We start from the raw sequence: 288,358 nt of genomic DNA, 5'->3' as shown, positions 1-288,358 counted from the left end.
ATCTCTTATAGCAAGCGCAAAGAATAACATCTATATCTTTCTGTTTGAGCTCTGTTTTTCCTTATTTCATCGTGGTGATCATTTCTCCGTTTGTAGGTCGGCGTCAATAACATATTTTCACATTCGGAGGAGAAAACTGCTGATTGAAATTTCGTGAGAAGATTCCACCGCAAAGAAAAGGTCTTTGTTTTAATGATGTCCATCCCAAATCCTGTATCATTTCAGTGACACTCTCTCCCCTATTTCGCGATAATACGAAACGTGCTGCCCTTCTTTGAACTTTTTCAATGTACACCGTCACTCCTATCTGGTAAGGATCTCACACCACGTAGCAGTGTTTTAAAAGATGAGTGTAGGCAGTCTCTTTAGTAGATCTGTTACATTTTCTAAGTTTCCTGCAACAAAACGCTCTGTTTGGTTATCCTTCCCCACAACATTTTCTGTGTGTTCCTTTCAATTTAAGTTGCTCACAATTGTGATTCCTAAGTATTTTGTTGAATTTACAGCCTTTAGATCTGACTGATTCATCATGTAACCGAAGTTTAACGGATCCTTTTAGCACTCATGTGGATGACCTCGCACTTTTCGTTGTTTAGGGTCAACTGCCAATTTTCGCATCATACAGATACCTTTTTTAAACTGTTTTGTAATTCGTTTTGATCTTCAGATGACTTTGGCAGTCGATAAATGACAGCATCATCTGCAAACAACCTAAGACGGCTGCTCAGATTGTCTCCCAAATCATTTATATAGATAAGGAACAGCAAAGGGCCTATAACGCTACCTTGGGGAACGCCAGAAATCACTTCTGTTTTATTCGATTACTTACAGTCAGTTACTATGAGCTGTGACATCTCTGGCAGGAAATCATGAATCCAGTCACATGACTGAGACGATATTCCATACGCACGCAATTTCACTGCAAGCTGCTTGTGTGGTACAGTGTCAAAACCCTTCCAGCAATACAGAATACGTTTGAAATCCCTTGTAAATAGCAGACAACACTTGGTGCGAGTAAAAGGCCTAGTTGTGTTCCGCAAGAACGATGTTTTCTATATCCGTGTTAACTGTGTGTCAATAGACAGTTTTCTCCGAGGTAATTCATAATGTTCGAACACAATATATGTTCAAAAATCCTGCTACGTCTCAACATTCATGATATAGGCCTGTAATGTAGTGGGTTTCTCCTACTACTTTTCTTGAATATTGGTGTGAACTGTGCAACTTTCCAGTCTTTGGGTAGGGATCTTTCGTTGAGCGAACAGTGGCACATGATTGTTAAGTATGGAGCTATTGCATCAGCATACTCCGAAAGGAACCTAATTGGTATACAATCTGGAGCAGAAGACTTGCTTTTAGTAAGTGATTTGAGTTGCTTCACTACTCCGAGGTTATCTACTTCTATGTTACTCATGTTGGCAGCTGTTCTTGATCGAGTTTTGGAATATTTAATTCGTCTTCTTTGATGAAGGAACTTTGGACGACTGTGTTTAGTAACTCTGCTTTGGCAGCACTGTCTTCGATAGTATCTCCATTGCTATCACGCAGAGGAGGTATTGATTGTGTCTTGCCGCTAGCATACCTCACATACGGCCAGAATCTCTGTGGATTTTCTGGCAGGTTTCGAGTCCAGTTTCTTTGTGGAAACTATTATAAACATCTTGCATTGAAGTCCGCACTAAATTTCGAGCTTCTGTAAAAGATCGCCAATCTTAGAGATTTTGTGTCTGTTTAAATTTTGTATGTTTGTTTCGTTGTTTCTGCAACAGTGTTCTGATCTGTTTTGTGTACCAGGGGGGATCAGCTCCGTCGTTCTTTGATTTATTTGGTGTAAATCTTTCAATTGCCGCTGATACTATTTATCTGAATTCAAGCCACATCTGGTCTACGCTTACAATATTAAATTGGAAGGAGTGGAGATTGTCTCACAGGAAGGCGTGAAGTGAATTTTTATCTGCTTTTTTTTTTTTTTGAAATGCTACTGCTTTAATACCGAAGATATCACAACAGTCCTTGCAGCATATCTTCCGATCATGTTTTTGGATTCAAAAGCTGCTTTCAACATTTACAAAGTTGTTAGCATATAAATAGTGCCCATGACTTTGATTTGTGTGACTTGACCTTACGGAAATATTCTCTACCAGGTGACAGGAAATGTTCCAATAACAAAGTGGTTAATTGCACATATATTTTATGCACATAATGGGATACAATAGCATGTCGACAATGTATCAAAGCTCAGAATGCACTTAAGTCCTTGACTCACCCACAGATGTGCCTCTCATCTCTCACCAGTGATGCGGGCGACAGTCAATATCCACACAAAGGCCCCTTCCCGCTTTCCTCATAGTGTGGATCGCTGAAGAGAAGATGTGAATTGCATCGTCGTTTGGCTGGCCAGATATGTGTGTGTGTGTGTGTGTGTGTGCGTGTGTGTGTGACCAGCTGTGTCGTGGCTGGCTGCAATGTATGGCAAAGCTGGACCATGTCTCGAAGTCATGTCATGTGTGACACTGGTGCTATATAGCTGGGAGGCGAGCAGGTGGTGCGGAATTCTTCTGGCATGTCTGAACCAGGAGTCTGGTGAGGTGTTCGAGAGGGCGGGATGGGGGGTGGGGGACGGGGAAGAAATGGCATTGGTGTGGTTGCCTCTGCAGGAAGATCTACCCCAGCCTGAGGCGAGGATTGCACTAATGTGGGCCGGCCTGAGTGACCGAACGGTTCTAGGCGGTACAGTCTGGAACCGCGCGACCGCTACCGTCGCAGGTTCGAATCCTACCTCGGGCATGGATGTGTGTGATGTCCTTAGGTTAGTTAGGTTTAAGTAGTTCTAAGTTCTAAGGGACTGATGACCTCAGAAGTTAAGTCCCATAGTGCTTGGAGCCATTTGAACCATTAATGTGGTATTTACAGGTAATCACGCTGTAACAGCATGCGTTCTCAGATATGATACGTTCACAAAGGTACATGTATCACATTGGAACAACCGAAATAAAATGTTCAAACGTACCTACGTTCTGTATTTTAATTTAAAAAACCTGCCTGCTACAAACTGTTCGTCTAAAATTGTGAACCATATGTTTGTGACTATTACAGTGCCATATATCACAAAGCGAAAACAGTGGTCCAACTAAAACATTCATATTTCTTTACGTACTACACGAATATGTAATAAAAATGGGGGTTGCTATTTTAAAAAACGCAGTTGATATCCGTTTGACCTATGGCAGCACCATCTAGTGGGCCAACCATAGTGCCATCTGGTTTCCCCCTTCAACCTAGATGAGTTTCGTTCTTTGTAGTTTTTTCGTTTGGTGCTTATTTCGTGAGATATTTGGCCCGGTCACTGTCAATGGACCATCCTGTATACTTGAGTGCTGAAAAATCTGCATTTGAGATACCAGAAATATTCAAATATATATAGGCTACTTGAATATTTCTGGTATCTCAACTGCAGATTTTTCAGAGCCCATTTAACATTAGGACTCTGTATCTCAGAATGAACAAAAACGGACTTGTACCACTATTGAAATAAGCCCTTCAATTAATGTCGTAAACGCATACAGTTTAAAGTACACGATACTAGAAGCAAAAATGTCTCAGTAAACGTAGGGCCGAAAATGCGTAGCTTAAGAGCTATGAGAAATATTTCCTCTTTGATACTGTGAAACAAATCTCTTCGACTGTAAGTTCTTTGCTTTCCATATTTTGGGAACTGGTAGTATGGACCAAAACAAGGAGAAAAAGTCCAGTAAACATGTGCTCCAAAATGCATTCCTAATGAGCAATGAGCACTTGTTTGTCTTTGCTACTTTGAAACACAACTCTTCTAATGATCAAGTGCTCGTAACTTTTAAGGTGTGCGTTTTAGAGCGCGTTTGCTGGACATTTTTTTCTTATTTTGGTCCACACAGCCCTTCCAAAAATATGGAAAGCAAAGAACTTGCAGTAGAAGAGATTTGTTTCACAGTATCGAAGATGAAAATTTGATGTTAGCTCTTTAGATATGCATTTTTGACCCTATGTTGACTGAGGCTTTTTTGCGTCTAGTATTGTGTATTTTCAACTGTATGCATTTACGCCATTAATTATGATACACCCTGTATAGTATTTCAGCTTGTAGGTCATTCTTGAAGGGATTTCAGATGCCGAGTAATACCCACGGCAAAGCTCGTCATCAGTCTGCAGTGGTACATAAGGGCAGCTTTGAGAGTCATGTGCCACCATTCAACTAACCTGTTACTCTGGGGGTGATAGGCTGTAGTGCAGTTACATTTGATCGCACAGAGGTTACACGGAGTGCCGAAGAGCGCCAACTTGAACTGGCAGCCTCGATTGGTAGTTATCGTGTCTGGTGAGCTGAAATGCGCTATCCGTGTTTCTAGGAAGCCATGGGTGGTGGACTCTGCTGTGATGTCCTTCCGGCAGTATCTTCAGGAAGTTCTGTCTATCATTGATAGTCAATACTTGAAATCCCATGATTCCGGTATAGGCCACGGAGATCAATGCACACGTGACAGGAAATGGCTTTTGGAATTTCAAACATGTCTGTCTGTGATTGTGTATGTCTTCCAACTTTACTACATTGGTACTGTGTGCACGCCTGTGCCCATGTGTGGCAGACCCACTTGATGCTCAGCCACATGAAGTGTCTATAACGAGGTGTACTGTGTTTCTGACACATGGGTTGGACAGCCTGTGGAGTTATTCAAAAATCACATGGTTCTTTGTTCATGCCAGTAACGGCCAAATCCTGTTAAAGGACACATCACAGAGGATCAATGATTCAGTCTCTGGGACAACACACCATTCAGTTCATAGGCACTAATTATGGTCGCATATCAACTCCAAGATGCTAATGTCATTGCGCTGGTCGGTGGCTAGATTTTCACAACCAAACTGGAGAGAGATGATGCTGACCCACGATAAGTACTCAGAGATGAGATTGTCACTTACATACAAGTGCTTTATATTCATACTGTACTGGGTGATAAGATCCAAGTGTTGATGATGTTGGGGGTTGACGTCCTTTTGCCGATGCAATATGGTATTGACTAGCAATTTGTAGTCTGTAAACACTACAATGTGACATCCTTCAACATTTTCATGGAAGTATTTCACTGCTTTTGTAAATGGCAAGGAGTTCTCCATCAAAGGCCAACTAAGAGAGGACATAAGTTTCCATGAGAAGGGTCAGAAGGGCTGTGCCTCCCTGGCCACTAATTGTCACAGTACAGTGCCAATTGTGGTGTTGCTTGCATCCGTGGTAACTATGAGCTGCACGTCTAGAATGGAGTGGGCCAATGTGATTGGATGTGCAAAGTAGTCTTCAGCAAGTTAGAAAGCATTCTTCATCTCCACAGTCCACTCAGTTTTCTTTTACCCTTGTAAGGGGTGAAACAGGGTGATTTCATCTCAAATAACAAAGATATGTCAACTTGTAGTCATGAATATCTCTGGAAAAAATATATATTAGACCTCTATATCATAAGTGTTAAGAAATAAAGTACTTTCATTTTCATCTCAATTTTTGTAAATGGTATGGCCCTTTCAAAAATGTGCATTTTGTAAATAATTCTTTAAACAGTAGAGAACACAAAATATAACTAATAAACCAAAAGTACTGGAGACCTGGCACATGTTTTTCATTAAAGCTCCCTCTTAGTGTGTTGAAATTTAGTTGTGACCTGCACACTTATGGACTTCCTTTAACTTACAAAGTAAAATTTAAGTTATTTTTCCATTTAATTTTTTTTCTAATTTGGAAAGTCACACAACACTATCTTTTCTGTCATATTGCCAGACACAACTGATGCAGTTATAAACAGTATCTTCTCTGCTCCAGCTGTCTGTATTATGTAAATATTTATTACTAGAAATGTAAAAAATCGCATTTTAGGAGTTTTTATGAATTATTTACTCGAAAACCCCCATCCGAAAACTTCTGAGAATTACACATAATATTGTTTGGTTAATATGTTAGTAGTCATTGCAAACACAGTGGGCAATATTTTTCTGTGTAAAGTGTTAAAAAAATTTTCAACATTCTGCATATTTCACATCAGTGAATCTCTAGTGTAAAATATGCATGTTGACAACACTGTTTCCACGAATGAGGACTTACACATAAACCATTCTGCATTGAGTTTTGTGTTTGGTTTGAACTTTTTGTTAGATACAGTGTCAGTGAGGAAATCCAGTACTGAAAGTGTGAGGCGCATCGACTATGAAAAAAGGCAGAAGAAAATGGTGTTTAAGAAAAATGGAAAACACTTCACAGTTGTTGCAAATCTGTCAGAGGTATTGCAGAAATATAATAGTCCTCAAGTAATGGTATTAGCACCACATCGATTGTGCAGGAATTCCTACACTCACAACAAGAAGCAATTTAGTGACAACCCACCTGAATGATCACCATCACTCAAATGTGAAACTGGAGCAGACAGTGCAGATGTTTATATTCCTGGGTGTGAAGTTGAATGTTAGCATTGCTGCTGTAGCCCCTACTATATCACCCCCCTTAAACGTCCACGAAAGGTGAGAAGCACAAGAAGAAAACAGTATGTAAAAAGAAAAGTGGAAGAAATTGAAACAAGTTTTACACAAGGAATATCTTCAAAACTTTGTGAAGCGTGCAATGTAGATGCACATTGTGGAGAACCTGAAGATAGTGAAATGTGAACGAAATGTGATGCGTCATTTCAAAACATAAATGCCACTATCTCAGCAGCCACCTGTACTGAAAAGGTGCAGTTACTGACACTGATACCAGGTAGCTACTCTAAGCAGTTGATACTGAAATAAGTACCCAATCCCTCACATTATTTGATTTCAAAAGATTGTAAAGTAAAGAACGAGAAAGATACTTGGGCATGACCAGATTCTTACTGTGGGCATCTGTTGCAAGATGATATGTTTGCTGTTGCTCTGGAATACTACCTAAGTGATGACAAAGACTGCAGCAGGCAAAGTCCTAACCAGGTCGATGTTATACCTGTTAGTGAAACTTGTGAAAAAGTGAAAGATATGTGACAAGATCAATAAGATGAGCATATCTCCTAATGAAAAAGGAAACCCCGAATTTAAAAACTGGTCTCTCAAAATTCTAGTCCTTGGGTAAAATATTCTGGGGGTAAAATACTCCCCCATTCGGATCTCCGGGCGGGGACTACTCAAGAGGATGTCGTTATCAGGAGAAAGAAAACTGGCGTTCTACGGATTGGAGCGTGGAATGTCAGATCCCTTAATCGGGCAGGTAGGTTAGAAAATTTAAAAAGGGAAATGGATAGGTTAAAGTTAGATATAGTTGGAATTAGTGAAGTTCAGTGGCAGGAGGAACAAGACTTCTGGTCAGGTGAGTACAGGGTTATAAACACAGAATCAAATAGGGGTAATGCAGGAGTAGGTTTAATAATGAATACGAAAATAGGAATGCGGGTTAGCTACTACAAACAGCATAGTGAACGCATAATTGTGGCAAAGATAGATACGAAGCCTACGCCTCCTACAGTAGTATAAGTTTATATGCCAACTAGCTCTGCAGATGACGAAGAAATTGAAGAAATGTATCATGAAATAAAAGAAATTATTCAGATAGTGAAGGGTGACGAAAATTTAATAGTCATGGGTGACTGGAATTCGGTAGTGGGAAAAGGGAGAGAAGGAAACGTAGTAGGTGAATATGGATTGGGGCTAAGAAATGAAAGAGGAAGTCGCCTGGTAGAATTTTGCACAGAGCACAACTTAATCATAGCTAACACTTAGTTCAAGAATCATAAAAGAAGGCTGTATACATGGAAGAAGCCTGGAGATAATGACATGTTTCAGATACATTATATAATGATAAGACAGAGATTTAGGAACCAGGTTTCAAATTGTAAGACATTTCCAGGGGCAGATGTGGACTCTGACCACAATCTATTGGTTATCATCTGTAGATTAAAACTGAAGAAACTGCAAAAAAGTGGGAATTTAAGGAGATGGGACCTGGATAAACTGACTAAACCACAGGTTATACAGAGTTTCAGGGAGAGCATAAGGGAACAATTGACAGGAAAGGGGGAAAGAAATACAGTAGAAGAAGAATGGGTAGCTCTGACGGATGCAGTAGTGAAGGTAGCAGAGGATCAAATAGGTAAAAAGACGAGGGCTAGTAGAAATCCTTGGGTAACAGATGATATATTGAATTTAATTGATGAAAGGGGAAAATATAAAAATGCAGTAAATGAAGCATGCAAAAAGGAATACAAACGTCTCAAAAATGAGATCGACAGGAAGTGCAAAATGGTTAAGCAGGGATGGCTAGAGGACAAATGTAACGATGCAGAGGCTTATCTCACTAGGGGTAAATACATACTGCCTACAGGAAAATTAAAGAGACCTTTAGAGATAAGAGAACCACTTGCATGAACATCAAGAGCTCAGATGGAAACCCAGTTCTAAGCAAAGAAGGGAAAGTAGAAAAGTGGAAGGAGTATATAGAGTGTCTATACAAGGGCAATGTACTTCAGGACAATATTATGGAAATGGAAGAGGATGTAGATGAAGATGAAATGGGAGATACGATACTGCGTGAAGAGATTGACAGAGCACAGAAAGACCTGAGTCGAAACAAGGCCCCCGGAGTAGACAACATTCCATTAGAACTACTGACGGCCTTGGGAGAGCCAATCCTGACAAAACTCTACCATCTGGTGAGCGAGATGTATGAAACAGGCGAAATACCCTCAGACTTCAAGAAGAATATAATAATTCCAATCCCAAAGATAGCAGGTGTTGACAGATGTGAAAATTACCGAACTATCAGTTTAATAAGTCACAGCTGCAAAATACGAACGCGAATTCTTTACACAAGAATGGAAAAACTAGTAGAAGCCGACCTAGAGGAAGATCTGTTTGGATTCCGTAGAAATGTTGGAACACGTGAGACAATACTGACCCTACAACTAATCTTAGAAGCTAGATTAAGGAAGGGCAAACCTATGTTTCTACCATTTGTAGATTTACAGAAAGCTTTTAAAAATGTTGACTGGAATACTCTCTTTCAAATTCTGAAGGTGGCAGGGGTCAAACACAGGGAGCGAAAGGCTATTTACAATTTGTACAGAAAGCAGATGGCAGTTATAAGAGTCGAGGGATATGAAAGGGAAGCAGTGGTTGGGAAGGGAGTGAGGCACGGTTGCAGTCTCTCCCCGATGTTATTCAATCTGTATATTGAGCAAGCAGTGAAGGAAACAAAAGAAAAATTCGGAGTAGGTATTAAAATCCATGGAGAAGAAATAAAAACTTTGAAGTTCGCCGATGACATTGTAATTCTGTCAGAGACAGCAAGGGACTTGGAAGAGCAGTTGAACGGAATGGATAGTGTCTTGAAAGGAGGATATAAGATGAATATCAACAAAAGCAAAACGAGGATAATGGATTGTAGTCAAATTAAATCTGGTGATGCTGAGGGAATTAGATTAGGAAATGAGACACTTAAAGTAGAAAAGGAGTTTTGCTATTTGGGGAGCAAAATAACTGAAGACGGTCGAAGTAGAGAGGATATAAAATGTAGACTGGCAATGGCAAGGAAAGCGTTTCTGAAGAAGAGAAATTTATTAACATCGAGTATAGATTTAAGTGTCAGGAAGTCATTTTTGAAAGTATTTGTATGGAGTGTAGCCATGTATAGAAGTGAAACATGGACGATAAATAGTTTGGACAAGAAGAGAACAGAAGCTTTTGAAATGTGGTGCTACAGAAGAGTGCTGAAGATTAGATGGGTAGATCACATAACTAATGAGGAAGTATTGAATATGATTGGGGAGAAGAGAAGTTTGTGGCACAACTTGACTAGAAGAAGGGATCGGTTGGTAGGACATGTTCTGAGGCATCAAGGGATCACCAATTTAGTATTGGAGGGCAGCGTGGAGGGTAAAAATCATAGAGGGAGACCAAGAGATGAATACACTAAGCAGATTCAGAAGGATGTAAGTTGTGGTAGGTACTGGGAGATGAAGAAGCTTGCACAGGATAGAGTAGCATGGAGAGCTTCATCAAGCCAGTCTCAGGACTGAAGACCACAACAGCAACAACAACCAAAATGGGTAAAAGACCAGCCAGCGAAGAAGTATGCACGTGTATTTACTGCACTAATTTGAAGCTTGTTTGTTTCACCATAATTAGTGTCACAGGGAAGAAGTACACAGAGAGGGACCTGATGATTTTGTGTATATGTCAAGAGCCACAAGGTAAATGTTGGTTGCAAGAGTGTGCAATGTGTCCTGGTGCTGAAGTGATGACCGTTGAAGCATAACACCTTCAGGATACTGATAATGGCAACCTATGCATTGTGGGAGGGAGAAGAGTTATTGAAGAAGACAGTAGAGCCAGGGCAGTTTGTTCAGAGGTTACACTGGGTCACGAAAGGAATAGCTCACCATCATATCTGGAGGATTCAGAGACAGGCCATAGCAGAGGTAAAATCAGCCACATCCCAGAATACTGACACATCAATTCTTCATTTCGACTTTGCTGAGAACTGGTCTGTTGCTTAGCAGAACAAAATTCAAAGTTACTACTGGCACACTTTACAGGTCCCAATATCCACATGTATTGCTCACTTGAAACATCACACTGTTTTGCTATTGTAAGTGATGATCTCATTTATCACAGTGCACATGTATGCTACACTGTCAGCATTATAATTGATGACATAGCATGTAGTGGCCATGCATTTCTTAATCACGTGTATGTGCCTGATGGTGCAGCATCACATCTTAAAAACCACTTTCAGCTTTATGAGCCTGGTCAACACTGTAGTACAGGAATTAAGACAAAAATGGATATTTTCAGCAACAGATCGTGGAAAAAGCTCATGTAATGGGGTAGGAGGTCTCTGTAAACACCTTGCAACAAGATTTAATCTCCAGCATGAAGCTGTTGATGCTATAAGAGATACTACTGGATTTGTACAAGCAATATCAACATTAGTAACAAATATGAAACACTTCATTCTAAATGAAAGTACACTAAGGGAATTCCATTTAAAAAAGTGAGAAGAGTGGTCTGCTATGAAGCCTGTGGTAGAATTCAATCAAGTCACTAATCGGTTGCATCCCAGAGTGGCATATACATTGCAAGAACAGTTCTCCACAAAATGCAGCCTGTTACTGTGTGTGAAATGCAGAGACCACAGTATATACAAGAAGACTTTGTAGTGAGCCACTTCATTTCTTGTATGTATGACAATCAGTGATGGGTGGGAAAGATAATATGTGAGCTGCCAAGATACAACCATCTCCTTTATGACACCACATGGTCCTGCAAATGCTTTCAAATGGGCATCATCAAAAAACGAGTGTGCAGTCTCCATTTCCCAAATACTGCCCTTGTTGGAGCATCTGTGGGGATCGAGATGTTACGTACGGTAATATCGAACCCAACATTAAGTATTCGCTCGTTTATAATGAATTAACTTTATTTTGATCATGTCGGTACAAACACATCCGCTCGAATACAGAGTTCCGAACACACTGCGATCAACAGTTTTCAAAGAAGTTCGTTCTCAAAGATGAGGCGGTCGACTCTTGCAGTCGATAACCGCCACAGAGCCCCCGCAGGTAGTGCGGAGCATGGTAAGGATGATGAGAAGCGTGTGTGCACCCGGCTGGCTGATGGCGCAGGTGTGCGTGACCGATCGTGTCGTGGCAGGCGTTAGCGCGAGGCGCGATCGGACCATTTCTCGATGTCGTGGTAGGCGCGACCAGCGGAGGGAAGGAGATGCGGAAGGCGTCTGCAGGTTGACTGTGCCATCCTGCCGATGGCACGGTGGAAGCAGAAGGCAGCGGCGTGTCGGTGGGGAGAACATAGTCGTGCCGAGGCCGTGCGCTGCAGCGGGGTTTTGATCCGATCGAAGGCGTGGAGTGCGTCGAAGATGCGATGCGATATATTGCCAAAGTATTTGCCAGCAAGTGACGCGGTAAGTGCAACGTGTCTGGTAACAGTTTGTTATTGGCTGTATGACATAAAGGAGCAAGCATGCTGTGGGTTAACAGGTTGCGTAAGAGATGCCGCAAGAGCAACACTCGTGGTAATGACGGAGTTATAGAGGTGCTTGATGTCGCAGCAGGGGAGAAAACAGCAAGCTGCACATGACTGACCTTGGCGGCGGATGACTTCGGTGTAGACTGAAGCGTCACCTCAGAGTCCGTGGATGGTGAGTGTGTTAGAGTGGCAGATGGCAGGATGTTCCGAGCGGAGTTGACAGTGTCGGTGTTTTGATGTGCGGAACGGCCGTGATCGAAGGTTGGGGGGCACGGCCGCGAGCCCTGTGCATGAGGCACAGTGACGGCGAGAGGTGGTGGAAGGCGGACGTGGTCGGTGAAACCGTGGTCAGAGCAGGAAGGCGATGAGACGAAATGTGAACGTGAAGACGTCGAATCGGCGGATGAACTACTGGTCCGCGGCGGAGAGGCGACACAGTTCGATGGAACTGGAGCTGCGTGTGTGCTGTCGCTGTTTGCGCTGCGGTCGAGTCGTGAGGCTGCAAGCTGCTCGCGCGAAACTGCTGCACGGTCGTGTGTCGGAGCGGAAAGATGCTCACTCGTCGAAGCAGAAACGGCAGATGTGTCGGTCGTACATTGCGGAGGTAGTGAAGAGGGCAGCAAAGCAAGCAGCACTGGAATGCGGCTGGTTATGCCGTGGCACGCAAACGAAGTGTCTGTAACTACCGAGGAAAGGTGGCAGTTGCGTAAATAAGTTACTTGTATCATATCAGTAACGTAGAATTTCCACTTGAGGCGGCGTGATGATGACAGTTGTGACATCTGGGACATAGATCCATGTAGCGTGATCGTCAGGGTTTTAGTTGTAGCTGGTAGTTAACGGCGAAGGATCGTCAGCAGTCGGAGGCGGAACAATGACAGGAGCATTTCGTTGCATGTCGTGCTCGGTCGGTGTCGGCTGCAGCACGTGTAACTGATCTTGTACCAACAAGTTGTAAATCGCAATTTGCTCACATAGCTGTTGCAGTTGATCAGGCGAAAATGTATGTCGTGAAGCAGTCTGCTGTGTATCACTGAGTAAGATGTGGTCGAAATCAGAATCTGTCTCTATCAAAGGATAACCTGGCGTACAAGACAAGGCCGGCGGCACAATATTGAAGTAACAGTTGGAGTAGAAGAGATCGTGTGTGCTATCGCGAATGTGAAACTCAGTACTCGGCGGAGTGAGAACACGTTCACTGCTGTGTGAAGCATTGATACGGCTGAAATCGTCTTCTGGGGTGGGTGAACGAGTTGCGGGCGCGATCCAGTAGTGAACGGCCGGGCGGTAAGCGTGCATAGTGTCGGCGAGTTGTTGACAAGATGCGGGTGCGGCAGCCGTGGCGGGATCGTGTGTCACGCAGCTGTTTGTTTTGACTGGGTCACGGTCAGTGAACCAGCAGGCGGCAGCCGTGACGTCGCTGTCGGTAGTGGGCGGGCAGAGTCGGTACGGCTCGGGTGCTGCGTAGAGGGAGGCGTGGCACGCCCAGTGTTGCACTGAGAAACAGCCGGTATTGTCGTCAGTGTAATTGGTGCATTGTCGTTGATAGGTAGGATGTCCTCGATTAAATTGTTCCTGAGAATTCGACCAGGCATGCGATTTAGCCGTAGTTAGGAGTTCGTGCGAACTGGGATTTGCAACACAGTCCCCTTTTGTTGTAGTCCATTGTTTGGCATGATTGTCCGATATCGAAGCACTGCACAAAGTTAATTCATGACACAAAAGCAAGTCAAAATAGTCCAAATTAATCGGCGAAGGAGCACTGCACTGACCGGAAGTGAAATTACCGATGCATTGAGTGGGTTTCGACGGACGACGTGTGCTCCTCAGTCGCATTGTCGATGTGTGGTAAGATGACGAAAGTTACCAAAAAGCACGATTCACACAAGAGTCGGGAAATTACACACTAATTACACTTCCTGTACACTGCATCCAGATGCGGCGCGATGTGAAGTTGATGGACGTAGAAATCCGACAAATGGTTGCTGCATTGTTTTTCCATGGTGATGTTCCAGTACACATTTCTGGCGTTGTAAGCGGCGTTCGTGAGCGTCGGGGTCAGCAGTGTGGCAGTCGAGATGTTATGTACGGTAATATCGAACCCAACATTAAGTATTCGCTCGTTTATAATGAATTAACTTTATTTTGATCATGTCGGTACAAACACATCCGCTCGAATACAGAGTTCCGAACACACTGCGATCAACAGTTTTCAAAGAAGTTCGTTCTCAAAGGTGAGGCGGTCGACTCTTGCAGTCGATAATCGTCACACACCCTTGTCCGTTTGCAAATTCAGCTTGGCTATACAAGTTCAATGAGAAGCAGATGAAAAAGAGAAATGAAGTCTTTTCAACAGTGCAGTGTTCATTATCAAATTGTAGGCAATTTTAATTCATGGAAAGTCACAGAGGACAACAATAATCCGTGAATAATATCATAAAAAGAATAATGGGTATAAATATTCTAGACCTCATTTTTGCTATAAAATTATGAATTGTTTTCCCACTTACTTATAATGTTGTAAAGTATTTATTTTGATTCAGAAATACAAGTTTTGCATGACATTTACTTAAAATCAGCGATCAATTTAAATATTTAAGTGTCCATGATTTTTTGACCTTGAGAGTAGAGCTAGGTCCACCTGAAACCTTTCTCACATTTTGTGCAGACAAGTATTGCCCACTCTTGTTGTACATTCCCTAAGTACAATGACCAACTAATGTACCATGAAATAATTAGAACATTTAGGATGGGGGTTATGGAGAAAATAACTTCTAAATAACTAAAATATTACAGATTCTTTCATCGTTATGTATAAATATTTTGACAGTTTAGGAATTTCATGCTTTAATGTCATAGCTGACAGTTAGCAGTTCTTCCACTTACCATTTTTCAAGACAGTTAACATCCTCTGTGTGGTGTCACCGCCAGACACCACACTTGCTAGGTAGTAGCCTTTAAATCGGCCGCGGTCCGTTAGTATACGTCGGATCCGCGTGTCGCCACTATCAGTGATTGCAGACCGAGCGCCGCCACACGGCAGGTCTAGAGAGACTTCCTAGCACTCGCCCCAGTTGTACAACGGACTATGCTAGCGATGGTTCACTGACAAAATACGTTCTCATTTGCCGAGACGATAGTTAGCATAGCCTTCAGCTACGTCATTTGCTACGACCTAGCAAGGCGCCATTATCAGTTGCTATTGATATTGTAAAGAATGTACAGACAAGAGCTACGTTCAACATTAATGGATTAAAGTTAAGTATTCCACCAGCTACATCCTTTTTTTCTAGTCTAACTTCCTTGTCCTGTTCCAGACCTCACGCCAGCCTGCGTCAGCTAAAACGTGTGCCTTTCAGCTTCCTCTTACATTAGTGGGTTGGCCCTCTTGCCAATCCACAACACTCTGACTATTCATATTTTCAAATTATAATTTTGAAATTGGCAAAAAGTTACAAAATTTCATAGTTCATATTTCAAATAAAAGAGAAAAAGAAAAAATCTCAGAAGTGTGTATGTATTATTCATGTCTCATAGTATTGGGAACAAAGTATTTATTGCAAATAAATTCAAATCTCTATCACTTTTGGTTCCTTTATCACAATTTTTCAATTTTCCTAGAGAGGTCTGCAGCATTTCAATAAATCATCAAAAAATCAAAATATTGTAGTTTTGGAGAGGTATATGTAACTTCAATGTACATTCTTTTTCAGCAGATTTTGAAATAGTGATGTGACCTGTATGATTTGAGACGAAATGGCCCAATAGAGCAGTTCTCAGTAAGTGAACTGCAGGCAGAGTGTGGGGGTGGAAGTTGTTAAGTGAGCAGCACATTGCATAATGGCAGAAAGCCACCCATAATATGTATCGTCAAGTGAGTGTGCCCCGACACTGTGCGTTGACCTTCAGCAATTTACCGATCATCACAAAAGAGTTTATTTCAAAGTGTTTAAGTATCTACACTGCACCATGATAGTCTGCTTCGCATAAACTGCACTGGCCACCTACAATTGGATTGCAGAGAGGATTGTGATTTGTTTGTGCTAATTAATGCTGTAGCATATGAAGATATCAAAGAGTACCCTATGATGAGTGTAACTATCATTAAGTTGGAAGGCAAAGGAAGAACTGCTTCACATTTGTGTAAAATCAAGAATATAGCACTTCATTAAAGCTGAACACCCTATTGATTATTTGCACACTAGTTGTTGTTGTAGCCGAAAGACTGGTTTGATGCAACTCTCGATGATACTCTATCCTGTGCAAGCATCTTGATCTCTGAGTAACTACTGCAACCTACATCCTTCTGAATCTGCTTAGTGTTTTCATCTCTTGATCTCCCTCTATGATTTTTACCTTCCACACTTTCCTCCCGTACTAAATTGGTGATTCCTTGCTACCTCAGAACGTGTCCTACCAACCGATCCCTTCCTCTAGTCAAGTTGTGCCACAAATTCCTTTTCCCCCCAATTCTCTTCAGCACCTCCTAATTAGTTATGTGATCTACCCATCTAATCTTCAGCATTCTTCTGTAGCACCGCATTTCGAAAGCTTCCTTTCTCTTCTTGTCTAAACTATTCATCGTCCATGTTTCACTTCCATACAGGGCTACACCCCATACAAATACTTTCAGAAAAAACTTCCTGGTACGTAAATCTATACTCGATATTAACAGATTTTTCTTCTTCAAAAATGCTTTCCTGGCTGTCGCAAGTCTACGTTTCATATCCTCTCTACTTAGACCACCATCAGTTATTTTGCTCCCCTAATAGCAAAACTCTTCTACTACTTTCAGTGTCTCATTTCCTAATCCAATTCCCTCAGAACCACCTTATTTAATTCAATTAAATTCCATTATCCTCGTTTTGTTTTTGTTATGTTCCTCGTACGTTCTCCTTTCAAGACACTTTCTTTTCCATTCAACTGTTGTTGCAAGTCCTTTGCCATCTCTGACAGAATGATGTCATCGGCAAACCTCAAGGTTTTTTTTTAAATCCATCTTTCAGCATTAACATGCAATCGATGTCATCAGAAGAAATTACAGTTATTTGTACATTATGTTTTACATAACAAAATATTACATGGTAAAAATATAGCAGTGTTGCACCCTCTTAGCTTATAACTGCCTCTACACCCATATCCATACATAACAGTAACCCTTAATTTATCAGCATTAACATGCAATCGATGTCCTCAGAAGAATTATAGCTATTTGTACATTGTGTTTCATATAAGAAAATATTACATGGTAAAAAATATACTCTATTAGCTTATAGCTGTCACTGCACCCATATCTATACATAACAGTAAGCCTTAATTTAACAATAAATTAGGTCATCTTTACAACTATTCTGAAATTAGGTCATCTTTACAACTATTCTGAAGTTCTTCTGTACTATAGAAAGTATTTTCCTTCATCCACACTTTGGTTTTAGTTTTGAAAATATCCAGTGAAACCAACTGATCCTGTACGGGTAAAGTGTTGAATAATTTTATGCCCGTGTATTCATAGCTAGATGGGGTTTTCTTAAGCCTGGTTGTGAGTATATCAGTCATATTTGTTTGTCCAGTATTGTGTTGATGAACAGATTTCCTTATAGGTAGTGTTTTAAGTTTTCTTTTACATTTAATAGGCAACAATATGCGTAAAGAGATGGGACTGTGAGAATTTTTAAGTCTTTCAAATAAGGTCTGCAAGCAGTCTTGTTGTCAGTAATTCCGTAAAGATGTCTAATTGCTTTTTTCTGCCAAGTGAACATTTTTTTGGCTCCTGGGGAGTTACCCCATAAAAGAATGCCATATTGTAGATGGCACCCTCTGAAAGAAGGCGAAGTACGAATGAAGTAGTAAATCTTGTGTAACATAAGTGTGTAGTTTAACTTGTAGGTAGATAACTCATAATAACTATCAACATACATAATCTGTATGTGTCCCATGTTAATTTCAAGTCAACATGTATTCCTAGTAGTTTAACAGATGATAACTCAGTGTTAATGTTTGACAGACTTAAGATTATCTTGACAGTCTTTTCATGGTTCATAGTTAACTCATTAGCTTTAAACCACATATTAGATATTTTGAGACATTCTTCACTTTCCTCCTTCAATTTGTTTATATCCTTTCTGGAATTAGCTTATGTTGTGTCATCAGCATAGAGGATAGATTTACAGGGTAAATTACTCAGAAAGACATTTACAAACAATATAAATAGTACAGGGCCAAGCACTGAGCTCTGAGCAACACCTTGTTTTATACTTAGAGTCCGTGACTTTTGGCCATTATGCTTTACTATTTGTTTTCTATTGCTAAGGTATGATTCAATTAGTGAGAGTTCCAAGTGTTTGATTCCATAGCAACACAGTTTATCTAATAATAATTTGTCATTAACTGAGTCAGAAGCCTTACTCACTTTAATTTGAATGGCTTCAGCAGATAATTCTGACTCGAATTTTACACAAAATAGGAAAAAGTAGAATAATGGATATCATGGAAGAAATGGAAATTTTCATACATAACACAAAGCATGGAGATAAAATTCTTAATGAAATAACCGAATTCAAAAACTCAAAATTCTTCAACTGTCTCAAACCAGTTCTAACTCAATAGATTCAAGGTATGTCAATGTAAATAATTGACTACAAATCTGTCAGTACCAAGAATATCGATACAAAACTTCGATAATCGATACAGACTCAAATGCTACAGAGTACAATCCGCCATCTTGTGTTGCGTGTATAGCATCGAAGCAATTTGTGCAGTGAATTATGTTGGCAATTAATGACAAAATATAATGTGCAACAGCTCCGCCATTACACCAGTGATGCAAGTGAAGCAGCAAGATGATGAAATTGTAAGTGATCAACTGTCGTATAAAAGCCTTTCACGCTATTTTCGTAACACATAACTGATGCAAATCTGTCTGCATCCTATACAGGCTGTGATATACATAGTCAACCACAAGGAAAAAAACCAGCAGAAGACTACACTGATTTCGATTTCTAGCCATACACTGACCCCTCCTTCCCCCTTCCCACCAACTGCCACACCAGCAACTACAGTAAAAAAAACAATGGACAAAAAGTTCTAGATTAATCTATTTTAAGACTATTTATTTTTAAGTAACATTTCTCTATATGTATGTATGTATGTTTAAATGCCTGAAGATAAAGATAACATGTTCGAAATGCATTGCATTATGTTAGATTAAGCATAAACTAAAAAGTGACCGGTTGCAGGAACTGGGAATAAATAACTATCCCACACAGACACGGTGGACAAACATAGCCATTATGGCTGAAAATAATTACTTTGGAGTATGTCTATATTTGTAGCTTAATCCCTTGAAAGCAAGAGTATGTAAACACCTTTAATGCGTGAGAAACATATATTACTATTGTTGTCTGTTGTTATAGGTGCTTTCCTTGATACTTAAAAGTTATTTATTTAGTCCAGTGATTCGTCCTCTCTTAAACTTCACTATCTAATATATGTAAGCTTTTATAAATGTAATTACATTTGCTTTAAAAGTGAATAAGTTGAAGATTCTTGCCATTTGTGGCTCAGATTTAGTAACAATTATGGAATTGATTTCTCCTGCGTTGGGAAACAGTTTTATTGCTTTTGGAGATTTACTGTCACGTTTGTGTGGTTTTTCCTTAAGTTACAGTTGTAGTGGCTTATTTGATACGTTAAATAACGTGGGTATTACGTTTCACATGGGTTCCCTACATTGCACGTTCACTGATTTGGCTGAAAGTGTACCAAGCAAAACTCTGCTTTGTTGGATAGACATACCATGTCTTTCTATAAAAGCTCATATCTTCTGGCTTTTACTAGCAATTTTTTATTATTAATGGAAGAAAATATTACTCAGTAAATGTCTGTACATCACAAGAGAACTGTAAGATAACTGTCCTGTCATGTGTGGTTTCGTATCTCCCAGTGTCCTTAGGACACTAAAGAATCACAAATGTGATGTAATTTTTTACTTATTGCCGTTTTTTATGGCACTGCATACGCTCCCTAGTATAAGGTTTATGTTAGTATTCGCACTCATCCGATATCGTGTTCAGAAGTGTTGCTTGCTGGCCACCTGGGCGCTGTCATGGCTGGGGGTAACAAAAACGAGGCGGAGTGTCGCGACTGTCATGTTAGATTGTAGTGAATTTCTTTGGAACTGTTTAACGCAGCTCCACTTGGCCGCCGACAAGCGGACTACTACGACGACAGCGTCACTCATCAGCAGACTGCAGAACTGCGAAGAAAAGTCAGTGAATTGGTATGGCCCCACAGCAGACTGCGAGCAACAGCGGCCGAGACCCTCGAACTGACAAGTGTCGCCAGTGGATTGTAAACACAGGAGCGCCAAGCGTGAAGTATTACGACTTGTTCGAGCATCAAGGGGGGAGTGGAGATGATCTGCTGACGCAATAGTAGATAATGTTACGCGGTCCTCATAGCATATAAGTAACTTCATATCGTATTTTGCATTAATAAAAAAGACTGTAACGCTAATTTTGCCATTCTTTTTTGAGATTTTTGTTCAGAAGTGTAGTGTGCATATGTATGCTGGTTTTCATCAATGTTGCGGTTATTAATAGCTTCAATGCAGATGCTATAACTGTAGTTACTAATTACTGATTCATGTGTGTAGTAATTTGTGATGTGTATACTATTTTGATGTTTTGTATAACCTGGTTAATATTGACATTGATATTTGGTTTCAATAGCCTTGTAAGGTTTACTGTATTCAGTGGCGATAGACATTGTGTTAATTTGGATTAGCTGAGGTACTATAGTCAATGTTTATTTATTTGTTAATTAAGTTATCTGCATTACTCAAGGATTATCTTATCCTACTTGCCAGTGTATAGTATGAACCAAAAAGTCTAGTAAGCCTAAGTAAGAAATTGAAGACGTAAACTTTGGGAAGAAGTAGGTAGTGCAGGAGGATAGGGAAGATTCTGGAGGAATCAGTGTTTGTGGATTGTAAGTTAACAGACCATTAGCTCATTCGAGCACTTATATTGAGACACCAATAAAACCAATGAAGAACAAACGAGATCTGGATGAGGAGAGACTGCAAAAGATGCAACAATTATGGCTGCGATTTTGCAAAGCAATAAAGAGTGTGATCAGAAGAATTAATAAACATTCCAGAAAATGGACAATAAACACGAAGAAATGTTGTGAGAAGTTGACCAGAAGAATGGAGAAAGATTTCAGATGGTATTACAACAATGAGACCTGAAGAAAGAGTTACGAGAGTTTAAGGAAGAGATGAAGAGAGGGTTCGATGAAACAGATAATGAACTGCAGCAAAACCTGAAGCAACTCTGAGAAGATATGGACAAGATGGAAGAGTAAGACACAAGTAAAATTGAGGAGGATGTTAAGGAAGTCAAGGAAGAATTGGAAGGGAATATCCAAGAAGATGAGACACATTTTGGCTAACAGCTCGAAGAGTTGACACAGAAGCAATGAGAATGTGACACCACTGTTTAGAGAACAGGAACTAAGCAAATTGAACTGGCTGTAAATATACAGAATGCAATATCACTGCAAAGAAGAGAAGATAATCAGAAGATTACAAAGGACATGCAGCACTTACAGGTAGAAATCTGACAACTAGAAACGAAAACAGATGAAAGTGATAAGAATATTGGCACTGCAGAGTTAGCAGTCGGGAAGGATAAGGTTATTAATATGGTGAATGGTGATAAGAGGTGCACCCAAATTCATGTAGGACAAAGATACAAACCTAAGGAAACATTGCACCCAATGGTATTTCCAAAATGGTTAAAGGGCATTTTCCTTGCACATTACAACGATAAAGACAAGATTCAGTTTGTGATAGATAGAATGGAGGTAAAGTTTTCACATGGTGAAATCCGAAATGTGAAATAATTTGGGTGAAGGTCACGGTTAAAGCAGGCACAGACATGGTAATTGGATGTCTCTATAGACCCCCTGGCTCAGCAGCTGTTGTGGCTGAGCACCTGAAGGATAATTTGGAAAATATTTCGAGTAGATTTCCCCACCATGTTATAGTTCTGGGTGGAGATTTTAATTTGCCGGATGTAGACTGGGAGGCTCCAACGTTCATAACGGGTGGCAGGGACAAAGAATCCAGTGAAATTTTTTTAAGTGCTTTATCTGAAAACTACCTTGAGCAGTTAAACAGAGAACCGACTCGTGGCGATAACATATTGGACCTTCTGGTGACAAACAGACCCGAACTATTTGAAACAGTTAACGCAGAACAGGGAATCAGCGATCATAAAGCGGTTACTGCATTGATGATTTCAGCCGTAAATAAAAATATTAAAAAAGGTAGGAAGATTTTTCTGTTTAGCAAAAGTGACCAAAAACAGATTACAGAGTACCTGACAGCTCAACACAAAAGTTTTGTCTCAAGTACAGATAGTGTTGAGGATCAGTGGACAAAGTTCAAAACCATCGTACAATATGCGTTAGATGAGTATGTGCCAAGCAAGATCGTAAGAGATGGAAAACAGCCACTGTGGTACAACAACCGAGTTAGAAAACTGCTGCAGAAGCAAAGGGAACTTCACAGCAAACATAAACATAGCCAAAGCCTTGCATACAAACAAAAATTACGCGAAGCGTAATGTATTGTGAGGAGGACTATGCGAGAGGCGTTCAATGAATTCGAAAGTAAAGTTCTGTGTATTGACTTGGCAGGAAATCCTAAGAAATTTTGGTCTTATGTCAAAGCGGTAGGTGGATCAAAACAAAATGTCTAGACACTCTGTGACAAAAATGGTACTGAAACAGAGGATGACAGACTAAAGGCCGAAATACTAAATGTCTTTTTCCAAAGCTATTTCACAGAGGAATTCTGCACTGTAGTTCCTTCTCTAGATTGTCGCACAGATGACAAAATGGTAGATATCGAAATAGACGGCAGAGGGATAGAGAAACAATTAACATCGCTCAAAAGAGGAAAGGCCGCTGGACCTGATGGAATACCAGTTCGATTTTACACAGGGTACGCGAAAGAACTTGCCCCCCTTCTTGCAGCGGTGTACCGTAGGTCTCTAGAAGAATGTAGCGTTCCAAAGGATTGGAAAAGGGCACAGGTCATCCCCGTTTTCAAGAAGGGACGTCGAACAGATGTGCAGAACTATAGAATTTTGGAACACGTATTATGTTCGAGTATAATGACTTTTATGGAGACTAGAAATCTACTCTGTAGGAATCAGCATGGGTTTTGAAAAAGACGGTCGTGTGAAACCCAGCTCGCGCTATTCGTCCACGAGACTCAGAGGGCCACAGATACGGGTTCACAGGTAGATGCCGTGTTTCTTGACTTCTGCAAGGCATTCGATACAGTTCCCCACAGTCGTTTAATGAACAAAGTAAGAGCATATGGACTATCAGACCAATTGTGTGATTGGATTGAAGAGTTCCTAGATAACAGAACGCAGCATGTCATTCTCAATGGAGAGAAGTCTTCCGAAGTAAGAATGATTTCAAGTGTGCCGCAGGGGAGTGTCGTAGGACCGTTGCTATTCACAATATACATAAATGACCTTGTGGATGACATCGGAAGTTCACTGAGGCTTTTTGCAGATAATGCTGTGGTGTATCGAGAGGTTGTAACAATGGAACATTGTACTGAAATGCAGGAGGATCTGCAGCGAATTGACGCACGGTGCAGGGAATGGCAATTGAATCTCAATGTAGACAAGTGTAATGTGCTGCGAATACACAGAAAGATAGATCCCTTATCATTTAGCTACAAAATAGCAGGTCAGCAACTGGAAGCAGTTAATTCCATAAATTATCTGGGAGTACGCATTAGGAGTGATTTAAAATGGAATGATCATATAAAGTTGACTGTCGGTAAAGCAGATGCCAGACTGAGATTCATTGGAAGAATCTTAAGGAAATGCAATCCGAAAACAAAGGAAGTAGGTTACAGTACGCTTGTTCGCCCACTGCTTGATACTGCTCAGCAGTGTGGGATCCGTATCAGATAGGGTTGATAGAAGAGATAGAAAAGATCCAACGGAGAGCAGCATGCTTCGTTACAGGATCATTTAGTAATCGCGAAAGCGTTACGGAGATGATAGATAAACTCCAGTGGAAGACTCTGCAGGAGAGACGCTCAGTAGCTCGGTACAGGCTTTTGTTGAAGTTTCGAGAACATACCTTCACCGAAGAGTCAAGCAGTATATTGCTCCCTCCTACGTATATCTCGCGAAGAGACCATGAGGATAAAATCAGAGAGATTAGAGCCCACACTGAAGCATACCGACAATCCTCCTTTCCACGAACAATACGAGACTGGGATAGAAGGTAGAACCGATAGAGGTACTGAAGGTACCCTCCGCCACACACCGTCAGGTGGCTTGCGGAGTATGGATGTAGATGTAGATGGTGTAAGGAAGAAAGAAGTTAACAGTTATGATCAATTTGAAGGAGAATTTATAAAAAATGTGCAGGTTGAGGAGGCATCAGTGTGCAACTTTAGATGACTTACTTCACTGCTAGTCACTTAACAATTGGAGAGGTACCCTAAGCAAGTTTGCTGAGCGTTTGTGAGAACTGAATGAAACCTCAGAGTAACTGTTTAATGAGGATATAATGGTATCTGCATTAAGAGAAGACTGAGCAGAAGAATGCAAGAGAACCTATCAGTAAGCCTGATCAAGGTTAGAGACGCACTGATGGAGGTACTTGAGCAGTTAGAATCAACACATGTGCATGAAGATAGTCGGGTGAAAGAGCAAAACGGAGGCAGAGATAATTGACACAAAATCAAACTGGTAACCAACCATCCCATCAAGGAACAGGAGGTGTTTATGGATACAGGAACCAAGGAAATGGTCGTTCATTTTACAATAGTTCCAGAAGAGGTGAGGATTTAATGAGTTATAAGACAGGAGATGGTAGATAGATGCAGTGAAGAAAAATTTCAGGAGGTGAAGAGTTCAGTAAACTAGACCACACTCCAGATGAGATCCAGTCAGGAATGAGACATAGGAGAGCCAATACTAACCTGTTTAGGCATGATGATAGTGCTGACCTGAGAGGAGACCTTGTGGACAAAAATAAAAAAAATCCAAAGAATCTGTATTACTTGTAATAAATACAGATACATGTGGACTAAATGTTGATACAGGAAGTGGAGTATGTGCTATATCTCAGAAGTTATATGAGTACATACTGAATGCAAATGTCGTTCTACCTAATTTGCATGTACGGGGAAGCACAGGTTGTAAATGCTGTAGGTGCTAAGAGCAAACCCATCAAGGACCAAGTGTTGATTAACTTTAAAATACAGGGAGAAGAACATGAAGCCGCAATTCAAAACTCTACCATCTGGTAAGCAAGATGTATGAGACAGGCGAAATACCCACAGACTTCAAGAAGAATATAATAATTCCAATCCCAAAGAAAGCAGGTGTTGACAGATGTGAAAATTACCGAACTATCAGTTTAATAAGTCACAGCTGCAAAATACTAACGCGAATTCTTTAAAGACGAATGGAAAAACTGGTAGAAGTGGACCTCGGGGAAGATCAGTTTGGATTCCGTAGAAATACTGGAACACGCGAGGCAATACTAACCTTACGACTTATCTTAGAAGAAAGATTAAGAAAAGGCAAACCTACGTTTCTAGCATTTGTAGACTTAGAGAAAGCTTTTGACAACGTTAACTGGAATACTCTCTTTCAAATTCTGAAGGTGGCAGGGGTAAAATACAGGGAGCGAAAGGCTATTTACAATTTGTACAGAAACCAGATGGCAGTTATAAGAGTCGAGGGGCATGAAAGGGAAGCAGTGGTTGGGAAAGGAGTGAGACAGGGTTGTAGCCTCTCCCCGATGTTATTCAATCTGTATATTGAGCAAGCAGTAAAGGAAACAAAAGAAAAATTCGGAGTAGGTATTAAAATTCATGGAGAAGAAGTAAAAGCTTTGAGGTTCGCCGATGACATTGTAATTCTATCAGAGACAGCAAAGGACTTGGAAGAGCAGTTGAACGGAATGGGCAGTGTCTTGAAAGGAGGATATAAGATGAACATCAACAAAAGCAAAACGAGGATAATGGAATGTAGTCAAATTAAATCGGGTGATGCTGAGGGGATTAGATTAGGAAATGAGACACTTAAAGTAGTAAAGGAGTTTTGCTATTTAGGGAGTAAAATAACTGATGATGGTTGAAGTAGAGAGGATATAAAATGTAGACTGGCAATGGCAAGGAAATCGTTTCTGAAGAAGAGAAATTTGTTAACATTGAGTATAGATTTAAGTGTCAGGAAGTCGTTTCTGAAAGTATTTGTATGGAGTGTAGCCATGTATGGAAGTGAAACATGGACGATAACCAGTTTGGACAAGAAGAGAATAGAAGCTTTCGAAATGTGGTGCTACAGAAGAATGCTGAAGATAAGGTGGGTAGATCACGTAACTAATGAGGAGGTATTGAATAGGATTGGGGAGAAGAGAAGTTTGTGGCACAACTTGATTAGAAGAAGGGATCGGTTGGTAGGACATGTTTTGAGGCAACAAGGGATCACAAATTTAGCATTGGAGGGCAGCGTGGAGGGTAAAAATCGTAAAGGGAGACCAAGAGATGAATACACTAAGCAGATTCAGAAGGATGTAGGTTGCAGTAGGTACTGGGAGATGAAGAAGCTTTCACAGGATAGAGTAGCATGGAGAGCTGCATCAAACCAGTCTCAGGACTGAAGACCACAACAACAACAGGACTTATTATATCAGTCATGTTGGAGATCGATTGGTTGAATGAGTGGAAGCAGTACTGAATTTTGATGAAGGTGCTATGAGTGTGAAAGGGAGAAGAGGAGAGAAGAAAAGGTTGATTTTTATTGAGAGTAGAGAGGTTGAAGAGGAAGAGGTATTTATGTGGGTGAACTTATGTTGTAAAGAGGAGCCTACAGCAGAACAACAAGATATGGAACTAGACAAGGAGAGAAGAGGAGAGATATTTTATGAGGGTTTGGTATAAGATGATCAGCATGAGGACGATACGATAGGCAATACGTTGGAAGAAATGTGACACCTGGATCAAGATGTTTGGAGGAAATTACATAAACACTACAAAGTCTTCTCTTAGCATGAAAGGAGTAGAATGTAGACTTATTATAAAGGAACATGACCTTTTAATATTAAACAATATCCAATTCCTCAATCTCAAAGGAAAGCAGTGGAAGAAGAAATACAGAGACAGCTGGACCTTGGAGTTATTGACACAACCAATATTCAGTGTAATAGTTGTTTGTGGTAGACAAGAAGGACGGAAAGGTATGGATAGTTTTGGATGCATGTACTGTGAACAAGATCATTGAATCAGAACAAGATAGGCCGGAAACCATAGAAGAACTGATCCAAAAGTTTCGAGGGAAAATATTACTTAGTAGTATCAACCTGACTGCCAGTTACTGGCAGATACCCGTAGTGCCAGAATCTTGTCAACACACTGCCTTCAATTGCACTGACAGAAGTTATCATTTTAGAGTATCACCATTTGGACTTAATGTGTCAGTTTCCGAGTTCTTCCGAGCACTGGATAAGATTTTGGGTGAAGAATTATTTGAAAAGGTTACTGGAAGGAATCTTGGAGGTATTTGAGAAAGCTGGTGTAACAGCAAACCTAGACAAATCAGAATTTGGTGAATACCAGATAATGTTTCTAGGGCATATAATCTCAGAAGATGGCATTTTCCCAGATCCTATAAAATGGAAGTGATTAGACAATTCCTGATTCCAAGCACTAAGGGACAGCTCAGTTTTACAAAGGCAAAGATGACATGGCAGTATAGTGAGGAATGTGAGGAAGAGTTCGAAATGATTGAAGAAGCTCCATGATCTAATGTAAGTCAATTTTCTATAGGACATTTGATTTTCAACTTTATGTACAACAATAATAGAAGCTGAAGAACTGAATTAAAATTTCCACCATGGCCAGGACTTGAACGCAAGTCTCCTTGCTTTCTACATAGGTGTGCTAGCCATATATAGATAACACAGTTTGATGGGCTACCCTAGTCCAATGCCCTCCCTAATACAAGCTTCAATTCATGTTTTCAGGGCACTGGACTTGGGTAGTCAATTCAGCTGTGTTACCTATACAGCTATGGTGGTGCAATGACTATCACACCTGCCTAGTAAGGAGACCTGGGTTCAAGTCCCAGCTATGGCAGAAATTTTAATTCATTTCTTCTGCTTTTATCATTATCATAGATAAAGCTGAGACTCAAATGTTTCAAGGAAAATTTAATTATATCAGATCTGTAGATCACCTACACGAAGTACAAGCAGGATTTCCCCTTTACATCAAATACTGTGGTGCTGTTCCAGTTCTGGAGAGCCTCAGAAATAGTGTCAGTTTAAACAGGGGAAGATAAGCTGAAGACTTGAAGTTTGTGTTAGGAAGGGCATTGGACTAGGGTACTCCATGCAACTTTTTACATGTGCTACATGGTGAAGTAATGGCTAGCAAACATAGTGACCTGGCTGTAGCACAAATTTTAATTAATTTCTTCAGCTCCTACCATTATCATAGATAAAAAAAAAACTTTGTGTAATGCTGAAATGTTACACCATCCAAATTTTTCTAAAGACTTTTATTTAGGAATCCACAGCTGAGATTATGGATTAAGTATACACTTATACCAGGCAGAGAAGGACAGAGAAACTGAGGTAATAAAGCTCTTAGCCTTTGACAGTAGAATTTTGAATGTGTGGGAGAGAAGATATTGCATTACTGAATGGCTGGCTATTGTGTGGGATTTCAAACATTCAGGTATTATTTGGCAAGAAGGCATGTGAAGGTGGTTACTGACCACAAAACACTGGCATTTTTAATCACCAGTTAGGGGTAAGATAGATACTGCCTACAGGAAAATTAAAGAGACCTTTGGAGATAAGAGAACCACTTGTATGAACATCAAGAACTCAGATGGAAACCCAGTTCTAAGCAAAGAAGGGAAAGCAGAAAGGTGGAAGGAGTATATAGAGGGTCTATACAAGGGCGATGTACTTGAGGACAATATTATGGAAATGGAAGAGGATGTAGATGAAGATGAAATGGGAGATACGATACTGCATGAAGAGTTTGACAGAGCACTGAAAGACCTGAGTCGAAACAAGGCCCCCGGAGTAGACAACATTCCATTGGAACTACAGACGGCCTTGGAAGAGCCAGTCCTGACAAAACTCTACCATCTGGTGAGCAAGATGTATGAAACAGGCGAAATACCCTTAGACTTCAAGAAGAATATAATAATTCCAATCCCAAAGAAAGCAGGTGTTGACAGATGTGAGAATTACCGAAAAATCAGTTTAATAAGCCACAACTGCAAAATACTAACACGAATTCTTTACAGACGAATGGAAAAACTAGTAGAAGCCGACCTCGGGGAAGATCAGTTTGGATTCCGTAGAAATACTGGAACACGTGAGGCAATACTGACCTTACGACTTATCTTAGAAGAAAGATTAAGGAAAGGCAAACCTACATTTCTAGCATTTGTAGACTTAGAGAAAGCTTTTGACAATGTTGACTGGAATACTCTCTTTCAAATTCTAAAGGTGGCAGGGGTAAAATACAGGGAGCGAAAGGCTGTTTACAATTTGTACAGAAACCAGATGGCAGTTATAAGAGTCGAGGGACATGAAAGGGAAGCAGTGGTTGGGAAGGGAGTGAGACAGTGTTGTAGCCTCTCCCCGATGTTATTCAATCTGTATATTGAGCAAGCAGTAAAGGAAACAAAAGAAAAATTCGGAGTAGGTATTAAAATCCATGGAGAAGAAATAAAAACTTTGAGGTTCGCCGATGACATTGTAATTCTGTCAGAGACAGCAAAGGACTTGGAAGAGCAGTTGAACGGAATGGATGGTGTTTTGAAGGGAGGATATAAGATGAACATCAACAAAAGCAAAACGAGGATAATGGAATGTAGTCGAATTAAGTTGGGTGATGTTGAGGGTATTAGATTAGGAAATGAGACACTTAAAGTAGTAAAGGAGTTTTACTATTTGGGGAGCAAAATAACTGATGATGGTCGAAGTAGAGAGGATATAAAATGTAGACTGGCAATGGCAAGGAAAGCGTTTCTGAAGAAGAGAAATTTGTTAACATCGAGTATAGATTTAAGTGTCAGGAAGTCATTTCTGAAAGTATTTGTATGGAGTGTAGCCATGTATGGAAGTGAAACATGGACGGTAAATAGTTTGGACAAGAAGAGAATAGAAGCTTTCGAAATGTGGTGCTACAGAAGAATGCTGAAGATTAGATGGGTAGATCACATAACTAATGAGGAGGTACTGAAGAGGATTGGGGAGGAGTTTGTGGCACAACTTGACCAGAAGAAGGGATCGGTTGGTAGGACATGTTCTGAGGCATCAAGGGATCACCAATTTAGTATTGGAGGGCAGCGTGGAGGGTAAAAATCGTAGAGGGAGACCAAGAGATGAATACACTAAGCAGATTCAGAAGGATGTAGGTTGCAGTAGGTACTGGGAGATGAAGAAGCTTGCACAGGATAGAGTAGCATGGAGAGCTGCATCAAAACAGTCTTAGGACTGAAGAACACAACAACAACAACAAAGTTGAGGCACGGTTGTGTGATAAGGTGGGCTCTGGCACTTCAAGACTATGACTTTGGAGTGATACACAAATCTGGTAAAATCCATATAATACCAGATGCATTATCAAGGCTACCATTTGATGCATGGGGAACTGTAGTGAATAGGCTCTGAGCACTATGGCTCTGAGCACTATGGGACGTAACTTCTGAGGCCATCAGTCCCCTAGAACGTAGAACTACTTAAACCTAACTAACCTAAGGACATCACAAACATCCATGCCCGAGGCAGGATTCGAACCTGCGACCGTAGCGGTCGCGCGGTTCCACACTGTAGCGCCTAGAACTGCTCGGCCACTCCGGCCGGCCTAGTGAATAGGTTACCATAAGAAGAAATCAGAATAAAATTAATAAAAAGAGTACAACATCTACATCTACATTTATACTCCGCAAGCCACACAACGGTGTGTGGCGGAGGGCACTTTACGAGCCATTGTCATTATCTCCCTTTCCTCTTCCAGTCGCATATGGTTTGCAGGAAGAACGACTGCCGGAAAGCCTCCGTGCGCGCTCGAATCTCTCTAATTTTACATTCGTGATCTCCTCGGGAGGTATGAGTAGGAGGAAGCAATATATTCGATACCTCATCCAGAAACGCACCCTCTCGAAACCTAGACATCAAGCTACACCGCGATGCTGAGTGTCTCTCTTGCAGAATCTGCCACCTGAGTTTGCTAAACATCTCCATAACGCTATCACGCTTACCAAATAAGCCTGTGACGAAACGTGCTGCTCTTCTTCAGATCTTCTCTACCTCCTCTGTCAACCTGACCTGGTACGGATCCCACACTGATGAGCAATACTCAAGCATAGGTCGAACGAGTGTTTTGTAAGCCACCTTCTTTGTTGATGGACTACATTTTCTAAGGACTCTCCCAATGAATCTCAACCTGGCACCCGCCTTACCAACAATTAATTTTATATGATCATTCCACTTCAAATCGTTCCGTACACATACTCCCAGATATTTTACAGAAGTTTCTGCTACCAGTGTTTGTTTCGCTATCATATAATTATACAATAAAGGATCCTTCTTTCTATGTATTCGCAATACATTACATTTGGCTATGTTAAGGGTCAGTTGCCACTCCCTGCACCAAGTGTCTATCCGCTGCAGATCTTCCTGCATTTTGCTGCGGTTTTCTAATGCTGCAACTTCTCTGTATACTACAGCATCATCCACGAAAAGCCACATGGAACTTCTGACACTATATACTAGGTCATTTATATATATTGTGAAAAGCAGTGGTCCCGTAACACTCCCCTGTGGCATGCCAGAGGTTACTTTAATGTCTGTAGATGTCTCTCCATTGAGAACAACATGCTGTGTGGGTAGTTCACCACAGGATCAAAATAGTCCAGCTTTAACCAACACCTTTTCGCCTTTTTTCACACCAGATCTCCAGTTGCTTTCTAGTTCACCTTATCTCTCGCCATATATTTTCATTTTCATTTTCATTTCAGCCTCATGTTACACTTTCCACCTTCTAATACCATGTCACCCTCACAACATCCCCAAAACGACCCCATTAAGTTTTATTTACATTCCTTCCGCAAACATGCCTTCGCCCTAGCCAGATTACACTCCCATATTTTATTTTCTCAGGCTTGTCTGACATTTGGCATTACCCCCAAAGGCCTCACACTTAAAGTTCCCATCTCTGGCTGTAATCCTTCTTTCCATCAGTCCCTATACCAGTTCCAAACTAAACAATCCATTGCCCTCACCCACCTAATCCTTCACCTACACATCAACTCAGCCAGTGAACACACCCGTCAACTCCTATTCTTAATAAAAGTCCTCAATCTTTCCTCTCCCACATCCACACCGGCTATTCAGAGCATCCTCCTACAGGCCAACCGCAAATTAGAACAGCATGCCACCCTCCACCTCAAAAAGCTATCCAATCTCCTGGCTTCCCACCTCCGGAAAGGCAACTCATTCACCCTTCGCAACCTTTCCAGCAAACCTCAACCTCCTCTCATTGAACACAGACCCAGTCTCTCCCATCCACTCAATCTCCCACTTCCAGCTCCACTCCCCCCAAAACCTCAAAATTCCAATCAACACAATCTGGAACCACAACACCCTAATTCAGTAGTTAACCTTTCCTCCAAACCTCTCTCCCAATCCAAAACCTCTGTCCTATCCAAAGGCCTCACCTTCAGCCCCACTCCCAGATTCAACCAAACAGCCCTTGTCAAAGATTTACTGTCCTACACCCGTACTCTCTGCTGGAAATATCACTTTGCCACGAAGAAAAATGATCCTAACCCTACTCCTAATGGTCCAACTCCCCAAGACACTATCCAAATTGAACCCTGCCTGGAACAGTTCCGTCCTCCGTCACAGTGGGACCCACCTCCTCTTCCTCAAAATCACCCTCTCCAAACTCTCCAGGAATTTCTGACTTCCAGCCTTGCCTCTCAATCCTTCTTTAAAAACCTTAATCCTACTCCCAACATCACCACTGCTGAAGCCCAGGCTATCCGTGATCTGAAGGCTGGCCGATCCATCGTCATTCTTCCAGCGGACAAGGGTTCCACAACCGTGGTACTTGATCGTCAGGAGTATGTGGCTGAGGGACTGCGTCAGCTTTCAGACAACACTACATACAAAGTTTGCCAGGGTAATCCCATTCCTGATGTCCAGGCGGAGCTTCACAGAATCCTCAGAACCTTAGGCCCCCTTCAAAACCTTTCACCTGACTCCATCAACCTCCTGACCCCACCAACACCCCGCACCCCTACCTTCTACCTGAAATTCACAAACCCAATCATCCCGGCCGTCCCATTGTAGCTGGCTACCAAGCCCCCACAGAACATATCTCTGCCTACTTAGATCAACACCTTCAACCCATTACATGCAGTCTCCCATCCTTCATCAAAGGCACCAACCACTTTCTCGAACGCCTGGAATCCCTACCCAGTCTGTTACCCCCGGAAACCATCCTTGTAACCATTGATGCCACTTCCTTATACACAAATATTCCGCACGTCCAGGGCCTCGCTGCGATGGAGCACTTCCTTTCACGCCAATCACCTGCCACCCTACCAAAAACCTCTTTCCTCATTACCTTAGCCAGCTTCATCTTGACCCACAACTTCTTCACTTTTGAAGGCCAGACATACCAACAATCAAAGGGAACAGCCAGGGGCACCAGGATGGCCCCTTGTACGCCAACCTATTCATGGGTCGCTTAGAGGAAGCCTTCTTGGTTACCCAGGCCTGCCAACCCAAAGTTTGGTACAGATTTATTGATGACATATTCATGATCTGGACTCACAGTGAAGAAGAACTCCAGAATTTCCTCTCCAACCTCAACTCCTTTGGTTCCATCAGATTCACCTGGTCCTACTCCAAATCCCATGCCACTTTCCTTGACGTTGACCTCCACCTGTCCAATGGCCAGCTTCACAGGTCCGTCCACATCAAACCCACCAACAAGCAACAGTACCTCCATTATGACAGCTGCCACCCATTCCACATCAAACGGTCCCTTCCCTACAGCCTAGGTCTTCGTGGCAAACGAATCTGCTCCAGTCCAGAATCCCTGAACCATTACACCAACAACCTGAAAACAGCTTTCGCATCCCCCAACTACTCTCCCGACCTGGTACAGAAGCAAATAACCAGAGCCACTTCCTCATCTCCTCAAACCCAGAACCCCCACAGAAGAACCCCAAAAGTGCCCCACTTGTGACAGGATACTTTCCGGGACTGGATCAGACTCTGAATGTGGCTCTCCAGCAGGGATACGACTTCCTCAAATCATGCCCTGAAATGAGATCCATCCTTCATGAAATCCTCCCCACTCCACCAAGAATGTCTTTCCGCCGTCCACCTAACCTTCGTAACCTCTTAGTTCATCCCTATGAAATCCCCAATCCCCAAACCACCTTCCCTACCCTCTGGCTCCTACCCTTGTAACCGCCCCCAGTGTAAAACCTGTCCCATGCACCCTCCCACCACCAACTACTCCAGTCCTGTAACCCGGAAGGTGTACACGATCAAAGGCAGAGCCACGTGTGAAAGCACCCACGTGATTTACCATCTGACCTGCCTACACTTTGAAGCTTTCTATGTGGGAATGGCCAGCAACAAACTGTCCATTCGCATGAATGGACACAGGCAGACAGTGTTCACTAACACCAACCTGTCAGAACTCCGGAAATGGGAACTTGCCCTTCAGTATATCCTCTCTTATCGTTATCCACCAGGCCTCAATCTCCGCTAATTTCAATTTGCCGCCGCTCATACCTCACCTGTCTTTCAACAACATCTTTGCCTCTGTACTTCCGCCTCGACTGACATCTCTGCCCAAACTCTTTGCCTTTACAAATGTCTGCTTGTGTCTGTGTATGTGCGGATGGATATGTGTGTGTGTGTGCGAGTGTATACCTGTCCTTTTTTCCCCCTAAGGTAAGTCTCTCTGCTCCTGGGATTGGAATGACTCCTTACCCTCTCCCTTAAAACCCACATCCTTTCGTCTTTCCCTCTCCTTCCCTCTTTCCTGATGAGGCAACGGTTTGTTGTGAAAGCTTGAATTTCGTGTGTATGTTTGTGTTTGTTTGGGTGTCTATCGACCTGCCAGCACTTTCGTTTGGTAAGTCACATCATCTGTGTTTTTAGATATGTTTTTCCCACGTGGAATATTTCCCTCTATTATATTCGAAACATATTCATAGATACATAAATGTAATCATGCATATAAAGGACCATATAGAATTGTTAGGGTGCAGCATCCCAACACAGAGGGCTGAAGTATGCTCAAACCAAACAAATACATGGTAAGGAACATGTCAAGAACATAGAGATATTATCCACATGAAGATAGAGGTAACACAGATGAAAGGAAAGAGCAAGATAGTTAAGGTGTAGGGAACAGGCAGCTCTTTTGTCTGTACACCAAGGGGCGACTGGTACATTCCTAGCTAGGTGAGACTTTCTTCCTCTTTTCAAGTCTCATTCCTCTACCACCTTAACAGTCTAATACTAAATAAAAGTTAAGAAAATAACAGGGATTATTCATTATGTCAATAAATAGATTAACTAGTGGTTACTCAGACAACATGTGGAATGTAATAGGAGTTATTGTTTAAATTATCATATTGTCATGGTCGTTTTGGTTGCCCAGGCATTCCAATCAAAACCAATTAGTAATACCTATGGTATGTTTTATTACGATTATAGGAGATAAATATTAAGTATTGAAGAAGTCATGTCTTATGTAATTGTTTGGAACTTAAATTACAAAAACAGTAGTGCTAGACAGAAGAAGTAAAAACTTTGAGGTTCGCCGATGACATTGTAATTCTATCAGAGACAGCAAAGGACTTGGAAGAGCAGTTGAACGGAATGGACAGTCTCTTGAAAGGAGGATATAAGATGAACATCAACAAAAGCAAAACGAGGATAATGGAATGTAGTCAAATTAAATCGGGTGATGCTGAGGGGATTAGATTAGGAAATGAGACACTTAAAGTAGTAAAGGAGTTTTGCTATTTAGGGAGCAAAATAGCTGATGATGGTCGAAGTAGAGAGGATATAAAATGTAGACTGGCAATGGCAAGGAAATCGTTTCTGAAGAAGAGAAATTTGTTAACATCGAGTATAGATTTAAGTGTCAGGAAGTCTTTTCTGAAAGTATTTGTATGGAGTGTAGCCATGTATGGAAGTGAAACATGGCCGATAACCAGTTTGGACAAGAAGAGAATAGAAGCTTTTGAAATGTGGTGCTACAGAAGAATGCTGAAGATAAGGTGGGTAGATCACGTAACTAATGAGGAGGTATTGAATAGGATTGGGGAGAAGAGAAGTTTGTGGCACAACTTGACTAGAAGAAGGGATCGGTTGGTAGGACATGTTTTGAGGCATCAAGGGATCACAAATTTAGCATTGGAGGGCAGTGTGGAGGGTAAAAATCGTAGAGGGAGACCAAGAGATGAATACACTACGCAGATTCAGAAGGATGTAGGTTGCAGTAGGTACTGGGAGATGAGGAAACATGTACAGGATAGAGTAGCATGGAGAGCTGCATCAAACCAGTCTCAGGACTGAAGACCACAACAACAACAACAACAATAGTGCTAGACCTAAAGGTAAACTTCAGTTTCAGTATGGAAAAGAGCTATTTAGTATCAGCAAGGAGTTTTATGTAATCGTGTAGTTTTTGTCTCATAAGTAGTGAATGAATAAGCAAACTGTAAGGAACTGTATCTAAATAACAGCTGATGGGTATGGTCAATAGATGAATGTGTATAGTGACGTATTGTCGCAGAAGAAGCTGAGTAACAAAGTCACCATGGTGTGGTGGTTATGATACTAGACGGTTGCATGGAGGGTTGGGAGCTCAAAACTCACCTCAACTGTGAAATTTTAATTTCTATACTCGGTTCCAGTACATTCTAGAAGTATCCATAAATGTCAAGAATCATTGTACAGGAATGTTCTGTAGCTGTATATATACCATATGTGTTCTGGCCGGAGGCAGTTCACTCCATGCTCTCGTATGTGCAAGTGCTTAATAAACCTTCGTTAAGTGAATTTAGTGTTCATCATTCATCTAATTACGCCTTCTTCTACGTGACATTACTCTGGTGGAGACGCTGGGTATTGGAACTTGTGATAGCGCACATTATCGATGACACAGTGGCTTCCATCAGGCCGGGATCACAATCTTTCGGAGACACAAGAAGAAGAGGATGTTATGATGACAGCAATTGTGTGCCACCACATGAGACATCCTTCCGGGTTCTCTGGTGATGATGGCCAAGGTCCAAACAAGTGGCTGAAGGTATATGGGCATATAGGCAAATTTAACAAATGGGGTGACACCTTGTGTTTAGCTAACGTATTTCTCTATTTGGAGGGCACTTCCAAGCCATGGTATGGTATGAGAACAATAAGCAGAAGTTCACAAGCTGGGAAGTATTCCAGGTGAACTGCGCAAGTATTTCGGCGACACACAACTACAGAAGTGCAAGGCTGAAGATAAATTAAAGTGCATGGCACAGCGTCCAGGAGAAACTACAGCATCCTACATTCAAGACATCTTGGAGCTTTGTAAAATAGTGGATCCTAGAATGAAGGAGGAAGATAAGGTTGCACATCTCATGAAGAGTGTTGCTGAGGACATACATCAAGCCCTACTCCTGGATGTTTCAACAGCAGACGACTTCATAAAATGGCGCCAGTATATTGAGACAATGCATCAAAAAAGAATTACATGCAAGAAGTTTGAACGGCTTTCAAACGTTGTATCGATGTCTGTGATGGAGGAAGGAACTGATTTCACAAGTATTCTTCGTCAGATAGTGAGAGAGGAAGTTCAGAAGGCTCTTGGATTGCACAGCGACAAAAAAACAAGATGCTTCAAGAGCACATAAGGGAGGAAGTGGACCAGACATTGAACCCAATCTCTCGTCCTTCATTTCCCTTTAAAATGGCGAAAAGGTCGAGACCCAGGCGAAGTTACATTCCTACAATGCCGCATGAGGTACCTCTTTGGGTACCAAGGAAGACTGACGTCTGGAGGACCCAGGATAACCAACCAGTATGTTTCCACTGCGAACTACGGGGACATATGGTGCGCTATTGTCAAGAAAGGCAACGGATATTTGACGACGCCCGCGCCAGAAGACAGCAGACCCATCTTAGCCAACACTAACTCTGGGACGACGAACATGAACAAGAAGATGTGGGTGCAGGACGACATATGTCACCACTGCCGCAAGCTAGCTGCTGGAGAGGACGCTCCCCAACATGCCAGTCAAGATCTCCATCACCGTTTAGAAGCTCCAGCCGATCAACTAGTCGCCGCAACCTGGAAAACTAAAGGGTGCGACCTTCCTTGGAGGTGAGGCCACCGAAGAGAAAAACCATCCGCCATCAATCACTACAAAAATGATAGAAAACTACATCAATATCCTCATGGATGGCCGACCAGCCCAAGCTCTTGTGGACTCTGGAGCATCATATTCACTCATTTTGGGAGAACTACCATCGCCAGTTGCAGAAAACCGTATTCGTCAACAACAAAACATCTCTGCTGAAGGTACCTAATGGGAAATATGTAAAACCTACAGGAAGATGTGTCATTCGTGTGGGTATAAGTGGCCATACACAGCCCTTTGAATTCGTCTCACAAGAGTGTAGTCATGACGTCATTCTCGGATGGGACTTTTTGAAAGCATCTCTGGCAGTTATAGATTGTGGTCGCTCGAAGATTATGTTAAACATGATGAGATACTGTGGACAGGAAGATGCTCATCCGAGTGTGGGGAGACTGTGTGTGCTGGATGAAGTCGTCATTCCTGCAGTCAGCGCTGGAAAGGTAACTGCCATGTGTCATACCATGCATCAATCCATGGATCTTGTAGTGGAATGTAAGAGAAGCATACCACTGAGGAATAACTTGGTCATCCCAGCCTCTGTCGTCTCGTTTAAGAACGGATATGGTGAATTGTGGATAGTTAACTGTCGGCGAGAAGCGCAGATCCGTCCAAGACGCATGTGCGTAGCAAACGCTAAGCCATTCATTTCAGCATCATAGAAACCTCCCATGCCGAGTCTGTGGGCGAAATTGGCGCTACCACTAAAAGACAAGATCTTCTAGCTCGACTATCACCAGATCTCACTAAGGAAAAACAGAAGAAGCTACTTTCCATTCTTCAAGACTTATCTGAATGCTTCAATCCACCGGTGAAGAGCAAATTAGACAAATCGACATTGAAGCACTGGAGTAGCACTGGAGACCATCAACCAATAAGCCAGAGAGCATACTGTGTGTCAGCAATGGAATGTCGAATAATTCGTGACGAGGTAGAGAAAATGATGAAGAATGACATCATTCAGCCTTCGCAGAGCCCATGGTCATCACCAGTGGGTTTCGTCAGGAAGAAGGATGGCAGATGGTGCCTTTGTGCTGATTGTTGTTGTTGTCTTCAGTCCTGAGACTGGTTTGATGCAGCTCTCCATGCTACTCAATCCTGTGCAAGCTTCTTCATCTCCCAGTACTTACTGCAACCTACATCCTTCTGAATCTGCTTAGTGTATTCATCTCTTGGTCTCCCCCTACGATTTTTACCCTCCACGCTGCCCTCCAATACTAAATTGGTGATCCCTTGATGCCTCAGAATATGTCCTACCAACCGGTCCCTTCTTCTTGTCAAGTTGTGCCACAAACTCCTTTTCTCCCCAATTTAATTCAATACCTCCTCATCAGTTATGAGATCTACCCATCTAATCTTCAGCATTCTTCTGTAGCACCACATTTCGAAAGCTTCTATTCTCTTCTTGTCCAAACTGTTTATTGTCCATGTTTCACTTCCATACATGGCTACACTCCATACGAATACTTTCAGAAACGACTTCCTGACACTTAAATCTATACTCGATGTTAACAAATTTCTCTTCTTCAGGAACACTTTCCTTGCCATTGCCAGTCTACATTTTATATCGTCTCTACTTCGACCAACATCAGTTATTTTGCTCCCCAAATAGCAAAACTCCTTTACTACTTTATGTGTCTCATTTCCTAATCTAATTCCCTCAGCATCACCCAACTTAATTCGACTACATTCCATTATCCTCGTTTTGCTTTTGTTGATGTTCATCTTATATCCTCCTTTCAAGAGACTGTCCATTCCGTTCAACTGCTCTTCCAAGTCCTTTGCTGTCTCTGACAGAATTACAATGTCATCGGCGAACCTCAACGTTTTTATTTCTTCTCCATGGACTTTAATACCTACTCCGAATTTTTCTTTTGTTTCCCTTACTGCTTGCTCAATATACAGATTGAATAACATCGGGGACAGGCTACAACCCTGTCTCACTCCCTTCCCAACCGCTGCTTCCCTTTCATGCCCCTCGACTCTTATACCCCCTTCCACGAATTGACAATACACTAGATTGTCTGAAGGGGGCTAAGTTATTCTCAACCATGGACATGTACTCGGAATGCTGGCAAATCGAAGTAGATGAGGCTGATCGTGAGAAAACTGCATTCATCACCCTTGGGGGCCTGTATGAGTTTAAGGTAATGCCATTTGTTTTGTGTAATGCGCCAACAACTTTTGAACAGATGATGGGTAATCTTCTAAGTCACCTGAAATGGACGATGTGTCTTTGTTATTTAGATGACATTATAGTGTTCTCAGAGACATTTGATGAACATATAAAAAGACTGAGGGCCGTTCTTAATTGTCTCCAACAAGGTGGACTGAAACTTAATCCAAAAAAGTGTCTCTTTGGAGCAAAAGGAATCAAAATACTTGGACACCTTGTGTCAAACAAAGGTGTGCGGCCAGACCCCAGATTATGTTCTTATTGCTGTTGTTTTATCAAAGACTTTTGTGTCAAAGCCAGGCCACTACAAGAGTTGTTAAAAACCGATGTTAAGTTTATCTGGATTGGTGCTCAACAATATTCTTTCGATGTGCTGCGAAAAGCTGTGACGACTGACCCTGTGCTTGGTCTGTATGATGAGAGAGCACCTACAGAACTACACACAGATGCCAGTGGGTATGGGATCGGTGCTGTTCTGGTGCAAATTTCGGATGGAAAAGAGAAGGTTATAGCCTATGCTTCTAGGACACTTTCAAATGCCGAGAGAAACTACTCAACTACAGAAAGAGAATGTCTTGCTCTGATCTGGGCCATGTGCAAATTTCGACTGTATCTCTATGGAAGGCCATTCACAGTTGTTACAGACCATCATTCACTTTATTGGTTGACAGGTCTTGAGGATCCAACAGGACGACTTGCCAGGTGGGCACTATGTCTTCAAGAGTATGACATTACCATAGTGTACAAAAGTGGAAGAAAACACCAAGATGCCAACTGTCTCTCAAGAAACGCTGTGCAAGACTTTGATGAAGATAGTGACTGTCTCGCTGCACTCCAGGATCTCTCTGCTGAGCAGGAGGAGGATGCCAAGATATCTCAAATTATGCTTGCCTTAAATCGGTCAGAAGATGTGAAAGGACAATTTAAGGTAGTTAATGGATTACTTTGCAAGGAAAACTTTGATCTGTTTAGAAAGAGGTGGCTACCAGTGATACCTAAACACATGCGCTTAGGTGTTCTACAGAAATTCCATGACACACCTGAGGCCGGACATTTAGGATTTAATAAGACATACGATCTTTCCCCATGAACCATGGACCTTGCCGTTGGTGGGGAGGCTTGCGTGCCTCAGCGATACAGATGGCCGTACCGTAGGTGCAACCACAACGGAGGGGTATCTGTTGAGAGGCCAGACAAACATGTGGTTCCTGAAGAGGGGCAGCATCCTTTTCAGTAGTTGCAGGGGCAACAGTCTGGATGATTGACTGATCTGGCCTTGTAACATTAACCAAAACGGCCTTGCTGTGCTGGTACTGCGAACGGCTGAAAGCAAGGGGAAACTAAAGCCGTAATTTTTCCCGAGGACATGCAGCTTTAGTGTACGATTAAATGATGATGGCGTCCTCTTGGGTAAAATATTCCGGAGGTAAAATAGTCCCCCATTCGGATCTCCGGGCGGGGACTAATCAAGAGGACGTCGTTATCCGGAGAAAGAAAACTGACATTCTACGGATCGGAGCGTGGAATGTCAGATCCCTTAATCGGGCAGGTAGGTTAGAAAATTTAAAAAGGGAAATGGATAGGTTAAAGTTAGATATAGTGGGAATTAGTGAAGTTCGGTGGCAGGAGGAACAAGACTTTTGGTCAGGTGATTACAGGGTTATAAATACAAAATCAAATAGGGGTAATGCAGGAGTAGGTTTAATAATGAATAAAAAAATAGGAGTGCGGTTAGCTACTACAAACAGCATAGTGAACGCATTATTGTGGCCAAGATAGACACGAAGCCCGTGCCTACTACTGTAGTACACGTTTATATGCCAACTAGCTCTGCAGATGATGAAGAAATTGATGAAATGTATGACGAGATAAAAGAAATTATTTAGGTAGTGAAGGGAGACGAAAATTTAATAGTCATGGGTGACTGGAATTCGTCAGTAGGAAAAGGGAGAGAAGGAAACATAGTAGGTGAATATGGATTGGGGGCAAGAAATGAAAGAGGAAGCCGCCTTGTAGAATTTTGCACAGAGCATAACTTAATCATAGCTAACACTTGGTTCAAGAATCATAAAAGAAGTTTGTATACCTGGAAGAATCCTGGAGATACTAATAGGTATCAGATAGATTATATAATGGTAAGACAGAGATTTAGGAACCAGGTTTTAAATTGTAAGACATTTCCAGGGGCAGATGTGGATTCTGACCACAATCTATTGGTTATGAACTGCAGATTGAAACTGAACTGCAAAAAGGTGGGAATTTAAGGAGATGGGACCTGGATAAACTGAAAGAACCAGAGGTTGTACAGAGTTTCAGGGAGAGCATAAGGGAACAATTGACAGGAATGGGGGAAAGAAATACAGTAGAAGAAGAATGGGTAGCTCTGAGGGATGAAGTAGTGAAGGCAGCAGAGGATCAAGTAGGTAAAAAGACGAGGGCTAATAGAAATCCTTGGGTAACAGAAGAAATATTGAATTTAATTGATGAAAGGAGAAAATATAAAAATGCAGTAAATGAAACAGGCAAAAGGGAATACAAACGTCTCAAAAATGAGATCGACAGAAAGTGCAAAATGGCTAAGCAGGGATGGCTAGAGGACAAATGTAAGGATGTAGAGACTTGTCTCGCAAGGGGTAAGATAGATACTGCCTACAGGAAAATTAAAGAGACCTTTGGAGAGAAGAGAACCACTTGTATGAATATCAAGAGCTCAGATGGCAACCCAGTTCTAAGCAAAGAAGGGAAGGCAGAAAGGTGGAAGGAGTATATAGAGGGTTTATACAACGGCGATGTACTTGAGGACAGTATTATGGAAATGGAAGAGGATGTAGATGAAGATGAAATGGGAGATAAGATACTGCGTGAAGAGTTTGACAGAGCACTGAAACACCTGAGTCGAAACAAGGCCCTGGGAGTAGACAACATTCCATTAGAACTACTGATGGCCTTGGGAGAGCCAGTCATGACAAAACTCTACCATCTGGTGAGCAAGATGTATGAGACAGGCGAAATACCCACAGACTTCAAGAAGAACATAATAATTCCAATACCAAAGAAAGCAGGTGTTGACAGATGTGAAAATTACCGAACTATCAGTTTAATAAGTCACAGCTGCAAAATACTAACGCGAATTCTTTACAGACGAATGGAAAAACTGGTAGAAGCGGACCTCGGGGAAGATCAGTTTGGATTCCGTAGAAATACTGGAACACGTGAGGCAATACTAACCTTACGACTTATCTTAGAAGAAAGATTAAGAAAAGGCAAACCTACGTTTCTAGCATTTGTAGACTTAGAGAAAGCTTTTTACAACCTTAACTGGAATACTCTCTTTCAAATTCTCAAGGTGGCAGGGGTAAAATACAGGGAGCGAAAGGCTATTTACAATTTGTACAGAAACCAGATGGCAGTTATAAGAGTCGAGGGGCTTGAAAGGGAAGCAGTGGTTGGGAAGGGAGTGGGACAGGGTTGTAGCCTCTTCCCGATGTTATTCAATCTGTATATTGAGCAAGCAGTAAAGGAAACAAAAGAAAAATTCGGAGTAGGTATTAAAATTCATGGAGAAGAAGTAAAAACTTTGAGGTTCGCCGATGACATTGTAATTCTGTCAGAGACAGCAAAGGACTTGGAAGAGCAGTTGAACGGAATGGACAGTGTCTTGAAAGGAGGATATAAGATGAACATCAACAAAAGCAAAACGAGGATAATGGAATGTAGTCAAATTAAATCGGGTGATGCTGAGGGGATTAGATTAGGAAATGAGACACTTAAAGTAGTAAAGGAGTTTTGCTATTTAGGGAGTAAAATAACTGATGATGGTCGAAGTAGAGAGGATATAAAATGTAGACTGGCAATGGCAAGGAAAGCGTTTCTGAAGAAGAGAAATTTGTTAACATCGAGTATAGATTTAAGTGTCAGGAAGTCGTTTCTGAAAGTATTTGTATGGAATGTAGCCATGTATGGAAGTGAAACATGGCCGATAACCAGTTTGGACAAGAAGAGAATAGAAGCTTTTGAAATGTGGTGCTACAGAAGAATGCTGAAGATAAGGTGGGTAGATCACGTAACTAATGAGGAGGTATTGAATAGGATTGGGGAGAAGAGAAGTTTGTGGCACAACTTGACTAGAAGAAGGGATCGGTTGGTAGGACATGTTTTGAGGCATCAAGGGATCACAAATTTAGCATTGGAGGGCAGTGTGGAGGGTAAAAATCGTAGAGGGAGACCAAGAGATCAATACACTAAGCAGATTCAGAAGGATGTAGGTTGCAGTAGGTACTGGGAGGTGAAGAAGCTTGCACAGGATAGAGTAGCATGGAGAGCTGCATCAAACCAGTCTCAGGACTGAAGACCACAACAACAACAACAAGACATACGATAGGATCTGCAAGAGATTTTTCTGGCCAGGTTTATTTAGGAGTGTCCGTCACTATGTGTCGCACTGTCGAGAGTGCCAGAGGAGAAACGCAGTTCCTCGAAAACCACCTGGCTGACTCATACCAATTCCACCAGCTGAAACGCCTTTCCAGCATGTTGCGATTGACCTCCTCAGACGATTTCCAATGTCTGCTAATGCCAACAGATGGATTATTGTTTGCGCTGATTATCTGACACACTATGCCATTTCAAAAGGCGTGAAAACAGCCAAAGCATTCGAGGTAGGCAAATTCATTGTGGAAGACATTGTATTAAAACACGGTGCCTCAAGGTCGTTAATTATCGATCGAGGGAACGTTTTTCAATCGAATCTTGTGACAGAGATAAACCATCGGTGCAACATTACTCATCACATGACGACTGACTACCATCTGCAAACTAACGGGGTTACTGAGCACCTTAATAAGACCTTGGCCGACATGCTATCACTGTTCGTCAATGTTGAGCTGAGCAACTGGGATGAGGTGCTACCTTTCGTGACGTTTGCCAACAACACCGCCAAACAAGACACAACAGGATTTACACCATTTTTCCTGGTGCATGGGCGTGAGGCGACGACAATGATGGACACTGTGTATCCGTTACATCCTGCAACCCGCGTTAAATTCGAAGCTCCAGTGACAGGCAACAAGCAAAAAGGTGACGAAGAGCGTAGCAGCAAGGGAAGTTCTAAGAAGATCACCACCAGGGCAAACATCAGTCATCAGGAGTCGGAGTATGCAGGACCGGTGACTTGTTCCTGGACTACGAGGACATAACACCAAGATGCTGTTTTCTTAAGGAGGGAGCAATATCACAGAAGAAGCTGAGTAGCATAGTCAACTGTGGTGTAGTGGTTATGATACTAGACTGTTGCATGGAAGGGTGAGCTCAAAACTCACCTGAACTGTTAAAATTTAATTTCTATATTCGGTTCAAGTACATTCTAGAAGTGTCCACAAATGTCAAGAATCATTATACTGGAATGTTCTATAACTGTATATATACCGTATGTGTTCTGGTCAAAGGCAGTTCGCTCCGCATTCTTGTATGTGCAAGTACTGAATAAACCTTCGTCAAGTGAAGTTAGCGTTTGTCATTCATCTAATTACACCTTCTTCTAGGTGACAATATAATTGCCAAATAATTGTCTATGTGAATAATGTTGAGGTACAGAGAGAAGTTAATGAAATATAGAGTTAATGGAGCATTGTGGAGTTTTTGTGTATTCATGGAGTTTAAGGAAGATGTTTAGTTGATGGCCAAGGAATATGTATTGTAAGTGAAGGTGACATTGAATTGAGATGTTGAGTTGAGGTAGATATTTATATGTTCATGGAGATTTATATAAGACATATGGAATAGCACGTAAGAACTGATGTCTGGCTGTCATTTATGTGTACACAAGTTATCCTATTTATATCAGTTGTAGTTACAGGTTGTAATGATGAAAGGCGTATGTTGATGGTAAGTGGACAATAACTCATGAAGAGTACAGAAATAATGATTCAATCATCAAATTAGCTGTTGAGGTTGATAGTTTATGTTATAGGGTTGAGTGCTGGCAATATGTGGTAAACAATGAGAATTGATATTTCAAATATTGAATCTACATAACAAAAACTATTTATCATCCTATGTATGATGTTAGTAACAGCTGTTCAAATTCAGTAAAAATTGCCTAGGGCAGGGTAATATAGCCATCTCTTTGGAAACTGATTCTGAGACTACCACATTAGTGATAGAGCCACAGATAAGCACAATAAAAAGACTGACAGTCTTTTTGATGTGCCTATCTGCAACTCAGCATTTTATTATTACATTCCATCCTGGATTTTCCAGTGTTCAACATTAGTGATAGACTTACATTTCAGCAATCTGGTAAGGAGTGAGGCACTGCCAATTATTTGCATTACTTATTGCGTGTTGTTTAATATTTTTTGTGTTACTAGTGTGTTAGAGATAGAGAATAGACAATGATTAGAGGTATTTTGTCTCCTTGTATGGTGCTGAGTTGAGGTGATAGTGATAGTGTTTTCAGATGGCAAGCCCTGCTGAAAGGATGAAAACCAAAGGGGTAGCCAAAATTAAGTTAATAAGTGCTTTTGTGCTGTGCTGCATAATAGGTATCTAGCATTTTATGGCACACACAAACTGTTGAAATTATTGTACAGAATGTAAAGAATGTGTGGAACCTATTTCTTATTTTTTTCTGTAAGATATGTTGAATTTTTTGTGTAAGATTTTCTATAGAGGCATTGTACAAGGAGAGCCAGAGGTAATTTACTCGATATTTTACAATTTCAATGTGTACTTGGAGTCTTCTTGAATGTGAATAAACTTTTCCTGTGTTCTTTTTCACCTCCTGCTACAAGGAAGCCGTTTTGCATGGGGATGTAAGGGGCTCACAGTCCCTTACACAAGGATAAATGTAGTTTTGCCTCACACAGGTCATGGTGGTCTAGATATCGATAGTCGAGCACCAGTGAGATACAACAGTTGTTAGTAAATGGAATGAATACAGGCAATGTGCAGTGGCAGAAGTCACTAAGTGAGCTTTAAGCAAGGAAGGTGTGGTGTAATGGCAGAAGACCAACCATAATACTTATTGTCGACTGAGTGTGTCCCCGACACTGTGTGTTGACCATAAGCAATTTACCCGTCATGACAAAAGAGCTTATTCTGAAGTTTTTTATTAAGTATATATATGATGACACATTTCACGTCAACTGCATCGAAAACCTAAAATTGGATTGCAGTAATGACAGTAATGTGTGTGTGCTAATTAATGCTGTAGGATTGTCTTCTCTATGGAAGTATTACGTACCGGGCGACAGGAGATGTCCCAATAACAGGGTCAAAGTGGCTAATTACACATATATTTTATACAAGAAGTCCACTGTGTTGGTACAATCTGGGCAGACTGTCGTGCAACCATTAGAATCTGCCTGTACTAAATACGATGGAAACACACTACACAATAACTCCCTCAAACAATTAACATTAATTTTACTGATCACAGCCACAGGAAACAGCAAAAAATACATGGTTTGTTCGATTGGTCCAAGTTTGCAAATGAAAAACTTAACTTGCAGGGAACAAAACATCAGAGTAATCACATAACTATGCATTAACTAACTACAAGCATGGGGGATACAGAAAATAATCAAAGAATAAGAAAACCAAAACACACACTTATGTATCTAAAACACAAGGCCCCTGGTGGCTGGTGTGAAGCATTCGACAGTCCGATTGTTTCTAATGCAATCTAGTTTAACATAATCTAGTTTCTCTAGAGTCTGCCATCTGAATAGCCTTTTCCAGATGCCAACACCTTGTTGCCGTCTTGTTTGATTTACGTAAAGCTTACGAAACAACCTAGCCACATCATATCCTTGCCGCATTATATGAGTGGGGTCTCCGGGGCCTGCTACCGATTTTTATCCAAAATTTCCTGTCGCTCCGTACTTTCCATGTCTAAGTTGGTGCCTCCCATAGTTCCCCCATATCCAGGAGAATGGGTTCCCACAGGGCTCTGTATTGGGTGTATCTCTATTTTTAGTGGCCATTAATGGTCTAGCAGCAGCTGTCGGGCCATCTGTCTCACCTTCTCTGTATGCAGACAACTTCTGCATTTCGTACTGCTCCTCCAGTACTGGTGTTGCTGAGCGGCACCTACAGGGAGCAATCCACAAGGCACAGTCATGGGCTCTAGCCCATGGCTTCCAGCTTTCAGCCGCGAAGTTGTGCGTCATTCACTTCTGTCGGCGCCATACCATTCTTCCGGGACCAGAACTTTACCTTAATGATGATCCACTCACTATAGTTGAGACATATCAATTCTTAGGACTGGTTTTCGATGCCCGATTGATGTGTCTTCCTCATCTTCGTCAGCTGAAGCAGAAGTGCTGGCACCTCTGTGCCGCCTCTGCCTGAGCAACACCAACTGGGGTGCACATCGCTCTACGCTGCTAGCAGCTGTACAGAGCCCTTGTTCAATCCCGCCTTGACTATGGGAGTCAGGTTTGTGGTTCAGGGCTGTCCTCAGCGTTGTGTTTACTCGACCAAGTGCACCACTGCGGTGTTGTTCTGGCAATGGGAGTTTTTAGGACGAGTCCGTTGACCAGCATCCTGGTGGAGCCCAGAGTCCCTCCATTGAAGGTAAGGCGTGCACAACTGCTTGCCAATTACATTGCACACATTCATAGTTCTCCTGAGCATCTGAATTACCGTCTCCATTTCCCTCCCATAGCAGTTCATCTCGTGCATTGGAGGCCCAGGTCAGGGCTTACGATTGCAGTTTGCGTCCGATCTCTTCTGTCTGAAGTGGAGTCCTTGCCTTTACCACCTATACTTCAGGTCCATTCATGTACACCTCCATGGTGCACACCTAGGCTGAAGCTTCACCTGGACCTTTCAAATGGCCCTAAGGACTCAGATGACCCCGCAGCTCTCCGCTGTCACTTCCTTTCGATTCTTGACAAGTACTGAGACCGTGAAGTGGTTTACACCGACATCTCGATGGATAAGGGCACATTGGCTTTGCATATGTTAATGGAGGATGTATTGAACAGTGCTTCCTGCCAGATGGCTGCAGTGTTTTCACTGCAGAGCTGGCGGCCATTTCTCGTGCTCTTGAGTGCATCCAATCGTGCCCTGGCAAGTTGCTTCTTCTGTGTACTGACTCCTTGAGCAGCCTACAAGCTGTCGACCAATGCTACCCCCGCCATCATTTGGTAACAACCATCCAGGAGTCCATCTATGCCCTGGAATGGTGCAGTCGTTCTGTGGTGTTTGTGTGGATCCCAGGCCTTGTCGGAATCCCAGGAAATGAACATGCCGACAGGCTGAGCAAACAGGCTACACAGAAACCACTTCTCAAGATCTCCATCCCTGTAACTGATCTGCAATCATTATTACGCCACAAGGTTTTTCAGAATGGCATAATCTCAGTACACACAACAAACTGCATGCCATTAAGGAGACTACAAATGTGTGGAAGTCCTCCATGCGGGCCTCTTGCAGGGACTCTGTGGTTCTCTGCCAGCTCTGCATTGGCCATACGTGGCTAAGACATAGCTACCTCCTCCGCTGCGAGGACCCTCCTCAGTTTCGCTTTGGTTCACATATGACTATCATCCACATCTTGCTGAACTGCCCACTTTTAGTCCCTCTGCAGCGGACTTTTAACCTTCCCAGCACTCTACCTTCGGTGTTGGGTGGCAGTGCCTCAACAGCAGATTTAATTTTACATTTTATTCGTGAGGGGGGTTTTCTATTGTAGTGTCTAAGGGCGGGCATTTGGCTTTCTCTTCGCAAAAAGGGGAGACAGTCGTCTTTTTCTATTTCCATAGTAAATTTGATACTAGCATGGATAGAATTCAAATGCTCAAGAAATCAGCCATACCACAAATGTGTCATCCATGTACCTCCAGAAAACCATTGGTTTAAAGCTTGCTGAGTCCAGTGCCTTGTCCTCTCAGTCTTCCATGAATAAATTAGCTACCAGTGGGGAGCACGGGCTTCCCGTAGCAGTGCCATCCTCTGCTCATAAAATTCACCATTAAACTGAAAATGAGATGCTAAAAGCACATGTTCAAGTAGGGCCGTAAAGTGCTTATCCAAATATTGGCCGATAAGAGATAAAGAGTCCTTTAAAGGTACCTTGGTACATAATATATCTTGGATGGTTCTGAGCGTGGTTTGGTCACAGGAACAGTAATTGTGGATCTTATGATACTTTGCAGAACAATATCATCGTGCATATACTACATCAATTAACAAGTGATTATGACTTTACCAGCTTCATAGGAACTCACCTTCAGTATCATAGATTCAATGTCGAGCTACATGGCAAGAAAAGTAGATGGAAAAAATAAAAAAGCAGTCTGCCCCAAAGTAACGTCCTAGCACCTACCTCATTTAACATCTACAGTAACGATCACCCACAATCTCTTAACATAAAAAGCTTCATCTATGCTGGCACTCTGGCCCTAATATTTCAAACCAAAGATTTCAGAACAGTAGAGAAGCATCTAACAAATAAGACTTCACACTCTAGTGCCACATTACCAAAGAACTAACTGAAACTGAATCTGGTTAAAACTCAAGAACACAATTTTCATCTATGAAACAAAGGTGCCAACAGAAAATTTTAAGTTGTATGGGATGGCATCGAGTTGGAGCACTGTGACTTTTTCTAATTCTACCCCTTTTCCTAAACCTCTTCAGTCCTTTTCCTTCACCCCTCTTCCTTCCCCTTCAACCATTCTGTCAAGAAGAGGAGCCACTGACTCTTAGCTTGCATGAATAAAACCCTTTTTATGTGTGTGTTCTCTTGCCACTGCTTGGTGAGTAGATTTTTTTATCTGTCCAATTACATTATTTTGGACACTTGGTATGACAGCCATGATAAGAAACAGACAAACCATAGCCAAGTTATATGCTTGTTTACGATGTGTCCTGATGATGGGACAGTGGTCCGTGATGATGTTATCTTGATACTATTTGACCAAGTCCTATAAATGTTAGGCTGTTATTACCTTCTTTCAAACAGAAAAAAATTATATAGTTCCATTAGAGTAAAAAAAGTCAGCATTGAATTCAGTGGCTACAAACGATAAAACTTACTTGCGAATATCAGATAATACATTATACTATCCGCTATAAATTGTTGACAACTGCACCTCGGTATATTAATTCATTCGGGATATATTTGGGGTAGCCTGTCTCAAACTGCCTCACCTTGTATATTTAACTGCTAATACAACTTCACTTTACTACTTGTTGTAATTATGTGAACATACAGAGCAGTGTCACAAAGGGAAATGTAAATGATAAATTCAGCACAACTGCCATTGTAAAATGCTGGAAAAAATTACAAACAAACAGCTTAAAAGGATTTTTTTTCTTAAGTTTCTTTACTGGTACAGTTTATTATTTGTAATACCCTGTTTATGTCAAGTACTTTGGAGTTTTTATGCTGCTCGTATCCAATAATGAATGTGTGTGATATTTCCCAGTCATACATCCAATTACATCTACAAGACTGGAGTTTCCTAGTACACATTCATGTCTCTACAAAACAAATTTTTTTCTTATTGTCAGGGATATTTGAACATATGCAGGGCATATTTGGTATGCTGAATCTGAAAACGGATTTCCCCAATTGGCTCTAGTTTCTTAGATACAGGCTCTCTCTGACATGTAGCATTTAATTTTTAAATTGCAGTAAATCGGTTGTGAATTCCATAATTCTGTATGCCTATTCATTTCATATTTTGTGATAGCGTATGTACAAATCTACTATCTTATATGTTACACGTTATAGAGGTGAAGGTGAGATTATGGCACGAGACAGTAAATTGAGACACCCTATTGTCTCACTCAAGGGAGTCAGTTGGTCACACTGCTACATTGAAGGTCAGGGTCCCTCACCTCTTTGTTTGTGCTCAGAGCGGCAGTCGAGCGAGGAACAAGTGTGTGATAGAATGGGATGTGTGTAATAGCTGTTAAAAGTTTTTGTTAGTGAAGAATTTCTTGTTCCTTGTAACAAGAAAAAGGTATCATTTTTAGTTGTTACATTGTTGTTGTTGTGGTCTTCAGTCCTGAGACTGGTTTGATGCAGCTCTCCATGCTACTCTATCCCGTGCAAGCTTCTTCATCTCCCAGTACCTATTGCAACCTACATCCTTCTGAATCTGCTTAGTGTATTCATCTAATTGTCTCCCTCTATGATTTTTACCCTCTACGCTGCCCTCCAATACTAAATTGGTGATCCCTTGATGCCTCAGAACATGTCCTACCAACCGATCCCTTCTTCTGGTCAAGTTGTGCCACAAACTTCTCTTCTCACCAATCCTATTCAATACTTCCTCATTAGTTATGTGATCTACCCATCTAATCTTCAGCATTCTTCTGTAGCACCACATTTCGAAAGCTTCTATTCTCTTCTTGTCCAAACTATTTATCGTCCATGTTTCACTTCCATACATGGCTACACTCCATACAAATACTTTCAGAAATGACTTCCTGACACTTAAATCTATACTCGATGTTAACAAATTTCTCTTCTTCAGAAACGCTTTCCTTGCCATTGCCGGTCTACATTTTATATCCTCTCTACTTCGACCATCATCAGTTATTTTGCTCCCCAAATAACAAAACTCCTTTACTACTTTAAGTGTCTCATTTCCTAATCTAATTCCCTCAGCATCACCCAACTTAATTCGACTATATTCCATTATCCTCATTTTGCTTTTGTTGATGTTCATCTTATATCCTCCTTTCAATACGCTATCCATTCCATTCAACTGCTCTTCCAAGTCCTTTGCTGTCTCTGTCTCTGTCATCGGCGAACCTCAAAGTTTTTATTTCTTCTCCATGGATTTTAATACCTACTCTTCTTTTCATAGATAAACGTGAGCTCTTCGTGAAGAGGTTGTTTCAACTCTCCTGATGTGTTCTGCTATATTTGTGGAGAATACACTCTGCAAGAATAAGGGAAGAACATTACTTTATAAAATAGGCCTATCTAGCATATTTTGGGATTAAACTGGGAGACAAAGTTAAACATTGGGCTCCTCAAAGTTTGCAAAAGCTGTGCCAAGTCTTTACGGCTGTGGACTAATGGTAAATGAAGGAGTTTAAACTTTGGAGTGCCAATGGTGTGACAAGAGCCTAAAAACCACCATAATGATTGTTATTTTTGCATTGTCGATGTAAAATATTTCAATCACTACAAGAAGCATTTAGAATCAGCAAGGCGACGTGTGCCATATAGCGATGACATACCTCTACCAGTGTTCAGCACTCTGCCAAAACTATTTCTTTCAGATGATGATGATTTGCAGGACCTGAACACTAGCAGTAGTGAATCTGAATACGAAGGACGTTCCACAAGACATCAGCTCTTCAGTCAGGAAGAGCTTAATGATTTGGTAAGAGACCTCAGTCCTTCTAAACAGTCTTCTGAACTCTTGGCATCTAGACTAAATGAAAAGAAATTCCTACAACCAGGACCTAAAATCTCAGCTTACCAGGCAAGAGATCTGCTTCCATACTTCACTCAAGATGATGCACTTGTTTACTGCAGTGATATCCCAGGTTTACTACTAAAAGTGAGACTACCAAAATATCAACCCCAAGACCGGAGGCTTTTTATCGACTGCTCAACCAGAAGCCTAAAATGTGTGTTGCTGCATAGTGGTAACTGCTATGCATCCATTCCAATTGGCCACTCGATGAAACTTCATGAGGAATACGAAAATATACAAATGATTCTCCAGAAACTTCATTATAGTCAACACCAATAGGCTATTTGTGTTGATTTAAAAATGCTTAACTTTTTGCTTGGACAGCAAAGTCGATACACAAAATTCACTTGCTTTATTTGCTTGTGGGACAGCACAGCAAAGCATGACCACTGCGAAAATGTTTCATGGCCATCAAGAGATAGCTTAACTGTAGGAGCAGCTAATATCCTAAAAGAACCATTAGTTGACAGAAACAAAATCATTCTTCTACCACTTCATATCAAGTTTGGTCTAATGAAGCAATTTTTTAAAGCATTTGACAAATATAGTGACTGTTTCAAATATATACACAAATCATTCCCTGAACTCCGTAATGAAAAATTAAAAGCTGATATATTTGATGGACCCCAAATTGGGAAGTTTATACATGATTTGGAATTCATTAAAGTTATGCATGGCATTGAAGCATCTGCCTGGAGCAGTTCTGTCTCTGCTGTCAAGAATTTCTTTGGTTACCACAAATGACATAATCGTGAGGAACTTGTGCAAAACATGCTCAGAAACTTCAAAAGCTAGGGAGCTAATATGAGCATTAAGGTTCACTACCACCACAGCCATCTTGATAGATTTCCAGACAGTATTGATGACTACAGTTAGGAACAACGTGAAAGATTCCATCAAGGTATTCAGGTGACGGAAGAATGATATCAAGATAGACAGGACAAACATATGATGACAGACTACTGCTGGAATCTTCAGCGTGACTGTCCTGACGATCAACACAAGAGAAAATCACACAGGTGGAGTTTTTCCATATGCTAATTGTTATGTTTTTAGAAGACTGTTTTTTTCGTTTCTTCTTCTATTACAAGCTGAATCAACAATGAAACTGCATTTTTGTGATCCTTTTCATAGGTTTTTCTCATTTCCATTTGACTGTGTATACAATGTATCTCAATCAATATTTTGAATTTTTGTTTCTTTGTCTATCTACATATTGTATGTTACCACAATAAATAGAGCCAGTCTAGCAAAACAAGTGACATATTTCAATTCAGGGCCATAAAGTTACCTTAAATTGACTGTCAATTAATTGGCAACAAAATCACTGATGACCAGCGTAATTTAATGGATGGAAAATGCAATGAGAAAACTGTAAAATTACAAGAAACAATGCTTAGTCAATACTCGTTTCCCGGAAACGAAATTCTACGTACTGCCAGTACACATTTAAAAGTAGAAAAACTCTATAACTAACTTTTGGAATATTTTGTTCCTCCCTAAGGAAGTTACGTTTACTGCTGTTTCTTTCTACTTGTAAATGTGTCTGAAGGACAGTCCTCCTCTGCATGGCCTGAACTCCACTAGTCTTTAGAAGGTTTCCACATACATGTGGCACGAAATGTCTACACACAGGTCACACAATAACCAAAATTATGGGCCGGTTGTCTGGGGGCACGGAATTGGTGCTCAGTATCGACACATATGTTCCATCGAGCTAAGACTGGGCAAATTTTGTGAGAAAGACATCAGCTTGCGTTCACTGCCATGATTCTGGCCTTGTGACACGGATGATTACGCTGCTGTACGAGATCAAATGTGCCACACATCAGAGCTGTTTACAGAGTGCTATAGCCCCATCTTCCACATTCTGTGACAAGGTGTAGACATTCAACACCGTGTTGCCTACTAGCGGTGTCAGTGACCTTCAACCACTTGCCATAGATGCTTGTTACAACAGCATGTAAAGAGTTGACCAGCTTTGTCGTTCTGAGATGCCCATTCCCATGCCTGAGAACACACAATCTGTTCTTTGTCGAAGTCACTTATGTCCCAATTTGTGGCCTGTATTGTAGTTGGAATGATTCACTACTGTTTCTGCTCTGCTTATATATTTTGCTTACTACATAACATGCTACAATGCCACCAGGCAGCACTTAATCTCATGGTGGGATGTGGTCACAATGTTGTGGCTCATTAGTGTACAACATTTTTATTTTTGTCAGTTTGCCCCCATCCCACTGCACCAACAGTGTATCATCAAAATTGAAAAACTACACAGTCAGAACATGACTGTGAATAAATGATAAAATAAAGTCATTGTCCCTACCACAAAAGAAAAAGAGTATAATACCACTCCACAAAAAGATTTTTAGTTACCTATAACAACAGTTTAATACAGTAAAAAATTCCAAGGGACTGAATAATTGTTGCACACAATTTAGACAAGGACTTATTGTGATAAATGGATTCTGTGCCTCTTGGCTACAACTTTGCAGAATTATGTACTGCTAACTTTTTTCTACTATTGGTATTGAAAATTGTCACCTTTTTCAACTTCCTCAACTTCTTTCCATGATAAGAATGTTACTTCCAGGCAAAATATTAATTTCTATGGTGAAACAAAAGTATGAATATGAATGTGAAGGAATAATAAAGAAAAGTAAAAGTTGTACAATTTTTTCAAATATATTTTCACCATAAACATGTACACATAAGCTCTGACACACGCTATAAAACAAATGCAAAAGCATAGGGATGTATTACTGGAAACACGATTACTAAAAATTATTTATCAATTTATTTGCCATAATGCATAGGCTCACAATCTTGAATAGGGAACACAGTAAACTCAGATCTCTTTTTTTTTTTTCATTTTTGGTAATGCATGTGTTGAAATCATATTTTGGTAACACAATGACATGAAACATATCACTGTAAGACTGAATGAGTCAAAATAATTTGAGCAATTTATCTCTCTCTATCTTCTGCAGAAAATATCAATATTAAAAATATAACAATCTCAGGCTTTCACGGCATGTACCTTTCCCAGATTTGCTCAGACTGTTAGGTGACCAAAGAGGGAAACAAGAAAACAATGTGGTGAAAATCTGACCCTTAACTACCATTAATCATTCGACCAGCAATAGTTTTGCAACAGACCAAACCTGTTTCACTTAAGAAATGTGTGGATCCATTTTCAAAGTCTCTCTCATCACAGGAACACACAATACTAAAGAATTGTGCATTTGGCATTACTTCACTGAATTTTGTACACAAAGCTCCCTGCAAAGCTGGTGGTATCCAAACATCTGAATAACTACAGCTGACCAATTCTACCTGTGTGCCTTTCAGTCTTTAGGGTCCAAACAAATCAGGGAAAAAGTAATGCCATGCGAAGAATAAAAAATTGCACAATGTATATGTTTATGTAGCACAATGTATATGTGTCACAATTCACAAGAATGTTGACTCACTCAGCAACTATTACTAAGGTTTAAAAACATGTTAGTACTCATCCAATATAATAACAGTGCACTCTGGAAACAATGGCAGTATCAGTCTTGGCTACGAAACAATAGTATAGTATTTTGAATAAGATGCACACACTTTCAACATCTACAAACTACAGAACAATGCAGCCACCACAACAATGTCCATTTTCTTGACATATTTGAAAGATGTAGCTGCCCAGTGTTCTTGGCACCATCTAAAAGCAATAGTGATATAAATAATTTCAAAATTTGTGTTAGCAATAAACACAGCAAAACATACGAAATTATGTGACAAGTTCAAAACAAATGAATGAAAACAATGTACATAAAATCATACATAAAACGATGCCAGTAGTTAAACCAAGTACACAGATTGTCACATGAGGAATGGTCAGCATTCAAGGATTTGACAGAACAGCCATTCAAAGCAAAAAAGTCCAGTAAACATGGACTCCAAAATGCATACCTCCAGAACCATGAGCACTACTTCATCTTCAGTACTGTTAAAACAAATCTCCTCTACTGCATCCTCCTTGAGAAGTGGTAGTGTGGACCAAATCAAGAAAAAAGTGTCCAGTAAACATGGGCTGCGAAGTGCATGCCTTAGGAGCTATGAGCCTTTGTTCATCTTTATATTTCCTGAAGAGTTCATGTATTTCTTATCTGCTCATCACACGTGAAAACAATAACAAGCAGAAAGTATCTCTTCTACATTCACATCTACACCTTCTACATTTACATCTACATCAGTACTTCCCAAGCCACCTTGTGGTGTGTGGCAGGGGGTACTTTGTGTACCACTGACATTTCCCCCTACTCCTGTTATAGCTGAAAACATGTTATAGTTGAAAACAGTTCGTAGGATGAATGATTGCTGGTAAGCCTCTGTGTGAGCTCGAATTTCCCTAATTTTCTTCGTGGTCTTTTTGTGAGATATACATAAAAAGAAGCAATATACTTGTTTATTATTCTAGGAATGTATGATCTTAGAACTTAAAACAATGAATCTCTCTGTGATGCGGAACACCTCTCTTGCAGCGTCTGGTGCTGGAGTTGGTTGAACATCTCCATTGTGCTTTTGTGTTTACTAAATGAACCTGTAACAATAAGCACTGCTCTTCTTTGGGTCTACATCTACATCTACATCCATACTCCGCAAGCCACCTGACGGTGTGTGGCGGAGGGCACCCTGAGTACCTCTATCGGTTCTCCCTTCTATTCCAGTCTCGTATTGTTCGTGGAAAGAAGGATTGTCGGTATGCTTCTGTGTGGGCTCTAATCTCTCTGATTTTATCCTCATGGTCTCTTCGCGAGATATACGTAGGAGGGAGCAATATACTGCTTGACTCTTCAGTGAAGGTATGTCTCGAAACTTTAACAAAAGCCCATAATGAGCTACCGAGCGTCTCTCCCACAGAGTCTTCCACTGGAGTTTATCTATCATCTCCGTAACGTTTTCGCGATTACTAAATGATCCTGTAACGAAGCATGCTGCTCTGCGTTGGATCTTCTCTATCTCTTCTATGAACCCTATCTGGTACGGATCCCACACTGCTGAGCAGTATTCAAGCAGTGGGCGAACAAGCGTACTGTAACCTACTTCCTTTGTTTTCGGATTGCATTTCCTTAGGATTCTTCCAATGAATCTCAGTCTGGCATCTGCTTTACCGACGATCAACTTTATATGATCATTCCATTTTAAATCACTCCTAATGCGTACTCCCAGATAATTTATGGAATTAACTGCTTCCAGTTGCTGACCTGCTATTTTGTAGCTAAATGATAAGGGATCTATCTTTCTATGTATTCGCAGCACATTACACTTGTCTACATTGAGATTCAATTGCCATTCCCTGCACCATGCGTCAATTCGCTGCAGATCCTCCTGCATTTCAGTACAATTTTCCATTGTTACAACCTCTCGATACATCACAGCATCATCTGCAAAAAGCCTCAGTGAACTTCCGATGTCATCCACAAGGTCATTTATGTATATTGTGAATAGCAACGGTCCTACGACACTCCCCTGCGGCACACCTGAAATCACTCTTACTTCGGAAGACTTCTCTCCATTGAGAATGACATGCTGCGTTCTGTTATCTAGGAACTCTTCAATCCAATCACACAATTGGTCTGATAGTCCATATGCTCTTACTTTGTTCATTAAACGACTGTGGGGAATTGTATCGAACGCCTTGCGGAAGTCAAGAAACCCAGCATCTACCTGTGAACCCGTGTCAATGGCCCTCTGAGTCTCGTGGACGAATAGCGCGAGCTGGGTGTCGCACGACCGTCTTTTTCGAAACCCATGCTGATTCCTACAGAGTAGATTTCTAGTCTCCAGAAAAGTCATTATACTCGAACGTAATACGTGTTCCAAAATTCTACAACTGATCAACGTTAGAGATATAGGTCTATAATTCTGCACATTTGTTCGACGTCCCTTCTTGAACGGGGATGACCTGTGCCCTTTTCCAATCCTTTGGAACGCTACGCTCTTCTAGAGACCTACGGTACACCGCTGCAAGAAGGGGCGCAAGTTCCTTTGTGTACTCTGTGTAAAATCGAACTGGTATCCCATCAGGTCCAGCGGTCTTTCCTCTTTTGAGCGATTTTAATTGTTTCTCTATCCCTCTGTCGTCTATTTCGATATCTACCATTTTGTCATCTGTGCGACAGTCTAGAGAAGGAACTACAGTGCAGTCTTCCTCTGTGAAACAGCTTTAGGAAAAGACATTTAGTATTTCGACCTTTAGTCTGTCATCCTCTGTTTCAGTACCATTTTGGTCACAGAGTGTCTAGACATTTTGTTTTGATCCACCTACCGCTTTGACATAAGACCAAAATTTCTTAGGATTTTCTGCCAAGTCAGTACATAGAACTTTACTTTCGAAGTCATTGAACGCCTCTCGCATAGCCCTCCTCACACTACATTTCGCTTCGCGTAATTTTTGTTTGTCTGCAAGGCTTAGGCTATGTTTATGTTTGCTGTGAAGTTCCCTTTGCTTCCGCAGCAGTTTTCTAACTCAGTTGTTGTACCACGGTGGCTCTTTTCCATCTCTTACGATCTTGCTTGGCACATACTCATCTAACGCATATTGTACGATGGTTTTGAACTTTGTCCACTGATCCTCAACACTATCTATACTTGAGACAAAACTTTTGTGTTGAACCGTCAGGTACCCTGTAATCTGCTTTTTGTCACTTTTGCTAAACAGAAAAATCTTCCTACCTTTTTTAATATTTCTATTTACGGCTGAAATCATCGATGCCGTAACCGCTTTATGATCGCTGATTCCCTGTTCTGCGTTAACTGTTTCAAATAGTTCGGGTCTGTTTGTCACCAGAAGGTCTAATATGTTATCGCCACGAGTCGGTTCTCTGTTTAACTGCTCAAGGTAGTTTTCAGATAAAGCACTTAAAAAAATTTCACTGGATTCTTTGTCCCTACCACCCGTTATGAACGTTTGAGCCTCCCAGTCTATATCTGGCAAATTAAAATCTCCACCCCGAACTATAACATGGTGGGGAAATCTACTCGAAATATTTTCCAAATTATCCTTCAGGTGCTCAGCCACAACAGCTGCTGAGCCAGGGGGCCTATAGAGACATCCAATTACCATGTCTGAGCCTGCTTTAACTGTGACCTTCACCCAAATCATTTCACATTTCGTATCTCCGTCAATTTCCTTCGATACTATTGCACTTCTTATCGCTATAAACACGCCTCCCCCTTCACTGTCCAACCTGTCTCTGCGGTATACATTCCAATCTGAGTTTAGGATTTCATTACTGTTTACATCTGGTTTCAGCCAACTTTCTGTCCCTAGTACTATATGGGCGTTGTGACCGTTTATTAATGAGAGCAGTTCTGGGACCTTTCTATAGACGCTCCTGCAGTTTACTATTAGCACATTAATATTGTTATTCCCTGTTGCATTTTGCCTACTCCTACCTTGCCGCGTCTCAGGAGGCGTCTTGTCGGGCCTAGGGAGGGAATTCTCTAACCTATTCTTCTATATTTCCTCTATTAGTCCTATCTGGTACAAATCCCATACTCATCATCATCATCATGATTTCCCTCCAGCGAGCCGGGTAGGAACTCGGTGAACAAGGATCCCGTACTGACGAGCAATATTCAAGCATTGGTTGAACGAGTGTTTTTTAAGCCACTTTCTTTGTTGATGGACTTCATTTCCTGAGGTTTCTTCCAATGAATCTCAGCTGGCATCTGCCACTTACTCGTAATTAAATTTATGTGGACGATCCACTTCACATCACTCTGTACTCATACTCCTAGGCATATTATGGAGGTAGCTGCTTCTACTGAACATGTGCTCATAGCTTTTAAGCTGGTTTTACAGGACACATCTATCGTTTACAAGTCTGTACCAGTACTCAAAGCATACAAGGCTGGAACTGCCAACATTTTCATTAATCGTATTACTCGATACCCCTAACATGTAAATCTGCACCAGTGCCCCAAGCATAGATATTCAGAACCACAGGCTCATTTAAGTCAGTTGCATTGTTGAGTGTGAAAGTTAATATTTTTGTAACACTGCTATTTAATCATATAGAAACTTCTGAGGTCTTGCTTCATATCTATTACGCAGTTATTGTTTATTTTGTGCAGTTATACTGAAATTACTTTATGATTATACAGAATTATGGACTAAAGTGTTCATTTTATGTCATGTTGGTATAAACAAAAGATTATCTATGTTCATGCTTCACAGCAGTTTAGACATGGAGGTTGCAATTATCTACGCATCATCTGCTGTGACAGTGCTGACTTAGTTGTTAGGAGAAGAACAGAACAATGACAATAATGCCAAGAATAGGAAATGGGTTTGACACCGGCTGGGAAGAAGGAGTGAAGACAGAGACATATACTCCCTGTTAATGAAGTAGTTTAGGCCCGAAGATGAACAATATTTAGGAACTTCATCAGAATGGATGCACCTTGTAAATCGTTCAAGATGGGATTCATGGGTTGACACAATAATGAGGGAAGCTATTTCACAATAGTGTGACCCCAAAAATGCGCAACAGCTTTTACAGCCCTTAATGGTCATGGCTGGCACAACTACTCTGACTCTTGTGGGTGTTTCCTCAACATTATCCTTCCTAGCATGCTAATATAATACAAATGATGCAATCAAATCAAGCACTTCCATTACTTTCACTAACTGACGAGGTATGTACACATCTCAAAAGTAAAATTATATGCACATTTACGTGAAACATATAAACTCAAAATTAAACATTTGTAGATGTATCTAATTGTGTGGTATAGTGTTTCTAGAAGACTATACAGACATCTTTCCTTTTTGTATGCCTCAATGAGCACACTTTTACATTTTGGTTCCATTTTGATTTCTTCAACAACGAGCTATCATTAGATATACAACTTTTCTCAACAACAACACAAAAAAGAAATTTTCATTTGTTTTATTGCTGTATTTATGAAACATTACTCACTGAAAAATGTAAAGAATATCTCGCGCAATAGCCAAAAGAGTCCTCAAGAGTTCATGTATTTCTCCTCTGCTTACCACACGTGAAAACAATAACAAGCAGAAAGCTGGCTCGAATAACTGCATTCTACACATGAGCACCTACATCTCTTCTACTGCATATGTGGGGGGTCAACAGCAAAATAGATCGGTTCCTATTCCTCCCCAGTTGGAGAGATTTGTTTCACAATATTGAAGATGATGAAGTGCTCATAGCTCTTAAGGTATACATTTTAAAACCCATGTTTACCAGACTTTTTTGCTTTGAATGATTGTTCCTGTCACATCCCTGAATGTTGGCTATTCCTCCTGGGACACCCTCTATTTTTGACAGCAACATACAACTAAACCCTGAATCACTAACTGCTAAGAAAATTTGTGTTATAAATAATTTTTCGTTACATATGTAAATTGTACTTACAATGGATAATGTCACTGAAATTTTCTCAACTACCATGCTGGCACATTTGTTTGAAGTTCTTATTGACATCATCCGGTTCAAAAATATTAGCTCTGCCTCCAACTAAAACATGGATATCTCATTCTTTTAGTTCTATGATCAACCAGCCAACTGAATGCCATCCATTGTTTTATTAATACTATTAACATATGATTAGACATATTGGAGATTGTATGTGTAACTTTTTATTACTGTGGCTGCATCTCCGTTGCCTTTGCTTTTTGTTTTAACAAGAATAACTACTCATACCCCAGTAGAGTGCATGCAGAATAATGTGGCCAGTAGAGGTACAGTTGGTGGGGAAACTGTGGGAAAAGCAGTAGTGATGGGGGTTGCAGACAGGTGCTTGGAATATTGTAGAGGAAATGGCAAGCACTGGAGGGGAAGTGCCATTCTAAACTGAAGACTATGGTCATATTTTTGGTAAATATTCACACTTGCATGGTGACCATCCAAAATGATTTACTATCACCTTTGCTTTGGTTAGTACCTAAAAAGAATTCCACTAAAAATAGAACAAAAGCATGAATCTGTTAACCATTTGTAGCTTTCAGAGATGTGTCATGAACTGTGTTTATTTTGAGTAAAAATTGTATTTTCCTTGTTGCCATGTTAAAATTTGCTTCTAATGCCAAAACACAGCACCGTTTACACAATGTCACCTCACTGACATGTTGTGCAGCCACAGCCACAGATGTCACAGAATTCTGACACAGTGGTTTATTAAGTGAAGCACTAAGGACAAGTAAGGTCGAGAGAAATCTGAAACAGTGGGTTATTAATGAAGCACTGAGGACAAGCAAGGTCAATAGCTTATGAAGAAACACATCCTTGGTATAAAAATAAATGTGTAATGTCTTCAATTCTATTGTTCCAAAACCCACAGCACTTCTCATTTGACCAGCTGTCAATGTGGCTTAAGAATTATATTCTTTCATCGAAAAAGTCTGAAGTTATTCCACTAACATGGTAGATAACGAATTTTCATATAATAGCCAAAGGGCAAAATTTGCTCGCTATCATTTGCCAAAATCTCGTTTCGATATCTCGCACTGTTTATAAGATATGAGAGCTGTTATGAATCCTTCATTCTTGCTTTATTGCAATCGCAAGTGAGTGAGCTACAGAAGATCAATTTTCTCAAGGTTGGTGACAAAGGAAAATTTCGATGTGGCAGTTAAATCTCATATGCTACAACATATTATGTACTACATAATATGCACCAAACACAAAATCATAGCAATCTCTATTTTTCTCTGCAAACTTCTTCATATTTTGTGCAGTGACTGGCTTGAAATGGGCACTTCATCATGAAGCTGACATATAAAACTGTAATCAACGAAAAATGAAATTTTTTTACCAAATAGTTTCTGTAAAACAATTTGAGAAAGGCCTCAGAGCATGCGCCTCGTTTCTGTCATCAGAGCCGGCCTAAAGCTAGCAAACAATGTTGGCCTCCCCTTCTGAACAAGTGGATGAACTAACCCAGCATTTTGAATGAAAACTGGTCACTGCACACCAGTCACCATACCCTGCGCAGACTCTGCCCATAATCAATACGTCAGGGGTCAAACAACCCCTCCACTCCCCATTAAGTCTAAATGGCTACTTATAATGCACTGTTGATAGGTGCACTGTCAGCTGAAATCTAGATCTGTAATGCATTAAAGAAGACCGATAACATTACAACCAATGCTGACCTCCTTTCTGTCCTGAATTACATCATGGTCATGTAACACAAACATTCCCATGGAATTGAACATGATGAACTGGTTGTGTTATGTGTGAAAATAGTGTCCAGGAACACATTTATAAAAAAGCTAATAGCAACTCAAATATCTATCATATCTGTCATATAAATCGAAATATCAAGCATGACTCTTCCAGTCATGTTCACGCTCTGACTGTCCATTTAGCATGTCAATGGGATGGGAAACCAGTTACCTTTCAAAAATCTTGTCTGTGATGCTTTTCTCATAAAACTAATACTTATTTTCTTCATTTACTACTAGGTGATAATGTGAAGTAATTCTAACACCGAGAAAACTTGATGCCACCCTTAAAAATGAAGTTGTAGCTTTTACATGTTAAGCTTAGATAAAAAAAAAAGTATTGTGACTGAAGATGGAATATTACTAGTAAAAATATCCCTAGGAACATCAATATTTGACTTTTGAATTTTGAGCAAAAAATATGCTTCATACCAGCACCTAAATGAAAATTTCCCAAATCTCACCAAGTTGCCACACCGTAACTGTAATTATACCCACCTTTTCAGTCAAGACCCACATCGTCTCCAGAGGAGGAAGGTGGTGGGGGTGGTGTGGGACCGGCACCTGGAGGGAATCCTGCCCCGGGGAAAGGCATGCCTCCCATCCCTCCGAGGCCTGCACCTGAAAACTTGGCTGTCAGTTTCTCCATGGCAGCCACAACCTTTGGATTGTTCTGGTACTTAACCATGTTGGCAGGATTGGTTGAGATATCACGGAAAGCTGCTGCTAACTCAGGATCCTGAAAAGATAAGAAAGGATTTAACAAATATAATAATCAGCAAAGAACCTCAAACAACACAGATTATTGCATCAAGTGCTTCTGATGTGTTGTTTTGGTGTCTTATTAAATGAATAAGTGATTTGTACAATTTTTCAGTCAACTAAAAATGATTTGTTTTCATCAAAGAAGTTTTAAGTATGATATCTTGGAGTTGCTGTGCATCAGTGAGTCCTATGTTGAGACAATATAATCCATTTAACCATAAATTAGCCATGGCATTTGGTCAGAAGATCAGTTTAGATTGCCAATTTTCCACCTCATGATCTTTGTGAGACCTCTAGAGCTTTGGCTGCTGATAAATGATTGTGTGGTGCCATTTTTTTTTTTAATTTGTAAATTTCACAGATGTTAAAGAGTGTAGGGTGACTGATAATGTATCCTGCATCTCCACATGATGAGGGTACTTCATATTCCACTGCCACCTCTCCCCTTTTCTGTTCCAAATTCTAATGGTGAATGAGAAGAACAACTACTGGTAGGCTTCTGTATGCATTCAAATACCTAGAATTTTACTTTTAGAGTATTTTCAAGAAACGTATGTACAAGGAAGCAGTATGCTGGTTGACTCTTGCAGAACATATGCTCTTGGCAGTGTAACAGTAAACCATACTGTGATTCACAATGCCTCTCTTGCAGCATCTCCCACTGGAATTGAATGAGCATCTACATGATGCTTCTGACATTATTAAATGATCCCATGACGAAATCTTTTGTTATTTTTGGTATCTTCTCTATTTTCTCCATCCTACCTGGGAAGGGGCCTAGACTGAGGAGTAATACAGGGTGTTCAAAAAGTCTCTCTGCAGTGCCAGACGATTGTTAGCCGTGCGTGCCGTACGCCGCAGTGAATATACCGAAATGAAACTCAGTGAAATACAAGTTTTTAATTTATTGAACATTCATTTTTACTGAGATAAATGAAACAGTGGAATGTTGGGAGACTCCACTTGAAGGAAAGTAACCCAGGCAGGCAAACAATCATAAGGCATAAACAATCGTACGGCACTGCGGAGAGACTTTTAGAACACCCTGTACTCAAAATACTCAAGTAAGGGTTGTAGTGCTGTTTTGCGCAATCTGTTTTGAATGAGGTCAATAATATTTCCTGAGAATTGTCTAATTAATCTCAGCCTAGCATCTGCCTTCTCTATGATTAATTTTATGTGGTAATTTCAGTCAAAGTAGCTCCATATGCATAGTCTGAGATATTTATTGGCTGTGACTGTTTTGGGCCAGCCAGGGTAGCCGAGCGGTTCTAGGCGCTACAGTCTAGGACAGCGCGACCACTATGGTAGCAGGTTCGAATCCTGCCTCGGGCATGGATGTGTGTGATGTTCTTAGGTTAGTTAGGTTTAAGTAGTTCTAATTTCTAGGGGACTGATGACCTTAGAAGTTACGTCCCATAGTGCTCAGAGCCATTTGACTGTTTTCAGAGATCATTTGGCAACTGGATAATCAAACAATAATGAGATTTTCCATCTGTTAGGTGCAGTGCATTACATTTGTTTCTCATAAGGGTCAAAACGCGCGCACGCACACACACAGGCACGCACGCACGCACGCACGCACGCACGCACACACACACACACACACACACACACACACACAGAGAGAGAGAGAGAGAGAAAAGAATGTCCTAATTTCATTGAAAAGTGTAAATTGTACACAAACAACCCATGAATATCTTGGATTCAATGTTAGGAACAATAACTACAAAAATTAAGTGACAGTATATGGAAACTTCATTCGGGCTTTGATGCTATTACATTCTCCTTCTCATTTGGTTATTGTATTTGGATATCCATTTTCTGTCTCCACTTTCATGTCAAATGTCCCAATGTTTCATTCTCTCCTTACATATGCATCCTGACCCCTCTAATTATACCCCAACCAAATTCATACACTGAAGGAATTACCTAAGGAACAGTGTGCCTGGTAGTCTGAAGAAATTTTAGATCAGAATAACAGAAATATTCTATAAAACTACTGTCGAATATCTTTGACATGCATCAGTTTCACAATCTTAAAACATACCCTGACCTCAAATGAGATGAGGATCATAAACAGAATGACCTCCTCCCTACAGACCAGCATGGATTCCAAAAACATCAGTCATATGAAACCAAGCACTCACTTTTCTCGCACAACATCCACAAAACAAGGCAGTCAGACAGATGTAGTATCTCTTGACTTCCAAAAACATCTGCCTCAGCAACACATCATTGCTTATTAATGTAACTATGGTCATCTATCAAACAAAACGTGTGACTGGAACTGACAACTTTCTAAGTGGAGAGCCATCTGCAGGAGCAGAAGTAAAGTTAAGTGTGCCCTAGGAAAAAGTGTTGGTCCCCTGATGTTCACAGTGTCTATTAATGACCTGGCAAACAATATTAATGATAACCTTGAACTTGATGCAGTTGTTTGTAATGAAGTACTATCTGAAAAAGCTACACAAATATCAAGTCAAATCTTGAAAATATTTGAAAGTACTGCAAACATCGGCAAGTTGCCCTAAATGTACAGAAAAATGAAACTGTATACTTCACAAAATAAAAGAACTTCGTATCCATGGCTACAAAATCAGTGATTCACAAATGGAATTGGTTCAACACGTGCAAACAAATGTGTTAACAATTTGAGGGGATATGAAATGGAACGAAAATGTAGGCTCAATTGCCTAAAGCAGGCCACAACTGTTAGTTCACTGGTAGGATACCAGGAAAATGCAATCAGTGCACAAGTGAGAGTGCTTACAAAACTCTTGTGTGAATCATCCTACAATATTAGTGAAGTGTATGGGATCTTTACCAAATAGGACTAGTGGGTGATACTGAACAATTACAAAGAAGATCACCGTGACTGGTCACAGATTTGTTTGAGTCACAGGCGAGCATCATCAAAATGCCGAATGAACAAGCAGTATGTGAGGGATCCAGGAATATACTACAGCCTCTTTCATATCTCTCATGAAGAAACCCAAAGACAAGATTAGTCCAACCACTGCATGTGAAATATCCTCTACTATTCACTTCATAGTGAGGTTATGAAAAGGATAGATTGCTACGCACCATACAGTGCAAATGTTGAGTTGCAAATAGACACAACAAAGACTGTCAAACAAGTAAGCTTTGGCTAAAGGGCCTCCTTCTGAATTAGACAACATAATCATGCAAACACAACTCACATGCACATGACCACTGTCCCTGGCTGCCTTGACTATATGGTGAGTATCAATCTATCCTCTTCACAATTTTATCATTATTCCATCCTGAATTTTTCACTGTTTGATTCTCTACACAGCAGTTCACAGAGTACAGATGTAGATGAAGATTTATGTAGTCTACTGTGTCATCATATTTGCTTGAAATTACTTATTGCTTGAAACTTTATGTGGTATAACTTATTTCCATCAACCAGAGCTCTGTCAATGCCACATGCCAACTGTCCACCACTGTCATCATTTGCTGTGTGGAGTAGTGCAATGTACAGCCCATGTGTATACCACTTTGTTCATTTATGTTGCTGTTTCTGATAGATTTTTGTGTCTGTTGAAGTAAGAGGTTAAAAAGACAGACCCAAGATACAGAATAAGAAACAAAACAAAAAGCCTGAACAAAGAATTTTGCTTAAAGAACAACTGTGTCAATTCAATTCATGTGAAATGTACAGGAACTTTGAGAGGAAAATCAGTAACCTCTCTAAGTTTCCAGTGCCGTGATTGGTGTAATCTGAATCACTCAGTGTCATACTAATGTGGAAAAATACAAGAAGGAATTAAGAGAAACACAATTTCTTGATTGTAACAGGAAAAAAAAATTAATGTCCAAAAGAGCATAATAGCACTGTATCCTTCTGCAAAAGGACCAATTCAATGTCGTATAAACAGTTATCGTCACAGAAACATGGAGGTCTACGGAAATTTAACCGAGAGAACAAGATACTAACATAGCCATTTCTCATATAACTGATCCAGTGTACCTTAGACAAAATGCAAGAACGACAGTCTTTAAAAAAGTCACAAAATTTGTCATTTTCATTCCCATGTAAAAATGTAAAAAATCAGAGGACTGTAGTTAACTGCAGTTGCCAACTCATATTTATTAAACATTGAAATTCAATTTTGTCTTTTACAATGATATAGGATTTGTTAGTTGGCCACAATAAACTTGAATGCCTGATCCCAGCAGTGTAGATACACTGAAGAATTTAGTGCAAAAGCAACTTTACTCATCAGCAGAGTGTGCAGACACTGTCAAATATCTGCTGTTGTGCTGAAGGCAGTTTGTCTTCTGTGTTTAAATGTACAATCCAGATGGCTATCTTTCTTCTACAAAAGGAATAGAATAAAACAATTTTTTCCTGTGCTCTGCATGATGCCAATAAATAATGTAACTGATAGCTATGTTCTGATTTTCAACACAACACAGTAAAACAATGAAATAAGAAATAAAACATACAGTATTTGAAAATCATGTCATCAGAAACTAATGCCAAAATTGGCAAAATATAGCACCAAAATTTGCAGAAAATAACAAAAAATGATAAAGGAAATAACATCAAAATTGGCAATAATAACACCTTAACTCTGCATAAAATAGAATGATATTTTTCTTTCCCTGCCATGCGTAGAAATCATCTTAGTTTGCATAAGCCTTCTACCATAAGAAGTGAATCAGGACTTTTTCACTGCTGCAAGTTGTTCTCAAGAATCTCCATTTCAAATAAAAATTATTTCAATGTAATGGAAGTTTTTACCAGATGTAAAAGAACTTAATTTTGAGGATATAGTTTGAATTTTATTTAATACACAGCATATTTCATGGTTGTTCTCGGATAGAGACACAAGAAGTTAGATTAATTTTCCAACCACCACAGCAAAGATTATTCATCTATCTGCAGCAGCTGCCATTGGTTGCTGACACCAGTTTTCTCGAACAGCTGCTTAATTTGAGGTTACAGCCGGGTTAGTTCGAGGCACATTCAGAAAGTAAGTGTACTGTGACCATAATGGGCTGTGGTTTTTTTTCCCCCACAGTTTGCAACACTGAGTGACCAGATCGAGCATCGTAGGAACAGAGTAGTATGTAAACTCATGTTGTAGTGTTCAGTTGCATGAAAGATGTCAGTAAGAAATCCCACCAAATGTGACCCACATACTGTGAAGTGTTCCCCACTCACAGAAGGAATACCAGTTATTGAATCCTTTTACAATTCAAAACGGTTTATGGCGAAGGTGTTATGAACAGAAAAAGTGCTTGTAAGTGGTGTAGGGAGTTTAGTAAAGGCAGAACAAATGTTCATGACAAACAGAGGAGTGAAAGATCTTCCATTTTGACTAACAAGCTGGTGCAAAAAACCAAGGAAACTGTTCCTAAGGACCAACGATTGACAGTGGATAAAATTTCTGTGATGTTTCCACAACTCTCCAGAACTCTCTTGCCCGAGACATTCACAGAAATGCTGGGAGACCAGAAAGTGTGCCCTTGATGGGTCCCAAACAGTCGACACAGCAGTACAAGAAAAATCAGGTCATTAGGGGAGGTGAGCATCTTGGTCAACTTAAAATGGAAGGTGAGGATTTTCTGAGCTATACTGTGTCAGGAGATGAAATTTGGGTGGCACATCACACACCTCAGACAAGAAGAAAAACGTCATAGTGACACCACTTCCTCAACTACAAAAAAAATTCAAAACCAGAATTATAGGGGGGAAAAATCATTGCCTCAGTATTCTGGGATTGAAAAAGACATCATTTTGCTTGAATTTCTGCATCAGAGGGAGACCATCATTGCACAACAATATTGTGAGACCCTAAGAAAACTTAAAAGGAGCATTAAAAAAGGAGAGGAAGGCTGACAAGACAGTGTGGTTTTTACACGACAACGCTCGTCCTGACAAGGCCTTAGCCACCGAGGCACTCTTGGACTCATTTGGTTGGAATGTTTTGAACCACACACTATATTCCCCTGACTTGGCACCTTCAGATTAAAGAAGCTTGTGCCACGGCTAACCACATGCAGGTGGTGATTTGTGGAAAAATATTCAACAAGTGTATCAATAATATTCTGTAATTTTTTAAATACAGTTTTTCTAAAAAGATATAACAATATAGTACACTTACTTTATGAACACGCCTTTTTATGAGTATCTTTTAGATTAATTATCACAGAATATGTCATCTGCCATTTTGTTCTCTCGCAGACAGCAGATGTGGTTATGCTGTAGCCATGTGATAAATACTATACAATAAATTATTTCAATCAAAGTATAGCAGTATCGTAAAACAGTGCATTATGATTCTGCTCAGGCTTTCCCTGATGCAGAATAACAGAAAACTGCAAACTTCATCTTGGCTCTTTATTTGAAACAAACACCTAGAAATAATAAAGCCATGTTCTATTTGTTCTTATATATAGGGGTAATGCAGGAGTAGGTTTAATAATGAATAAAAAAATAGGAGCATGGGTCAGCTACGATTAACAGCATAGTGAACGCATTATTGTAGCCAAGATAGACACGAAGCCCACACCTACCACAGCAGTACGAGTTCATACGCCAACTAGCTCCGCAGATGACGAAGAGATTGAAGAAATATATGATGAGATAAAAGAAATTATTCAGATAGTGAAGGGAGATGAAAATTTATTAGTCATGGAGGACTGGAATTTGACAGAAGGAAAAGGAAGAGAATGAAAAGTAGTAGGTGAATATGGAATGGGGATAAGGAATGAAAGAGGAAGCCACCTGTTAGAATTTTGCACAGAGTATAACAGTTCATAGCTAACACTTGGTTTAAGAATCATGAAAGCAGGTTGTATACATGGAAGAGGCCTGGAGACACTGGAAGATTTCACATAGATTATATAATGGTACAACAGAGATTTAGGAACCAGGTTTTAAATTGTAAGACATTTCCAGGGGCAGATGTGGACTCTGACCACACTCTATTAGTTATGAACTGTAGAGTAAAACTGAAGAAACTGCAAAGAGGTGGGAATTTAAGAAGATGGGACTTGGATAAACTGAAAGAACCAGAGGTTGTAGAGAGTTTCAGTGAGAGCATTATGGAATGATTGACAGGAACAGTGGAAAGAAATACGGTAGAAGAAGAATTGGTAGCTTTGTGAGATGAAATAGTGAAGGCAGCAGAGGATCAAGTAAGTAAAATGCCAAGGACTAGTAGAAATCCTTGGCTAACAGAAGAGAGACTGAATTTAATTGATGAAAGGAGAAAATATAAAAATGCAGTAAATGAATCAGGCAAAAAGGAATACAAACGCCTCAAAAATGAGATCGGCAGGAAGTACAAAATGGCTAAGAATGTAGAGGCATATATCACTAGGAGTACGATAGATACTGCCTACAGGACCTTTGGAGAAAAGAGAACCACTTGTATGAATATCAAGAGATCAGATGGAAAACCAGTTCTAAGCAAAGGAGTGAAAGCAGAAAGGTGGAAGGAGTATATAGAGGGTCTATATAAGGGCATGTACTTGACGGCAATGTTATGGAAATGGAAGAGGGCGTAAGTGAAGATGAAATGGGAGATATGATACTGCGTGAAGAGTTTGACAGAGCACTGAAAGACCTAAGTCAAAACAAGGCCCCGTGAGTAGACAACATTCCATTAGAACTACTGATAGCCTTGGGAGAGCTAGCTATGACAAAACTCTACCACCTGGTGAGCAAGAAGTATGAGACAGGCAAAATACCCTCAGACATCAAGAAGAATATAATAATTCCAATCCCAAAGAAAGCAGGTGCGAAAATTACCAAATTATCAATTTAATAAGTCACAGCTGCAAAATACTTACACGAATTCTTTACAGATGAATGGAAAAACTGGCAGAGGCCAACCTCGGGGAAGATCAGTTAGGATTCCTTACGTTTCTGGCATTTGTAGACTTACAGAAAGCCTTTGACAAGGTTGACTGGAAAACCCTTTTTCAAATTCTGAAGGTGGCAGGGGTCAAATACTGGGAGTGAAAGGCAATTTACAATTTGTACAGAAACCAGATGGCAGTTATAAGAATCGAGGGGCTTGAAAGGGAAGCAGCGGTTGGGAAGGGGGTGAGACAGGGTTGTAGCCTATCCCCAATGTTATTCAATCTGTATATTGAGCAAGCAGTAACGGGAACAAAAGAAAAATTTGGAGTAGGAAATGAAATCCATACAGAAGAAATAAAAACTTCGAGGTTTGCTGATGACATTATAATTCTGTCAGAGACAGCAAAGGACCTGAAGAGCAGTTGAACAGAATGGACAGTGTCTTGAAAGGCAGATATAAGATGAGCATCAATAAAAGCAAAATTAGGATAATGGAATGTAGTCTAATTAAACCAGGTGATGCTAAGGGAATTCAATTAGGAAATGAGACACTTAAAGTAGTAGACGAGTTCTGCTATTTGGGGAACAAAATAACTGATGATGGTCGAAGTAGAGAGGATATAAAATGTAGACTAGAAATGGCAGAAAAAAGCGTTTCTGAAGAAGAGAAATCTGCTAACATCAAGTATATATTTAAGTGTCAGGAAGTCTTTTCTAAAAGTATTTGTATGAAGTGTAGCCATGTATGGAAGTGAAACGTGGACAATAACTAGTTTAGACACGAATAGAATAGAAGCTTTCGAAATGTGGTGCTATGGAAGAATGCTGAACATTAGATGGGTAGATCACATAACTAATGAGGTGGTACTAAATAGAATTGGGGAGAAGAGGAATTTGTGGCACAACTTGACTACAAGAAGGTATTGGTTAGTAGGACACATTCTGCGGCATCAAGGGATCACCAATTTAGTGATGGAGGGAAGCATGGAGGGTAAAAATCGTAGAGGGAGACCAAGCGATGAATACAATAAGCAGATTCAGAAGGATGTAGGTTGCAGTAGTTACTCAGAGATGAAGAAGCTTGCACAGAATAGAGTAGCAGGGAGAGCTGCATCAAACCAGTCTCTAGACTGAAGACCACAACAACAACATATTAACACCACCATATGGTAGTTCTGGTTACACACAATCCCACTGTTCAAGAACTACAATAATGAAACATGTTTCTTCTATCACATTTTGAAAGTAAATATCAACTTGTTATTCCGTAATTTTCCAATCTTTAAGATAAACTTGTCTTCTGATAAGATTGTACCTTCTGGACATACCCTTCTTGTCACAACAAACAACATATACCAACGTCAGGGTCAGGGAATGGGTTTAAACACAACCTGGAATGAAATGGACTTGACTGTTTTTACAAACTCATTGATTAAGCAATAGGAGACACTGAAGTTCCTGCCACTAAGTAAACATAAGAAGAAAGTAGTTTCTCCTTGTCATCTGCTCAAAAACCTCTGAAATAAAGCAGGTGCGTGTGACTAAAGACCATTTTCGTTTCCTGCATTATCTACCTACCTTGAAAGCCTCAACAATATCAGGATCATTAAGCAGAGAATAGAAGTCGAATCCAGGTGAGCCACCACCGCCACCACCTCCTTGCTGCTGCTGTTGCTGCTGGGATGCAGCCGAGGCTTTGGCATGCTCCTCACGCGCTTGCTTGGCACGTCGCAGCCGCTCTTGCAGTTCACGTTCAGCACGTTTGCGTTCGTACTTGCGGCGATGTTCCTCCAACTTGCGTGCCTGCACAATAAAATACTCTAGTATAAATGACATTATAAAGTGAAGGTTCTATTTGTCATTATACCACATAAATAAAAACATTATAAATGCTAAGAGGCTAGCAATTTGTCGGCTTTAGGATTCTGGATGCATGTTATTAGTGCCCTTTCAAAATTAAATCTGACCCCTCAATTACAAGAAACAAAATATCAATAAAACAGAACTAAAAACAGTGACAAACACATTAGGCGATACAAATGCCAAAAATTGTTTTAACAATTCAGACACATTAACCCTCCCTATGAAAAATTCAGAATGTGATTTGCATCCTCACATACATTTTTAACACTGGAAGCATCATTATCTAAAATGGAGTGCAAACTGCCATCTAGAAACACCTGATGCTCTTTTTATGGCGTAAAAACCACTCTCAACAAAAAAATAGTTCGCTGCAGACATCACAATCTGGTTGGTTTTTTGTTGGTGGTGAAGGAAGTCAGTCTCTCTCTCTCTCTCTCTCTCTCTCTCTCTCTCTCTCTCTCTCTCTCTCTCTCTCTGTGTGTGTGTGTGTGTGTGTGTGTGTGTGTGTGTGTGTGTGTGTGTGTGTGTGTGTGTGTGTTTGAGAATGAAAATGGCACAACCCGTAAATGTGGAAAAGAATAATATTAACACAAATTCTCACGTATTTTTTGTTGGTATAACATATCCTCGAAAATGAGAGGACACTGATTTTTTGTGTATGCTGTCTTTGCTAGTTAATGAAAGACAGTTCAGCAGTTGTTATTCAATTTTTTGTACCTTTTTTAACAGAACATCAGCAGCAGTCTGTAGTACACAATTCAATTTCTAATATACACTTGGCAGATTGGAACAAAATTCAGTGTTATTTTTTATTATTTCATTTAACCCTTTAAAGACTACATCGAACCATTAATTATCTTTAGTCCGCTTCTGCTTCTCATCATCCCAAAAATACATCATCTCACTGTGGGTCTATAATGTTTCTAGTGCCTATGGGTTTCTTTAGTTTCAGACTCCTTTCCCCATCAGATGTTTGGATGTGAACTTGTAAGAATCACACTTCTGAAACTTCCTGGCAGATTAAAACTGTGTGCCCGACCGAGACTCGAACTCGGGACCTTTGCCTTTCGCGGGCAAGTGCTCTACTATCTGAGCTACCGAAGCACGACTCACGCCCGGTACTCACAGCTTTACTTCTGCCAGTATCTCGTCTCCTACCTTCCAAACTTTACAGAAGCAGGAGAGCTTCTGTAAAGTTTGGAAGGTAGGAGACGAGATACTGGAAGAAGTAAAGCTGTGAGTACCGGGCGTGAGTCGTGCTTAGGTAGCTCAGATGGTAGAGCAATTGCCCGCGAAAGGCAAAGTTCCCGAGTTAGAGTCTCGGTCGGGCACACAGTTTTAATCTGCCAGGAAGTTTCATATCAGCGTACACTCCGCTGCAGAGTGAAAATCTCATTCTGGAATCACACTTCTGTTTGTATGTAGTATGTGTAGTTTACAGTCAGTCAACAGTGACTTCTGTGAAATCCTTTTCTTCCGACATGAAAACTTCTCTTAGTTACTTGTGAGTAATCCACTCATGTTAAATAAATTTCGAATGTCTTATCTGTGCAGTGGAACTAAACATTCAGTCAAAGAATACAGGTCATCTGAAAATTTCCACTTACAGACACTATAAAGAATTTTGGGTCTGAATATTTCCCTCAGTGCCTGTCATACTATTTCCTTGATGGAATTCACATTGCTTCTTGGTGACAATGTCTCACTTGTGCAAAGAAATTCTGGGAGAATAACTGTGTGTCAGTGGTGAAGTTTGACTTTAGTGGAAAGGGACTTCTGTTATACATGTCCCAGATAATTTTGTAGACTATATGCAGTTTCGAGTTACTAATTTCCTCCTTAAAAGCCTTGAACAAATTCTGAGCACTGTTTTGCTTGAAGATTCCTCCATTCTACTCAAATGGTAATTGTGCCTAATTCCCCTGATTGTAATTGATGTTTGTTTCTGTACTTCTAATCAGTTCTACAGTTCTTTAGGCTTTGCCTGCTTGTATACTGAACTGCAGGACTCTGTCACATTCCAGAACGCACCACTTGTGTTCATGTCTTTTGTGAATGTAGGGCAAGTCTTCTTGCTGATTCATAAGTGGTGTCAAAAATACACCACTTGTTTGTCTGCAGTTACTGTAAACTCCTGCACATTTTGAGCTGATTCATGGTATTTTAGATGGGACTGAAGTGGATAATGATTTGTAAGTAGTTAGGACTGGACTATATGTAATCTTTGTATACTCAAATAGATCATGTTTTCCAGACAGAATTTTCCAGTGATTACTACATGATTGAACTGTTTTTAAACTGGTGTTATTTCAATCTGCCTCATTATGCAAATTATAGGCAATGTTTTATAGTCTAATTTTTCAAATGTTCATGATTTTTCACATTTGTCCAGCAGTGGAACTACTGGTAGTAATACTAATAGAGTGACCAGCCAACCATAAACAGGACAGCATAAACATGAATAAAAACCACAAAAAATCATATTAAAAAAATAAACTGAAACAAATCTGTAATCTTAAAGTTGTTTACAACAAATGACAGGAGATAGAAAGACACAAACTAATGTAATATCTGGTCAAACTGAAGTTGTTGTATATGAAATGCAATTTATTCATCTTGTTACATACAATTTGCAGATCAACTGCTTTACGTCAAGGGAGACGTCAAGATTTACCATGACTTTTTTATAAAAATAATACCACTTTTACATACATCATTATAATATTACTACACAATGCTCACAGTAGTTTTTGTCACACATGAATTCTTCAATAAAATAATGGGACTTTTCTCTTAGAAAAATAAAGAGCAAACTTTTACACAAGCCAAGCTAGATTTTTAATACATTCCTGCATTTTGGTTTATAGTACTTATTTTAACCCGTATTCTCTGGTGCTTGGGCACAGGAAGTTTCAAATTCTCTCTATGCCAATTGCCATAACTGTGCGGTAGGTTTCAAGTGTGTGTGTGTGTGTGTGTGTGTGTGTGTGTGTGTGTGTGTGTGTGTGGGTTTATACAGGGAAATCAAACCTCATAAATGTACAGGCAAGAAATAGATAGGATCACCTATTTTTTTTTTTAAATTTAATAACCCCATAAATGTACAGGCAAGAAATAGATAGGATCACCTTTTATTATTTTTTTTAATTTAATATTATTTTTAGTCATCACTTATGATGAATTCACTCGAATGGTAATGCCACAATGAACAACTGACTCAATGTAACAGTGATGACTATCTTACTGGTACCCATGTTCACTGCACTTGACAAAACACAAATTGCAAATGATAAGGACATTTCATTTATCTGCTGAGTGGTCTTGTGAACCTTCAAATTCAAATTTTTGGTATGATATTGGCTATAAGACTTAACATGGTTTGCTTCTGTGGTCTCCTGATCATTACAAGTCATTTTTATGGTCTCTTCTGATGATTTAGTTATAAATTGTCATCATCTAGGTTTTAGTGACATTCAGTTGTAGTTCATTTTCTTCTTCTTCTTCTTTCTGTTTTGGCCATCTGAGAACCACATTAATTCATACCAGCTTTGTTTCTTCTGGCCCCTCTCTTTGTCCAGTATTTTTCACTGTCATACTTTGCAACCTTCTTTTCTCTTCTGTATGTGATGATTCTGTACAGGATCTAGTTCTGTCCTGGAAACCCGTGAAATCTTATTTTTTCCCCTTTTTTTAATTTAAAAATCACGCTGTTGTATATTTTTGGTTCCTATATTCAAATTTTTTCTATATCACATTGTACCTCCTGGATTCAGCAGACTATGATTCTCTTCTTCACAAGAAACTGTGTTGTTTACTGTGTTCACCTCACCTAGTTCATTCCAAGGATGTGTCGCAATAAAACGATCCTCCTCTTCCTAATGATTCTCTCTATCTTGGTATACAGTTCTTGGTTCACTCGTCTTCTGCTCTTTGAAGTCCCAAAATCCTCCTGAGAATATTTTATTCCAGCAGTCCTAGTCTCTTAAGCACTTCTGTTCCTACAAGGTTAAGACTTTTTGCTGCATAGAAGACTTCAGGACAGATCACTGTATGATAATGTCTCAATTTTGCTTTGAGCAAAATATTCTTCTTATTGCAAATGTTTATTGTTATTTTGTATGCTAAGTTCAATTTGTTTACTGGTGCACCCATTGCTTCTTTTTCTTTCTAACCAGTTTCTACACATTCTCCTAAGTATTTAAAATTCTTTGCCTTCTGAAGTTCTTCTCCTTCTATGTTATCCATCTAGGAGCTGTCATACTCTGTGTCTTCCCGGTAAAGATCTGTAGACCTGCTTTAGCTGGTTGTCTCTGTAGATGCATTGTTTGGTTAAATGCCTCTTCTAATTAATCTGACAATATAATAATAATGTCTGCAAAAACTAGAAACTCTATCCATGTTTATTTTTCCTTGTGCTCCAGTCATATTCCACCCTCTCCTCTCATTTCTCGCCGACATTACCTGCTCACCTTGTCAAGTACACAGTTAAAGAGCAAAGGTAAGTCCGTCCCCCTGTCTGATTCCAGTTTTGATCTGGAAGGCCTCTAAAAGCTATAGTTTGAACTTAAACTTGTTGCTTAACATTTAGTTAATCAGTTCACTGGATTTTCTACTCAAACTCACCTCCTCTAAAATTTTTGGAATAGTGTTTGCCTGCCTACTGAATCATAAGCTTTCTTGAAAGTCTAAAAATGTGAGCGCAAAGTTCTTGCTCCTCTGTTCTTGATATACGATTACTAGTCTCAGATTTAAGATTTGTTCTGCACTTGATCTCCCCATTTATGAAGCCTTATTTGGTGATGGAAGTAGAATTAAAGATTTCTTGAGTATTTTCCACTTTGGTGGAATTTTTTCAGAGACTGGTATCTAACTTCGAATTTGAACTGATATTCCATATGCAAATAAGACTGAATGTTCATCGGTAGTAGATTTTAAGTCAATAACACAGAAGAGAGTGAGTTGGTATCAAATATTGAAGCCTTTAGGGCTCTCTACGAAACTTTTTTCCAGTCAGAAGTATAACTGCTTATATTTGTTGCACTTTGCTTCTTATTTGAGCCAAACCATCATGATGCATTGTTCTTGATCTCGTTCATCCAGTCTGTTGCGAAATAAGGATTGGTTTACTGAACTGAATGCCTCTGTCTGAACATAGAATATTCCTGTCACCATTTTACCTACATATAAAGACACACATTAACCCTAACAATACCCAGGCATTTTCCAAAGCAGAGATTACCACCAAGGGGAGTAGGAGTGTACTTTATTCTCACACAAAAAGACATTAGAAAAAACTAAATTCATTACTTGCTGTTGAATTATATTAACAATATACTTTGTAAAGAGGTGCCTGTGCTTAAGTTGGATCCATAGCCTGAAAATACCATTTAGTACACACTCTCAGGGATATCAATGCCCTTTCAATAACATTTATTACCAACTTTATGACCACTACAAAAAATTTAAAATGCAAATTTCGTTCATTGTTTACTCTCAACCTACTTTTTAAAGAGATACTGATGTGTAAGTACGGTTCTGAACCTGGAAATACTGAATACTATATTCATTAGGGGAAAGTGACATCTGCTACTGAGACTTACATTTTTAAGTTTAAATGAAAAATTTAAAACCTATATGGAATCTGGTAAAAGAAGGAATTTAAAAAGGTAATTATTTTTGATTTTATAATACAAAGTAATGCTGACTGGATTACAATATTTTCGAAAGTTGGTCGTTAAGATAGCCTCCGTTTTGGTATTGCAAAGGTTAAAAATCAAAGCCAGCCTTACAGTTAAGTGAAGCTAATTCATAAAAAGGGCAAACTTTTTCCATAAACTGCTAAAATATGAGGAGAGGAAAAACTTTAGTTGGGCAGAAATTATAATTGAATACTGGTACTAAAGAATCAACCACAAACAGTTACGCGAACATAGTTTTGATCTTAGCGACGTCTGAGCGTCATTCCCGAACGCTTTCCGCGGAAGCACAAGACTTTATATTGCGATTGACGGGTGCTGCCCCTAGCGGCCGTTAATTTAGGCGAGAGCATGAATCTTCAGCGGCGACAGCGAGATGGCGCTAGAGCGCTGCTCTATGCCCACCCTTATAAGGGGCGGCCGGCCAGTTAAATATAGGCGGAAGTCGAGCTCCGCTCGGGGGTATTAATACTGGGTAGATGCTCACCGCCACAACCACTAGCGGGGGCTCGAAGCCCGGACGCCGGTTCTATTTGATGCGACGCCGCCCGCGCTTCCTTCATAGTAAAAGCTACGACGGGAGGAAATCTGAAAACAGTCATAATCGAATTTTCCAGTTTCCGCAGCTGAAAACTTAAAATGGAAAAACGTGAAATTACGATTTTCTACTTCACTTGGTTCTATAACGCAGTACACATCATTCATGTGAAATAATTACGAAACGATGGCAGATAAATAAAGCCGTACAGTTGTAAAAAACTGCGACAAACTATCAAAATTGTATGATGTATCGCCAATTAAAATTTGTGCCATGTCGCTATCTCACAGTAGTTTCTCGTTTCTTGAATAAATAAAGTTTTTCTGTATCACTAACCAATATTCATCAGGTTCCTCTGACATCATTTTGCGTCATATATGACCTAGGATGAGAAATATGTAATCATCTGGCGCAATATAGCTACGAAGATAATTTCGTGAGCACCTGTAGAATTTTTTAAAAAAGCTGCCACCACAAATCTGAGTCTTATTAGTTTCCGTTTTATATAAAACTGTAGTGGCACCTGCATGCGTTGGTACAATCTTTCTGTCATGTTTACGGTTTCATCGACCACAGAACACCTTGTAAAATTACTTGCAGTTTGCACAAAAGCGGCGTTCATTAGAATCTGCACAGCAGAATGAGAAATGATACGTACCCATTAATTTAACACAATAATATAATTACTGGTTTCTAACTATAAGATACCACATTCAGACAACAAGGTGTGAAAATCGGTGTATGTCGAGGCATTTAAATACAGATATAAGCAGAAGAGCTATATGCCACCTAAAATTTCGATACTGGTTACTTTTTCCCTTACGCGTATAAATCCATGAACAGAATCATATATGTACATACATAACAAAATGCTAATCTTCTGAATGATGATGTAAATTTGAGCCGGCCAGAGTGGCCGAGCGGTTCTAGGAGCTTCAGCCTGGAACCGCGCGACCGCTACGGTCGCAGGTTCGAATCCTGCCTCGGGCATGGATGTGTGTGATGTCCTTAGGTTAGTTAGGTTTAAGTAGTTCTAAGTTCTAAGGGACTGATGACCTCAGACGTTAAGTCCCATAGTGCTCAGAGCCATTTGAACCATTTTGTAAATTTGAACGCTATCAATCTTAATGCAAAGCACTAACATACTGAAAGCTTTGTGATAGATAAGTCTCAGTTTCGAAACTATGGGTGGCATTATTCTGTAGCAATGAATAAAATTATCAAATTGTTTTTTGTTTCTGTTCATATCTCGTATAAAAAAAGCACGTCTCCAACTGCTCCATTCTAAACCCTATGAATCAACGTGCGTATAATTCATGGGTTTCATGTAATGATAAAATCTATCGAAAAGATGCAATGGTTCACAGGGGTACCCCCTCCATTGGGTCATTTAGCCCTTTCCCCTCCTATTTTTCTGTCAATCGTGTTCTCTCATCTCTAATCTAAACATCATCTCCTAAAAGCCACTTTGCGGTATCATCACTTACTGTACACCGTCTGCCTGCCGTCTTCATACAACCACAAATCGGACGAGAAGCATGCGATCATTTGCACAAGTCAGGGCTAGCTGCTTACTGTTATACAGAGCAGGCAACTTTCGCTGTCTGAGGGAGAGCCGGTTCTACAGGACGAAGAGTCGGAAACCGTCTGCGACAGCAGACCAGGAGGAAAAAAGTAACAATACGACGTGCCAAACCTTGCCCTGCATTGTGACCAAAGCGGAAAATAAGTTATGCCGAACGACGCCCGTCATAGGAGCATGAGGGGTTAAGGCGTATGGCGACGTGGTTTCTGAGTTAAGCTTTTGAGTCTCTGAGGCATCAAGGGATCACCAATTTAGCATTGGAGGGCAGCGTGGAGGGTAAAAATCGTAGAGGGAGACCAAGAGATGAATACACTAAGCAGATTCAGAAGGATGTAGGCTGCAGTACGTACTGGGAGATGAAGCAGCTTGCGCAGGATAGAGCAGCATGGAGAGCTGCATCAAACCAGTCTCAGGACTGAAGACCACCACCACCACCACCACAACAACAACAACAACAACCCTCGCATGTCCATCCGCAAACAGACCTGTGTCGAGCTCCTATGGGACGTGCTGCCGACTGGACCTTTAACTCGTATATTCAGTCCACACCGAACAAACATATATAAATATATCTCCAAGGGGTAGTCATAAATTTAAATTATCACCTCGAAAAAATGGATTTAGTAATTAAGTAATTGTTAGCAGGAACAAATCTGCAGGTCTGATACATATTGAAATTTCCGTCCCACACTGCCACAACAGGCCACTGGAGAAGTAAAAAACAAACGGCGCACTCCGACTGTAAAGTGGAATATCGTGCGTAATTTCTTTTCTGCATCTGAAGGGCAACATCGCTGCAATAATCCACAATGGCGTCATTTTCCGCTTTCGTCTCCAACTGTTTTAATTGTATTGAAATTTCGGCTTATTTCTCATTCGTCAAGTATAAGATTCGATATCATATTAAGCTTCGCAATACCATGGGGGGTTTCTTTATGCCCACCTTTTTTGACATATTGAAATCTAGTCACGTACCTCATACTTTAAAATTTTGAAAACATAATTGTTTTCTAATGAGTTCTTATACCAGATACCGTAATCGTTTAATCTTTTCCAGTAAAACTTTACCCAAAAATTTAAGTCTTAGCAATGATTTTTCGCAGTAAATGTCATTCATATTTTCCGGTTCTAGACCGTTCTTACACATAAATATATCTCTAAAAAGTATGTTGTGGATAAAAATCAACGACAGTTAATTAAATTGTTGTTTCTTTTTAATTCTGTGTCAGCAATAATTAAAACTTTACGACTGTCGGTCAATTTTCCCACGACGGAACACAGGCAGGCCTGCATTTTGCAACATAGCGCGGTAAGTACCACGAATACGGCACCTGGGCCGTGTATTCTGGGACACGTGAGGCGGGCAACATCCCACCTGTACACTTTACACTCGTTTTCGAACACAGTGGATACAACAGCACTGGCAGACGGGTCTGCAAAACGTACTAGTTATACCTTCTAAAGTTGTATGTTGAACACAACAGTGCTCTGGCTGTTTCGCTCGCTTACACTACGGTTCCAATCAACGTTATTTTACTTCAGACCGCCCAGTGGCCCTACCTTAAATATCATTAATATAATTACTATCATTACTTGCAGCCTCAGGGGAATTTTCTTTGGTTTTGAGAGTACTGCCTCATGACGACATAAGAAACTACATAATGAGGGAATTTCGAGCCTTCCACGAAGTATTCAGGTCGATCAACGACATTTTTCACTTTACTGGTTTAAAACGTGAGTTTTATTTATCATCACGAGACGAAAATGTTTCTATTAAACTGCAGAAATAACGAGGACAATGAACAGTTGCTTTAACTCCTCTATTGTACGTGGGAGTTTATTAAATCTGTAACAGCGTTTCCTAACGCATGTAGGTATAAAGTTTTCTTCTTATTTTTAGATGAGGAACTCGGGTAACATTTTCGATACGCGTTCTAAATATTAGAGTGTAAGTAAAACCTAAGATTAAAAGGCAACTTTTTCAGGCTTGCAGATAATAGGCCAATTAAAGAAATACCCATAAACTAAAAGAAATAATCCACCATGTGACTGTCCCATACGTTCATTACTAGCAGTATACCGTCTTTTCGTTGCAATAAGGCGATTTATCCAATAACGAGACCAAAAGTTCCACTTCGTTTAGCGCTTGAACAGTCTGCGACGTTGCTGCACATTTCTTAGATCTGGCTGTGTCCAACCAGTTCTGATTCAATGAAGCCTCTTGTCAATTGCTTCGCTGGCTGCACGAGTCTTAGCCTGAGCGAAGAATAAATTTCCTATCTTCCAAACAAGAGTGTGTGAGAATCAGAGACTGCTCACAGGCAAAGGGCCCATTGCGAGGTGCAGCGACGCTGTCCAGCGATCTCCGCTCGGGGGTTTGAGAATGCTCACAGATGGCAAGCTGGTACGCGCTATTTGCAGAGGGCTTACACGCGCGTCAACTGCTTTGACGCAAAGCAGTCCCACGGGTGCGCGCGGAAACAGCGGAACGTACACAACGATACACGAATCGCGCCCATGTTACTTTTCACAGTACGCGACCGCTTGGTTGCTCTTGCGACCAATTCGAAAACGTTTTACCCAAATATTGAACGTAGTGAAGACATAGTAGCATATATCCGTATCAGCGAAACGTAAATAAATTACCAGGTGTAGAAGTATGAAACCGGAATTTGCTATAGATGGTACTAGCCGTCAGTGTACGGCTCGTGAGACCGCGTCTGCAGCGCCATTTGCTTCCTGTAACGGCTGACGACAAATGTCAACACACCATGGGCGTAAAGGGGGCGGGCGTGGCGTCAACCCAACGCTCCCCCCCCCCTCCCCCGAAAAATTGACGAAGTTAAACAAAAAGGGGCAATTGACCTTAAAATTGATTGTAATGTAATCTTTATTTCAAAGCTACCGCGTTTTCAAACTGCGGCTATGCCAGCGTGGCGTAGTGCGCGAGGGGAATACGGCAGCGTTGGCGACAATATTACCACCAATGGCTGGACTGAGCCTCAAAGGAATTCTGTTTGCCTGGAGCGCTGAAAATTCCAGGTAGCGCAGTCCCTGCATCAGGGCCACAGTTTCGAAGCTGGGCACAGTGAGAAGTCATTCATTCACGCGGCACCAGCTTACTACTACCATCGACTTCCAGGAAACTGCAGAAATTGTTACTGATATGGTGAGAATTTTTTTAAAATGTTTATTTTAAGTAAAGTTGTGTAGAAGAGAAACGACTAGTGTGTGCAATATCATAATCTGCTTTTTAATGTTTTCTTTCTACATTTGCATTTGTATAATTATGCTCCACAAGGTACGACATGGTAAGTGAGACACTGATACTGAAGTACACCATCACCTCCTCCCCGTCGGTTCTATTCACGGACATAACGCAAAAAAGAAGACCGCTTTTATGCCTCAGTAATTGGCCCGCCTTCCCTAATCGTTATTATAATGATCTTCTGAAGATATATACGTTGCACTCTCAGATATCCTTCCGTTATCTGTATTCAGAACTTCTTTGTTCATATTCAGTGATCTTATTGTTTGTTCAACTGTTCATTTCTGACGTTAAAATTTTTTTACGCAAAAACAAGATCATCTTCGATGTGACCTATCTCAAAATTTACTTGAGTTCTCCAGTCATTATTCCGTTTTGTCACCAATTCCATTATCGATTTTGAAATGTCTATGTAACGTCACGAACCCGATTTCTTTTTAATCGGAATCTACATTTCGTTTTTCATGCAACCCTGTGATACGATTTTCGCACAAAACTGACGATTGATAAATGTAGGACTTATTTCCCATTGTCTATACCCGTTTTTGCACAATGATCCTTTTAATAAGATCTCTACTTCTACATCCATACTCCTCAAACCACCTGACGGTGTGTGGCGGAGGATACCTTGAGTACCTCTATCGGTTCTACCTTCTATTCCAGTCTCGTATTGTTCGTGAAAAGAAAGATTGTTGGTTCAAATAGCTCTGAGCACTATGGGACTTAACATCTATGGTCATCAGTCCCCTAGAACTTAGAACGTCCCCTAGAACTTAGAACTACTTAAACCTAACTAACCTAAGGACATCACACAACACCCAGTCATCACGAGGCAGAGAAAATCCCCGACCCCGCCGGGAACCGAACCCGGGCGTGGGCAGCGAGAACGCTACTGCACGACCACGAGCTGCGGACAAAGATTGTTGGTATGCCTCTGTGTGGGCTCTATCTCTCTGATTTTATCCTCATGCTCTATTCGCAATATATACGTAGGAAGGAGCAATATACTGCTTGACTCCTCGGTGAAGGTATGTTCTCGAAACTTCAACAAAAGCCCGTACCGAGCTACTGAGCGTCATGCACAAGGTGGTTTTTTGATTGCAAACGTTTTATTTTTGACAAACCTTCACATCATGTGTTACATTTTATCTACTAATATGAGAAGTTGGCATGAGGTCCCAACTCACAATGGGCACGTTTGGTAACAAAATTTTCGAAGACCAGAAGATGTCAGCCAAGCCTGTTGCCAAAAGTACGTACGTATTTATGCGATCTTGTACAGAGACAGTTTTTTAAGAATTAAAACAGATCGCTCCTTCTCACTTCGCAACATGAGAAATTTCACTAAACGTATAATACATAAGTAGGTGGGAAGATCCGTTACTGCTCAATTACGCTTATGGTTGGAAACAGAAACAATCGTCAAATGTCGGAGCTCTGACTTCTAGAAAATGCTATGCTCAGTGCCAAACCCGAAGCCATTAAATGTTTCCCTACTAGTTGACAAACTGAACAGTTGTATTTAGTCTAAGTGTCCAAATTTTGAAAAGGAGAAAGTTCTTACACGTCACGATGGCGTATTCCTTACATACGCCATCGATCGTTGCTTCGAAGTACTTCCACATCCGCCGTTTCATCTCCTAGCAACCACTCTTTCACCTGCACCTACATAATACTCTACAAGCCACCTACAGGTGTGTGAGGGAGAGTACTTCTGGCACCACTAACTGATTTCCCCCCGCCTGCCATAAACGCGAATGGCGCCTGTGAAGAATGGTTGTCGTTGAGCCTTCGTATTAGCTCAAATTTCTCGTTTTTTTCTTTTTTTTTGTTTTTGTTTTTTTTTTTCGTCGTGGTCATTTCGTGAGATGTATGTGGGAGGAAGTAATATGTTCTCCAATTCTTCAGAGAAAGTGTTCACTCGAAATTTCAATAAGTCTCTCCCTGATCCACAATGTCTCTCTTGTAATGTCTGCCATTGGAGTTTGTTGAGCATCTCTGCATAGCTCTCGCGCCGACTAAACGCGCCACTCTTCGCTGGATCTTCTCTTTGTTAACAAATTTGGACAAAATGGCTGGGTTGACCAATTCAACATACTATGATGCCGAGTCTGAGACACGCTAATCTTGCACTGTTGGGTAAATCTTATTGTATTTATGGCATAAAACGCCTGAAAGATGGTAGTGATTCTGCATTTGCTAGTATACTGAAGAACATTATCAATGCAATAGTTTCCATCAGACATCACCGGAACAGTGGCATGTGCAGAATTAAAAGGGCGGTGATGCAAGCAGATTCCATATCACGTAAACTTTTTTTAACAACCCTAGAGGTAGTTTTCAGATCCCTCATATGGGAAATTGGAGAAAGGAAAAATGCGTCGAACCACTTTCGTCTTGCTAATGTCACTGAACTGTTAGCTTGCTGCGAAGATGACAAAGGAAGGAACAACATAATACTCTGGTGGTCATTAAGATTTCAATATCAGGAAGGATAGTAGATTTTAAAATTCTTCTTATTGTGCGTATAAGCCACAGCACGAAGAACGTATGATATGGAGGTAAATAGGTTGTAAAATTTAGTACACGGAGCTGCCACCTCTGACAGCATTAACGTCTCTAACCCGACTGTGCTCTGGCTTGAACTGAGCTTGGTCGAGGTAGATCAGAAACTTGTTTTATTTTGTTGAAAGATAACGTCAGGAAACCTCTAAGATAGGGCATGTCGGAAATGAAACACGCGATGTCCATTATCGGTTCTGCGAACTACAGGTGATCGCGTTGTGTACCTAATGGCAACCTATACCACCACACGAAGTGCTGGGCCCGAACGACGGTGACGAATGCGATGTGGCAATTTCCGTCTCCTCGGAGCCTCCACACACGGATACGCCAATCCTCATACTGTAGGCAAAACCACGACTTGTCTGAAACGACGACACGGTGCTACTCATCTGTCAGCGTCGTCGCTGAGCGCAGCACCACTGTCGGATAGGGTCCCTCCGCTGACGCGTCAAAGGAAGCCGCAACAATGGTCGCAGATTAGGACTCCTGTCCTATTAGTTCCGCGATCAACCGGCCATATTTATACTATCTTCAGCTTTATTAATATTATTAATGTATGACAATTGTATGAACAGATACAAGGAAGAACGCGTGTATTTTTTTTATCGTGGCTCTTGTTTTTTGTTTAACAAGAGTAACTACTCATACAACAGTGTTTAGCGTCCAACAATATTAAATCCATCCATCCATCCACAATGTGTGTTCTACGATTCTGTATTCGTATCACAGTCGACCATCGCGAACAGTAAATCGCAGTCTCGATTGACCACAATCGAATTCCGACATACGAATGCTGTCGGCCGTTCCACCTCCTCCTCACACGAAGCACAACAGTCTTCCAACAATTCACATTGAAATGCCATTTTTGCTGCGTTATTTCTCTCTGTACACAGATGGCGTTACTACTACCTACTCTGTGCAGTTGCGCTGCAATGTTAATCAATTGCATATCCGAGCAAAGTGCAAGCCTACACTTCATATCAATTTCACGTTTGTTGCAAGCCTTCTTCGTGGTGTTGCAGTTCTCATGCCCGGTACTGATCTGGATCGGAAGGGTTAATTATAACGGCAACGAATATGAAATAGATGGACCGGGCGTAGATGAGTTTTGAAAACACACAGGAGAAACATGAATGCGCACTGCTAAATGCTGGACTGCATGGAAAGGTTGAGTGGTTGTCTTTACCCAGAATTTGGTATTACTCTGTACCATTAAGGGACAACACTGGCGGAAAATGTGAAATATAGGGCTACGAAGGGCACTACTGACCCTACGTCTCATCTTTGAAGATAGGTTAAACAAAGGCAAACCTATGATTCTAGCATCTGTAGACGTAAGCGAGAGCTTTTGACAATGTTGACTGGAATATTCTCTTTGAAAATATGAACGTAGCAGGGCTAACAATACAGAGAGCGAAATGTTATATACATCTTGTACAGAAACCAGGCGGCAGTTATGAGAGTCGAAGGACATGATGGAAAGCAGTGATTGAGAAGGGAGTGGAACAGGTTTGTAACCTATCCTCAATGTTATTCAGTCTTGGAGAACGAATTACAGTTCGGGAAAGTTTCAGGTTTGCCGATGACACTGTAATTCTGTCAAAGACAGCAAAGGACTTGAAAGAACAGATGAACGGAATGGACAGTGCGTTCAAAGTGGATATAAAACGTACTTCAACAAAAGCAAAACAAGGGTAATGAAATGTAGTCGAATTAAATCAGGCAGTGCTAGGTGAATTAGATTAGGAAGCGAGACACGGAAGTGATAGATGGTTTTTGCTATTTGGGCAGTAAAATAACTGATGGTGGCCGAAATAAAGATGATGTAAAATGTAGACTGGCAATGGGAAGAAAAGTATTTCTGGAGAAGAGAAATTTGTTAACATCCAATATAAATTAAGAGTTAGAAAGCCTTTTCTCAAGGCATGTGTCTGGATTGTAGCCTTCTACAGAACCATAAAAGCTTATCGTCAATTGTACTCCGGGAGAAGAGACTAATTTCTTGTTCTGTATCAAGTGACACGTTGATGTTGAGGGTTAGTAATAAATATACATGACATTCCTGTGGACGTGGATTGTAATAAAATTATTTCATCTTGTTCACGTTGTAATAAACTGATCTGCTAATGTGTGTGTTTAGTATCGTCTCGGCCCTCTCCATGAGTAGAGTTAAGAACCCATCAATGTACCGACGAGTGTTATTTGGTACGACAGAACAGCATCAGCGTAAACGGACATTATCAGCAACACGTGTAAGACAACTTTCATCACACGACATTGTCAGCACTGTCACTGGACATCATTAGCGTAAAAGTGGCATTTCTGTCACAAAGTGTTTCATCAACCGAATACACACTTAAGTTTTACATATATAGCTTTTGCAAGCCATATACTATCTCCCTATATCACTCTTCATGTTATAATGGCACAAATTAATTCATGTTGTTGTTGTGGTATTCAGTCCAAAGAATGGCTTGATGCAGCTGTCTATGCTACTCTATCCTGTGCAAGCTTCTTCATCTCCAAGTAACTACTGCATCCTACATCCTTCTGAATCTGCTCAGTGTATTCATCTCTTGGTCTCCCTCTACGATTTTTACCCTCCGCACTGCCCTCCAATACTAAATCGGTAATCCCTTGATGCCTCAGAATGTGTCCTACCAACCGATCACTTCTTTTAGTCAGGTTGTGCCACAAATTCCTCTTCTCACCAATTCTATTCAGTACCTCCACATTAGTTATGTGATCTACCCATCTAATCTTCAGCATTCTTCTGTAACACCACATTTCGAAAGCTTCTATTCTCTTCTTGTCGAAACTATTTATCGTCCATGTTTCACTTCCATACAAATACTTTTCAGAAAACACTTCCTGACACTTAAATCTATATTCGATGTTAACAAATTTCTCTTATTCAGAAATACTTTCCTTGGCATAGCCGGTCTACATTTTATATCCTCTCTCCTTCGACCATCATCAGTTATTTTGCTCCACAGATATAAAAACTCATTTACTACTTTAAGTGTCTCATTTCCTAATCTAATTCCCTCAGCATCACCCGGCTTAATTCAACTACACTCCATTATCCTCGTTTTGATTTTGTTGATGTTAACCTTATATCCTCCTTTCAAGACACTGTTCATTCGATTCAACTGCTCTTCCACGTCCTTTGCTGTCTCTGACAGAATTACAATATCATCGGCGAACCTCAGAATTACAATATCATCGGCGAACCTCAAAGTTTTTGTTTCTTCTCCATGGATTTTAATTCCTAATCCGAATTTTTCTTTTGTTTCCTTTACTGTTTGCTCAATATACAGGTTGAATAACATGCGGGATAGGCTACAACCATGTCTCACTCCGTTCCCAACCACTGCTTCCCTTTCATGCCCCTCGACTCTTACAACTGCCATCTGGTTTCTGTACAAATTGTAAATAGACTTTCGCTCCCTGTATTTTACCCCCGCCACCTTCAGAATTTGAAAAGAGTATTCCAGTCAACATTGTCAAAAGCTTTCCCTCTAAGTCTACAAATGCTAAAAACGTCGGTTTGCCTTTCCTTAATCTATTTTCTAAGTTAAGTCGTAGGGTCAGTACTGCCTCGCGTGTTCCAACATTTCTACGGAATCCAAACTTATCTTCCCCGAGGCCAGCTTCTACCATTTTCTCCATTCGTCTGTAAATAATTCGTGTTAGTAGTTTGCAACCCTGACTTATTATACTGCTAGTTCAGTAATTTTCACACCTGTCAGCACCTGCTTTCTTTGGAATTGGAAATATTATCTTCTTCTTGAAGTCTGAGGGTATTTCGCCTGTCTCATTTATCTTGCCCACCAGATGGAAGGGTTTGGTCATGACTGGTTTTCCCAAGGCTATCAGTAGTTATAACGGGATGTCGCATATTCCTGGGACCGTGTTTCTACCTACACTATGTGATCAAAAGTATCCGGGCTCCTGGCTGAAAATGACTTACAAGTTCGTGGCGCCCTCCATGGGTGATGCTGGAATTCAGTATGGTGTTGGCCCACCCTTAGCCCTGAGGACAGTTTCCACTCTCGCTGCCATACGTTCAATCAGGTGCTGGAAGGTTTCTTCGGGAATGGCTGCTCATTCTTCGCGGAGTGCTGCACTGAGGAGAGGTATCTATGTCAGTCGGTGAGGCTTGGCACGAACTCGGCGTTCCAAAACATCCCAAAGGTGTTCTATAGGATTCAGGTGAGCACTGTGTGCAGGACAGTCCATTACAGGGATGTTACTGTTGTGTAACCACTCCGCCACTGACTGTGCATTATGAACAGGTGCTCGATCGCGTTGAAAGATGCAATCGCGATCCCTGAATTGCACTTCAACAGTGGGAAGCAAGTAGATGCTTAAAACATGAATGTAGGCCTGTGCTGTGATAGTGCCACGCAAAACAAGAAGGGGTGCAAACCACGCAAAACAAGAAGGGGTGCAAGCCCCCTCCATGAAAAACACGACCACACCATAACACCACCGCCTCCAAGTTTCAGTGTTGGCACTACACGCGCTGGCAAATGACGTTCACCGGGAATCCGCCATACCCACACCCTGCCATCGGGTCGCCACATTGTGTGCCGTGATTCGTCACTTCACACAACGTTTTCCCACTGTTCAGTCGTCCAATATTTACGCTCCTTACATCAATCGAGGCATCGTTTGGCATGTAACGGCGTAATGTGTTGCTTATGAGCAGCCGCTCGACCATGAAATCCAAGTTTTCTCACCTCCCGCCTAACTGTCGTAATACTTGCAGTGGATCCTGATGCAGTTTCGAATTCCTGTGTGATGGTCTGGATAGACGCCTGCCTATTACAAATGGTTCAAATGGCTCTAAGCACTATGGGACTTAACATCTGAGGTCATCAGTCCCCTAGACTTAGAACTACTTAAACCTGACTAACCCAAGGACATCACACACATCCATGCCCGAGGCAGGATTCGAACCTGCGACTGTAGCAGCATCTGCCTATTACACATTACGACCCTCTTCAACTGTCGGCGGTTTACAGTCAACAGACGAGGTCGGTCTGTACGCTTTTGTGCTATACGTGTCCCTTCACGTTACCACTTCACTATCACATCAGAAACAGTGGACCTAGGTACGTTTAGAAGTGTGAAAATCTCGCGTACAGACTTATGACACTTGTGACACCCAATCATCTGACAACGTTCGAAGTCCGTGAGTTCCGCGGTGCGCCCCAGTCTGCTCTCACGATGTCTAATGACTACTGAGGTCGCTGACATGGAGTACATGGCAGTAGGTCGCAGCACAATGCACCTAATATGAACAACGTATGTTTTTGGGGCTGCCTGGATGCTTTTTATCACACGCTGTAAGTCTTTCTGTGCTCTGTCAAATTCTTCACGCAGTATCATATCTCCCATCTCATCTTAATCTACGTCCTCTTCCATTCCCATAATATTGCCCTTGAATAACCCTTTATATACTTCTTCCACCTTTCGGCTTTCCCTTCTTTGCTTAGAACTTGCTTACTATCTGAGCTCTTCATATTCATACAGGTCGTTCTCTTCTTTCCAAACGTCTCTTTAAATTATTTTGTAGGCGGCATCTATCTTACCCCTAGTTATATACGTTTCTACATCCTTACATTTGTTCAAATGGCTCTAAGCACTATGGGACTTAACAGCTGAGGTCATCAGTCCCCTAAACTTAGAACTACTTAAACCTAAGTAACCTAAGGACATCACACATATCCATGCCCGAGGTAGGATTCGAACCCGCGACTGTAGCAGCCGCTTGGTCCCGTACTGATGTGCCTAGAACCACTCGGTCACCAAGGCCGGCTTACATTTATCCTCTAGTCATTTCCGCTTAGCCCTTTTGCACTTCCTGTCGATCTCATTTTTCAGACATGGTTCCTTTTCGCCTGCTTCATTTACTACATTTTTACATTTTCTCTTTTCATCAATTAAATCCAATATTTCTTGTGTCACCCAAGGATTTCTACTACCTATCGTCTTTTTACCTAGTTGATCCTCTGCTGCCTTCACTATTTCATCCCTCCAAGCTACCCATTCTTTTTCTACTGTATTCCTTTGCCCTGTTCTTGTCAATCGTTCTCTAATGCTCCCTCTGAAATTCTCCACAACCTCTAGTTCTTTCAGTTTATCCACGTCCCATCTCTTTAAATTCTTAGCTTTTTGCAGTTTCTTCAGTTTAATCTAACGTTCATAACCAATAAATTGTGGGCAGAGTCCACATCTGCCCCTGGAAATGTCTTACAATTTAAAACCTGGTTCCTAAATCTCTGTCTTACCATTATATAATTAATTCATACTGCGTTTGAATTTTAGAATTAAACTGAATGTTTGTAGCGAATGGGTATAACTGTATAACAAACAAAAATGATAACTTGTAAAAAGATGTTTATTTCCTCGACACCAGACAGAGACGTCACGTTTAATCTTGGCTGATGCTTTTAGATGACAATATACCATGCTTCCATAACATAAGGTTTTCCTGGAAAATTCATTTTGTGGTTTCGTTATTGTTCAGTCCTGGTTTCTACCCTGTCAAGCGCAGTTGATAGAGAACCGGCCGTATGTAATCACATGGTAGATGTCGACAAGTAGGCAGCGATCTGCCACTAGACTACTCAATTATTGGCTGTCGGCGACCAGGCAGCGGCCGCACAGAAGAGGTTAATGTGGAAGCCAACAGAAGAGGATGTGTGTATCGCGAAGGAAAATATACGGCCAAGATGTGGATCACACTATTTTTCGAAAAATCGCAACTGGCTGGTGAAAGTCCAGAGCTTTACGACGAACACTCGTCTTCAACACATCCTGCTACTAAGCGACAATCTTCGGTTCTGAGAGTAAGACGGAGCAACTACGAACTAAATACCCGCTCCCACAAATAGCTTACTACGTACACAGGAGCGGCGATTAGTTTCATACACCTGGCAGATAAATTATGCGGTAGCGAAGAAAACAGCGTAAGTGACGAAGAAATGAAAAATGTACACTTCAGGAGCAAAGCTTGAGGACACAAATCAAATAAATAAGAAAACAATGAACTACGACCCAAGTAACTACACACGACTCGACGATTTCTGATCATTGCCAAGATAGAACGCATGGAAGACACTACGTGGATTTGAAACAGGAATAAACGCAACGTAAGTACTTTTTTTTCACCGCAGGCAAAATACTTACTAATGAAAACAGGTTTAATATAGAAAAGCATAATTTTTAAATTTACGAATCATGTGAACGTTACAGTCCTACTGTGAAGGATACTCTGTAAATCGGTTGCGTCAGGGGACGTTCTTGAAAAGGCTAATAATATGACGACTGCTCGCATAATGCAGGTTCGAATCCTGGTTCCGGCACAAATTTTCGTCTGTTACTTCAGACATATATAAAAGAAGTAACTAACAAAAGAAGCTTAGTATCATACAAACATTTGTTTTCGTCAGGCACACATGCAATCACACAAAACACACTGAACAGAAAACAGCACAAGTTAACTATGAAGAATTTTGGTATTTAAGGCAGTTGACGACTACTTAAAAGAAATAATGGTAGTTTACGAAGAATGCTTATTACCGGTTTGACGTTCGGCAACAATATATGGACTAACAATGCAGAAAAATCATTCAAAAATTTAGAAATTTTTAGCGAATGGGTGATGTGTGTTCACAATTACTAGAAGAGACTGTAATGAAAACGAACTCGACAGGGTCAGGACTTGTAGCCACGAGAACGGATGAGAGATGACAAATGTCGTTCTTTGCTGGATTGCAAGAGATATTGAGAACTTTAATTAATTCTTGCTGCTGATGATGAGTGAGCAGTAGCTGTACTAGTGCAGCATAGCGGAACTCTTCTGCTTTCATGTCAAGGAAAATGATGCGGATAGTCATCGTTTGCTAGTGGAAGTGTGTGGACAACACACACTGACCGAAATCAAGGTGCAGAGATTGATTTCGACGATTCAAAGCCAACTATTTTGAGGTGAAGCGTCCTGGTCGATGTGGTATACCATGAGCAGCTGCGACTGGGTGATATGGTGAATACTAAATTCTACGAAGCACAATTACTAAAGTTGAACCACACTCTTAGAGACATATTGTGTTGCAAACCGAGTGACTTCGATGGGATGTCTTACACCAAGTGCCACAATCACCAGACATCGCACCTTCTGATTATCATTTGTTTCGATCTATGCAGCACGGCACTTCTGAACGACACATCTCTTAACGCTCCCGAAAACTGGCTCCGTGAGTAGATCACCTCAAAAGAACCTGAATATTTTTCACCGCGTAATCCATTTGTTACCCGAAAAGTGGGAAAAGGCTGTAGCTGCCAAAGGCCACTGCTATGAATAACTTGTCTTATAATTCTATTAAAATAAATATGTGTTTTCTTTCCAACAAAAACCGAGAATTAATTCAGGTAGCCAATAAGAGAAAGGGCCAAAGGACGCCCTAATGGAAGATTGGTAAATTATATTAGAAATATGAAAAATCGACATGGATGCAGAGCACTGAAAAATCTAGAGGAAGCTTTTATCTAACAGTGGATGTCATACGTCTGGTGATGTAAAACACAATAAAATCGAAGAGCCAGTTAATGAGTATTTCGTATTTTGGGCAGTTGAAGGCTATGACTGAATGGACAGCAATATAAATGAACATAAGAGTAAAAATGACCAGCTAGCTTTTGAATTACGGTTGTAACGTCCCACCGGTAAGTGAGTAGTTAAAAATGGTTTAAATACCTGTGAATATTTTGACTTCGGTGTCTCTCGACGACTGTACACATGAGCTAAAATATGCTTGTTCAATAAATACAGGATACCATAATGGATATCACTACAATGGTGTAGGCCACAACTGAAGTAAAGTAAGTACGTAAATTTATTCACTTCAAAACCTATATCTTATGAGCTCATGATCAATCTTCGGTGTAATAAGCCTCGTTGTTACTACTACAGCTAACCGATGGTAGTACATACTACACTGGCGATATTAAATAGTTCAGATGCAGTAATTTGATAGAAATGCGTGTGTGAGGTCCATTACATTGTTCAACGCTAATACTCAACAAAGTACGAATATAAAGTCACATATCATTCTGCCTTTTGCGATATTAAATCAAACTGTTTAACGCTCCGAAATAAACCGTCACTTCACTGTTATAATATGGTGTTTTACAATATGTCCAACCCACGAGTTGCTCTATTGTAAATCCAAACCTGAATCATGCACCAAGAACTTATCTCAACTGCACGCACAGATCTGTCCTCTAGTGGGTCCAAAACTCATCTGCCCTAACAACACTCGAGGCCGAGTATTTATACTCTTCCTGCAATGTACTACTGGTTACAATAAAGCAAAACATAATTTATAATATGAAATAGTTTAACAACATTATCAAACACTCTATAATATTCTCTACTCTGCTAGAACAAGTTTAAGACATTTTCTAAACAAATAAAAATCACATTAATATTGAAATTGCAAATATAAGCATTCTAACAATGCTAAACGATCAATTATCTATATTTTGTTAATTAGGCTCGAGATTTAATTCCTACCATTTACAGATGATGGGAACGAAATACATTGTTCTTTTATCTAAACATTTTCCATATATTAATTTCCCGAATCTGATTTTGACCGTTTATGGTACAAAGGGTATTGTAACTACTATTGTTTGGTAGTGCTATTATTCTTCTGAAAGCCTATTTTCCTATTATCGAAAAGTAATTGATTTTAATTATAGCTGGAGATATAAGAGTATTGATCTAGTAATACATAATGCAGGGGTGGTAACCATAAGCCTGGTATGTTACACGGTGTCGAGACAAATACTTTAATGCGAATATTCTCTAAACACGGAGGAGAGAGAGAGAGAGAGAGAGAGAGAGAGAGAGAGAGAGAGAGAGAGAGAGAGGAGGAGGAGGAGGAGGGGGAGGTGTACTGTCCAGTGAAGTTGAAGTTGCGACACGCTTTTAGTACGCAGTCAGTGAAACGTTTCGCGCAGTTAGACACAGCCGGCAATGGACAGCAGCCAAGATACAGTTTGCGGAACGTACGCCTCTTTACACCGAAATTCCTTTTTTTAGCCGGTTGTTTACCCGAACAACCTTAGGACATTTGGGTGCTCTCCTACCTTAGACTACACAATTCACATTTTACGATCTATCAATGAGTTTTAAAGAATGGAATGCATTCTTGAGACAGCGAATTGCGATGTACAGGGAACTACTCAGACGTAATCGCAGAGATTATTACAACTGTCAGTCAATAAATAAATCATGAACGCCAGAATACTGCGTACCATTTTAAATCTCGTGGCCAAGTGCTTCTTAGAAGGTGGTAGTCCACATAGTACGGAAGATAGCTGGTGAACGGTATTCCGCGGCCAATGCTTGGTGACGCACTCCTAGTGCAAGACAGCAGGTATGCCACAGGAGTTAATTGACGAGAAGTGGTGGTGCAGACTGCATTTAATGTAAGCTGCTTTCAGTACAGGAATTCAACAAATGAGAAAAATCACAAAGGGATGTTTAGTCAAGTAATTAAAAGAATGATTTTCTCGGCATAAGTAGTTGTATGAGGTGAGGGAGAGGACAAAATAATTTACAATGTAACCACAGAGTGTGTCGCCGGCGTTGTTGATGTAAGATTTTAGCACTGATTTTGGGAAACTGTGGACACTGAAGAGTCGATGGAATTAACCGTATCGTGATTGCCAATTCGGGCTGTAAGTATTCCTAATATCTCTCTTAGCAAGAGACAATGAGCCCACACAGTGTTGCGTCGCTTATGTATGTCACAGACAAGAAGCCAACGACAGCAGGGGGCAGTACCTGGCCCCGAATAACTTTCATTCTGATCGTTTCCGAAGAAATGCTCCCTATGTTTTTGTAGAAGATGGAGCCACCCACGGACTTTTTCACATACAGATACTGTATTTTCACTCAGTTTCAGTGTCCATATATATTTACACACAGATCACTAACAAAGGAATTCAGAAGGGGGTTTCTGCATTTACGTAGATTAAAGAGTTTCGCGCAAATGTGATATTTTGTGGTGCAAGGGGGCTGCTTGCGATGTAGTCAACTGGCAATATTTGGGTCATTACGTCTAACTAGGCACACTCTTCTAATTTTACTTTGTTCATGTTGTTGTTGTTGTTGTTTTCAGACCAAATACTGGTTTGATGCAGCTCTCCGTGTTACTCTATACTATGCAAGCTCCTTCATCTCCAAGTAACTGCTGCAACCTACATCCCCTGCTGCAACCTACATCCTTCTGAATATGCTTAGTGTTTTCATCTCTTGGCCTCCCTCTACGATTTTTACCCTCCACATTGTCCTCCAATACTAAATTGGTGATTCCTTGATGCCTCACAATATGTCCTACCAAACGATCCCTTCTTCTAGTCAAGTTGTGCTTCAAATTCCTCTTCTCCCCAATTCTATTCAGTACCTCATTAGTTACAGTACCTCATTAGTTACGCGATCTACTCATCTAATCTTCAGCATTCTTCTGTAGCATCACATTTCGAAAGCTTCTATTCTCTTCTTGTCTGAACTATTTATCGTCCATGTTTCAGAATTTGAAAGACATATTCCAATCAACATTGTCAAAAGCTTTCTCTAAGTCTACAAATGCTAGAAACGTAAGTTTACCTTTCCTTACTCTACACTCCTGGAAATGGAAAAAAGAACACATTGACACCAGTGTGTCAGACCCACCATACTTGCTCCGGACACTGCGAGAGTGCTGTACAAGCAATGATCACACGCACGGCACAGCGGACACACCAGGAACCGCGGTGTTGGCCGTCGAATGGCGCTAGCTGCGCAGCATTTGTGCACCGCCGCCGTCAGTGTCAGCCAGTTTGCCGTGGCATACGGAGCTCCATCGCATTCTTTAACACTGGTAGCATGCCGCGACAGCGTGGACGTGAACCGTATGTGCAGTTGACGGACTTTGAGCGAGGGCGTATAGTGGGCATGCGGGAGGCCGGGTGGACGTACCGCCGAATTGCTCAACACGTGGGGCGTGAGGTCTCCACAGTACATCGATGTTGTCGCCAGTGGTCAGCGGAAGGTGCACGTGCCCGTCGACCTGGGACCGGACCGCAGCGACGCACGGATGCACGCCAATACCGTAGGATCCTACGCAGTGCCGTAGGGGACCGCACCGCCACTTCCCATCAAATTAGGGACACTGTTGCTCCTGGGGTATCGGCGAGGACCATTCGCAACCGTCTCCATGAAGCTGGGCTACGGTCCCGCACACCGTTAGGCCGTCTTCCGCGCACGCCCCAACATCGTGCAGCCCGCCTCCAGTGGTGTCGCGACAGGCGTGAATGGAGGGACGAATGGAGACGTGTCGTCTTCAGCGATGAGAGTCGCTTCTGCCTTGGTGCCAATGATGGTCGTATGCGTGTTTGGCACCGTGCAGGTGAGCGCCACAATCAGGACTGCATACGACCGAGGCACACAGGGCCAACACCCGGCATCATGGTGTGGGGAGCGATCTCCTACACTGGCCGTACACCACTGGTGATCGTCGAGGGGACACTGAATAGTGCACGGTACATCCAAACCGTCATCGAACCCATCGTTCTACCATTCCTAGACCGGCAAGGGAACTTGCTGTTCCAACAGGACAATGCACGTCCGCATGTATCCCGTGCCACCCAACGTGCTCTAGAAGGTGTAAGTCAACTACCCTGGCCAGCAAAATCTCCGGATCTGTCCCCCATTGACCATGTTTGGGACTGGATGAAGCGTCGTTTCACGCGGTCTGCACGTCCAGCACGAACGCTGGTCCAACTGAGGCGCCAGGTGGAAATGGCATGGCAAGCCGTTCCACAGGACTACACTCCAGCATCTCTACGATCGTCTCCATGGGAGAATAGCAGCCTGCATTGCTGCGAAAGGTGGATATACACTGTACTAGTGCCGACATTGTGCATGCTCTGTTGCCTGTGTCTATGTGCCTGTGGTTCTATCAGTGTGATCATGTGATGTATCTGACCCCAGGAATGTGTCAATAAAGTTTCCCCTTCCTGGGACAATGAATTCACGGTGTTCTTATTTCAATTTCCAGGAGTGTATTATCTACAATAAGTCGCAGGGTACGTATTTCCTCACGTGTTCTTACATTTCTACGGAATTAGAACAGATCTTCCCCAAGGTCAGCTTCTACAAGTTTTTCCATTCGTCTGTAAAGAAATCGGGTTAGCATTTTGCAGCCGTGACTTATTAAACTGATAGTTCAGTAATTTTCACACCTGTCAACACATGCTTTCTTCGGGATTGTAATTATAAGTCTGAAGGTATTTTGCCCGTCTTATACATATTGCTCACCAGATGGTAGAGTTTTGTCAGGGCTGGAACTCCCAAGGCTATCACTAGTTCTAATGGAATATTGTCTAACCCCGTGGCCTTGTTTCTACTTACGTCTTCCAGTACCCTGTCAAATTCTTCCCGCAGTATCATATCTCCCATTTCATCTTCATCTACATCCTCTTCCATTTCCGTAATATTGCTCTCAAGTACATCGCCCTTGTATATACCCTCTATATACTTCTTCCATCTTTCTCCTTTCCCTTCTTTGCTTGGAATTGGTTTTCCGTCAGAGCTCTTAATATTCATGCAAGTGTCTCTCATTTTTCCAAAGGTCTCTCTAATTTTCCTGCAGGCAGTGTCTATCTTACCCCTAGTGATATATGCCTCTACAGCCTTACATTTGACCTCTAGCCATCCCTGCTTAGCCATTTTGAACTTCCTGTCGATCTGATTTTTGGCATGGTTGTATTCCTTTTTGCCTGATCCATTTACTGCATTTTTATATTTTCTCCTTTCATCTATTAAATTCAACATCTCTTCTGTCACTCAAGGATTTCTACTAGCCCTTGTCTTTGTACCTACTTAACCCTCTGCTGCATTCACTACCTTGTCTCTTAAAGCTACCAATTCTTCTTCTACCGTATTTCTTTCCACTGTTCCTGTCAATCATTCCCTAAAGCTCTCGCTGAAACTCTCTACAACCTCTGGTTCTTTCAGTTTATCCAAGTCCCATCTCCTTAAGTTCCCACCTTTTTGCACTTTCTTCAGTTTTAATCTGCAGTTCATTACCAATAGATTGTGGTCACAGTCCACATCTGTCCCTGAAAATGTCTTACAATTTAAAACCTGGTTCTTAAATCTCTGTTGTACCATTATATAATCTATGTGAAATCTTCCAGTGTCTCCAGGCCTCTTCCATGTATACAACCTTCTTTCATGATTCTTAAACTAAGTGTTAGCTATGAACAAGTTATGCTCTGTGCAAAATTCTACCAGATGGCTTCCTTTTTCATTCCTTACCCTCATTCAATATTCACCTACAACTTTTCAATTCAATATTCACCTAAAACTTTTCCTTCTCTTCCTTTTCCTACTATCGAATTCCAGTCCCCCATGACTATTAAAGTTTCGACTCCCTTCACTATCTGAATAATTTCTTTTATCTCATCATACATTTCTTCCATCTCTTCGTCATCTGCGAAGCTAGTCAGCATATAAACTTGTACTACTGTGGTAGGCGTGGACTTTGTGTCTATCTACATATCCATATCCGCAATTACTCTGCTATTCACAATTAAGTGCCTGGCATAAGGTTCAATGAACCACCTTCAAGCTTTCTCTCTACCGCTGCACTCTCGAACGGCGCATGGGAAAAACGAGCACTTAAATTTTTCTGTGAGAGCTCTGATTTCTCTTATTTTATAGTGATGATCATTTCTCCGTATGTAGGTGGGTGCCAACAGAATGTTTTCGCAATCGGAGGAGAAAACTGGTGATTAAAATTTCATGAGAAGATCTCGTAGCAACGAAAAACGCCTTTATTTTAATGACTGCCACTCCAATTCACGTATCATGTCTGTGGCACTATCTCTCCTATTTCGCGATAATACAAAACGAGCCGCCCTTCTCTGAACTTTTTCAATATCATCCGTCAGTCCTACCTAATACGGATCCCACACCGCACAGCAATACTCCAGAATAGGACGGACAAGTGTAGTGTAATCAGTCTCTTTAGTAGATCTGTTGCACCTTCTAAGTGTTCCGCCAATGAATCGCAGTCTTTGGTTTTCTCTACACACAACATTATCTATGTGATCGTTCCAACTTAGGTTACTTGTAATTGTAATCTCTAAGTTGAATTTGCAGCCTTCAGATTTGTGTGACTTATCGAAATTTAGCGGATTTCTTTTAGTACTCATGTGAATAACTTCAGCTTTTCTTTATTCAGGGTCAATTGCCACTTTTCGCACCACACAGATATCTTATCTAAATCATTTTGCAATTTGTTTTGGTCATCTGATGACTTAACAAGACGATAAATGACAGCATCATCTGCAAATAATCTAAGAGGGCTTCTCAGATTGTCTTCTATGTCGTTGAAATGAAATGAAATGAAATGAAATGTCGTGTGACGAGGGCCTCCAGTCGGGTAGACCGTTCGCCTGGTGCAAGTCTTTCGATTTGACGCCACTTCGGCGACTTGCGCGTCGATGGAGATGAAATGATGATGATTAGGACAACACAACACCCAGTCCCTGAGCGGAGAAAATCTTTACTCGAGAACTTTCCATCTATTACTACGAACTGTGACCTTTCTGACAGGAAATCACGAATCCAGTCGTAGAACTGAGGCGATATTCCATAGGCACTCAGCTCGGTTAGAAGACGCTTGTGAGGAACGGTGTCGAAAGCCTTCTGAAAATCTAAAAATACGGAGTCAATTTGACATCCCCTGTCGATAGCACTCATTACTTCATGAGTATAAAGACATAGTTGTGTTCCGCAGGAACGATATTTTCTGAATCCGTGCTAGCTATGTGTCAGTAAATCGTTTTCTTCGATGTACTTCATAATGTTCGAATACAGTATATGTTCCAAAACCCTAGTGCAAATCGACCTTAGTGATATGGGCCTCTAATTCAGCGGATTACTATTTCCCTTTTTGGGGCTTGGTGTGACTTGAGCAATTTTCCAGTCTTAGAGTACGGATCTTTCTGTGAGAGAGCCGTTGTATATAATTGCTAAATATGGAGCTATTGCATCTGCATACTCTGAAAGGAACCTGACTGGTATATAAGTCTGTCGGTAAACTGAAGAGTGACCGAGCGAGTCCCCACTCTGCCTACCCATCTACGTCACAAGGGGCTACTACAGGCTGTTTCACAACGTAGTACCGGTCCTGCCGCGGCGCGCACTTCAAATCTGTGGCGCCGCCGTGTACAGATACGTCCCGGATGCTACTTTTATTTTTAGACAAATGCGTTAAGACCAAAGGGATAGAAAGACGACAGCTTCTTCCGAAACAGAACATTATAGAGTAAATAATATTAACAGAAGAACGGGAGTCATGATTCTATGCCGCGCAGGGTAGCCTCGCCGTGTGTGGCGCCTTGCCACGGTTTGCGCGGCTCCCCCCGTCGGAGGTTCGAGTCCTCCCTCGTGTGTGTGTGTGTGTGTGTGTGTGTGTGTGTGTGTGTGTGTGTGTGTGTGTGTGTGTGTTGTCCTTAGTGTAAGTTAGTTTAATTTAGATTAATTAGTGTGTAGGCCTAGGGACCGATGACCTTAGCAGTTTGGTCCCATAGGAACTTACCACAAATTCCCATTTCCAGGATTCTACTACAAACATAGTACCGAATGCCTGTCCATGTGAATGTATGTACTTCTACTGTTGTTCGTAAAAAGAACTCCATGTAAAGCAATCAGTCTGTAGAATTTAAGGCTTGTTCTTACTTTGTGATTCTACTAAAAGATAGAAGTTTTCTTTGAATGGCTGCATTGAAACTTAACAATTCTTGCAACACGAAGAGTGTTTAAAAAGTAACTAAAAATTTATAATTTTGTGCGTTGTACTAGTCAGATTTTCAGTACCGGTACTTTTTTTCTCACTGTCTTCGTAAACATGTCTGAAAAGTATGAGAAAAATGTTATGCATGTTGGGTATTTACTCTGTTGTCCGCTGTCAAAAATGTTACAAGTGTTTTGGTAGCACCAAAGATTATTTATTTTGTATAAAAATGGATTAGAGAATCTGTATTAAATTTTGTTACAAGAATTGAATAAAGTGTATGAAATTTTTCGAAATGTTAAATATTGCTTTTGGTGTGTGTGTGTTATGAGTAAACCAAGGATATACAACTGGTATAAACATTTCAAAGCAGGCCTTATTAGGACAGCGGTTTTACAAGTACAGATGAGATTAAAAATGCACAGTTAAGAGACCTATAAACTATCCTTAGGAAACAGTTCCTAAAGTGTTTCGGAAATTAGATAAAGCTCTGGCATAAGTGTATAGTATGTAATGGGGTATATTTTGAAGATGATAACATTGCTGTAGATTAACAAATGAAGTTCTTAGCACAAAATAAAAATTAATATGTGAACGCACCTCGTATGTCAAGCTTTTTACTTATAAGTCCAATATAGGTTTACATATTTCGAAGGGAATTTCAGCAGTGTTTAGAACAGCTATTGCCCACATGTTTTAAGCAATATGTCTTAGAACCAGACGAATGGTAACAGAAATAGATATTTAGTGACAGAATACATTCAAATGCTGCTGTTTCATAAGCATCAACGATTTTACGTGATTGTGCAACTGTCTATAACGATGGGTTTCCTCCCAAAATTATTAGTTTTCTTTCGTGGCGATTCCAGTAAAGCATGCGGCTTATTTTTGGTTTTACTTCCTTATGCGTCCTATTGTGGCGAGGCTGACGTTTGCATAAATTGCAGGCCTTTGATTGGGACTGGTAATATTGCGCCAATAGTTCTTTTTGTGTCGCCTCTTTAACACACGCTGTAATAACATTAGAGACGATCGAACGCTCGTTACTCCGCAAATACCTCTTCTTCGTATTCTGCACATTTTCTTGCAATGCAGGGCGAACATCCACCACTTCCGGATACTGAAGTATATCAGTGAGTATACAAGGTTAACTGATTGACACTGGCAACTAAGGTCCCATGAACAGAAATGATGTATCACTGCACGCCGGTCTATACCACAAGACAGGTAACGGGAAACTGATGTTGGGTGCCCCTGTAGGCCTGTGGCAGCGTTCTTCCGGGAAAGGCCACTTCCCCCACCAAAAGCGCCGCTCGCTCTTGAGTTTACAGACAGACCATCTGGACCGGAAGCCTTGTCTTTATTAAGTGACTTAAGCTGCTTTCTACACCGATAATATCTACGTCTATGTTTCTCATCTTCGCAGTTGTTCTTGATTGGAATTTGGTAATATTTACTTCGTCTTCTTTGGTGAAGGAGTTTCGGAAAACCGTGTTTAGTAGCTCTGCTTTGGTGGCACTGTCATCAGTGACTTCACAATTGTTATCGCGCAGTGAAGGTATAGATTGCGTCTTGCCACTGGTGTGCTTTATATATGACCAGAATCTCTTTGGGTTTTCTGCCAGATTCCGAGACAGAGTTTCGTTGTGGAAATAATTAAAAGAATCTCCACCTTCACAATTCTCTATTATTCCAATCTCGTATAGCGCGCGGAAAGAATGAACACCTATATCTTTCCGTACGAACTCTGATTTCCCTTATTTTATCGTGGTGATCGTTTCTCCCTATGTAGGTCGGTGTCAACAAAATATTTTCGCATTAGGAAGATAAAGTTGGTGATTGGAATTTCGTGAGAAGATTCCGTCGCAACGAAAAACGCCTTTCTTTTAATGATTTTCAGCCCAAATCCCGTATCATTTCTGTGATACTCTCTCACATATTTCGCGAAAAGACAAAACGTGCTGCCCTTCTTTGAACTTTTTCGATGTACTCAGTCAGTCCTATCTGGTGAGGATCCCACACCACGCAGCAGTATTCTAAAACAGGACGGACAAGCGTAGTGTAGGCAGTCCCCTTAGTAGGTCTCTTACATTTTCTAAGTGTCCTGCCAATAAAACGCAGCCTTTGGTTAGCCTTCCTCACAACATTTTCTGTGTGTTCTTTCCAATTTAAGTTGTTCGTAATTGTAATACCTAGGTATTTAGTGTAATTTACGGCTTTTAGATTAGAGTGATTTAGCGTGTAGCCGAAGTTTAACGAGTTCCTTTTAGTACTCATGTGGATGACCTTACACTTTATTTCGTTATTTACACGATAATGAAAGATGTCGTCTCACATGACTCATAAATATGCTCGGAATGATAGAAAGTTCAAGTCACAGGAAAACTCGCGTCGAAAGCAATCCAAAAAGCCTAAGGTGTCCAATGCTGAGTGAATGCGAGAGCTGCGGCAGGGTCGTGAGGGAAAGGAAAAAACGGCGCAAAGCGATTACAGAGCTGGACAATCGGTCATACAGCATCCTGCGACAGTCCAGACGTCTACGGGTTATGTGCAGGCGCCGTTGAAAGGTAACACCGAAACAGCGATACTATAGAGATGGCAACATTACGACTCCAGACGAGTAATGCGACCACGAGATACGTCGTGTTGTCAACCGACGCTACTGCGATCAACTTGTGATTTTATCTATTCTGTAACCGTTACACTACTATGCATAATCATTGTATTAAAGAGATCGGTGATTGAATTATATACTAATATGAAACACGTGTAATGATTTGATCCCGACGTTTCCACGAAAAATCTACAGCGCGGACCCGAACTGTACACATAATTATATACTGCCCGGCCGGTATTAGGACTGCGATGGTCTAGTAAAAAATTCATCGAGTCAATCGCACTGAAACCAGTACATGGAAACTTGAACTGTGATGTGATTCTCCTTGGCGGGCGGACGTGAGCGCACAGTCTGTGAAGAACGTGGTGAATAGTAGGGCAGCGCACGTGACGTATCCCACGCTGGCGGAAATGACGCGCGAGACGAGCGTGGGTGTTCGCCACGCCTCCACGCGAAACACTGCGCTACTCGAGCCAACACACAAGCGCACATGCAGAGGGAGGAGAGAGAGAGAGAGAGAGAGAGAGAGAGAGAGAGAGAGAGAGAGACCCGGGGTTCTCTAACGAGGACACACTATTATGCCCGGTCAATTCTTATCAATCTGAACATCCAGGCATGTGTACGAACACTGTTCTTACCGATTCCAGGGTCTTAATGGCGGCTCTATGAGCATTTCTCTTCTCAGTTAACAGATGAATTCCAACTTACAGCTTTCGTCCCGTAGTACTTTAATGCCTCAGGAAACTACGTGAGGGCACGTCGTAAGACGAAGACTTAATCGCACCTACAGGTTATGACGATAAAATCAGAGAAATTCTTATTTAACGGATATTACCCAACAGTTTTCTTCGTACAATCCTTCCGTAGATGAATGGCAAAGATATAAAAATAGTACTTGTCGTTTGTGGTGTACTGGTATAGATATAAATCGAGAAACAAGGAAGGAAGATTAGGATTTAATGTCCTACTGCAAAGGAAGTACAACCTCCACCGATTCGTCAATGAAAGAGAGAGAGAGAGAGAGAGAGAGAGAGAGAAAATTGAGCACGTCCTTCTTCAAATGAACCATCCCAGTATTTTCCGTATGCGATATAAGGAAGCCTATTCCTAAACGGGGATGGCAGTCGTTGCTTGCTTCATTTCACTATGCAAACGATCAAATAATGTTGCGTTACAAGATTCAATCGATAATTCACTCTTTTCTAAACAGTTCACGACGATAATACTAAAAAGGGTCCCTACAAACTAGTGTCACTGTTTTGCCCATTGATTGGTTTTGTTTTCAGGATGTAATGGTGGTTGGACCTTACGTCTACAACCACATCTATACTATGCCTCAGCTTCTTCATATGCTATTATAAAATGAGACACATCGGCTTCTTAGCTCTAGATTCGGCACATTTCGCACCATCGCAAGCACAGGAAACGCAGAAATTCATTACGAAATTTCAGTTCATAAGAGGATCTCACGAATTTTAATACGCCCGGTTTCTGGTTGGCTCTGAGCACTATGGGACTCAACTTCTGAGGTCATTAGTCCCCTAGAACTTAGAACTAGTTAAACCTAACTAACCTAAGGACAACACACACATCCATGGCCGATGCAGGATTCGAACCTGCGACCGTAGCGGTCGCGTGGTTCCAGACTGCAGCGCCTAGAACCGCACGGCCACTTCGGCCGGCCACGCCCGGTTTCTATTTCAAGATTTTCACTAGTGTTTTCTTAAAGAGAAACATTAATTGCGCAACCAGAAGCCACCAAATCTGCACTGCTCCTATGACCACATTTAAATTTATTCATACACGAACAATTAGTTTACAACACTGCGTCAGAGATCGTATAAAAAATCCACAACTCACTTTATACTGGAATGTGGTAAAAATCTCTCATTACTGTACGGTGTTTGTCCGCTTCTGCGGATCTTATGAAATAGACCAAACTAGTTCGCATTGTGCATTTGTTTGAGAGGCTGAATAAAACCTTTACAAGGTCATGTTCACAAAAAGTTTCCACTATTTACTATAAATTTATCCGCTTATAAACCCAGCCTCTGGTGTTATTAAAAACTAACAAAATCCGCACAAAATCGATGGCGATTACTGCCCTTCGCCACATAATCGTTTCCATCTCTCTCTCTCTCTCTCTCTCTCCCCCTTACCCTGTCGTTAACGCTGGTTTGAGAAAAGCTCCGTGGACGCTCGCTGCGACTGTGACTCTGTGAAGCAGTCACATCTGGACTCTTTACTTGACCCAGTTTGCAGAACAACATGCGCATCCGCTGTGTCTGTCCTAATTCCATTTGGTGACGTCCAGAGTTTCAGAAGGAATTCAGGCCTCTAACATTATTTTAGACGTTGAGAAATTAGTAGTATTGGGAGCTGATGTAACACTGGCTATTCCACGAGTTTACTTTAAAGAAATTAAGTTCGGTTAATATCTCACGTTTCTGTCGAATCGATCCCCAGTTTACTAAAAGTCTTCATTTGTTGGAATAGATGGCAGTCAGAGAGTACTAAATGAAACGCAGAGACAGACTTTTGCAGGCGTCTAGTTGAGTTGGTTCTTATTTTTTATTTTTTTTTTTTCGCGAAAGATAATTTTCCTCCCTTTAATTCGCAATCCGGGTCTCACTCATGTATGTCTTCATCAAGTTTGACCAGAAGACTTGTGTGCTATTTGCCAGATACCCTTAACCTTTTGCAAAGCAATTAATAATAAGGGTCCAATTTGCTTTCCTAAAAACAATGACCTCAATCTTTGCAACAGATGATATTATTATCCATGCAGACAGGGTGAGTCACCTAAGATGTAAACGTATTTGAAATTACAATGAAATCAAGACCATTAGCTGCATACAGGCTTCAACGGGAACAGTTGAAAATGTATACCCCAACCGGGACTCGAACCCGGGATCTCCAGCTTACATGGCAGACGCTCTATCCGACTGAGGCAACGAGGACACAGAGGGTAGTGGGACCTCAGGGACTTTTCTCTGGCACGCTCCCCGTGAGACCAACATTTCCAACTAATGTCCACTCGCTACATTTGTAGTGCCTCTGCCCACTACACTCATTACTCGCGGCAGTCAATCTACCGATTCCCGCAAGAGTTTGAGCAATGTGAGCGCACACTTCTTGCATCACCTGTAATATTTCCGTTACTTTCGTTTCTACCTGATTTTCATGTTTATTACTTTGTCAAAACATCTTCCAAAGACATCTGCTAGCTTCAATGAAGGGAACATTTTTCCTCATCATCCGTTACGATTAAATTTTGCGATCTATAAATGCCTCTCGCAAAACTTACCAGCCGTCAGAAGGAGCGAGATAATTTCTTGTATTCTCAATTCATCTCAATAAGTGTGCGCTATATTCTCGTTGCTTCTGCCATATGATTCTGTCCGTCCGTCTTCTTTCTGCCGTGTATGCTTATCGTTGTATTTTCAGAGGGATTCTTCAGCCATTCTTATGGCCGTTCTAATCTTCACCGGCTCTTTACATTCATCATCAAACCACGGCTCCACCATTTCTTTGCAACTCCACCAGTGATTCCGGACGAAAGGCGAGTCATGACTTTTTCTTGGTATCATTATTATTAATATGCATTACAAAAAATAGGTTGGAAGTAAAAAAATTGTTATAGAAAATTACAGGAAATAGGTTTATGAGGTCATAGTTAGTACAATGTCTCAAACTGCCGGCTTTCGGCATTTACACACTCCGGTAGTTTGGTTTGTACACTCAAGCACAGCCTGGTACAGAATTCTTTATACCGATAGAAGCCGACCTCGGGGAAGATCAGTTTGGATTTCGTAGAAATGTTGGAACGCGTGAGGCAATACTGACCCTACGACTTATCTTAGAAGAAAGATTAAGGAAAGGCAAACCTACGTTTCTAGCATTTTTAGACTTAGAGAAAGCTTTTGACAATGATGATTGGAATACCCTCTTTCAAATTCTGAAGGTGGTAGGGGTAAAATACAGGGAGCGAAAGGCTATTTACAATTTGTACAGAAACCAGATGGCAGTTATAAGAGTCGAGGGACATGAAAGGGAAGCAGTGGTTGGGAAGGGAGTGAGACAGGGTTGTAGCCTCTCCCCGATGTTATTCAATCTGTATATTGAGCAAGCAGTGCAGGAAACAAAAGAAAAATTCGGAGTAGGTATTAAAATCCATGGAGAAGAAATAAAAGCTTTGCGGTTCGCCGATGACATTGTAATTCTGTCAGAGACAGCAAAGGACTTGGAAGAGCAGTTGAACGGAATGGACAGTGTCTTGAAAGGAGGTTTCAAGATGAACATCAACAAAAGCAAAACGAGGATAATGGAATGTAGTCGAATTAAGTCGGGTGATGCTGAGGGTATTAGATTAGGAAATGAGACACTTAAAGTAGTAAAGGAGTTTTGCTATTTGGGGAGCAAAATAACTGATGATGGTCGAAGTAGAGAGGATATAAAATGTAGACTGGCAATGGCAAGGAAAGTGTTTTTGAAGAAGAAAAATTTGTTTACATCGAGTATAGATTTAAATGTCAGGAAGTCGTTTCTGAAAGTATTTGTATGGAGTGTAGCCATGTATGGAAGTGAAACGTGGACAATAAATAGTTTAGACAAGAAGAGAATAGAAGCTTTCGAAATGTGGTGTTACAGAAGAATGCTGAAGATTAGATGGGTAGATCACATAACTAATGAGGTGGTACTGAATAGAATTGGGGAGAAGAGGATTGGTTGGTTGGTTTGTGGGATTAAAGGGACCAGACTGTAACGGTCATCGGTCCCTTTGTCCAAAAAATTAAAACCAGCCAAAGAGAATAAAAACGAACAGCAGGAAAGACGTCAGACGACACGGGACAAGAAATACGCCGACAGAGATCAGACAAAACAAATTAAAATCACACAGAGTGTGACGGTGGTTGGCCGACCATAGAGAGAGAGAGAAAAAAAAAGGAAAAGCCAACCACCGAGAACACATTAAAAACTCAGTTTAAAATCGGAGGCCAAAAGCCAGAATCAACACTAAAATACAGAAACACTGAGATTAAATGATAAAAACCCCCTGCCCGAATAAAACGTAAAACTAAGCCAGCCATAGCAGGGTCATCAGTTAAAAGGGCAGGGAGCGTGTCAGGCAGTGCGAACGTCTGCCTGAGCACAGCTAAAAGCGGACACTCCAAGAAAATGTGGACCACAGATAAAATGGAGCCGCAGCGACATAGAGGCGGGTCCTCACGGCGCAATAAGTGGCCGTGGGTCATCCGTGTGTGCCCAATGCGCAGTCGGCATAGGACTACAGACTCCTTGCGAGAGACGCGCAAGGAGGAGTGCCACACAGTCGTTGTCTCCTTGACGGCACGGAGTTTGTTACGGGTGGTCAGACCGCGCCATTCAGCGTCCCAGAGCGAGATAACTTTGCGGCGTAAGACCGCCCTCAAATCAGTCTCCGGAAGGCCAATGTCTAGAGTGGGTTCACTGGTGGCCTGTTTGGCCAGGCGGTCACAACACGTTCATTGCCCGGGATACCGACATGACCGGGGGTCCACACAAAGACCACAGAGCGGCCGCAACGGGCAAGAGTATGCAGGGACTCATGGATAGCCATCACCAGACGAGAACGAGGGAAACACTGGTCGAGAGCTCGTAAACCGCTCAGGGAATCGCTACAGATAACGAAGGACTCACCTGAGCAGGAGCGGATATACTCTAGGGCACGAAAGATGGCAACCAGCTCAGCAGTGTAAACGCTGCAGCCATCCTGCAAGGAACGTTGTTCGGAATGGTCCCCTAGAGTTAGCGCATACCCGACACGACCAGCAACCATCGAAACGTCAGTGTAAACAATGCCAGAACCCTGATAGGTGGCCAGGATGGAATAAAAGCGGCGGCGGAAGGCCTCTGGAGGGACGGAGTCCTTCGGGCCCAGTGCCAAGTCGAGCCGAAGGCAAGGGCGAGGAACACACCATGGGGGAGTACGCAAAGGGGCCCGGAAAGGAGGTGGAACAGTGAAAACCCTAAGCCCGGAGAGAAGTTCTTTGACGAGGACCGCGATCGTACCAGACCGGGGCCGACGTTCCGGCAGATGGACGACCGATTGCGGTAACAGGAGACGATAGTTTGGATGCCCGGGCAAGCTAAAAACATGGGCAGCATAAGCGGCCAGCAAACGTTGGCGCCGTAACCGCAGGGGAGGGACACCTGCCTCCACTAGTACGCTGTCCACAGGGCTGGTGCGGAAGGCACCAGTGGCAAGTCGTATCCCGCTGTGTAGTATTGGGTCCAGTACCCGCAACGCAGATGGGGAAGCGGAGCCATAAGCCAGGCTCCCATAATCCAGACGGGACTGGATTAACGCCTGGTAGATCCGTAACAAGGTAGATCGGTCGGCGCCCCAGCTGGTGTGGCTCAAGCATCGCAGAGCATTGAGATGCCGCCAACACGCCTGTTTAAGTTGCCGAATATGAGGCAGCCAAGTCAACCGGGCATCAAAAAGTACACCCAAAAACCTGTTGGTCTCCACCACAGCAAGAAGTTCGCCGTCAATATAAAGCCGCGGCGCAGGATGGACCGTTCGGCGCCGGCCGAAATGCGTAACGCGGGTCTTGGCAGCCGAAAACTGAAAACCACGCGCTACAGCCCAAGACTGCGCCTTGCGGATTGCGCCCTGTAGCTGACGTTCAGCAGCTGCAATGCCAATAGAGCTATAGTAAAGGCAGAAGTCGTCAGCATACAGGGAAGCGGAGACAGAATTGCCCACGGCCGCAGCGAGCCCGTTAATGGCTATTAAAAACAGGCAGACACTTAAAACAGAACCCTGTGGCACACCGTTCTCCTGGATGTGGTAGGAACTATATGAGGCCGCGACTTGCACGCGGAAGGTACGATACGACAGAAAATTGCGGATAAAAAGCGGCAGAGGACCCCGAAGACCCCATCCATGAAGCGTAGAAAGGATGTGATGACGCCATGTCGTATCGTACTTCTTCCGCATGTCGAAAAAGACAGCGACCAGGTGCTGACGGCGGGCAAAGGCAGTACGGATGGCCGACTCCAGGCTCACCAGATTGTCGGTGGCGGAGCGGCCTTTACGGAACCCACCCTGAGACGGAGCCAGAAGGCCCCGAGACTCCAGTACCCAATTCAAGGGCCGGCTCACCATCCGTTCAAGCAACTTGCAAAGAACGTTGGTGAGGCTAATGGGACGGTAGCTGTCCACCTCCAGAGGGCTCTTTCCAGGTTTCAAAACGGGGATGACAATGCTTTCCCGCCGTTGCGACGGAAACTCCCCCTCGACCCAAAGACGGTTGTAGAGATCGAGGAGGCGCCGCTGGCATTCCACTGAAAGGTGTTTCAGCATCTGACAGTGGATGCCATCTGGCCCAGGAGCGGTATCAGGGCAAGCGGCTAGGGCACTGCGAAATTCCCACTCACTGAATGGAGCATTGTAAGATTCTGGGTGGTGGGTGCGAAATGAAAGGCTCCGACGTTCCATCCGCTCTTTAATGGAGCGGAAGGCCAGTGGGTAATTGGAAGAAGCGGAACTAAGAGCAAAATGCTCTGTCAAGCTGTTGGCAATTTCGTCGGAGTCTGTACAAACTGCTCCACTCAGTGAGAGCGCAGGGACGCTGACAGGGGTCCGATAGCCATAGAGGCGTCGGATCTTGGCCCAGACCTGCGATGGAGAGACATGGAGGCCAATGGTGGACACATACCGCTCCCAGCACTCCTGCTTGCTTTGGCGGATAAGGCGGCGGGCCCGCGCACGCAGTCGTTTGAAGGTGATGAGGTGTTCAATGCAGGGATGTCGCTTGTGACGCTGTAGCGCCCGCCGGCGATCTTTAATCGCTGCAGCGATCGCAGGCGACCACCAAGGCACAGTCCGCCGCCAAGGGGACCCAGAGGAACGGGGAATGGCAGATTCGGCGGCAGTAACGATGCCGGTGGTGACCGATTGAACCACCGCATCAATGTCATCATTAGAGAGAGGCTCAATAGCAGCAGTGGAGGAGAACAAGTCCCAGTCAGCCTTATTCATAGCCCATCTGCTAGGGCGCCCAGAAGAGTGACGCTGTGGTAGTGACAGAAAGATTGGAAAGTGGTCACTACCACACAGGTCGTCATGCACACTCCATTGGACAGACGGTAAGAGGCTAGGGCTACAGATTGAAAGGTCAATGGCGGAGTAGGTGCCATGCGCCACACTGACGTGTGTGAAGGCACCATCATTTAAAATCGAGAGATTGAGCTGCGAGAATAAATGCTCAACGGTGGCGCCTCGACCTGTTGCCACTGACCCACCCCACAGAGGGTTATGGGCGTTGAAGTCGCCCAATAGCAAGAAAGGTGGCGGCAATTGGGCTATCAGCGCAGCCAGGACATGCTGCGAGACATCACCATCCGGTGGAAGGTAAAGACTGCAGAAGGTAACAGCCTGTGGCGTCCACACCCGAACAGCGACAGCCTCTAAAGGTGTTTGGAGAGGGACAGACTCGCTGTGCATAGTGTGAAGGACATAGAGGCAGACGCCACCAGACACCCTTTCATATGCTGCCCGGTTCTTATAATAACCCCGATAGCCAAGGAGGGCGGGGGTTCGCATTGCTGGAAACCAAGTTTCCTGAAGAGCAATGCAGAAGAAAGGGTGAAGGCTGATAAGTTGGCGGAGCTCAGCTAGATGGTGGAAGAAACCGCTGCAGTTCCACTGGAGGATGGTATTGTCCATGGCGGAGAAAGGCGTGACGGGACTGGGAAGGCAGATTACGCCGCTGGGTCACCTGCTGCCTCCGATGGAGCACCCGTGCAAGTGCTATCCATTGCGTCTGAGGGACCGGCGAGATCGAGGTCCTCAGCGGACGCAAGGATCTCCACCTCATCCTCAGACACAGAGCTTTTAGGTAGCGGTGGAGTAGGTGCCACCACAGGTGTCTTGGTCTTACGGGTCTTCAACGTCGTTTTCTCCCGCTGTTCCTTTGGTTGCCGTTGTTGAGAGGGCTTATTGGAGTCAGTCACCGGGACCGAAGAGGATCGCGAAGCCCGTCGACCAGCGACCTGTGGCTTCTTCAGCCACTGGTTGGTGTCTGCTGTGCCGCTGGTACGAACCTGGGAAGGGAGTGACCCAAGGAATCCCTTCCGAGCGAGAGAAGCCGAATAAGACTTACGCTTCTCCAGCTTAGAAGTGGGGACTGGTGTCCCCAGTGGTTTAGTGGGTGCTGCTCCCGAGGTAGATGGTGTGGGAGCAACAGCGAGAGAAAGGGCCCCCATCGTCAAGGGGGCAGGTGAGGTCCTCTGACTCTGAGAGCTGACTGTATGTCTTGCAGCTGAAGGAGCTGGAGCAGGAGTGACAGTGGAGGCATAAGATGACATCATGCGCACGGGATGTAGCCGTTCAAATTTCCGCTTAGCCTCAGTGTAGGTCAGTCGGTCCAGGGTCTTATATTCCATGATCTTGCGTTCTTTCCGTAAGATACTGCAGTACGGCGAGCAAGGGCAATGAGGCTCTCCACAGTTGACACAGACGGGAGGCGGAGCAAATGGAGTATCGGGATGAGATGGGCGTCCACAATCTCGACATGTGAGGCTAGAAGTACAGCGAGAGGACATGTGACCGAACTTCCAGCACTTAAAGCACCGCATCGGGGGAGGGATATAGGGTTTGACGTCACATCGGTAGACCATCACCTTGGCCTTCTCTGGCAATGTATCACCTTCGAAGGCCAAGGTGAAGGCACCGGTAGCTACCTGATTGTCCCTCGGACCCCGATGAACGCGCCGGACGAGATGTACACCTCGGCGCTCTAAATTGGCGCGCAGCTCGTCATCAGACTGCAAAAGTAGGTCCCGATGGAAAATAATACCCTGGACCATATTTAAACTCTTATGTGGGGTGATGGTAACGTTAACATCCCCCACCTTGTCACAAGCAAGTAACCTGCGTGACTGGGCAGAGGATGCCGTTTTTATCAAAACTGACCCAGAGCGCATTTTGGACAAGCCCTCCACCTCCCCAAACTTGTCCTCTAAATGCTCTACAAAGAACTGAGGCTTCACGGATAGAAACGAGTCACCATCAGCTCTGGTACAGACGAGATACCTGGGCGAATACACGTCACTGTCATTCATTGCCTTTCGTTCTTCCCATGGTGTGGCCAGGGATAGGAACGATTTGGGGTCATAAACGTTAGCTTTAAAATGAGCCCTCGAACGCGTAGAGACTGCTGGTGGCTGGCCGCCAGCGAGAGATGATGTACCACGCTTCATTGCGGGTCATCCGCCCTGATGCCACCTACTCCGACCAAGGGCCCTCCCCACGGGTGCCACCCAGCCGTAGCAATAGCCACCTGGCAGGATGGCCATTGCCGGGAGTCCTGATGCCCCAGGGAGATGGGCATCTACTCCTTGGCATACGTGGGGAGTTAACGGCGCAGGCATCAGTAGAGCGGTCCCTGTGTTGTCAGGGGGCTACAACCAACAGGGTACATGGCGGCCCCACCACAACGGACTGGCTACCGTGCTGGATCTTAGGTGCAAAAATGTCCAAGGTCGTCGTCGCAGTTAAAAGCACCATTGCAGAGTGCAACGTCGTAATCGCACCCAGGGACGTATCCTCGCCCAAGAGATGGAAAACGAGCGGGACACCATTGCAACGACGAAAAAGCCGGCTAAAGGTCTCAATGCACGACGGATATAGTGCACCATGTAAGGCGCCCTTCCCCAATTGGCTCACTCTTTGGAATAATTTAGAAAGATGGAGGTCAAACCCGAGAGGGGACCATCACATAAGGCCGAAACATTTGAGACTCCTTTTAGTCGCCTCTTACGACAGGCAGGAATACCGCGGGCCTATTCTAACCCCGGAACCCGCAGGGGGGGGGGGGGGGGGAGAAGAGGAGCTTGTGGCACAACTTGACTAGAAGAAGGGATCGGTTGGTAGGACATGTTCTGAGGCATCAAGGGATCACCAATTTAGTATTGGAGGGCAGCGTGGAGGATAAAAATCGTAGAGGGAGACCAAGAGATGAATACACTAAGCAGATTCAGAAGGATGTAGACTGCAGTAGGTACTGGGAGATGAAGAAGCTTGCACAGGATAGAGTAGCATGGAGAGCTGCATCAAACCAGTCTCAGGACTGAAGACCACAACAACAACAACATGAATGTCTTTGGATGCTCTTTACGTGAATTGACACACATGGTCAAGAGTGCATGTTTTAAGACTTTCTCTTTGATAACACCTCAGAAGAAAAAGTCGATTGGAGTGAGGTCCGGTAATCGTGGTGGCCATTCAATTGGACCTCATCGGCGTATCCACCTATTAGGCAATTCGTTCTCAAGAAAGCCATGCATTGTTAGAGCATAGTGGAGAGGAGCTCCATCGTGCTGGTTTAAATAGCTCTGAGCACTATGGGACTTAACATCTGAGGTCATCAGTCCCCTAGAACTTTGAACTACTTAAACCTAACTAACCTAAGGATGTCACACACATTCATGCCCGAGGCAGGATTCGAACCTGTGACCGTAGCAATCGCGCGGTTCCGGACTGAAGCGGCTAGAACCGCTCGGCCACCACGGCCGGCCATCGTGCTGGAAGTAGAACTCTTTCACTGCCCTGCTGTACCGGCGTCCCACAGAGTGTTAAGATAAGACGTCGTGGAAAAAGCTGGCCCGATGATCCCATGACATGAAAGGCACGGATAAACTGTAAACCCAAGTTGATTCAATTGTTTTTTCAGTTACAGCATACGGGTTTTCTGTAGCGTAATACACACAGTTATGCCTATTAACAGCGCCTGGCAGCCTAGAATTCGCTCGTAAGACCAACAATTTTTCGAATTACGCCGTCACCTTGCATTTCTTCATTCCGAAGCATGTCGCGGAATTCTAAATGGCGATCTGGACCACGATCTAGTTATCCATGAAGTAATCTTGGCCGATACACTTACAAACCTAAACGCTGCATTAGACTAACCAATGTTTACGGGAAATATTCAGCAACTCGAAACAGGTTCTCCTTTTGGATTGCTTTGGATAAATGCATGTGCAACTTCCATTTCATTTTTATGGTTAGTTACATTCACTGGTCGACCACTCTTTGGAGCATTACAGATAGACCCAGTTCGATCAAATTTGTCGTGCAACCTGTAAATTGATAGCCTACTTGGTGGAGGTGTATTGAATTATTCTGCCCATTTCTGTCGAACCTGTTAAGGATTTTCTGTCTTCCTCTCTCGTTTAATTATCCACTTCCGTTGGTGGTCGCTTAAATTTCAAGCTGTGATTAACGGAGTATCAGAAAAATAAAAATCTGTCTTAGAGCAGATAAAAATGTAGTATACCATATTTTATACCTATTTATCCACCCCCTTCCCATATTTACTGCCCTTGCAGACAACCCTCGAGATCTCGCAGATTATGTAGTTATCTATATGAAGTATTACCTGAACAAGGTTGCACAAATACCCAATCGGATCTTGATAATATTTCAAAGTGGTCCGAAGATTGGCATCTTGGTTAAGTGTTGACAAGTGTAAAACTGTGCACTTCACACCACGAAAAACTGAAATATTATACAGGGTGTTCGGAAATTCGTGTTACAAACTTGTAGGACTTAAGACGTGAGTGAGTACATCATATTTTGAGCAGGAACCCATGTGCGATGATACTGTTTCCAATCTACGACGGTTTCACTTCAGATATTTAACTCATCCACTTCAATTTGAGGAACTGAATTAGGCCTGATGCAGTACAATTATTAGGTAACAATTCCAAAGGAAACATAACGAAACATCCACTTATCGCTTAAGCGCATTTGTTTGTAGTTAACGCGCTAACTGGTTCTGCAGACTTGATGTTCCTACTAAACGTACCGTACTCGTTCTCGGGAGCAGTGCCACTGAATGTCCGCCTCGCAGCAGGGCAGGCGTTAAGTGACATCAGGTGGTTGTCTGACGTAGTACACGCCGTCCTGTTCAGCAACTTGAGACTTTTCTCTTCCTCTCCACAGACGTGGACCCATTACGTATCTGAATTGAAACCGTCGTAGAACCTGAGAATTTAAGAAGTAAAGAGCCCCAGAATCACTACTGCTGTGTAAACACCGCCAGGCGGGTCTCCCATGCCAAGTTGCTTGTTATATTTATCAGATACACTATCTGATCAAAAGTATCCGGACACCTATATCTAATGTGGTATTGCGAACTAGAGGTCTCGAGAGGGGAACGGCCAGTATAAAACTACGCGGGCAGTGTTGCGTTTTCAGCAGAGAAGTAGCTTTCCGGCCAGCCCTCTGGAAGATAATGCAGTAGTTCAGCATATCAATAAAGTACGTTAGGCTGACTGTAGCTTGTTACAACAGAGCACGTTGCCAAGTATGGTCTGCAAATCAATTGTCGGCACCCTTCATAGTTATGAATGGATTGAGGAACATGAACCTCTGTCGCAAGTTCTGTTCAACAATGCGCTAGAAAAGGTGATACATCCAGTTGACCGTACTAGAGTGATGGAGATGGATGGAAGTGAGGCGATCCTTGCATTTGCAGATGATGACGTGATCGTAGGCGAAACTGAATGAGGTGACAGTAGATACATCTCGATTTATGACAGAAGCGAGCAAACTAGGGTTACTCGTCAACGATCAGAAAACTAAGTATAGACAAAATGATATGGACGCAATCGGTATAAACGGTCACAATTTTGAGACTAGAGACATCCAAGTACCTGGGGTCAATATTGTCGAATAAAAGTGACGAGAAGGAAATTCTACAAACAATAAATGCGAATCGGCTGGTACTACATTTTAAACCCCCTACACATGTCACCCACAGTATATAAGGAAAGCAAGATACAGATGTATGTGTCACTACTGCTACAGGTTATATTGTACGGTTGTGAGACGTGGGCAGCTATACAAACCGTGGAAGAGCACATCCGTGCACTCGACAGCAAGACTTTTAAGGAAAGTTTATCGTCCGCTACATACTCAGAAACTGGAAGATGGGAAAGAAGGCGGAATGAAGGTCTGCGTCGGCGGTTAAAAAAAGCTGATACTGAGAGAGTGATTGCTGAACAGGACATGTTCTCCGAGCAGAGGGTACTCTGATAAGGAAAGTATTAGTTCAAATGGTTCAAATGGCTCTGAGCACTATGGGACTCAACTGCTGTGGTTATCAGTCCCCTAGAACTTAGAACTACTTAAACCTAACTAACCTAAGGACATCACACACATCCATGCCCGAGGCAGGATTCGAACCTGCGACCGTAGCAGTCCCACGGTTCCGGACTGCGCGCCTAGAACCGCGAGACCACCGCGGCCGGCAGGAAAGTATTAGTACAACAGCCAACTGTAGAAGGGGTCGTCCGCAAACGAGGTGGAAGGACACAGAACTTTAGTGACCCCGAAAGAAGCAGATCAAACAGCCAGCATTGAGGATAACAGAGACAGAAGTAAAGGTCAAACATATGTAATCAATTTTTTTTTTTTTGATGTTACAATTCTATTCAGTCACGGTTCGTGGATTAGACGTGGTGATCAATTCATTACGTTTTTATGTTTATAAATTTCTATATTTTTGGCTTCTGCCATGAGCCTAAATGGCCTGTTTTTTTGCAATAAATGATTTTGATGATTAATAATAATACCTACTGTATACCTAGTTATGCATCCATCTCCTGTGCAATATACGCTTTCCTGGAGTGCAATGCCCGCATCTCGTGGTCGTGCGGTAGCGTTCTCGCTTCCCACACCCGGGTTCCCGGGTTCGATTCCCGGCGGGGTCAGGAATTTTCTCTGCCTCGTGATGGCTGGGTGTTGTGTGATGTCCTTAAGTTAGTTAGGTTTAAGTAGTTCTAAGTTCTCGGGGACTGATGACCATAGATGTTAAGTCCCATAGTGCTCAGAGCCATTTGAACCATTTTTTTTTTTTTGGAGTGCAATGACTATAATCAAAGGTAAATTGGAGCAAAACGAGGAATAGACACAATGAATGCAATAACAAGGATGAAAATACAGGAGGATGAAATGACATCCGTGTTAATGCACAGAAATTATTAAAATCATGTGCACGTAAGATTTCAAGTGGAAAAAGAATTGTAGAAAGAAGAAATGAGCAATTGAAAAAGATAATACGGCCATTAAGATGACGTGACAAAGGAATAAATAAATTATATTCAAATTCATTACATGAATAAAAGTAATGATCATAGTCATTTCGATAAAGATTTATAAACAAAAAAATTCAAAGCAACTAATGAGATTCGAACCCACAACCTCCTTCATATTAGGCAAACGGTCTGCACTGGTTTTTTTTTTATTATTAATGTGTAGAGCATCCGCATTTTTGTTAGTCGAGGGTCCACCAGGGCGTCACACCTGGAACCTTAACCTACAAGACCGGGGCGCTGTGGGCGCGTCCCGGCTCGGTCGCGGCGAGGCGCTAGTGGCGCGCGCGCCCCGCCGGCGGGCCCGGCGGCCAGTGCGAGCCGCGAGAGCCCAGCGGCCAGCCCTCCCAGCTCGCCATGGGGTCCTCCACCGCTGCCACTGCCACTGCCGCACTCGTCTTCGCCGCAGCCTTTGTCGCAGGTACTGCACAGCACAGCACGCCACTCGCTCACCTCTCCGTCCTGCGCCCAAGAGGAACCACCGGACCGGAGCGGGACATTCCCTCCACCCAAAGACAGTGCTGGAAACACCCGCACATCGCTGTGCTACCGTTAAGCCGTCGCATACCCTGTAGGTTTCCTCAGCTTCTTCACAGTGCGCCCGACTACACAGACGCTGAGGCACGAAATCTCGACTCGTTTCAAAACGCCTCAATGTGAACTCCGATACCACTGTGTTAACCACTTATTGTGTTGTGAAGTCGCTGCGAGGGATTATAATTCCGCCCTCATCAGGTGGGGAATAATAAGGAAGCGAGGAAGGCATCCGTCGTAGATACGAGAATGCTTTGAACCTAGACTGCACACGAATGAAACAGGGCTAGTTCCAACTCAAACGGTTCCCAAGTCGAGACAATTACTCGATATAAAAATTTAATACTTCAGTGAAGTACACGCTAGTGTTGATTATACCAGACGAGTTAAAACTGTGTGATGGACCGGGAGTCGAACCCGGATACTCGTCTCTCGCAGGAGTTACGTTACCAATTGTGCTATTCGAGTACGGCTCACGGCGTGACCCAAAACTTCGAGTGGCATTGACTTGCACCTATAATTTCTCCAATCTTCACAGAGCTCTCTCCTTCGATGCTGTTAGGAACAGCACCTTCGGAAGAAAGGATATAGCAAAATCGCAGGTAACCGGCTTAAAAACCCAGTCTGGCACGCACTGATCACGCATATTTAAAACAGTTGCTTACATTTCAGTTCGTAATACCAATTGTAGAAGCTAGTAATGATGGAAGGGACTTTAGACATTATTTCCAAGTCTCTGTCACGGTCATTGAGTATTGTCTCACGGTGAGGATGCCAGACAAATCCACAATATTTTTCTTGAAGGAATATTCGCCTGAAGTTATTTTGCGGAAGACACGGCAAATATACATTCGAATGGCCGGAGGTGGATTTCAAGCCCACTCCTCCCAAATTGTAGACGTTAGTGCTCTAACCACTGCACCACTTCCATCGTCACTGCAAGTAATCGAGGTCAAAACAAGGCTATAACCCAAGTTTCCATCAGTTTCCAGTAACAACAAATGCTTTGTGCGACACAACTTCACTGCACCCCTTACAAGGCTGTAGTCAGTTTTCTGCCTGTTTATATTTCCCGTTTAAGACAATTCGTATGAAAACAGTATGAAAACAGTATGGCAAATTTGTGTACCATGTATCACGACTGAAAAAAAAAAATTCCAAAAATCCAGTTGCTGCACAGCTCCGTTGCACTAAAGTGCTTTATTCTGTCCAGAGCCGTGTGTGAAGTCACGTGTGACATTTGAGCCCAGCCAGTACGGCGGCAGCTCTTGCAGAACGTGTGATAGGCTGCAGGTGCGCAGTCTGACCTGCAAGGGATGTCCAAAAATAGCGCCGGATCGTAAGTGCACGGACGCTTCATTGGAGAGACGGGGCTGCAGGTTGTTTAATCGCCCGTGCCGCGGACCCTACCGTAAAATGACCGACTTTTTTCGTCTTCGAAATCTGACTCTGCTAGTTGGGGGGCTACCAAGAATTGACGCTAAGCTGGCTCGATGTTCTGGCGCTACGTCAAGTCACTTTCTTGCAATTATTCACCGCCTCTGACGACCCACAGGAAATAGTATCCCTCTTACAAAAGCACATTTTCCTCGCCGAGTTTAGATAACCTGACGCGTTAATTCGCTCTTCCTTGCCGAACTTATAAATATCATTGCATCATTTTCCTGGAATATCTACAATAGTAAACTTAACTTTGACGTAATTTTGTCACGATCTGTATGATATTCGAATGAATTATGTAACAGCACGTAACAACGATGAAGGTTTAACTTAGGTGAAACAGCGTTAAGAACCGTGGTTATGTAAAATGTTCTATCTTAGGAATCTCGTCCAATCTTCGGAACTGATGTCGTACGAGAACGCATGAATAACCGTTGGATAAGCAGTCTACACCACCACCATTGTTACATCGTAAAGTGAGCAGGAACACTGCTTCATATCGCTCAAATTCCGTGCAAATTCTTTGGCGGCGCTCAAAGCTTTTAGCAAAGGTGGCCCAGTTGGGCGCTGGACAGATCCCAACGGCTGACGCACGAGACACGTAACGCGCTGGCGAGCAGTCAGCTGAGGCTCTGAAACCCTAAGGGCAGCAGTTGGCGCTTACTAAATAGCGAATTCCCACGTCAACGCAAAATGAGTTACACAAGATACCTGAATGGTGCGAAAAGTAGCAATACGTCCTCAACAATAAAAGGTGTTTTTCTCGCATTTCCTTTGGATGAAAATGACAACTAAATACTTGGAACCTCACTTACAAGAAAACTTTAACTGAAATGGTCAGATGGAGAGTGACGAATCAGAGAATGCGCTTTGTTGACAGGACACTTACAAGGTGCTCAACAAATCAATGACTTTTTCGTTGCGGTCAAATCTTTTCACAAAATTCCAATGAACAACTTCTTTCTCCGAATGCTGATATATTTTGCTCCTCCTGCTTAAAACGGGCAGAATGTGCATCGCGATAAAATAAGAGAAATTACAGATCGCAAGGATATATTTACGTGTTGATTTTTCCCACGCGCTCTGCGAGAGTGGACAATAAGAGATTTAGTTTGTAGGTGGTGTCTTGCACCACAAACTACACCGAATTTTGCCAACAGACACTTTTCCGTGAGAAATGCCATATTTACGGACCCGACTACGACGCAAGATGTAAATTCCTTATCCCTTCCCCAATCCATAAAAATTGTTGACGATGCCAACGAATGCATCATTCAGTTCGTTTGAGCTCCTTGGCAACTAACTCGAAGTGGTCGAACGAAAGTTATAAGAACCGAATAAACTGGAATAGTAAAACTGAGTTTAGCGTATGACGCATTTCTAGAAATCAATGGTCCATTTCGAAGATCGATATGTTTACAGCGTCCACGTTCCTTATCCTTTCGTCTCCCTCCTGCGGAAAGAACAATAATCTTTATTAAGTACCAGTAGCAGGTTGCCTATCTACTGGCTTTCAGGGGCAATAAAAATTTCATTTTCAATACTTCGCGTAATTATTGATGTAATTTAGAAATTTAAAATGCTGACATAATCTACTTATTAAGAGGTACAATCTTAAAGTAAAAGTTTAACACAATACGACAAGCCTTGCAGTTACAAAATGTGTACGTGTCTCGTGGCATCGTAAGTAAAGGTGCGCAAATACCGGGACTTTATTCATCCAGTATTTGAGAATTAGAACGCTTCCAATAAACTTTACGCATAATTTCAAAGCTTTACGAAACTTTTTCTCCCTGACAGCCCCCCACAAAATGATGAAAGGAAAAATGTTTTTTTTTTCCAAAACCATGTTTTTGCTGTTCATACAGTAAAACTTCAGCATCAAGCGTGAAGTTTTAATTTATTACTTCTTTACTACTAACTCTATTCGCAACACATTTTGTAAACAGTATCTATATATACCACCGAACGTAGTTGCAAAATTATATCACTGTACGACACACAATTCAAGTGATACGTTTTGATTAAAATGGAGCGCAAATCACCAGACTAGATCCATCCAGCATTTCGTAATGAAAGCACTTTGTGACTGTCAATGAACTTTAAAGCATAATTTCAAATATTTAACACATTAACACATCTGTAAAGTAATCAGACGTCTGAAGCTGTTTCACACGTGGGCGTTGGATAAGTTAAAGAATCAGAGGTTTACTGGCATGGACTAGAGAGAAGGACCAGCGAAGAGCAGCTACAAAAAAAGATGTACGGCATCACAGAGCGGTTTACTGTTGAAATTACGAGAGGGTACGCTCCAAGAACTGTCGGGCAAATTATTACTTCTTCCCACACACGACTCGCCAAGTGACCACAACGAGAAAATCAGAGAAATCAGAGTTCATACGGAGGTTTGTCGGCGGTCGTTTTTCGCGAGTAGCTTTCGCAAATAGAACAAGAACAGCGGGAAATGACAGTGGTACCTATAGTAATCCCGTCCCACACATTAAGCCGGTTGGCGGAGTAGAGATGCAGATGTAAAATAATATGCATTTTTTTCAGTTGTCCTGTACACATGAAAATGTTTCCTAGTTGAGCACCAAAAAGCACGGTGTTGCCTTTAACACTAAGATACCCTTTATGTGGTGGCACAGTTAAGTCAGTCGAGAAAACTGTTTCTGGCTGAACAAATTATTTCTAGAGAAGCAGTACGTGCGGAAAGGACAAACCACGCATCATCAGCAACCAGAAGTTTCAAAAGTTTTCACAGTTGTTCAGAAAATAGTAACCTAACTGTGATCGCAATAGCTGATCATGGTATGGGTGTAGCTTTAAACACACTATCGTTGTCGATATCATTAACAAGAAAGATTAAGAATTTCAAAAGTGTCTGCCTATGAAGTATTTCACTGATTATTCCAAGACCTCTTGAAGTGAAGTTGGGAAAATCACGTGAAAGTCTACGCCAGAGAGAGAGAGAGAGAGAGAGAGAGAGAGAGAGAGAGAGAGAGAGAGACTGCGTTTTCCCCGGACCACTAGAAGAGGATAGTTAAACGACTCCTGGAGAAAGCCGGGTTTGGAAGAGGGGACACTTGAATTAAGTTTTTGTATTTACCGCGCACCACAGTCAAATCATTAGCTGCCGGCGACGGTTAACAATTTGTCGTACTGCTGGCATTGCAGGATAAACGCACCAACTTCGTTGGAGGATGAGAGAAAAATCGACCGTGATCTGTAGACAATCATCGCAATGGCTATTTCTTGAAATTGTTTGGCTACAGCGAGGAAATGTGCGTGATCTGTTTCACGGAAAGTTAACAGCAGAATAACCCGTAAACACTGAGGTCACTACAGAGGAGTGCTAGCTCAACTATATCAGTTTGGCCTTGACCTTCTCGGGAGAGAGGGGGAATACATACCCAGGTTAGCCCGAAGAAAAAGAAAGGAACACCCATATTAGATCTGTGGCTGTGAATTTAAATCCTGCTACTCACGAAAATGAGACTAAAGTCAGAATCACTGCGTTCTTGCGTTCGTTCCCACTATCCGAATGGTGCGCGCGCGCCTAGTCCTTACCCTGAGATAGTTAATATTCGGTGCGACAACACCAGCTTGCTTTAAATGTAAATAAATTTAAGTTAATGCAGATGGACGCGAGAAAATTTCTGGTAATGCGTAATACGCTATGAATGGTGTGACGCTAGACTTCGATTAACTATGCAGGCATAACGTTGTGAAACGACACGGTATGGAACAGCAAGGCGAATGGATGACAACGGTTTATTGGGATAAATACTGTTTTTTCCCTTCATTCTTCTATCTGTTAGTGTTTTCCACGTATTCTGTTCCTCGCTGTTTCTGCGGAAACCACGTCATTTCTTAACTAACATGCCCGCCTAATTTTCAATACCCTTTGGAAGCGATACATCTCAAACGCTTCGATTCTCTTCTTTTCCCTTGCGAAAACTAGCGAACCCATAAACGACAGCGTATAAAGGACGCTTGTGCGACCCATTCCTGAATACTACTGGAGTTTATGGGATCCTCGTCTAGTCCGATTACAGGAATGGAGCGTACATATTTGTTACAGAAATACTCCAGAAGTCGAGTTCCAAATTGCGAATCCATGGAGGGATTTTTCCGCGATTTGATATCGAGCAAATTTAGAGAGCCAGCTTTCGTGACCGCAGAACTACGATACTTCATCTTGTGTAAGGACCGTGAGGATAAAATAAGGATGCACGGGTGCTATCGTTTTTCTCTCCCTCCATTTGCGAGCGAAACAGGACCGTGAACATACTGTGGCTCGCGGAGTATGTATGCACAGGCGTACGTACACTCAGGAAGAAATTGAGAAGAAAACGTGAATCTCAGCACGCTGTACACACAGTTACATACGTTCTTTCGAGAATTTAATTGTGTTTGGAAGGTCATAATGAAGAAAGTTAAGTTTTCAGCGTCCCCTCGACGAGGTTATCAAAGACGGAGTGCGTACTCTGACTAGTCAAGGATTGGGAAGGAAATCGGTCGTGCGTTTTCCAACCATTGTGGTATAATTGTCAAGTAATATAGGATGGCCACAGAAAACAGATTCGGATGGCAGCACGGGAATCTGAGTCTCTCCACCCAAATGCTCGGTTACAGATCGACCAAACTTCGCGCACGGTCCTCTCAGATTCAGAGAAAATTTTGGCAGAAGACGGAACACAATTGTTTATTTATGCCAACGGTCCCATATCTAGATTAAATACGAACGATTAGCTCGAGCGTTAAGACCGGCGGATGAATCACTGGAGGGATGCAAGTTCGGAGCTGAATGCACTTTCGCCAGCGGCTGTTACGTGCAACTATGACGAAACTGGCGGGCAGCGGGAGCGAGAGTGCTGGAGGTCGCTCGCACTGCGAGGGTCGCCAAGGTTCCGATGCGGGGACCCGACGCACCGCCGCCGGCGACAGCTGGGCCGCCACCGACCGCCGGCGCAGTCATTGGGCGATCGCACGCTAGCAGGCAGGGCAGGCGCGCTTTAAAATAAACGTGACTATTTCCGGACACGAAAGCTGAACCCCTGGCCAGCCCGGCAGCTGCGGCGCCGGTGCGCGCTGAGCGACGGCTGTAGGCGCCAGGGTCAGGACACCTTCTTACCCAACTGTACAAACACCCACATTCTGCAAACCAGTGTGAGGTGGACGGCAGAGGGTACTTTCCATTGTACTACAACTCGAGAGTTTCTTTCTGTTACAAACGCGTATGGAGCGCGGGAAGAATGACTGCTTGAACTCCTCTGTGAGCGTAGCACTTCGTCTACTCTTGCCTTCTCGGTCACTACGTGAGTGATTTGTAGAAAGTTGAACATCTCTAGATTCTTCACTTTACACTTGTTCTTGGTGCTTTGTAAGTATGCTTTCAGATATACCTTCAAGAGACTAGCAAATTCAGGTTTTTCAAAGATTAAATGACGCTATCCCGTGACTTAAACAGAATTCTACCTGCCATTCTCCGAATAGGTTCCCTGGTTAGTCCTATGTGCTACAGGTCCCACACACCTGAGCAATAGTCTAAAATGGGACGCAAAAGCAATTTGTAAGCAGTCTCCTTTGTAGAAAGATCAAATTTTTACCCGGTAAATTACCAAAAAACCCAAGTTTTCCACCTTCCTTACTTACGTTTCACCCATTGTGATCATTCAGTTTCGTATCCCTACAAATTGTTATACCCAGGTATTCGTATGGGTTGACCCATTTCAAGTGTGACTCTGTGACGCTGTCGCTGAATACTACTTTCCTATGTTTTGTGAAGCGGACAATTTTACATTACTGTACGTGTAAACCAAGCTGCCGATCTGTCCAACCCTTTGAAATCTTATCAAGGTCCGAATGGATGTTGTGCAGATTTTTCAGGCATCTGATGCTAAAAATCTGCGATTACTGTTAATACTGTCTGCAACCTCATCTGTATACAGCATTAACAGCAAGAGCCCCAACAAGAGACTCTCGTGGAGTGCACCTGAAGTTACTTCTACATCTGTCGATGACTCTCCATCCAAGATGACACCAGCGTCCTCCCTATAAAGAAATCCTCAACCCATTCGTAACCGAGCCAAATGCTAGGGAGCCGTTGTGGTTTACTCTTAAGATTCCACAGCGTACGTTACTAAAAAAATTTAAAAAAATAAAAGCTATCAATATATTGCTTCCTCCTAGATATATGACCGAGCGATGTGGCGCAGTGGGAGCACACTGGACTCGAATTCAGAACGATGGTTCAATCCCGCGTCCGGCCATCCTGATTTAGGTTTTCCGTGATTTCCCTAAATCGCTCCAGGCAAATTCTGGGATGGTTCCTTTGAAAGGGCACGGCCGACTTCCTTCCCCATCCTTCCCCAATCCGATGAGACCGATGACCTCGCTGTTTGGTCTCTTCCCCCAAAACAATCCAATCCAATCCTAGATATATCTCGTGAAAAAGCATAAAGGTAAAATTTAAGAGAATTGAACTTACAGAGAGGCTAACCATCAACCGTTCTTTCCGCCAACTACTCGTGACTCGAACAGTAGGGTTAGTATAGATGTAGATCTTAGTATCTTTGAAAGACAGTTCCTTGCGTGGGGGGACTACAGCTGCCCCGCGGAATGAACTCAGTCGACTACACTAACGTTTGTGAAAGCAACGACTACCGAACGAGTCTTCAACCTCAAGTTTGGCATGAACGCCGCAGTGCGTCACTGGGGCTTGTCCTATTTAGCGTGGTACACCGTTGCCTTCCTCCGACCTTTCAACTGACTTACTCCGCAGGTTATAGAAAGACCAACAGTTTAATGAGAGCGGATCCGAATAATGGTGCAGCTTGAGTTTTTTCACATATGTAAATAATTACCTGAGGTGAAATACGCGGTAAGTAACTTAAAACTCCTGGAGTAGACTGGAAATTGAACCCTCATTGTTTGAATTTGTAGCCTTACACACACTTAGCCATCAAGCCGCAAGAAGATACATGTTACTGAAATGAGCTCTGACAATATATTAGGCATACACTGATGAGCCAGAACATTACAACTGCTCACCGCTAGATCAAATGCCGACGGGTGGCATTGCGGATACGTGATGAGGTAAGGAAAGTTTAAGACGTAATCAGATGAAAACGAGACATATGAAAAAAAGTAAGTAAACAGTGTATTATTTCGGAAGCAATCGCCGTTACGTTAATACATTTGTTCCACTGTGTGACAAGTCTGTCAGTGCCTTCGTGGAAAAATGCGGTTCAGTGCTCCAAAAAAATGGAAATTGGGTGTGGACAGATCGGGACTGTATTGACGTTGTGTAGCGCCTTCCCAGCGAAACTTCTGCAACATAGTCCGAACAACCTTGGCAACATGTGGGTCCGCCAAGGTTGTTTTGAGTATATTGCAGACGTTTCGCTGGAAAGCCGCTACACATCATCCATACAGTCCCGTTCTGTCTCCACCCAATTTCCATTTTTTTTGGAGCACTGAACCGCATTTTGCCACGAAGGCACTGACAGGCTTGTCTCCCAGTGGAACAAATGTATTGATAGTAACGGCGTTTGCTTCTGAAATAATACACAGGTTACTACTTTTTTATCTGTCTCGTTTAAATTTGACTGCCCAAAACAAATAAGAGAGACAAAGAAGAATGGGAAATCATTCAGCGACTATACATGCCGCAAATGGGGAAATCAACTAACATAAGCGACTCTGTCACGATTGTTATGGTTCGGAGCCTGAGAACGAGCACCTCGGAAACGGCGAACCTGGTCGGCTGTCGTAAACATCAATGGAAAGTTTGTGAAGAACGATGAAACCACGAGAATAAGGTGCTGGATGTCACACCTCAACACTAAACGTGGAGGCAGAAGGCTTGCCCTCTCCACAAACCGTCGTCTGTAGTAGATCTGACGACAGACAGTGCAGCTGAAGGTAAAGTGTTTCGGAGAACACGGTGCAACCTATATTTTTGAACACTGGGCTTTGCATCAGACGACCCTTACGCGTTCTCACGCTACCCAACGATGTTGCCATTAACGATTGCACTGGGCACTGGATCATCTAAATTGGACCACGGATCAATGGAAACGTGTGTCCTGGTCTGGGACCAGGTCGATGGTCACGTCGGATACGCCATCATCCAGGCGAGCGGATGCTCGAAGCATTCACCACGCCACGGACGCAGGTCGCCGGGGGCAGTTTTACGCTATGGGAGACACTGACCTGGGCTTCAATGGGACCCATGGCAGTAATCGAAGGAACCGTCACAGCTGTCGACTACGTGAACATTATTGCGGGCCCTTCATGCTTAATTTCTTCCCGGCGGCGATGATATTTACCAGAACATTAAGTGTCCGTGCCACAAGAAGGGAATCATGTTCAGTGGTTTGAGGAACATAACAGTGAGGTCACGCTGAAGTCTTGGTCACTAAATTCACCTGATCTGAACCCGAGGGAACACGCCTGCGACGCTCACATCACAAACCACGAGCACGTAATTTATGAGCACTGCGTGATCTATGCGTAGACAGTTGGTGCCGCATAGCTGCTACGGAAATCTACCACGGATTTGTCGAATCCATTCCACGCACAGCAGCTTCTATATTGCTTTCCCAAGGCGGACAAACACAATATTATACAAATGCATTGGCTCATGAGTGTATTGCTCGTGTGGAGAACTTGTACTTTCGATGAACCTAAGTCCCTGCAACGTCTGCCTTCATCTCTCACTAGAGGACGATAGGAACCTGCACCATAATGTGCGTTCATTTCTCCACCTAAACAGCCATGTGGGCGCTCTCCATACGTTCTGAAAGACAATGCGCCACCCTTTCATTCCCGACTTACGTGAGAATGGTTCACTCTGCTTCACACACCTGAGCGCTCTCGAGCGTTCCCAGATTCTATATCGAACATTTGGGACGCCATCGGTGAGATGTGCGCGCCTTGAACCCAGGTTGTCCGATTTCAGGTGGTTGTGTCCAACGATTGATTGATCATGGATCACAACAGCTTCGTAAGACTTTGTATGTCTCGTAGAGTTCATACCACGAAGCGTATACGCCGTCATAATGGCGAAACATAATTCTCCAAATCGCTAAATAGGTGTCTTTAACTGAATTACAGAGTAGAAATGGAAAACGTTCTAAGTGTCAAATCTGACGTTTGTCAGTGGAATAAACAAACACTGTATCTCTGTTTATATTTTACTGACTTGTATAAAAAATGGGGGGGGGGGAAGAGAGAGAGAGAGAGAGAGAGAGAGAGAGAGAGAGAGAGAGAGAGAAGGTATTCTGATACAACAGAATTGTGTTGCTCACCACAGCACCGGAAGAAATGACACAAGACAGAAAATAAAACTTTATTAAGAACGCTCTAACAAGGGAACCTCCCCATGTCCAAGCAAATCTGGACATGTCCTGGAATTTTGGAGAGCGAAGTTGATTATGTGTGAGTGCCTGAACTTTGATAATTGACACACGATCACGTAAACAATACTGCTCTGTTTACCTGTGCAGCTTCGCAAAAATCATAGAATCTTTTCACAAAGTATTTCACTTGTCGAAAACCAAACACATCTAACGGTTGCACAAGAGGTGTACAACCTGGAGGAATGGTAATCACGTCTACTCCCACACTAAAATTGTACAATGCCTGATCCTTCTGTCCTGTATTAGTCTTTTCCCCATTTTTCCTGACGCACTACAATTCACAATGACATTCGGCGTTTGCGCAAGTACCCTATTCACATGTTGCTGAACTTGCGGTCCAAATACATCATTTTTTTCCTGCAAACATAAATAAAATGTAGGTAAAAGAAATCCTGCTTTGTTCAGAGCATATTGTGTGGTATAACTATGTGCAGTGGCATGCAGCTGGTCTACAGTACATTCCGTATCGCCTTCTCCAACTAACGATAATGTGCGGGTCGATTTCATTTCATAGTTAAAACCGGACTGATCTGTGTTGATAATATATGCGTCTTCATACTGTTGGAATCTGACGTTAGTTTCTGTAACAAACGTCTTGGAACACTAAAGTTCTTCCAGTTTATTCGCGTAGTTCTTGCTTAAGTATTTCGTAATCATCCTGCTCGTAATTTTGCATTTTCTTTTGAACGTGACAAGCCAATGAGATGAAGCCTTGAAGTCCAGGCCGATTTGTTTAGCATAATGCAATCCCCAAATCTGTGGGTCTGTATCATGCACTGCACTTAATTCATTTCTGGCTTTAATAAATTGTCGGTATATATGGTTTTCTAGTTCACTGAACTTCTGTCTTCGGGTTCCACCTCGTTCCACGACTTCTTTGCAATATTTAATTGTGCTTTTTTCCTCCATCCCTTCAAATTTCTTAAATTTATTTCTTACTTCACTCCATAATCTATATTTGCGTCTTTTAATTCGTTTGGACAGTAAACTGTATTGGAGCATTTCCTTCATGTAACCCAAAGAAATACCATCAGATTGAAGTCGCAGTATTTCCTCTTCGTGTTCTTCGTACGGATCGTCAACAATCTCATCATCCGAACATACCCAGCCTGGGGCTGGCAACTGTGATGATAACGATGAACACGGATGTCCAATATACCGTGTGTTTCAAAATGAATATCGGCGTTTTGAGGCTTTTTAGCATTTGTTACATTCAACTTACACTATAAATGAAAGAGCAGTCAAGTAGTTTTTTTGTACACCAATGCGCATGGACTGTTTCCTATGTCTTCCGTCGGAAAGCGCTGGTAGCAAAGACGGCGAATGGTGAACAGACAGCTTTTTGTGTTTTACAGTTCTCAAGGACTGAATCTGTTGTTATGGTGCAACGTGCGTTCCGTATTACGTTCCACTGTAATCCTCCAAGTGAAAATTAAATCCGTGGTTGCAACGAGACTCTGGTAAATTGAATTTTTGGGGGGGGGATATACGGCGGCGGATAATTTATGGGCCTCTCTTTTTCGGTGAAGCAATTATATTTGGTATTTCGTATCTCGATGCGCTAGAACTATGGCGCTTGGGAGGAGCTGAACCACAGAACTTTATCTGGCAGCAAGACGGTGCGCCGCCTTACTGGCGTAACTCAGTACGAGATTGGTTAGACGACGCTGTAACCGCTGGAGCGGCCACAAGGGCCAAATGACAGAGCATGTTTCGCACCGCCTCCACGTTCACACGATCTGACGTCATGAGATTTTTACCGTTGATCAAGGATCACGTGCATGTGCATGTGCCACCGTTATTAGCTGGTCTACTTAACTTTAATAAAACAGGATTGGAGCAGACGTAGCAACAAATACTATGCAAGTCTTCTTGGGAATCGTGTCTACCCCTACATGAAGTACGTTTTTCCTGGGCACGGTGGCATCTACCAGCAGGACAATGCAACGTGCCACACAGCTCGCACTGCACGTGCGTGGTCCGAAGGGCACCAGGTTGAGTTTACCGTACTCCCCTGGTCACCAGAGTCCCCGAATTTAAGCTCGATCGAGAATGTGTGGGACCACCTTCCCCAAGCTGTTCACGACACGGATCCTGGCGCAGATGGCCACGGCGCTGGAGTCTGCAGGGCTCCACATAACCTGTCGGTACTTTCCAGAACCTCACCGACACACTCCCTGCGCGTCTCTCAGCGGTCCGAGCTGCAGAAGGTGTTTTGGTTATTCACAATCTGACAGGCTGTCACATTAAACTGAACGGTCAGTGTAGATATGATGTAGATTCCTGACGCCACATATTCAAATCCGGGGCTATCTGACTCAGTAGACTGTCGATCGCCCCGAGAGGCTCTGCGTAGTTCCCTTCGGAGTCTGCTGGTACAACAGCTCCATACCTAGCAATCATATGCAACTGCTCTCTCGACGAAAGACCCGTATCTAATGCCTGGAAACGCGCACACGTCACACCAATACTAAAGAAAGGAAAAAGGAATAATCTGCTGAATTACAGGCCCATCTCACTGACGCCGCTTTGCAGGATTTTTGATCATATTTTGTGCTCGATTATTATGGATTATCTCGAAGAAAACGATTTACTGACAAATGGCCAACACGAATTCAGAAAATATCGTTCTTGTGAAACACAACTAGCTCTTTAATTACATGAAGTGATGAGTGCTATCGAGAGGATATCAAATTGATTCCACATTTCTAGATAGCCTTCTGTCACCATTCCTCAAAATCAACTTCTAATCAAATTGTATGTATACGGAGTATAGTCAGAGCTGTGCAACTGGATTCGTGACTCCCTTTCAGAAAAGTCACACTTCGTAGTAACTGACAAAGTCATCGAGTGAAACATAAGTGACATATGGGTTTTCCCAAGGAACTATGATGGCCCTGTGTTGCTCCTACGTTATACAGGGTGGTCTGAAATAGTTTGAAAAATATTGTAAGAGTGTTGCAGGGGAGGTTGTACTGAGAAACTATTGTTAAGAAAAAATTCGAAATATTGCGTCATTCCCGAGTTAATTAGCATTGGAGCTTCTCACACTGTTTTTATCACCCTATAGAAACGATTCAGAGACAATCTGGGCAGCCCTCTTAGACTGTTTGCGGATGATGCAGTCATTTACCGTCCAGTAATGTCAGCAGATGGTCAAAGAAATCTTTAAGGGCAAAAAGTGGCAACTGACTCTACATATCGAAAAGTGTTAAGGTCATCCACACGAGTACTAAAAGGAATCCATTCAAGATCAGTCACACTACAAAACACACGAACGGAAGGCTCTCAATTCAACTAAATACCTAGGGATTACAATTATGAACATCTTAAATTGGAATGATCACATAGATAAGGCGATTTACTGGCAGAACATTTAGAAAATGGAACATGTCTACCCAAGAGACTGCCTACAGTACGCATGTCCATCCTCTTCTCAGAGTACTGCTACGCGGTGAGAGATCAGGAGGACAACTCGTTTTGTATTATGGCGAAATACGTGAAAGAGTGTCAAGGATATGATACGCTAGTTGGGGTGGGAATCATTAAATGAAAGGCGATTTTCGTTGCGACGAGACGTTTTCACGAAATTTCAATCACCAACTATCCCCTCCGAATACGAAAATATTTTGCTGACCTCAACCTACATATGGAGAAATAATGATCTTAATAAAATAAGGGAAATCAGAGCTCACACCGAAAGATTTAAGCCTTCATTTTTTCCAGCGCGCTATTCGAGAGTGGACCGTTAGAGAAATAGTGCGTAGGCGATTCGATGACCCCTCTCCCAAGCACTTAAGTTTGAGTTGAAAAGTAGTCCTGCAGACGTAAATGAAGATGAAAGTTCTTATGGGACCCCAAACGTTTCAAAACAAACGTGCACTTACTACAAAAACATTCGTCAAAAGGCCTGGATTTCTTGTCAAAATATGTCAGTTTTGTGATATCTACAAATCCTCTTCGTTTACTGCAGACTTCTTGACTATGATCTGCTTCATATTTAAGACAGAAGAAGTAAAAATAATAATAATTCGCGTAACTATGATCACAATGACTGGTGTTAACAGTTGTTTCCACACAAATGTTTCCTTTTTAACACTGAGGAGCGGACTTTCACTTTCTGCACGCGAGTTTTACAAACCATACCACTATTATCTTGGAACGGTCACTCTGCTTCAGATATGACAAGAGAATATCTGATGGAATTCTAGAGTAATTTCTTTTAAAGCACCGGGTAGGCAAGATTACATCACTAACTAATTCTTCGGCTTTTTCATAAGAGTCCTTGCAATGTTTACTCCCGCATTACTCAACTAAACGATCCCGACGACAAAAATTACGATAATTAACGATTTTCGACAGCGTTCTTTGTACTCTAGTGTGAAAGGAACTGGGAGAATGGGAGGTGTGTTTACAGTGATTTCTCAGATCTTTCTGTTTCTGGATTTTTCATTCACTCACATGAATTCAAAGGATTTTATCGAGGAAAAGAACACTGATGGGTCACGGAGTGAGTACGGAAATACAGTTAGTAGGTTTATATGGGCTTCCACATCAGGTTTTCTGTGAATCGATTTCCCGATATCGTTTCTGGTTGGTCATGTAAACCTCTCAATGTCCAACCTGGAAATGTCAGTTCGGCCGCTAGCTTTCAGTTGACACAGTGTTCGCTCCCATGTATACGTTCCACTGCATTAGATTCGTCATTCCCTTGTCGGATTCACACTTTCTTAATATGTCGGTAATATGAACGAAGTAATTTTGTGTCGAACGAATTCTTTATTAGTTAAGAGAAGCATATTTTATTTTTATTACCCGGAAACAGAGAAATGCTGATTATTAGCTAGATAATCGAAAGTGCACAATCAACGCCGGAATGGATAAGATTTTTAAATAACTACTCTTGGTGAAATTTCTCCCCTACATATGAGTTCGCTTAGAAAACTGTACTCTCTCCAGTAAAAACCCCACGTGTAAATTATTATACTGCCGTCGTACATACTAAATCGGCAAGTTGACTTCCAGACAATTGTTAGCAAGAAAATCTGTCGCTCGATAAACGACATCTGATCGAAATAGCAAAATCTATTCAGAAAAACACGTAAACGCGACAGCAATAAACGGCTTCCGCTAATCTATTTTCACAATGCAAACGCGGTGAATATTAGTTACATTTGAAAACTTGTAATACTAATTATGTCATCTCATGTAATACGGGTGAGACATTAACTTTTCTCAGCCGTCATTAACCGGAAGGTTGGCTTGCATACCACAGCTACCCGCCTGAAAACCACGTCCGGGCCGGCTGGATTCGAAACGGGGCCGGTTCGCCTCCCCGTCCCAGAAGCGGCGCTCCAACGCGCACGCCTTCCGTAAGTTCTGGAGAACAGCCGCCGCCATCAGAAAGTCAGAAGCCCTTAAACAAGCCTAGCAGGCCTTGACCACAATCCCTATGAAGGGGTTATGGAAAGACCGGCCTACCTCCAAGCCGATGTACTCCTCCGTCCTCCAGATACCGGATCTTGCGTCCACGACAGCGAATATGATGTGCACCTAGGTGCGGCCAGCAACTGGTATGTTACAGCATTGTCGTAATCGCGATACAGACTCACACGTGTAAGAAACTCCTCAAAAAGCAGCAGACATAACAGCATGTTCACCACGGTTACGTATTCCGCAACGTGGATGAAGTAGGGCGGGCAAGGAGCCAGCTGCTCTCCGATACGTCGCCATCTGTCACGCTGCAGAAATATCGGAGCCGGACGTCTGAATATTCAGTCCTGTCCCTCCCTTTATATATATTAGGCGGCGCACACGTTCAGATGAGATAATTATAGAACACAAAGATTCGCATTTACCTAGAACATCGCTATATTCGCGATGGCTGCCAGGTCGACTAAAAGGCCGAAACAGTTCCCTCGTCACACACACACACACACACACACACACACACACACACACACAGCGAGCTCCAAGTCCTCAACCTAACGGACAGCCAGAAGCAGGACAACACTACAGGACGGCGTCTTACGGTGCTTGCCAAAGCTAGTAAACACCTGAACACAGCAGAGAAGCTTTAGGCTAATCGCTGTCTCACGTAGACAGTGGTGGTTGTTAAGTGTAAATCCCTAATATTTAACGCTTCTTTCCCCATTTACGATCGGATAAACTTAAACTGGCAGACACGGAACGTGAAACCAATGACAGGGGCGTGTCTCAAAAGGGAGGACAGATTCTGAAGTCAGTCGTGCATAAAAATGACGCAGATATAATAATTAATGTGATGAGCACTATTATATTTTTCTTCTCTTTTTCCTTTCCACCGTTGTAGACATGACTTTCATGAGCAATTTGCACATAATTACGCAGACTAGGACTTCGGCAACATTAGCGATGGGGGCAGAACCGCGATCTTCAAAGGAGAGAACACGCATCACGGTGCAGCCTAGTTGTTAGACAGTGATTCCCAATCTTTCTGAGGCTATTGACGCTTAGTGATATTAGCTAGTACCCGCTTCCCCACCATCATCTGCGTTAGCGCCCAATTAAATTTTAGAAGGAAAAAGAATTTTCTTTGGGGGATTTCATTTTTAAAATGACAAAAAATACATGATACTTCGTGTTACAGGTATTTTGTTAAACCACAAGCTAATGAGTCAATGACACAACTGGTACTGTTTATTTCTAACAACGTTTTAGAGAATAATGAAGCAATTCTCACTGTCAGAAAAGCAAGCTAACTGTTCTCATTGAGGACAGACACTTTACATAACATTCTTCCTCTGGACTACTACTTTCCCTAGCAGTACATGCTTCACCCGCACCCTGCATCCCCACTTAAATTCAGCCAGATTAAAACGTGTGTACTATACTTGCTGTTATTTTAGTCTTCAGTCTGAAGACTGGTTTGATGCAGCTCTCCATGCTACTCTACCCCGTGCCAGCTTCTTCATTTCCAAATAACTACTGTGACCTACATCCTCCTGAATCTGTTTACTGTATTAATCTCTCGGTCTCCGTCTACAATTTTTACACCCGCGCTTCCCTCCGAACTTCCCTACAAATTTACTGTTTGTAAATCGCTTCATTGCTGGATCTCTTACTTCTGAACTGGCAGAAATTGGAACACTTCAGGGAGCCAATACATACTATATGAAAGACATTTATTAACACAAATTATCTCATTAGCGTTTCATACAAAAGAAAATTTTCTTGATAACTTTTACGAACCAAAGGTATAGCACAATCACATTCCAGCTTCGTACACGGTTCCATTCTTGTAGCTAAATAAACTAATTATAATCTCCCACCACATACAATATGTAATTGTGAGTAGTAAAATTTTAAAAATATGTATTTTTTAATTTTTTTATTTAGTTAGGAGTGCAGTCCATGACAAGACACAAACGTGAATTAGTATAACATCCCTTTGCTTTCAGCCTATATGTCTCAATTTCACAGTGGCTGAAATGTAAGGAAGATGTTCATACATTAGTTTCACAAGTTGTAACCTTCATCCCACTGGGCCATGCATTAATTCTAGCATTTGGGGAAAAGAAAGTAATTACTGGTACCTTGTGTAACACTATTATAATTTTACAAAACAGTGATAATAGGAATGCTCTTTTAAGAATAATTTAGTTTTGCAACCAAATGCAACCCCTCAGAAAATGTAATTACACCAGGTTGGGGACCACAGTGTTACAGGCATAGTTCGCCACGCAGTGGGTAACGATTTCTCCACTGTCAGATACGTATCTACTGCTGCCCCAGTGTTCACAATGCGCGATTTCGTGCCATCAACTCTGCCTCTACAGAAAGTAGCTTTGTGTAAATGAAGCATAACTACATCCATTTCTGAACTTGGGTTTTCGATAGCATTTGAGCTTTTTCATAAAAAATAGCTTTTTGTTTAGCTCGATTTCTTTGTTACACGGTGTCTCGTGACATTTTGTAAAAACTGATTCAGTAAAAAAAAATCAGTTCTTTTGATTGTTACAGTTTCACATTACTGATTGATAATGAGGTTACTCATAAGTTTATAGACTAATTCTTACTGAAATTCTGTGGAGTTATGTTACTGCATATATAAAATAAACATTATCTAATATGATTTTTACATGCATATAAAAGGCTATAACAAAGATTAAAAACTTGTAAAACATGTATACACTCGTATATTAATGCACAATCTGAGTGCACTTTTCTCACTGATAAAGAACATACATACGACAAACCCAAGTTCCCACAGTAACAGGCAGTTAGAACGAAATGGAAATTAATGCAGATCCAACAACTTTTAGGAAAGCAAGCAATAACAGTCTTCCCGGGATTTCAAATGTGTACGTAATCAGCTAGTGAGCTGTTTCGGTAGGCGAGAGGTGAAAGCGTTATACTTGAAATCTGCAAACTATCTTTCCTCCATTTCTCTTATGACACGACATTGAACTATAGCTTTAGTACTCTCATTTAACTGGCATCTGAACTACAATAATTTTCCGAGACGTGCTGCATTCAGACTTTTGGAATTTAAAATATAATCAAAGTGAGGATAACAATCGACTTGTTTCCACATTTTGCACGGGAATGTATTCTTCGTGGGGATAACTCTTCCTTTTTCAAGTTTGTGAAATCTAACATTTAAAATAACAAAATCTGAAACGCCAGCAACATGTCTGGAGTCAGCGGTTACATGGAAATGAACATTTTTTTAAGACGATAAAAAGAGTTTTTCCATCTCCTTCGGTAAAGCTCTAGTCTCATTATTTCTCTTTCTCTTGAACTGAATATTAAAGATGGAATGTATTTGGTTACCGGCAAGAACAGAAAGTGGTATTATCTTCATAAGGGAGCCGAGCTGGAAATCAACGTAATCAGTGCTCGTTGGCTCACTGCTAACAGGGTGATGCACGGCTGCGATAAGAAATATCAGTAATTCAATGCAAGTATTTAAATGGTGTTGCAATGATTCTATATAGGTATCAGACTTTGTAATACGAGTGTAGAACAAATGCAGGTTCCTTTATTGACCATGCAGTGTGCAGTCAAGGTTGCAGCAATGGCAGTCAATCAATAGTATCACCATATCAGTAACACCCAATTTAACTCTACGTTCGACATAAAAGAGGCTACAAAAATATTTATAAATCAAAGTTAGGACAATGAATAATGACAATATTACTTAAGAACATTGTAGTTTTCAACCAAATATTATTAGTCCAAGTGATCTTGGTTAGCTTCCTGTATCACTTTTCTTGGCTTCCTCCGCCTGAACAGCTAGCACCATATGCCAGCAGTTCAGGTAGAGGAAGCCAAGAAAAGTGATACAGGAAGCTAACCAAGATTCTCAGCAATTGTTCTTTAAACAAAATTCCAATCAAAAAAGCTATTCATTTTACATTATCTGAGAATTTGTCAGGCTGATATGCTTTTTATATACTGCCCTATTATAATTTTTAGTGCCCAAGCTAAAACAAAGCTACACTGCCTGCAAAGCTTCAATCCACGATACTTTAAGGAATCACACTCCGATGTATGAAAAGGCTTAAAATGTCTGTTTACTTTCGGATGAGTCAAGCTTCAACTGTCTGATTACAAATGAGTCGACGTGTTAAATATCTGACGTTAACCGTATACACTAGAAAAAGTTAAGAAAAGATTTGAAATTATGTTTGAAGTTTGTCGGAAGTCGCTAAGTCCTCTCATTATTAAACACTGGATGAGTATAATCTGGTTCATCCGTCCTCCAATTGAAGCAGAAGCTAGTTCTCCGTGCACCTCAATGTTTACTTCATATATCTCAATGTTTATGATGTCGTATCTCTTGAACTGTGTGTCACAATGATATAATTTTGCAGATGAATTCAGTGGTACTGTGACAATGTCTGCAAAAAGTCTTGCAAGTAGAGTTAGTAGTAGAGAAGTAATACATGCAGCAATCAAATGAAAACGAGACAGGTGGAAAAAAGTAAGTAAACTCTTCATTATATCAAAAGTAATCACCAAAAATAACTGTTTAACACATTTATCCCACTATGAGACAGGACGGCCGTTGCCTGTATTGAAAAATGCTTATTGTTGCCTACAGAAACGTGACTGTAGCCAGGTGTGCACCTCTTCGTCCAAGGCAAATAAAAAACCACAAATGTTTGTCTTCAAAACTCTAAAAATATACAAATCGCAGCAAAACTTCTGCAGCGTACTCGATACTACCTCGACTACGTATGGGCAGGCATTATGTCGGTAGGTTGTTTCGACTACACTGCGGAAGTTTTGCTCGGACGCCCTTACACATCCTTCATACACACACAGAATCTCTCCCCGAGCCATTTTCATATTTTTGCAGCCCTGAAAAAAAGACATTCGTGGCCATCAATTTGCTCGAGACGAGGACGTGCATGCCTGGATACAATCATTGATTCACAGGTAACCACAAACATTTTCCCATGAAGGCAATAACTGTCTTGTCTCACAGTGGTATAAATTTATTAACATTTTTTGTGATTATTTTTGAAATAACGAACAGTTTACTTACCGTTTTTCCATCTGCCATGTTTTAATTTTACTACCCTTGTAAATTAAAATTTCATACCTGATGCCGAAGTTTTACTGTATGAACAGTAAAAATTTAATAAGTGATTTTTTTTTTCATTTCATCATTTTGTGAGGCGTGCCAATGAGAAAAAGTTTCTTGAAATAACTCCTTCTCAGTTGCTGGATGACTATAGTCAGGGTAATTTGTGCACCAACATAACAAAAACAGTTTCAAATTGTAATACCTGTCTGAGTGTCTAAACTTTTAAAACATAAGATTATATCTCATAACGAGTATATTATGACAGCATTTCAAGTCTTTTATTCAGGCAATAATTTTAGGAAATACTGAAAATCAAATTTGTGTTGTTCCTGCAAGCTATTAGGTGGGCAGCCTACAACTGGACCTATGCACCAAGAAACAGGTTAGCCATGTAGTAATACAGACACTCCACACGTCACCTTAAAGCATGTCGCGGAGAGTACTTCCGGTACCACTACCATTTCCTCCCTTTATTGTTACGTTCACCAATGATGCATAGCACAAACAACTGTCGGCAAGACTCTGTACGAGCTCCGATTCCTCGAGATGGATGTGAAAGGAAGTAATATGTTACTCGGCTCTTCCAAAAACGTAAGCCCTCGGGATATTAACCGTACACCTGTCCACGATGCACAGTGTATATCTTGCATTTGTCGCTGCACTTTGACAGACATCTCTGTAGTGCTCCCGTGCTTATAAACGAACACTTCACGAAATACTGCTGCTCTTCATTGGGTCTTGTCTATTTCTTTTATTAATTCTACATCTACATACGTACTCCCCAAGCCACCGTACGGTGCTCGGAGGAGGGTACCTTGCGCCACTACTAGTGCCCCTTTCCTGTTCCGTTCACAAATAGTGCGAAGGAAAAACAACTCTGTATATGCCTCAGCACGAACTCTAGTTTTCTTACTTCAAAACCGTGAAATGTACATTGGTGGCAATAGTATCATCTACAGTGTTTTTCAAAAAGTGTTCCACGAAAAGAGCACTAACTTCCCTAGAGGGAGTCCCACTTGACTTAACAAAGCATCTCCCTAATACTCAACGTATTGATTGAATCCACCAGTAACAAATCTCGCGACGTGCGACTGAACAGCTTCGAAGTCTTTCTTCAGTCCGCCCTGGTGAGGATCCAAAATACTCTAGCAGTACACAAGAATAGGCTGAACTAGTGTTCTATACACAGGGTGTTTGGGGAGGAAACGTCAATATTTTACACAGTGATAGTATAAGTAATTCTGAACAAAAAATGTTATATGATCACAGGTCCGCAAATGCTTCGTTAGGGAGGTATGGGTATAGAAATGAACGTTAATTCTGCAAAACTGATGTGCACAATGAGAACATATACACAATACGACTACACAATAATGTGATTTTCTTGAAAACAATGTTACAGAGATGTACAGTTATGAGATACATTTTTACATAATTTTAATCTACTTTGCATTTAGTACGTAATGCATTACAACATGCATGTTACATGTATTCAGTTGAAAGAGACATACCACGTCTTTTATAAACGGCTTTAACATTTATCGTACAGAGGTTGTACAGTTCACACAACAGGTTTGAATATCCCACCATGAATGTCAATGCACTTTTGCACTCTAGCGATAATATATTGTGTTGCTCATTCAATTGCCTGTGGTTGATTCCTAATCAATTCAGCAGCATCCACGATGCAACGAAGCAGTTCATCTCGTGTATTTACCTTCACTTTGCGCACCTCTCATTTCATCCAACCCTATAAACAGAAATCTAAAGGTGTAAGGTCAGATGATCTTGGATGCCAATTAATAGCACCACCACAGCCAATTCAGCGGTTAGGGTAGGTGCGGTTGAGATGGTCCCTCAAAAAAATGGTTCAAATGGCTCTGAGCACTATGGGACTTAACTTATGAGGTCATCAGTCCCCTAGAATTTAGAACTACTTCAACCTAACTAACCTAGGGACATCACACACATCCATGCCCAAGGCAGGATTCGAGCCTGCGACCGTAGCGGTCGCCCGGTTACAGACTGTAGCGCCTAAAACCGCTCGGCCACCCCGGCTGGCTGATGGTCCCTCACATGTAAGGTAACATATAGAGGGGCACCGTCATGTTGAAAGTACATTCCAGTTCGCTTGGCTAAAGGAATGTCTTCCAATAGTTCCACAAATGAATTTTCCAAAAAATGAAGGTACCTCTCTCCCGTCAATCATTGATTGATAATAAATGGACCTATCAAAAGGTTACCGATCATGCCACACCAAACATTTATGGCAAAACGAACTTTGAAATTGTTACGCACTGAAGAGTGTGTATTTTCCACTGTGGTCCGAACCGCACAATAATCCTGCGTTCGGTGTAGGGCAGCGGAGGAGTGAGTGGACTCCTGTAGCCTGTTGTGGGGTCGTGTACCACTGAGGGCTACGGCGGGGACAAAGCCTTTCCGTCGTTTCTAGGTCCCCAGTTCCATACAATACAAGGGACCAATGCTGTAAAGTACTCTCTATGAAAATAAGTTTGGATCTCACACACCATCCCAGTAGCCACTATGTTGCAACTTCAGGCCTAAAACATAAGATGGCTACTAATGTAAATTAGACTGTGGTGGTGGTCAAAACCACAAAAAAAGTCCTGTAAATATATACCCAGAAACAAATACTTGCTAAGATATGGGCCATTCTACTTACACTGATAATGTTCACGACTCAGTGGTGCTGGCTGCCTTCCTGTTGACAACTCCTGCTCATTTCTCATTGGTTGTATTTATTTATTTATTTAATTTATTTACGTGTCAAGTTCCGTAGGACCAAATTGAGGAGCAAATCTCCAAGGTCATGGAAAGTGTCACTACATGAAATTACAACATAAAAGAAATAACAGATAAAAATAAATGTTTACGAACCCGAAAAAAGTCAGTCCACAAGTTTAAGTAAATGCAATCAACAATACAACAAGAATCAGCTTACTTTTTCAAGAAACTCCTCAACAGAATAGAAGGAGTGACCCATGAGGAAACTCTTCAGTTTCGATTTGAAAGCGGTGGATTTCTGCAAAGGTTTTTGAATTTGAGTGGTAGCTTATTGAAAATGGCTGCAGCAGTATACTACACACCTTTCTACACAAGAGTTAAAGAAGTCCAGTCCAAATGCAAGTTTGATTTCCGCCGAGTATTAACTGAGTGAAAGCTGCTTATTCTTGAGAATAAGGTAATATTGTCAACAAGAAATGACAGTAAGGAATATAAATATAGAGGGGCCAATATCAAAATACCCAGACTGGTGAACGGGTGTCGACAAGAGGTTCGTGAACTTACACCACTTATTGTCCAAACCACCCGTTTCTGAGCCAAAAATATACTTTTAGAATGGGAAGAGTTACCCCAAACTATAATACAATATGACATAAGCGAATGAAAATAAGCAAAGTAGACTAATTTTCGTGTTGAACGATCACTCACTTCTGATACCATTCAAATAGTAAAAATGGCAGTATTAAGTCTTTGAACAAGAACCTGAATGTGCGCTTTCCATGACAGTTTACTACCTATCTGAACACCTAGAAATTTGAACTGCTCAGTTTCACTAATCATATGCCCGATCTGTGAAATTAAAACACCAGGTTTTGTGGAATTGTGTGTTAGAAACTATAAAAACTGAGTCTTACTGTGATTTAGCGTTAGTTTATTTTATAGAAGCCATGAACTTATGTCATGTACTGGACTATTTGAAACCGAGCCAATGTTGCACATAACATCCTTTACTACCAAGCTAATGTCATCAGCAAACAGAAATATTTTAGAGTTGCCCATCATACTAGGGGACGTATCATTTATATAAATAAGGAACAGGAGTGGTTCCAACACTGATCCCTGGGACACCCCCCACTTGACAGTACGCCACTCAGATCCCACATCACAGCCGTTATCAACATTGTGAATAATGACCTTTTACTGCCTGTTGCTAAAGTAAGACGTGAACCAATTGAAAGCTACTCCCTGTGTTCCGCAATGGTCCAACTTACTGGAGCAATATTTTGTGATCAACACAACCAAATGCCTTAGTTAAACCAAAAGATATGCCAAGTGTACAAAACCTTTTGTTTAGCCCATCCAGTACCTCACAAAGAAAAGAGAATATAGCATTTTTAGTTGTTAAACGACTTCTAAAGCTGAACTGTACATTTGATAGCAAATCGTGTGATATAAAATGTTCAATTATCCTTACATACACAGCATTTTCAATCATTTTTGCAAACACCGATGGCATAGAGACAGGTCTAAAATTACCTACATTATCCCTTTCTCCCTTTTTATAAAGACTTACTACTGAGTACTTTAATTGCTCAGGAAACTGACCATTCCTAAAGGAAAAATTACAAATATGGCTAAATACAGGGCTAACATGTGCAGCACAGTACTTTAATATTCTGCTAGGCACTCCATCTTATCCAAGAGAGACTTTAGTCTTCAGTGATTCAATTATTGGCTCAATCTCCCTCTTGTCTGTATCACAGAGGAGTATTTTAGACATCAATCTTGAAAGTCATTTGCCAAGAAAGTTATATGATTTCCTGTAGAAATTAAATTTTTATTTAATTCACCAGCAATGCTCAGAAAATGATAGTTAAATACTGAACATATATATAATTTATCAGTAACAGAAATATTTTTACTGTGAACTGACTTTATATCATCGACCTTGTGCTGCTGACCAGACACTTTCTTCACAACTGACCATATGGTTTTAATTTTATCCTGTGAATGAGCTATTCTATTTGCATACCACATAGTCTTTGCCTTCCTACAACATTTTTAAGCACCTTACAATACTGTTTGTAATGGGCTACTGTAGCTTGATTGTGACTACTTCTAACATTTTGATATAATTCCCACTTTGTTCTACTAGATATCCTTATCTCACTAGTCAGCCACCCGGGCTCCTAGTACCCCATTTAGAACATTCTAATGGAAAGCAACTCTCAAAGAGCATGAGAAATGTGTTAAGGGGAGCATTGTATTTATCAGCTATGTTAGTGGCACTATAAACAGCAGGTCACTCTTGTTCCTTGACAAGGTTTAAAAGAACTCTCTACTGCTGTTGGATTAACATTCCTAAATAGTTTGTAATTAAATATGACTTTGGTTTGAGTGCAAAAGCCTTTTACTGTTAGAATTTGTGTATCATGGTATGAAAGGGCATTCACACTTTTACTAACAGAATGTCCATCTAGAAATGAAGAACGAATTAAAAATTGTCTACAGCTGTGCTACTTTTCCCCTGCACCCTAGTGGGAAAACACACATTCTGCATCAGATCATATGAATTTAGGAGATCTACCAACATCCTTTTTCTTGCAGCATCATATACAAAAGTAATATTGAAGTCACCACATATAACTAATTTCTGGTACTTCCTACAAAGTGAATCAAGAACCCTCTCTAGCTTGAGCAGAAATGCTCTGAAGTTGGAGTTAGAGTACTTATAAACAACAACAACTAGGAATTTAGTTTCACTAAATTCAACTGCCCCTGCACAACATTCAAATATCTGTTCGGTGCAGTGTCGTGATATGTCTATGGACTCCAACAGAATACTGTTTTTTTACGTACATAGCCACTCCCCCACCTCGAAAGGAACTCCACAAGAAACACCCAGCTAATCTGTATCCTGTAAAGGAAGCCTTTGAATTGTCAAATTATTCAAGTGGTGCTCTCATATACCAATAATTTCAGAGTCAACATCTATAAGCAGTTGACTAACTTTATCTCTATGTTGTTGTTGTTGTTGTTGTTGTTGTTGTTGTTGTGGTCTTCAGTCCTGAAACTGGTTTGGTGCAGCTCTCCATGCTACTCTCTCCTGTGCAAGCTTCTTCATCTCCCAGTACCTACTGCAGCCTACATCCTTCTGAATCTGCTTCGTGTATTCATCTCTTGGTCTCCCTCTACGATTTTACCTTCCACACTGCCCTCCAATGCTAAAATTGTGATCCCTTGATGCCTCAGAACATGTCCTACCAATCGGTCCCTTCTTCTTGTCAAGTTGTGCCACAAACTTCTCTTCTCCCCAATCCTATTCAATACCTCCTCATTAGTTATGTGGTCTACCCATCTAATCTTCGAAAGCTTCTATTCTCTTCGTGTCTAAATTATTTATCGTCCACGTTTCACTTCCATACATGGCTACACTCCATACAAATCCTTTCAGAAACGACTTCCTGACACTTAAATCTATACTCGATGTTAACAAATTTCTCTTCTTCAGAAACGCTTTCCTTACCATTACCAGTCTACATTTTATATCTTCTCTACTTCGACCATCATCAGTTATTTTGCTCCCCAAATAGCAAAACTCCTTTACTACTTTGAGTGCCTCATTTCCTAATCTAATTCCCTCAGCATCACCCGACTTAATTCAACTGCATTCCATTATCCTCATTTTGCTTTTGTTGATGTTCATCTTATATCCTCCCTCCAAGACACTGTCCATTCTGTTAAACTGCTCTTCCAGGTCCTTTGCTGTCTCTGACAGAATTACAATATTATCGACGAACCTCAAAGTTTTTATTTCTTCTCTGTGGACTTTAATTCCTACTTAAAATTTTTCTTTTGTTTCCTTTATTGTTTGCTCAATGTACAGATTGAATAACATCGGGGAGAGGCTATAACCCTGTCTCACTCCCTTCCCAACCACTGCTTCCCTTTCATGCCTCTCGACTCTTGTAACTGCCATCTGCTTTCTGTACAAATTGTAAATAGCCTTTTGCTCCAAGTATTTTAACCCTGCCACCTTCGGAATTTAAAAGAGAGTATTCCAGTCAACCTTGTCAAAAGCTTTCTCTAGGTCTACAAATGCTAGAAACACAGGTTTGCCTTTCCTTAATCGGTCGTCTAAGATAAGTCGTAGGGTCAGTACTGCCTCACGTGTTCCTACATTTCTATGGAATCCGAACTGATCTTCCCCGAGGTCAGCTTCCACCAGTTTTTCATTCGTCTGTAAATAATTTGCGTTAGTATTTTTCAGCCGTGACTCATTAAACTGATAGTTTGGTAATTTTCATATCTATCAACACCTGCTTTCTTTGGGATTGGAATTATTATATTCTTCTTCAAGCCTAAGAGTATTTCAGCTGTCTCATACATCTTACTCACGATATGGTAGAGATTTGTCAGGGTTGGCTGTCCCAAGGCTATCAGTAGTTCTAATGGAATGTTGTCTAATCCTGGGGCCTTGTTTCGACTTAGATCTTTCAGTGCTCTGTCAAACTCTTCATGCAGTACCGTATCTCTGATTTCATCTTCATCTACATCCTCTTCCATTTCCATAATATTGTCCTCAAGTACATCGCCCCTGTATTGACCCTCTATATACTCCTTCCACTTTCTGTTTTGCCTTCTTTGCTTAGAACTGGGTTTCCATCTGAGCTCTTGATAGTCATGCAAGTGGTTCTCTTTTCTCCAAAGGTCTCTCTATTTTTCCTGTAGGCAGTATCTATCTTACCCCTCGTGAGATAAGCCTCTACATCCTTACATTTGTCCTCTAGCCATCCCTGCTAAGCCATTTTGCACTTCCTATCAATCTCATTTTTGAAATCTTTGTGTTCCTTTTTGCCTACTTCATTACTGCAATTTTAAATTTTCTCCTTTCATCAATTAAGTTCAATATCTCTTCTGTTATCCAAGGATTTCTACTAGCCCCCACATCTTTTTGCTTACTTGATCCTCCGCTGCCTTCGCTATTTCACCTCTCAAAGCTACCCATTCTTCTTCTGCTGTATTTCTTTCCCCTGTTCTTGTCAATCATTCCCTAATGCTCTCTCTGAAACTCTCTACAGCCTCTGGTTCTTTCATTTTATCCAGATCCCATCTCCTTAAATTCCTACCTTTTCACTGTTTCTTCAGTTTTAATCCACAGTTCATAACCAATAGATTGTGGTCAGAGTCCACATCTGCTCCTGCAAATGTCTTACAATTTAAAATCTAGTTCCTAAATCTCTTTCTTACCATTATATAATCTATCTGAAACCTTCCAGTGACCCCAGGCCTCTGCCACATATACAACCTTCTTCCATGATTGTTAAATCAAGTGTTAGCTGTGATTAAGTTATGCTCCGTGCAAAATTCTGTCAGGCGGCTTCCTCTTTCTTTCCTTACCCCCATTCCATATTCACCTACAACTTATTCTTCTCTTCTTTTTCCTACTGTCAAATTCCAGTCCCCCATGACTATTAAAGTTTCGACTCCCTTCGCTATCTGAATAATTTCTTTTATCTCATCATACATTTCTTCAATCTCTTTGTCATCTGCGGCACTAGTCAGCATATAAACTTGTACTGTTGTGGTAGGTGTGGGCTTAGTGTCTATGTTGGCTACAATAATGAATTCATTATGCTGTTCATAGTAGCTTATCTACACTCCTATTTTTGTATTCATTACAAAACCTACTCCAGCATTACCCCTATATTATTTTGTATTTATAACCCTGTATTCGCCTGACCAGAAGTCTTGTTGCTCCTGCCACCGAACTTCACGAATTCCCACTATATCTAACTCTAACCTATCCATTTCCCTTTTTAAATTTTCTAACCTACCTGCCCGATTAAGGGATCTGACATTCCACACTCGCATTAAGGGATCTGACATTCCACTCTCCGATTCGTAGAAAGCCAGTTTTCTTTCTCCTGATAACAACATCGTCCTGAGTAGTCCCCGCCAAGAAATCTGAATGGGTGACTATTTGACGTCTGGAATATTTTACCCCAGAGGACGCCATCATCATTTAACCATACAGTAAAGCTGCATGCCCTCGGGAAAAATTAAGTCTGTAGTTTCCCCTTGCTTTCAGCCGTTCCCAGTACCAGCTCAGCAAGGCCGTTTTGGTTAATGTTATAAGACCAGATCAATTCAGACTGTTTCCCCTGCAACTACTGAAAAGGCTGCTGCCCCTCTTCATGAACCACATGTTTGTCTGGCCTCTCAACAGATACCCCTCCATTGTGGTTGCACCTACGGTACAGCTATCTGTATCGTTGAGGCACACAAGCCTCCCCACCAACAGGAAGGTCCATGGTTCACTTGGGGGGGGGGGGGGGGTTTGGTCTCTAATACCTCTTATATTTTGATGAAATATGCTTATTCCTTCTCTACCTGGAAACATTACATCCTCGGAAGGTGAGCCCTTAGTTAGAGGGACTTCCTTTAAGCAGGTATACCTATCAGCTGACTTCAATCTAAAAAAGGTGCAGCTCTAACTCCAACTACTACAGGAATTTTTCCATGAGTGACCCCACCACCACCACCACCACCACCACCATCCACTACACTGTCACCTGTAAGCTTAGCCAGCCTCCCCTTCCCATACATATTGAGGTGCAGGCCATGCCTAGTGAACTCCAATCCACTGATAGACCCAACTGGCACCACTGAGATGTGACCCATGACCTCTGCCAGCAGTGCCCTCCCCAGCCCCATGTTAACGCGCCTAACAGCTGCATTAAGATGAGGCTGATCATGACGCTGAAACAGTTGCAGGAAATGCACATTAGTGCCACCAGTTTGAGTAGCTATTTTACCAGGTCACCACCTACATCATATTCCCCGTCCCTATCAAGACTGTTCCCTGCTCCACCCATTACCACTACCTGATCCTCCTTCGTAAAATTCCTACATAACTCCTCTACGCTGTCAGTCACCTGAGCCAACCCTGCACTAGGCCTCACAATGCTGGTAAGCTGGTACTCATTCCCCAACACTTCCTGCAACTGCTGGCACACACCGTGTGAACTACCTAACAGCAGAACCTCCTTCATTCTGTTAGACTTTGCAACTAACCTAGGCCTCCTAATTGCTGAGGACTGTGCATGTTCCCTACATCTACAGCTACATGTTTCTGTACATGAGTACTACAACTGTCATGCTGTTGTCAGACACTCATTTGTCTCCTACATCAGCCATCCATACTTATCGTTTTGAGACTGTTTTGCCATCAGAACAAAATCAGTGATTTGTTGGAGTGTGAGCAGCCTGATTGGCGTACTGGAGTCCTGTTTTCTCATATGGGAGACATTATATCCTGTTACGGTTTAGTCAATGGCATTAAACGACAGACACATCTCGTGTATGCCAAATGACATCCTCAAAGTCCCATTCCATCTGAAATAATGTTCAGCTAGTTGTTATAGTGATTTTCAGACACAGGATTGTTTGCTACAAGGACAATGGATTGCAGTGGACTGTGCACAGTTGGCACTTTTGATATGAAACTTTTGTGTGATGAGCAGGTGATAATCCTGAAACCAGTATGTGAAATATTGGAGCTTCTGAAGGTGTAAAGGTGGTGCATTTAGCATGAGCAATTACTTTATCCATACCTTCTACAGAGTGTGCAAGCTCTCAGGCCAAATGACCTTCATACAGAATTACAGTACTGCCAATTGATTCTAAGACGGAGCATTAAAGCTCTGCAATTCACAACTAGCACTTTATTTACAGATTGGACGGGATTCTCACAGAGTGAAATAATAATAATAACAACAAAAACCAGGTGTGGGCAAAGGCAAATCCTTGAGAGATCATGGACGAAAGGCACAAAATTTGTTGTTGTATCAATATGTTGACACAAATACTGAGTAGCACACTCATAGGGCTGTACACTTTTCTTGATAAATTCCGGCAAGGGAAGTAACCCCTGTTATTGGAGCATGTTACTCTTTCAGAAAGACTACAGAAGTGGGTTATTGGCATTGGGACAATATCTGTTTTCTACATCTTGTATGACAGTGCATAATACAAATATTTCATGAGCAACGGATTGGTTAAGTAGGTCAAGAAGCACCACCCTCCTGTCCATCCGTCATTAATTGTTTGTGTTTCTGGCTACATGGATATTTGAAGTCACAGGTTCATTCCAACCCACTGACAATGAGCACACATTACAGAAGCTTATGTCTATGCTTGTGACCAAGTTTGAGGGCAGCTGAGTGTGTTCGGAGGAGTTAGTCATTCTTTGTAGAGGAGGGCTGACAAATGTGTAAGAATGAGTGTCAACAGACAGATGGTCATCATCATATGACAGAATGACACTATCTCACAAATTATTTGTTTGTGGTCATGTGTTAATAACTTTCTTTAGTTCTGGCCAGTACTATCATATCTGACAAAATGGGGCACTCTACGTAAACATCCTGTTTAAACAAACCAATGGTTAATGCTGAAAGATCGATGGGGCTGTTTGTGAGCTATGTTATTCTTTATAGGAAATTTCCAACACCAGGCAATTACAGAAAAATGCAGGTAGACCTGCTTGGAGTTGACATTTGCTGTAGGGATTGGCAATTGATCCTGAGTGCTAATAAATCTAAAGTACTACGCTTAAATAGGCAGAGAGATCCACTATTGTTCTATTACATGACTCAAGATAAATTACTGCAACCAGTAACAACCTAAAATATCTAGTACATAACCTACATAGTCGCCTAAAGTGGAATAATATCATAACACTAGTTCTGGGAAAAGCAGACTCCAAGCTTGAGATTCATTGAAAGATTTCTGAGGAAATGTAATTTATGCATGAAGGAAGTAGCTTGCAAAGCACATGTTCAACCAATTCTTGGGTATTGCTCGTCAGTCTGCAGTCCTTATTAGGCAGGAAGCAACTGAAAGAGTTGAAACAAGTCTCCAGGTCTGGATGGAATCCCAACTCATTTTTACAGAGAGTACTCTACTGTATTGGTGCCTTACTTAGTTTGCATTGGTTGTGAATATTTCGCTCACCAAGACGTCCCAAGAGACTAGAGAAAGTGCAGGGGAGTCCCATAATATAATGAGAGGGACAGGGGTAAAAGAACGCAAAATTACAGGGCAAAATCTTTTACACTGATTTGCAGCAGAATTCTTGAGCATATTCTCAGTTCAAATATAATACATTTCCTTAAGACACAAGGGCTTCTCTCCAAAAATCAGATCGAATTTAGAAAGCATCGCTCATGTGAAACTCGGCATGTCCTTTTCTCTCTCGGAGGACTAAATCATTTTGTGTGATATATATGGAAAACAAACAACAGAAGGAGAAAAGGTAACCCCTCACTTACAACATCCACAAAGGCCACACAGCTCCAGCTGCAGTGCTGCTACTGACAAAACACAGGAAACTGTTATAATTTAGAGGCCAACCAATATCAACATACTGAGAATGGCAGCTCCTGAAGTTCAAAGCTATGCCTATTGTACCTGAGAAGATTGGTTGAGGTATGTTACAAACTATTCTCTTATGTCTGACTTCCCGATAATGTGACACAGGCCAGTGGTCTCAAACAAAGTCACTGCCTCCTATATGGCATAACAAATATTAAGTTCACATGCCCAAATATTCTAATCATTTAGGAGTTTCTAAGACCCCCAAATTACAACTTACTACTTTATGTTTGGTCAATAATCAAAGCCAGATCTCTGGCTTCATTTAGGATATGGAATTGTAAAGAGTGTGTGACTTACATCAGGATGAACAACCCTAAAAGCTTGTGACTAATTAGATGAAATTGAAAAATAGCACCTGGAAACAAAAGCTGAATGCTGTAACAGCACAGGCACCTTATGTCTGCTAACTGTGAAAGCTCCAAAGGAACAATCTTAAGTGAAACATGCTTCTCCTCCATATCTCCTCACCCATTTTGATAATGTTTTCATTATCTCTCTGTTTTGTTTTAGTTAACCAGCTCCATCTGTTAAGTGTGACACTACTTTGGCCAGGTTAGTGGCTATATGAAGAAACTTTAAAAGTAACACGTTGTCCCACACTCAGACCATTCCACGAGAGGCACAAGGTCAGACAAGCGTACGTATTCTGGGTTTCCCACAGACAAGAATTCTGCTATGGTATGATTTAACAGACGCATCACTGTGTGGGACTGAAATGGCGTGGCAACTGGAAACCTATTCTAAAGTTGAAGTATGAGAGACATTTTTATTCTTGTGGACAAAATGTCTAAATTGCACATAAATAAACTATGAAATTCTGGCAGAATACAGACCAAATGCAATGTTGCATCCAGCCATAGTGAAACAGTCCCAACAATTTGACCCAGGCCATACACATGTGGCTGATGTTGATTGAGAAGAAAGTCTATCAACACTGACCACAGACAACAATGTATGGGCAATGGAGTAACAAATTCACAGCAATCACAAGTTTTCCAACAACAAGGACATCATTCACAGCAGTTTTTGAATGGCTCTCTAACCAAGGGCCAGATTTCTACCACTGAGGAACTGAGTGACTGGTAGAACATCCCGACCATTGTTTACAGGATCTTGACGATTATGTTGACAAATAATATTGTATATCTAACAACAGAAACTCCAGGTTGGAATATCAACAATATAAGGAACGATAGATTGCTACTCACTGTAAAGATGACACGTTGAGTTGCAGTCAGGGACAGGCTTTTATCTCTGGCAGCATGAGCTGTGTAAGTGTCTTTTCGTTGTGTCTTGCTGCAATTCAATGCCATCTTTATGGTGAGTAGCAATCTATCTTTTCCTTACATTGTTAATATCATGTATCTGTGTCACTTTGAAGTGCAGTGTACCGTTAAATAAAAGTTACTTGTTCTGCTGTGTGACAATGTTTAACTTACTTTCTAGAGTCACCTTGTCCAAACTTAAATAAAGATCTCACATGACTCAACAATGTTGATAAAAGACAAAACACTTCTGATTTCAATGCAACTGATACTTATTCATTTGTCAGTCAACACTTCAAGGGAACCAAAACTATCAACATATTTTGCACTGTTCCATTTCCTGGGCACTTGGAGCAGGATCTGTAATGTAACTCTTATCTGAGACTAAGTCATTCATATACAAGCAAGTATTTCAGGTCCTCTCTACCACTACAATTTGGTATCTAAGGATACAAACTGTCGGAAGAATGCTTGAGTGAGGTTCTTTAAGTGGCTAGGGGTGAATATTCTCCATATATACGATATTTTTACCAGACTGAACTGATTAATTTGTCAAGAAAATACAAGAAGAAATGTATTCATTTCATAACACTTATCTGGCCTCAAAGCAACATTGTTCAATGATGGTAAACAGAAAAAATAAAAACTAGCTTCTGCTGATCTCTGAGCATCATCAAGGTTCTGTGAGAATTAACCTACAGTTTATATTATGACTGCAGAAACTGTGTATAAAATTAATGCCACAAATAAAGGCATAACAGTAATCTGCTACAGGTGGTACTGCACAAAAACTTAACCAAGTTTTCTCTGTTGTATACCAGCCAATAGAGAAACAATGAGGGAGACATTTGCTATCTTCCATTATGCATATCTGTAGTGACACGAACTGTACCTCACAATAGACATCCTCAAATTCAGTTTCTGGCAGTTGTTTAGAGGTAGAGGTGGCTGTTCTGAAACTTTTTAACTGTCCTTAAACAGAGTATAAGGGGTTGTAAAGCATTCACAATGGCAGAAGTAAAGTTCAAATTATGGGTGCAACAGGCATTCTAATTCATTCATAAAGCGAGCAGACACGCTGGCAATAATTTTCTGTTGACATGGCAGTCAAATTTTGATTGTCACATTGGATCAGTAACTTGAACTATCTAACATATCAAATCCCAGTGCATCCAAAAATTCCTCCAGTCTTTGCTCGCAACGGCCCCATCACATGGCTTATGTGTATCACACAGATATCGTGGATAAGTACAAACACAGCACACGACTTATTGTCTACTTTGTTTATTACACTGTTGAATGAACAGTACATGCTATTTCACATTGCACATAAAAGATGCAACCTGATTTTACAGTTCTTTCAGCACATCACTGTGTCTACATCTGTATCTATACTGAGCACTACAACATCTGCTACATGGCACAGAGAGCACAGTACACCTGTACCATTTTACTCCTAACAATTCCAATCATGGATGGTGTCTCAGAGAAATAGTATTATACTTTTATTTTACAGTAATTGAAATTGCTGAATGGAATGATCTGTAAAATAAGGGAAAGCAACCATTCACCTATAGTGGACTAATGTGTGGAGCATACAAACATGTAACAGAAAGCAGCATTCATACTAGCTTTTGAGCTCTTGCTCTTTTTATTGGAATAGTACACAGTCACATACACAGCCACTCAAACGTACACACCTGCAGCCGAAACAAGACTGTTTCTACTGTGGTTACGAATCGTAGTGACTATGTGGCTGAGGTTCTCCACCAATTTGCCAACACCTCTTATACAACTAATGACCATGGCTCCATTCCAGCAGCCCAATATGACCTCGGGCAGTGCCTCAAGGCCTTAAATCCATCCCAAAACCTGATGCCTGAATCCATCTTCCTCCTCACTCAAGCAACCATCCCCCCCCCCCCCCCCCACACACACACCTACTGTCCAAATTCCGAACCCATAGGTCTCCCTGCTAATCATCCCATTGTGACTGGATACAATGCTCCCACAGAACAAACCTCTGCCTTTCTTGGTCACTATGAATGCAACATCCTTGTACACCAGGCCCTCATGCCCATGGCCTTGTGGCCATGGAACATTGCCTTTCCCAGCACTGCCCGGATAACAAACCTACCACCTCTTTCCTGGTCCTCCTAGCCAACCACATGCTGACCCAGGATTATTTCACTTTAGAAGGCCAAAGCTACAAACAACTCCATGGTATTGCCATGGCTACTCACATGGCACCATCCTATGCCAACTTATTTATAGAATACTGGAGGAATCTTTCGTATCCAGTTAACATTTAAAACTCTTTGTCTGGTTCATGTTCATTTGTAATATTTTAGTGATCTGATTAGTGATGTGACTGATGACACCGGCAACCTTTGCTTTTTCCTCCACAGCCTCAGTACCTACTCGCAAATCTGCTGCACCTGGTTCTCCTCAGTACAATGAGGTACCTTCCTAGATTTCGACCTGCACCTTTGAGATAGCTTCATAATATGTCTGTTCATATCAAGCACACCAAACACCAACATTACATTCACTTTGACAACTGTCACCTCTCCCATGTAAAAGAATCTCTTTGTAACAGCCTTGCCACCGTTGAACACCACATCTGCAGTGGAAAGCATGTGATGTCGAAATATAGCAATAATCCTACCACAGCTTTATTGACAGGAAATATCCTACCCAGTTCATCCAAAAACAAATCTCCCATGCCACCCCCTCCTCTGACACCTGTAAAATTGTGAACCAGCCATCAATCAGCATTCCTCTGATCACTCACTACCACTCTGACCCTGAAAAGCTCAACCACATCCTACACAAGAGCTCTGACTACATCTCATCATGCCCCTACCTCTCATCGTGCCCTGAGATGAGGGATATTCTATCCATAATCCTACCCACAATTCCCAAAGTAGTGTTCCACAACCCACCCAACCTTCAGCATACCACTGCCCATCCCTATTCCAATCCTGCTCCCAATCCTGCACCCCTTATGGTCAGCCCCGGTTCAAGATCTGTTCCATATATCCGCTGATCAATTCCTACAGCAGTCCAGCCACAGAAATTTTCTAGCAACTAAAAAGGCAGGGCCACATGTGAAAGTAGCCTTGTTATATATCAGCTAAGTGGCAATTGCTACACAGCATTCATGTGGGCATGACAAGTACACAACTGTCAAGCCACATGAATGACCATTGCCAAACTGTGGCAAAATGCAAACTTGACCATCCAGCAGCCAAACATGCTGCAAACTACAAGACAAATGACTTGAACAGCTGGTTCACTGTGCGGTTATTTGGATACTCCCCTCCAGCACAAGTTTCTCTGAACTATGTAGGTGATGATAGTCTCTCCAGCATATTGTGCACTCAAGTAATCCCCCTGACCTAAATCTCTGTTAACACACACACACACACACACACACACACACACACACACACACACAAACCTCTCTGTCTCCCTCTTCATTTCCATCGTCCTCTCCATTTTTCCTTTTCCTATCTCCCTTATTCCACAGCTCTTACAAGTTCTACCCTAATTTTGTTGGACAGCCACTAATCCATTTGTCAGACCTGCCTCATTTTATTCCGCCCCTGTGTAGTTTTTTGTGTGTGTGTGTGTGTGTGTGTGTGTGTGTGTGTGTGAACTTGTACTAGGAAAGCAAGAGCCCGATAGCTAACACGAATATTGCTTTCTGTTACATGTTTGTTTCTATGCTCCACACATCAGTCTGTTATATTTTTAAATATTTTTTTTTGTTTTTCTATGTCTATAAATATGTAACTCTTGCTCTTAACAAATATCTGTGTTGGATAACTGTCTTTGACAAAAATCGGTCACACAATAAACAATAAATTAAACAGCAGCTTAAGTTGTTACATGTTGCCACTTCTAACTCCATATACATAATGATATCTCAAACTTAATCACCGCGATCATTATGCAACATGTATGTGGGGAAAGCAGTATGTTTCTTGACTCATATTGGAATATACAATTAAAGGGTCATATCATGCACAACACAGCATCCCGCAATGGTGATTTCTGCCACACACTGTACTTATTAAACAAACTTGAGCTGAATCATAATGACATTCTTAAATTCCTGTCTCCTCCTCCTCTATTCCAACAATTCAAGACTGATGAACAAGACTGACAACCAAGCTGGCAGTAGTTTTTAAGAGACTACCTTCATAGGTGAATTACATTCCCATAGACTCCTTCTAATAAATCTTAGTATGACTTCTGCCTTTGTAACAATTATAACTGGGCCAAAATAACACAGTGATTGATAGCTGCGCACGATAGTGTGCAATGTTCTCGCTGCATTATGGTCTGGCAGCAGCAGCTGTGCGGTACTATACTGGATAAATTCACACGAGCCACGTCAAGAAGGGACACTGAATGTTGTATCACTTGCTTGTGCACTTTAGCCACTGTCTTCTATCATTCAGTGGCGTAATATTAGGATGCTGTACAGAGAAACACAGCACATAACAAAACAAACTGCAACAATTATGTTACTGATTGCAAGAGTTGTACACAACTGAATGTAATAATCAGCATATAAAGCAGCAGAGTGAAATAGCAACAGTGAAAAGTACAGAATGTACACTAAGTGCATTCTCTATTTGGTTGTTATTATGGCAGCTGTCCTGTAAAGAATTAAAGTTTGTTATTTTGATCCAGATATAGAGAACTCTGCATATCTGGAAGATGATTATTTGGAAATTTGGAGCAACAAACAGATGTGAAGCTAATTACACTGTTCTACCAGTTTTGTTTCTTGCAGGATTGTTGCAATTTTTTTTCATATGAATTAGCATTTCATGATCATTACCTTGATATAAAAAGGAAAATACTCCAAAGAAGATTATTAATTCACAAAATGATAGAATGGCTGGCTGGTACTACCTTCAGGAGGCGTATTTCCAATACTGTCAACAGACATATTTTAACACGAAAAAAACTGTTACTAGATCCCAGAACTATTAGTTCCTTCCTCAGGGAGGAGCACAGGCTCTATCCCTCAGCTATCTTCTTCGGGACACACTCTTGCTCTATGAGGTTGTTTCATCTTAAATCGCTCTGGAAGGATACTTCTTGATAACTGTGACTGTTTCCAGTTGCTGCATGGCATATTATGTCTTTTAATATATTTATACACAATCCAGTAGCTTATTCTAAGGGTCAACATCACTCTTATCCCAAGCTATGCTTTTGTAACAATTTTCTAATGATGTGAAACTCTGTACGTAAGTGCAACATGTGTATGCATTAGTTTGTGTTGATAGGTTGTATTTTCCAAATATATCTCTGTTATTCCTACTGATGTTACTTAGCAATGATTACTATTGTGTTCTATCACTCTCCTCCCTCCCTGTATACTGTAACAGTACCAGACAAAATGTGCATATTTCATTTGCTGTAGAGGGAAATGAAGTTATGTTGTTTGATTCACTGTACATGACAATTACGTTTTGCATTCTATTGCACTTTTCAGGCATTTCATTCTTACTACAGCCATAATAACTGTCATTACCTAATCATTTGTATCATTTGCACCTGATACTTTGGTCCTTAGATTTCCTTTTTAATTTTTCCTGTAAAATGCATTTTTACTTGAAAGATGGGTATTGTTAAAAAGCACTACATGTTTCATTTAGTGGAAGGTGAGATGAAACAATCATTTTTTTCATGGGCTTTCCACAAACTGATATAAGCAGACACATTCAGTGCCATCAAATATCTTCTTTAAAAATTATCAAAAGAAGATATTTGATGACACTGAGTGCATCTGCCTTAAGTATACATCAGTTTGTAGAAACCCCATGAAAAAAAAAAAAAAAAATTATCCCCCCCCCCCCTCATGACCCATTGACCCTGCCGCTGGTGGGGAGGCTTGTGTGCCTTAGTGATACAGATAGCCATACTGTAGGTGCAATCACAACAGAAGAGTATCTGTTGAAAGGCCAGGCAAACATGTGGTTCCTGAAGAGGGGCAGCAGCCTTTTCAGTAGTTGCAGGGGCAACAGTCTGGATGATTGACTGATCTGGTCTTGGGCAACAGTCTGGATGATTGACTGATCTGGTCTTGTAACATTAACCAGTGCTGGTACTGCGAGCGGCTGAAACCAAGGGGAAACTACAACCATAATTTTTCCCAAGGGCATGCAGCTTTACTGTATGGTTACATGATGATGGCGTCCTCTTGGGTAAAATATTCCAGACGTCAAATAGTCACCCATTTGGATCTCCGGGTGCAGACTACTAAGGAGCACGTCAACATCAGGAGAAAGAAAATTGGCATTCTATGGAATAGAGCTTGGAATGTCAGATCCCTCAATAGAGTAGGTAGGTTAGAAAATTTAAAAAGGGAAATGGATAGGTTAGAGTTAGATATAGTGGGAATTCGTGAAGTTCGGTGGCAGGAGCAACAAGACTTCTGGTCAGGTGAATACAGGGTTATAAATACAAAATCAAATAGGGGTAATGCAGGAGTAGGTTTAGTAATGGCTACAAAAATAGGAGCGAGGATAAGCTACTATGAACAGCGTAATGAATGCATTATTGTAGCCCACACACTGTTGTACACACCAACAGTACAAGTTTATATGCTGACTAGTGCCACAGATGACAAAGAGATTGAAGAAATGTATGATGAGATAAAAGAAATTATTCAGATAGTGAAGGGAGTCGAAACTTTAATAGTCATGGGGGACTGGAATTCAACAGTAGAAAAAAGAAGAGAAGAATAAGTTGTAGGTGAATATGGAATGGGGGTAAGGAAAGAAAGAGGAAGCCGCCTGACAGAATTTTGCACGGAGCATAACTTAATCATAGCTAACACTTGATTTAACAATCATGGAAGAAGGTTGTATATGTGGCAGAGGCCTGGAGACACTGGAAGGTTTCAGATAGATTATATAATGGTAAGAAAGAGATTTAGGAACCAGATTTTAAATTGTAAGACATTTGCAGGAGCAGATGTGGACTTTGACCACAATCTATTGGTTATGAACTGTGGATTAAAACTGAAGAAACAGCGAAAAGGTAGGAATTTAAGGAGATGGGATCTGGATAAACTGAAAGAACCAGAGGTGGTAGAGGGTTTCAGAGAGAGCATTAGGGAATGATTGACAAGAACAGGGGAAAGAAATACAGTAGAAGAAGAATGGGTAGCTTTGAGAGGTGAAATAGCGAAGGCAGCAGAGTATCAAGTAAGTAAAAAGATGGGGGCTAGTAGAAATCCTTGGATAACAGAAGAGATATTGAACTTAATTGATGAAAGAAGAAAATATAAAAATGCAGTAATGAAGTAGGCAAAAAGGAATACAAACATCTCAAAAATGAGATCGACAGGAAGTCCAAAATGGCTAAGCAGGGATGGCTAGATCACAAATGTGAGGATGTAGAGGCATATATCACTAGGGGTAAGACAGATACTGGCTACAAGAAAATGAAAGAGACCTTTGGAGAAAAGAGAACCACTTGTCTGAATTTCAAGAGCTCAGATGGAGAGGGAAAACAGAATACGAAACAGAATTGTCAGGTACAAAGAATTCAAACAACACAACTTCTCAGACATTTCCTTCTACAGGAAATAAAATAGTACATTTTGTCAAGTACTATTGCTGTACACAGGGAGAGAGGAAACTGACAGAACACCAGTAAAACATTACTGCAGTGAAATGAAGGAACATATAATAGGGTACACACTACTAAAAGCACTAACTAGATCATAATTTAAAAAATGCCTCAATACACTATAATATCCAAGCCACTTTGCTCTGAACTTAAACTGCACGAGCTTCATATATAAAATACCCAGTGTGAACAATCAATAACAATTGTTGCTTAGAAGCAGAAATAAGAATAGCAAGAGATACATTCAGCAGATGCCACCTATCAGTGCAAACTTCCACATACCTTCCACAGGATCTCTCTCTCTCTCTCTCTCTCTCTCTCTCTCTCACACACACACACACACATTACAGTTTCCCTTTTTCAGTTACAGCCATTTCTAGTTGTCTCAATACCCCTCCATGCTCCACATATGCACCTTCTTCTTCTATCCACAGTTAACAATCCATTGTCAACTGACTGACTCAGGACGAAAAGTACATGCTATGAGGGGTGGTAGTATTAATACATGCTTTGAGGGGTTGTAGTTTTACCACAAGCTTTGAGGGGTGGTAGTATTAGTGATTCTGAACAAAAAACTTCATATGGACATATGCCCTATTCCAACTGGTTCCAGACAGAATGTGTCGGGGCACAAAATTAAACTACATTAAATTTCCTACAATAAAAAGACCCTTCTCATTTCTTCTCTAGGACTAACAGTTTGCACGAAGAGAGAGGGAGAATATTGAAATCTTGCACTTAGCGCATGTGCTGTGATAGTTTTGTAGGCCAATTTGAGATAGTTGATAGATGACATGTGTCCTCTAACAAATTGTTCGTTTCAACTTCCTCTGAACTACTGTGGTACATTCTAAACAGTGACAATGTTTGAATACTATAGAAAAAAAATAACACTGTACATTAAATGTGGTCTATCTCGGAAACTATTCTGAACTGCATATGACTTTTTGGTTCAGAATCACTAACACTATCAGCCTTCAAAGTAGAACATTTACCTTTTCTTCCAATTCATCCTGCATTAACAAGGATGTCTCATCTGCCATATCTAATATTTTCAGGTATCGTAACTATGCATTTACCGATCACTGTTTCCAAAATTTAACTAATGAACTATGTATATCCCTGTGCCCTGATATTATACAATATTTCATAAAAGAACACGGGCTGTATCGGAGCATTATTGTAGCTGATACCACAGAGTGTGCAGTGAAGTAAGGTGTATTCTTGGCAAGGGGTCTGTGATAAATATAGCTGGCCAGTTATGTCACACACTGTGTGTAAGGAGACAGGCTGCCGATTAGCTAACTCTTATAGCGTTGGTACCAACTTGGCACCCAGTATCATTAACTGTGGTTACGACTTGTGCTTATTGTATCTCCTCTTGTCTTACAATGAAATTACTACCTAATTTAACTTTACTAATATGAAAATGTCTGTGTAGTTTCAACCCTAGTGATCCAACTAATACGGTGCATCTCTTACAAGACGAAAGGCTTTGTTATTACCCAAGAGAAAAGACAAAGCTACGTATAATTTACATCACACTTAAGGAAGATTTAACCAGTACCTAAGTTAATGAAAAGTTACTTCATAATACAGCTAGTAAAACTGTAATTTCAAGCAAGGGAGGGGGTGGGGGGAACAACAACAAAATCATAGAAAAAGTTGCACTTTCATATAACAAGTGCAATTTGGATGGATCTCCTGTCTCAAACAAAAATTGGAAGATCACTTTTCCTGTGTATACTAACAGAATTCACCCTACAGTCTTGATGTGGGAAACGAAGCAGAGTGAAATTACTAAGAAATATCAGTACAAAAAGCCAAATAAACAAATTGTTAAAATGTAAATCTATTACGCCGCATAACTTATACCTTTAAAATATAGCAATAACAAGCAGGTAAAACGGGACTTTTATTTCTTTGATCCTTTGGCATCTTGTTTGCCTGAAGGTCACTTGCAATTTTCAACAGAATTAATTTGCAGCAGGAGCAAATGCTATTAGTATAACCTCACACAGAGAGGTATACTTCAATAACAACACACGTCAGCATTAATGGTTTACAGCCAGAACACAGAACAAACTGGGCAGACAAATGGTTGGACTATTAACTGAGCTTCTGTCTTAAAATAACTATTGGACTGTGTGGCAGTGTCTACTGTGCCAGCAGCCAGAATAAAGGACAACCTACATCAACTCTCTCTCTCTCTCTCTCTCTCTCTCTCTCTCTCTCTCTGTGTGTGTGTGTGTGTGTGTGTGTGTGTGTGTGTGGGCGCGCGCGCGCGCCATTTCCATGGCTTGATTTAATATTAGGCTATACAATATGTTGTGAGCTAAGTAATAAATACAGTCAGGACTATACTTGAAGACAATTGAGAACCACAAAAGAGAAGTCACAGAAATGCAAAATTTTGTAAAGTACACTAGCAATTAGTGGTAAATGTTCAATGATCATTATATGACAATTAACACTAATGTTTGTCTTTTACATGTGTCAGCAGTGTACAGCCAGGAAGCCCAACCAATAGACCCAGTGATCGAATCTCAATGTCGGCCTTACGTGGAGAAGGCCCTCAGAGAGTTCGGCACATCTGAATATCCTCCAGGTACCGTGGCATGGCAATATTAGTAATCATAATACTAAACAAACAATGTGCTTAGTAATCTTACAGAAACCATTTCTGGCTACAGGTGATAAAGATCAGCAGCATGCTGAACCAGCAGTGTCATCAGAAGATACTGATCAGGTACTGTAAGCTGGACACTTGAGATGAGTTCAGCAATTATGGTGCTGTATCTTTTAATATGAGAACAAAATCCTAAAACAAATATTAATTAGCATACATAATTTATACTCAACAATAAATAATTACTGATGTGTTTTATAGGTTGTATGTCTCTGGACCAAGAAACTTTTCAGTTCCTGACGTTTCATCCAAAGCTGCACTGGACATCTTCTGTGGTCCTTCTGATGACGCTAAGTCTTTCCAACAATTGGCAAGACTCAGCATCCCTAGGAGCACCTCCAGCGCAACACTGTATGAAACATCATGAACTGGAAAGTTTTTTGGACCACGGCCATAATACAACAACAACAACACCCAAAGACTCATCATCAACTACGACATGTGCTTGTGAAAGAATTCACTGAAGAAAAAATTCCACCTACTTAAAATTTTCAAAGTATAGTAGAAATTCAGTGTAAGTGTAATTACATAATTCTTTCTAGGTGCCAAAGTCTGGAGAGGCAGACAGCCCCACTGAGACAGTAGAAGTATCTACCGAGGAGGTAACAAGTAAAGAGGAGGCCGTAGCAAGTGCAGAAGAAGGATTACACAGCACTGAGGATGAAGCAGCCAGTGCAGAAGAAGGACAACAAAGAGAAGAACGGAGTGTTCCCACTGAAGAACTGGGATCACCTGCAAGTGCTGAGGAGGTAACAAAAGATGGTGCTGTGAGTGTAGAGGAGGCGGCAGCCAGCACGGAGGAGGAGGCGGCGGCCGCCAGCGTGGAGGAGGAGGGAGCGGCCAGTGCGGAAGAGGCAGCAGCCAGCGCAGAAGAGGGAGCCGCCAGCGGGGAGGAGGCAGCAGCAGCCAGCGCGGAAGAGGGAGCAGCCAGTGCGGAAGAGGGAGCAGCCAGCGCGGAAGAGGGAGCAGCCAGCGCGGAAGAGGGAGCAGCCAGCGCGGAAGAGGGAGCAGCCAGCGCGGAAGAGGGAGCAGCCAGCGCGGAAGAGGGAGCAGCCAGCGCGGAAGAGGGAGCAGCCAGCGCGGAAGAGGGAGCAGCCAGCGCGGAAGAGGGAGCAGCCAGCGCGGAAGAGGGAGCAGCCAGCGCGGAAGAGGGAGCAGCCAGCGCGGAAGAGGGAGCAGCCAGCGCGGAAGAGGGAGCAGCCAGCGCGGAAGAGGGAGCAGCCAGCGCGGAAGAGGGAGCAGCCAGTGCGGAAGAGGGAGCAGCCAGCGCGGAAGAGGGAGCAGCCAGCGCGGAAGAGGGAGCAGCCAGCGCGGAAGAGGGAGCAGCCAGTGCGGAAGAGGGAGCAGCCAGCGCGGAAGAGGGAACAGCCAGCGCGGAAGAGGGAACAGCCAGCGCGGAAGAGGGAGCAGCCAGCGCGGAAGAGGGAACAGCCAGCGCGGAAGAGGGAGCAACCAGCGCGGAAGAGGGAGCAGCCAGTGTGGAAGAGGGAGCAGTCAGTGCGGAAGAGGGAGCAGTCAGTGCGGAAGAGGGAGCAGCCAGTGCAGAGGAGACTGTGACTAGCACAGAAGAGGGTGCCACCAGCGCGGAAGAGGGTGCCGCCAGTGCGGAAGAGGGTGCAGCAAGTGCGGAAGAGGGTCTCGCCAGCGCGGAAGAGGGTGCCGCCAGCGCGGAAGAGGGTGCAGCAAGCGCGGAAGAGGGTGCAGCAAGCGCGGAAGAGGGTGCAGCAAGCGCGGAAGAGGGTGCAGCAAGCGCGGAAGAGGGTGCAGCAAGCGCGGAAGAGGGTGCAGCAAGCGCGGAAGAGGGTGCAGCAAGCGCAGAAGAGGCTGCAGCCAGCGCGGAAGAGGATGCAGCCAGCGCAGAAGAGGCTGCAGCCAGCGCAGAAGAGGCTGCAGCAAGCACAGAAGAGGCTGCAGCAAGCACAGAAGAGGCTGCAGCAAGCGCAGAAGAGGCTGCCGCAAGCGCAGAAGAGGCTGCCGCAAGCACAGAAGAAGAACAAAAGGAAGATGAGAAACAAAAAGGTGGAACTGATGAGAAAGCAGCTGAGGATGCAGAGGAAAAACCTGTGGATATTCCTGAAGGAAAAGATGTTGGTCCTGAATCAGCTGAGAGTAAGTGATGCTCTTCAAGTTTTGCATTTGTACTTCAATATGTGTACTTCTAGTAGCAACGAGGTGAGTGTACAGTAACATTCATGCATTTAAATCTGATAACTGTAAAAACACGAAGAAAACGGCTGGTTGACTCTCTCACAAACAAAACCTGAAACAAACAACACCTGAATAGTACTCATCAACTCTAATGACATTCAGTCTTCAGATAATGGTTGCCACTGATGAAAAAGTTTATTAAGTTACTTCCATTGCTCTCCTGTCAATCACACTGAAAACTTTTGTTCTGTTATTACTCCTTCATACCTCTATTTGCATAAGTCCTTTGCCCCAGGATCTTTTCTCTTGGTCGTGACTTTTAAAGAATGATAGTGGCACATGACAAGAATTTATTACAGTCCAATTTAGCCACTACTATCAATGAAACAATAAATCTATTTCAAAATAAAGAATGCTATTCGCAAAATAACTACACTGTGAAAAACATCTACGGATTCCTTAATCCTAAAAACTACTAAAATTTCTAGTCATAAACTACAGTTCAATGAAACTGTTATTTGTGATAGTGAACTGACAGCAAATAGAGTCAACAACAATGTAAACTTCAATTTGTAAACACTTCTGTAGATAGACTCAGTCCTCTCAAGTATTTGCAAATCATTCAATAACACCAATGTTTCCTTGTGCCGGTACTTTTCATGTGTTCAGAACAGGCATGATTTTCATACTGTTGTACTTCGCACTGCAAGGGAATATGTACGAGGGTCACCCCAAAAGAAATGCACATTTTTTTTTAATCCATCTTTTATTCTACATGTTTTAAAGTTTTACAGTGTGTAGATACATCCTTTAGAAACAATATTTTCATTTCTCCACATAATTTCCATCCCTCTCAACTGCCTTACACCATCTTTGAACCAGCACCTGTATACCCACCGGGTAAAATTCTGGACCAACCTGTTGGAGCCACTGTTTGGCAGCGAGCACTAGGGAGTCATAATCTTCAAACCTTGTTCCATGAAGAGAGTCTTTCAGTTTCCCAAAGAGATGATAGACACATGGAGCCAGGTCAGGACTGTACGGCAGGTGTTTCAGTGTTTTCCATCCGAGTTTTGTGATTGCTTCCACGGTTGTTTGACTGACATGTGGCCGTGCATTGTCGTGCAACAGCAAAACATCCTGCTTTTGCCAATGTGGTCGAACACGACTCAGTTGAGCTTGAAGTTTCTTCAGTGTCGTCACATATGCATCAGAATTTATGGTGGTTCCACTTGGCATGATGTCCACAAACAAAAGAGTCCTTCGGAATCGAAAAACATCATAGCCATAACTTTTCCAGCAGAAGGCGTGTTTTGAATTTTTTTTTTCCTTGGGTGAATTTGCATGATGGCACTCCACTGATTGGCTCTTCGTCTCTGGTGAAAAATGATGGAGCCATGTTTCATCACCTGTCACAATTCTTCCAAGAAATTCATCTCCACCATTCTCGTACTGTTCCAAAAGTTCGCTGCATGCCGTTTTTCCTGTTTCTTTGTGAGCCACCGTAAACATCCTGGAAACCCATCTGGCACAAACCTTTTTTAATGCCAACACTTTCAGTATTCTGCAAACACTTCCTTCCCCTATCTCAACATAGCGTGACAATTAGTTCACTGTGATGCATCTGTCAGCAGTCACCAATTCGTTAACTCTCTGCACATTGCCTGGAGTGTGTGCAGTACAAGGCCTGCCACTGCGAGGACAATCCTCAATATTGCCGTGCCCGGTTTCATCACGTAACCTGCTTCCCCACCGGCTAACTGTGCTGCGATCGACAGCAGCATCTCCATACACCTTTTTCAACCTCTTGTGGATGTTCCCCACTGTCTCGTTTTCACAGCACAGGAATTCTATGACAGCACGTTGCTTCTGACGAATGTCAAGTGTAGCAACCATCTTGAAGACATGCTGTGACAGTGCCACTCACAGGAACAAGCTGAGCTAAGTTCGAAAACAAGCGGGAAGGATGTATCTACACACTGTAAAACGTTCACACATCCAGAATGAAAACCGTATTTTTACAAAAATAGTGTGCATTTCTTTTGGAGTGACCCTTGTACAAAGAGCACAATATTATTCACAAATGAAGAGGCAAAGAATATTTCCTCTATGATTGTTAAGTTATCCAGTCAACTGTGTGTTTTATTTCTTTCTCTAGGTGAGGAACCAATAACAGAAGCGGAACCAATCCCTGAGGAAGAACTAACACAGGTAGGCCTTTAGATTTTTTTTTTTTTTTTTTTTTTTTTTTTTAACAGTAGAACTTAATGGACAGCAATCGAAATCTGCCACTGCAAATTAGGCTTGAAGATATGTATGATAACAATCCCAAACAATATTCCACTGTTACATCTTAAATTGAAACTTCCGCTTATTATTCACAGAGCAATGACTAGACAATAAGTACAAGACCACGAGTAATTCTACTCTTAACAGACAGTCTTCCTATTTTCAAATCATTTACTATTAATGTTCTCTCTCTCTCACTCACTCACTCACTCATACACACACACACACACACACACACACACACACACACACACACACACAGTTGGACTAACACTGCTAACAAAAATTCCTTTGCTAAATTTTAACCCTTGGTTATTCTAAAGGAAACATCATCTGTCAAAACATTTATAATACCCCAGAAGGTGAAAACATGTTTAATCTTAGTTGAAGATGTGTTTATCTTGGGTAAGACTGAAGCACACACAGCTTCTGAAGAATTTCTTATGTGCTGCTCGTTTACAGAGCAACGCTTCCAGTGCTAAGTGTACATTAGCACCAACAAAGTAACATGAAACTGCTTCTTGGTTGGCATGTTGTTGTAGTTCAGATTGTGTTACACAACCTCATGTGCTCTTACGTCACTGGTACTATGCATCGATCACTGGAGGTGCACCTTCATTAATAAACTGGAAAAAAGAAATGCCTCGGAAGCGGTGTATACTTCACATGCTTGCCTTAACACAAAATTTTTGGTCTCGTGGGGAATTATCCATGTCCTTACTGATTTATTTTATTTTTTATTTTTTACTTACATGTAAAGTTCCAAGTCTGTAGGAGCAAATTGAGGAGCAAATCTCCAAGGTCATGTAACATGTCAGTATATGAAATTACAATATAACAGTAATAACAGATAAAAATAAAATGTTTATGAGCCCAAAAAAGTCAGTCCATAAGTTTAAGTAAACGCAATCAACAATACAACAGGAACCAGCTTACTTTTTCAAGTAACTCCTCAACAGAATAGGAGTGACCCATGAGGAAACTCTTCAGTTTCGATTTGAAAGCGCGTGGATTATCGCTAAGATTTTTGAATTTGAGTGGTAGTTTACTGAAAATGGATGCAGCAGTATACTGCACACCTTTCTGCACAAGAGTTAAGGAAGTCCAGTCCAAATGCAGGTTTGATTTCCGCCGAGTATTAACTGAGTGAAAGCTGCTTATTCTTGGGAATAAGGTAATATTGTCAACAAGAAATGACAGTAAGGAATATAAATATTGAGAGGCCAATATCAAAATACCCAGACTCATGAACAGGGGTCGACAAGAGGTTCGTGAACTTACACCACTTATTGCCTGAACCACCAATTTCTGAGCCAAAAATATCCTTTTAGAATGAGAAGAGTTACCCCAAACTATAATACCATACGACATAAGGGAATGAAAATAAGCAAAGTAGACTAATTTTCATGTCGAACGATCACTCACTTCTGATACCATTCGAATAGTAAAAATGGCAGTATTAAGTCTTTGAACAAGAACCTGAACGTGCGCTTTCCATGACCGTTTACTATCTATCTGAACACCTAGAAATTTGAACTGCTCAGTTTCATAAATCATATGCCCGTTCTGTGAAATTAAAACATCAGGTTTTGTTGAATTGTGTATTAGAAACTGTAAAAACTGAGTGTTACTGTGATTTAGCGTTAGTTTATTTTATAGAAGCCATGAACTTATGTCATGTACTGCACTATTTGAAACCGAGCCAATGTTGCACACAACATACTTTAACTACCAAGCTAGTGTCATCAGCAAACAGTGTTACCCTTAATACTAGAGGGCATATAATTTATATAAATAACGAACAGGAATGGCCCCAACAATGATCCCTGGGGCACCCCACCAATTGACCGTACTCCACTCAAACCTCACATCACAGCCACTCTCAACATTGTGAATAATGACCTTTTGCTGTCTGTTGATAAAGTAAGAGGTAAGCCAATAGTGAGCTACTCCCCGTATTCTGTAGTGGTCCACCTACTGGAGCAATATTTCGCAATCAATACAATCAAACGCCTTAGTTTAATCAAAAAATACAGCTAGCGTTTGAAACTTTTGTTTAACCCATTCAGTACCTCACAGAGAAAAGAGAATACAGCATTTTCAGTTGTTAAGTGACTTCTAAAGCTGAACTGTACATTTGACAGCAAATCGTGTGATATAAAATGATCAATTATCCTTACATACACAGCCTTTTCAATAATTTTAAACACTGATGGCATAGAAATAGTTATAAAATTGTCTACATTATCCCTTTTTCACTTTATATAAAGCGGCTTTACTACTGAGTACTTTAATTGTTCAGGAAACTGACCATTCCTAAGGGAAAAATTACAAATATGGCTAAGTACAGGGCTAACATGTGCAGCACAGTACTTTAATATTCTGTTAGGCGCTCCATTATATCCAGGAGAGTCCTTAGTCTTCAGTGATTTAATTATTGACTCAATCTCCCCCTTGTCTGTATCACAGAGGAGAATTTCAGACACGTTTGCTTGACAATAGCCAAAGTCAAAATTTCCTCAACAGTAAGTTTGATTACAAATAAAATAATACTATGCAGGAAAGATCATTCTCTGGTAGTTCTAACTTTTTTCCGATCATATCTCTTGTTCAGTAAAATATACTGCACATAAATTAAGAAAGAGTGTGATTAAAATAATTTGCAACTTTTGACAGATCAGCCCAGTGGAGGGGACACGATGTTGATGCCCAGGAAACATGAACTATGAGCCAGTTTACCCTCTTGTGCCACCCACAGGTCAGCAGGTAGAGTGCATCGTGCTGCTACGCCGTTAGTAAACAGAATCACGTAGTGCTCAGCACCAGCTGTTTCCATGCTCAAGGTTTTTTTTTTTTTTTTTTTATTAGTATTGTCTCAGTAGCAGTCTCAACATTAGATCTACTATAAACATCATGTCCGAGAACACATTAGCTGACTTCAGAGACATCAAGGGTTAGAATGGGAATTCCAATCTGCCAGACAAGGCTGTGAATATTCTGAACCAAAGTGGGGATATAATTTTAGATGTTTCAGGAGAGACGGACAGAACAGGAATTGTACACAACATTTATGAACCTATGGCGCTGAGAAATGAAATGGAGAAGGAAAGGAACGAAGATGAGAATGATGAAGCATCACCAGGCCAGTTCCTCCAGAAAACACTGACCATGAAACGTAGTTCTGACAGAATGGTAACCAAGATGGATGCATTGCAGCAGGTGGAATACACAAACGTAAATGGTTATTATCAGTACAAGGGGTCCCCTAAAAAAAAGAGCTTGGTTTCCAGCATAAGTTTTTGTCTTGGAAGTTCGCCATACAGAAAAGCAACATAGTGGCCTAATGATCCTAGTACCTGTGGGCCATGAGAAGCATCTCATTCAAAGGCACTGCGTGCCTTGACAAGACATGTTAATGTATGCCACACATTCACAGAAGGCTGGAGAGGCTGCACAGCCAAATGAACAACAAAAGCATTGATATAACTGGGTGGCAGGATAATCATTCTTCGTATTAGCTCGGCTTGTGGTTTCAGTACAAACTGCTATTGGTGCTCCGTTCAAGAAAGCTAGATAAGTATCATGAGGAAATTAATGTCACAGTTTTCTGCAGAATGCCTTCCAAATTTTCTGCTCCAATATGTATACAAAAGCTGCAACACTACTGTCAAGGAAAGCAGAAATTTTTTCGGTGCAGAAAAATATTTCATCAGTGAAAATTGAATTTGTCATGAATACGGTTCATGGAACTTGGAATGTGCGGAACTGTCAAAAGTCACAACTTATTTTAATTACACAAGAAATACATGTAAAACTTGTCTATTGTGATAACTTCATTAACTCACAGATATTTAGTACTACTGATTTTATAACCCAGTAAACTGATTTTCCACAGGAAATGGAGATTCCAGACAAGCTGCGACCTAGAGAACACATTGCAAAAATACTACAACTTGATTCTGAATCTGCCGAAAAAGAGCTAATGCTGAGCAAGGTAGCCGATATTATACTGCGAGATTTAAAGCGCCTCTATGACAATGCTATCAAGCCTCTTGAAACACTTTATAAATACAGAGACCTCAGCAACCGACACTTTGGAGGTAAGCAGATATTTAACGTTTGTGTGCAGCTGTACTACTCTCCTTTCCACAGCTAGTTGAATACAGAAATGATTTTATCATCTGCCTCAACAACTACATTCCAAAACTACTACTTCATCTCATTTATACCTTCTGAGATACATATGTGTGTGTGTGACTGTACGTTATCACTTTCTCCAAGTTACACTACACAGGTTCTGCCAGAATCAATTGTCCTCAAGTGTTCCAGCACTGTATGATGCCTTTGTGTATTAACTCAATTCAGTGCCTAAAAATCTGGAGGGTGGAGGGAGATGAACATTTAACCTCATGCCAACAACAAGGTTATTACAGGAGAACTAAGCAGGATTGAGGAAATAAATAAACTTTTTTCCTTTTCAATCCCAGAATTTGCCTTAACAGGTTTAGATCAGGGGTCATCAAGCCTTTTCACTCAAGAGCCAATACTAACATTGTGGGGTAGCACCTCGGGCTGCGTATTACTCGTAGGTAACCTACATAAATTAGTATGTTATGAGCTCCCCAATACACTAACTATAGCTAAGGTGCTAAAATTTTGCCCACTACCCACCAAGTACCGATCGTTAAAAGTGGGCCCCATGCGAAACAATTTGTCTAAACTGTTCTCTGTTTCAGACTGCTGCCACCTTCAGTGACCCCAAAGTTTTTACAATGTAATTGTCTGACAAAGTATTGCCATATTGTCTGTGTGAGCAGGTGATTACTTGAGTAACCGACAGTAATTGTACTTAGATTTAAATGTAAGCTGCAATTTGAGACACAATCATGTATGTTTACGAAAAATTTTGAATGTCATTCTTCTTCTGTTTACTGCACTGAATTACAACAGACTTAATTCATATTCGTTGCTACAATGCATTTGGAAATAAGTGTCTCTACAAAGCACATTGATGAATCCATGTTATTTGCATTTGAAAATTGTAGCATAGCAGCTCAATAGTATGAGGCACATAGGCACATGAGTTGTCAGCACTGGAAGATAAAAAATAAAACATAACGTCCTCTCAACCCCAAGTGGTGGCGTTACTTGCCGCTCTGCCCCGGAGGCTAGCAGCCAATTTTACACAGCTTATGCCCCTACTCACCAATGTCCATAAAGACTGAAAAAATCTTAAAATATTGTTTTCTCTGTAAGTATTTTTGTTTGTTACTGAGCACGAAAACTACAGACTTAACAAGTTCTTCATGTTATCTGACATTTTTGGATTCAGCTATTAGTTGCTGGATACATATTGTTATAAATTAGGGCTGAGAACCACGGGCAGCATGATTATTTGATTCAAGTCTCATGTGGTCTGTGGGCTGCTGTTTGACAACCACTGGTTTAGATGACAGTTGAACAGGGATTTGAAACCTCATCTTCCCAAATGTGGGGCCAGTGTCTCACCACTGTGCCACCTAGTTCAGTCACTGCCTTTACAATTCTGGGTTACAGCCACTGCACCTCAGTTTAATTGCCTGTGTTTTCCTGTGCATCTGATATCTATTTCTCGAAGTTTGTACAGAAAACCATACATTTGCTACATGTAAATGACAGCATGAGAGAATTCATTGCAACAAGTAGTGGTGCCATTCAAATAATAGCAGAAACTCCTAATAAGAAATAAGAAAAAGTAAGAGCACAGAAATTGTAACTTGGAAATGGAAAACCTATTTAAGCATCGGAAGTAAGATTTCCTGGAATGGTCACAGTCAAAGGCCGTAACTCACAGATATTCATAAAGTCTCAAAATTAAAAGCTACAAACCAGAAGGCAGAGAAGTCTGGGAATTAAGAACAAATGGTCACTGTCAAAGACAACTGCCTGTTAGCTGATATAATGGTGGTGAGAATAACAATTTTGACTTCAGCGATTACTGACTCAGTCCACAGCACTGCAGAAAAATAAAGATAAGTTGGGCAGGATAAGAGTTTCAGAATGGAAACTGGGAGAGAACAAAGCGGAGAATGAAACTACACAGTACATTCCTTTCAGTACTAAACTTCTGAAACAACGGAGTCTGCAAACTCAGAAACATCCTTCACAGAGTGCACAGTTTGTAGTTCAACAAAAAGCTGTCTACATATGTTACAGGCTTTAAGATGTGGCTACTACTGCACTAAGCAAAGAGTGAATAAAAAAATAAAAAAAAAATGCTACACCTGAAAAGTTACACAGTGAAAGCAATGTAAAATATTAAATGCAAGGTTAAACAAATTTAATGTGCCTATAAATGACTGAGCTGAATAATTCAAGTATCTACTGGAGCGCTCTAAATGTTCTTTGACAGCAATGGCAAAGTGTTAGCAATCAGGCTTTCCTTCTCATCCCATCCAGTAAGTCTCCCCTGACCCACAGCTCTGGCTGACTTTTGCAAAATCTACCACTTTCCTAGACCTCTACAGTCCTTTTCCGTCACCCACTTCCTTGCCCTTCAGCCCTTCTGCCTGAATGAGGAGCCACTGGCTCCAAAAGCTTGTTTAATAATAACATTCTTTTATGTGTGTGTTCTGCCACTGCTTGGTGAGTAGATTTTTTTAAATCTATCCATGAAATTAAAGTATTAACAATGATTTATTTGGTATTATAGACAAGGTGTTCTGGTAAGAGTGACATAAAACACACATTTTTCTCAGAGTGTTTCACACATAGTAAGATGCAAGGAAGGAAACAAGTTGAGTAGGGACATAAGGCTTAAGGAAGTTGTAAAAGTAGAATGGATAAGAAGAAAAAGTAAGGTAGGTGTAATTTCAGGGAATAATGTCCTAATTAATGCTGTATTGCTGAAGGCCTTATTACCAAATAACACCTATTTCTTGATACTGACATTATTCAATACTGGACATGCTTAAGATGGCATGCAATCTGCTTGGATCCAAGCAAGTGAGAGTAGTGCAAAACACTGGCAAACACTCTAAGTCAAATGACAATGTAAGACAAGCTGTTTTCTAATACTCTCTTTTCATTTTTCTTTCAGATCCCGAAATCTTTTCAAAACCTCTGATACTATTTATGGGTCCCTGGAGTGGAGGGAAGTCCTCTATCATCAATTATCTCTTAGACAATGAATACACAGGAACCGCACTACGAACAGGTAAGAAAAATGTCACACCAACAAGATGTGTGTTCAGCAAAAATATACATTTCAAAAAAAAATATGTTTCTTCATCTTTAATCCACTACAAGTTTGCACTGAATCATGTCAATGAAGAGTCTCTTCTCCATAAACTGAACCAGATTCTTTATGTCCCGTAAATCAGAATTACTCAACATGTTATGACAGTATTTTTGTCTTTTTACTTTCAAATTTGCTGCATTGGTATTATGTATCAATATTATGCATTGAACAATGGAAATTTCTAGATGCACAATATGTAAAATAAAGGAAAAGCAATCACTCACCTATAGCAGACCGCCTGCAGTGCATAGAAACATGTGACAGAAAACTAGGTAGTTATTAAGCTTGCGACAAATGCTCGGCTATTATTTGGTATTCATCCTATTAGGCAACTTTTATCCTATTCAGCTGAATACTGAATATCTAGGTACTATTTGCCCAAACATCGAATACTAATGTAAGATGTGCCGTAATCAGATAACTGGTAAAATTAAAATATTTTTTTATTTCATATTATTTTTATTTTCCTTGTAATCATTAAACTAGTGGTAATCGACTTCCATATTACAAATGTTAACAAAAAGTTAGGTATCAAATAAAATACATTTATGTATTCTGCAGCCTAATTTTTTTAAATAATAAATGACTATGCATTTGAATTCTCGTAATTGAAATTCAGAATTGGAAGATTATGGTGTGGAAGGACTAATTTTTCTGAATTTTTAGGCAGCAGTTTACTAGTTTTCTTCTCGTAGACATTGCCCCCCTCTCTGCAACCACCTCTACAAAGCAATCCACAATCCATAAAAGATGAGTGAATAGTTTGGCATAGACTCTGCACTTCGATTTTCATCCTCTTGGCCTGAATAGGGGACGAATTTGCACTACCGTTGCTGCTTGTTTCATGATCCACCTTTAGGCTATTGATCAAAATATACTGCCTTACTTTTTCTCTTTGCAGTTGACTCGTGAAAAAACATTTTAAAGCATGGGCCTTAAGTGGTAGCCACCAAGTAATTTTTACTTTTTGTGATGTCTTCAAATCAAACTTGCAAACCCTTATTGTATATCAAGCCTCAACTGGCTTAATTTGTGTGTAAGCTCTGACATGCTCATTTTATTGCAATATCGCATTCATTTAACAACATATTTATTTAACAATAATTTCAGAAGTGCAAGTGTATCCAGAATTTGTGATTCTCATTACGTTCTCAAATGGTTGTAGTAATTTCTAAAGTTGGTCTAAAAGCTCCCATTGTGCACCAATCACACTGGCAATATCACAATCCATGAGACAAGTGTGAAATGTCCCGTTTTTGTTCCATTAGCCTTGCAAGCATATAATGGGTGGAATTCCACTGCGTTCACACATCTTGTACCAATTCATACTGATGGAGATCCAAATCTTTTAGGATGGAATGCAGTTTTTATAGTGCAGTGCCAAAATGATTAAAATGAGTTATGATCCTCCTACCTGTTACTATCATTTGAGTCACATCTGACTGAGCCTTCATACAATCATTAACAATTAATTGAAGAGCATGAATGAAACAATGCACTGAAGCCAACTCTGCATTACTAACAACTTTTCTTATGTTTTGCCCAATGTCACAAATAACAACATGAGTTTTTGCCTGCTGGATGTCCCATAAACTTGCAATCTCCTGTAAACTAATCGCTATGTTTTCTGCTGTGTGTTGTCCCTCAAAATGGTTGATGCTCAATAGTACATGTCTGACATTGAATTCATGATCAATAATATGTGCAGTAAAACTTAGAACACTGTTTTGATTATGCAAGCATGTCCACAAGTCGCATGTCACATAAATATAATCAGTCTCTGAAATTAATCTTTTAATTGTCTCAACCAGCTTATAATATATTTCTGGAATTATTTTGTCTGAAAAGTAAGGGTGGCTTGGTATTTTATACTGTGGCAAAGCGCTATTAGTTAGTCTTCTAAAACTAACCCTTTCTCCTATATTTACAGCCTCATTGTCAAGTGTATCATTTTGGCACTCAAAAGATGGTATTTTTTAGCCTTGGGATCATTAATATCTCATGGTTTGCATATTTCAGACCTTTCTTCAAGACTCAGTGGTTTTCTTGATGTCAAAGGTTTATTTACTATGTTCACAACTGTGTTTATTTTTCAAATGATTTATCATTCCTGATGTAGTCGCCTGCTTTCCAGTACTACCATGAGAAATTTTTATTTCGCACAGTTTACACACAACACTTTTTGGATTATTTTCATCATCCTTGAAGTATGTCCATCTAGGCGATTTTTTTAGAAGCCTTAATCAATTATTATTTGTCAGATCTTAGGTGATTTCACTTTTAAACAAATCAAAAGATAGAGTGTACAATGAATTGTGCTTACATACTGACGATGTTTATCAATCTAAACTTGTCAAAAAAACATGCAGTGTTGTAACAACAGTGCGTGTGGAACGGTGTGGTGTGGGTGGAGGTAAGTAAATTTGAACAAACGAACGAGAAACAAATACGCTGGTACAAATTTTCCCGTCATGCGCCGGCCAAACTTTTTTCCCAATTTTCAGCTATTCGGCTAGAAAGCCCACAGTATATTTGGTACTTGGCATGCGGCTGAATATACTATTCAGTGCAAGTCTGCTATTTGTACTAGTTTTTGAGCTCTTGGTCTTTCTCTAGTAAAAGTTCACACATTCACACACACTATCAGACAGACACCCAAATACACACGCCCATGGCCAAGGTGAGGCGTAAAACAGAAATACTAAGACTGTTTCAATACACCATCTACATACCTTCATCTGCTTTTCCCTAATTAGTAAAATTTTTAAGAATACAAGTCTAAAAGCAGCTCTTTAAGCTCTAATACTAATGATGTCTGTATGTCCACTATCTTCCTTGTCATAAGCAAGTGGTCTCTCACCAGTTGTTCCCTATTCTCTATCACTCTGTATAGTTATTTTGTGGCCTTAACTATGCTAATTATAGTCACTAACTTTTGCAGCCTTTAATGGGTGGAAAATGTAAAGCTGAAGAATGAACCAAAAGTCAATAATGCACATGAATAAATATTTTCCCAGAATATTTTCATAAATAACAGTAATATGGTGAGGGAATGAAAATAACAGCCTACAAGTTGCTCACTATATACTGGCTTTCACTTTCTCTTCTTCTGATTTTTACACCAAATCCTGTTTCTCTATTTGAATTGATGTCTTCTTTGCTCTTTTTATATCTTTGTTAGCCTTTTATCTTCTTATGTTAGTAAGCCACAGCTTAAACTACTAATGGAGTAATATCTATCTTTTCTTTTACACGTTTGTAAAGAGTGTAAGAAGAATAGCAACATCATACCGCAGAATAGAATGAACAGTTCTGTTACACTGTTGTAATACTCTCTGAGGCATTAAATTAACTTTTTAGGTGCTGAACCATCACCAGCCTATTTCAATATTGTTATGTGGGGTGACCGATCAGAGGTGCTAGATGGAACGCAGCTCGCAGCCGACTGGACATTTTCTGGCTTGCAAAAGTTTGGGCAGGGTCTGCTAGATCGACTGAGAGGTCTGCGCTTACCTAACAAATTGCTCGAAAAGGTAAGCTGGGCTATTTTACTTAATACATTGCATAAAGATCAAACTCAACCATGGAAGTGAGAATAATATTCATTCCAAGCATTTAGATTCATAACTTTGTGTGCACTGTATCCACAAAGGTTCTTTTATAGGTTAATGATTTACAAATGATTACAATTAATACAAGGAAAGCACTAACAACTGGAGATCCTGATTCTCCTTCATAAAATTCTTGGTTAACAGATCAGAAATCATATGTATTTATTAATGTGTTTTGCTACTATGTAGATTTCCTATCTATACTAACTACCAGTGATATGTTTCCAAACAAAAATCACACATGACAAGATCACTGTATTTCTGGTTATTGTGTAATATTGTCAATTTGAGCAGTTTCTTCATTTACACATATAATGCTAAAGCAAAAGGTTAACTCAGTGAAACATTCCTTGTACAGGAAGTAAGTGAAATGAGGAGACATGAGTGCAAGGATGAGAGATAAGAATATACTGTGAAGCATTCAACTGATCTCCAACTAGCAAAAATATCTGTGAGAAAACTGACATTGGAAAGAATGGAAGTATTTGTGTACTCCACCATAATATGGCAATTAGGCACAATGATAAGACTTTCCAGATCACTGTCACACTCTTGCTACTGGTACAATTGTTGCTCCGGATAGGAAATTTAGTAAAAACTTGGAATATATTTAAAATGAACTGCAGCTTTAATTTTGTCATTAGTGTTGCTATAAAGCAACTACCTTTGTTCTGGCACCAAAACATGTACCGTTATGGAAACAGTAATAGTCAGAGCTATAATACGACAATGCAATATCTCATTCAAGATGAAGATATGGCAAATGATTAAAACCTAACAGCTTCAAAAAAACAAATATAGTTATCCTTTGCCACTACGGTGCCTCTCAAAACATGTGGTGTATAAACATCTTTCTTTAATCTTACTTTCAGTCTGTAAAAATCTGCACCTTTTCTTAAATACCAACAGCATTCTGAAGAATCAGGATGCAAAATTTCTACTATTAGTGGCAGGTTGGTTGGTTGGTTTGAGGATGAAAGGGACCAAACTACAAAGGTCATCGGTCCCTTGTTTCACAAACACACAGAGCACAGGGAAACCATCCATAAGCATTCGAAGCAGAAGATAAAAATCCCAGGGGAAGAAAATCCCCAAGGTCAATAATAAAGAACCATGGAAAACGGAGCACAGCAACAAAAACATAGAGAAGAAAGGCAGAAGGAATTAAAACTGCACAGCAGAGGACTGTGGCTGGCTGATCACGAAAATAATAGGATGAGCCAGCCACTCTGCAACACGTTAAAACCACCAGCCTAAAAGATTAGGGTGGAGTCAAATTAAAACACAAAACGAAGTAAAAGATACAGTACACAAGAGGGTGACGCAATAAAATTAGAGGGACCTATAAAAGCCACTTGCTCGAATAAAACTTAAAACACGATCTGCCATAGAGACATCATCACCCAAAAGAGATGTTAAATCACCCAGGACGTTAAAAGATCGCCTGATGGCGGTTAAAAGAGGACAGTCCAACAATATGTGGGCCACCGTCATATTTGCACCACAGCGACAATGAGGGGGGTCCTCTCGACGCAGCAGATGACCATGCGTCAGCCAAGAGTGGCCAATGCGGAGCCTACACAGAACAACAGAATCCCTGCGAGAGGCCCGCATTGAGGAACCCCACACAGTCGTTGTCTCCTTGACCTGCCGCAACTTGTTGGGGGCAGACAGAGTGCGCCATTCGTCTGCCCACATCCCAAGGACCCGACGGCATAACACCGAGCGGAGATCAGTTGCCGGGAGGCCGATCTCCAACGGCAGTTTGCGGGTGGCTTCTTTAGCTAACTTGTCGGCGTGTTCGTTTCCCGCTATCCCAACGTGTCCCGGGGTCCATATGAACACCACTGAACGTCCACGCTGTTCAAGACCATGAACGGACTCCTGGATGGCAACAACAATGGGATGGCGTGGGTAGCACTGGCCAAGAGCCTGGAGACTACTGAGTGAGTCACTGCAAATGACAAAAGACTCGCCAGTGCTGGTACGAATATGCTCAAGGGCACGAAAAATGGCTGTTAGCTCTGCGGTGTAAACACTGCAGCCTTCCGGCAAGGAGCGCTGGTCTACATAGTCCGCATGAGCATAAGCGTACCCCACACGGCCATCAACCATCGAGCCATCGGTATAGAGAACCTCCGAGTCATGGAATGCGCCAAGGAGAGCAAGGAATTGGCGGCGCAAGACTGCAGGAGGAACTGAATCTTTTGGCCATCGGGAAAGTTCCAGCCGAAGCTGCGGCCGACGAAGACACCAAGGTGGTGTATGTGGGCGGACCTGAAAAGCAGATGGAAGAGGCAAAGAGTCGAGTTCACTAAGGAGTGACCGAACACGGATCCCAATTGCGTGGCCTGATCGCGGCCGCCGGCGTGGAATATGGACTGCCGCATCGGCGAAAAGGAGACGGTAGTTAGGGTGACGGGGAGAACAACGGACGTGGGCAGCATAGTTGGCTAAGAGTTGTAGACGTCGAATGTGGAGCGGAGGAACCCCAGCCTCAGCAAGTAGGCTATTGACAGGACTGGTGCGGAATGCCCCTGTCGCCTGTCGAACCCCACAGTGGTGAATGGGGTCCAGCAGTTGCAACGCTGAGGGCGACGCTGAGCCATACGCCACACTCCCATAATCAAGCCGGGACAGCACAAGGGCTTTGTAGAGCTGCAGCAGCGTGTTACGATCTGCACCCCAAGTGGTGTTGCTGAGGCAGCGGAGGGCATTCAGATGCTGCCAGCACTGACGCTTGAGCTGACGAATATGTGGAAGCCAAGTAAGCCGGGCATCGAACAGCAATCCCAGAAAACGGTAAGTGTCAACAACCCTGAGCATGGCATCCTGAAGATAGAGCTCAGGGTGGGGATGGACAGTTCGACGCCGACAAAAGTGCATAACACAAGTCTTCGCAGGGGAAAACTGAAACCCATGGGCTAGGGCCCACGCCTGCGCCTTGCGTATGGCTCCCTGCAACCGACGTTCTGCAACACCAATGGTGGAGGAGCTGAAAAAGATGCAGAAATCGTCAGCATATAACGTGGGTGAGACAGACGACCCTACTGCTGCTGCAAGGCCATTAATGGCCACAAGGAAAAGGGGCACGCTCAATACAGAGCCCTGTGGAACTCCGTTCTCCTGGATATGAAGCGAACTATGGGATGTGCCAATTAAAACGCGGAATGTCCGAACAGATAAAAAATTCTGAATAAAAATGGGGAGAGAGCCCCGGAGACCCCACCCGTGCAATGTGGCGAGAATATGGTGCCGCCACGTCGTGTCATATGCTCGGGAGAGATCGAAAAAGACGGAGATGAGGTGTTGGCGCCTGGAAAAAGCAGTGCGGATTGCAGACTCAAGAAAGACCAAAGTATCGGCGGCAGAACGGCCCTGACGGAAGCCGCTCTGGCATGGAGCCAGAAGACCCCGAGACTCGAGCAGCCAACACAGCCGACGACTCACCATACATTCCAATAGCTTGCACAGAGTATTTGTCAAGCTGATGGGCCGATAGCTATCTACATGAAGCGGGTCCTTACCAGGCTTCAGCACCGGAATGACGGTACTCTCCCGCCACTGCGACGGAAAGACACCATCGCCCCACATGCGGTTGAAGAGGGCAAGAACACACTGCTGACAGTCCGGGGAAAGGTGTTTGAGCATCTGATTGTGGATGCCATCCGGCCCAGAAGCTGTATCAGGGCACTGTGCCAAGGCGCTCTGGAGTTCCCACAAACTAAATGGGGCGTTATACGCCTCAGGGTGGCGAGAAGCAAAGGAAAGCCGTTTGCCTTCCTCTCGGCGTTTGAGCGCGCGAAACGCGGGCGGGTAATTCCCCGACGCAGAGGCCCGAACATAGTGCTGAGCGAAATGCTCGGCGATTGCATCGGCATCGGTGGATACCGCCCCGTTGATGATAAGCCCTGCGACACCTGTAGAGTGCTGCAATCCAAAGAGGCGCCGAATCTTCATCCACACCTGGGAGGGTGAAGTACGGGAACCAATGGTGGAAACGTACCTCTCCCAGCACTCCTGTTTCCGCCTCTTGATGAGCCGCCGTGCCAGTGCACGGAGACGTTTGAAGACAATGAGGTTCTCCAAAGACGGGTGCCGCTTATGTCGCTGAAGAGCCCGTCGACGTTCTTTAATGGCGTCAGCGACCTCTGGAGACCACCAAGGCACTGACTTTCGCCGGGGGCACCCTAACGAACGAGGAATGGTACGTTCCGCAGCGGAAACAATCGCTGCAGTCAGTGTCTCAACCGCCACATCGATGGTACCATGGGGGAGAGATTCAACAGTGGCAGCAGAGGAGAACGTGTCCCAGTTTGCCTTGCTAAATGCCCATCTAGGCGAGCGTGCAAGGGAGCGACACTGTGGTAGTGAAAGGAAGATCGGAAAATGGTCACTACCACACAAGTCGTCATGGACTCTCCAGTGGACCGATGGTACAAGCCCTGGGCTGCACAACGACAGATCGATGGCCGAGAACGTGCCATGCGCCACACTGAAATGTGTGGCAGCGCCAGTGTTTAAGAGGCAGAGGTCGAGTTGGGAGATGAGATTCTCGACCACTCTGCCTCGGCCAGTAACCTTCGTTCCACCCCACAGGGGATTGTGGGCGTTAAAATCCCCCAGGAGAAGAAAAGGCGTGGGGAGTTGGGCGACAAGTGCAGCCAAGTCGGTCAGGGAGACTGTACCACCTGGAGGGAGATAGACACTGCAGACGGTTATGTCCTGGGTAGTCCTTACACGTACAGCCACAGCTTCCAATGATGTTTGAAGGGGCACAGGAGCACTATATACAGAGGTAAGGACATACACACAGGCACCACCTGACACACAATTGTAGGTGCTACGGTTGCAGTAATAACCCCTGTATCCACGAAGGACAGGGGTCCGCATTGCCGGGAACCAGGTTTCCTGGAGGGCAATGCAGAAAGCAGGTGTTAGGCTTAGAAGCTGTCGTAGCTCAGGGAGATGGCTAAAATAACCGCCACAATTCCACTGGAGAATCGTACAAAGCGTGTCCTGGAAGGGCATGAAGGTACAGAAAAAGCAAATTACTTCACAGAGTCACATGCTGCCACCGACTGAGTGACTGACGCCGCAACTGCCATCGTTTCTGAGACGGCGAGATCGAGGTCATCTGGGGACGCAAAGAGCTCGACCTCATCCTCAGAGGCTGAGCTGACAGGAAGCGTTGGCGCGGGAACCACTGGGTCCTTAGGCTTCTTAGAGAGCTTCCTCTTCTCTCTCTTGTCTTTGGGAGGAGGGTTGGCATGCTGGGAGGGCTTTCCTGACGCAGTATCAGGAACAGAGGAAGAGCGTGAAGCCCTTCGACCAGCAGCTGGTGGCTTCTTCAGCCACTGGCTAGTGTCTTGAGAGACACTGGGGAAGTCCTTGGAGGGGACTCCCCCAAGGGATCCCTTCCGAACGAGTGAGGCCGGAGGAGGCTGTTGCCTCCCCGGCTGAGCAGCCGGAGGAGGCGGTTGCCTCTCCAGCTGAGGAGCCGGAAGAGGCTCTTTCCTCCCCGGCTGAGCAGCCAGAGGAGGCTGGTGCCTCTCCGGCTGAGAGGTGGGGATGGATATCCCCAGTTGTTCGGGGCCCACTGCCCCCAAACCAGGTGTTTTGGGAGCAGTGCAAGAGAGTGTGGCCCCTACCAGCGGTGGGGCAGGCGTAACTGTACTGTTCTGTGGGCCAACTGAGAAGGGAGTCTTTGCAGGAACTGGTGGCGGCAGAGTTGCAGCAGCATAACTCCTCAACATAGATGTGGGGTGGAGCCGGTCTAGCTTCTTCCTTGCCTCTTGATAAGTTAAACGGTCCAGGGTCTTAATTTCTTGTATCTTCCGCTCTCGTTGGTAGACTGCACAGTCTGGCGAGCAGGGAGAATGATGCTCCCCACAGTTAACGCAGGTGGGAGGCGGAGCACATGGAGCATTAGGATGTGAAGGTCGTCCACAATCACGGCACGTGGGGCTGGCAGTGCATCTGGAGGACATATGTCCGAACTTCCAGCACTGGAAGCATCGCATAGGGGGTGGGACATAGGGCTTGACATCGCACCGGTAGATCATGACCTTGACCTTCTCAGGCAAGCAGTCACCCTCAAAGGCCAGGATGAAGGCACCGGTAGCGACCCTATTATCCTTGGGCCCCCTAAAGACACGACGGACAAAGTGCACACCTCGTCGTGCCAGGTTCTCCCGTAGCTCGTCATCAGACTGTAGCAGAAGATCTTTATGAAAAATAATCCCCTGGACCAAATTTAAGGACTTATGGGGAGTGACATGAACGAGGATGTCACCGAGCTTCTCACAGGCGAGTAACGCTCGTGACTGTGCAGATGAAACTGCTTGTATCAAAATAGCCCCGCTCCTCATTTTGGAAACAGATGCCACTTCCCCAAACTTATCTTCAAGATGGTGAACAAAGAAGAGAGGCTTAGTCCCCAAAAACGAATCCCCATCGGTTCTGCTGCACACAAGGTATCGCGGTGAATACGGCTCCTGTCTGTCCGCAGCCCTACGTTCCTCCCATGGCGTGGCTAGGGAAGGGAACGATTTGGGGTTGTATGTCACAGCATTAAATTCAGTCTTACCGCGCTTAGAGACGTTGGCGGTCGTGCGACCACCGGATTGAGACTTCACCCGCTTCATTGCGGGGCATCCGCCCCGATGCCACCCACTCCGACCAGGGGCTCTCCCCACGGGCGCCACCCAGCCACAGCAAAGGCCACCTGGCAGGATGGCCGTTGCTGGGAGTCCTGATGCCCCAGAGAGACGAGCATCGACTCCTTGGCTTACGTGGGGAGGTGTCAGCTCAGGCATCGGCAGTACGATCCCTGTGTTGTCAGGGGGCTACAACCTAGAGGGTACATGACGACCCCACCACAACGGGCTGGCTACCGTGCTGGATTTTAGGTGCCATGGGTAGTCCAGAGTGATCGTGGGTGCAGATGGTGACGCACTAAGGGCGTGACGGACACAATCCATCAGGTGTGTATGCCCAAAATGACGGATGGAGGGTGCAGTGACGACGCCAACACGATCAAGAGTGCCAAGGCCTTAGGGCACAGAGGACTGATGGTGCACCACGTAAGGTGTCCTTCCCCAAAAGGCTCGTACTTCTGTGGAATTTGGAAAAATGGAGGTCAAACCCTAATGGGGACCATCACATAAAGGCCGAAACGTTTGAGACTCCTTTTAGTCGCCTCTTACGACAGGCAGGAATACCGCGGGCCTATTCTAACCCCCGAACCCGCAGGGGGTTATTAGTGGCAGACAAGATTTCATCAACACCATTATTGCTCAAGTCAAATATTGGTAAAATCAGACCTCCACTCTTCTCGTTCCTCCGATTGTATCTCTTCGGGACTGTAACATCCTGCATTTTTCATAGCTGGGTTCATATAATGCAATCTAAGTCTTCCCCTTGTTCTCTTCTCATTTATATGACCTCTTATTGGTTTCATAATTTAGTCTGTAGAGTGCAAAACAAGTACTACTATTATCATCTTTCATTTCACAAAGCCAGTTTTAGCACTTCCTCTCATCGAGTAAAAGCTCCATATAGTTAAGATATATTTCTACAAGCACATCCACTCTTTTGATTTCCTAAATAAATCTTCTGTTATATACCTCAAATTCAGTCTTACTACTTTTCAGGTTAAAAGTCTGTAAATCACAATTGTGAATATCAACACTCCATGCACAACATATGTAAATAAATATTTTGTTATATTCAAAGCTTTTACACTGGTGCAGCATAATCCTTTTTTTCTTATTGAAAGCACTTTTTGCTTTAGCAATTCTACTTCTACTTTACTGTGGCTATCCATGGTGCTCTAACTATCTAATTAAGTAGAGAGATCTATCTCCTCCAGGATTACTTTTCCCTATACTGTCTTGTGCAATAAAATTTTTGAGCATAAATAACACACTCGACTGTAATTTCATTAAAACGTCTAATTTAACCAAAAGATTTTGAGACACATCATATAACTGATTCTATTTATAAAATGTACTGTTAGATCTGTTCACTTAGTGCAACTCATTAAAAATGTTTCAGCTCTAATCCTAATAGACTTTTTCATCAAAGTTATTTTCTGTGAATAATCATAAGTTCAATGCATAACAAATTATTAAGTTGGGGTGCCAAAGTTACCATTCATGAAAGGCACTTGCAAACGGATTGCCACAAGGGGCAGCTGAGACAACAGGGTAGTGTTCGGAATGGCCAGGCCCAGCGCTCACCTCATCTGCCATACTCATCATGTTGCGTGTAACGAGAGTAGAAAAAGAAGGCCTTCTAGCATACAAAAAAGGTACTGACAGATTTGTCATGTATTACCATCTACATACCTCCTCTTAGTTTACCAAATGTAGCAGAGGATACATGACAGAAGTGATCCTTGGGAAAGTGTCACCAAGATACTGAACTGGCAGACTCGAAGTTAGATGTAAACTAAACCAAGTTACAGTTTACAAACTAGCTTTAAATGGTGACTCTATGAATATATTACAACCCCCTACTTGTCGCTCACATGTGGATTGTGAAGATAAGATTAGAATAATACAGCACACAAAGAGACAATCAAACAATCATTCTTCCTGCGCTCCATAAGTGGATGGAATAGGAAGAAATCCTAAGAATTGGTACGATGGGACATACCCTCTGCCATGCACTTCATGGTGGTTTGCTGAGTATAGGAGTATATGTAGACATAGACCTAGACAGAGAAGTGAGATCAAGACACCATTACATCACACTAGTGTCAAAGACATGCATCCCAGTTCATGGGCGAAAACCACTTCAATAGAAGGCAGAAATTGATATAATGAATCAACTCAGACCCTACCACAATAGTTTTAAAGCACAAACTCTAGTAGAAATTGTATTGTGAAGATTTTGAGAAAAGTTGAAAACAAGAGAGCCTTGCTCACTCTTGTCTACAAAGTTTCCCAGTAACAAAGGGGAAGGATACTCCAACAGTGTGCTGTGGGGGATTGAAAATGTGATTGATGAAACATGTTTTGGTCTGTATGTTAATGACACGTCTTTTTGCATTCATCACAGACATTATGGGATCTGAAAATGGAACTGTGCAAGATGAGGTAAGAGACAGAGATGGCTCTAGTTGCTGAACAAGCAAGTCTCATAATTTGTCTGTCGTCCTGAAAGGACTATCACATTAACACTCCTGCCTTCAGTGATGACAATCTTCCTTTGATCTGGACTATAGCCGAGACTACTTGTAGTAAGAAATATTACAGCCAAATTACACATCTTGGCTGCCAACACCCAGGATTTTAGCTCATTAAAAACTCCAAAACAGCCTTTCATAATGTCTCGTAAGTCTAGGACAGCTTCCACATAATCTGACCAAGCTACACAATTTAGTGGCAAACAGAAGACTCTTACATAAATAAAATTTATCCAGTATGCAATAGTCATTCCTAAAGCTCAGAAACGAGCTACGTACTATTTGAATTAAGGTGACTACTTATTTTCTCGTGTGCTTATGAACCTGAAAAACAATGATGCAGTTTAATTTCACTGTAACTGATGTAATCAATGTTCACAGGTTAACATAGTGGAAATTCCAGGAATTCTAGAAATTCGTAAACAGGTAGAACGCCTGTTTCCTTTTAATGATGCGTGTCAGTGGTTTATCGATCGTGCCGACATAATATTTCTGGTATACGACCCAGCAAAGCTGGATGTGGGACCTGAGACCGAAGCGATCTTGGACCAGCTGAAAGGACGGGAGTCACAGGTAAATCAGGAACTACAATTTTTAACACGACAAAACACTAAATAATACTTCGGTGGGCCTAGAAAACCAAACCAAATTTATATAATGTGGTAGCTATTTGACACTGCTTGGTTACTAATTTATCCCAACCCAATACTGTGTGTGCCAAGTTGGGTTTTAACTGCTCCAAATATTCCACAGTCATGATCATCCCTACTAACACTTCCACCCGTAGAGGTTAAATGTCATCAGGACAGTCACCAATCATCTTAGTAACACTATAAATTTTGGTTTCAACACTAATACAATTCATTTTTTGTTTTTAGTTTTACACCACCATTTTCTTGCCTGCATGCCATCTCTAAGGGCCCTGAAGATGCCCTACCCCAACCATAATGGTCCCCTTATACATAGTCATATGTGTACCAAACACATACAAACTGTCATTGCTAAGGCAGATGGTTTTGCAGACTCGAATTGTGCTCAACAAGGCAGACCAAGTGAAGCCTGAGGAACTCATGCGTGTCCAGGGGACACTTATTTGGAACATAAGTCCGCTGATGTCAAGCTCAGAGCCTCCTGTTATGTATTCAACTTCATTATGGTCACTGCCTTATGAGCTGGGAGCACCCGTGCGACTATTGCAAGCACAAGAACACGCATTCCTTCAGGATATGAGAAAAGCTATCGATAGACGAGTGGAGAACAAGATTGCTAGTGCCAGACGTTTTGCAGTAAGTACAAATTAATTTAAATCGCTCATAAAAGAACTCTAATTAACATACATACAAACATACTCTCTAAAAGTTACATGGCTGCCCATGCCCCACATTCTAATATGATGAATGAGATATGTAGTAATTGCTCTTCCAATGCCGTATATAAGATTTCCGGTGACAAATTACATCAGTACAACAGCACAATTACTGGTACAGATCTCCAAATATGTAGGAAAATTTCAGATGATAAAACAGAGCATAACAAGTAGAAAGAATTTTAAAGGGCATTACGGATTTATCACAGTCTTCTATATACAAATATATTTATTTGTTACAAATTTTTAATGGTTTTAGCAAAACAATATTTGTGCTACTAAAAGATAACAGCACAAGATGTGGTTATTACAGCATCTTGAATGGGAAATCTTGACAATCTTTGGCAAGTCCAAACAGCCTCCTTTCTCAATCATTAACAGTAATGCATGTAAACACTTAAAGGCAAGATTATACCAGCTGTTATAGGAGTAGGCATTAATGATTAATTACCTACAACAGATATGAAAACTGTTAGATGCAGCCCACAGCTATAATCCCATGGTATAATGTAAAGTTAATCAGTAGTTATTCTATGATTAGATTTCTAATCACATAATTAATTTCAATAAAATTTCTAGGTTGTATCTTCTTTTTTATGCAGGTGAGAGTCCGGAACCACGCAAAAATGGTTGATTGCTACCTGACAACATATTACAATCACAAAGGGCTCTTCGGTAACCGCAAGAGGGTTAGTGACGACATCATTGAAAGGCCACAAGACTACCACATTTATGAAGGCCTCAGCACTCTGACTAATATTTCACGATACGACCTTCCCGACCCAGATGTCTACCGCGACTTCTTTCGACTGAACCCTCTCTACGACTTTCCTCTTCTATCATCCACGTGTACATACTTCCGGGGATGCCCTATAAACCGATTAGATGTTGCCATCGCATATGACCTGCCTGAGTTGGTAGGGAAGTACCACAAGGGTGTAGAAGAGGCACTCACACAACTGAATGCACGGGTCCAGAGTTGAGCTTTTCCAAGATGGTGGCTGCAGAAAGTATACAATGCCCAGGGTCCACCTTCTTAATGAGTAAGAGTAAGCTGGAAACCACTTCCAGCAGGCAATGCGAACAATATGTGATTTGTGTGGGGAAACAACAGATGACAGTGGCTGTGATCATACACTGAGCCTGTACTCAATATTAACTCTGACTATGAGCAGCATAGACTTTTTTTAAAAAAATAAAATAAACCAACAAAAAATGATATTCACAAAAGCGAGACTGCGGCCATCACTTCTGGGTACAATTAAAATAGTCTCAATCAAGCTTTTAGAACAAAAGCATAAAAAATGAAGACACAACACCAAATATTTTTCAAAGAAAGTCACCGATAAATGCAGATGTGTTAAATAAACAAAACAAATTTAATAAGAATTATAGGCATATGTGACACTGAGATTTTAAAAAAATTCTGAGGTTTTCAGATAATTCCAGCAAATCAACAACTGAAATCCAGGGGGGAAACAATACAGCAAACTTGAATTGCTCCTCTTTATAAAGCAGACAAGTAGAAAGTGTTTGGAATTTTTGGTCATTGCATATGCTTTCAAAGACGACAGACCAAGTGAAATTCTAGTTTGGAGCATAATTCAGTTAGTGCAAGAATGTGTAAAAGGCTGCTAATATGTAAACTGCCACTGTCACCTGTGACATGCATAGTTCCCTAAAACGAATGAGAAATTCACTAATCCAAAATTGACACTACAGAGACTCAGAAAGTGCACCCTGTGGCATAAGTTTGATTGCAACCAGTGAAGTGGAAGGAAGCTCTAGACATTCCACTTCAAAAAGCTTTAACTCAGCTACAGGAACATAAAAAGTTCAAATGTAGCTACCTAAAGTGAAACAGTGTCCTACCAAAAGAACATTGTGTAACTGTCCAACAACTTAAGCACTAAGTGGAGAAGTTAAAGAGTGATTATGCAGTGTCATGACTGTGTGAACTTAGGCATTTTACATAGACCTTTCACACATCTTTATCCAGAGCTGCATTTCTGCAAAAATATGCATTGCAAGAAAGAAAATGAAGACTTTTATGAGAAATTTAACTTCACGTTATTTTAGAGAAGCAAAGGGAGAAAAGTTCCACAAGCAAGCAATAATATGATTTTTGTATGTCATATTTCTACAATCTCTACTCAAATCACATACAGTGTGTGGTGTGATGATATTTAGGCACATGTATCCTTATACAATCCTCAGGGTATAAATGCAGGTACAGTTTAGTTCGAACAAAGCAGTAAGTTTATCTTTTTTACTGTTAACTCTGGTTCATACATTTATGGCTTGCAGAAGCATAGTTTGCTGCAGAATGAGATAAGTAAGGTGCTGTGTACAAATGTGTTCAAAATGAAAAACAGCAACCTCTACAAATTTCATTGATTGATATAATAAAAAGGCACATCACAAGGTCCAAGCAATTCAAGTGAAAAGAAGAAACAATATGATGTGTATTTTACAACCAAGGATTAAATGTGTAAATTTTATGTGTGTATATGCAGTGCTTCAAGACATTTCCTGCACAGCCACTAAACAAGTTACGTGGCAATCGCATTTCCTTGAATGTCTGTGAGTTACCTAGAACTACCAACAGAGATTGTTCTCCAAATTGTATGTGTGAGTGAGTGTATTTTTGTTTGTAAAATTTTACTTAAGTATTCATAATAAAATCAATGTACTGTTTGTTAATAGTGTGTTAAGCATAATTACCAACAAACAGAATCGAGCTTACGAAACAAATCTTCAAATTGCTTTTGACAGGAAGTGTATTAGTTCAATACCACCAGAAAAATGTGGGAACTTCACATTACATTGAAACCAATGACCTCATTACATATAATGATATTCTGAGGTATCCTTGCAATACAACACAACCTGTGGCACTGAGACTGCCACTCTGTATCGGATATGTGCAGCAGGATAACATATTATGCAAAGAACTGCATGGTGTGGAGGAAGGAAGCTCTGACTTCCTCATTCACACAGCCACTATACCTATAATTTATGTTTTGTACATAACATCTACCCCACGGAGGGTACTAATCTTTCTTGCAGGTAGAGTACACTATAGATAAGGAACAGCTTCATAACAGCTTCATTGCTCACTCTAGCATAAAAATATCGAACACAGCACAGTGTTAACAACATGCAGCACCCAAAACTGGCTAACACAATGCTATTGCACAAGCACGGTCTGATCACTATGGTTGGCAGTGGTGAGACACAAAGTGCAAGCACACCTAATTCTTCTGATTTCTCTCACTCAGAAATAGGCACCTGAGATGCTGAGAAAAAATACACTGTATGTTACGTGTTATAGAAAGACTTTCTACAGATTGCCAGATAACCAGTTAGCCGTTGCAAGCATGTAACACTGTAACATTACAGATTTGTAGATAATGTGTAACATGAGTTATATCTTCTTTCCTGCTTTTCTATGCTGACTGCCATCATGAAAAGGTGAGTTTTACTAGCATTTTGGTCTGATACTACATGTGCATCAGAAAGTGATGCCCTGTAAATACGGACACACGCAAAAAATCAATAACAGCTGACAGTATCATTCACTGGTACAATAAGAAAAAAATTTACACCTAAAATGCAGATGATATTTTCTTAAAGAGTTTTTGTGTCATTTAAATAGATACAATTCTAGGGTTCCTGGCTTAATCACTCTCCCTCCATACACATTTTACAGTTTTTAATATCATCTTTGTTTGCTCCATGAAGAGCAAAGGAAGTGTACGTGTAACAGAAATAATGAAGTCATTACACACACACACACACACACACACACACACACACACACACACACACACACACAAAGACAATCTCTCCTATACTGTCTTTTCCTTACTGAAATCCTGCACAATAATACAAAGCTTTACTTTCTTTTACCTGTAAATTCGGTATCAGAGACAAGTAATAGCAATAATATTAAAGTTCCAATGAAAAATCATAATCACCACCACACAAGTCATTTCCAACATTCTACTGCCAATTCAAAAGCCTCTAATACATGACACAGCAATTCTTTCCCTTTGCTTGTTTTCTGACCCCATATGTAATAAAATTAATGTTACACATCTTAAATGCTTATTTACATAGACATTTCTTTGCATATAGAGGTATATATATACAGAAACAGTCAAAGAGTTTCAAGGCATATAATGTGGAATGTCTGTACATTCCAGAATCTTGCAATCTGGATACTATTCACGTCCAATACTGCCTAAGGCATCTGCTAACAATGAGATATTGTGGCACACTGCTACTACTGGGGAATTCCATCACAGCTTAGTTGGTAGTTTTCCTATGCACTTCATTACAATATTTTAAATGACATATCACTTTTAGCTATTACTGTTTCTATTTCACTGTCACAATTTTAGAATTTGTGCCATTTTCAAGCATAAGATTTCATTTCATGTTTTAAAGATAACACTGTTGTAGGCATTATAAGACACACATATACAGTAAAACTTCGTTTATACGTTTTTGAACGGACTACAGAAAAAAAAAAACTTGCAAGTGTGAAAAACGTATATATGAAATATAGCACCATACTATAAAATTAATTGGTAAATACAAATGAAGAGTCCAGGGGAAAAATGTGATAAGTTACAATTCTTATTTTTTTCAGGAGACTAAATTTATAGTTTCAAGAGTCATAAAATTTTAGTTTTTCAAGTTATATTCTTCATTTTTGTTTTAAACCTTAATATATCTTTCAGAGAAAGAGTACTGCTGAAATTATACACATCTGAATAGGATTTACAATAATATGATGCATTTTTATTACGAAGGCAGGTAATACAGAGGAAAAATATGACAAGTCCATAACATATTGCAGGTAACTACAAGATTTTAAATTCATGTTGCAACAAATTATCTCATATAATCATTTAATAATCTTCTATAAAAGGTCCTGTGCTTTTTCGATGGCAGATTAATGCAAAGGACAATCAAAATACACTTGCACTTAAGTACGGCAAAATCTTTTCAAGTCTTGTAAATCTCTGTATTTCTCAGCGGATATTTTAAGATCACCTGCAAAAAATCAGAATCCCTTAATTTAAATAGCTATAAGCCTAATACTAAAAAAATACTTATTTCAATAAATAAAACAACTTTCAAATCATATTGCTGTAAAATAATTACTATACCTTCATATTTAGCAGAGGGTAGGCTGAACTCACCTTCTTTCAGGGTGGAATCTTGCCCTTTCTTTCCACGAAGAAGTAATGAAGCTTGCTCATATGCTTCACTGTAGCTTCCTCTATACCGAACCAGTGCTGCATGGTGTTGTGTGACTTCCAATTCTCTTATTGGCCTGGATTGGAAAGGGAGTTTCTTCTTGTACACTGTATTATCCAGATGCTCTGTCCAGGATTTGATTATATCTGGTTGCTCCTCAACATCAATGATAACAAAAGGCGAAGAGTGTGTGCGTAAATTCTGAAAAACCTAACACCAGTCCTTTGGAATTTGACATTCCTGAGTTTGGTCTATCATACCAATATTTTTGTCACATTTGAGGTACGAATGACCTCTTATGGGGAATGTCATCATAACATAGTCCAATCGTTTTTCTGTATGGACCAGATGGTGAAGGAATCTGAACACAGTGGCATTCTTGTTTCGCCCTCCGCAGGAGTCACAGAAGATCTCCAGATGTCTGACTTCTGGATTTAGAAAATTGTGCACAAAATGATGAAGGAATGATGAAACTTCGTCTGCTCCTTTTCAGCCTGTGCTCTCTGGATACATGTAAAAATAGCTGTCCCCTGTTGCCAAAACATGAACATTGAATATAAATACAGAAAGCTGTCACTTATAATAAACTTCATTTGTCTTTATATTTGTACAAGGAAAGTTTTTGCTATAGTCCCTCGTAATTGGAACCTTTGATGGATTTTTTTGACATTCCATCTTTGCCTTTCTTTCCTGTCATAGAACACTGTTTTCTCAGATGCAATTCATGGACTACTTCATTGGATCAAAGTTCAGAATGAAGCCTTACTTTATTTTCACCAGATGATGTTAAAATCAGTTCCTTCTCCAAATTTTTCTTCTTGGCTAGATACTCATCGCAGGAGCCACAAGTATCAGATCGTGGATATCCAAAACTTATATTGAAATCTGAATTGAATATAGTGTGTATGTTTCATACAGCACGTTCTGATCCTAAAACTTCTCCTTGAACATATGGAACATTTTTTTAATATTCAAAGACTCTGGTAGGTAAATTTTTTCTGACTTCGTCAAACTGTAGTGGCTATGGGGCCTTTAAATGATTTAATGTGTGCTCTTATTATTGCACGTGTTTCATCTTTCAAAGCCTGTGGGCGGGATCTGCGTTTCCCTCGGCTGTCTTGTAGAGGTTGGTCTCCAGATTTAAGTTTCTTCAATAAATAATCTACCTTGCCCTTCTTTATTCCATGTAATGACATAAATGCTTGCTTGCACACATGTACTTCTTGGATACTTCCATTAATGGTAATACAAACACTGAATTTATACGATGCATCATGAAACTTTGCTTCCTGCTCTTCTCTTCTAAGACACCTGCGCTGTACAGGGACCACCGCGATTAAACCACTTGAACAGAGGTTTATTTCATCATGATTTTTTAAGTGGTTCATGTTGTTAATAATATTCCTTTTATTTTCATCACTGACAATACCAAGACAATTGTTTTTGCACTTACATGGTTCTCCTGTTTCATGTGACGGCAATCTTAAAACGTTTGGAGGCATCTCTAATGCGACCATACTTCTTAATTTTCTTTGTTGGCTTCTTTGATGACATTCTATAGTTTTCTTCGCAAGTAGATAAGTCACTGTCTTCTTTATTCATTTTACACTGACAGAATACTATGCTAGATCTAACTTCCTTCACAAACTCCACAAAGCTAACAACAATGGTCAACTTGTACACAACAATGACTGTGGCAACAATGATAACATTAGTGAAAACAGACCTGCGCGGGCTGGGAATCATTAAGTCATAAAATTTTATTGTTGCCTTCCCTGGACTTGTCAGGATATTCCCCTGTTTTGCATGGACTTATAATGTTTTTCGCCTGCACATGCTTACAAGATATCAGAATATCTCTTGACTCATCAGGCTTTTGACCAGTTCTGTAAAACCAGCTAAAATTATACTGGCTGGTATATTAAATTATGAAAACAAAACTTTGTAATTTTGGACTCTTCAAAATAAAAAGTTACATTCTACAAAACGTTATACAGACTTACTAGGTACCATACATAACGAAGACATAAAGAGAAATTTAAACCTCGACACAGAAAAAACATTTCATAAAAAAGCCCACAATTTTTGCTTGTATTTTTTGACGCAGCAATAGTGTAGACTGTGCCATCAAAACGGGATAGCTCTGTCATTATTTTATCAGAAACATTGTGGTGCGCCAATTATTTCTAACGCATTTACTGCATTGTTAAACGTCACGGAGGAATGCTAAGGCTCTTCTGTATCATTCCCATCGTCAGTTTCTTCCTCATCCAGGTCCCGCGATGCACACTGAACTATCTCAGCGATAGTCAGGGGTTCTGTAGTGACAAGGTTTTCATTGACATTCACATAATTCTCAAATGATGCCTGCTCTTCAAGTCAATTCCATTCTTCATCATTAGGTGAAATACCGTCAGTATGATCATTTCCATCATGATCGTGGACTTCATTTCCAAATCCGGCTTTTCAGAAACAGTTCCAAATGGTATTGTCTGAAACTTTGTGCCATGAAGCTGCAATGTAGTGCATTGCCTATCAAAAGAAACAAATTCATTAATAATTTCTCGAAGTGTTCTTTGGCTCCGGTAGCACGACATGAAATAAATGGCAAGTAAAAAATCTTACCTGTAAAATGTTTAATTTCATTTCTTCCCTTTTTTCGATGTTTACACACCTGATATCATGCTGCATGAGCATTTTGCAATAGAGCAACTTCAAGGTCAAGTAGCTGGAGCTCACTCATGCAATTCACTGGAAAGAATTCCATGGTCACATTTCTCAAATAGGAAGTAAGGGGAGGATGTGCTGCACACCTGTCTACGAACAATAAAATCTTCCAGCCTCCTGCACCTATTTTCAAATCAACACTTCAAAGCCAGCTTTCGAAAACTTTTGTTGTAATCCATGATTTCTTGTTACTAGTGTATTTTGTGGAAAAAGTAACGATGTTCTAAAAACAATGGGGCTTAGCAAATTTCCTGATATAAGTGGGTGGAGCTCCTCACTCCCATCACTGATAGCACATAACAGCACTGTCACACATTGTTTACTTTGTTTTCCTCCGTTACAGTTCTCGCCTTTGAATGGCAGTGTCCTTGTAAAACAAGTCTGCCTCATCTGCATTGAAAATGTTTGTAGGAGCATATTGGGATGTCAGTTCTTTCCAACGAGTTTCCTTCCAATCTTGCACTGTCTCAGGATCGACACATTTGCTTTCGCCACACGCATTCTGACAGCTGATGCCATGTCTTACCTTAAATTTGTGCAACCAATCAGATGAACCACTGAAATTCTCCACACAGAGTCGAACTGCAAATTCACTTGCTTTTTCACAAAGCATTGGGCCACTAATAGGAATGCCTTCTGCTCTACGTTGTCTGAACCACTGCAACAAACGATCTTCCACGTCTTCATATTTCCCCGCCTTGAATGCGTGTCCTCTTACTAGTAGAAATTCCGAACACTGGTGCATTATCTTCAATTTCTTTTGCCTTTGCTGCTATAGAATTTACAGTAGATGCAGAAATTCCTAATTCCTTGGCAATATCCACTCACTTTAGATTATTGTTTTCCTTCACAACTCTTAAAATTCATAGCTTTTCAGCGATAGTAATGCTTTTCTTTTTTCTTCCACTCATGTTACCAGTTCTCAAAATAATTAGAAATGTAGTAATACGGTACTATAGCCTTTACAGTATGAAGTGTGATGTGTTTCGGGATTCCCGAGTGATGCGCATCAATTCTTGACCAGTTGTGACCTAGTTCAGCAGATGCCGTGTAATTTCAGGAAAACAAATGAGTGCTACATCTACAACCAATCTTCCCTATGGCTATCACCACTGGCGTAATGGTAAGCTTCATATGTTATACTGTACTTTCCAGTTCTGTGCAGTCTCTGTACAGCACCTGGTTTTTGTAATGACTCTATTATTGTAGTTTATACTGTTGTTGCATATCTGCCAATCTATAAAACAATCCCAAGTCTGTCACATTAAAAATTAAGTGTTTGTTAGATTCGGATGCTCACAGAAAAGTGATTTTCTAGTTGACAACCGCGGTGCTGTGTTAACAGGTGGACCTTAGGCCAGTATTATACTATCAAATTTTCTTTGATAATGATCTTTGATGTGGCGCAAAGAGGGTATATCACACTGTCGTCAAACATTTTGTCAAAGTTCCTTCATGATGGCTCTGCAGTTCAATTCTACTTACGGCATCAGCGGTGCAGTGTGCATATGTTGGCAACACCATCTTCATATAATGCAAATGTGTTTTGTTATGAAATGTTCATTTTACGAGTATAACTAACTAACTTACTTAGTGGGCAAGGGTACATACAAGAATCTGTCAACCACAGATCAAGAACAGATTTAATCATTTACTTCGTGGTGAAATGGATTCCCAGCAATGAATAGTCATTGCCAACATCAACACACTATGCCACTGATGCCGTAAGTAAAATTATACCTGGTCTGCAGGTGCGTGCACTGCAATTGCATTGTCATTGCATTTCCAAGACAAGCAGAAGAAAAGGAAAAATACTTGGGTGAAGTCGTGGACTTCATAGAGAGATGCGAAAGATATACAGCAAAATTTGCTATGGGAGCTGCACATCAAAAACAAAGTCACAAGAAAATCCCTTTGGGAATGGACGAGAGTACATTTCAATATGTGCTCAAGAAAGTGGCTCCTTATATTATGAAGCTGAACACTCTCCTCGGAAAAGACAGACTTACCACAATACTGACATTTCTAGCTACTCTAGTTTACAGTACCGGTATAGCGCTGTAATGCTGCAGTGCACATTGATGAAAATAATACCAGAAACGTTTGAAGCTATTTATAATGCACTGAAGCAGGAATATGCGAAGGCAAATAAATTTAATATATACTGCAGTCATGACAAATTTTTATTTCCACAGAAGTTGTAAATTTTCTCCTTTATATTCTCAGGTGTATATCCTGGTCATACTTCATGGCTAATAGCTCTCACTTTTTATTCTGTTTTTGTGTTCGGGATGTCTTAAGCCACACAGTGCTTCATCTGCCTCGAATATTTCGATCAATTTCATTATATGCGACACACCATGTAAATTTGGGAGTCATATTGATAGAAATTGTGTGTCAGAGAGTTGCAGCGATGCTAGCACTCCAAGTGGTTGATTTCTCCATGCAGTAAACGTAAGATGAACACTTCCTTTGATCAAATCTAAGGCGAGGTGCTAGATTTGATCAAAAAAAATTTGACCAATGCCTAACTTTGACAAAGTTCCTTATTACACTATCAAATTTTATTATACTCTAATATCAGCCTTACCAATCCACTTCCTGGCAACCCGCTCTGAAACACTGTGTCTTAACTTGTGCACACTGTGGATATTTCACTGGGTCAAAAAAAAAAAAAAGGAAGTATAAGTGAGAAAAACGTATAAGTGAAAAATGTATAAATGAAGTTTTACTGTAGATATGTGATCATTAAAGACGACACACAACAGGCAACCTGATACTGGCAGAGACAATGTTGGAAGGCAAGGACATCTACTGTGTCAATATCACAATTTACCAACCTTACCTACAATAACCATATACAAGACAGGTGATTACAAGACAGGTGAACTGGAAAGCCTTGTTTAAGCAATAGGTCACCACATCCAGTGCACAAGGAAAAACTAGTACAACAATATTTCAACATGCTTCCCACTTTGCAGCACTGAGAAAATGTTGATCAGGATTATAGATAACCTTGTGGCAAACAAGATGGGCACTTTTACAAGGTCTAGCACAAAATATGTTAATGAATTAAATAATAAAAATAGTGACAAGAAAGACTAACAAAGTTCCAAATAATTTTCAACTACAAGTGGGAGGGTCCCTGCACTTCTTTGTTTGCGCAAGTTTCCTGTTGTTATAATGCTGGAAATTCCAGAATGGAATCTACTAGTACATCAAAACTGAGGGAGTAATTAAGAATATGAAACTCAAGAAATGAAACCTGATTTGAATTTCAATCTAAGGACACAACTTAAAAATCACATCAATATTAAACAACAGAAAATCCAGGATGGAATAATGACAATTTTATATAAAAGGATAGACTGCTACTCACTGTATAGCACAAATTTTGAATCAGACAGGCACAACAAAAAGACCCTAAACATGTAAACTTTGCAACTCAACATCTCCGATACATGGTGAGCAGCAATCTATTCTTTACATAATACTGTCATATCAATATTACTCACACAACAATTTCATCCACAGGATGAAAGTTTTCTAGCACAGAACTTGGACTGTGTCAAGATGAGTATTTCATTATCACTCATTGAAGTTACACAGACATTATGTCTAAAATTATACATTTTGAGTTATATGAGCAATGACCTTCATACAGCATACGTAAACACACATCTACCTTTACATGTGTGCAACTATAATTTTCCAATAAAATGTAACATGATATTGCATTCTTTTAGCTCTTCCATCCAGTCAGACTTTAGCAAACTTGTTTCTGACATCATCACTTCCAAATATATTACTGTAATGTGAGTTCTGTCTATAGCTGTACTGTGTAAAATTCTTATGAACACAACATTATGCTGTCCTTTCTACATGTTACTAACACTTGTTTACTAACGCAAAAAGAGATAATGGTAAAAAAAAATTAGATAGAATGCCTCTTTATAAATTCAACACACACACACACACACACACACACACACACACACATATTTCCTAATTCAACACACACACACACACACACACACACACACACACACACATATTTCCTGCTCTATAGGTATCAGCACTAGCTTTTTGACAGCGGTCAACATTTTCCTTCAGCAGACATCCACCATCTAATACCAACAAAAATTTTCATTGAGGTCATCAAAACCAAACATTCTTATGTGAATTTATTTGTTTTCCAGTCTCCTGTATTGCCTGGCACTGCATAAATGGACCAACATTTTCAAGAATGTACTGTACGTATCTTGAAGGACAAACCCCACTGTCACAAAAGGTCTCTTAATATTTCCTGAATTTATGTAATCATTACATTAGGCATATCTTAAATATTATGTTACCCAACATTTAAACAGAGCTACAAACCCAAATTCTACAAAATGTATATTGCCCTAACATGTTACAAAATTTTTAGGTCAGCTTGAGATACAAGTCTCCCTCTCTATTATAAAAGGCTGTCATTAACAACACAAGTGCACATTAATTACAAACTAGACAACACTACCGTACATCATATTTCCACCTCTCCAGTATCAATGCTGCATAGCACAGAGGCACATTTACAACTACAAGGAATATTACCATACCCTTACCCCAAGATAACACTCATACTACAACCTATTAAAAAATCTTAATTTTTGTGGATGTGGCTAAGAAGTTATGCCTAGAAGAAGATATAATTCAGAAGACTTCTACAAAATAAAAACACAGCTTCTTCTATCAATCATATGCAATATGCAAATGTAAAACTAGTTGTGCAGCATCCAGAATGAATAAAATAAATATAACAAGGAAAGGCAGGAAGGAGAAAGATACATTATACGTTTTACAGCTGTAAAGGATTATCACTTGATATTTCTGAGAGAAGCAGCTGTTATTCAAGAGAGTTAAGGAAGGTAAATCTCTACATTCTGTAGTCAATCTTGCAGTCTGAAGGAAGAGGATTTCATTCTTTACTAGATTTGGGTTACCAGAACAGCAGCCATGAGCTCGACTATCAATGAAATTGATTTAAAGAAATCTTATACACCCTGAACTACATCAATTTTCCAAAAGGTGTATTGGATCCAAGGTTCTGTGTACTCAATACTGTCCAACATAACAAACAAAATTATACACAATAGATTTGTGGTTTTATATCCTTGGTGAACTTGTCATATTACATTTACATAAAATTCTTAGCTTTTGATAACATTTGTCATAGCCTTCATCATGAAAACAAGTGACTGTCATAGAGGTGACGGAATTCCACAGAAGTAAATGATTCTAACACCTGTAACAAAATGTATTGTTAAATGATCTGGACCATGCTAGAAATTAATGGAACACATTCACCAAGAAAGCCACCGAGATTACACAGTGTGTCAACAACTTTAACAAAGATATGCATAACACTCACAGTGTGTGCGGAAACAGCTACGTGGTACTAAGAGACTACAGACAAGGATGTCCTGTATTACATGTCCGAGATTGGAATAATGATGCTGAGGACATTTCATCATTGATCCCTATGTAATCCCTGGGCACAACTAAAAAATTTACATTGTTGGAATTCTGTCAGCTCTTAGGCTGTCAATTGTTTTCCTGGTGAAGAAAATGATGGATACTGTTGAAAGCTCAGCATGTTATTAAATTTTAATGCAACAATTTCATCGAAAACTTTTTATACTTGAAATGCTATCAGGTATACAGCCAGGTGACATTGTCCAGACAGTGCCACATTTTGGCAAGCTGACTCTGCATCCATGGGTCGTGTAAGTGCTTGAACATATCTTGTGGGTGCCATCTCACACACCATCTGGTGAAAAAAGGGAAGCACTCAGAAGACACAGTCGCATGTCAATGTATATTCATACTTGTACACACCATCGGATTAGAGTTGCAGTTCTCTGTGACAGGCTGAGCAGCCATGAAAATTCATTAGTGCTGTTTGCATTTTGTGTTGCTACCAAAACAGGTAAGGCCAGGAACAGTATCAGACATTCAGTAAAAGGACACAGAGATACTGCATACTTGTGAGAGGCAGTGCTATCAGCACCTGGCAGAATTTGAAAGAGGCCTATTGTGGGTCTCCATATGGTCAGCTGGTGGAATCAAGCAATATCCAGATTTGTGGGGCATTGGGATAGGAGGGTGGCCTGATATTGAACTGCACTGAAATGTGATGGCAGGCATACATGTCATCGAGGTTTCGGTCAACTTCATCTAACCACCACAAGAGAGTATCACTGCATTGTACACCAAGTACATTGTAAACATTTCACATCTGTGACTGGCATCCAAGAACAAGAAATGGATTTCCTGCCACATTCTGTATAATCCCACACCACTGATCAAAAATTACCGGCAGCTGTACTAGGGAATTACCATCTGATGCATACAATATAGTTAACACCACAAAACTAATGGCTAGGAAAGGTCCCATTCTTCCAATGTTTTGGATAGGCATAGTGGTGCTACTCCTGGCATTATCGTGTGGGAAGCCATTGCGTATGACTTCGATCACTGCTGGAAGTGATTGAGAGAACTGTGACAGCACGACAGTATGTCACAGACATCCTGCAATGTCACATGTTGCCTCTCATGTGACGTATCATGGTGTCATTTTTCAATAAGACAACGTTCATCTACTCACGGCACTTGTCTCTATGAACTGTCTGTGTGATGTCAAGTTGCTACCTTGGCCAGCAAGAACACCAAGATCTGTCACTTATAGAACATGTTCGGGACCATCTTGGACATCAATTCTATCACAGTGCCAGTATCTAAGATATCAAGCACCAGTTGTAGCAGTTGTAGGTCAGCTTGCCACAGAAAAGGATTCAGTGGGTTTATAACACCCATCCCAACTCAATTAGTACTTGCATCCAGCCCAGAGGGATTGCAATACTGTACTGATAAGTGGGCCATAGTGCCAAGTTCTTTGTAAATTTGATTCAAGTGTTCTAATCACTGAATTACGTCACATATGCCCTCAATCCATGAATTTCATTTTGTTTCCTCTTTCCCTTCTGGATGCTTCACTTTCTGGCAAGCAGTGTATATCAGTGCTCTCCTAATGTCAATTCTGGCCCCTGTGCAGCTGGATAAGGCACCGTTAGTGAGGTGGAGTTGGATGTGTGCCACTGGGGCACGAGCTGCAACACTGATGCCGTGTTGTCGCTGTTGTGTCCAGACATATCTGCATGCTATTGTTTCACTTATTCAAATGGTGTGGCAGGAACACATCTTTGAACTGATGGTGCTTTGAACAAGCTCAAAGTTGTGTCAGATTCATTACTACAGTGAGAATATCTGTCTTCATTTACAAGCCCATCCTGTGGCTGGATATGCAATGTTTCCTTTAGGATGCAGCCCTCAAGTTGTCCTATAGGAATCGATAGTGATCTGCCAACATTATGACCTTGTAAACAAAATAAGCGGTTTTCAACTAAGTAAAGGGTGGGGCCCACTTCAAAGTATAATGCCAATCAATTTGAATATCTATTCATCTCATGCACACTGGAGGGCTGAAACAATATCAAAAATTTGCACTCTTTCACTCTAGCAGTGTCCTGAATAGGAGAATGGCACAGCAATGATAGCCACAGCTTGTGTTCTGCAAGTGTACTTTCCATACAACCTCACCAAAGGGAAAGTGCCCAGCCACCGAGGGTCCAGGATTGACTACAGGAGGGTTCCTGTCATAAATGACAGTACCCATAGAAAAATAGTCAGTCATCTGCACCACCTCAGAATGGCAACTAGTAATTATGCCTAAATACTGCATTATCCAGACAATCCCAGGCACCTGAATAGCTGAGAGCAGTTCAGGATCATCACAGGCTGGGAAAGCTTGAGGTCACATTTCACATTAAAATATCACTGTTTTCCACATGGATCCATCATTTTATTTTCAGCTTTTAAATGTACTGTTGTGGGTACAACACCACTCCTTGTTTCAGAGGAAGTAACCTTTTCATCAAAACAGAGCAATTAGTTTTGGCTGTTCATTCAAATTTTACAAATATCTATTTATGACAAAAAAAAAAGACAATCATTAAAAATTATTGGTACTGAAATAGTGTCTCACAAGCATTGTACAAAAAAAAAAAAAAAAAACCTGAGACACTACAAAATTTGATGCTCATAGTTCGTATTTTACATATCCCCAATAAAAATGTTCATATCAATGACAAGATAGTGAGTCGTGCTTAAAAATTGATAATTATGACAGGGTACAGCTCTAAGTCTATGCTCAATATTGTAGGCAGTATCCATAAAGTAGGTCTTGCCAATGTGTTACAATTTGACTTTCTTATCAGTGGCAATAGTCTTCAGAAAACTAAATCTTCTCTTTGCGAAAATGTCCATTGCAGTCTTGATGTTCAAGGGATTACAAAAACAAATCACTATATACTAAATATTCTAGCAACCATTTTTGAAGTAGAAGCAGAAGTGCACCTTGAAAACTGGCTATTTTTAATGTACACTCTCTCAATTTCTAAATGCAAAACCTGTTTTCAAATCAATACAGGATCTCCTCACAGCCTTACAAATGCGATCTGTGACCATCTTTCTAATTTTTATTTTAAGTAGACAATTTCTTACTAAGAATGACTGAAAAATAAATAATCAGGTAACTCAAAACAGTGGTGGAAAATCTAGGTTGGAATCTAAGTAATGCATAAAATAATCACCAATCGCTCAACTGAGATATAGAATGGTCGACAGTCACAAAAACAAACCTGAAAACACAGAAGAGCTTCTGGGCAATATCCTTATTCTGAATTGATAGAAAACACACAGGCACACGTGAATACCTACATAATCCCGACCAACTACATCACGTGCTGCAGCCCAATTCAACTGAAGTCAATAGATGTTGGATGGAGTTGGTAAGAGGAGAAAGGAGGTGGCAGGGTGTGTGTGTGTGTGTGTGTGTGTGTGTGTGTGTGTGTGTGTGTGTGTGTGTGTGTGTGTCTGACACATCCTGAGGGGAGCTGGGTGGGGCACACAGTCAAGTGAAGAAAGGGTCTGTAACTGGATATTAATTACTGAAATACAGTGACATTACCAAAACTCCCCATGGCCAAGGCAAAAAGAAGTAATGAAATTGCAAACATTACTCTGAATTATTAAATCACATGATCGTTTTACTTACAGTAACATTTTTCTATCTTTGCAAAGCACACAATTCCTCACGCAAATTTTTTGTTAAGGAACTACTTTATAATTACTCTATACATTTAAATTGGCCTTATAGTAAATGAAAACAAAACAAAACATATGGTAATGTCACAATCTGAGGCCAGTAGAACCGCTAAAGACATAAACATTAAGGGAAATGCTTCAAAGGAGTGTCCTCTTTTAACTAAGCCCTAATAACAAATGTTAACAGGATTGGATAGGCTATAAGGGGAAGAATGCAACCAGGAAACAGAGCTTAATTTGCAAATATGCAACTCTTCAGAAACAGCCTTCTTACAAGAAAAAATGAAATGAGCGTATGGCATCGTTGGCTGGGAGGCCCCATTCGGGGAAGTTCGGCCGCCAAGTGCAAGGCTTATTTCAGTTGACGCTACATCGAGCTACTTGCGTGCTGGTGATGGGGATGAAATGATGAGGACAACACGACACCCAGTCTACGAGCGGATAAAATCTCCAACCATGCCGGGAATCGAACCCAGGTCCACTTGCATGGAAGGCAGGTAACGTTACCACCCAGCTGAGCAAGTGGACAGAAGAAATACAAAGCTACAAATATGTAACTCCCTAGTCCACCCAGTTATCACATATGGGTCAGAGGTATGGACATTGACAGAACATGACAAAAATGCACTAAGACACTCTGAGCGGAATATACTATGCAAAACCTATGTATGGTCCAGTAAGGGAGGAAGAAGGCTGGAGAATATGCTACATGCTATATTACAAGTATTAATACAAGGTAGGGACATAGTAAAATTTGTGAAATCACAGCGAATATGATGGATAGGACAGGTGCAGAGAATGGCAGAGGATAGAACTCCAAAGAAAATGATGAAATGTGTGATCCATTCAGTTAGGCAAAAAGGGAGACCTAGAAGAAGATGGATTGACGAAATAATAGTGGGTCTCACTAGTATGGGAGAGTCTGGGGCCAGAAAAGAGCAGCAAACAAAGAAGAAACATGGAGGAAAATCATTGAAGAAGCCGAGGCTCACCAAATGTTGTAGCGTTACCGAAGATGAGAAGAAGTAATTTATTCATAATTCTAGCAGACTGAGTTCCCATCGTACAAACAAATCTGCTCCAAATCCAGTGGTAATGGTTCTACACTGACGAACAAAGAAGAGTTCTTATTCTCTTCACAAACAGTCAGGTGGAAGAATTACATTCAATAAGGTATAATACGGATTCATGTACTAACCACTATATGGCTATATGAGAACACACACACACACACACACACACACACACACACACACACACACACACAGAGAGAGAGAGAGAGAGAGAGAGAGAGAGAGAGAGAGAGAATAAAAGGCAATTGTCCTAAAGAACACAGGTGGCGAAAGGCATCAGATTTAAAAAATTTCACTGTTACTGGTCATTGGAGCTACTCACAGTTTCAATAAAAATTATTTTTTATCTGCTCCAATGAAGTTGGTACGAAATTCTTCATCTTGTTGCAAAATGGGATACATGAATTAATTTCAATAATTTTGCTACTATTTCAAAAAACAAAGTAGGTATGTAATGTTACTTACAAAACAAGTTAAATTCCGTTACTACTTTGCCAAAAAATATATTTCGGTCTTATTTGTAAGTACTCTTTATTCTGTGCTTACTATGTGTACATGCTTGAACATGCTCCTGAAAGGTCACAAAAAATGACTCACTTTTTCTTCAGCATACACTGCATTTCTCTCACGACCCTTAGAGATCAGAAAATCTATCTTCAAATGATAATGTAAATAATAGCCTTCATTTAGCACAGCATCATGAGACTGACAGTAATAATCCTGCACTGTTAAGTGACTTTCAATGCACACTGGTACTACTGGAATTTATTTAGACTACGGTCACTACAACAGGATATGGAAAAAACCAGATTATGCAGGTATGGAACTGCCAGTATGAGAATGGCATCCCTGTTATGTAAAGCTAAGGTGAAGATCAACAAAGTGAAACGAGATGACTCTTCAGTTCTCTTACCTCTCGAAAGTGATCTTAGTTATCAAATGAAATAAGTTTCCTTCCGGCAAAGTACTGCTAAATGCTATAACATTCTACTGCCTTCCAACCACTTACTACAGCCGTAACAGCCATATGCAACTTAATAATTTGCATGGGTGAGTATGGTTAAACAAGCTTACGATGATGTATTCTTCACAAAAATGATCTATCAACATGTAAATAAAAGATTAAAGCAAGATTTTTGCTGACGATGTGGGGCAGTAACCAATCACTACACCAGAAACAGCAGCAAGCTAAAAATGTCCCACAGCCAGCCACCCTTTCCATCTATCTGACAGGTACTCACATTCGGTGTGACCTCGCGCAACCACTCGTCAGCTTGTTCATCGAAGTCTATCTTGCAAGCATCACGCAAGTCACTGGCAGCCTCTTCCCAATGGCCAAGGAGACGGTGTGCCCGGCCTCGGAACTTCAGAGCAGCGGCACAGTCGGGATTAGCTTCCAACGCATGGGTACAGTCACGTACACAGGCATTTGGTTTGCCAAGAGCTAATAATGCCTGCCCACGTTTAGCATAAAGCAAAGCAGAACCTGTAACAAACAAATCTCTCAGCAACAGACACATTGTACACTACTGACAAGCTACTCAAGTACTCCCAAACTGAATAAAATGTATATATTCAAACAAAGAATATTTACAAATGCAATCAATTTCCAAGCCAAAAAGAACAGTAAGCTTATTGCAGAATCATCACTGTTCTTATATACCTGTATTGCTAGGCACAGGGACTTTCAGGATACCCTTGGTGGTAGGTGAGGCAGCAATGAATATTAAAAGCTAGGGTTTCATATGCTTTGTTAGCAATGAGTTACATGGATTTAAGACATCCAGACTTCTAATTGTGAAGACTGCATTCTGGTCCCAGCTGCCAGAGTTGGCAGTCATATGTGCATGAAGTGTGCTTCCTTGTGTGTGTGTTTCTCTTTCTTTATCTGACAAAGGCTGTGGCCGAAAGCCAATGTGTGTCTTAAGTGTGCCTGTCTGAAACTTAATGTGTCATCTTTACAGTAAGTAGCAATCTACCTTGTCCTTACATTGCAAAACTATTTATTTCACAAGCAAATTTTTTGGTGATTCAATCATCTCTTAGAGGTTATGGCCCTCATATGTTCTTGATTTAACATCTCGCGACTTTTTCTTGTGGGGCTATTCAAAGGAAGAGCCCATAAAAACAGGCTGCACACACTGGCAGGACTAAGAATAAGATAACAACTGAGATTTACAACCGTGTTGACATGTTCAGCAAAGTGGCCTCAAATGTGGTAAAATAAGGTCATGCATATGTTACTGAACAGGGCAACCATATTGAGCAACGTAGTATAACCTCATTAGCATGAACTCGCTTAAGACAAACTCGCGGTTTATGTGCAAAAACATTGACACTGGCAGGAATACATTAGTTCTTATGGGAAGTTTTATCATTTACACAAATTTCGATTATGGTGAATTACAAACTCCTTTTTCAGTTCCTACACAATTAAATTTCTTTGTAACACAAACTTCTGATGTTACAGTATTTTTTAATTGTTTATTTTTTCCGAAACAAATGCAAGAAATGTTACTACAAAGCTAACTGCCCAATGTTTACTCGTTTCTAAGGTATTGTATGTAGGTCAGCAGCCACATTTATTGCCTCAACAATCAAAGTGTACAGTACGTTCACATAAATGCAGTAATGTGTAGATTGACATTTAGAAACATATTTGATGTCTGTTCTTTTAGTTGTAGTCAAATCAAGTTAAAATACTGAATAAAAATCTACAAATGGTAGCACTCAAAACAGACAGCTCTAAATGTACAAGTAAAGCTTAAGGCACAAGGTGAAATGGGCCACAGTACAAAGAAAACAGCAATTGCACAGCAGTTTGGAATTCCCAACTCTACTTTATCTATGATAATTAAGAAATAAGAAAAAAATCATTAATGTTTTTGCATCAGGTTCCAGAAACAAATCTAAATGATTTTGTAGTGTAAAGTAAGAAGATTAGAGACATTACAGCTAGAATGGTTCAATTATATGCCTGCATCTACCACATCTTTACGTCAACCTATGATTCAGTCAAAAGAAAGTGAGACTGACAAAAATTTAGGCATCAAAAACTTAAGTTATTCTGGTGGCTGGATGTATCAGTTTCAAAAGAGAGATATTCAGTTTCATCTGTACAAATTTCTGGTGAAGCATGTAAAGTTTATGAAGAAAGTGCAAGCAGCTGGTTACATGAATTTGACGGCATGAGAGAAAAGTATGCCTCTTGTGATGTGTTCAATATGGACAAAACTGAACTTTTCTACAAACTTTTTCCAACTTGCACCCTGGGGATAAAATACTATATTGCAGTGCTTGTGTTATTCTGAATCACGAAGCAATGTTCCTTCGGGTATGCATGCATGTTCAAAGGAATAGGCACTGTAACTTCAGCCACTAAAAATACATGAAATGCATTCACAGCTGCGAATAAGGACAACCATCAGCTGTATAATAGAATGATGACAATGAAATTTTGAGCCAGACTGGGGTTAAAACTCAGATTTCCCACTTACCGCGAGTGGTCAACTTGCCATATGGCTATCCGAGCACAATTCACGCCCAGACCCCAAATTATGTATGTTGTCAACCGTGTATCTACAACCTGTACTCGTACATCCATTATATGAATATTCCCGTACAGGGGAGACATTTTACTTGAAAGTCACTTGCCCAGTGTTGGGAATAAATACAATATTGCAGTGCTTGTGTTATTCCAAATTATGATGGCAATGTTCCATCGGACATGCATGAATGCTGGGAATAAAAGGTGATAAGTGTCACGATGGAGCATGCAGCAAACAATGTGTAACTCTTGCCCTTGCGTGTAATGTGGACGGCAGTGAGAAGTTTCGCCCCTGGGCTATCGGTAAGTCCAAGAAACTGCATTGTTTTAAAAACAAATATGAACAGTTTCCCTTGCATCTACTCTCATCATACAAAAGCTTGGATCGAAGGTAGATCATTTCACATGTGGCTTCTTCTTTTCAACAGTAGCATGGTTGCTCAAAACAGACTGTTGTTCTTACATTGGACTGATGTACTGTCCATAACATACAGGATCTGAACCGAACCGACATAAAGGTTCAGTTTTACCACCGAACACGACAAATCACCTTCAGCCCTTGGATCCTTCATTTCCCTCTCATGAAGAGAGCTTATCACGTGTGACTTGTAAGAACTGCAATCTGTGCTGCTGAAAACAATACTGTAACCCCAAATTGTTATCTGCCTGACACAATAAAAGTTACTGCAGCAGCCTGGGACTCCTTGTCACCACATCATATACAGAAATGCTTCAACAGAGCCTGAAGTCAGAGCAACACTGAAGTTGTCCAAAGTTAGACACTGCCACTTCACCTGACGAACGGACTGTTCTGCAAGATACTGCAAACCTTGGGATTAGTTTTAAGGAATTCAGTATATGTTTCTGTGGAATCTGATGTACCAAAAGCTGTGATCATGGTGCAAGAAGGGTCATCAGGAGAAAGTGTGGAGGAGGAGGAGGAGGAGGAGGAGGAGGAGGAGAATACCTACCTATCAGGAGATGTTTATAGCCTTGAACTGTTTACAACTATTTGCTTCAACATCAGATGCCACTGCTGTGTTTATGGAAGCTACAGTTACAGCTGGTTGTGGAATTACGAGAGATATCTTCATTTCCATGAATGTCAGCAAACCGTGCTTAAAGTTTTTCCAAGAAAATAGTGGAATTTGCGAGTAGTTGTACTTTTACATCAATTTATAGTGTTATAAGTCTACACGAATGTAAAGTGATTGATACTGTAGTGTATGATGCATTACTGTACTAATGTACTTGTATACATATTAAAATCTGTGTTTTTCAGTTAACAAGAATTTTTTTAACACAAATTCTTGAATTTTCAGTCTCTTTGGATTCGTGTTAACGAGGTTATATTGTATATTATAAAAAAATGAGTGCGGGATTACAAAATATAATATCTTTCGATGTGTGCTGCCCTTCCGTTACACATCACAGTTACATGAAATAAAAAATCTCTTTTTCAAGCAATATTTAATTAACATTCATTATTCACAGTATAATTTAATGGCTGCTGATGACAACAGTACATTTAGTTCATATTTCGCTTTCTTTAAATACATATTTGCGATCTACTACACCTACAAACTATGTGAAAGAAAAAAGTAAACAACTGATCACTTCTAGATTGAAATAGCCCATTTAAGAGGCTTCATTGGAGGTCTGGAAAAGTATAAACACTCTTTACTGCTTCAAATAACATTCAAATTTCATTGAAAGATTTTGAAAGGTCCCTCATGGTTCCACACTGTACACCAGAGCAAAACCTGTAGTCGCACTGCACTCCAAAGGAGTGCAATTACATCCAACGGGGTAACTGGTCCACGATCCGGTTAGTAAAGGGCTGAGTCGTCATGTGGGGGGGTGTCAGCAGTGTCAACTGTTGTCACGAACTTCGCCCTGTTGCTCATCACACTGCAGACTGTTAGTTTTGACCGCGCAATGTGTGGGAGTCAAGGCCCAAGGAAAGGTGTAGTTTCATTAACACCCGTAAGAGGGGGGTGACAGCCTTCTCATTGTGTGACACATCCACAGAGGCATTGGGCAGAATTGTGGTGAAGTTTGGTGCTAATGTCACATTATTAACCCACCTTATACCTCACATAAGGTTCTGAGCTCTGGCCTTTTTTTCGCATATGTTGACAGCTTGCTGCTTGAAACCATCATCAAGCCTGAGGGTAATGTCACAGGATGCCACACTTTTGCATCATTGCAGAGGAAGGTCATAAGCATCTTTGATCAAAATTTCACACTTCAGTGTCACAATCAGAGACAAAACAGTGTCCCTTTAATTGTGTTGCAGGGTGCAGTTGTGGAGGAAAATTCAATTTATAACTAAAATTTTATGCTAATTTACATCTTGACTGAGCGCAGGAGCATTACAGCTGGTATGCTTAATTTGAACAGAATCTCTCTAGATTTTCTGCATTATTTTGAGGCAGAGTTCCATTGTGGAAACTATCACAGGTATCTCACACTGAAGTCCGCAATAAGTTTCCAACATTCGTAAAACATTGCCAACCTTGAAAATAGTGTGATCTTTTATAAATCTGGGGTGCTTATTTCACTTCCTTTGAAATCGAGCCACATTTGGCTGACATTTACATACTTAATATGAAAGGAATAGAGACTGTCACATGAATGTTTCACATTCATTTTTGTAACATTACAAATTAATAGGGCCTGTAGTCTAGTGGTAAAGCGTGTGCCAGGAAACCAGAGGTGTGGGCTACATATTTCAGTCTCTCTTTAACATAGTCTTCACATTGCAATGAAATTAAGATCTGTGGAATTATTATTATTAACAAGGGCAACTTCCCATCACACCCCACTCAGATTTAGTGGTAAAATGGCCCAGTGCATACCCTGTCAAAAACAAGACAGATCAAGCATGAAAACAGGAAGAAGGTACACTGAACTGTGAAGAAAGAAGCAAAGTAGAAAGAGTGAATGGCCCAACTTAAGATGTGAAACATCAAGCAAACTCCAAGAACTATGGTGTCTTGGTTGTGTGGTCATGATGTTGGATTACAAAGTGGGAGATCTGTGTTCAAATCTCCATCATGATGACCTCCCCTCCTCCCCCTCTCTTTTTTATTTTTTTCCCCCCACTATGAACTTTCTGTCTGGTCATTGACATGTCTGGTCTGCTTCTGATGTCTTGGTAACTGTCATACTATACACTGGTTATACAATATGAGTCATGTGATAAGAATGTATTATCGTTGCAAGTAAATGTAATGAATAGTGAGAGCAGGTGAGATGCCGCATACAGCTCTCATGGAAGTGAAAACAACAAATAAACGGGCGTGAACTATGTTACAACAAAGAAATTTAAGTCAAAACTTACAAAACAGAATATGTGAACCATAACACGGGGTACTTCTGTAGAACAAATAGAGGGTGCATACATCTGGAGGTCCCTTCCTTACACCTCGCTGTTGCAATCGGACGTTACACAATGACACTGACACGAATTTGAAAACAGTTAACGGACACGTCAATGATCAGACAGACAGTTCATAATTTTGCGGAGAAAAAAAAGAAGTAGGGGGGCACAAAGGAGATTGGAATGCAGATCTCTCCTTTCGCAGTTCAACAGTGTGGCCCACAACCAGTACAAAATGGTTTTTCAAACCTGCTCAATGTTGCACATCTTGAGCTTGGACCATTGACTCATTCTGTTTCTCTTTTGCTTACTTACCCACAGCTCAGTACACCTTCTGATCTGTGTTCAGTTTCTGACAGACTATCCAATGGACACTTCTCTTAAACATTCATGATAACAGACCTAGTATTTTCTCCCACATTGTTACAATAGCATGTCTGAGGTTTTGGCATAACAATGAACACAAAAATGAGACCCACAGATACACAAAAGTCAAAATCAAAATTTTTGCACACTCACGGTTTGACATAGGAGGGTGAATATATATTTGGTGTAATTTTTTTGCTTTAGCAAGAAGGGATCGGTTGGTAGGACATGTTCTGAGACATCGAGGGATCACCAATTTAGTATTGGAGGGCAGCATGAAGTGTAAAAATCGTAGAAGGAAACCAAGAGATGAATACACTAAGCAGATTCAGAAGGATGTAGGCTGCAGTAGGTACTGGGAGACGAAGAAGCTTGCAGAAGATAGAGTAGCATGGAAAACTGCATCAAACCAGTCTCAGGACTGAAGACCACAACAACAACAGGACTTTATGAAGCTAATTATCCTATTTTCGGAAAAATGGCAGAAGAGAGGTAAATTCTGAGTGAGGTTAATGGAAAGTCCTTTCAGAATACAGCATCAGACTGTTTACTGTTAATTTTATCCCTCAAGTGAACATGTCATTTTTTATAACACAAGCAAGCACACAGTGTTCCTTGTATGCATATAAAGAATAACTGACTATGTTGTCAAGGTAAATATCTATGAGCAAAACCACAGTTTAATCTTAGTTAAATTAAATAATGATACAGCAAACTCACATTATATGAGCTAAATAACTGTTTAATTAAACAATAATAAAATTGCATTGTATCACTCTGATGCCATGTACAATTGTTACCCCACTGAAATGACACACCCTAAGCATTAAACAGTGCAGTTGTATCAGATCACGAATCTTGGTCATTTTCTTACATGGATTGTACACTTTTTCTCACCTAGCTCAATGTTTATTTTATATTATTGCTGCTCACTTAAGTGTGTGATGGCAAAACTTATCACTTTGTTAGGTGAAGCAATGATGAAGAAATAGATACAGGCTCACAACTGTAAAGCAACAATGGAACCGTACATGAAAATGTAATTTGTGGTTGGCGCACTTTATACATACACTATGTGATCAAAAGTATCTGGACACCTGGCTGAAAATTACATACAAGTTTGTGGCGCCCTCAATCGGTAATGATGGAATTCAATATGGTGTTGGCCCACCCTTAGCCTTGATGGCAGCTTCCACTCTCACAGGCATATGTTCAATCAGGTGCCGGAAGGTTTCTTGGGGAATGGTAGCCCATTCTTCACGGAGTGCTGCACTGAGGAGAGGTATCGATGTCGGTCGGTGAAGCCTGGCACAAAGTGGACGTTCCAATATATCCCAATGGTGTTCTATAGGATTTAGGTCAGAGTCTGTGTGGGCCAGTCCATTAAAGGGATGTTGTTGTTGTGTAACCACTCTGCCACAGGCCATGCATTACGAACAGGTGTTCAGTCGTTTTGAAAGATGCAATCACCATTCTTGAATTGCTCTTCAACAGTGAGAAGCAAGAAGGTGCTTAAAACATCAATGTAGGCCTGTGCTGTGATAGTGCCACACAAAACAACAATGGGTGCAAGCCCCATACATGAAAAACACAACCACACCTTAACACCACCAACTCCGAATTTTACTGTTGGCACTACACACACTGGCAGATGACATTCACTGGGCATTCGCCATACCCACACCCTTCCATCGGATCGCCACATTGTGTACCGATTTTTGTCACTCCACACAGCGTTTTTCCACTGTTCCTTCATTGTTTCATCAGATGAAATGGGTGTCACAGTAGCTCTAGTATATTTCCCTCCTCCATCTCAGCAGTATTGCTTCAGGTCTTGTGCAAGCTTTCAGGGAGGAGGGATGTTACATCTCTAGACATCATTAATAGCATAAAAGATGTGGTGTGTTGTAACATTTTGATTCTATGAAATAAAATGTTCCATTCCTAACCCACTCAGGCCGACGAAAGATGTACCTGGGAAGCGAAAACATTCCTTAGGTAGTTGTTAAGTGTGGAACATCCCACAGTGTGCACTCTGGTTTGCCGTATGTGCATATGATACATAAAAGGTGTCAGCTCAGAATGTCGACAAGGTGCGACGGCAAGTGAGCGTCTCCACCTGCTGTGGAGGGCCACTTATGCTTTGGCTTCATGGCTTGGCAGTGCCATGGAAGTCACAGAACAAACACCAGAACAATTGAAGATTATATATGAGAACTGTCATTCTGTAATGTCAAGGAAGTACACGAATACACATTGCAATCTATGTCGAGCTACCAGTTAAGACAGATCTGTTTGACCATCCATCATAAATAAAGTTGTACAATGGAAACATTATGCTTATAATACAAAAGAGTTACCGCCAAAGTGACTACATTATTACAGTAGCTAGAATAGATCAGACCTCTCTTTCAGCACCTGCCAACTGCAGAAGTGAAGACGTCTCACGTCACCGTCTAGTGGTACTGCACAGCTGGTCCACTACAGTGAATAACTTCAAGAATGGCGACAGCAAGATATTTCTAAGGTAAATGTAGGCACACACAACAACCAGGTGACAGACTGTGCATGGTGTGGAACACATCATACTAAAAATACAACCTGTTACACTTCTTTTGGCATCATAGTGCGCCGGCCGGTGTGGCCGTGCGGTTAAAGGCGCTTCAGTCTGGAACCGCGTGACCGCTACGGTCGCAGGTTCGAATCCTGCCTCGGGCATGGATGTGTGTGATGGCCTTAGGTTAGTTAGGTTTAATTAGTTCTAAGTTCTAGGCGACTAATGACCTCAGAAGTTAAGTCGCATAGTGCTCAGAGCCATTTTTGAGCATCATAGTGCAAGATGAAAAATAGAGAGCACTAGCAAATTAAAAAAAATCCAAGAATTTTGACAAAAATATCAGAAGAAGATACAATGTTGCCCATAGCAAACCAAGCCAATAAGTGAGAAAATATAAGTGGGCACATGCATCAGTGCGGGCTGAATTAATTTGAATAGCGAAGAAGAAATCATTTTAATTTGGTAAAACACTAGAGGTGTTAATTACTATAAAGAGTTGAAGAAAGAATGTTAGTTGACCATAGCAACTTGGTCAACAGTGAAAGATCAGACCTCTCTTTCAGTGCTTAAGTAACCTTTGGCAAGTGAGTGGAGAAGAATTTCATCAATGAAGTGACAGAATTCTGAATTGTGATTTCCAGACTACAATTGCAGCAGTGATTTCCGTTGGCATCCCTGCAGCGACTGAATGGCATGGCAATAGTGCAGCTCCTTCACAGTGCAGCGGCCAGTCAGCTCATTGCCACATCACTTATCCCATGCATGACATAAGCAGCACCATACAATTCACTGTATGACTGATTAGGCAAGTTGTAAACAACACCAACTTGACTGTTTTTTTTAATTAGTAGATCATTTTGTGAAGATTGTAAAGACACACTTCACTAACTTTGGGTAGTTAGGTCTCAATCTAGTGACATTGTTTAAATACAAATGAGGATATACCTATTGTTGCCAAAGTTGTAAGCCAGTTCAGATTAGGAAGATAGAGGAGTTAGCAGCTCTTATTAAGGCTCAATGGGTGTAATTAAAAAATTTGGTATACGAATGTCTCAAATGTAAAAACACAAGGGGAGAAAATAAAAAGATGAAGGAAGAAGTAACTTCAAAAGCATATAACGTATCTAACATAGAAGCAACCTTATTGAAGTTACCTAAGCAGTTACAAACATAGACAATTAACCAATGTGACTTAGTCAGAAATGTAGCTCATGAACATTTTAAAGAGATAAATGATAAGATGCAAAGACAGAAGAATTGTCAACCCATTAATTCAAAAGTATGCACAATCAAAACTCAGACACGTGAGGCCAGGTAGGGATGTAAGAACAAAGTAGAGAAATAGGCAAAGTAATTGGTGCACCAAACACTTATCTACTTTTGACGAGTGTCTGCACGAGCTAGCTGAACAAAAAGAACAAGAGAAAGTTGAGCCTACTAGCGTTACCACCAATGCTTTGGGTGATACTGTAGAACATCAAAAAGTGACTCAAAAGCTGTGGGGAAAAATTATAAGATTTCAAATACCAGAACAGTTTTAAGACATTGAGACGCTGCGTTAGTTCAATGGATTTTGTAATAGAAAATTTACGTGTCTGAGAAGCTTACTAAAATGTACGATGATTGTAAACCTAAGTATGATAAACATTTGAGTGAGCTTACAAAAGTGTACAATGACTGTAAACGTAAGAATGATTAATTTTAATGAATATCCTGATGCAGGATTTGAGATTGGAGTTCACTTACGGGACAGGAGTATGCTTGTCAATACGGAGAGATATTCATTCGAGGGGTTTAAAAAAAAAAAAAAAAAACGGGATTGCCGTTGGCGGAGCTTGTGTGGTACACATTTCTGCCTGTAGGCATGTATAGCACGACTCTTTGCCAGTTAAGTGCCACCTATATTGTCGACCTGGCTTGTTCTGTTCATCTGCAGTGATTGTTTTTGTTGGCTGTTTTGTTCTCATTTTCTGTTTTTATTATGGTTAAGTTCAAGTGAACAATGTGCAGCTGTGAAATTTTGTTTTCCACGCAGTAAAAATGCTGATGAAACAGTTTTAATTTTGAAAACTGCTTACCAAGATGATGCTTTGTGAAAAACTCAAGTGTATGAGTGGTTTGTTCAATTTAACAAATGGTAACATATCAATTGATGACAAACCTCATTTCGGATGTCCATCAACTGCCCGAATCGATGAAAATATTGAAAAAATTCGATAGCTTGTGCTCACAGGCCGTCAATAAACAACTGATCAACTGTCAGAGATAGTGGGTTATCTTGGGAGTTCGGTGTTAGACAAAAAATACCCAATTGTGGCAGACGAGACTGGTTCTTCCACCATGACTATATGCCTGCACACACAGCTGTGTTACACAGTTTCTGGCTAAAAACAGCATAATGGCATGGTTCCACTGCCCCAAACACCTTACTCGCCTGAACTGGCTCTGTGCGACTTTTTCTTATTTCCACACATGAAAAGGCACATGAAAGGACACCGATTAGACAACATTGAAGAAGTCAAGAAGAAAATGAGGGAGGAGCTGTCAGCCATTTCTAAGGATGGCTACAAAAAAATGTTTCAAACAGTGGAACAATGTATTAGTTGTAATGGAGAGTATTTTGAAGGGGATAAGGTTGTTTTGTAAAACATTTGAAGTATACAGCTTTTAAAAATAATTTTTAGTACCCCCTGGATTTAGATTTTGCAGTAATAAGAAAGGTAAATATCAACGAGTATTTAAAAGAAGCATTAAGTTATGGAAATGTATTTCCAAAGTTATGTGAACTACTGTCAGTTGGCAGAATGAAATTTATTAGCATCAGATGCTATGTAATGAGACACATTTGATTCTATGCAGGTGAGATGTATAAATTTGTAAGAGGTGCATGGTTTAGCAGAGAAGCAAGAAGAGACTATGTGATTCTATTCTCCTGGCCCTAGATGAGGCTATTGTATGATGTGTTGAGGGCACCTAAAAAGCATTATGAATCCAATGTGCCTCAAGTTAACCAGTCCTCTAACTGGATAAAAGCCTAGGGTTTATTTTAAAGTTGTGTGTTGAACATTTACTATTTTATTTTTATTACTTACGTGAGGCTCTTTAGCTTTATTACCCATTTGTTTAATGGAGATTGAAAGCGAAAGGACAGGTTTGAACTACGAGATGAACAAAGCAAGCAACACCTTCAGCAGTCAGTCAGATTAAGTCAATTAAGAAGAATCGCCAGAGCTGCGACTGTGATGCCTGGGTGCTATGTAATCTCTGGAGTATGATGAATATTACAAATGCATTATTAGTACAATGAGCTACTACTGATGAAGGACTATTATCATAGTTCAACCATAGAGAAAGAGACCAATAAATTTTTTACGGGTATTGTGGACATTAAAATAGTAAGAAACACACAGTAACCAAATACAGATGCTGTTAAAAATTTCGAAAATATGATGTTAGGCACATCATGTACACAGTTGAAGAGGACGGGAAAGGAATCCACTCTCCAAGTGGAGCATGCAAGCAAAAAAGCAATAGATTGGCGAGTCCGTTGTATTGCTGCCGTAGCAGTAAAATAATGCTAAGACTATTGTTATCTGGTCAGAGGACACTAATGAACAATTGCTTAACAGCTCATGTGCAAAAATAATCTCTGATGAGAGAGCACTAATGAATAAATGACTAAAGTAAATGAAATAAAAATGCTATTAATAACTAAATATATTACATTAAGACATTAAGTAGATGTGTCGTATTTTATAAAAAGAATAAACAGAGATTAAGAGCAAACTTAGAACACAAATTAAGTGGCTGCCTTTTAACATATATAGTGAGCATTTGACTAAAGACATGAAGAAAAAGTACATTTCAGACATTGAGAACTGCATTTTCGTAATTACCTTTGACATGATAAAAATGTAACCACTCCAATAATTAAGAATAAAGATAAGCCTTACAATCTAGCAGTAATGAAAAATCTCTGGCAAATAGTTATGGACAAGAAGTATTTACTGGACAGTGAAGACTTCTGCAAGAAGTGTGCTAGAATGTTTTTAATAACGGATGATAAAATGAATGAAGAAGTAATAACATGAGAAAAGGCTCATTGTTAGATGATTTAATACAATACGTGTAAATTGTGGCACTGGAAGAAATATAGGTAAAAAGATATAAAAGAAGGAATCACGAAAAATACTTTTGGAATAACCAGATAAAGTTTATATGCTACAGAGAAACTTCATCTCTGGGATGCATAAAGATACAGGTCAGATGCTGTGCATACTGTTGAATATTTTTAAGATATTCAGACCCAGGGAATGGACACTCTAATCCTTGTTCAGGTGAAAAAAATCTGCAGCTCCGTATCGAAAAAATGAAGCCATGGCGTAAACTTTAGTCTCCAAGAGTTAATACAGAAGAGTCAGGACTCAGTCACAATAACACAGGAATGTTTCAATATGTTTCTGAGGAGGAGGAGGAGGAGGAGGGATAAACCGAAATTGAAGAATTCTTGAATTCCCTGTATAGAATTGTTATGGTACTGAATAACAACATTAGGAAAAGGCTAGATTGCTACTCACCATATAGTAGAGATGTTGAGTCACAGGCAAGCAAATACATTAAAGCTTTTGGCCAAAAGGCCTTTTTCTACATATATTCACACAAACACTATGTGTGAGTTGTCCTTGTGTGAAAGTGTGTACATTTCCTACTTTAGAAGAAGCCCTTTTGGTTGAAAGCTTACATGTATACAGTGGAACTTCGATTTTACGTTCTCCGATTTTACATTTTTTGTAATTCTATACCATATAATTGTAACCCCTTCGGGGGAGTGGGGGGTGAGCTGAAAATTCACTGATTTTACATTTCTTCCTAGAACGGTTTACCTTGATTTTAAGTTCTTATTTGATGTCTCACTTGACTTATTCCCGGTCTCTTCCTACTGATATTTCATGTGACAGAACGAGTTATAAGTGGCACAAAAGACATATGGTTCGCACCACGGGCAGTGGCAGAGTTAAGGGAATATTTTAGGCCAGTGTGGAGAGGAGAGACACAACTTGCAACATTTAGCTTCAACACGCAATTACGATACAACTATTGCTACGTTGCAGCAGTAATGAGAAAAGAAGACAGTCAACGTGAAGTGTTCTGGACCAAGCCAATATGTGATGAGGGGGCCCACCCACCACATTTTCCACTTATAGATCAGTCTCAACCTTTTGCTTTTATTTCCAAGGTATTGTATTCAGCAACAATATCAATTGTCAACATTTTAAATTCAGACACCGAGTCTCAAAGAATATGCTCAGTCATAATCAAGGAAATGTCGTCCATCTCCAGCTAGGGAATTCTTATTGGCTGGCGACTTGTAAGTTGCCCAATAGCCAGCGCAGCCACCACACCACACTAACGCATATAAAAAGAGCTCACCTACCGGTTGTGTGGAGAATGGAAATGGCCCTTCAACAATGGGAGGGCAGGTAGGGGTGAAAGCATTTTTTGAAGAGCTGAAAATATACTTTTCATGCAGACAATGTGCTATGACAGACGTCACACAGAAATAGAACAAGGGTATTGTGATAACACATTTTAAAGACTTTCGTGATCAAATCTGACACAATACAGTTGCAACAATTATGTACACTATTCGTGTATATACTCTGCACCACTCATTGTACATCGGGAAGTTTGGCAGCAATGGAAGAGGGCATGACGCGAAACCGTAGCAGCTGAGCTTTCTTCCTAATTTACATTTTACACAGTGTACAGACATTTACTGAGCCAACTTCTGATAAGGTCGTAATGTCAACTGGGAAAGTAAACCCATTTTTTCACATCTCTGTTTCTCTCATAAAGCCTAAAATAACACTTTAACGGTGGTGAGCTTATGAAGTGGAGTTTGTAAGAAAAGCATTAAATAATAACAGCAATGGTGACAACGTTTGTCATTAAGCAGATGTCAACATTTATGCTTACAGTTTAATCACTTAGTAGCTGTGATGTTTATGGCTTAATTCAACATGTTCATCAATTCTTGCTTTTTTCTGGGTGAGTATGAAGGATGATCTCTCAAAAACGCATGTTTTGAACATGAAAGCTGTGGTCCCACCCAGATAACAATTTCATTTTTTTGATGAATTTTTACTTGCTGTTACACATCTGTGATTTTTTTTTTTTAAAGAACTGATGAAATTCATTACCACAAATTATTCTATAAGCATTGTATTGTACACTTAATTTCCTTCACTTACATTTCATACAAAGCATTGGAGAGGATTGCAATTTTTAATCATATATGCAAATTACACGTGTTTTTGCTCGAATTTGGGGGAGGGGGGTTTAACATTTTCCTCGATTCTGCATTTTCCTCAATTTTGCATTTTTTAAAGTCTGGACCACATGAAAATAAAAAATAGGGGTTTCACTGAAGCAGTCTTTTTGTTGTGCCTGTCTGAGACTTCTTGAGATCTCCTTTATATGGTGAGTAGCAATCTATTCTTTTCATTATGATGCTGCTATTCCATCACAGATTTTCCATTGTGTGTGTGTGTGTGTGTGTGTGTGTACTGAATAGCCTTACTTCTTGTCTAGGTACTGAATGATCAAAATGTTTTCTTTGACTTCAGCAGTGTGGTTGAATTTTAGCCTGGAACTGATGATTTAAGCAAACCAACAGAACAGATACCCATGATTTGAGAGGAACATGGACAAGAAGCTTCGAACAGAACTGGGGCAGGTATTACAAGGTGGTGAGAGTCAGAGACATTGCAAAAGGGGAGGGATTGTGAGGGAGGGATTGTGAGGGAGAGCTTCAAGAAAGATGGCCTCTCTCCAAGTTCCAGTTCTTTCATCAAATAATACAGTTACAAAACTCTTACACCTCCTTATGGCACTGAACTCCATATTCTCTGCCATATGTACAAAAATAGTTATGGTTAGAATTGTGTTACTTAAAGGAATATATAAGCATAATAGGGTCCTCAGCAAGTTAATAGGTGCCTGCTGGCTTTTCAAAACTACATAACAATAAATTTGTCAACAATTCTTACCAGAATTTAGAATAATAGCTTCAGTGTAAAGGTCCACAGCTTTTTGGTATTCTCCTTCAGCATAGGCACTAATGGCTTCTCTTTTCTTCTCATTAGATTTCTCGATATCTTCTTCTGATGCATCTTTTCCCAACTCACCCATTGGAAGACTTTCATCTTTATCGGGTTCTGAAAAAACCAACAATAGCAATTGCAACTGGATTATTTTTACAAAGCACTGAACACAGTTTGGAGCAGTTACTTAATGCAGAGAATGAGATATGTCATGTAAATCAAATTTAAGCAGTTATTTGTATAGGGTGAAGTCCCAAAGAAATGAAGAATAACAAAAAAGTAAATAAATATATCTGTGGATTACTTCTGTAGCCTGACAGTTGCTACAGTCACACATGGGCTACATTTATTCTACATGTAAAAACTATCATTTATTACTATGTTGTCTGGAAAATACCCTAAGGTATTCATTTTAACACTGGTCTGACAAGGAATAAAAGTTTATACCAAGAGCATGCTATTGTGAAACACTGTAATGTGGCTTTTAAAGGCAATGAAGTACGACAGAATCTTGAAAAAATTATGTAGAGAATTTTAAAAAATTGTTGACTAGAAATTCTCCCTAAACAGGGGATGTTAAATACAATGATTTCTCCGACACAGTTACTGGCATCCAACACATAACAGGCATCAGTGAGCTCCAGCAGTGTGACAGTGGGCACTCAGTGACCAATAGTTAAAAGTTGTCAGCAGATGCGGTTTTGTCTACTCTAGTTTGTCTTACCAGCTATTACAAATTTAAAACACAAGATAAGTAATGACACAAGGAGGTGCACTCAAATGCACTGAAAATTATGATACTTTTTTCAACAGATTTGGATTGCTTTTATTAGCAAAGCAAACTCAGTGATTATAAATATTTATTATTCCTTTTCAAACGTTGTGATAACAACATGTTATTCTTTTCATAGTCAGCTGAGCATAGAGCCATTCACTCATCAATTCTTTCAGTTTTGAGAAGTCCACCTATTTCTGAATTACATTGGTTTTCTAGCGAAATTCGTCCCTTTTTTTATTTGAAAATTTCATATTACATATAGCCATGAAATACGCTGGAACTGTATGTCCTGCAGTAAGAGATGTTTTTCTTACTTTGTTCTGAAATCATTAGTTTTATTTAACTGCATACTTAATATTGAGTTTATAAAAACATTTTATACAGCAGAATGCTTCCCATACTATGACAATATTTGGAATCAGTCCTAATATATATCAGCATGATAGTGATTGTATCCAGCCTGTCAAGTTAAATGGCTTGCTCACAGCCCCAAACTGAAACTCATCAAACATCTTTGGGTGAACTGATGTGTTGTTCACGTCAGATCAATTCACTCGAAAATTTGATAACTATTCACCATGTGAGAACAATGCAAACCAATCCTGTCTTTGGTGTATGAGAATTTAACAGATGACTTGTCACAAAAATTAAATGCTATAATAATAAAAAAAGGTTGTACTACACACAATTTGTTAGTGTGTGTCCCTACAATGAATAGAAGTTGCTGTCCAGAAATTTTTGGCAAGATATATGCAGTTAAGAGGTCAAATATGGGTGAATATGTTTGAACACCGTATTCAGTACAAAATGTTGACCATGCACCTTTCCACAACAAACACAGAAAATTTGAAGTACTCAAACAGTATGAAATCGAAAACCAAAAGTGTCTCACAACTGTGTGTGTTCAAACATAAAAACACAACTAACTTAGAAAAGTGTGCAATTTTCACACCTGTTACATGTATCTAACAAACACTTAACAAAACAAAAAAATGTAGAATCTTAGGTATATAATATCAATGAGTCACAGTTGGAATCAAGCAACTCATACAAACACCTGGGTGTAAAGGCTTGTAGTGATATGAAATGGAATGATCACATACGTTCAGTTGTAGTTAAAGCAGGTGGTAGACTTCAGTTTACTGGTAGAATACTGGGGAAATGCAATCAACCTACAAAGGAGATTGCTTACAAATCACTAGTGCTACCCATTCTAAAACATTGCTCAAGTGTGTGGGACCCATACCAATTAGGACTAACAGGGGGTATTGAACATATACAGAGAAGGGCAGCATGAATGGTCACAGTTTTCTTTGATATATGTCAACAAATCCCTTGTGCAACCCATTCTACAATACTGCTCAAGTATGTGGCACACAGTCCAAATAGACTAACAGGGGATATTGGACATATACAGTGGCAGTGAAGGGCAGTGAATGGCCACAATTTTGTTTGACACAAAAGGGTGTAATGAAGTTGCTGAAAGAAATGAACTGGCAGACTCTTTAAGATAGATAGAGGTCTGCGTGGATGCAGATAACCATGGGTATATCCGCGGTATTTGTTACTTGGCAGATAAAATCGCGACCGACGCGGATATCCGTGGGTCACCTGCAGATAATGAGCAAGGTATCTGCCCAGTACGTATGTTGCCATGTTAGTTGAAAACTTCAAGTCTGTTGACGTTCTTGGAATCTTGCAGGGCCCGGGTAGAGCGGATGTCTGTTGTCCTCAGCCCCTGGCTACGACCGATGTAGCTGTACCCAAGAGACCTGCGCCTAACCCGTTTCTGCGACCGTGTCTTTTGTGTGGCCTGTGAAGTGCTCTCTGGGTGGCAAACCTGCCTACTGTCTACCAGACAGGTGCCCGTTGCAATTTTCCGCTGCCTTCAGTTAGCGCTTTGTAGTGACCGAGTGACAACGTGCAACGTAGCAAATATCAGTGAGAGTTCTTTCTTCAAATGAACACCATATCGATGGATACAATTTCGTGTAAGGTGAAAAAAGGTGATTTAACATTAGTGAAGGAAAACAAATTGAAATCGCCAATTTGGAAAAAATTCGGATACGTATTTGATGGCAACGAAAAGATAAAAGTTATAGTGGCTTGTTTTGCATGTAAAAACGTATATTCCTACACTGGACACCAAAGTGGAACTTCAAATTTGCTAAAACATTCTTGTGAGGCTGGACTAAGTAGCATAATTACTTACTTAAATACCAAGAGAGACGTGAAAAGTTCCTGAAGTTCCACCAAATTTGAAGACAGCCCGACAGAAAAACTTATCAATCTTGTCAGCAAAGACATTTTACCATTCGAAGTTGCGTGTGGATCTGGGTTTCTCGAGACGGCAGTCTCTTATTGAAGTGGGGGCCAAGTACGGTGCAGTGAGTGCTAAGGAGCTGATACCTCTGCCAACCACCATATCCAGAAATTTGAAGGAAACAGCGGATCGTCTACGTGACCACAGAAGTGAAGAATATATTCAGAGATATAGGTGGAGCACTAACTGTTGATTTATGGACTGATTCGTACCGTAAAATAAACTATATGGGAGTGACTGCACATTATGTTAATTGTGAAGAAGTAAAACTTGAGGATCGAGTGTTGTGCACCAGAAATTTTGAGAGTGAGATTAAAAAAACAGGAGAAAACATTAAACTTGAATTAATTAAGATACTACAGTCGTTTGATTTATTCAGTGCTGTGAATAGCATCGTGTTCATTACAGATAGAGGTCCAAATATTGTGGCAGCACTTTGCCAATACAAGAGGCTCTCGTGCTCAGCACACATTCTTAATACTGTGCTGGAGCACATGACTCGAGGAGACGTGAATGATGAGAAGAGTGATGTGCAGCGACTAATAAATTCCTGTCGAACTATCACAACTTTCTTTAAAAGATCTGGTCTTCAGAATTGCCTTCAGAAGTCACTGAAAGGAGATATAGACACATGATGGAACAGTAAATTGGATATGTTTGAGTCTATTAATTCACAATGGTTTGTAGTTCTGTCAACTTTGTCAGAGAAACATCAAGATAATTTGATTGATTCTATAGACAAGAGGATGTTGGAAGATATAATAACCTTTCTGACACCATTTAAAACAGCTTCTTGTGATCTCGAAGCCTCCAAAACCCCTACGCTTTATTTATGTGTGTTGTGGAAGTTAAAACTTCTCCCCTTCCTTGAAAAAAATGATGGCGACAGTCCATTTCTGATAGATTTAAAGAGTACAGCCAAATCTATTTTAATCAGCAAATGGGATGTAACAGTAACCCATAAACTTGCAACATTTTTGAATCCAAAATATAAAAACCTAAAATTTCGTAGCAGTGCCAAAAAATATGAAGTGAAAAATTATGTTGCGAGAAATTGTCCACAGTTAAAAGATAAGGAGGAAACAACATCTGGAATTCCTGCAAAAAAACAGAAGTCTGACGTACTTTTTAATGAATTTGAAGATTCCTCAGAAGATGAATCGACGAGAGATCTTGACTTTGCGTCAGATGAAATTCTCAGATATACGAATGATAAAGTCCAATTTTCGGAAGGCATCGACCTGATAGCTTGGTGGCATGGATGTGAAAACATCTATCCGCATCTTTCCAAACTCGCATACTTCGTGCACTGCATTCCAGCGTCCAGCACGCCATCTGAGAGAAGCTTCTCTACTGCGGGACAAATAATGCAGGACCAACGCACGTCTTTGAAGCCACAGACGATTGATGACATCATGTTCCTGCATAGTAATCTTCCAAAGTAAAAAGGTACTTGTACAGCTTCTCTTACTTCACTGTATTTTTTGGGCTTATCTGAATTAGTTACAATTTTTTTTCATCTGATTCTTTCTTTTACAGAATTTGAATCAGAAGCAAGCAGAGATGAAAATATTTAATCTGAAGCCTGTGAGTTTTTATTGTAATATTTATAGTAAAGAATTTCCTCAACATATTGTTAGTATTTTTACTATTCCCAACAAGAACATTTAAGTAGCATTAGGTAAAAGAAGGAAATATTTAACAAGCAATTTGTTTTGTTGTAATTTTCATATTAAAGACCTCAATTTTAAGTTTTTACTCTTCGCAAACAAGAACATTCAACAGCTAAGACATCAATATTATTAAACTAGGTAATGATGATCTCATAAGTGCCTACCTAAATTTTAGCGTGCACTACAGTAACATTTGCAGCCGCCGAGCATTGTCGCTCTTTGTGAACAGTGAAACAGCCTGGCCAGAGCGGTGGCATGGCGGACCTTGTAATTAATTACAAGTGGGACTTCAACCTACGGCTCGCGACCACCAACAAGCTGTGACTGCGATAGCCCGTGAAAGATTATTCTGATCACATTGAAAACTTACAAAATATTCAAATCCTCCAAAATAATGTGTATTTTAATTTACCAGCCAATTAGTAAAGATAAGGGCTGAAATTCGTAACAAAATTGAACATTTTAACTGTAACTCGGTATTGCTTAACAGGGAACAGTGCCTAACATTTGAAGTTATGGGACAGTGGTTTTTATGTAGACATTTTGAAATAGTTTGCAGTTCCATTAAACTCTGAAAAAAAAAATTAACATTGAAAGTATGAACTGCGAAATCTACTGCAAATTTTGTCTTAGTAATTTAGACCAATGTTGAGGATGTTTTAAAGTGTGAAAAACTTTGTTTAGTTGAGAATGAAACAGGCATTTCATTTATAGTTAGGTCTTAATTCGATAAATCAGCCAAAAGGTGAGGTTCGAGATTTCAATCGTATTTTTAGCTAAAGCTAAATGGACTCCTAATTTCTATAAGCAGTGATTTTGTTGTCACTCTTCGGAAGACGAGTTATTTCTTCCAGACAACGTCAATTATTGCTGGCAGTTTAACTTTTACACAGGTGCGCCAGCGTTTTGCAGTGTAGGCCTAATACTGTAAATATTTTCACCTGGAAATGATGAGGACTGAACACATAAGCTATAATATAATCATCAGCTGACATGAATGGCTTCAAAATTTGACACATCCAAGCAGTGAGTACAAAAAAACTGTCGGTAAATGATGCAATGTGCTAGTAACAGTTAAAAATCATCGTCATTTTCAGCTGCCTTGGCACAAGAGCAGCGAAATATAATTGTTTCTATACACGTATTTTCATCATTTAATACTATTACATTGAATTTTATTTTTTTTAAAATAGCATTTCCAATCTCACAAGATCCAAGCCGCTACTGTGTGCGCTCCGGAGCGCCAATGCTTTCCTGTTTAGAATAGTCAGCTTTAGAGTAGGTATAGAGCATTTCTTGTGATTTAAGAAGTCAAAAGTAGTTAAGTTGTCACAGAAATGGCACCCTAACAATAACTATGTCATTACATACCATAATTCTAAGTAATACTGTCTATTACTATTAATTACTCATTCAAAACTTAAATATATGTGGATGTGGATAAGGAACTTGCAGATACGGATTAATTGCTGCAGATGCAGTTGCGGATTAGGACCGTGCAGATGCAGATTGCACTTTTCTTATCCGCGCAGACCTCTAAAGATAGATGTACACTATCCTGAGGAAGTCTACTAACAAAGTTTTAAGAACCAGCTTTAAACGATGACTCTAGAAATATACTGAAACCCTCTACATATCACTCACAGAGATTGTGAGTACAAGGTAGAATAATTACAGCACACAGATGGCCGTTCACACAATCATTCTTTCCATGCTCCAGATGTGAAAGTCATGGGAAAAAACCATAATAACTTGTACAATGGGACATACTCTCTGCCATGCACTCCATGGTGGCTTGCAGAGTATAGATGTAGGTAGACTCAATTGTTGGTGAGTGATTGACTTTTCTTAGCTTTTAGATATTTCAATCCACAAAACACCCTTGTCACAACAATGAAAAAATCTGCTATGAGTAAGACAGTAGTTTATGAGTGGTATAAATGTTTCAAAGAGGGTCCAGATGGCTTTGGAGACAACAACCAGTCTGGACACCTTAGCACACCAATTACTAACAACAATGCGGAAGGAGGACAGAAAATGGTTCTGGAAAAGCACCATGAGAGAGGTTTACAATGATTTCTGCGAATCCTTTGGTTCATGTCAAGCAATTTTTTCATGTTTTGGGCACGAAATGTATAGTAGCAAAGTTTGTTCCAAAATTGTTGAATATCGACCAAAAACAATATTGCGTAGACATTGCTCAGGAATTGCTGAATGAAGCAGACAACGATCCAAAACTTCTACTTAAGGTTATAACAGGTACAATACATGGGTATGCAAGTATGATGCCAAAATCAAGGTCCAATCGGTGCAATAGAAACTGCCTGATGAGCCAAGACTGAAAAAAATTCGACAAGGTCAACCATATGTGGAGGTTCTTCTTACTGTTTTCTTCAATTTCATTGGGATGGTGCATCATGAGTTCCTGCCTTTCGGTTGTATGGTCAATAAGAAATACTACCCGGAAGTTATGTGTTGTCTGCGTGAAGGAATCTGAAGAAAATGACCAGAATTGTGGCAATACTCTTGGAGATTGCAACATGATAATACTCCTGCTCACACCTCAATGTTTGTAATTTTTTTGGAAGAAAACAAAACCTTTGTTGCCTCAGCTGCCATATTTGCTGGACATGGCCTCCTGCAACGTCTTTCTATTCCCGAGGCTGAAGAGTACTATAAAAGGACAATTTTTTGCCACCTTTGAGCAAGTAAAACCGAAATTGCTAAAGGAGATGAACACCATAACAAAATGTGAGATCCAGAAGTGCTTCAAAGAATGGAAAAAGTGTTGACACAATTGTATTATACCTAAGTGGGGATTACTTCATAGGGGACAAAGTTAATGTTGGGTAAAGCTTTGACAATGCCAGACACTTGGTGCGATGTCAGAAGTGCCAAATGAACATCGGCCAAAGGACCCAAGACAGAAGCCGACAGGCAGGATGTCAACAAGAGATTACAAAAGCTTCAATAATTTTGTACCTTTATGTTACTTTATGAATAGTGAATAAGCAACCACTTACCATTCCTACATACAATTTCCTTACATTTTCAGCAATATTATGAAACCCACAGATTGCTACTCACCACACAGTGGCGATATTAAGTCGCAGATACGCACAACAAAAAGACTGTCACGCAAGCTAGCTTTCAGCCAAAAAGACCTCGGCAGGCAGAGATTGTAGTAATGTGCGTGTGAGCTGCGTTTACGTGTGTGTGTGTGTGTGTGTAATTCCAATGAAGGTCTGTTTGGCCAAAAGCTTACCGTATTTACTCGAATCTAAGCCGCACTCGAATCTAAGCCGCACCTGAAAAATGAGACTCGAAATCAAGAAAAAAAAAATTCCCGAATCTAAGCCACACCTGAAATTTGAGACTCGAAATTCAAGGGGAGAGAAAAGTTTTAGGCCGCACCTCCAAATCGAAACAATGTTGGTCCATTGTAATATGAGACACAATTTAGGTCAAATGAATGACGACACAGCTACAGTAGTTTGGTTCCAGTCGTAAGCTTAGCAGTTAAGCTTTACCAGGTAGCCATTGCTATGCGTCTGGCGGTCCGTCCGTATTTATACGGATACCCTTACTTTTTCACGTGCTTCGTCTGGTTTGAATTGATTGCTTATTTTTCTTTGATCTGATAAGCGCCGTTTTCTTTGTTATAGGTGTTTACGTCACTCTAAGCTGAAGTTGCATTACTGTACTGTGTCATGCATTGTTTCTCGCATTCTGATAATGAGTGTTTACGGCTGGTCGCCGCTCGCGGCATGGCTTGCTTTTGTGCATGCTACCGCCGCTTACAATTAAAAAAAGAGAGAGAGAGAGAGAGGAATCGTCTCAATAGTGAAATAATGGCAAGAGACCGCTACTTGTTGTTTGTTACACTGCTTCTTTTCTTTGATAATGATCAACAAGAACCAAATAATAGACTGCGTATGATTGAAGATGTTCTGAACGAGAGTTTAGCGAAAAATTTTCTGTTTGAAAATCTTTGCAGACGCCTCTTTAGTACATTACATTCTGCACAGAAATTAGTCATCTTAGATTGAAAAATCTAGTCAATTGCCGTGCTTCATTTCTGACTGTATCACTATTACACATAAGAATAATATGAATATAAACATGACATGATATGTATGTTCTTCCGCGTTTGCTGTTGTCTCACTCTAGTTTCGTAGTTTATTAGGCAGACAGGATTTAAATGAGATAGCAGCAAACATGAAAGAATACATGGCAAAATGTTTATATTCATATTATTCTTATGGTGAAGAGAATATTGCATGTGATTCACAGTTCATAAAAGTTCCTATTAGCAACCATCTCTTCTCACAGGTAGGAAAAAATTCAGAACGTAGAGTTGGCCATATTGACAAACACCTCAAACAGTTTTGCCAGTCGGATTTTCGTAGTACATCGAAACGCTACAACATTCAAAGATGAACAATACGGAATTTGTATTTACTTCGAGGGATAATGTATGAAAATGCAGTGGTCGAAACTCGGGGCGGAGGAAAAAGCTCGTCTTCCACCTTTTTTTAAAAAAAAATTATTTACTGACGCAGAGGTTTTGGCGCCACTATTTATCTTTGTGCATGCAAAGCATGCCTGTGTAGCGCTACATATATTCGACGGCAAAAGTTAGTTGTGGCTGCACCTATCAACATTTTTCAGAACTACCGCTTACTTTGCACTCGATTCTAAGCCGCAGGCGGTTTTTTGGATTACAAAAACCGGAAAAAAAGTGCGGCTTAGATTCGAGTAAATACGGTACTTGTTTGACAATCTTACTGTTGTGCATATCTGCAATTCAGCATCTCCAGTATGTGGTGAGTGGCAACTTAGTTACATTTCACCCTGGATTTTCCATTGTTTGATTTTCACCTTGATGTATATCCACACAATACCTCCTTCATATTACACAACAGCAGATGCAAGGGAACAAAAGCACAAGCACAAAACTTAGTAGAAACAATGTACATATGTCTGCGTGTTCCTGGGTCCACACATTGCCTCACTGTTCACGCAGTCTGCTACGCATTCATTTCTTTGTTTGGCAATTTGGACTGTGTTTACTGTGATGAAAGGTGGAAAAAACAAGAAAACACTCTGATAACTATGGGTATACCAGTATCTGAATTACAGGAATACAACACACAAAGTGATGTCAACATTTTGTTTGCAAAGTTCAGATGGTCAAAGCTAGATTTTAGATTTTCTTCTTGGGAAACAGCAGTGATAAGGCTGGCAAACATATTCCATTAGCTGGCAACTGGTGACTTATACACCAGTTTGAGCTATTTATTTCACATTTCAAAACAAAGTTTTTCAGTGATTGTTCCTGAAACTGAGACACTTGTGGGCCCTAGCTGCCTGTTGTCTACTGAACAGCACAAGAGATTCCCACAAACCCAAAAAGCAATCTACTATGATACCTGTCCTCCAATTTGAAGAAATTCTGCACGCACTACTGGAGATGTAAGTGCTTGCGGAAAGTGGCTCCATGTGGACACACCTTAACAGCTTGCCATGACAGTATTCCACAAATCCTATCAAACAACTTACAATGTAACCATTCTGGTGTAGCCTACAGTTTCAAGTTGATGTAATCACACCTGTTTCTTACTGACTGGTGGTCTATAAAGTAGTGTGTGTGAAAAATTGTGTTGTCCTTTCAACATAATGTTGTGCTCTCACTGTTACTCCAGCAGCACCTACTCAGAAAAGAAATTGGAACAAGTCCAAACATCAAAAAAATTGTAACAACTTGTAACTTTAGCACAAAAGGGAGTCTGCTGCTGTAATTCTAGTGCCCATAGATGGACACACTTTTACACTGAAAAACTCATCCACATAGAAATACAAAATCATCATCATGGCAGTGTTACTGGAAATAACAACATCTAGCATTATTTCACATAAGAGCCTACACTGGACCAAATGACCTTCAAGCTGTTGTTGAGTGATTACCATTAAGTATACATGGGATTTCATCTTCTCTTGTAGGACACACATAGATAGTGAGTGACAAGAGAAACCCAGAGCTGGAGCACAGTGTATATGGAATGGCTGAGTACTGTGAAGATCCACCAATTTCACAATCTCTTTACAATCAACCCCACTGAGTGAAACAATTCAACCCAAGCATTATGATATGCGAGCACTTCATATTGTGCAACATCAAAATATCAACAAAAAAGAATTAGTGCAATAAAAACAGAATCACTGTCTCTAAATTACTGCTCAACAACAAAAAACAATGTTCTAAGTTCAAATGTATTACAATTATTAAAACTGAATGTTCTGAACTACCCACCTCAGGTGATGGAAAGATGATATCCAACCTACTCCTAAGAATACATGGCACTGGGAAAATACCTCCTCCATTTTTCAACATGGCCAGGTTCATTTACTTTATCCTCCATTTTATAATTTCTGATTGAATAGCAACTTTAATTTTGCAGTCAGAAGAATTACCAGCGACCAGAAAAGTGGGTGACCAGGCAAAACCAAAGATTGCGGTATATCTGGTCAGATCTGACTCTCAAACTCATTAAGATGGCAGACACCCCTATTTCAAGTGTATAGACAAAGTGAAACAAGATCTGGAAAGGTTAAGGGGGGGGGGGGGGGGTAGGGAAAAGAGGGGTGGGAAGTGACAACATGTTAGTTATGGAAGAAATAGGAATGGGATGTTCTCAGACAGTGTGGTTGTGAATGTGGAAAACAGGTTTGATCTCTTGTCACACTTGGAAACTGATGAGCCACAAATAGATGTAGGAGTAGACAGGACACAACAAACTTTCAAAAAAGTGTTTGAAAAGTAAGAAGCCAGAAGAAGCTGTGAAGAAGAAGAAGAAGAAGAAGAAGAAGAAGAAGAAGAAGAAAGTTTTGTTGTTAGATAGTTCACGTGGTAGAGGTGTTGGCCAACTGTTGCAGAATGAACTAGGATCAGGTTAACATGTCAAGTTTTTTTTTTTTAAACCTAGTGCTAGCCTGGATCAGGTGATAAAGGATTTAGGTCTGCTTTGTAAAGACTTCACAAAGGAAGACACTGCGGTAATAGTGGGTGGGACAGGCAACAGCATATATAGGTACCCTAATTATTCAATTGAGAGTGAACTAGTAAAGATAGCTTCAGCAACGAGACATACTGGTATGGGGCTTGTGTGCGTTTTGAGGTGCCATGACGGGCCTCATTTAAACTCTTCTGTTAGGAGAGTTAATTTAGAGGTGGAATGGCTGCTTCGATCAGATATGGAGTCTCATATGAGTGTGGTTCCTGTTGACTCTATTAGCAAGTAGGATTATAATAGGTATGGCCTCCACCTCAACTGGAAAGGGAAGGGAAAACTGTCTGGGCTAATTGCAAATAACTTAAAGGGGGCAAGGAGGGGGGGGGGCAGGGGGCACTCTCACAAGTTGGGGGGGGGGGCAGGGGGCAGTGTCACAAGTTGGGGGGGGGGGACAGGGGGCACTGTCACAAGTTGGGGGGGGGTCAGGGGGCACTGTCACAAGTTGGGGGGGGGGGGCAGGGGGCACTGTCACAAGTGGTAAAGTACCAGTGGTTACAAGTGACAGATCAGCAGTTTTTTTAGGGTAGGGAGGGCAGAAACAAAAGATGTTCAGAGACAGGCTGAAAATGGCATTCACATTGATAAAACAGGCAGCCAGAAAGCAAATTTTAATGTACACAATTCATGCAGACAGCCTTTGATTGAAACTAGAGAAATTGGCAGGAAAATTAGGTTCATCCAGTTGTAATTCAGACAGTGCACAAAATCAGTTATCGTTACTGCATCAGAATATCTGAGGACTAAGGGGTAAGCTTAATGAGTTGCTTATTTGTGTTGAAGAATTAGAGTTGAGCAAACCAGTTGATATAATCTGCCTCTCTGAACATCATGTGACCAACGGTATAGATATGTTAAATGTAACAGGATTCAAGTTAGCTTCTTATTTCTGTAGAGAAAATATGGAGTAAAGAGGAGTTGCCAAATTTGTCAGAAACTATTTTGATTTCAAGAATATTGATGTTGATAAATTTTGCTCAGAGCAGCACTTTAGAAGCTTGTGCAACAGAAGAAGTATTTCATAATAAGTACTTTATAATAGTAGGTATATACAGATCACCTTCAGGAAATTTTAACCTCTTCATAAAAAATCTGGAAGCTCTGCTGTCGCACCTCACGGTTTATTTTTTTATTTTTTATTTATTTTTTTTTTTTAAAAAGGAAACGGCAGGAAATAGTGGTTGCTGGAGATTTTAATGTGAATTTATTGAGAAGCTCCGTCAGCGAACAATTATCACAATCAGTAACACTATCATTCAATTTAGTTCCTACTGTGAATTTTGCTACTAGGATATGTAAATGCTCTGAGACAGCTATTGATAACATCTTTGTAGACAAATCTAGGGAAAAAGGCAGGTCACAAAACCAATAGTATATGGGCTATCTGATTATGACATGCAGCATCTTGTGTTAAACGTTGAAACTTGCCAGGATAAAAAAAAATCTATTAAATCTGAGTACAGGAGGGTAATAAACAAGTCAAAAATTGAGAAATTCAGGAAATTGCTCAGAAACATAAATGGATAGATGTCTACAATACTTCTGACTCAAATGGAAAATACAATGCATTCATTAATAAAGTTACCTCCACTTTTGAAAACTGTTTTCCCCTAAAAATAACTCAAATCACACAGAAGTAAAAAAATAAACTGTGGATTATGCACGGAATAAAGATATCACATGGGTCAAAAAAGATACCGTATCTACTATCCAGGAACAGCTCTCAAGTTAGAATTGGAATGTATTACAAAAATACAGCAAAATATTTAAGCAAATAATCCAGAAATCAAAGTGGCTTTATTATGAGAAAAACATAATTACATCATGCAACAAAATAAAAACTGTATGGGATATAGTGAAGACAGTGGGGCCAAAAAGGAAGAGGAATAGATAGCTCTAAAAATAAATGAGACATTGGTAACAAGTACATGTAGTGTTGCAAACCTCTTAAACAAGTACTTCATATCTGTTACTGACAGCTTGGGGTTATCAAGTTTGGTGAACAATGCAATGCAGTATCTGAGGCTAGTCCTTAAAAATACCTTCAGTACAATGGAAATAACACTCGTGTCTCCCAAAGATGTTGGTTGGTTGGTTTAAAAGAGGGGGGAAGGGACCAAAATGCTAGGTCATCAGTCCCTTGTTCCAAATAAAACAATGCCACAAGGGCGAGAATAAAACAAGTGAGACTGACAACACAAAACGGAGAGAAAGGAAAAACCACAAGAACGATGGAAGGGCATGGACAAAATGGGAAAAGAAAAACACAGAAACCCAAGAAACAGGTAGAAGAGATTAAAACGACAAAACAGATAACCACGGCTGGCTGACCATGAGAATAAAAAAGGAGAAGCCAGCCATGCTGCAACACGTTAAAACCTCCACCCTAAAAGCACTAGGGTGGAGGGGACAGAGGGACAAAGGACATGCACTAAAACTTAGATAAAATGATAAAAGCCACCCTCATGAATAAAACATATAATTAAATCAGCTAATGAGGCATTGGCTCTGAGCACTATGGGACTTAACATCTATGGTCATCAGTCTCCTAGAACTTAGAACTACTTAAACCTAACTAATCTAAGGACAGCACACAACACCCAGCCATCACGAGGCAGAGAAAATCCCTGACCCCACCGGGAATCGAACCCGGGAACCCGGGCGTGGGAAGCGAGAACGCTACCGCACGACCACGAGACTAATGAGGCATTGTCAGATAAAATTAGCGTGAACGAGTCCGGTAACCAAAGATTTCATCACAGCGCAGTCAAAGTGTGACAGTGCACCAGAATATGGGCCACTGTCAACTGGGCGCCGCATCAACACTGAGGCGGGTCTTCAGGAGGTAACCGTGGGTCACCCAAGTGTGGCCAATGTGGAGCCGACAGAGAACCACAGAGTCCCTACGAGAGGCCCACATGGAGGACAGCCACACATTCATAGTCTCCTTCATGGCATGCAGTTTGTTGTGCTTAATGAGACTATGCCATTCCGTCTACTAAAGGCGCAAAACCTGTTAGCTTAAAAATGAACGCAGGTCAGTAATTGAAATGCCAATCTCCATAAACGGTTTCCGCATAGCCTGTTTGGCAAGCCCATCAGCAAGATCATTGCCTGGGATTCCGACGCGTCCTGGGGACCACACAAACACCACTGAATGAGCGGACCATTCCAGGGCAGAGGTGGACTCCTGGATGGTTGCTACCAAAGGATGACAAGGGTAGCACTGATCGATAGCTTGTACACTACTCAAGGAGTCAGTATACATAAGAAACGACTCCCAAGGGCATAAACGGATGTGCTCAGGAGCACGAGATATAGCCACCATCTCTGCAGTGAAAACACTGCAGCCATTGGGCAAGGAATGCTGTTCGATATGTCCTCTATGGACATACATGAAGCCAACGTGACCATCAGCCATCGAGCCGTCAGTGTATACCACTTCATGGCCTCGGTACATGCCAAGAATTGAGAGGAAGTGACAGCAGAGAGCCGTGGGGTGATCCAAGTCCTTGGGGCCATGTGAAAGGTCCAGGCAAAGCTGCAGCCTACGTGTACACCATGGAGGTATACACGAATGGACCTCGAGTGTAGGTGGTAAAGGCAAGGACTCCAGTTGAGATAGAAGGGATCAGATGCAAACTGCAATTGTAAGCCCTGAGCTGGGAAGCCAATGCGGGAGATGAACCACCGTGGGTGGGAAAAGGAGACGGTAATTCAGATGCGCAGCAGAACTACGAACATGTGCAATGTAACTGGTGAGCAGTTGTGCACGGCTGACCTGCAATGGAGGGACTCCAGCCTCTGCCAGAATGCTGGTCACTGGACTTGTCCTAAAAGCTCCCGTTGCTAGTCAAACACCACAGTGGTGCACTGGGTCGAGTTAATGCAATCATGAGGGCACCACCGAACCATAAACCAGACTCCCATTGTCAAGGAGGGATCAAACAGGGGCTCTATGGAGCTGCAGCAGCATAGAGCAATCTGCACCCCAGTTGGTGTTGCTCAGGCAGCGGAGGGCATAGAGGTGCTGCCAGCACTTCTGCTTAAGCTGACGAAGGTGAGGAAGCCAAGTCAATTGGACGTCGAAAAACAGTCCTAAAAATCAATATGTCTCTGCTACAGTGAGGGGATCATCAGTAAGGTAAAGTTCTGGATCCAGATGAATGGTATGACACTGACAGAAATGCATAACACAAAACTGTGTGGCCGAAAGCTGGAAGATGTGATCTTGAGCCCATGACTATGCCTTGTGGATGGCTCTCTGTAGGTGGTAGGTGCCGCTCAGCAGCACCAGTACTAGTGAAGGAGTACGAAATGCAGAAGCCGTCTGCATACAGAAAAGGCGAGATGGACGACCCTACAGCTGCTGCTAGACCATCAGTGGCCACTAAAAATAGAGATACACTCAACACGGAGCCCTGTGGGACCCCATTTCCCGGATATGGGGAGGGGGGGGGGGGGGGGGAACTATGGGTGGCACCAACTTGGGCATGGAAAGTAAGTATGAAGCGACAGGAAATTCTGGATAAAAATCAGGAGCAGGCCTCGGAGACCCCACTCGTAAGATGTGGAAAGGATATGATGTCACCAGGTCGTGTCATACGCTTTTCGTAAATCAAAAAAGACAGCAACAAGGCATTGGTGTCTGAAAAAGGCTGTTCAGATGGCAGACTAGAGGGACACAAGATTATCAGTGGTAGAGTGACCAAGGCGGAAACCACACGGAGCCAGTAGGCCACGTGACTCCAGGACTTAACCCAACTGCCGACACACCATACGTTCCAGCAGCTTACGAAGAACGTTGGTGAGGCTGATGGGCCAATAGCTATCCACACCAAGCAGGTTTTTGCCTGGTTTGAGCACTGGCATGATGGTGCTCTCCCACCAGTGCGATGGAAAGACGCCATCGCGCCAGATCCGGTTGAAGATCATGAGGTGATGTCGCTTGCAGTCAGATGAGATGTTTAATCATCTGACTGTGGATCCGCTCTGGCCCAGGAACTGTGTCGGGGCAACATGCAAGGGCACTAAGGAGCTCCCACTCCGTGAATGGGGCATTTTAGGGTTCACTGTGGCGTGTAGAGAAAGAGAGGACTCTCCCTTCCATCCGCCATTTTAGAAAGGTTGAGGGACAATTCTCCGACACAGAGGTGTGAGCATAGTGCTCAGCAATCATGTTTATGTTGGTAGATAACAAGCCATTTATGTTAGTAACAGGAATACCTGTTGGGGTCTGGTACCCAAAAACTCATTTGATCTTTGCCCAGACTTGGGAAGGTGATGTATGGCACCCAATGGTGGGGATTTATCTCTGCCAACACTCCTGTTTCCCTCTTTTGATACGCTAGCAAATGCGGAAACAGAGCTGTTTAAAAGGCTATGAGGTGCTCCAGGGAAGGGTGCCGCTTATGCCGCTGTAGAGCTCACCGAGACTCATTAATTGCCTCAGTGACTTCCGGCGATCACTAAGGGACTGTCTTTCCGCCAGGGGCACCACAAAGGACGAGGGATCGCAGTTTCCGCCGCAGAAACAATCATTGTAGTTACCTGCTCAACCACCACATCAATGTTACTATGTGGGGGGGATTCAATGGTGACAGCAGAGGTGAAAGCCACCCAGTCTGCCTTGTTTAAAGCCCATTGGGGTAGCTGTCCATGGGCTCGACTCCGGGGCAGTGACAGGAAGATGGGGAAGTGGTCACTACCACTCAGGTCTCATGGGCTCTCCAGGGATAGATGGTAGAAGGCCACCAGGACTACAAACCGAGAGATCAATGGCCGAATATGTGCCACGTGCCGTACTGAAATGTGTGGGGGCACCTGTATTTAAGAGAGATCAATGGCCGAATATGTGCCATGTGCCATACTGAAATGTGTGGTGGCACCTGTATGTAAGAGGCAGAGATCGAGTTGTGACAGTAAATTTCCGAAATCTCTGCCTTGGCTAGTAAGCACGGTGCCACCCCACAAGGGGTTATGAACGTTAAAATCTCCCAAAAGTAGGAAAGGTTTGGGGAGTTCATCAACCAGTGTAGCCAATACCTTCAGGGGTACTGCACCATCTGGAAGAAGATATACACTGCACACAGTTATTACCTGTGTCGTACTTATCCTGACAGCCGCAGCTTCAAGAGGGGTTTGAAGAGGCACAGGTTCACTGCAAACTGAGTTCAGGACATAGACACAAACTCCACCTGTCACTCTATTATAGTCACTACAGTTCTTGTAATATCCCCTATAGCTGTGGAGGACAGGGGTCTGCATTTCCAGGAACCAGGTTTCCTGAAGGGCAACGCAGAAAGCAGGTGTAAGGCTCAAGAGTTGCCATAGCTCAGTCAGGTGGTGGAAAAAAACTGCCGCAATTCCACTGGAGAATGACGTTATCATGAGGCTGGGAAGGCATGAAGTGCGCAAGGAGGCAACTTATGTCTCAGGGTCACCCGCTGCCACTGATTGATATTTGTGGCCACTTCTATGGTCAATGAGGCATCAGTGCGATCCAGGTCCGCAGGGGACGCTAAGATCTCCACCTCATCCTCAGGTGCAGAACTAATAGGGAGTGGGGGTGATGGAGCCACCAGAGGGTCCTGTTTCTTAGCAGACTTCTTCTTAGTTTGTTTTCTCTCTCACTTCTCTTTAGGGGCTTGCTGGGAAGATTTCTCCATAGCAGCTTCAGGCACGGATGAAGACTGTGAATCTCCGCCGTGGCATTAGTGGAGACCTTGGGAGAGAGGGCCCCAAGGAACCCCTTCCGCATGAGAGGAGCTGGAGGAGGCTGTTGCTTCTCCGGCATGGGTGGAGGGGACCAATGTCCCCTGCATTTGGGGCAGTCTTACTCCCGAAGTAGGTGCTTTGGAAGTAATGGAGGAGGATTTGTCCCATACCACCAAGGGGGTGGACGTATTCTGGTGACCCGGAGGGCCCACTGTTCATGGCACAGAGTGAGGAACCACAGGCACTTGGGACAGCGATGGTTGACGCAGCTGCAGCATATGTCGACATTAGCCGAATGGGGTGTAATCTTTCAAATTTATGTTTAGCCTCTTGGTCAGTCAACCAGTCCAGGGTCTTGCACTCCATGATTTTCTGCTCCTCTCTGAGCACTGGACAGTCTGGCGAGCGGGGAGGGGAGGGGGGGTGGGGGGGGAAGTGCTCTCCACAGCTGATTCAAGTGGGAAGAGGCGCACATGGAGTATCTGGGTGCAATGGACATCCGCAGTCTCGACATGTGGTGCTGGAAGTGCAGCGGGAAAACATGTGCTCGAACGTCCAGCACTTAAAGCACCGCATACGGGGAGGGATGTATGGTTTAACGTCACAGCGGTAAACCTTGACCTTTTCAGGCAATGAATCACCCTCAAAGGCCAAGATGAAGGTATCGGTAGCAACCCTGTTGTCTTTGGGTCCCCTGTAAACGTGCCGGATGAAACGAACACCACGCTGTTCTAAATTGGCACATGTGGGGAGTTTACAGCTTAGGCGTCATCAGCAGTGCGATCCCTGTGTTGTCAGGGGGCTCACACCAAACGGGTACATGACGGCCCCACCACAACGGACTGGCTACTGTGCTGGATATTAGGTGGCAGTATGGATAACTTGTGCACCACGTAAGCCATCCTTCCCCATATGGCCCGCACTTCTGTAGAATTTTGAAAGTGGCAGATCAAACCATAGAATGGGACCTGGACTCATAGGGCCAAAAAGTACGAGACTCTTTTTAGCCGCCTCTTACGACAAGCAGGAATACCTCAGGCCTATTCTAACCCCCGAACCCGCAGGGTGTCCCAAAGAGGTAGCATCCATCATAAAATCCTTAAAATGCAAGTATTCCAGTGGGTATGATAACATATCAACAAAGTTGATCAAAGAATGCTCATGCGAGTTGAGTTCTATCTTAAGTTATTTGGGTAATCAATCTCATATCAGTGGAACATGTCCAGACTGGATACAGTATGCCGACATTAAGCCTTTCAAGCGTCTCCTTATGCATCTGACTGCTAATAATATATTGTCCAAGTCACAGCTTGGATTTCTTAAGGGTTCTGATATAGAGAAAGCTATTTATACTTACAGTGAGAATGTACTTAATTCATTAGATAATAAATTAGTGGCTACTGGTATTTTCTGTGACCTGTCAAAAGCCTTTGACTGTGTGGACAACAGCATTCCCTTAAGTAAATTAGAATATTATTGTGTCACCAGCAATGCTGCAAAATGGTTTGAGTCTTATCTATCTAACAGGAAACAAAGGGCGTCATTGCAAACATTCCTGTGCAGTAAGCAGTCAGTCTTCATCTGACTGGGAATTAATTACATGTGGTGTTCCTAAAGGTTCCATCTTGAGTCCATTGCTTTTTCTTGTGTACATTAATGACCTCTTAACTGTTAGATTGCCAGATGCTAAGTTTGTTTTGTTTGCAGATAATACAAACATTGCAATAAGTAGCAAGTCAGGTACATATTTACAAATAGCCGCTTATCATATTTTACTGACATTAATAAGTGGTTTAAAGCTAATTCAATGTTATTACACTTTGAGAAGACCTACTATACGCAGTTCAGAACCTGTAAGAGATTTCCTTCCAGCATGTGTATGACCTATGAAGACATGCAGATTGAAAAGGCTGACAGTGTTAAATTTCTGGGATTACAACTTGATAATAAATTCAGTTGGGAAGCGCATACCACAGAACTGCTTAAGCGCCTAAACAAGTCTGTATTTGCCGTGAGAATGATGTCAGATGTAGGAGATATAAATACAAAAAAATTTGCATACTCTGCTTACTTTCATTCTATTATGTCATATGTTTTCATACTCTGGGGCAACTCATCAAACCGAGCATAAGTTTTTAGGGTGCGAGAGCGTGTGATAAGAATCTTTTGTGGTGTATCTTCAAGAACAGTATGTGGAAACATGTTCAAGGAACTTGGTATTCTAACCACTGCTTCTCAGTATATTTATTCCTTAATGAAATTTTTTGCAAGTAATACATCCCTATTTCCAACCAATAGCTCAATACATAGTATCAATACTAGGAATAAGAACAATCTACATAAAGACCTAAAATCACTTACCTTGGTCCAAATATTCAGGAACACACATTTTCAATAAATTGCCAGCAACCATTAAAAACTTGGTTTCAGATAAAGAACGGTTTAAACAGAGTTTGAAAGACTTTTTGATAGGCAACTTCTTCTGCTCCATAGATGAATATCTTAACTGAGAGTGTTAAGCCAGCTTAAGTAAAAATATTTCTTTGATATCAGTTTTGACAGCACTTGGTCACAACAGTCAGATTAGGTATTTTGTGTATGATAAGTTTATTAATAGTGCATAAGTGTTTCATTCTGACAGCATGTAAATTCTGTAAATATTAGCTGTTCCAGTTTATTGCATTATATTCACCTATTTCGACAATCTCCTGACAAATGATCAGGGTAGTAAGTATTATATTCAAATGTTTTATGTTATACCCACACACACACACACACACACACACACACACACACACACACACACACACACAAGCGCACAAACAAATACAGATAATATGAAAAATATGTAATTGTAGAAATAACATTAATGTAGCGGGACAACCACCATATTTTGGGGTTTTCGATGGGGACAAAATAAATATACAACAAGCCTAATATGGAAGAAAAACCAGACAAAAGCTAATACAAAAATCAAGGGAACAAAACCCTCACCAATTGAAAAAAAAATCACAATAAAAAAACTGGTATAAATTTCACTTGACCTATGTAGCTCAAATGTAGTTCAAGACACCACACATGGCTTCAAAAGATGCCACTCAAAAGTTTCACTTGATATACATGACACAAAAGAAATCCATGGTACTACAAAACCATACACAACTCAAAACTCCAGTATCTAATGCAGCACTTGAGCTATAGACACTGGAAAAAACAATCATCACCAGAAAAAAATGGTTCAAATGGCACTGAGCACTATGGGACTTAACTTCGGAGGTCATTAGTCCCCTAGGACTTAGAACTACTTAAACCTAACTAACCTAAGGACATCACACACATCCATGCCCGAGGCAGGATTCGAACCTGCGACCGTAGCGGTCGCGCAGTTCCAGACTGTAGCGACTAGAACCGCTCGGCCACTCCAGCCGGCTCACCACCACAAAATAATTAATGTAGCGTAATGAAATTTTAGCAACATGTTTGTCTAGGTAACATATGTAAGTGATTAACATTGCAAGATCACAGGTTAAATTAGGCACAAGATAAGCCAGTGAAAATGTGAAATGCTGGCGCATTAATAACCATTATCACCGCCAGATTGTTGAATGCAAGCATACAAATATGCATGCACTGTGTTGTACAGGTGCTGGATGTTGGTTTGTGGGATGGAGTGCCATGCCTCATGTACTTGGTCAGTCAATACAGGGATAATTAATGCTGGTCACGGATGACGCTGGAATTGTCTCCTGATGATGAACCATATGTTCTTAATTGGAGAAAGATATGGTGATCAAGCAGGCCAAGGAAACATCATGACACCCTGTAGAGCATGTTGGGTTACAACAGTAGAATGTGGGTGAGTGTTGTCCTACTGGCAGACGCTCCCGGTAATGCTGTTCATGAATGGCAGCACAACAGGTTGAATCATAAGACTGACATACAATTTGTAGTCAGGATGTGTGGGATAACCACAAGATTGCCTCTACTGTCATATGAAATTGCACCCCAGACCATTACTCCAGGTATAGGTCCAGTGTATCTAGTACACAGACAGTTTGGTTGTAGGCCCTCTACCAGCCTCCTCCTAACCAACATACGGTAATCTGTGTTATGAGGCAGAACCAGCTTTCATCAAAAAATACAAGAGACCTCCACCCTGCCCGTCAATGAGCTCTCACTTGACACCAGTGAAGTCATAAATGGAGGTGGTTTGGAGCCATTTGAATGTGTGCTACATGGCCTCTGGCTTGGAACTGTCTTTGAAGTAACTCATTTGTAACAGTTTTGAAGTAACCCATTTGTAACAGTTCGCTATGTCACTGTGGTGCCACATGCTGTCCCATCGAAAACGCCACACATATTGGTCTCGGGTCCGTTATGCAGCTACTTTGGTCAATCTTGTACCTTCTGCACAAATATCACACTACACATATTCACAATTAAACCAAATAACTGTAGGAATTTTATTATGGTCTACACGCCATCTCCCATGCAAATCATAGATTGAGCTGTCCTCTACACAACACAAAATTTCAACAGTCACCATGCGCATGTGCACACTCAAGAACTGCTCAGCCACCACGGCCGGCCCATGATTTTAAAGCTGTTTTAACCTCATCCACGAAAAAAGTGCATGGGGACGCTGTAGTGGACATCAGCAATGTGCAGCGTCGAGTGAAGAAGTTTGGTAATGGACATTGCAGATAAACTGTGTGCTGTAGTCGGCAGACATCATTTGTCACAGGCGCCAATCAAGGACACGCGATGAAGTGATGCGAGAAAACACATGTTGCAAGTTCACAATTAACAGCAAAACCTCTGTAACCACACTTAGGAACCTTAAGGAGGCAGTAATGCGTGCTCCCATATATGCCATTTTTCACAACCCAAGCGATTGAAAAATAGGCTGGTCAGCGGTTTCTCATGCTCCCCATCTGACTTCTACCTGTTTGGACCTAAGAAAAATGACCTATATTTTTACAGATTCAATTACTTGGATGGGGTTATAGCAGCTTTAAAATCATGGGTAAAGAAGCAAAACCCTGAATTTTTCTAAATTGGTTTTGAAGCCTGGATTCAACGATGGCACAAATGTGAAAAATCCATAGTGACGATGTTGAACAATAGTCTCATACACAGGAGGGTTCAAGCTAAGATCTGTACTAATTCTACTGTTATACATTCATTATTATTTTTTATGATGCAGGCGGCATTACTTTTTGATCTAACACTGTATTATCCATTACTGCCGACATCAAAATTATCACTAAGCCCCACAAGTGGCTAAAGTGTAGAACAAGATAGAAGCAGTCACAGTGGTGTTTCTTTACTGCTCGTAGGTTCGCAGTATGTCAGTTTTACATAGCAATGTAACCAATGAGAGGCAAGAAAACAAATTTTGTACTGCTGAAATAGAACAAAAATATTTTCTTCATTGTTGTCATAAATATTTTATGACACAATTTACAAGGTTGTGGCTAGGTTGGAACCCAATAGCACAGTTTTAATTAATAATTCTGGTTGTCAAAACAGCTGCCTGTTTCTTTGGAATGTGTTACAGTTTCGGAGGTAGTGATGTACTAATTTGACAATGTGCCAACTTTCCTTTGAAACACGTTGTCTGTCCATGGCTCTCTCACTGGCTGCATAGATCCAGCAGTTGACACAATGTACACAACTGACCCTGATCTAAAAATTCACTGCCACAAACCCTTCCAACATTATTCTTACAAACAGTACTCAAGGAGTTCAGTGAAGCACTAAAATTGCTCACAAACAATTTAGAAATATAAACATCACACTAGAGAGCCCCACAGCACCTTCCAACATGCCCTCTGTAAACACAATTAGTTTGGCTACTTAAAGAGAGACTTGAACAAAATTCCCCGAGATTTACTGGCAATAAACAGTAGTTTAACTGCAATTTTTAAGCATCAATAATTTATATGGAATAAATTGATATAACTGACATACTTTGAAATATTAAATATTTAAAAATTTTTGATTTATAAACCAGAATAAAATTTAATTTCAATGCAAGGTTAAAAGCACAAAATTCTCTGATATTTTATGAAATTCCTTAAATTCCCTGAGAGTTCTCCAACTTTTCCATGTATAATGCAATTCTTGGAGAATTCTAGGGTTTCCAGAAGAATCGCCATCCTGACAATCCATTTCAAATATGTCACACCACCATGATGTCATGTAACGTAACACAATACATCATGGGTCAAACCATACGGGTGGTACCACAAATTTCAGTTGACCCAATAAAATACTCAGTGCGCATGAAAAACAAAAGTAGCATTGACTATCAGCTACATAAGAATTCATTCTACTTTTCATTTTGCCTGTTTTTCATTTGCTCCCAAACTTAATATGTATTTCTAGGTTCTTCATGGTAAAAGAACAAAAAGTTTTATCTATCTTGACTGAAAAATAAGCTCAAGCCCTTAAAAAAGGAAATTATAAAGATTAGGACGAAGTAATACAATGTGTCACACTTCCCTTGGCACTGTGAAGAAGAGTTATGTTTCATAAGTAGGCCTACAATATTAATTTATACTTTTCAGTACCACAGCATTATTATATCTACTAAATTATTAAGTTACTATCCTAAATATGTTATGACATCCCTATATTTAAATCTAAGATCAGGCAAAGAAGGATTTGCTTTTTTGTTGTATTTTTGAAGATGGAGAGTTTGCAATGCATTGAGATGTCCACAAGCAATCTACTGCACAGAAAAAAAAAAAAATGTTCTGTGAGCTTTACAAATATGGCAATAGAAAGTGCTGGTAGAATATAAATAATTTAGTAGTTGGTAGCTCACTAAGGTGCTGAGCTCTTGAAAGGCACATTTAAAAAAACACTCCCACCGTCTGGCCACCAGCGGATAGCACATCCAAAGAGAATATAATTCCATTTTCCAGTATACTGATGGTCTCACAAGGCTTTCACAAACAGTCACGATCCTTCAAACCTACTCTGCAGACAGATTTCCCGCACCACATCCCCATACACCCTGAATCCTACCTCATCCCCAAGAATCAGCTGTAAACAAGCAACCCCCATTGTGGACTGGAAATACTGTACCGTATCTTTCGTCAGGGCTTCGACTTTATACCATTTTATTCTATACACAATTCTTCCCTCCCCAAATTGTATACCACCACTCACCCAATTTACACAATATACTAGTCCATCCTTAAGCCACGCCCACTCTCAACTCCTTTCCACATGGAACCTTCCTCTGTGGAACACTCAATCTGATACACCCACCCAACACATACAATATTAGTCCTGCAATAGGCTTGTCCTACCCAATCAGGATGGAAGCAGTCATGTCATTCTGCAGCTCTGTTTCAATATCGGCAAATCGTTTTAGGTGGTCACGACCACCAACCAAATGTTCACCTGAAAGAATGCGCACTGCCAAATGGTGGCCAAGGGCAGAGTTCACATCCAGTGACAGAACATGCTGCCGAGGACGATGTGCTCTATTTCAACTGCTGCTTCCCAACCTGGGCCATCTGGATCCTTGCCCCAAACAGCAGCTTCCCTGAACTATGTGTAGATCGTAGTTGTCCTAGTAACGCATCCTTCGTTATCGTGATCCTCCTGGCTTCAATCTCCACTAGCCCCATCCCCCACATTCCTCTCTACTCTACCCCAAGACTCTCAACTCCCAAATATCTCTCCTCCTGTTGTCTGCCCCGCCCAATACACTCTTCCATGTCATGATCATGCAAAACCTTTGATTTATGAGACTTTCAATGGCTCAATGCCTCTAATTTCCCATGTCATTTGATATTTACACAGTACAACATTTTACAGAAGTCACTTTCAATATTTACTAGTAAAATCAGTAGCACAGTCAGTCAGTCAGTGGAGAGACCAAATTAAATTTATTGGTCAAAATGGCGTATGGTAGAAATTTTGAAAAAAGTTCCAACTGGCTGTTTAAATGTAGCAAAGTTTCCCAGCCACCAAATAAGGGTTGGAGTAACGGAAGTGGTGCAAATGGCAGAGGGGAGCAGACTGCATTCAAAGATCTTTTACTTATAAGTGATTATGTGCATACATTTACCGTAAAATGAGTGTTGCTAAATGGGTCATGGTCATAGGATCTATTAATGATCAAGTTAGTTACAAAAGCAATATGTTAGAATATGACAATGTGGATACAAATTGCTGTGCAAGAAGCAAGAAAAGGACAATTGCACATCATTCTTTCCACCAATCTCACTCATTATGCTAACATAAAAATCAGTTCAGAATGTGTCTAGCAATGAGAAATATCCCGATGGTACATTATGAGAAATTGTTATAAACACCCAATGAAGAAGCACCCTCAACAACTAAACAACTCTTCTGTAACAACAGAAGCATAGCTGATGCTACAAAGGGTCATCTGAACCTACTGAAGCCAGTCATCAATTTTGACTCATGACATAACGATGTGGCCCTCAACACCATATGAGCGTATAAAGAGGTCGAATAATGACAATATTTATTTTGATTCACTATTACTTACTGAAATACATGTAGCAGTGACCCATTTGTAGTGTATCCCATGACATAGATAAGGCTAGGAAGTGACAGCCTGACTGTGACTTGATACAGACATGAACACATACACAAAATCTTAATTGTGGTTTACAATAATAACATGAACTGGAGGTCACGTTTCAAACCATCTTAAATGTCTAAGTCTGCAACTTCTGGGTGAACATATAATATCAGAATTAGGAGATGGATGTGTCAAACAGTTGACTAACTTTTAATTACACAGGGAAAGAGACTGAATATAGTTATGCATATGTTATTAAACATGTTTATTTTTTAAAAATCAAGAAATCATGTAAATGATCAGCATTTTGCCATACTTTTCCACTTCAAATATGCACTATAATTGTAAAGTTGACTCATATCACAACATAGTGACAGGTCATAATTGTGATTCACAGAACTTGCCAATAAGTAACTAATTGATCTGCAGCAGAGCACAATGTACACGTGAAAGCTTGCTCATGAGTTGATGAAGGCAATGAATGGGGAATTGTGAGAATGAATATAATTCTTGTTATCAAATACACTTTAAGGATATTGGATGTTGACGAGTGGTTTAAGACTGCGGTTTTTTTGTGATGCCACTGGTCAAAGAAAGCCAGTGGTATTGGTATGTTCAATATTTCCACGACAAATATAAACCCTGTAAGCAGTCATGTCCTCTAGCAAACCAACATAAGAATGATGATTATTTCATCACACCTCACCTCATATCTTCCCAACAGCCAGTAAGTATTTTTAGAAATTTTTTTTAAGGCCCCATTTACCTGTATTTTCTAGGTAAATGCTCAGTTTTCCTGTTATTCTTATGATCAGTTAAAAGGCTGCCCATTACATGAGCAACCATTTGGCAATTCCACAATAACATGCAATTTACTTCAACATTCATGAAATAGGGCCTATATTCTAACACAGCCTTTTCCCCTCACACCCTCCATGTCGTTAGAAACTACATATTCTGGTTAGTGTATGTGCTTTCATTTCTACATTACTACAAAACCAAAGCTTTCTACATTTGTAACAGCTGTAGCCATTTGAGGTCTCTTACCAACAACCCCTGTCATGTCTAATTCAACATCACTCTCTTCACTTTCCACTTTGGGTTCATCCTGTTCAGGCTGTGGCTCAGCTTTCTTGGGCTCCTTTGTTGGGGATGGCATTTCTCCATCTCCATGACCACTTGTCGGTGAAACCTCAGGAATTTCTGCTCCAAGTTCCTCCAAGTACTCACGGAAAAATGACAGTTCTGCTGTCTTAATAATTTTTGGATTTGTACGACACACATCTATAAATGCACGCAGCTGTGTTAGCTGTTCTTTGCCAAAGGGTAAACTTGCCATTGTGCCTGCAAAAATCGTAAACATTAATAAGATGGAAGTATACTAATAAGAACATGTGATTACTTCAATAACACTTTAACGACGACATTAGTGATAACGAATTATTAACTCTTGGTTATTTCTTTAACACGCACAAATAATCACGCACTGACACCCCACACTCAACAATAAATTTTATGTTTGTCGCAGCACTGAACGAACTACAAAAACCATTTGTAACATTAGTGTCTAAGGCATCACGTCCAAAATAGAAATATTCCCTACAACTAGTTATCCTTTTTTCCGGCCATTGTTCATTCCACAATGCTAACGGCACATTCGGTGTACTGTCATTCGAACGCACTATTATGACCCATGCCGCCCTTAAACGAATTTCTGTCTTCCGCGAACAAAGTTGTAAACAAAAAGTGCCAGTTCCATGACCTAAAATAACTTCCTTGTGATAAGTAAATAAACAAATTATTTTACCAGTGTACATACACTATATAAATATTTGGCATCCACACTAGGAAGATTAATGTTCAGACTTTATGAAGTAGCGCAGCTTTTCATCGTCATACCCAGCAAACTGTTTACTGCAAATAATTTTATTGCATAATTTCGACAACAATATTTTCTATAACAATATGATAGACATCTATCACTTTTACCTTACCACACGCGCTCGTCAAGAAACCGCAATTCGAACTCTTGTCCACAAACAAACTTCTAGAAACCAAAGATCATGAAACACGAGGTTACGGTGATACGTTTACTCATGCCATAGATCTTTATCTCAATCTCGCTACAGATCACAGTCGCGACACTTCGCCTCGATTTTGTTCCCTAGTGCGCCAGCAGCACGCCAAGCGGCCAATAAGTTGAATTGTTGGGTTCGGCGCGATCGTGAAAGCGAAAGCGAATAGTAGTTCTTTATTTTGGTACCGTATACACAATGGTTTGTACTAATGGGAACATAGTGGAGGGCAATAAACTGCAGCAACTGTAAGTTTGCTGTCATTTATTATAGACAATTTCATTCTGTACGTTCTATATTTTAATTTCTGTGTATAACAAATCCAATTGTATACAATTTCATTTTGTATATTCTATATTGTTAATTTCTATGTATGACAAGTCGAATATCGTTTGTACGATGACACAGATGCTAAATAAATAAATAAATACATAAACAAGAAGATACCACATCTGTCTTTTTTAGGTTTCCTAAGGACCCTTAGAGGTATAACTCAACATCTTACTAAGCTGTATCGACAGGATTAGCTTGCAAATTACATGTATATTTGTGATTAATGTTTCGTTTTAGAAGTAGAAAACGGATAATGAATAGCAGACGAGAACATCTTATGAAAAATGACCCTGTTTACGTCCATAATAAAGTTAAGTTTTTTCCGCTACACGTCGAACAAAACCAGTTCATTAATGCAGACAATGTGGAATACAGTTAACCAAATTGTTTGACATTTCAAATAATCCACCTCAACAGACAATACGAAAATGCTTCTAAAGCTTGAAAACACTCCTATGGCACAGAAGAAGCCAGTTCAACTCTACATACATCAGTGCCAGATTCAACTGAATCATCAACACAGACATGCTTTGACGATGAAGCGCTAGACATGAGTGTAGCTATTTGTGTCTAGAAAAAGCGTGTGGAATATCAGAATAAGCGGATTGCTAGACTTCGTGTAAATCTATTGCAGGACAAGGAACGTTCCTCGCATTTTAAGTATAGAGAGTAACAGAAACTGTATCAGAAGGATCAAAAGCAGGACAAATACATTTTGAAGACTATAGGGTCGCGATATTTAAAAAAGATGCCCTTGACTTGTTGTTAAGCCAAATTAGCATGCCATCTGCACCATGGAAAGACAAAAATATGCTGTTTGCTGTTTTATGTTTCCATTATTGCGTACATTATAGAGCTATGTGGAAGGGATAGAAATTAAATGTGGGATAAGTGACAATACGTTCCACCTTTTAATGCAGATGGGACAGAATTTCTCCAATGCTGATAAACTAGTGCATATGTCATTGGGTGAAAAGTCTCTATTGGCAAATTTAACACAGGACAGCATTTCTGACAGTGTCATTGACTTTGAGGACTTGGGGTTTGCACTCACAGTATATTACTCCCACTACCTGGTGAGGAGGCTTACGTGTCTCCATGACACAGATAGCCCTATCGTGGGTGCAGCCACAAACGGAGGGGTATCTCTTGAGAGGCTATGCACTTGAGGACCATATTATGGAAATGGAAGAGGATGTAGATGAAGATGAAAGGGGAGATATGATACTGCGTGAAGAATTGACAGAGCACTGAAATACCTAAGTCGAAACAAGGCCCCAGGAGTAGACAACATTCCATTAGAACTACTGATAGCCTTGGGAGAGTCAGCCCTGACAAAACTTCACCATCTGGTTAGCAAGATGTATGAGACAGGCGAAATACCCTCAGACTTCAAGAAGAATATAATAATTCCAATCCCAAAGAAAGCAGGTGTTGATAGATGTGAAAATTACCGAACTATCAGTTAAATAATTCACAGCTGCAAAATATTAACACGACTTCTTTACAGACGAATGGAGAAACTGGTAGAAGCCAACCTCAGGGATGATCAGTTTGGAACACGTATGTCAATTCTGACCCTGTGACTTATCTTAGAACATAGATTAAGGAAAGGCAAACTTACATTTCTAGCATTTGTAGACTTAGAGACAGCTTTTGACAGTGTTGACGGGAAAATACTATTTATAATTCTGAGGTGGCAGGGGTAAAATACAGGGAACGAAAGGCTATTTACAATTTGTACAGGCACCAGATGTCGGTTATAAGAGTCGAGGGGCGTGAAAGGGAAGCAGTAGTTGGGAAGGGAGTGAGGCAGGATTGTAGCTTATCCCCAGTGTTATTCAATCTGTACATTGAGCAAGCAGTAAAGGAAATAAAAGAAAAATTCTGAGAAGGAATTAAAATCAATGGAGAAGAAATTAAAACCTTGAGGTTTGCCAGTGACGTTGTAATTCTGTCAGAGACAGCAAAGGACCTGGATCAGCAGTTGAACGGAATGGACAGTGTCTTGAAAGGAGGATATCAGATGAATATCAACAAAAGCAAAACAAGGATATTGGAATGCAATCTAATTAAATCGGGTGATACTGAGGAAATTAGATTAGGAAATGAGATACTTAAAATAGTAAATGAGTTTTCCTATTTGGGGAGCAAAATAACTGATAATGGTCGAAGTAGAGAGGACATAAAATGTAGACTGGCAATGGCAAGGAAAGGGTTTCTGAAGAAGAGAAATCTGTTAACATCGAGTATAGATTTAAGTGTCAGGAAGTCGTTTCTGAAAGTATTTGTATGGAGTGTAGCCATGTATGGAAGTGAAACGTGGGCGATAAATAGTTTAGACAAGAAGAAAATAGAAGCTTCTGAGATGTTGTGCTACAGAAGAATGCTGAAGATAAGATGGGTAGATCACATAACTAATGAGGAGGTATTGAATAGAATTGGAGAGAAGAGACATTTGTGGCACAACTTGACTAGAAGAAGGGATCGGTTAGTAGGACAGTTAGTAAGTTAGTTACTTACATGTTCCATTGATCAATAGCACAGAAAAACTGTTATGATGTGGAACATGTCAAATGCACAAGAAATGCGCACAGGAAACAAGTTTTTTTTCTTTACATTATAGTGTTATACCGAAATATTTCTGTTATCTATCCCATTTCCTCAAATGGCATAACATGCATATATTATATCTCCAGATTTATTTACTCTTACTCAAGAATTCAGCTATGGTATAGAAGGAGTTGTCAAGGAGATATGATTTCAATTTGCTTTTGAAACTATTACTGCTGTGTGTCAGACATATTATTTCATCTGACAATTTATCAAAAAGTTTTATAGCAGCGTATTATATCCATTTCTGTGCCAAAGAAAGGTTAACTAAAGGATAGTGTAGATCTTTCGTTTTTCTGGTATTGTAATCATGAATGTCGCTGTTGATTTTAAACTGGTCCATGTTGTTGGGAAAAAATTTCATTACTGAGTAAATGTACAGCGAAGCAGTTGTAAGAATTCCTAACCTTTTAAACAGATGTCTACAAGATGTGTGACTATGAACCCCACACATTACTGTAACTACTATCTTTTGAGCAGTGAATATCTTTTGCCTAAATGTTGAGTTGCCCCAAAATATTATTCCGTATGACAACAGAGAGTGGAAGTATGCGAAGTATGTTAGTTTACTAATTTCTTCATCCTCAAACTTGCCAATAATTCTGATTGCAAAAGTTGCTGAACCTAGTCGCTTTAAGAGATCCAAAATATGAATTTTCCAATTAAGATTTTCATCTATATGTACACACAAAAACTTAGTATGCTCTACCCTGGCTACTGACTTCTTTTGATGTGTTTTGTTTATTGAAGGAATTATACTGTGCTTTTTCAAAGTTCAGAGCAAGCCCATTTGCAGAAAACCAATTAATTACTTTTCCAAAGACCTTATTTGTATCAGTTTCTATTGGACTTGATTTTACTGGATTAATAATTATGCTTGTATCATCAGCAAACAGTGTCAGTTCAGCATCTTGATTCACATAATAAGGGAGGTCATTCACATATATCACGAACAGGAGGGAACCCATGATCAAACCTTGTGGAACACTTAATGTAATTTCACCCCAGTTAGATGAAGTGGCAAACTCCTTTGAATCACTTGAAGCATATAAAGAGACTTTTTGCTTCCTGTTCTGTAGATATGACTTAAACCACTCATATTGTGTTCCATTTATACCATAGAATTGTAATTTCTCTAATATAATGTCATGGTTCACACAATCAAATGCTTTGAAGAAATCACAGAATATTCCTACTGGTGCCTTTTTACTATTTTAAGACTCTATTACGTGGACAGTGAAATTGTATATTGCTGTCTCAGTGTAACAGCATTTCTGAAATCCGAACTGTGTTTTTACTAAGTATCCCATTGCTGTTGAGATGGCTAACCACTCTTGAGTACATTACTTTCTCAAAGATTTTTGAAAATGCAGTAAGCAAGGATACTGGCCGGTAATTATTGACATCTGTGGTTTCCCCCTTTTGTATAGAGGCCTGACAATGGCAGCCGGCCGGAGTGGCCGAGCGGTTCTAGGCGCTACAGTCTGGAACTGCGCGACCGCTACGGTCGCAGGTTCGAATCCTCGCTCGGGCATGGATGTGTGTGATGTCCTTAGGTTAGTTAGGTTTAAGTAGTTCTAAGTTCTAGGGTACTAATGACCTCAGTAGTTAAGTCCCATAGTGCTCAGAGCCATTTGAACCATTTTTTTTACAATGGCATATTTTAACCTGTCTGGGAAAATACCTTGAGATAGTGATGCATTACATATGTGACTCAGAACTTCAGCTGTTATTGCTCCACATTGTTTTAATATCTTATTAGAGATGCCATCTACTCCAACAGAACATTTATTTTTCAAAGATTTAATAATTTTACTTATTTCACAAGAGGTTGGTAGGTGAAACTTAATCTGACTAATTTTTTTCAAAACAGGCTCTTCCATGTACTACCTGGCTTTTTCTATTGAACTATTCTCATCAATTTTTCTCCTACACTTAAGAAATGGTTGTTAAATACAGTAGTTACTTGTGTACTGTCGGTTAGGATGGTCTCGTTCTCTTTAATAGTAATAATACCTACCCCAGTGGTTACTTTTCTTGTTTCCCTTCTAACAACATTCCATATTGATGTTATTTTATTGCTGGAGTTGTTAATTTCTTCTCTAACATACATATTTCTTGATTTACTTACAACTTTTCTCAGTATTTTACAATAATTTTTTATAGTATAAAACTACTTCTGGATCTTTACTAGTTCTTGCTGTCTCATACAGTTTTTTTTCTTTCTGAAGACACTTTAATACCTGTAGTAATCCAAGATTTCTTTGATAAGTTTGCCGTGTTACATTTAGTAATTTTCTTTGGTAAATAATGTTCAAAAAGGGATATAAATGTATCAAGAAATATGCTCCATTTATCATTAGCATTTGGCTGATTATATACATCTTCCCAGTTTACATTTCCTAAACTTTCTCTGAAGTGATCTATAGATACCGGGTTGAGCACCCTCACACTTTTACTTAATGGCTTCTGAAGTGTATGCCCTGTTAGGTTTTGTAAGTTAATCAGTTATGCATCATGGTCAGATAATCCATTTACCACAGGGAAAGCATGTGTTTGTTCTACATCCTCTTGCTGTACAAATACATTATCTATTAGAGTACTACTGGCTTGAGCTATACGTGTAGGTAAATTGATCACTGATTCTAAGTTATATGTTGTTAATAACACTTCTAGTTCACTTTTCCTATCTGAATTACATAGAAAGTTTACATTGAAATCACCACAGATTAATAATTTCTTCTTTTTGTCTGACAGACAGCATAATAGGGAGTCAAACTTTATTACGAACAGCTCCCAGTTTGCTCATCTACTTTATTTTTTATTCCCCTGATATTTTGATGAAATAAGTTGATACTGCCCTTAGCTTTACCCCTATTTACTGTACATGAAGTTTCTTTTATTCTATTTATCTTGACTATCATCTGTCTGGACTTTGGTTTTAACCTAAAAAACATGTCTGCCTGTACCCATTAACCACAGGGATCAGCTCTTGTGTGACTGTTCAGCTCAGTGTTAACATGCCTTACAGCAGTGTTTATCCAGGGCTGATCATGGCACTGCAAGACCTCCGCATATCCCACATTTATGTGCTCAGTTTCTGCTCCTATTTTATCCAGGTCACTCCTAATACTGTATCTTGGATTCATAGCCAGGCTGTTTCCTGCTCCCCAATTATAATTACCTGATCTTTCTTCTCAAAGTCCCTGCATACTTGACCTAAATTTTCTGTAACCTGGCTAAGGCTAGCACTTGGTTTCACAAAACTTGTGACCTGGTACCCTGCACCTAATTTCTCCTGAAGCTGCTTGCCCACACCCCTCCCATGACTGCCGCCTATAAGCATAATTCTTCTTTTCCTATTCTGGTTTGATGCTGACCTGTCTTTTTTTTTCTTTAAGCTAATATTCTGCTTCAACCTACATTCAACAACATCTGGATGAGGCCCTTCTTCCACTTCAGATAGCAAGCCAAACTGATTTTCTAATTGATTTTCTGGAGTTTTTTCAAGTGTTTCCCTTTTTTGCCCTTTGCTTGCTAACTTTTCCCAGTTCCCAGTCTCTTTTTCCTCCCTTAACCTACATAATTCCAAGATCACGTTTTCTAATTCAGCCTTAAGGGCACAAATCTTTCCCTCCTGTTCCGCGATTTTTCTGTCCTTTCTACATAACCTACACTGCCATGGAAGAGCCTCATTATCTATCCTTGTTTCCTCTTCGCTGCACTTTCCCCAATGAAACCACGACCTACCGTCTATACAGAACACTCCCTCTTTCAAATTTCTACGGCAACCACCACACTTGTCACACATGGTTTGATTGTAAAACGTAACACAAATGCAGAAAATAACTTCAACATCACAATAGTTTCGTAACCTGTACTAATACGTAACTAAACACTAATGTAAACAAACTTATAAACTTGCTTCAGAAACTTTTAATTAACCACACAAATTCTGGATGAGAGACACGAATTAATTTAACTTTGAAGTGCTAAGTCTAGTCGAAACAAATATCTACACTCGTACGAAATTTACGCCTAAGTATGTAAACAAAACGACTGCCGGCCTGTCCGATGTAATTATGTTTAGAAAAGTGAAACCTTCAATAGATAGATTAGATAAGAAGTAAATTCACTAGTCTAAAATGTAATATTAACAAAATTAGCTCTTATTTCAACATTAATCGCTTAACTTAGTGAGAGGTTCGTCCACGCGCGTCCGCCTGGCTGCAGGGCTGCCATGTGAGAAAAAGATGTTCTGAGGCATCAAGGGATCGCCAATTTAGTACTGGAGTACAGTGTGGATGGTAAAAATCGTAGAGGGAGGCCAAGAGATCAGTACAGCAAGCAGATTCAGAAGGATGTAGGTTGCAGTAGGTACTGGGAGATGAAGACGTTTGCACAGCATAGAGTAGCATGGAGAGCTGCATCAAACCAGTCTCTGGACTGAAGACCACAACAACAACACCTGGCAGTTGCTTGTCGCACTTAGAATAATATAAAGATGAAGGTCGTATTTGTCGCAGCAGGGGACAAATGGGGCGTCGATCCCTTTTGCACACAGACGTACATGTCTGTGCTTCTTATGTGTGAATCATGTGTTTATATTCCGTTGATATCCACCCAGTAAGCTGCAGTTCTACCAAACGTCACAAATGTTTCTTCACGAATGTATTGTAACTTGCCACTGGATTCATGATTTTTATCCCTACTTGCGGTTATATTAGAATCATTTTTAGAAACATCTATGTCTTCTGATGTTACACAAACTCTCGGAGGCAAAAAATAATTTAAATATTTCGTAAATCACGTAGGAAAGGGATGCAAAACAAACATACTTACGACGCATCTGAAGTTCTCCTTTCTCACCACTTGGAGCGCCAGTGTCGCACCAGCTGTCAAACGGTATCAACTTTAACAGGAGTGAGTGTCGCTACTGCTATGTTAGACTGTGCTACAGATTAAAAAGATACTGATTATAATATGAAAATTTAAAATAACACATTTAGGTCAGGTGGCGGTCGTAATTAAGAGTAGTCAAATGTTTATTAAGTAGGCAGAACAAGTCTAGAAACAGGCTTACCATGCGTCTTGTTTATTTATTGTAGGTACGTTTTGAATTTGTAAATAACTGTATTATACTGTCCTGGATACAAATAATAATAAGTCCAGACAGTCCTGGTTTTATCCGGGAGAGTCCTAGTTTTTAGTGCTGTTGGTGGTAATGTCCAGGGTTGCAAAACGTCCTCGATTTGAGAATTTTATAACTGGTGAGGATTTTTTTTTAATCATAGAGTTACATATTCGACAACTCGTTTTTAAGTGTTCTCTTACAGCCTTGTCTCTCTCAGCCGACATTTGCAGCAAGCTCTGGCGTTGACGAGAAGGCATGGCTATCGATTCCGCCACAACTTTTCACTTACTCATTTCGTAACACAGCAAGGTCAATGTGCTGATGTTGTTTTCGGGTGTGAAGGAACTAGTCTACACACGTTTGATCATTTTATCTCTATTCGTTTTTTGTCTCACCCAGTAGCAGTGGGCAAAAGAAAGAGTGTGTTCATAGAGTCCTACCATAGTATAGGACAAGTATGACAGTCAATGTGAGATTGCTCTCAATTTGTTATACGCCACAATACAAGACCACTTCCATACAAGGGATAGCAATAGACTAACTAAAGCACACTCACAGTTCCAAAGATCGCCTCAGATCACAGCTGATGGTCAGCGAGATTAATATGTCACAGCACCCCCAAAGCTCCCGTCCCCCCTTCCATTACTGTGGAGCGTTGGGAATGGGGGTGATAATCTCTGTGATCCGACGATGTTGAAGCAGTAATACGAGGTGCATTCAAGTTCTAAGGCCTCCGATTTTTTTTCTCCGGACTGGAAAGAGCTAGAAACATGCACATTGTTTTAAAATGAGGCCGCGTTCATTGTCAATACGTCCCAGAGATGGCAGCACCGTACAGCAGATGGAATTTTACCGCCAGCGGCGAGAATGAGAACTGTTTTATATACTTAAAATAGCGACGTTTTCCTTACTTGAACAGCGTGCAATCATTCGTTTTCTGAATTTGCGTGGTGTGAAACCAATTGAAATTCATCGACAGTAGAAGGAGACATGTGGTGATGGAGTTATGGATGTGTCGAAAGTGCGTTCGTGGGTGCGACAGTTTAATGAAGGCAGAACATCGTGTGACAACAAACCAAAACAACCTCGGGCTCACACAAGCCAATCTGACGACATGATCCAGAAAGTGGAGAGAATTGTTTCGGGGGATCGCCGAATGACTGTTGAACAGATCGGCTCCAGAGTTTGCATTTCTGTGGGTTCTGTGCACAAAATCCTGCATGACGACCTGAAAATGCGAAAAGTGTCATCCAGGTGGGTGCCATGAATGCTGACGGACGACCACATGGCTGCCCGTGTGGCATGTTGCCAAGCAATGTTGACACGCAACGATAGCATGAATGGACGTTCTTTTCGTCGGTTGTGACAATGGATGAGACGTGGATGCCATTTTTCAATCCAGAAACAAAGCGCCAGTCAGCTCAATGGAAGCACACAGATTCACCGCCACCAAAAAAATTTCGGGTAACCGCCAGTGCTGAAAAAATGATGGTGTCCATGTTTTGGGACAGCGAGGGCGTAATCCTTACCCATTGCGTTCCATAGGGCACTACGGTAACAGGTGCATCCTACGAAAATGTTTTGAAGAACAAATTCCTTCCTGCACGGCAACAAAAACGACTGGGAAGGTCTGCACGTGTGCTGTTTCACCAAGACAACGCACCCGCACATCGAGCTAACGTTACACAACAGTTTCTTCGTGATAACAACTTTGAAGTGATTCCTCATGCTCCCTACTCATCTGACCTGGCTCCTAGTGACTTTTGGCTTTTTCCAACAATGAAAGACACTTTCCGTGGCCGCACATTCACCAGCCGTGCTGCTATTGCCTCAGCGATTTTCCAGTGGTCAAAACAGACTCCTAAAGAAGCCTTCGCCGCTGCCATGGAATCATGGCGTCAGCGTTGTGAAAAATGTGTACGTCTGCAGGGCGATTACGTCGAGAAGTAACGCCAGTTTCATCGATTTCGGGTGTGTAGTTAATTAGAAAAAAAATCGGAGGCCTTAGAACTTGAATGCACCTCATAAACACGTGCGACAGGAGAGGCATGGTGAGGTTTGATTCATTGCAGACATAATTCGAAACAGTGTTTGTGCTTTCTGGAACATCCGTATGTGGAACAGTGTTGTGCTGGCTGAAACACCCATACATGGTAGCTGTCCCATATCATCACATATGGGTGATCCTGAAATCACTGAGTCCAGCCATAGAGGGACAAGTCATAGGCATCGGTTGTCTGAGCGGAGCCCGCAGGGTTGGTCTGTGAGGTGGAAGCGTTGGAATCCTCAGCGGAGAGGTTGAGAGGATGCTTTTTTTTTGGGTGCAATAATAATGAGGCAGGTGCAGTAACATTGAGGCAGCGGTCTGCTGATACTTGTGGCGCAATAGTGTGTGAAATGACATGATGTAGCAGTCCTCAGCACGAAATTCCAGCTGTTGTCCATTGATGGCCAAACAAGTCAACAAATTTTACACCCAGGTCGTAGGTAGGAAGTTTTGTGCATCACAGCGCATTTCAAAATCGTTGGGGCATCCATGCGTGCTGTAAGGCCGCCCCGCTGAGTGTCAGGGGGTGGGGCTGACAGGCACAAAAGAAGCGGTGATTTGTTGGTGTAAGAGTCGCTGTACAGGATCCATGCAAGCCTGACACAGTTTATCATCACTGTCATAGGCTTACCTTTCAGTAATATCTCGAAAGTGTGTACCCCTCACTTAAGCACTTGTGCAGGCCACTGTCGTTGTGGAGCATAACGAAAATTACACTCAGTTAGCGATCTTCCGAACTGGCAGAAGGACGAGGGGGTAAGTTCAGTTTTGTGTACCATCAGACATTTTCTGTTCAGTTGTACCCGGTACATGGCAATGTTTTGTTTTGAGGTTAGTAGTGGGATTTTGGAGAAGGTCTTATAGTTGCTGGTTCTGCAGCTGCACCTCTACGAACTTATGGTAGGCGATTTGTGTGGAGAAGGCTTTGATCCACGAGAGATTGTGCACAGAAACATTGTGTGCATCTTCCAGGTGCTTATATCAGTCATGAACTGTGTGATATAGTCCCGGTGACGTGTTCGCCTGAGCCACATATCTTTGGATTGACTTCGGATAGAGGCCACCAGCAATCTATGGTCCATGTAAATGACTAGTGGTCTGACTTCCAAATCATATTTGAACTAATGAACAACTCCTGAACCGCTAGAAGTTCACGATGGTAGGCAGACCATCAGTCTGGTAGGCAGGCTATCAGTTTACGTGACAGAAATCGAAGCAGTTGTGTAAGCCCACCCCAATAGCAAAGTCACTCATGTCAGACATAGTACTGAGTTGAGCATGAAGAAGTGGGTGTGCCAAAGTCATGGCACGTGCTGGGCAGTTCTTGAGCTGCTCGAAGGCTTCCTGTATATGGGAGGGGACCACACCAGCTTGAAATGCAGCAAGCATTGTATGTGCCAGTTTCATTAATAATTAGAATATATTTATCATTCTGAGGCTGACCACAGGAGAATTCATGGGGAAATGTTACTGATGTCATAAAACATGGTGACTAGCAGTAGGGTGCCCTGTGTGATGTCTCTCCTTATTAACTCAGTGATGGTTTGTAATGGGTTATGAACGTCTGGGATGGATGCGAATGTGCATGGGATTCGATGGTGAGTGACAGGAAACACTATGGCTGAACAGGTCGGTGCCAGATGTATGGGACCATATACTGGATGGCATAAGATTCTGGGAAGTGAAGACGGCCAGAACCCACAGGGGGCAGCGAGCGTTATTCTCTCACAATGACAGCTGGTGGCTAAGGAGCAGCCTTGGGCAGTATGGTGGTATGTGCAGGAGCTGGTGCGACTTTTCTATGTTGCCCTAACTTTTTTTGACAATTAGCGTCTGCCTCTTGTAGAAAGCACAGACCACATGAAACACACTCTAGCCTTGTAGCGGTTTTCTCTGAGTTTCACAAATCCGGATGCATGGGTATTGACATTGGTGGGAGAACATGTAGTTGGCGTACAGAAGTGTGTTATCAGACCACTGCATTGAAATTAATACTTGTTGGTAGTAGAGGAGAGTTTCATGTTATCATTGGAAGCAGGAAAAGACACCCTATTTTTGGTGGGATTCCCTGTGGATGGAATCATCATGGTTGGACCGCAGATGTTCGTAATTTTGCAGTTGGTGACTGGACTCGTTTTGGCGGCAAGGAATACGCAGTGTGAGAAGCACCTGCCAGTAAGATGTGAAATTATCAGCATTGGAGAAGACTTCCCAGTAAGATGTGAAGGTGTCTGCATCGGTGGTCTTGTGGGTAGGATGCAAAAGTGCCCAGATCGACTTGGTTTTGCAGCACAGTAGAGGATGCTGCACCTTGGAGCCTTGATCAGATGTTGACGCTTCCGACTTCACAAAGGGGCATGAACATCTACATCATGCAGTTCGACACATCAGAATCTTACTTATGCTGAGAGTGGTTGGCACCACTGGCAAAGTACTTAAGTTGATTTCACACTTGTGGAATCCGAGACAATCGCCTGTCTCATCTCCTTTGCAATGGTAATGAATGTGTGCTTTTCTGGATTTTTAATCACCAATTTCCAGCCACTGTTCTTATCAAGTATTATGGGGTTTAACAATTATCAGAGTACTTAAATTGATTTCACACTTGTGAAGTCCAGGATGATTGTCTGTCTCATCTCCTTTGCACGTGTAATTAAGTGTGGTTTCCTGGATTTTTAACCATAAACTTCCAGCAACTTTTCTTATCAAGAATCCTTCATAGTTCTCAGTGATCACTGAACACTGTGAGGAAATAAATTTCAGGAGGACAAGAAGCAATTGCTAATGGAGGAGTGGAACTGCTTTAAATTTAATGTTTATGTAAATTTGGATTGATCTAATTGTTCCTGGTTTTGATTATTCATTAACATGTTGATCTCATAAATGAGTTTATGAATAAATCTGAGTATTGAGTTTAATCAGCGTTTCTGTTCGACCCCTTCACATACATTAAGTTGTAGGTGGTGTGTCGATTTTTTGTCTTAGTCTGTAATAGGTGTAAGTTGGTACAAATAAAAAAGGACTATATTAGGAGTTTTCAAGTCAATAAACAGTATTTGCAGAAGTTTCCATCTCAGGTCATTGATCTTAACACATTACTTTTCTTCCATTGAGACGAGTTAGATAAGGAAGAGCACAAGGAGAGTGCAACAAATTGGTGTGTACGAAAGTTTTTATTTCCACTGCTTGCATTTAAATAGATTCCAAAATGTTTACCATGGGGATTAATTCATTAAAGTAGTGTACTCAAATACATTAGAATGTAAAAGACCATCTTTCTAAATTTATCACAGAAACCGCAATTGCTACCATATAGATTTCCTGATTTTTTAAATTATTCATTTTATTTCTTTGTAAGATTATAATTTGATTATGTGTAATTGTTCTGAGCATGGAATTATTTTTTTTAGATTAATACACATTCTATCACATGAATTTCTTAGTCCAGTCGATGAAGTAAAGTTAAAAGTCGTGTTGTCACAAATTTTTGCATAGTGCTAGAAGGGAATATTGTGAACCATATACTAAAAATCCTGAGTGGTGGGGTACGAGCTTTCGGTAGAGAGTGGCTTTACAGGCCACTTTTTATGTTTTCCCAGTACAAAGGTAAGCTAAAAGCACATTAAGGTTCGCACAATAAAAGATCTGTTCATTTTCTCTCTATGGCCTATACTTCTCGCTTTCATGTGTTGGAAAAATCGTGTATCATCAGAAATAATGTCCTAAAGGAATAAAATTACTGTTTATCTTTAAATGAAGTGGGTTAAAAACAAATATTCAATGTGATCCACATCTAAGTACAGCAGAACCATATTAAGGGTTTAGGGGGAAGATGTGTGGGGTATAAGCGAGAAGGAAGGTAGGTCGCTGGACTGTGTTCATGCACTCTCCTCCTTCATAGGTCTAGAAACTGAAGATCGAGCAGATGATTCGCCACCCACATGAATCACTGGTGATGCAGTGCACAGACATGCCTAGGCAACAATATATATTTTGCAGAAAATGCGTTAACACTACATGTAATGCAGATATGAGTTACTAGTAACACTAACGCAGGTAATGCACATGGACGACAGGATCTACATAAATCTCTGCACCCCATCCTATACTGCTAGAGGAGAAATTGAATCTTAGTCATCCTGTACGGCAGCTGTAGTGTTCTTCCATGAAAGGCAACTTCCCCCTTCATGAAAGCTGCTTGCTTTTCAGTTACAGGCACTACATCTCCCCGGTATTTCCTATCCAGTTCTCTTATGCAAGTAGAACAAATAACTTCACTGAGATCATGTTATACTCGTAGTCGAGCGTTTTCTGTATTAACTGAGTATTTGCATTGTTAAGTGAACTATTATGTAAAAAAGGTCAACAGCTGGAGCTGTCAGCTGTCTACAGCATTAAAGAGCCATTTACAAGTGTAACATGTGTTCAGTATGTACTCAACAGTGTCGACTTCATTGCTGTATTATGTGACTACCACCACCTGGAATACTTTTCACAGCATGAGAGGTACGAAATGCATCACCCCAGCCTCAAATCTCCCAAAATCTCAAGAGACCCAATGGCTGAAATTGTCTCTGTCTACCACTGATCTAGGTCGCTAGGTGTTTTGGAACTTCTGAGATGTCAGCACAAGTCAAGCAATACTTTTCAATAGATTACTGTTCTAGACCTGAACATAATTAGTTCCATTCCATCAGACACATTCACACCCATCTTTGAAGATACCTGTATATACTGCATATGCATAGTAAGTGATTCCACTCAGTGCAACCCACTGTACAAGTCTCAGCAGTTCCTGAATGGAAAAGATTTATGTACACAATCAATGTCGAAAGAAATGGAGTAAATTTTGGTCATTCAGCAATTTACCACCAAGTGACCAAAACCTAATTACACAGTTTTACAATATGCTGTCAACAGTAGACAGCAGCAATGTGCCACATTCACCAATCAGATCCCTTCCTGACAACATCACACTTACAAATTGAAGTACGGGAACGTACTGTACATAATAGTTCACGTAACAACTACAAATTACTCACTGAATAAACTGAAAATGAATTCACTACATAAACACGAGCTCAGTGAAGTTATTTTGTCTGCTCACACAAGAGAACTGGACAGAAAGTGCTCGGGATATATAGTCTGCCTGTAATCTGAAAAGCGAGTAGACCAATGAGGGAAGTTATCTTACCCAGTAGAACACTACAGCTGCCGTGCAGGATGACTAAAAATATATGTCGATATATTTCTCCTCTAGTAGTGTAGAACAGTATGCAGAGATTTTTGGGTAGATTCTATTCACATGCATTGCCTGCATTAGTGTTATTAAAGTGCGCGTCATATGTGTTGGCGACCGAGTATAGGTTTGTTCTGCGCATCTGACGTCACAAAACACAGTCAGCTAATGAACAGAGAACGACGTTGCCAGATCTCGACTGCAGAGCAGAGCACGGACGAGTGTCTTCAGTTTTAGAAACGTTCAGTCATAAATAAAGTAATAGAACAAAAGCAATGTCTTAATAGCAGATTTTCTTTTATAGAAAGTTTGGAAAAAGCCTTCTTTATACCAACTGCTTCATATTCTATTAATTAATTAAACCAAACAAGCAATAAGTCTTCTAATTCAGGCGATAGCAAGGAAAGGTGTTTGTTTCAATCTCACGAACCGCTTTTTCGCAATAAAGAACAGAGGTAATTGTTTATTTCCTATTGTACTTCGACGAAGTGTGAGTAACGCATAATCATACCAACAGTGTTTGTCAGTATTTTGCGTGACGTGTTAGATGCCTCGTGTTGCTACATTGTAGGACGAGTTGCGGTAGCGTAACGGTTAAGGCGTCAGTCTGCTTTCGGCCGGTGAGCGGCGAGGACGTCTTGTTTACGTCCCGTCCGCAGAGTCGCGGTCCCGTCCGCAGAGTCGCGAGCGCGCGTAGTTTGTTTACTTCCTCGCCGCAGCTAATACTCGCGTCCGTTAACACTGAGTCGCCATGGCTCATTCGTACAGAAAAGCTACCATCAAGATCAGCTTCCAGCCTGACTACGCACGACCATGAGCCTTTGAAGTAGAACGATTCATCCGTGACGAAGTTCACATACCAACACAGCACATCATCGGTATCCACCTATCCATCACAAGTAGCGTCGTTTACGTCAAGATGATCGATGACGAGTTATGTCACGCAGTTGTGAACAGATGCGCGAACACTCTCACGTTCAAACACTCCGATGGTCACATCGGAGAGGTTACTGTTGACCATGTTGGACTAGGATTACGCACACTAAGAGTGTTCGAACTCCCTTTCGAAGTACCACCGGACGTCGTTACCTCAGCTTTCCGCCCTTATGGGACGGTAATTAGCCACGTGGCCGAAAAATGGAACACCTTTGAGATGTACCAAGTCCTCAACGGCGTCCGACAAGTGAAAATTGAATTAAAGAAACATGTGCCGTCCTACTTAGTCATAGGTGGCTGTCGAGCAATAATAATGTATGACGGCCAACCTCGTACTTGTTCTGGTTGCGGCCAGGAGGGTCATGTGCGCTCGGCGTGTATTCAACGTCGGGTTACACAACTTCCATTGCATGACACGACACCACCTCCTACGCTCACGGCCCTCCCCCTCAATTACGCAGAGGTGACACGATCGACCGTCATGACAGACGACAACCCCCCCCCCCCGGCAGACAGGAAGCGTTAGAATGCGCACCTGTCGCCGGTCCTGGATTGACCAACACCATTACGGTGTCTACAGGGGTTGAAGAACGCCGGCCATCGACTCCACATGAAGATTCGGACGAGAGAATGGAACTCGACGCTAGGGTTGTACCGACCTCTGCCTTTCTCCCTGAGGGGGATGCTATACGGGAACCACAAACTCTTTCGGACACAGAAACCCACGTCCGCAAACAAAGGTCACCGAGAAAACATAAAAAGCGACGTCGCACACCCTCAGACGATTGCCTCCAGCGGACGTCTTCTCCAGTTGACGACCGGACGGCCGACGAAACGACGAGGAAAATGGATGACACGAGATCGCCCTCACCTGTCACTTTGATTTTGACAAACCCGATTCCGCTCTCTCGGACAAACGGATGGCCAGCACAGCGCCCGCCGTTGGTACACAACCGGAAACAACTGCGGATTCACCCTTAGTCACTCAGCCCACAAGTGTTCTACCGCAGCCACCGTTAACTTACGGACCTTGGGCGGATGACATTGAAGACGATTCTACGGCCGCTGTGGTGGATGAGGAGAGGGGTCTCTCCTCCCACACCTCGGCCCCTCCCGAGTAGCAACAGATGACGGCGCGGACGCGGCCAGCAGATCACGGGCCCCACCTTTTACGGCGACACTGACGGCAGCCCCCACCGCAGGAGATGATCTACAAACCTATCGCTTGACGACCATCAACATTAACACCATTCGGACACGTACGAAGTTGTCGCTGCTCCAAGACATGCTCAATGCAGCAGACGTTGACATTGTCTTTCTCCAAGAAGTCTTCGTCGCCGATTTCCCGGGTATGTATGGTTATACGGCTCATGTGTCCCACACCTCGCCAACTAACAGTGGAGTCGCCATCCTCTTCAGAGAGGGCCTCGAGGCGGACGAAGTCCGATATCTCCCCGACGCTAGAGGAATGGCCGTAACGGTGCAAGGCGTCCGGTTTATCAATGTGTACGCCCCTTCCGGAACGAATCGCCGTCGTGACCGATCGCTCTTCTTCGCAGAAGGAATAGCACCGCTTTTTCAGGGCAGGCACGATGACTTGATATTAGGGGGCGATTTCAATTGCACCCAAGCACCTAAAGATCAGCTCCCACGCCATTCACCGTGCCCCGAACTTGGGACACTCATCGGCGATCTCCAGCTAGTAGATACATGGGAACATGTCCGAGGAAATAGACCGGGATACACCCATTTCAAGAGTCACTCGTCTAGTCGCATCGATAGGATTTACGTCTCCCGTTCTCTCGCGGCAACGGTGAGTGACGCGGAGGTGTGGCCAGTAGCCTTTTCTGATCACGAGGCCTATATATGTGCCGTCACCCTTCGTCGCCAACGGGTGTGGCGCAGCCGACATCCATGGAAATTAAACCTTGCTCATCTCACTTCTCCGGATTGTCGACGCGCCATCGAAGACACGTGGAGTTTGTGCGTCCGCCGCCTCCCAACGTATCCTACGTCGATTAGTTGGTGGTTAACCTGCGCCAAGCCGGCCCTACGGCGAACCTTTATTACGTATGGTCGTGAGACTGCTGCTTGGAGGCGGCAGACCCTTGATTTTTATTTCACCGTCCTTCGCGAATGCGCCTCCTTGCCACCCACACCGGAACGACAGCTGACAGTTCAGCGTGCGAAAGCACAGATCGTAGCCCATATGCGCCGCCACCTTGAAGGGACGATCGTCCGAGCGCGGACACAAGACAGACTCGCAACGGAACGACCCACCATGTACCACGTCATCCGAGAACGTACACTGCGAAGACGGGCGCTGATACATGCCATCACCACTGAGGACGGCCATCATCACACCACACAACGCGATATTGCTGCAGCCTTCTTCGACCATTACGCACGACTTTATTCTGCTCAATGTTCCGACCCGACGACGGTGACAGCAGTCTCACAACTGGTTTACGGCATTGTCCCACAGGATTTACAAACTGAATTATTGAACGACATTACGGAAGACGAAGTTATCGACGCCATCGGTAAAGGAGCGGCGAATAAGTCTCCTGGCCCCGACGGGCTCCCTGTGGAGTTTTATAGAACTTTCCAGTATTTACTGGCTCCCAAGTTGACAGACATCTGTCGGGAACTTATGTCCCCCGCGGTGCCGCTCCCTGCGACCTTCGTAGAAGGAATAATTATACCGGTTCACAAGCCTCAAGGTGGGGCTCGAATACAAGATTACCACCCGCTAACACTCGTCAACTGCGACATGAAGATATTCACCAGAGTATTAGCAAACCGTCTACGACCGACCCTACCTTACGTCATCTCGTCAGATCAGACTTCCCTAGGGGGTGTCAACAACATCCACACAGCACTGTGTCGATACCGTGACTTACTAGCCCTAGCCAGGGCACGCCGCATCGCGGGAGCGCTGGCATCACTAGATTTTAGCCAAGCTTTTGATCGAGTGGATCACGCGTACCTAACGTCCGTTCTCCAGCACATGCAGTATCCACAGCAATTCACAGACGTCGTGATGCGCCTACTCCGAGGGGCGACTTCCAAAGTGCTCGTTAACGGGCGTCTCTCGCAGTCCCTCCCGATTTTCCGCTCCGTCCGTCAAGGCTGCCCCTTGTTGACGTTACTATATGCTCTGGCACTGGAACCGCTCCTCTGTGGTCTCCGTCAACGCCTCACCGGTCTTACCCCACGTGACGTCACATTTCGCTGTACAGCATATGCAGACGACCTGGTTCTCGTGTTCCGCAATCGCGACGATGTCAACAGAGCACTAGAATGGATTACCACGTACGGTGTGGCTTCCGGCAGCTGTCTCAACGTCGCCAAATCGGTCGCCATGGCCATAGGAGACGGGTTGACCCCAGCGTGTGTCGAACCCCTACAGCTTCGTGGCACTATCAAATGTCTCGGAATAGAGTTTCACGACGACATACGGCGCACCGCGGCTCTTAACTACCGCCGCTTATTACAACAAATTCGGGTCCAGATCTTCAACCTTCGTCTGCGGACCTTCGACATTCTCCAAAGGACACACTTCGTCAATGTTTACCTCGCATCGCGCCTTCCACACGTAGCGCGTGTTCTCCCAATACCGTTACTGATGGCTCGACGTCTATTAGCGGCATTCGGAGCCTACGTCAGTACAGGCATGCTCTTCAAAGTCAGTTATGAGTCACTGACCCTTCCCCCGGAAAGGGGAGGTCTTGGTCTAGTCCATGTCCACGCAGAGCTGTGGCCCTGTATGTCAACTCACACATCAAGCTGTGGCGCCACCACCCGGAAAGTTTGACAGGTTTGCTGTTGGAGTCCTTAGCTCCGCCCTCCATTATGCCCCCACTGACGACGCAAGACATACCCCCACCCTTCTACTACTTCGGGAACTTTTACATTGAACACAGCTATGTCCGTATCGCAGTACCACCGACGAAACAGGCGTCGGCGCGGGATATATATCATGTCCTACAGCAGAGGCGCCCACCAAACATCGTGGAGACCAAAAGCCCTCAGGTTAATTGGAAGGTGGTGTGGAAGACGATTCACGCGATTCCACTGGACACAGCCGTCCGATCCACATGGTACATCACAGTCAATGGTAAACAGATCACCCGATCACGCCTCTAGAAGATAAACATGGCGGAATCGCCTCTCTGCGTAGACTGCGGGATACCAGACACGGACGAACACCATCTCACATGTGGCGCGGCAGAAGACGTATGGCGCTTGGTGCGACAAATTTTGTCGTATTTTCTACGAGTGACTCCGGAACACATTACACCTCGGTTTCTACTATTTCCGGATCAACAGTATTTCCCGCGCGCCAAGACCAACGCTGTCACGTGGATCCGTGCGCATGCGGTACAGTACTTATTTCACGATGGACCTAAAGATGTATTAGATTTTTGGAACTACCTACAAGAACGTCATTGCAAGATCGTACGGAACCCAAAATACAGACAGTATTTTTCTAATTACTTAGGGAGTGCCCTACGCGACCCTCCACACAGCTGGATCATCAACAGGTAGGATAAGATACCCATTGAGTGAGCTGACATGACTAAGTTCGATTCTCGGTGGAACAACACGATATACGTGAAGACGTACCTGGATGATGAAGCGTAAGGAGAGTAGCGACACACCCTTCTGCATCCTGTATGAAGCACTTTTTTTTCGTTTTCCCCATATACATTACCTCAGTGTAGGAACGTGCCGAGATATTGTTTTCTTTTTCTCAGAGCACGATGCGGTGCTAGATACATTTATTTTTGTTGTGGTATAAAGTAAAACCACATTAAGAATGTATTAAAACAGTAAATAAAAATAAATAAATAAATAATAATTCCCACAAAAGATTTCCCCTTCCCATCCCTGATTCCTTGACGGACGAGGAGGACACTGCGACCATGCCTCGGGTTACGACCCCTGATCGCTCTGCCTCCCCCGCCCTCCCCCACCTCCTTAAAAAAAAAAAAAAGAGGTCCCTGGTTCAAGTCTTCCCTCGAGTGAAAAGTTTAATTTTATATTTTCAGTTAATGTGACAAACTCTTATGTTTAAAAAAAAAAAGGCGTTGGGACAGTAAGCGAAAGGTGTAGAGTTGAAACCTTGTGCGGTGCTTATTATTTTCTTTATTTAAAAACAATATCGAAGTGTCTTACTTCACGAATTTTATTCGTTTGAATGCAATTTTTTTAAATTTCTAGTGCTTTGTCTCTTCATTAACCCTTTCGCTGCTGCAGACACGTGCTCCCCGCATTCCGCGCCTTGCGCGATTTTGTCATCACTGCACTGCTCGCCTGTGCAGACACATGGTGTTCTCACTGCTTTGACACACTTATCATTCGATTTCACAAAAACTATTTGGCTCAAAAATTAGATTTTTACACAGCTTCTTGACTGATACCTTCTCCCCATAAATGACTTAATTTTGTTTCGATGTTCAACCCAGTTACTGTGCAGCATTAAATATAGTAAACCATTGCACGAAATTTTGAAGAGTTTGCAGAGGTAAATGTCCATAGAGTATACTTTCGGTATGGTCGATTTTAGTTGCCACAATGTTGAGAATAAAATGTGGACAAGGTACCTAAATTTCATATAAAATTTACTGTGTAACAATATCTCATTTAATTTAAGTACCACATAGGTGTCGTATGTAATATTGAGAAATATTCCATCTTTCGCGACTGCAACAAAAGTGTGTCTGCACAGGCGAGCAGTGCAGTGACAAAATCGCGCACAGCGCGGAATGCGGGGAGCACGTCTCTGTAGCAGCGAAAGGCTTAATGCGGCCTTGGTGGCATTACTTCATGAACTGCGCGCTCCCCCCTAAACGTAAGCTTGCGAACTATGCTATACTATGGTGCTGCTTCTCTTGGCGCGTGCGTCGTGTGCAACTGGCAACGCAGCAATCTCCCGCGTCTGGGCGGGCACGCGCGAGCCGCCAAGATAAAAGAATTGAACTATAGTAGCTCATATCTGCATTCCACGCAGTGTTAACACATTTTGTGCAAAATAAACACTTCCTGGGTATGTCTTTGCACTGTGTTCCTTGTGATTTACAAGGCACATTATGGAGTGGCTGTATAACTTTGTGAAACACTCTGTAGTTGTTTCTTGTGACGTAGTGGGGAAGACAGAAAGGGGAATCATCTGCTCGACCTTCAGTTTGCAGACATATGAAAGAGAGAAGTGCATGAACACTATCTGTCGACCTGCCTTTCCTTTAACTTCTACCCCACACTTCTCCCCCTACCCCACGTACACCTGCAGGACACCATTTATCCCTTAACATGGTTCTACTGCACTTAGATGTGGTATGCATATTGAATATTCGTTTCTAACCCACTTCATTTAAGGATAAACAATTATTTTATACCGTTATAACAGTATTTTATGATAAACTGCGTTTTTCGCTTCCCCTTTGCATGGGAATTGTTAGCTCCATAAACAACGTATAGCAACGTTTTTATAGGATATTTAATGTAGTTTATCTTTGCACTGGAAAACATTATCGCTAGAAGCCGTAATTTTCAACTTACTCTAGCATAACGTAAAAAGTGACCTTTATACTACCTCTCCAATCCTCACATCCCACTGGTCAGTTTTTGTAGTATATTTAGTCATGACCCTCCCTCCTAGCACTGTGCAAAAATATGGACTACAGGATTTTTCCTGTAACTGACTGTCTTTGGCCATCAGTGACTGCGCTATTCTTTGGCATATTATGAGCCTTAAAACGATGCATCATAGCTATTTTAATTAAAAAATAAGGGCCTCAGTGCTAGTACCCTGTCGGATAGAAATTAACTTTTATCTTTCATGTTGTACGTATAAGCAATATCCAAAATGTTGTCTGTGTGGACACAGCTCAGTAACACATTTGGGATTTACATAGCTCCTGCAACTAACACAAGAGACATTGAACAAATCCACTCAAGAGATTTGGTAGAATCAGATTTGGCTTTGTTATTTTCTTTTCTTGTTTTTTGGTAATATTCATTTACTGATGGACAGAGTGATTATATTAGTTAGGTGACAGTCTGTTTTGCTTGAACTTTGTTTAACGAGCTTATCTCAAGCACATCAGGACCACAGGATGTCTTGTTTTTTGTTTTACTTTCTTTGTTTTAGTTTTTTATGCAGAATGGATATAGGAATATGGTATTATTATTACTAGGGTATTCCACATCATTACTTGGATTACATTGGTTTTTAATTAAATTTTGCTTTTGATTTTGTGGACTGTTTATTAAATATGTTACCAACCTGTATCGGATCTTCAACAGTTCTTATTCACTTTTTATGACCAATTTATTGCACCTTGCTTTATTTCTGCCTAATTACTATAATAACTTTCAAGATTGATTTCATTTTGTTACTTTGCAATTTGATAGTTTCATTTGCTAACTTTTATGCAGCTAGTGTATGTTAGTTACCTGCATGTTCAATCGATCAAAATTATGTCCTCTTACTGTGATATTCTCACAGAACAAGCTGAGTAGCATCGTCACTGTGGTGTAGCTGTTATGATACTAGACTATTGCATGGAGGGTCATCAGTTCAAAACTCACCTCAACTGTAAAATTTCAATTTCTATAGTCAGTTCGAGGACATTATAAAAGTATCCACAAATATCAAGAATCACTGTACTCGAATGTTCTGTAACTATATATATACCGTATGTGTTCTGGCCGGAGGCAGTTCGCTCCGCGGTCTTGTATGTGCAAGTGCTGAATAAACCTTCGTGAAGTTCGTGTTCGTCATTCATCTAATTACACATTCTTCTACATTCGTCATTAATCTAATTAATCATTCCTCTACGTGACATTACTCTGGTGGAGACGTTGGGTATTGGAACTTATAATACCGCCCATTATCGACGATACTGTGGCTCCCATCAGGCTGGGATCGCAGTCTATTGGAGACCGAAGAAGAAGAGGACGTTACGATGACAGCAACTGTGTGCCACCAAATAGACATCCTTCTGGGTTCTCTGGTGACGGTGGCCAAGATCCAAACTAGTGGCTGAAGGTATATGAGCGTATAGCAAAATTTAACAAATGGGATGAGACTGTCTCTTGGGCTAACGCATTTTTCTGCTTGGAGGGCACTGCCAAGCAATGGTATGAGAACAATGAGGAGAAGTTCACAAGCTGGGAAGAATTCCAGGCGGAACTGCGAATGTATTTCGGCGACATGCAAAGACAGAAGTGCAAGGCTGAACCTAAATTAAAGTGCAGGGCACAGCGTCCAGGAGAAACTACAGCATCCTATATTCAAGACGTCTTGGAGCTGTGTAAAACAGTGGATCCTAGAATGAAGGAGGAAGATAAGGTTGCACATCTCATGAAGGGTGTTGCTGAAGACATGTACCAAGCCCTACTCCTGAAGGGGTTTTGACAGCAGACGACTTCATAAAATGTTCCCAGTATATCGAGACGATGCGTAAAAAAAGAATTACACACAAGAAGTTTGAATGGCTTCCAAACGTCGTATCGATGTCTGTGATGGGGGAAGTGTTCTTCGTCAGATTGTGAGAGAGGAAGTTCAGAAGGCACTTGGATTGCACGGCGAGCGAGAAACCAAGACGCTTCAAGAGGTCATAAGGGAGGAACTGGAACAGACATTAAACCCAATCTCTCGTCCTCCATTTCCCTTTAAAACGGTGAAAAAGTCGAGACCCAGGTGGAGTTACGTTTCTACAATGCTGCATGAGGAACCTGTTTGGGCACCAAGGAAGACTGACGTCTGGAGGACCCAGGATAACCAACCAGTATGTTTCCACTACGGACGATGGGGTCATGTGGTGCGCTATTGTCGAGAAAGGCGGCGGATACTTGATGACCCCCGCGCCAGAAGACACCAGACCGATCTTAGCCGACGCCAACACCGGGACGACGAAGATGAACAAGAAGATGTGGGTGCAGGACGACGTAGATCACCATCGCCACAAGCTAGCCGCTGGAGAGAACGCTCCCCAACACGCTGATCAAGGTCTCCATCGCCGTTTAGAAGCTCCAGCCGATCACCTAGCCGCCGCAACCTGGAAAACTAAAGGGTGCGACATTCCTTGGAGGTGAGGCCGCCGAAGAGAAAAATCCCCCGCCGTCGATCCTTACAAAAATGATAGGATACTACGTCAATATCTTCATGGATGGCCGACCAGCCCGTCCTCTTGTGCACTCTGGAGCATCATATAGAGTCATTTCGGAGAAGTGCCGTCGCCAGTTGCAGAAAACCGTATTTGTCGACAGCAAAACATCTCTGCTGAAGGTGACTAATGGGAAATATGTAAAACTTACAGGAAGATGTGTCATTCGTGTGGATATAAGTGGCCATACACAGCCCTTAGAATTCATCGCCTTACAAGAGTATAGTCATGACGTCTTTCTCGGATGGGACTTTTTGAAAGCATCTCTTGCTAGTTATAGATTGTGGTCACTCGAAGATTATGCTAGACGAGATGAGATACTGTGGACAGGAAGATGCGCATCCGAGTGTGGGGAGACTATGTGTGCTGGATGAAGTGATCATTCCTGCAGTCAGCGCTTTGGTAACTGTCATGTGTCACTCCATGCATCAATCCATGGACCTTGTTGTGGAATGTAAGAGAAGCATACCACTGAAGAATAACTTGGTCATCCCAGCCTCTGTCCTCTCGTTTAAGAGCGGATTCGGTGAATTGTGGATAGTTAACTGTCGCCGAGAACAGCAGATCCTTCCACGACGCATGTGCATAGCAAACGCTGAGCCGTTAATTGCAGATTGCAGAACAGCTGAGCATAATAGAAACCTCCCATGCCAAGTCTGTGGGAGAAATTGGCGCTACCACTACGAGACAAGATCTTCTACCTCGACTATCACCAGATCTCACTAAGGAACAACAGCAGAAGCTACTTGCCATTCTGCAAGAGTTCTCTGAATGCTTATAAAATAAATAAAAATAAAATTTTGGAATGGAATATTAATGATTAATTATTCTGTATGTATGATGATTGGTTGTAATTGGTATTTGCTTATCTGGAACGTGGACGTTTAATTATTCGGTATCAGACGCTTGACAATGGCTATTTGGAAAAGGCAATGTAACTCGTAGTTGACCGTGAAATAAAACTGAAATAATCGGACTTCGTAATTAAATCGTTTCCAAAGACTGCTGTGGTAGGTACGGACTCATGATCTAATCTCAATATTACAATGATTTGCCAGCCATGCCAATACGTCGTACAGAGGTGATTGTCTACTAAACATAAAAAAGTTACACAGTTAGTTAAATCAGATATATTCAATGAAATAGCCTACAGTTCATAATCCTACTTACTTTTATAAATATAAATTCATTACAGAATCGAGTGCCTAGTGTGGTTGCAACTCGCAGTATTCTTCTATAACATGAAAATATGGCGGTGTGCCAGACAATAAAATAAAATACGTGCTTCTCGCACCACTTCTACCTGAGCTCTCTCTTCTCTTAATCAAACATAAGAGTAACGTAATTATTCTTTTGTCTTTATGAGCGACACAGCGCTGCAGTTGTGTGCCATAGGCTTTATTTATTAGTCACTGATTATTTATTTAATTAATATTTCGCGTTTCCGCGGAAACTCACGCTCGGCATGCAAATGTGCCTTTATATTGCCCCCTGAATTGCGAGGCGAAAGGACGCACCTGCAGGCGAGCAATTCACCTAAAGGCACAAGAAAATCTAAGTTATCTACAACTATTCACATGACTTACATTACACACATTATACACATTATATACAAAATTTGAATGACGCGGGTGCGCCGTAAAAGTTCTTATGTTGGCAGATAGAGTGCGCGCATGCGCAGAAGCGTCTGTGTGACTCCGGCAGTGCCGTTATATCATACAGTTAGATCACGCGGCACAGTAATGCAGTTCATATTGTTCGTGTGCGCGCGTATCTTAGTCGTTGCACAAAGAAAATATTCAACCAAGATTACATATGAAGACTACATTCTATAACAGGTAACTTAGTTTTAAATTTACAATATTTGTTATATCACAATACAACTCAGATTGTTGAATGTTCTTAGTTACATAGTATTGTTTTGAAATACTTCAAAGAAAAATGTCCGTATGTTTCAGGTACGTCGACCTATTCACATCGTGTCGTTATTACAGTTCATATTCATCTGCTGCACAATAATTTTTTCACAGGTTAGTATCATCGTTATATAACAACGTGATTAAAACATAAGCGTGTCCATTTCCATTTCCATTATAGTCGTTGTGATGCAGTTCATTGTGACTAAAGGCATTGTTTATTACAGATCTGACGTGACCCGTTAGTAATTGGTCCTCGTGCAGTTTGTTTTTTACATTCCGTGGAAGCTTGGTTGCAGAACCTCGGACGGCACATAGCTGGCGTGGATCCTTGGACAGTCCAGGTAAGAGTGTCCGTCACATTTCGAGAACATTTCATTCCCTGAAGTTCCAACCAAAATTCTTCCACCCGTCGTGTTGTTTTCTGGACAGGCACTTTGTGTCCGTTTAATCCAGTTAACATCTTGAAGTTAGGTACTGTAGTATTGTCACTAGACGATGCACGAATTATGCACTTCACATTTTCAGTTTTTTTTGCTGAATATAGCTCACCTAAATGTTCGTAGTTATTAATCAAAGAAATGGTTCATCGCGTTTACATAGGTACGATGCATAATGAATGTCATTAACAGTTTCTTTCACATAGGTTTCTGCATAGTTGCAGAG

General features: G+C 41.3%; 2 protein-coding genes across 4 annotated transcripts; one reads left to right on the top strand and one right to left on the bottom strand.

Moving 5' to 3' along the window:
- Positions 1-56,854: 56,854 nt before the first annotated feature.
- LOC126199360 (putative protein FAM10A4) lies at positions 56,855-260,319 on the bottom strand. Of its 2 annotated transcripts, none has more exons than XM_049936225.1 (7): positions 260,213-260,319; positions 259,271-259,567; positions 231,037-231,204; positions 215,374-215,618; positions 75,620-75,844; positions 65,929-66,169; positions 56,855-57,894 (listed from the first exon to the last, which is right to left on the bottom strand). In XM_049936225.1, exons 2-6 carry the CDS (start codon positions 259,560-259,562, stop codon positions 65,933-65,935), a joined length of 1,167 nt encoding a protein of 388 aa, XP_049792182.1. In that variant the 5' UTR covers positions 259,563-259,567; positions 260,213-260,319; the 3' UTR covers positions 56,855-57,894; positions 65,929-65,932. The 2 variants fall into 2 exon arrangements, with proteins under 2 accessions (XP_049792182.1, XP_049792183.1); XM_049936226.1 differs by having other exon boundaries at positions 260,218-260,296.
- LOC126199358 (uncharacterized abhydrolase domain-containing protein DDB_G0269086-like) lies at positions 124,469-198,557 on the top strand. 2 transcript variants are annotated; one of them, XM_049936224.1, is made up of 11 exons: positions 124,469-124,609; positions 169,783-169,887; positions 169,973-170,028; positions 170,511-172,077; positions 174,275-174,327; positions 178,301-178,505; positions 181,484-181,600; positions 185,045-185,217; positions 194,870-195,061; positions 195,511-195,774; positions 196,457-198,557. In XM_049936224.1, the coding sequence occupies exons 1-11, from the start codon at positions 124,546-124,548 to the stop codon at positions 196,835-196,837; spliced, it is 3,177 nt and encodes a 1,058-aa protein (XP_049792181.1). In that variant the 5' UTR covers positions 124,469-124,545; the 3' UTR covers positions 196,838-198,557. The 2 variants fall into 2 exon arrangements, with proteins under 2 accessions (XP_049792181.1, XP_049792180.1); XM_049936223.1 differs by having other exon boundaries at positions 169,780-169,887.
- Positions 260,320-288,358: the final 28,039 nt, after the last annotated feature.

The sequence above is a fragment of the Schistocerca nitens genome, chromosome 8 (genome assembly GCF_023898315.1).
Source record: "Schistocerca nitens isolate TAMUIC-IGC-003100 chromosome 8, iqSchNite1.1, whole genome shotgun sequence".
In the NCBI taxonomy this organism is placed as follows: domain Eukaryota; kingdom Metazoa; phylum Arthropoda; class Insecta; order Orthoptera; family Acrididae; genus Schistocerca; species Schistocerca nitens.
The sequence above is the reverse complement of the archived record's forward strand: the minus strand, read 5'-3'. Positions and strand labels throughout refer to the sequence as shown.

Coding starts and splice junctions, on each gene's coding strand:
- LOC126199360 (XM_049936225.1), bottom strand. CDS start 259,562: ATGGCAAGTTTACCCTTTGGCAAAGAACAGCTAACACAGCTGCGTGCA. Junction 215,619..231,036: donor AGCTATTATTCTAAATTCTG/GTAAGAATTGTT, acceptor TGTTTGTTACAG/GTTCTGCTTTGCTTTATGCT. Junction 75,845..215,373: donor TGCGCGAGGTCACACCGAAT/GTGAGTACCTGT, acceptor TTTATTGTGCAG/GCACGCAAGTTGGAGGAACA.
- LOC126199358 (XM_049936223.1), top strand. CDS start 124,546: ATGGGGTCCTCCACCGCTGCCACTGCCACTGCCGCACTCGTCTTCGCC. Junction 181,601..185,044: donor AGGAACCGCACTACGAACAG/GTAAGAAAAATG, acceptor TTAACTTTTTAG/GTGCTGAACCATCACCAGCC. Junction 195,775..196,456: donor CTAGTGCCAGACGTTTTGCA/GTAAGTACAAAT, acceptor TTTTTTATGCAG/GTGAGAGTCCGGAACCACGC.